Raw genomic sequence first — 251,344 nt, forward strand, 5'->3', positions numbered from 1 at the left:
AAGTATATCCAGAACTTGTTTTTGCTGTTCGTTTTCCTTCACTCTTTGTAAACTTGCAGTCTTTTGTGGGACTCAATCGTTTAATAAAGAACAATTATATTTAAATGGTAGAAGTCTTTAAAATAATTTGAAGGTTTAAGATGCAAATAATATTTCACAAGAAAAAATGCTAATTAAATTTGCTTTAAATATTTAAAGCCTCTGATTATTTTCTTAGTTGAAACGTGTTTACTCTCAAATGCTGTTTGGTAATTTTCAAAATGTGAACATAACTTGAGAAAATGTAATTTAAAATGAAATTACGTGCGATCATATTGTTTTAGTTAATTTATATTGCATATTGTGGATTCAAAATTATCTCGTTGAAAGAAAAAATTTAAAATAGTCAGGGGAACATCATTCTGGCCACTCTTCAATGTTCTTTATATTGTACTTGTCTTGTATGGAATATGTTGACGTATTTAATATAGCCCTCCTTTCACAAAGGACCATTGTTGTTGTTTTTAATTGGGGAAGTGCCATGATATAAAAATTACCCACATTCCGACTCTGAAGTACCATAGTAAGATTGACAAAAAGTGATCTGAGGCTTGCGCGCTTAATTCGCTAGGAATGTTAAGCTTCCCAAGATACACCCTATGTGGTCACGTTACACTTGTTATCAGAAAGTTTTTAATGATAAAATCCCATACATAGAAGAAATGTGTGTGCATCTACAAATTCAAAATCGAAATTACTTTTAGCAACTAGCAGTGGGAACTTAGCTCCTTGATCGATGGGCTTTTTTTTATTGCATTTGGCAACCTCTTTATTTCAGGGACACAATACAATTAATTAACATATTCTTGGGCGTGTTTTTGAGATTGGGAGGTGATGGCCCCTTATTGAGAAGAAAACACTTTAAATAAAAAAGTAACATTGTTTTGTCCAAATGGTACTTGGTAAACTAGGCTAATATCATTTATACAGCCCACAAATGTGGTTCATTTACTCGAAGTTGCTTTAGTATATAACAAAACTGATTTTTCTCTTTCCCACCCCATTATTTTGAAGCTGCATATATGGATTTAATTTATACACATCCATCTTAAAATAGCTTTATATCAGACACTTGATTAGAAACTCAGCATGTCATTTCTTGTATTAATTATAATATTAAATGTAACTCTTAAGTGGAAATAAAGGAAATGTGACCCTTGATATTAAAATTACACTACTAATCATAATACACAAAAAAATATAAGATATTGCTTTAGTAGAAAAATGCTAATTTAAGAAATTCTACACAGAGATATGCATGCATAAAGACAATGTAAGGTTTGGTTTTGGAATGACTATGTCAATGTACTTATTAAAAAATCCAATATGTTAATAAATACATCACAAAAAATCCCAAACTTTACAGTGGATATTAGTCTTATCTAAAGAAAAGCTGTGCATTGCATTTAAATCACATATCTAAATTCCAGAGTTTGCTAACCCAGCTTTTCAAGGATTAGCACAGCATTAATATTCAGTGTGGTTTGCTGGAAGTTTATTTCACATTCTTTTGTAATATACTGTAATTATTATTTTGACCTGACTCACATAACAATGTGGTTAACATTTAAATACAGTTTTAATGTAGAGAATTATAAATTCATTGCTAAATTAAAATCTTTAACCTATATCACTTAGGGAATGTTAAATCTTTTAGAAGGAACTAAGCACCATGATAAAAATATTCTGTGTTACAATTCCTTTACTTGGAATTTTGGTTTAAGATTGTTCATTCAAGGAAAAAACCTTGCTTCATGTTTACAGTAAACCTCAGACTAGAATTAACATTTAAATGTCAACATTAGTAACAGAAGCAGTACTTGAAAACCACCTATTTCATTCATTGCTGCTAGTTAAATAGAATTTGCCAGAAGTCTCCAAAGGTGATAGTGCAATTAAAAACAATAACATTAATGCTTTTAAACAATAGTTTTAAAGGAACAGTGAAATAATACTGCCATTCTAAAACATTAAAAAATATACTTATGTTCACACAAATGGCAATAGCACAATAAATGAGTAGGCATAATATTCAGAGCATACATCAGACACAGTCTTAGATATTATTACCTATACATGTATAATCTATAACGGTATAGGATACAAACCATTAGATAAGAGGTGAATTCATATTAAAACATTGTAATTATTAAAAAAATATGTACTGGTTGAATAACATGTACTGGTTTGATAATCGGTATTCATGTATTGAAGAAAATAGAAAACTATACTTTTTAGTGGTATAACTTATAAGCAAACATACAGCAAAGACTAGATACATATTTTTAATATGGATTTCATAGATATACTATGTCTCTCATAATTGAACATGGCAAAATTTGTTGGATCCAAGCCAATTTGCCATTTAAAACAACTATGTGCAAAGGTCAGAACTCAAGAGTCACATACTCTCTACAATTGTAGAGTGACCATTTTGCTGCTTCTTTCCTAGGAATAAGCAAATAGCCATGATTAACATTTATTTTGATTAAGGCTATTTGTGATGTTAACACATATAAACAGAAGGCAAACAAAACTCCTGATGTATTTTAAGTAGAAAAATATGAACAATAGTAACCTACCTATTGAATGTCAGGTTATTGTAATTATTCTTGTTTTGAATTACATGTGTTTTCTTGTACTCCACATCCCTTTGCACACAGGTAAAGATGAAAGCTCTTTGAATATAGTCTCAATTAAAAAATACAGTCTAAAATTTCTAGGAAAGACTTACTTTCTATAAAGAAGCCAATTCTCCTATCTAGAAGTCCAGAAACAGAACTCCTAAATTTATCTCTTGATTTTGAAAATAGCATATAGGATGGATGCATTTCTTTGCTTTGTGTGCTATTCCTCAAATTTTTATATCTCAGGAATTTTCAGAATATTGCACCTGTTTTAATTTTTAATATGCTGTATTTCTGTCAAATGATTAAACAACAAAGGGCCTTCTTTCACTGAGCAAGCACAGGATGTGTTTTTGTATGCCTTAAGAATGTTCAGCAAGATTTAAAGAAAATGTTCTAAAATATTTTAGAACTGTTACAGGAAATTGTTAATTGGTAATCAAAAAGATAAGTACTTTTCTTATTTTGTCAGTGAGTCTGGGGTGTTGCACAATAATACATTTAATCACTAAATAAGCTGTTTAACATTTTCTTGAATAATATCGTAAACCTTTTTTTTAAAGAATTGCCAGTTTGTAAGTACAATTTCCATTCACCTCTGGGGATAAAAATAAACAAATTATTTGAAAAATTTAAAATATAAAAATAATACAGAAAAATGTATAATCTTGTATTGTACCCTTTTCCTCATAATTTTACTATGTTACATTTCACGTTTTATAGACACGTCTTAGTAAAACAATTGTATCTACCCCTTGCACACAAGTTAAATTTTAAATGATTAATTCATATTCATTGAATTACTTTCCTTTTTAATTATTATAATCCCACATATATGTGTATAAATCATTTTAAGGACTGACTTATTTTTCCAAAAGAAAATCACCCCCCTGTATCATGTCAGGGCTTATTAATCACTAGACGCATAAAAATATATGCTACAAGATTTTACTTTCTGATCCCATAGCTAACTGTTACAGGCACACTACTTGCAGTACTTATTTTGTGGTAATGCATTTCTTCTTTTTTGCATTTCAAAGGTCTCCTCCAAATGATTGTTTTACAGAACTATCAAGAGGTTATCTAAATTTTGCCATCAAATATTACACACTGCCATAAGGTACTGATCATGGAGTCTCTTTCAGCCTATTTAATGTTCATTTCATCAAAGGAACTAAACTACAATCAATTAAAAATAAGCAATTTTTTATTAAATAATTTAGAGGATCAAAGTTTGACTGCATTTTTACAAAAAGAAAGTTTCAGATTGATCAGTTTTGAAGTGGCATTACATTGTGTTAACATACTGTATAGATAGATAACATTTCACACATTTCAAAGTATATTTACAAAATATATTCTTGGTGAAATCTTTGACAGTTGTTGCATTATGATTTTCTTTTGTGACAGCTTTCAGTTTTATGAAGGGCCAAATCTTAAGATAACTAATATTACATGGAGAAAGTTCTATGAATTGTAACACTTATTTTTAAAAGAAGAAATTACAAAATGAGTATCTTAAAATACAGTTACCTTGTTAGGAAAACTTTCCAAATTGCTAACAAACTAGGAGAAAACATTGTTTCTAATTTTTAGTTGGAATATAAGTTTTTCAAGCATGGATATGTTAATTCCCAAAACCATTGTATGTTTACTATATTATAATAAAAAGACAGAGATATTTATTTTCTAATATTACCAATCAGAGACATTAAGAAAAAATTTGCTTTTATACCATGATTTTATTCTTATCAGGTTTAACAAAATAATTGGGGATGCTGTTTAAATTAGATGTCATTGTCCTGACAGGAATGAAGCCTGGGACACTGTATCTCTCAGCTTCAAATAATTTGTGGGTTTTTAGAACTTCAGGATATTAATTCCTTTATTCTCAAACAAAGTAGTTGATGTGCACCTGCAATTTTCAGATTATTTTACAAGCCCAAAAAGCAATCAAAATTGTCTTGCCAATATGTCATGTAATCAGTTCTACATTCTAACTTTTATTCTAACTGTTTTTATAGTTCTTTTGTTTTGAGGGGAAGACACTGGGTGATTTTACACAAGCTGAACTATATTAAATTCCCAATCTTTTATGGCATCCTCTTTTTAAGAACAAAATTCTAATATCTATACATTACTATATATGCTTTTGAATGAATTTTCAGAAGATTACAGATTTAAATAGCCCTGTTATGTTAATCAAAATGTTTAGCTAGGGCCTATCTATGTAGGAAATGACCTTCACCACTCCTTTTCCCCTCCCCCAAGTTCTTCCTCCTCTATCTAAATAATTTCATTTAAAACTTTGTAGGAGAGAAAGAGCCTGACCTAAGATATCCTGCACACAAACTGCATTGCATACTCAGATATCCCAAGGGGCTAGAGAGTTGTGCACATCCCTCCTCCCCTTCCACACAGCAGCTCTTCACAAACCATGCATATGTGCAGAGGTTTTATTATTTATTTAGCAATTTATTAAACACATCCAACCCCACAATTTCTGGGTACTGGTAACAACACTTTGAACAATACATGTAATTTAATAATATTGATTTAAATAAACTCCAAAATGTTACTAAGGCAGCCTTACAAAATCATCATGAACATTTACCAGGCCAATGTACAAATTCTGCTTGCCTGCCCTTTAGCATGATAATGAAAATAAATCAGTGATATTTTACTGGGAAAAAAAGAAAGCAAATTATTACTCGCCCTAGGGCAAGTGAGGGAGCAGAATTTTGCAAGGCTGTGTTTAATCTCTCTACACTCCCAACCACCACAATTAGTTCCTTCTGCTACAGCCATACCTGCTTACAATGGAGAATTGAAAAGCCTGAGATTTTCCTCTCTGCTGACCACCTCAACCACCCCTCCCCCACAGTTTCTCTCCGCTTTTTGAGAGACAGCAAATGAACTGACATTAAAAACAAAACAAATCTGGCAAGGAATAAACTACCTTTAAGTAAATTTAGAGAACAGTTGTGCTCAAGAACTGTTTTCGTGTAGGGCTTGTAGTGTTTGGCGTCTGTCATATCTTCTATTCAACATCATTTTCACAATGATGGCACTAACTGCCAATCTGGGGTGCAGCCACATTACAGACATTTTTTTGGGGACGAACGATCAGAATTAATAACGATCATTTATTATTTGATCATGTATTAGTTCATTAGTCACACTGAGGGGGGAAGAAACAAGAGAGCACAGAGTGTGTGGATGGGGGTGGGACGGGTGGCAGCAGTCATACTGAGGACAGCAACAAGATAGTAACAAGATTATTTTTGGGGTGGAGCGGGAATGTATTAGTGCAGCAGTCACAGCGAGGGGGAGGTAAAACGGCTCCGGTGAGCCACAGCCCCACCAGTATGAGATTTTATAGGCAGATCTGAAAGGAGGCTGGCCTGCGGCTACACACAGGTCATTGCACAGATAAGATGGATAACACCCGACTCAGGCGTGCCAGGCGGTGGTGTGTAGGGCCCTTGCTCCAATGGTCAGGGGCTGGCTACCCGGGCGGGGGGAGGGTGTCCCTCAGGGGCCCAGGCAGGCTAGCAGGCCCGAGCTGCCGCTCTCTGTGTGCTGGAGCAGCGCCCCCACGCAGCCCATCCCGGGCAGTTCGCACATCAGGTGGCAGAGACACTAGAGTCTTCCGGCTCGCGCGCGCTCGCTCCCTCTCACACACGCGCAGGCGAGGGGGGCGGCCCTCCCTTCCCTGAGCCGGCCTCTGCCTCGCGCACGCTCTGTCTGGGTATTGGTTAGAACCGTTGGAGGGTCAGAACTCTGCCGTTGCTCACGTTCCACTGGTGGCCCATGAGGCACCGCGAGGTAGTCCGGACCCAGGCCTTCTCCACAGGGAGGTACAGCGCGCCTGCGCGCGGGCCTTGCTGGGTTGCCTGTCTGCCTGCAGACTGCTGTCCTCTGTGTGCTGCCTCTGTGTGCGTTCGTGACTGACTGACTGATACAGCCCGGGTGGGGGCGAGGAGAGACTCAGCCCGCGGACATGGGTCCTAAATCACTGCTGTGGCGGCGGCGGCGGTGGCGGCTGAGTGCCTGAGGGGGAGCCCCGGCCGGGGGAGGGAGAGAGGCAGGGGCGCTGCAGTGTGCGGTGTTGACGGTGTTTTTAACCCTTAGATGGTCTCCAGCGAGCCGCTGCCTGTGTCACTGGAGGGCGAGTTCTCCAATAGCATGAAGGAGATGATCGGCGGCTGCTGCGTGTGCTCCGACGAGAGGGGCTGGGCCGAGAACCCGCTGGTATACTGCGACGGGCACGGCTGCAGTGTCGCAGTGCATCAAGGTGAGTGAGTGCCCGCCCCCGGGCCCGGCCTGTAGCTAGTCTCCTACATCCGGCTACCTCTCTCCCACCTGAGACCCTCCCCTGCCGCACACCCTGTGCCCTGCACCCCTTCCTGACCTGCCCTCACGGCCTCCCAAACCTCCCTCCCTCTCAACCCCGGTTTCCCACAGCTCCTTTTACCATTTCTTCCTGAAACCAGCCACCCTCCCCCCGCTGCTCTCACGCCACATCCACTCCACACGTTCTCCATCCCCACCTAACACAACCTGCACCTCTTCCTTCCAAAACGGCTCCCTCCTGTTCCCCGAATACGTGCCCCTGCCACATCAGCTGCCCTGGCCCACCCCATAGACCATCCCCATTTCCTCTCCCCCAAATTAGACACCTGTCTGAGGGAAACCTGAACAGGAGCGGCTGGGAGGAGTCTGCAAAGGGAGACTCGGCTGTTACGATTGCCTCCTCTGCTTGCCTCTTCCCTTGAAAGTTTGCAGTGTTCTTGTAGCTCTATTGGTTCCGGGATATTAGAGAGAGAAAAGGGGTGAGGTAATATCTTTTAGTGGACCACCTTCTCTTGGAGAAAGAGACAAGCTCGCAAGTTTACACAGAGCTCCTTTCCTTGAAGAAGAGCTCTGTGTAAGCTCAGATGCTTGTCTCTCCACAACAGAAGTTGGTCCAATAAAATATATTGCCTCTCCCTCTTGTTGCTCCTTCCCTGAATGTCATTTGGCTGATATTATCTGGTAGATGTGGAGACTTCCTGTTGTGGTGGCTTTGATGGGGGAGGGACTGGTATTACTCACTGGAGTTGGATTTGCTTGGATTAGTGGAGAAAGAGATTGGTTGGTGTCCAGCTCAGAGGCCATAGTGCACAGTGTATATATGTGATAACTTTGCTGCTGTCATTGCATTGCCTTTTCTTTGTGAGGAGGGGGAGAGACTGGATTGTGGTATTCTCACCCGACTAGAAAAGGAACAAAATGATCATAATTTTTAAATGAAGAGCAGAAATACGGAACTAATGGCAGTTGTTAGTTTCTCTTTCCACCAACAGCAAACTGACTGCATCTAAAATAAACCCTGTGTCCTCTGATGTTTTTTTTAATATGTTGAACAAGTCAGAACAGTGGAAAAGCTGGAGTCTTATATCCAGATCATTAGTCTGAATATCTGAAATTGTTTGTTACATTGGGTTAGATATACCATGTATTTGTGAAACTTACTTCCCAGGTCATAAAATGAAAGCAGGGGCAAGCCAGATAGAACTGCAAAGGAATGAAATTGCACCTTGTAAAGAACTTGGTGTCATGAGGTGAGTGGAGGCTGAAGAGCAACTTGTGTAATGAGTCTGTTTTTGATTCAGGGTTGCCCTGTCTTCAGAGTGAAATTGATGTTGAAAGGTATTCTAGTTTGTCTATAGTCATGCTTGGGTTTTTGTTTTGATGTGGTTTAGAAATAAGAGAAGAATGACCAGAACATAAATAGTATTTGTTTTCAGAAGGAGAAGGCAGTCACTTATGCCAAACTGAATAAATTTAAAAAAATATACGTATTCTACCTTCGCTAACACCAGTTCAGCTTCATAAGTGTTCGTAACCTTGGGAGTCTTAGAGTCTTAAATATGGTGCTCTGAGTGGGATCATATGATAGTGTTTAAAAAGGTGGTAGCAGCCCTTCTGTGTTGATTCTCAACATCTCTATTGCCCGTGGAGCAAAACTAGTGTTAGCAATATGGGGAAAGTTTTGGAAAATGCCCCTAATGTAGACAGGGACTCTGAAGTTGGATATAACTGTATTGCAGCCATGGTTATTCAAATCCAAACATGGAAGGACGTTTTTGAGGTCAAACACTATTGTGGTGGTTGGAGAAAAGGAAGAATTACTGACTTAGATCTATTGTATTACAAGTGTAGTATATTTTGAGTGTATGTTAATAAAAATGGTGCACATCTTGACAGTTGACGTTGTGGAACTTGTAGAGGGGGCACTTCCATTATAACAGACTTTTCAAAGGTGCTTATAACTGTCCAAATACCCTTTGGGGCTGAATATTTTCATACTACTTATTAGTCTAAGAATTAAACATCTCCTTTTTTGGGAAGTTTGACTTAAAATTATTTGGCTATCTGTGAAATCCAAGCATAAGTTTTTCTTATCAGACTTCTCAGATACCCGTTTTTCACTCTTGTCTAGTTCAAAACAAGCTTTAAAACTTGCCAATGATTTAATCCTCTAAGAAGATAAGTGCTCCTAATAATCTTGAAGAAACTTTGTCTAGCAGTAACAAAGGTGTAAGCATAAGGAAGTCATGTATTGAACAATAAACAATCTTTTAATTTGTTAATGCACAGAAGTGATGTTCAAGATACAGGTGCAAATGTATCTGGAACTTTGCTAATTTGAAATGTAAGATCTGCCACTTTAGACTCTGCCTAACTGTGATGGATCTGGACCTGACTTGCCAAGCCCTCTCCCTGAATTGTCCCTATCATTCACTTCCTTATACCATATGCTATGTGCCTCTGCACTGTCTATTGCCAGTTTCCAATTGTACGTGCTGAGACAGGGCTTCAACAGGAAGGTTGTCAGATTTGCTGTACTGCTTCTGATGATATTTTGAAACTTTAAACATTGTACTGTATATGTGTTTGACTCTGCAAACAAGTCACAATGCTGAATTTCTTTATTTGGGGGAGTATCTCTCTGTGCTTGTCTTTGCCAATTTTAGTTTATGGTAGGACAGTAAAGCAAAATGTTTGCTCTTTATTACAGCTATATTACATAACTTTAGCATACACAAATCAAAAAAGGGATGACCAATATGTTTTAGTTTTTAATACTTGAATAGTGCAGGTGAAAATTTGATAACTGATTCATCATTACCTGAATATGGATAGACTTATGTAGTAGGGTGGTTGGATTTTTTTTTTTTTTGGAGGATTTTAACTTCATGTTTTATATATCAGAAGACAATGTTTGTTTTATATTGCATGTACTGTTTCCCCCCTCTAAGTTAAAATGTAATGCTCAAGGTGTTTAGAGTACTTTACTAGTTCGTAATTCACCCTCCACTTCTCCCCTTTGTTGTTTGCAGTTAACTTGTCAGGTGACTTTTTAATCACTACTGTTTACTTCACTGCATATTTAGAATTTGAAAAAATCTGGTACTTAAAGCAAAATGCAAAACCACTGGGTTCATACAGCCTTGGAGATCTTAAATGTAGAAAGTCAAATGCAAAATTATTGCTCCTGTGGAAAACAGAATACACACATCTGTACTTGAGGTTCCAAGAGGACACAATTATTGGTGCTATGAGAATCATTACTTTAAGTTTCCTGTTCTTCATATTTAAAATCTGAACTATAAACAGATCCTCTTATAGGACCCTCTTTTGTTATACACCATACAAACATAGACCCCAGTTCTGTAAGGTGATCTGGACAGGCAGACCTTTATACCTACATGGAGCCCCTCTGAACTCAGTAAACCCTGCATATGGGAATAGGGATCCACACATGCAGATCTGCTTTCAGAATCAGGACTATAATGGTCTTTCCCACAAGAGTTTACTCTGAACTTGGTTGGACTACTTATGTGTGCAAGTAATTTATAAGTATAATGTTTCAGGGATTGGGTCTTAGAATGTATTGTGGCTTTAAATCGAGTTTTGATATTCTTCAGTTCAGATTTGTCATATTTGTAGCTCCATTTGCCTCTTCAAACAAAATATTATTTCTGCATTTAGTCTTCAGAATACCTTATGCTTACTGCAATACTCAAGTGCAAGAAAAGTCATCTTATTGAAATTAAAACGTTGGGTTTTTGTGACAGTTTTTCCCCAACTATGTTCTGTTTTCAGCATGATTACCTTTTCTCTCAAAAAATATTATAACTTACTACAAATGACAGATGTTTGTTATTGTAAAGCTGTCTTTTTAGCAAAACATATTGCATGTAAAACATCTATTATATTTGAACAATTTTTGCTTTTTTCCACAATGTAAGTTATGCTGTAGTTTGTTTTACTTAATCAAAACAATTATTTTGCATAAACTTAAAGGTCAAGTAGCTTGTACTTGACCACTAGCTTGAGCGGTTGTTCTGACAGTGTGTCGGGCATAACATGTTTTACACATAGAAGTAGACTTACCCCTTCTGTAAAATGCTTCAAGCTCTGCTGATGAAAAGTTATAACGGACAAAGTATTATTGTATTGTACTGTATTATGATTGCTAAAATATTTTATCTTGTCTGAAACAGCTTGCTATGGAATTGTTCAAGTACCTACCGGACCTTGGTTTTGCAGGAAGTGTGAATCTCAGGAAAGAGCAGCCAGAGTGGTAGGTGTTTTGTTTATTAAATAATACTATAAAATCGCTTAGTAGCGATGTTATTGAGCATTATTTGTTGAACTTTCTATTATAATTCCATGTTAATTGGACACCATCAGTTTGAAATACAGTTTTTAAAAAAAAGTTAAACTAGCTTTAGGTATTACATCTGCACCTAAGTGTCTCTGGCCATTTTTGTGGTTTTATAACCACACTTTCCAAAGTTGTCACCTTGTCCCCGCTTGTATTGTGTAAAAGACCCACACAATTAGGGGAAACTGATTAACTGTATACTAAAAGTCTTGCAAAGTTCACAAAGTAAACAAAAAATATTTTTTTTCTCTAATATTTTACAGCAGTGTTGGGTGTTTGAAACAGGAATAGTTTTAAAAAGTATTGTCCATAAGAGTTAGTGTGTTTGTGAAAGTTGATAGTGTCCCTATAAGTCGGGGATTAAATTTTATACTACAGTTCTGTCCAAAAATGGTTTTTAATCAGAGAATTTTCCCTCCTTACGCTCCAAATTTTGCAAGATAAAATTGAAGGATTCAGATAATCCTTCTGTTACCAGAACAAAAGTGTGGGTTTTTTGTTTTATTTTTTAAGCACCGCAACTAAGTTATATGCAACTCTTTGGGAAAAAAAATTGTTTTGGAGGAAATTAGACAGTAATCAGATCAAATTGATGTACCTTTTTGGGTGCTTTTAAAATCAGAAGGATCATGTTTGGCTCTGATTGGCACCTTTATTGGTACCCTCAGCAGAGGCAAAGTATTGAATTGTCAGGGAGTGAACTACCATTTCAGCCACTAGAAGTGAGCCCTCCAGGGCAAGAGTAAAATATGTGTGCTAGGGCAGTTTTGGAAAGCTGGCACTGGTCTTGACCATTTTATATCTATTCTGTAGTTAAATTGACAACCTCTGAGACCAGACTCCTCAATCTGTCACCTCCCTAACCCCCGCCTCAGTTTTCAGCTAACAAAAGACCTGTTTATGCTACAATTCCAACACAGCTGATCTGTGACCTGGTTACAGTATTGTTCCAATTTGTAGTACTGTAGTGTAGACTAGACCTTAACACTGTTTCATAACTAGGCTAAAGCTCTGGCCATGTTATGAAACACATAAGTTAAGGTCCATTCTGTAAATGTAAATGGGAACTTTGTCTTAACCAGGTATTTGGACATAGTTGTAGTAAGAAGGTGCGTTAGGTAAGCAAACCCTTAAATTTGCAAGTGTGATGGTCAAATGTTGTTCCTCTGCTTGCATATCGATCTAGAATAAAACTGCCTGTATTGTATTGAACAGACCTCCGGTTATTTGTGTCCTGCTACCTCTTTACTTTAAAATAATAATTAGAGTTTAAGAGCATGAAAATCTAGGCATATGTTCTCCCACTGATGCACAGTTGTTTTACAAACATGGTTAATTGCCCTTAATGCTAATAAGGCAAGTAAATCTGATTTGGTGGGAGACTAGATTTCATTGTTTCTGTGCACTAAAGTTTTTCTTTCTGCCATGACACTTAAGAAATCAATTAATTGCTTAGTTGATGGGCAGATGGAGGTAACTGGCACTTATTTTGTCTATTAATAATTTTAAAATTGCACATTTTTATATTACAAGCAAATATCGTTTTTATTGCTTCCTCTCCTTGTCTGTCACTTAAAATATTAGATTGTAAGCTTTTTGAAGCAGGGGCCATGTCTTTGTGCTTTGTATGGTGCCCAGCAGAATGAGCCCCCAGTCCTGATTGGGGCATTTGAGCCCTGATGTGAAAAGTTCAAAAACATTGATCAATACAACGTTAAAAAGCATTCAGAGTCTTAACTAAGTTATCCATGTTTTATGTAATTCATTAAGACTTCTCAGATATCTGAAATAACAAAGTTAAACAAGAAAACAGGTGAAAATTGTCTTATCTGCCTTAGTGACTTAAGGATTTTAACTGTCTGTACTACTGTTTTGTTGGTTCTAAAAGGGTCTGTTCTCCCTCTCCCATTATTGTATTTAAAGCCAAATGTTTTATTGGATGGATCCAATTACCAGAATGATTATGCAGTCTTCATAATATTTAGTAATGATTAAAGGAATACCATGGTATTAGTTTCCTTATTTCAAATGCTTCCATTACACGGCCAGGGCTCTAGCCCTTATTCATAGTAAAACTTTGGAGGGAATAATTTCAGTAAGGAAAAACATGAGTGCCAAGCTCCCATTATATGTGCCTCAAATGTTTGTTGTAGAACTGCATATAAGCTAGATAGTGTGTATGTTTCCTTAGGTAGCAAAAGAAAAACTGCAACAAACAAACCCAAAAGAAAACACCTGCACAGTATTGTGGGTGTAATGGGAAATAATAATAAAGACTTTGCTGCAGATCTTGCAATTTACAACATTGAATGGCTGGCTGGAACCACACAGAGCCTTGTTGACTTCAGTGGGGCTCTATGGCATATGTCTACACTGCAGCTGGGAGTTAGTCTTCCAGCCTGGAAAGACAGACTTGCATTTGTGGGGCTCACACTAGCACTCTAAAATAGTTGCATGGATGTTGGGGCACTGGTGAAGGCTTGCACTAGCCACCTGAGCTTGGAGTTGGGGTAGGGAGGGCTGAAGCTTGGTTGGCTAGCCTGAGCCTTCATCCCTGCTGCAATGTCCACACAGCTGTGTTTTGCATGCTAACGCAAGTCTGTCTATCTGGGCTTGTAGATTTGCTTCCAGCTCCAATGTAGACATCCCTGTGCAGGCCCAGCAGTCTACCTGCATGTTTTAAATTGATGGAATGAGGCTTTTATGCCTATTGATCAGGATCAAGTTTTAGTGTTGTGATAAAAAAAGAGCTACTAATGCTTAAGCTACCTTTTGTGTACCTAGAGTTTTCCCATCTGTTCATTTCAGTGTAAATGTAAGTATTTATCTAGACTTCTAAGTAATGCATCTGTGCTGAAACCTGGGCACATGAACAGTTCAGTCTTTAAAATATGGAATAAAAAATTTAGATTGATCTAGTGTTGTCATTAATATTCTACCTAACAAACAAAAACTTAGACTTCTCCACTCAGCTCTCTCTTCTCAGAAAAACTGAGTAAATAGGTTGGCCTTACTTTGTGCTCCAACGGTCAGCAGGCTTTCTGACTGTTGGACCAAAACAGGGAATAAATTATATAGTGAATGGTTTTTCCACTATGAAAATTGCCCAGCCCTTGAACAAAAATGTCTAGGGATTGTTGACTTCAGTCTTCTAGGTAATAGCAAATGTTGAATGGCTACCACACAAGGAGAGAGAGGTAATCTATAAAATGCACAGGATTCAAATCACAAAGGGCTTTATAAATATAAACCAACATCTTGTGTGGCACCTGGAAACTATTTAGAAAATAGTTTAGCTCTGAAGCACAAGTGCAATATGTTGCCTGAGAGAAGTACCTTTAAGTAGACACACAGAATATGCTGTTTCAGATAGTGTTCAGTTAGGCTTGAAGTATAGTCCCAGATTGAAAGTAATCCATTCTGGAGATGGTAGAGGCTTGGATAACTGGTGAGAGATCTAGTGAAACTTGAAGGAAGATGCATCTTGGGGAAGAAGGGGCCTAGGGTAGGAGTGGCCAACCTGAACCTGAGAAGGAGCCAGAATTTACCAATGTACATTGCCAAAGAGCCACAGTAATATGTCAGCAGCCCCCCATCAGCTCTCCACCCCCACTCCCAGCGCCTCCCGCTCAATGGCAGTCCTGCTGATCAGGCCTCCGCCTCCCTTCCCGCACCTCCCAATCAGCTGTTTTGTGGCATGCAGGAGGCTCTGGGGTTGGGGTGGGGGAGGAGTGAGGGCTGTGCAGGCTCAGGGGAGGGGGTGGAAAGGGGTGGAGTGAGGGCAGGGCCTGTGGCCCTGGGTTTGAGCAGGGTTTGAGCAGTGAGCACCCCCTGGCACATTGGAAAGTTGATGCCTGTAACTCTAGCCCCAGAGTCAATGCCTGTACAAGGAGCTGAATGTTAACTTCTGAAGAGCCACATGTGGCTCCGCAGCCACAGGTTGGCCACCCCTGGCCTAGAGGATTAAGAGTGCTTTATCTGCTTGCTGTCTGAATATCTAGATGTAACTGAGGAATGCACCAGAACCTCCAAGCAGAGAAATTTTGTAACAAAAAGCTAAGAAGCTCTCTAAGTAGCTGATGAACTTCTGCAATCTTCTGTGGTTACTTCCCTTAGCCTTCTAACATTGATTATGGAAGGTAGGTCACATCCAACCTTTCACTCAAATTTAAATAAGGAGATATTTTTTGATCATAGAGATTCCTGCTACATCTAGCAGGACTTTCAAACTTCAGTCTTAACTAAATATTGTGAAATTGATAGTCTGGGTCTTGTGAACTTGCAACTGCACTGCCTGGAAAGAGATGCAGAACTGAATATCATCGGCATACTGTTGAACTGCATCCCAGAGTGTCTCTTCTCTAATGACCTTCTATCCACACACCAAATAAGAGAGCTGACGAAGTAGCAGCCTGTGTGAAGGAGCTGTTGGGATGATGACAAATTGTCAACACTGCCATTTGGACCTTCTTGGGGGGAAAAATATTAACTTCAGTGCAAATACAGTAAGTCTGTTCCTGCCAGAGTCTGCAGATATATCAATGATATCAAATGTATTTGATGGATTTAATAGAATCTGCATGTGTTTGATCTTTGGCCATTTCCAGGAGGACATCTTTGACAATGGAGACCAGGTGCAGTCTCCATAACATGTCAAGTTGTTTTATACATGAAGTATTGAGGTTTTTCTTTTACTCATGAGTTACTTGCTACAGACTTCTCAATTATCTTTCCCCAGTAGAGACTGTGTGGTGATTAGCAAGTTTGTTAGCATCAAAAGATGATTATTTGAGTACAGAGCTGACAATAGATTCTTTAAGTTTTAAATGCTTCTCTTTGGGGGATAAGGCACCAACAATCTTCTGCAGTAATTCACTTGACAACTGAGAGTCCCTTGTAGTAGTGGTGTGCCCCAGAAACAATTCCTGTGTGGCTGCTTCTTAGTGACAGAAGGTCTCTGTGGCCCTTGTTGTTTCCCCACAGTGGTTGTATGGTTCCTAGTACCTCCTAGGAGTCGTGAGTCAGGAGAATTGGACCATTGTGGCAGTTCTAGCTCAGACATCCTGGTTGGAGCATCATGTGGCTGCCTAGCCTTCCTTATTTCAAAAGTTTGTATGGACAAAAACAACTAGGGGCCATTTAGAGGCAAAAGTGGAAGATGGCTATCTTGAGGATTTTCAAAGGTGGTGGCTTTAAAGGCTTGAGTGCTTCAGAGGAAGGAAGAGTGTAGTCTGGGTGCTAGATTGTCAGGCTGCAACTCCAGAACTGTGCAGGTATAAACATTGTTCAGGTGTAGCTAAGCAAGAAAGTGCAGGTTAAGCTGGCTAGACAGCAACCTTCCATTGGCTGCTATGTGTATTCAGGAGGCAGGAGTAGGAATAGGGGCATAACCAAACCCCATTCACTTTCCTGATCAAGTGAAATACAGGATTTTCTGAGAGGCAGTGATTGTAATACATATTGAAATGGGTTCAGGAATAAGGTTGGACTAGGCCACAGTGGGAGGTCGAGGAAGAGAAATAGTGGTACCATCAAATCTTTTATGTTTGGAAGGAAGGTCAAAGGGAAGGGGAGTAAGTGCAGGATGGATTTGAGGGCACAGTCAGTTTGGATATTGGATGGGAAGGAGTTACAGGAATGGGAGTAGGACCTGGGAGTGGGAGCATACTGCCTCTTAGGTTTCCAGGAACTTTTGAATCTCCAAAGTGGGATGAGAGAGTGACCTCACCAGCGGGGCACTGTATGTTGAGACTATGTCTCTATCAGTCCTTGAGAAAGCAAAAGACAAGGTAAATAGAGTAATGGAAGTTTCACATTGGCTCTGTGAGTCTGAAGAGGAGTTATCACCAGCAGATGTAGACATTCTGGCCAGTCTGGCGCACACATTCTGTGACTGGCCCTGTCTGTTTTTATATTAATTGCCTCTGGAACTGCAGGTCCAATCTGCATCTAGAAATTGGATATTGGCAAATAAATTATTTATTGCTTAGTTCATCCCGCTCTGTAAGTTCATGGTTTCTGATTGGTCAGTTTCAAAAATCTGATCTCTCAGAAGTTGTCAGAGATGTGTGCAGTCCCTGGCTCTGTCTGGTTGTACAGACCAGATACTTTGTCTCTAGCAACAATCTCTTATAGAAGAGATCTAGTTATTAAAAGAATAACACTTATAAATACTATTTTCTCCCCTGAGAGTACTGTAGCTCAGGAGTTCCCAGACTTTTTTTCCTTGAGGCCCACCTGTGAAGCTGCAATAGGCACTGCAGCCCACTGTTAACACACGTCCATTAGGGATAGTGGTCCCTGGGAGTGTATGTGGCCCCTCGCCTCAGCAGGGACCAGGGCCAGCGAAAGGGAGAAGGGGCCAGGCAGGTGCCATAACCAGTCCCTGCTGATACCTTCCGCCTCAGCAGCCTGCTGAGTGCCCTGAGTTGGTCACCTAGAACCCCTGCCTCAGTCACCTACCCAGCACCCTGGTGTGCCTCACAGGCACCCCCTGCCCAGGAACAAGGAAAGGGCTCGGGGGCTGCCAGTGTCAGGCAGAGGCTCTGGATGGGCCTGGCCGTTACTTTAATGGTCCCAATCACCCACCACGAGTCCCGATCCCTGGGGGTTGCAGCGGGGCCAATACTGCAGGGGGCCCCGCAGCCGTGGATCATGGGGTGCGGTGGCTCGGAGTGGGAACAGCCGTAAACCCTCCAGCCTCCTCCAGCTGCCCTGGGAGTTGCTGCATCTTGGGGCCAGCCCCTCCTCCTTGCCCAATGCCCAATGGCTCTGCTTTGCTCTCTATTGCCCACTGGTCTGCCTATCATCTGCTTTTGTCTTTTTTCTGTAATCCAGTCATAGTGCTTTGAGAATATGTTGAGTTGGCATTCCAACACATCTGGAAATGCCCTTGAAATTCCATAGTGTGCATTAGAACAGAGATGTTTGGAAGCAAACTGAGAAGTAAAGCAATGAAGTAATTAACCCTGTTGGAGCATAATTTCTGCTATCTTTCCTGGTTTATGTTAAGTTTAAAAAAGTAGTGCCTTCTTATGTTTTTTAAAAAAAATTACTAAAACCAACATGAGTATTTATGCCTAAATATTAGGAATTACAGAAGAGTATGTTCTGTATATTATGTTGCAGTTCCTCTCCTGTGCACGGTGAGGAGAAGCTAGAATGATGTTGAATGTCTGTTTTTCAGAATCATAATGTTCTAACATAACATGTTTATCAAATACTTATTTGATAAGCAGCTTATTAAATACTTTACTAATTTTAACCTTAAGTATTGTGATTATTTTAAAAGCTTTTTTTAACTAAAAGCAAATGTCTTTTTAAATGTTCTTACTCTGTTCGCCACTGTTTGACAATATGAATCAGTTGTCCTACAGGAAAAAAGTGTATAAAATGTAGGAATGGTTTCTGGAACATATAAATGTGATTTGTTGGGCAAAATACAATTTGGGATGGAAAGTATACTGTAAGCTAAGCAATTTGCATATATGTCTACTAAAAAAGACTTTAAAGAGAGAAAAATGTCAATCTAAATTATACTTCCGATTTTTTGGGGTGTAGTAAAGGGAGGGAGATCACATCTTTAATCTCAGGGTATGTCTGCGCTGGCAGAGTTACAGCGCCGCTCAGAGAGTGCTGAAGGGAAACGGCTGTTGTGTGTTCACACTATCATCTGCCTGCGCAATAGTGTGTTCGCGCTTGCAGCGGTATTTGGAGCAGTGCACTCTGGGCAGCTATTCCACAGAGCATCTCTTCCTCTTCTGCCACTACGAGTTGTGGGAAGGTGGAGAGGGTCGCGGGGCATCCTGGGACCTGTCCCAATGCCCCGTGATGCATTGCTTTGGATCCCAGCAATCCCTGTGCTTCTGTCTGCATTTGTCGCCATCATTCAATCGTTTGTGTACTGTGCGCTCTGCTCTATCTCTTCAGTCTGCAGGAACGGCTCCTGCACTGTTGACCAATATGCTACTTGCTCTCACTAACGTGTCACAAGTGGCAGTGAAGTTATTCCTTCAACTACAAAGGCAAGAGCAGTTCGACATTGATCTCGCCACGCGTAGTAGCTACGAGATGAGATTGCTTGTGGCATTCACGGAGGTGCTGATTACAGTGGAATACTGCTTTTGGGCTCTGGAAACAAGCACTGTGTGGTGGGATCATATCGTCATGTACGTCTGGAATGACGAGCAGTGGCTGCAGAACTTTCGGATGAGGAAAGCCAAATTCATGGGACTGTGTGATGAGCTTGCCCCAGCCCTGTGGTGCAAGAACACGAGAATGAGAGCTTCCCTGCCATTGGAGGAGCGTGTGGCAATTGCACTGGGGAAGCTGGCTACTCCAGACTGCTACCACTCAGTCGCTAACCAGTTCGGAGTGGAAAAGTTGACTGTTGGACTCGTGTTGACAGAAGTGTGCAGGGCCATTAATCGCATCCTGCTCTGAAAGACCATGACTCTGGGCAACATCCGTGACATTATGGATGGCTTTGCACAAATGGTCTTCCCTAACTGCGGAGGGGCAATATATGGCACGCATATTCCAGTTCTGGCACCAAACCACCTATCACATTAATCAGAAGGGGTATTTCTCAATGGTTCTCCAGGCTTGCGGATTACCATGGGCGTTTCACAGACATTAACGCAGGCTGGTTTGGAAAGGTGCATGACGAACACATCTTTTTGAACATTGACCTGTTCAGGAAGCTGCAAGCAGGGACTTTCGTCCCGGACCAGAAGATTACCGTAGGGGAAGTCGAAATGCCCACTGAGATCCTCGGAGTCCCTGCCTACCCCTTAATGCCGTGGCTTATGAAGCCATACACGGGGCTCCTTGACAGCAGCAAGGAGCGGTTCAACAACTGGCTGAGCAAGTGCAGAATGACTGTTGAGTGTGCTTTTGGCAGTTTAAAAGCCTGCTGGCACTGTCTATATGGGAGGCTGGACCTGGCTGATTATAATATTCCTATGCTTATAGCTGCATGCTGTACTCTCCATAATATTTGCGAAGGGAAGGGTGAAAGCTTCATTCAGGGATGGACCACTGAGGCTCAGCACCTGGAGGCTGAATTTGAACAGCCAGAGACTAGGGCTATTAGAGGGGTGCTGTGTGGGGCCATAAGGATCCAGGGATGCCTTGAGGCAGCAATTTGAAGTTGAAAGCAACTAATATTTGTTGCTACGCTCGGGAGTGTGGTGATTGTGATTGGTGCAGACGATGCACTTTTAAGGTTTAAGAAAATAGCCTGTTGCTTTGCAGGGCTCTTTTTGCTTTCAATTAATGGAATAAAGATTGCTTTCAAACTAAAACAATTATTTTATTAAAAAACAACAACCGGAAGAGAGAGACAAACAAAAAAACACCTCAGCACTGTGGGATATGGGGCAAGGGGGAATGGAGGGTCCCAGGAGGAGGTGGGGTCCTGGGACGGTTAAAGATTCGTGTATCTCCAGGTATTATATCCAACCTTCTCCTTTGGAGTACAGTGCAGCAGGTACTGTACTTCAGCAGGGCTAAACTGCAGAGGGATGGGTGTTGAGTGTAGTACTGGGAGTCTGCAGTGCTGGACTGTGACGGGAGGAATGGAATGCAGCAGGTACAGACTGGAGCCAGGAGGTTGATAAGAGTGTTGGCGGTGTCTGGGGGGTGCATGGGAAAGAGTTTTGTAACAGCGGCTGCAGGGGAGGGTAGGCACGGAGCTGTTCGGTTTGCAGTGCTAGTAACGCCTACAGCGTGACCGCTTGGCGCTACATAACGTTTAAGAGCCGCTCCGTGGCTTCATTCTGGCACACCGTGTTCTCCTTTCGGTCCCTCTTCTTGCTGTCCCGCCACTCCTTCGGTTCTTGTTTTTTGTCTGTGGAGTGCGTCATGCAATCACGCAGAAAGTCCTCTTTAGTTCTTCGTGGTTGCTTTCTAATTCTGCTGAGCCATTCAGCTGGTGATAACAAAGAGGGAGGCTGGGCTCCCAAGGTTATAATCCGTGAAGCCAAAAAGCAACAATTTAAAGAAGCAGTATTGTTTGCAACACACAGACCACTGACGCAGTGATTTAAAACACAGCCACTATTCACATACCTATCACTAACTGGCTGACCCCAGGCAAGCACACATGAGTCCCAAGACCCTCAAAATGGCGAGTAACAGCAGGGAAAATTAGCGTTCCAGACCATACTGTACACTGGGCATGTGGCTCTTGGGGAGAGCCAGTACTGTAGGGGAGGCCTTATAATCATTACTGTCCCCACATTTTCCACAGGCTGTGTTCATTATGGAAGATATATTGCTGCTGAAGGTGAGCAGAAGGAGGATCTTCTCCAAGAATGCGGCTTCTGCCCTGGCCTTTATGTGGCTCGCCTGTGTGCAGCAATAGTCATCCCTTCCTGTCCAGCCCTCCGGTGATGGCAGAGTGGCATGGGAAAGTTACACTTAATCGCGCAAGAAACAAAGCAATGTTGCCAAAGAACCTGCAGCAGTGGTTGCCTAGTATATCCATGAGATTTTTCCTGGAGATCTGAGGCAGATTCCTGTGAAGTGAGGGAGTAAGTCAACACTCTGTTCTGCCGCTCAGACTTGGCATGTGGTGGTATGCGCATCATACAGACACAGGCCTGCTTTCTGCAACCCTCCTGCCTCCAACAATTCGCTTCAGCGATTCCCAAAATCAAAGCCACTGACCAGGGGCCTCCTCTCCTGTTTGCACTTTGCCAAGCTCCAGCAGCTGTGACTGGCTAGCCTCTAGGGTAGAGAACAGCTCCTGGCTGCATGCATCTCTGACCTCCGAGTTGTCCTCTGCCTCTGGGTCCTACTCCCCCTCCACATCCTTGTCCAAGATTTCCTCTTCCTGGCTTGGTCCATTCTCGACTGGCATGCAGGCCTCCGAAGTATCCACAGTGGCCTTTGCAGTGGGGGGGGGGGAAGGTCGCCACTGAGTATCGCATCCAGCTCTTTGTAGAACCAGCAGCTTGTGGGTGCAACACCAGAGTGGCAGTTTGCCTCCTGCACCTTGTGGTAGGTGTTCCACAGCTCCTTCACTTTGATCCTGCACTGCAGTGTGTCCCAGTCATGGCCCCTTTCTGTCATGCATCGTGAAATCTTTCATGGGTATCATAATTCCTACACCTGGAGCGCAGCTGGGACTGGACAGCCTCCTCTCCCCAAATGCTGATGAGATCCAGCAGCTTAGAATTGCTCCAAGCGGGGGATCACCTGGTGCGTGGGCATTGTCACCTGGAAAGATGCGTTGACACCACTGCATGCATCACCAAGAAAACAGGAAGGGGACTTTCAAAATTCCCAAGGAATTTAAAGGGAGGGGCTCACGGTTGGTCACCTGAAGGCAGGGCAGTAGAGTTCAAACTGCTGACCAGAGAAGCAAGAACAGACATTGTGGGACACCTCCCGGAGGCCAGTCGCAGCACTGTAACGGACCAGGGTGCTTACACTGGCACAGCGGTGCTGTAACCCCGTCGCAGAAAGTTTTATGCCTCTTATCGGGGTGTTTTTTTTTTTACAGCACTGCAACTGCGCAGTTTCTGCACACTAAATGGCTTGGCAGTGTGTACACCTCGGGAGTTAAAATGCAGAAAGCTGCATTACTGCGCAGAAACTTGCCAGTGTAGACAAGGCCTCAGTAAAGGTGTTGAGAGAGGATCTCCTCAGAAGTGCAGCATGTCATATGTCCCTTCTCCCCACCCATGCCCCCAACTCATGTTAATGGAATCTTTTGCAATGGTTTTTGGATTAGTGGCATTACCGACAAAAATCTATCTTCTATCATATTGTACCTATGTAACAAAATACTGCATTACAATATTTCCTTAATTACTTACCTTCCATAAAGCATCTACCATTTTCATTTACATAATCTTTTTGGTAAGAGTTGATAGCAATCATGTGAAACTAGTGGAGCTGGATAAAATGTTTTGAAGTTTTTCTTGGAAAAAGACTTTTCAAAAATAAAACTTTTAGCAAAAATGGACCTCAAAATTGCAGAATCTCCATGGAAGCTTCTTATTTGCTTAAAAACCTGGGTTTCAGTAAATGAGGAATTTCAATGATGATTTCACAAATAATTTAAATGATTTCACTAAAAGCAACAACAACAAAAATTTTGGGGGGGAAGGGCGGAACAACTTTAACATTTTTTGTGAAACTTTTTTTTCTTTATTTTAACCATCTCTCGAAATTAGTCCATTTCTACCAGGGAAACCAATTTAGGCATTTCCATTTAAAAAATAAATAAATAAAATGTTTCCTGTGGAAACCTTGCAAATTAATCCTTCACATGCAATCACATTGTTTACTGCTTCAAGGGAAATTTCAGTCTTAGTCCTGCAAACCCTTACTTTCATGCAAATCCTTAATTCAGGTGAGTAGTTCCATTGGCTTCCATAGGGCTGGTCATGTGATTGACTAGTTATACAAGTAAAGATTTGTAGATCTGTGCCTTTGATAGTATAGTGTGTAGTATATGCCGAGAGGGTCAGAACAAGTATAGCTTTATTAAATGCATTCTAAGTTCACAGGGCGCTGGAGGGTCAACATGCTGTTTGTTAATAAAGACTTGACCAATTTTGCTACTGTTTATATTTTCCCCTCCCCTCATGTTGTCTTGTTCTTTCATCTCTTTTACCACCCATCTTCACAAATCTCTCCCTTTGTACAGCATAGGCCTTTCCTCTTCATCTTGGTTCAGTGAGATCTTTCTAGGAGTGCTGTTCAGGTTTGACTTTGTTCCAGGTGCTAGTGGTGTATTTAATGAAACTTATTTAATATTTCTTTCTGGAAATCAGAGTAGCATTATAGTAAATTGTCCTTTCCTGGGTCTTGACCTCTGCCCTCACTTTGCCACTTCACAATGTGTAAATCACTCAGACAAGCTGAGAATTGGTAAACCTCTTAGAATGGTCACTAAGTAAGGAAGTCCTCTGGTGCATATATTTGCCCTCCATCACCATCATATTGATCTATTTGCATTCACCAGGAATGAGCCAATGACTCAACTTAAAGGGAAGTTGACCCAAAACACCTGTGAATGGATACCCCAGCTTATCTCTGACCAAATCTGTATGCTTTTTCTCCCTTTCTGCCGCTTGGAAGACTGACTAAGGTCAAAAAATCTAATAATCAGTTATGCTTCACTAACTCCAAGCTAACCAAAAACATTCTGGTAATCTGACCTGGTAGAAGCCTGAGTGCTCCACTAATTATCCCTAATAGACCTGACTATCTTCACCAGGGCCATATACTTCACGTAGCTCACCTGTGTTTAACAACATGGCTGTTGAATATGATCATCTAAGGCCTGGGCTACACTTAAAAATTAGATTGACTTAACTGTGTTGTTCAGAGCTTTACAACATTTCACACCCTGACAGCTGTAGCTAGGTTGACCTAACCACCAGTGTAGATGTGGCTAGGTCTTTGGAAGAATTCTCCCGTTATCATAGCTTCCGCCCCTCTGAGAGGTGGATTAACTCTATTGATGGGAAAAGCCATTTCCATCAATGAAGGAAGCATCGGCACTACAGTGGCACAGTTGCAGCACTGTAACTGTACCACTGTAGTGGCTGTAGTGTAGACATACCCTAAATTAAGATGAATGATCATCTTTGAGCGGTATGTTCATTATGTATAGGGCCTCATATATTATGTGGCACAATGGGGCCCTATTCCACAATGACACAATTTATTCTACCACTATGAAATACTTTTTATTTCCCAATTTGCTTACAGACATGCACAACTATGACTCATTGTTGAAAAATACTGACTCCTAATTCATCAATTTATTTCAGTAGATTATATCAGAGGATGGGTATGTTTAACATGTTTTCCAGGTTGCCTGGCTCAGAACTATATACAGTAGGAAACCCAGTGTTCTGAACACCTCGGGATTGGAGGCTGTTCGTAATTCTGAAATGTTTGTAACTCAACAAAAAGTTATGGTTGTTCTTTCAAAGGTTTACAACTGAACCTTGATGTAAAGCAGCTTTTAAACTTGACTATGCAGAAGAAAAATGCTGCTTTTAACCATCTTAATTTGAATGAAACAAGCACAGAAACAGCTTTCTTACTTGTCAGATCTTTTTTTAAACTTTATTTTTTTGGTAGTTTGTTTAACATACTACTGTACTGTATTTGCATATTTATTTATTTATTTTTGTCTCTGCTGCTGTTGCCTGATTGCATACTTCCGGTTCCAAATGAGTGTGGCTGACGAGTCAGTTTGTAAATCTGGTGTTCATAACTCTGAGGTTCTACTGCACACGAGCAAAAGGCACAGGGGAAACTTATATCTGGCTTCAGTAGACTATTTTCTAGGCCTCAGCTGATGTAGTGTTTTCCAGGCTGTTCAGCTCACAAGCCTATATTTCTGGTTCTCCAGCTTCCTGGCTGCAAGCTTGACTTCAGCTCTGGCTCTGCACACTAGAATCTAATTAACTCCTTCTTGTGAGGAAAGTTGGAGAGCAAGAGGCAGTTGGAGGCAGGTTTTGGTAGCCAAGGAGATGGAAAACAAAACGCTTGGCACCTGTCTGTACAAAATGACAAATTCTGCAGGTGAAAAAAACCCAAATTCAATTGGCATCTTGGGGGAGGGAAGGGATGCCAGATTCTCCAGCTGTGAAAATCCTGCGATCCTTATTGGGATGAATGGGATAGCTTCCGAGCTATCGTTTTAGGCTCTCTGCAGATTCAGTGAGGTGTCACTGCATCAGTTCAAATTTTAAAGATGTATTTTTGTAGCCATGCAGGCTAGCAAGCAACATTTAAACAAAACAAAAACAAATGCAAACAAATTCTGGAGCACAGTTGAGCAGCAAAAGGGTAAATTTCACTGCTTTGGAATTGTGGAATACATAGGGCACTGCTTATGGCCTCAGGCAGGCTTTCTATTATCTCATGTAAACTGAGATAGTGAAAAGGGGTCTCCTTCTCTATGAGGAACATAGTGATGTTTTGTGGTTGATGGGGTTGGGGATCTCTTCATCCCCAAACTATTGGACTCTCTTCAGGGTAGCATTGCACTGTCTCTCTGCACATCTTAGTCCTGAATAGTGTAATTAGTGCAGGTTTGTCTCAGTACTTAGTGAACCCTCTGCTTGTGTCCAGATTTTTTTAGAGCAGTTTATCATTGAAAACTGGTAATGGAACTGGTGTTGCTTTCATGACTGTTTCGGTTAATGGATCTACCCAAGATCCACAAACCTGGAAATCCTGGATGCCCCATCATCTCGGGCATTGGCACTCTCACTGAAGGACTGTATGGATATGTGGACTCCCTACTCAGACCCTACGCCACCAGCATTCCCAGCTATCTCCGTGACACCACTGATTTCCTGAGAAAACTACAATGCATTGGTGACCTCCCAGAAAACACCATCCTAGCCACCGTGGATATAGAGGCTCTCTACACAAACATCCCACACACAGATGGAATACAAGCTGTCAGGAACAGTATCCCTGATGATGACACAGCACAGCTTGTTGCTGAGCTCTGTGACTTTATCCTCGCGCACAATTATTTCAAATTTGGTGACAATATATACCTCCAGACCAGTGGCACCGCGATGGGCACCCGCATGGCCCCACAATATGCCAATATTTTTATGACTGACCTGGAACAACGCTTCCTCAGCTCTCGTCCGCTCACGCCCCTTCTCTACCTACGCTACATCATCTGGACCCATAGGAAGGAGACCCTGGAAGAATTCCACCATGATTTCAACAGCTTCCACCCCACCATCGACCTCAGCCTGGACCAATCTACATGGGAGGTCCACTTCCTAGACACCACAGTACAAATAAGCGATGGCCACGTTAACACCATCCTATACCGAAAACCCACCGACCGCTATGCCTACCTTCATGCCTCCAGCTTCCACCCCGGACACACCACATGATCCATCGTCTACAGCCAAGCGCTGAGGTACAACCGCATCTGCTCCAACCCCTCAGACAGAGACCAACACCTACAAGATCTTCACCAGGCATTCTCAAAACTACGATACCCACACAAGGAAATAAAGAAACAAATCAACAGAGCCAGACGTGTACCCAGAAGCCTCCTGCTACAAGACAGGCCCAAAAGAGAAACCAACAGAACTCCACTGGCCATCACCTACAGTCCTCCGCTTAAACCTCTCCAATGCATCATCAGTGATCTACAACCCATCCTGGACTATGATCCCTCACTTTCACAGACCTTGGGAGGCAGGCCAGTCCTCGCCCACAGACAACCCGCCAACCTTAAGCATATTCTCACCAGCAACCACGCACTGCACCATAACAACTCTAACTCAGGAACCAACCCATGCAACAAACCTCGATGCCAACTCTGCCCACCTATCTACACCAGCAACACCATCACAGGACCTAACCAGATCAGCTACAACATCACCGGCTCATTCACCTGCACGTCCACCAATGTTATATATGCCATCATGTGCCAGCAATGCCCCTCTGCTATGTACATTGGCCAAACTGGACAGCCACTACGCAAGAGGATAAATGGACACAAGTCAGATATCAGGAATGGCAATATACAAAAACCTGTAGGAGAACACTTCAACCTCCCTGGCTACACAATAGCAGATGTAAAGGTAGCCATCTTACAGCAAAAAAACTTCAGGACCAGACTCCAAAGAGAAACAACTGAGCTCCAGTTCATTTGCAAATTTGACACCATCAGATCAGGATTAAACAAAGACTGTGAATGGCTATCCAACTACAGAAGCAGTTTCTCCTCCTTGGTGTTCACACCTCAACTGCTAGCAGAGCACCTCACCCTCCCTGATTGAACTAACCTCGTTATCTCCATACTGATTTATACCTGCCTCTGGAAATTTCCATTACTTGCATCTGAAGAAGTGAGGTTCTTACCCACGAAAGCTTATGCTCCCAATACTTCTTTTAGTCTTAAAGGTGCCACAGGACCCTCTGTTGCTTTTTACAGATTCAGACTAACACGGCTACCCCTCTGATACTCGGTTAATGTTGCAAGCTCTAGCATCTCATCTGTTTACACTGATGAGTTCCATATCACTCTACCCATTATCTATCAAGGCATGTTTTTAGTAGCTGTCACATGGGTAAGAAGGGGCTCGAGAGTAGTCCTAAGCAGTTGTGAGCCATATTGTATTTTCCACAATTACATTATAGTACTTTGCACTAAAGAATCTTTGGCTAAAGTTGGTACTGTGTGGTTTTATTTAACATCTTCCAGAGATTCCTGTCCTCTGTGTTTGAACTCCTAGCACAAGTGGGAGAGGGCATGGCACAATCTGGATGTCTGAGTGGTGACAATATATGGCCATCTTCAGGAAATCAGCAGATATCTTCATTTCCTCTCACCCTAAAGGCTTAGTAAAAAGACCTTACTGCTAGATGCATGAAATAATGTCTAAGGGAAGCATATGTCATAATCAGAAATCCTGTGTCAGAAGTAATTCAGGCTCACTGAGACCATTTCATGGCAGCTTCCAGAGGCAGAAAGGTCATCTGTTACTACTAAGGAAATATGCAGGCTAAAACTCGCTTGCACCACAGAGTAAGGGAAAAATTTTAAAGGTAACTTAGGAGCCTAAAGTGACATTGAAAGTGAGTAATATTTTAGCAAAAATAATATTTACAAAACCTAAACTTAATTTCCCCAATACTAATTTCTCCCTACTGTTACTCAGACCTTCTGGTCAACTGTCTGTAAAGGGCCACTCTCTTACTGCTTCAAAAGTTATTTTTCCTCCCTTGGTATCCTGCTGTAAATTGATTTATCTAGTTTACACTTGGTAAAGCAACTCCCATCCTTTCATCTATTTATACCTACTCCTGTATTTTTCACTTCATGCATTTAATGAAGTGGGTTTTATCCCACGAAAGCTTATGCCCAAATAAATTTGTTAGTCTCTAAGGTGCTACAAGGACTCCTTGTTGTTTTTGCTGATACAGACTAACATGGCTAAACCTCTGAAACCAGTAATATTTTAATAAGGCTCCTAAATGCCTTAAGTCACTTTGCAGATTGATTCTTTGGAGAATTAATCTCTTAAGAGAGCACTATATATGCTTATCTAATTTCTATCCAGGTAAAATTCAAAGTGGCTGATAATTGCTGTTGGGAATTTTTAAGTATCTCTACATCTTAGGAAGCATTCAACTGGTGGGACACAGAAGCAGTGTGGCTAAGCCCCGGTGTTTGACTACTTAGTCTGGACTGTCCGAGTTCTGTGGTAGAAGAGAGGCACAGATCACTGGTGGTGGATTAAGGAGAGGTCAGGGTTTTTTGTTTTTAAACCTCCATAAGAGATTTTCCACTTTAAAGATATTGGGCCAGGTTCTTAGCTGTTCTAAACTGGAATAGCTTCATTAACTTCAATGGGGTTCTGCCAGTTTATACTAGCTGAGGATGTAGCCCCAATCTGTCGGATTCTGAACTCCTGGGATTCAGTTGCGTAGGGTCAGACAGGTACAATTCTTCAAACTTTAAAGCCTTTTTATTCCTAAAAGCAATCACAATAGGTAGGAGCATAAGGTTTCTCTTCACAAGGTTGGGGGAAAGCCAAAAGGTGTGGCGGAGCACGTGATTCGGACAGCAACATCCTTTGGGGAGGATCTGTTAATGGAGATTCTCTATGTCCTAGTAAGGAGGAGAGGATGGAAGATCATGGTATCCTAGAATATCCGGGTTGGAAGGGTCCTCAGGAGGTCATCTAGTCCAACCCCCTGCTCAAAGCAGGACCAATCCCCAATTAAATCATCCCAGCCAGGGCTTTGTCAAGCCTGACTGTAAAAACTCCTAAGGAAGGAGATTCCATGGCTTCCCTAGCTAACCCATTCCAGTGCTTCACCACCTTCCTAGTGAAAAAGTTTTTCTTAATATCCAACCTAAACCTCCCCCACTGTAACTTGAGACCATTAGTGCTTGTTCTGTCATCTGGTACCACTGAGAACAGTCTAGATCCATCCTCTTTGGAACCCCCTTTCAGGTAGTTGAAAGCAGCTATCAAATCCCCCCTCATTCTTCTCTTCTTCAGACTAAATAATCCCAGTTCCCTCAGCCTCTCCTCATAAATCATGTGCTCCAGCCCCCTAATCATTTTTGTTGCCCTCCGCTGGACTCTTTCCAATTTTTCCACACCCTTCTTGTAGTGTGGGGCCCAAAACTGGACATAGTACTCCAGATGAGTCCTCGCCAATGCTCAATAGAGGGGAATGATCACATCTCTCAATCTGCTGGCAATGCTCCTATTAGTATAGCCCAAAATGTCGTTAGCTTTCTTGTCAACAAGGGCACACTGTTGATTCATATCCAGCTTCTCTTCCACTGTAACCCCTAGGTCCTTTTCTGCAGAACTGCTGCCTAGCCACTCGGTCCCTAGTCTGTAGCAGTGCATGGGATTCTTCCGTTCTAAGTGCAGGACTCTTGATATATGATGATAAAATACAGGTAGGATCTGATGAGAAACAGTCAAATGAAAAAAAGTCCCATTCAATTACATCATGTAATGGCAGACAGCTAAAAAGTGAAAGTTTTTAAAGTGCTTATATACCAATGCTAGAAGTCAAAATAATAAGACAGGTGAACGAGTGTGCCTCGTTTTAAATGAGGATATTGATATAATAAACATCACAGAAACTTGGTGAAATGAGGATAATCACTGGGACACAGTAATACCAGGGTACAAAATATATCAGAAGGACAGAACAGATCATGCTGGTGGGGGAGTGGCACTATATGTGAAAGAAAGCGTAGAATCAGATGAATTAAAAATCTTAACTGAACCAAACTGTACCATAGAATCTCTACGGATAGTAATTCCGTGCTCTAATAATAAGAATATAGCAGTAGCAATATATTCCTGACTACCTGACCAGGATGGTGATAGTAACTGTGAAATGCTCAGGAGATTAGAGAGGCTATTAAAATAAAAAACTCAGTAATAATGGGGGATTTCAACTGTCTCCATATTGGTACATGTCATCTCAGGATGGGATGCAAAGATAAAGTTTACTGACACCTTAAATGACTGCTTCTTGGAGCAGCTAGTCCTGGAACCCACAAGAGGAGAGGCATTTCTTGATTTTGTCCTAAGTGGAGCAAAGGATCTGGTCCAAGACTTGAATATAGCTGGACCGCTTGGCAATAATGACCATAATATAATTAAATTTAACATCCCTGTGGTGGGGAAAACACAACAGCAGTCCAACACTGTAGTATTTAATTTCAGAAAGGGGATCTACACACAAATGAGGAGGTTAGTTAAACAGAAATTAAAAGGTACCGTGCCAAAAGTGAAATCTCTGCAAGCTGCATGGAAACTTTCTAAAGACACCATAATGTATACCCCAAATTAAAAAACATATTAAACGAACCAAAAACCTGCCACCGTGGCTAAACAACAAAGTAAAAGAAGCAGTGAGATGCAAAAAGGCATCCTTTAAAAAGTGGAAGTTAAATCCCAGTGAGGAAAATAGAAAGGAGCATAAACTCTGGTAAATGAAATGTAAAAATAAAATTAGAAAGGCCAAAAAAGAATTTAAAGAACAGTTAGCTAAAGACTCAAAAAGTAATAGCAAAACATTTTTAAAGTTCATCAGAAGCGGGAAGCCTGCTCAACAACAAATGGGACTACTAACCTGTCGAGATCGTAAAGGAGCACTCAAGGACGATAAGACCATTGCAGAGAAACTAAATTAAATTAATGCTTTGCATCAGTCTTCACGGTTGAGGATATGAGGGAGATTCCCAAACCTGAGCCATTCTTTTTAGGTGACAAATATGAGGAACTGTCCCAGATTGAGGTGTCATTAGAGGAGGTTTTAGAACAAATTGATAAACTAAACAGAAATAAATTACCAGGACCAGATGGTATTCTCTTAAGAGTTCTGAAGGAACTCCAATGTGAAACTGCAGAACTACTAACTCTAGTCTGTAACCTATTTTTTAAATCAACTTCTGTACCAAATGACTGGAGGATAGCTAATGTGACACCAGTTTTTAAAAAGGGCTCTAGTGGTGATCTTGACAATTATAAGATGGTAAGCCTGACTTCAGAACCGGGCAAACTGGTTGAAACTAAGAACAAAATTGTCAGACACACAGATCATGGATCAGTAACTGGTTCAAAGATAGGAAACAAAGGGTAGGAATAAATGGTCAGTTTTCAGGCTGGAGAGAGGTAAATAGTGGTGACCCCCAGAGGTCTGTACTGGACCCAGTCCTATTCTATATATTCATAAATCATCTGGAAAAAGGGGTAAATGGTGAAATGGCAAAATTTGTAAATGATACAAAATTGCTTGAGAGTTAAGTCCCAGGCAGACTGAAGAGCTACAAAAGGATCTCTCAAAACCGGGTGACGGGGCAGCAAAATGGCAGATGAAATTCAGTGTTGATAAATGCAAAGTAATGCACATTGAGAAACATAATCCCAACTATACATATAAAATGATGGGGTCTAAATTGGCTGTTACCACTCAAGAAAGAGATCTTGGAATAATTTGTGGATAGTTCTCTGAAAACATCCACTAATTGTGCCGTGGTAGTCAAAAAAGCAAACAGAATGTTGGGAATCATTAAGAAAGGGATAATAATAAGACAGAAAATATCATATTGCTTCTATATAAATCCATGGGACGCCCACATCTTGAATACTGCGTGCAGATGTGGTCGCCCCATGTCAAAAAAGATGTATTGGAATTGGAAAAGTTTCAGAAAAGGGCAACAAAAATTATTAGGGGTATGGAATGGCTGCCGTTATGATGAGAGATTAATAAGACTGGGACTTTTCAGCTTGGAAAAGAGACTACTAAGGGGGGATATGATAGAGGTCTATAAAATCATGACTAGTGTGAAGAAAGGAAATAAGAAAGTGTTATTTACTCCTCATAACACAAGAACTAGGGGTCACCTAATGAAATTGATAGGCAGCAGGTTTAAAACAAACAAAAGGAAGTATTTTCCTGCCAGAGGATGTTGTGAAGGCCAAGACTATAACAGTGTTCAAAAAAGAACTAGATAAATCAATGGCTATTAGCCAGGATGGACAGGGATGATGTCCCTAGTCTCTGTTTGCCAGAAGCTGGGAATGGGTGACGGGATGGATCACTTGATGATTACTTGTTCTGTTTATTCTCTCTTGGGTACCTGGCATTGGCCAATGTTGGAAGACAGGATACTGCGCTAGATGGACCTTTGATCTGACCCAGTATGGCTGTTCCTATGTTCTTATATTCATTCTCTGGTAGTCACACACCACCCCAGCTGCTGCATTGGGAAGCTTCCAGTCAATTATTTAGTGACTGCCATAGAGTTTAAGGCCAGAAAGGACCACCAGATTATCTAGTCTGACATCCTTTATATCACAGGCCACTAAAGCACCCAGTCACCTTTACACAAAGACCAACAACCAGAATTAAACTGAAGTGTTCTAGCCCTCAGGAGACTAAACCATTATGTGCTGTGGGCAGAAAACAGGAGGGGCGGAGGCACCAGTTCCCTGAATTGGCAGGGAATTAAGTAAAATATGCCCAGATCCCAGATGATCCTAGCAAGTGACCCACACCCCACGCTGCAGAGGTAGGCAAAAAGCTCTCAAGTTCCATGCAAGTCTGACCTGGGGAAAAATTCCTTCCAGACTCCATGTATAATGAACAGTTGGACCATGAGCATGTGAGCAAGAACTAAGCAGTAAGCTCCTGAAAGAATTCTCAGTACGATCTCAGAACATCAGCCTACCCCATCCAGTGTTCCATCTCCAGCTGTGGCCATCTCTGATGGTTCAGTGAAAGGAGACACCTGCCCCCTCCGCCCAAATACAATGTGTGTGCGGGAAATTCCCTTCCTGACCCTGCAGGTGAGCTGCTGACCTCTGAAGCATGAGAGTTTTAGGAACATAAAACATGAACTGAGGGGACCACCAGGGCTGCCTAGCCCTGCCCCCGCCATTGCAAGCCACTCCATCATATAGTCCCACTCATAAATTTATCAAGTGATATTTTAAAACTAAGTTTGCCCCCACAACTCCTTTTGGGAAGCTGTTCCAGAACTTCACTCCTCTGCTGGTTAAAAACCTTCTGATTTGCAGCTTGAAATTTGTTCATGGCCAGTTATATCCATTTGTTTTTGTGCTAACAATAGCTTTCATCTTAAATAACGTTTAGTCCTCCCTGCTGTTTACCCCCCTGACATATTTTATAGAAAGCAATCATATCCTCTCACAGCCTTCATTTTGCTAGGCAAAACAAGCCGAAGCTCTGCCACTGAAAGAGCATCCCTCAAGAGCCATCTCTTCTACCTGCTCTGTTTTGGGGACCCTTTTTTGATATTTCCCCCGTGTTCCTGTCAGTCTAGTCCTGTTTATTTTGATGTTCCTGTGGCCTTTTGGGCACCTCTGGCCCATCTCTGGTTTCCAGATTTCTCTGAGGAACATTAGTGGGTTTTCGAATCACGGCTGGCTCCAGGGTTTTGGCTGCCCCAAGCAGCCAAACAAACGAACAAAAAAAGCCGTGATCGCGATCTGCGGCGGCAATTCAGTGGAAGGTCCTTCGCTCCGAGCGGGAGAGAGGGACTGTCCGCCGAATTGCTGCCGAACAGCTGGACGTGCCGCCCCTCTCCGAAGTGGCCACCCCAAGCACCTGCTTGGTAAGCTGGTGCCTGGAGCCGGCCCTGTTTTGAATGCTTGTTCCTATCAGTATTCCACACGTGGATACTTATTCTCACTATGCACCTGATACTGGAAAATTTTGCCAGTAGTGTCCAGTGGTTTGCGCCTGCGCCCTGCATCTTCTTATGTTCAGCACCCAGGGTATAAGGGAAAGTGCACACTGACTGCCTCTCCAGTTCCTTGTTACCGCCACGTGGCCTGAGTTGGAATCTTTATTTCTGGAGCTATCCTCGCATCATCTTAATCTCAGTAAATATAATTGCATATAGTTTGTAACTGTTTTTATAGTATATTATGTAGTTAGTGTAGCATAATTTTCCCAACACTGGGAGAATCTCTTTGTCCTTCCTTTTGGGAGTAGGACTTTTGTCAGAATTCTGGGATTTAAAAAACAGTCTCCTGTCCTTGCTCCTCCGTGGTCAGCAATGACCACCATTGCTGCCCTTACTGCCTAAGAGAGGTGCATACGTCTGGCAAGTGCAGTGTCGGTTGTTTCTTTCCACCCTGGACCTGACAGGAATAAGAGCTCCACCTGAGGAAGCACCTCATGGAGAAAGCCATGAGACCCGAGTCACATGCAGGCCTGGGAGACTCCCCTGTACATTGGCCTTAGTCCTCAAGCAGAATGATTCTAAGCATGAGCTCAGAAGCAGAGGCCAGCTCAGATAAATCTAATGACCCGTTTTCTCAGGCTTCTTATGAGAGTCAGGTGCACTGTCACAGACATAAAAAACAGATCCACCTCTAAACCTGCTTCCAGGAGAAGGAATTCCTACCTGACTCCTTCCAAGTTGAGTGAGTACTGATGTGCAGGTCCCAAGGATTTAGGTCTGCCTAAGCCTCCCTGGTAGCAGCCAGATTCCTAAAGGGTCTGACTAGGGTCTTTCCACTACTAACGAAGCCAATGTACTTATACTGCAGCACTTACTGGGCCACCTTTCAGATTGATGGCCATGTGCTCAATGTTCCACCTCTCTATGAAGGTCTTCTTCCTAGTCACTATTATGTTGGCCAGAAGAGTAGGTGAGCCGGAGGGCCCACATGGTTGACTTGCTGCACGTTTTGTTTCAAAAGAGAAGGTATCCCTTCTCTTCCTTCCAAAATTCATCCCAAAGGTAGTTTCTGAGTTCCACATAAACCAATCGATTCACTTACTGGTATTCTTCCCAAAGCCTCATGCCTCTAGCAAGGAAAGGAGACTTCATCCTCTTGATTTCAGATGAGCATTGGCATTCTACCTACAAAGAATGAAACCATTTAGAAAATCACCTATTCTATTAGTTGCTATTGCAGAGTAAGCATGGAGATTAGCAGTATCTGCTCATATTCCCAAAGTGGATTTCTGCCTGTATTCTCCTTTGCTATCAATTGGCACTTTTCCCTCCCCCTGGTGGGGTGAGGGCCCATTTCACTAGGGCACACGGTAAACTCAGTAGCATCTCTTTGAGAAGTGCCTTATGCTGGCCATTTATAAGGCAGCAACCTAGAGTTCCCTCCACAAGTTCACAAAGCATTACGCTTTGGTCCAAGCCTCATGTGCTGATACAGCCTTTGGAATTGCAGTGTTAGACGTGTATGCTGACTGCATCCTCACTCTCCCCAATTTGAGTACTGCTTGCCAGTCACCAACATATGGAAAACACATAGGGACCAGCACTTGAAGAAGAAATGGAGGTTACTTACCTGTAACTGGGAGTTTTGAGATGTGTGGTCCCTATCTGTATTCTGCTTCCCATCTTCCTTCCCCTCTGCTTTGGATCATGACTGGATTTGTGGCAGGGAAGGAACTGGAGAGATGGTCAGACCGCAACTCCCTTTATACCCTCAGTGCTGCATGTGAGGAGAGCCAGGGTGCAGGCATGGACCAATGGACACTAGTTGCAAGATTTTCCAGTCTCAGGTGCATGGTGCATACCCACATGTGGAAAACAGTTATGGACTACACCTCCTGAAGAACCACAGTTACAAGTAAGTAACCTACGTTTTTGTGATTCAGGTCTGTTTCAGGCACTGAGGGTTTCAGCTCTTTTCATTGATACTTCAGATTCTGTGAATGTCATTTACTTGCTTTGTGTGTGTATTAGGGTTTTTTATGTCCTTTCAGGGTGACAAAATATGCATCCTTAACTCCAGAGGCGTGCCTATTATGAAAAGGCATGTGTTGCATTTTCTTCCATGTGTCCTGTGAAAGGAGTGTTTGGGGCAGATACTGTCTCAAATACACAGGTGTCCTAGGGAATGCTTTCAACTGTTCCTTGAGACAGCTTTACTCTAGAGATTCCATTGATCTCAGCTTCAGATCAGACCAGAGGGCTTTGAAAGAGGAAAGCCTGAGTTGGCCTCACCTCTGGAGAGATTTGGGTATGCACTGATGCAAGTAGTGCAGACATCAATTTTCTGCCCTATGTCCACTGATGTAGCTTCACCACCTCCACTGAAGCATCCTGTGTCATTCCTGCCAATGGTTTTGCCATGTACAGATACTGATGCTTGAAGTCAGTGCTAGTAGTGTTAGGCAATACCAGGGGGCACAGAGAGAAAGCAAACTGCTCTCTGACTTGCCAGTGCTGAAGCTTTTAATAACTTTATGCACATTAGCACTTGAAGCCTCTTGTATCCCTTCTCCATATGTATTTAGGATTGGGAAACTGTTCTGAGAGTCTTCAGTGGTAATGTACATTTGGGGATCTAGGCAGGCCAAGCCTGTTAATCTCTGAAGCTGTAGTAATTACTTTCAGTGCTAACTTGGGCTTGTGTCAAGATTTTTCAGAGCTGTTTGCACAGTCAGAGTGCTTATTGTGCCAAGATTGCCCACATGCTGTGGAATTAGCTCCTTTAGTGTGTTGAGGATTGGTTTTGACCCCAGTGTACTCCCACTTTGAGGGGCCTTAGTGCAGCTAGTGTTTGATGCCTGGAGGGCAGGTGTCTGTCAAACATACCACCCATAAGTGTATTTTTGTGGTTTACATGACCTATACAGATTCTGCAGAATTTGTTTTAATTAAAAAAAAAAAAATAGCACTTCCGATTGCAAATAAACCCTTCAAAAATGTGAACTGAGTGCAACTGATGTAGTGTTGTTTGCCTGAGTCTGCAGGCAGCCTTAAAAAATGACTGACAGGTGTTGAAACCATCTTTTTACTAACCAATTCTAAAGCCACATGATGACACCTTCATGTAAGCATTAATTATTTAACTGCTGATCATTTTAGCAGAAGCCATGAGGGAAGGGTGAGAGTGAAGCCTGTGGGATTTGCAAGGTGCTGTAGGGAAGGAAATGCTGAGAGAAGAAAGGAGAAGTTATGGACGGGAGAGGATGGGGATGGAGGAAAAACAAAGGGCAAAAATATCAGTGGCTCTAAAGGCGACCCCAACCCCTTGGCATGGTGCTGAATGACAACTGTGTACTGAACAAATAATAAGTAATGTAAAAGTTTTAGTTACTACCTAAAGCCAAATTCTGCCTTTGATATTTGTGCAAGCCTCCCATTGTTGCCAGTGGGAGTTTTGCTATAGAATGAAAAAAATTAATTAAGAATGGAATTTTTCACTCTTCATTAAATGAGTTTGACACCCTGCTCCAGAGGAACTGTCAGTGTTGTAGGCTCCTCCATCACCTCACTATGATTAGCCATCTGAATGAGAGCAAGCTGATGGTCAGGAAGAATATTGTTGTCTCTGGGACACAGGTGAATTGGCCCATTCTCTACTGATGTTGCCAAGTATATCTCCACTCAAAGTCTGCTGTCTTGGAACAGGATGCAAGTTGTATCAGGAGGGAGAAGCAAGAGGCAGCAGTGACTGCTAAGACCATGCTATGAATATTAAGTCTTATGTCTGCAGCTGTATTCATGACTTCAATGGACCCCGAGATTCTGATGGAAGCAAATATCTCTCTCACAATCTTGGGTTCCATCCTGGTTCCTTTGGGATTAGCCCCTCCCTCCCAAATCCTTGGAGGTCTCTTTCTAGGGAGTGAAGATCCAGAAATGAGAATTCTGAAAGCTATCTGGTGAGAAGTAGAATTACAAGTAACTTGTTTCCTATTTAAGTGAGGACAGTGCTGTGGTTTGAAACATATCAGAAATTAGCAACTTCATTCCCTAAGAGCTCTGTATTATGAATACTTCCTTAGCATTGTTTAGATTAATGGAAATGTGTATCCGCTTGCTTCTCAAACTCTAATCTGTCAATTATAGAAGACAATTACAATGATACTTTTGTATAATCTATATGGTTTCTCTTATAATGTTCTATGATCATTCCAATTCTTTGTTTTGTTTTTGCTTTTCCCTAGAGATGCGAATTATGCCCTCATAAGGATGGTGCTTTAAAGAGAACAGATAATGGGGGTAAGTTGCATTTTTATTTTTGTCTTTTAATTTTTTACTTAAAGGAAAACGGTACTGTAAACTGAAATAATATAAAGATCATATTACCTGCTAGCAAAAAGAGCAACTATTTTAACACAATTGCTGACTGAGACTGCATCAGAAGCTAATATTTATTTTACAGTAAAGTAAATATTGGGTTCCCAAATATTTGAGAATAGTTTTCATACCTATTTACAAATGTGTTCTGCAACACAGAAATTAGAGATCGAAAAGACGCGGTGGTGATTTACCACCTTCACATCTGCTTGTAATGTTGTTCAGTGCATTATCAATCCTGAGCTCTTACTGAGTAGTATCATTAAAGGAAATATGAAGTGAGTATTTGTCTTTATTAAATCTTTACTACTAAATGGGATATAAAAGAATGTTCCAGGCATTTCTAAAAATGCCTATCTTTTTTTCAGTATGTTAATCGAGGGCCAAATCCTGCCCCCACATCTGTGGCTGTAAGAGGTTCAGATTTAGTGTGACTGGTCAAATTCTGATGTCGAAAGGGGATGGATGAGCAAGATTTTGGGAATCCATTCAGAGGCTTTGCACCTGTTGTGTGCTAAGAATCTGTGTTCTGGGGTGGCTCCTGTATCCCAGTTTGTGTACCTATCTTGTTTTTAATAGGATTTACTGAGGCATTCATCACCGTAGTATATGAGCACTTCAGTTACACTAATGAATTCAGCCTTAAACAGCCCTCAGAGGTAGGGAAGTAGTAGTATCCTCATTTTAAAAGGGATGACCCCTTAGGGAACTATAGATCCCTGACAAAACAATGAAATAGTATCTACAAAGAATTATAGGCTAAAAATATGCCAGTCAACATGGTTTAATAAAAGGTAAGTCTTGACAAACAAACTTGTGGTCTTTTTTGACAAAATTATGGATCTGGTTGATAAACTATGTTGATATAGTTTATTTGGAAGTCCCCAAGGCATTTGACAAAGTACCAAATGACATTTTGACTAAAAAACTTGCATTATATAGAACTACAGGGTACACATTAGCTGGATCAAGAACTAGCTCACTTACAGAACTCAAAACATAGTTGCTCATAGTGAGACATCAGTTCATGGGGCTGTTTCTAGCAGGGTCCAGGGAGCAGTTTATGGCTCAACGCTATTCCATATTTTTATCAGAGCTAGACAATATAAAATCATTGCTGATAAAATTTGTAGATAAGGATTGGTGGGATAGTAAATAATGAGGACAGGTTACTGATAGTGATCTCAATCACTTGATTAAATGGTCAGAGTCTAACAAAATGCATTTTAATATAGTCAGATGCCAAGTACACACCTGGGAACAAAGAATGCGGGCTGTACCTACAAGAAGGGAGACTGTTTTGGCAAGCAGAGACTCAGGGAAGGACTTGCGTCTACATCAGCATGAGCTTTCAATGCAATGCTGTCAAAAAAATGGCTAATACAATCCTCAGATGTATAAAAAGGGGAATATTAAGTTGAGGTAGGGAAGTTACCTTGTCTCTGAACCCAGTATTGGGAAGATTACTGCTAGAATATGTCCAGTTCTGGTGTCCATGTTTCAAGAAGGATGTGGAAATAGTGGTGAGAGTTCAAAGGACGGCTGCAAAAGTGATCCAGAGTCTAGAAAACAAGCCTTTGAGAGTATTAGGAGCTAAACCTATTCTGTTTATGGCAGAGAAGGTTGAGGTGACTTGATTGCTGTGCATAGGTACTAACATATGGGAAAAAAATATCTGATAGTGGGAAGCTTTTCAACCTGGCTGACAGACATCATAAGATCCAGGGGCTGGAAGTTGAAGTCGGGCAAATTCAGCCTTGAAATAAGATGCAATTTCCTAGCAGTGAGTGTGATTTTAAAAATTGGAATAGCTTACATGGGAGGTTGTGGACTCACCATTGTTTGGAGTCTTTAAAGTGAGATTTGATATCTTTCTAATCCATGTGCTTTATTGTAGTTTCTGAGAGAAATTTTATGGCCTGTGTCTGTGGGAGGGTTGGGTTAGATGATTGTGGTGGTCCCTTCTGGACTTTGAATGTGAATCTATGAATCCCTTTGTTTATTAACTTCTTTCACGGGCCATAGGGAGAACATCAAGTTCTGCATTGCCCTCACTATGAAAACGTTAACCGCTCTGTGTTATGACAATGGCTATAATCAGGTCTCCAGCATCAATCAATTCATCACCAGGGGTCAGGAAGGAATTTTTTCCCAAATGCACAGTGGACTTGATGTATTCTGTTCCTTGTGTGTCTCTCTCTTCTCCCCCTCCCCCCCCAGCATCAGAACTTGGCCACAGCTGGTGACAGAACAAAGGACAGGGTAGACCAGTTGTACGAGGTGATACAGTGAATCCTCTTTCTCAGAAGCTTGGCTGGTGTGTCTTGCTCACATGCTCCGAGCCAAACTGATTGCTAGGTTTAGACTTGGGAAAGAATTTTCTCCCAGGTCAGATAGCCTGGGGCCTTGGGTTTTTTTGGCTCCTTTGTAGCATGGTATCTGGATTGCTTGCTAGGGTCATCTGGGCATATGTCACCTAATCAACTCCATGACATTGCAGGTTCTTCGGGCATTGGTGGCACCTAGTTTCTCCTGTTCGCTACTTGTGGCACACAATTTAGTCTTCTGAGGACTGAAATGCTTTAGTCTAACCCAAGTTATTTGGCTCAATGTAGGGGTAACTGGGTAAAATTTAGCAGTCTGTGTTATCCCCAAGGTCAGGCTAGATAATCTAATGGTCCCTTCTGGTTTTAAATTTTATTAAACTATTAAATTTTAAATAAGGGGAATCAAGGCAGAACTTCTGAGTCCTAGTTCAATGCTTGAATTACAGGATTATTTTTCTTTAGGATGTTGGGGGAATGGCAGTATTGGTGGATTTGTTATCCATTCTCTCTTTCTTTCAAGTTACACTGCTTATGGTAGTGAATGCCACTGCAGTGTTCTACACAATGCAGCCTTGCCAGTTGCTTCTCAGGAAAGCCCTTCTTATCAAGGAGAAAATAGCATTGAAAATATTCTTTCCCATTAGAAAGCATGGAAAATAAATATGTTTCAGAGCTCTTGTTAAGGTATGGTAAATGTCTGTTGTTGAATCAATAGTCAACAAAGTGTTAAGTAAATAAATAATAAAAAAAAAAAATACAGGACTCTACTGTCCCTTACGTGAACTTTGAAACTTGTTTTCCAATGAGTTTTTATGGGTAAAACCAATACTTTTAGATCTACTTTAATGCAAACTGTCAGTGTCCCTTTCCTATTAATGATACCTCTTGCTGTATTTAAGATGTTTATTTTTAGTGATTTACTTTGTAATTATATGTAGTGATTTGCATATATGAAACTAAAATAGTTAGATTGTAAATATGATTAAATACTTGAACATTTTAGGTTTTTTTTTTAAGGTTCCACAAATAATCTTTGATTGCGCTTTAATGATCAGCCCTCTACTTCTCCAGCAATCTCAACACGGACCACAAACCCTTTTAATCTACTGCAGATACACTAGATATACAAAGGGTCAGAGCTGTTAGAGTATCTGAATATTGAGTTACATGATTTTGGCTCTAGCTTATACTGGAAATACCATCAACTACCATAATGTGGTTGCACATCTGTAACCACTGCCCTCATCTCATAACGGTCAGTCCAAAATAAGACCTTTTCTTTCAGCAATTTGACAGTGTGGTATACCTTGTCTCACCTCTGATTTCTCTTCTAGACACTTCAGAAGCAATACTGTCTCATTATATTGGAATAGCTATGAATCAGAGTCCAGTCCTGTAACTCCTCACTTAACGTTGTTCCAGTTAACGTTGTTTCATGGTTACATTGCTGATCAGTTAGAGAACATGATCGTTTAAAGTTGCGCAATGCTTCTTTATAACATTGTTTGGCAACCCTCTGCTTTGTCCACTGATTACAGGAAGAGCAGCCCGTTGGAGTTAGCTGGTGGGGGCTTGGAACCAGGGTGGGTTGGCAGTTCCCCATCAGCTCCCCTAAGTTCTGTGTGTGGCAGCCGCCAGACAGGCTATCACTTACTGGGCAGTTCAGCTGTCCCTCCCTCCACTGCCGTGTGCTGCTCCTGCCCTCTGCCTTGGAGCTGCTCCGGGAGCCTTCTGCTTGGTTGGTGGGGGGTAGTGAAGAGGGGTGCTAATGTCAGGGTGTCCCCCTCCCCCGCTCCTGTCCCCCTGCTCCTGTACCCCATCTCCACAGAGCAGGGGGGGATGTGACAGGGCTCAGGATGGTGGAAGCTTGCTGGCAGCAGCTGCTGTCTCAACTTGCTGATCTCCTTAAAAAGGCAGTGTATTTAGAGTGGGGTCAGCGTACTTAAGGGTGCAATGCCTGTCTGTCTGTCTCTTTCTCACACACACGATCGGGGTCTCTCTCTCTCTCTGCCATGCTATGTCTACTCCCGCCATGCGTGCTGCCTTGCAGAGTATAAGGCTACATTTAACAATAATGTGTTAATCCTTGTGGGCTCAGCTGAGTGCTAATTCATCATTTAGCACTAAGGCATTCCCTGAGAAATATCCCACCTTCTGACTCCACCGCCTCAACCAAGCTTCACAATCATCATTGCTGTGTACAGTATTAAATTGTTTAAAGTTATATACACACAAAAATATACAAAAAAATTTCCCTAGAACCTAACCCTTCCTACTTACTTTCATTCTTATGGGGAAATAGATTCACTTAACATCGTTTCGCTAAAGTAGCATTTTTAAGGAACATAACTACAATGTTAAGCGAGGAGTTACTGTACATTATCTGTTTTCCAAAATCTATACTGATAGGAATATTCTGTGTTTGTGACCCTCTGATGTAACTGTACCAGAGGAAGAGACCTCAGGAAGTCATCTAGTCCAATCCCCTGCTCAAAGCAACTAAATCAGGGATCGGCAACCTTTGGCATGCAGCCCACCAGGGTAAGCACCCTGGCGGGCCGGGCCAGTTTGTTTACCTGCGGTGTCTGCATTAAAAAAAATGTTTAGATCAACTACTTGAAAAGGCCAATTCTTGAAATCTTGCCTCAAACAAACTATTGATTTTAGTAAGTTTTGTTTTATCCTTTTGTCTGAGTCAGGGCAGAGTAAAAACTACATAATTTGGCCCAACTTTATCCATATTGGCTCTTAAGAACAGCTAGGCAATTTCCATGTATAGTAGGGACCATAGTTAACCATCATTCACCCTGTTTCTGCAGCTAGTTGTATTAGAAACATGCAGGCAACCAGCTTGTGAAGAGTAGTTGGACATACCAGTCTTGACCACTTTCATGCATTCAGAAACCATAGGAACAAAGTATAAGGTGTTAAAGATACGAATATGCATAGAGTAGAACATTCTTTCAATTTATTTAACTACCTAATATGTTTGATACTGTCCTATAAATATTGGATTAAAATTGTTTATGGTCTTGTAAACAAAACGTAATTATTCCTATTGTGTGGTTTGCAGGACATTGCGAGTTAATACTGTTCTGCTATAAAACCTTTCCAAAATCCAAAAAAATGCAATTTAATAAACACTACTAAATGGCCTTTGATTTCTTAATGATATTTAATATTAAAAATAGAAAATTAGGCTTGAGTAGAAAATAAGACTCCATATATTGGATGGAATAATCACCGTGAATAGTGCCAGAATTCCTTGCTTTTCTTGTTCATCAAGGCGTATTCATGTGAAAAGTAAAATACGTAAGTGAGATTTAAATGGGTTATAAAATCATCAGAACCCCTGATTTGCTTTATTATTTTTTTGTTTCAAATATTTGAAGGCTATTACAAGACTTAATAAACTTTCTAGTAATATCTTTGTCTTCTTGTTGTTTGTGTAGTGTAAGCTTATATTTCTTAGAGAAACACATTGAAAACAAGTATCACAGGGGTAGTGTTAGTCTGTATCCACAAAAACAATGGGGAGTCCGGGGGCACCTTAAAGACTAATAGATTTATTTGGGCATAAGCTTTTGTTGGTAAAAAACCACTTATTCAGATGCATCTGAAAGTGCCCCTGGACTCATTGTTTTTTTACATTGAAAACAGGAGGCAAATACTCTCTTCAGGATAGCTATCATCAGTGAGCTGGGAGATGTAGTGTGGGGTTTTTGGCATTGGAGTTGGTCAGTTTGAATACAATGAAATTTTGTTAATTGGATTGACTGAAATGCTGTAATTTTTTTTAATCCATTCAAAGGGAAGGACCACACACGTATTAGAAGGAAAAAATGACTAAAGTTTAGGTCAACCTCTAACTTTCATATTTATATTTTCTCATGGTATCAGGTACTTATGCAAATCTCTCTCTTTTTTTTTTTTAAGAAAGTGTGTTATTTACTGCTTTAAAAAACTGTTTAGAAATGTTTTGATATGGTTGGAATGAGTGTTTTATAGTAATTTTCTGTATCACTATTTTTGTCTGTGAACTTAAAAGGTTGGTACTGAGGCTTATTGTTTCACTGAATTAAAGTAGAAGTTGTTTGAAATCTGATCCAGCTGGATGATGATGAGGAATGCTAACAGCATTCCTTATGTCAGCTTTTCACCAAGACATCTCACATGCAGCTGCTTGGTAGAAAGCCAGCTAATAATGCAATGTTTTTATGTCATCGTGTTTTCAAGGGTTAGAGCAGGGATCTCCTAAATCTGTAAGGAATGTCACATGCCAGCTCTTTTGAGTCAGCAGCTTTCCCTGTCTGAGTTTCCTTACTGCTATGTTGCATTTTCAGTAAGCATTAATATGTGAGAAGGCGGGAAGTAGAATGCAGTCTGTGCATGACTGCTGACATGTTGCGTAAGAAGTGCCTGCAACTCACTGTTACTGTATACTCAGGAATATGTTAATCCTCTTGTACAATAGATATAAAACTTTAACAGTTGGAAATTAAAAACAAACAAACCACCCACCATTCACTTAATTTAAGAAATCTTTCTTTTTATTGGAGAAAATAGCTTTGTGGGAAGTTTCAGATATAAATATATTTGAAATCTCTTCTTCCTGTTAATTGATTTAATAATTTTGATAAGTTTTAGGACCCTCCTCCCCCAACTGATAGCAGTGTCAGATAAAACTGTGTTTTACCTTTCTCCGTGGACAAACTACATTAAAACTAAAGCTGTTTTTACCATGGTTTAGCTACTTCAATCGAAACGGTGCAAATTCCCAACAGCAAATTGTTCAAAATTCCAACTGAAAGAGGGCTGGCTTATCTTTTCATCCTCAAGGAAGATAAATTGAATTTCATACAGTTTGCTTTGTGACCTCTTCAAAATTCTTTCACTGTAGCTCTGTGTGCATGCTTAGGATTCTGTGATGGATTTTGTAAGAGTGACATCGTGCATAATCCTAAACTACAAAATGTATATCCTTACCTCTGTCTGTTGTGCAGCATCCTGTTTGCTGTTTGTCTACTGTTTGCCATCTCTGAAGTATATGGGGCCTCATAAACATTGAATAGGATGGGTGACAATGGGAGTCTGAGAAACCCTGAATGAGAGAGTCATCTGGGCAGATGAGCTATTGTCCAATATTACATTCTGGCATCTTTTGGAAAGAAACTGAGCCACTTGAATTACTCTGTCTACTTCTGATAGGGTCTGCTGGCATGTCAACAACATCTTACTTTCAACAACACCGAAGATGGCAGAAAGATCTAAAAAATCATCATATGCCCGCTATCTTCATCCACCCCAGAAAGAGATCAACCGACACAATGGATGCAGTCTCCTTGTTATACCGAAGCTTAACATTACGCAAATTGACTGGGGTCAAGGAAAGCTGAATATTCCAGGAATTATCAAAATGTCATCTGTACAGCCTTAATTATTTTCCTTGGAAAGGAAAGGAGGGTTTGAGATGTTGACAGTAAATGAAGTGTCTGTCTGCATTATATAATGTTTCTTGACCAAAGATTTTTAAAAAATGGTTAAAAGAAGCGGGCAGACAATTACAATAATATGCCTCAGTACTTCCCTTTTGACCTTCACCATTCTAATTCATAGGTGACAGTTTGCAAATCTCTTAGTACTCCCAGAAGTTCAGTAAGCAACATTGACTAAAGCTCCAGCAGAGAAGACTCTTTTTCGACTTAACTTTATCATTGTGACATACAGCTCAATCCAAATTCCAAGTGAATTTATCCGCAAAATAATGCGAAAATTCCTTAATAAGAAATGCTAGACTTAGTTACTAGATGCAAACAACCCACGTTTAACAAGTTTCTGAGAACAGTTCTGTTCATTCGGATTTTGTGTTTCTTCGAGTGATGGTCCCTATATGGATTCCAAACATTGGTGCACATGCGCATCATGTGCTGGAGCCTGAATGATTTGTAGCAGTGTCAGTTGACCCACACATGCATCTTGCATCGCCCTTGTGTCTGCAGCCAAGGCTATAAGCTGCTGTGCGCACAGGCGCTGACTTTCTAATGTGCTGGGGGGGTGCTCGACCTCCGGCTGTGCCCCAGGCCCCACCCCCACTCTAACCCTTCCTCCAAGGCTCCACCTCACCTCTTCCCGCCCCTGGTCCGCCCCGCCTCTTCTGACCCTGTTCTGCCCCCTCCCCCTAGTGTGCTGCGCCTCACTCTTCGACGCCCTCTCAAAATCTCCTGCATGCCGCAAAACATCTGATCGTGGTGGGTGGGAGGCTCTGGGAGGGAGGGGGATGTGCTGATCAGCAGGTCGACTCGGGAAGAAAACTTTATTTGCCTCCTCCATCACAAGATTTCAGAAACCATTTGTTGCAATTTTTGGATTGAGACTTCTGCCGCTGCTCTCTTGTTGCTTTTCTTGCAAGTTATCTGGATTCGATGGTGTCATGTGAGGCTGAATCCAGCTGTGTTAGGAACTAAGTTCCCTCTAAGCTGTGCTGCCACGTGGCTGCGTAGCAAGCTATCCAGGGCTGTGCAGGCAGGGAGAGGCCCAGCCCCCGCCCCAGAGCTGCCGTGGCCAGGGAGAGGCACCTTTCCCCACTGCAGCCCCAGGCAGCCTGCACCTCAGAGCCCGCACCCTGAGTACCCTCCCACACTCCAAGCCTCACAGCCCCACCCCCGCCACGCATCACCTCCATATTGGTGACATTAACAAAATTAATTCCGCACATGGACATAAACAATTAGAGGGAACACTGGTTAGGAAGCACTTTGTCAATAGCTGTACACTACAGAATATTATGATGTTCTTGCCTAGTATTTTGATAGGTCACTATCTCCTATTCTTCCCAGAGCTCTCTGAAATTAAAATTCCAAGGATATACCATTAAAACAAATCCTTCCCTCTGATGTGAAAGGTGTGCCTCAACCTCAAAATATAGACTGTTTATGAGAAGAATACAACTTTTTCTTCTTTGCCCTTTCCCTGTCTCTAGTCTGAGCCCAAAGGTGAGATGCAGAGTGCTTTTAACTGATTTTCATTCTGGTTGCTAAGCTGATCTTTAAAAGTTTTGCTAGATAGTATAATACTTTACTTTCATTATAACTATTAATGACAGAAAGTATGTTGATTAAAAAAATCCAGTGCAAAAAATTCAGTTGTTACTGTTTAGGTTATTCTGTTATCTAATTTAAAAAAGTAAACAAGGAAAAAAAGAGTAATCAAGCAGGAAACTTCTGTCTTGACAACTTGATGCAAAGTAGGAATGCAAGAATATGTGTTAGCATTATTGTAGAAACACTCGAAATCAGTTTAAAAGTTTTTTATATATATTTAAACTAGGACTGTCAAGCGATTAATCGCACTGTCAAACAATAATAGAATATCATTTATTTAAATATTTTTGGATGTTGTCTACATTTTCAAATATATTGATTTTAATTACAACACAGAATACAAAGTGTATGTGCTCACTTTATATTTTTGATTACAAATATTTGGTATTTACAAAACAAAATAAATGATATTTTTCAATTCACCTAATACAAGTACTGTAGTGCAATCTCTTTATCATGAAAGTTGAACTTACAAATGTAGAATTATGTACAAAAAATAACTGCATTGAAAAATAAAACAATGTAAAACTTTAGAGTCTACAAGTCCACTCAGTCCTACTTCAGCCAATCACTCAGACAAACAAGTTTGTTTACTATTTGCAGGAGATAATGCTGCCCACTTCTTGTTTACAATGTCACCTGAAAGTGAGAACAGATGTTCGCATGGCCCTGTTGTAGCCGGCATCATAAGATATTTACGTGCCAGATGCGCTAAAGATTCATATGTCCCTTCATGCTTAAACCAGCATTCCAGAGGACATGTGTCCATGCTGATGATGGGTTCTGCTCAATGACAATCCAAAGCAGAGCGGACCGACGGATGTTCATTTTCATCATCCGAGTCAGATGCCACCAGCAGAAGGTTGATTTTTCTTTTTTGGTGGTTCGGGTTCTGTAGTTTCCGCATCAGAGTGTTGCGTTTTTAAGATTTCTGAAAGCCTGCTCCACACCTCGTCCCTCTCAGATTTTGGAAGGCACTTCAGATTCTTAAACCTTGGGTTGAATGCTGTATCTATCCTTAGAAATCTCACACTGGTACCTTCTTTGCGTTTTGTCAAATCTGCTGTGAAAGTGTTCTTAGAATGAACATGTGCTGGGTCATCATCTGAGACTGCTATAACATAAAAATATATGGCAGAACGTGGGTAAAACAGAACAGGAGACATACAAAGAGTTCAGTCACAAATTTAATTAATGCATTATTTTTTTAATGAGCATTATCAGCATGGAAGCATGTCCTCTGGAATGGTGGCTGAAGCATGACGGGGCATATCTGGCACATAAATACCTTGCAACGCCAGCTTCAAAAGAATGCCTGTTCTCACTTTCAGGTGACATTATAAATAAGAAGCAGGCAGCAGTATCTCCCGTAAATGTAAACAAACTTGTTTGTCTTAGCGATTGGCTGAACAAGAAGTAGGACTGAGTGGACTTGTAGGCTCTAAAAGTTTTACATAGGTTTGTTTTTGAGTGCAGTTATGTAACAAACAAAAAAATCTACATTTGTAAGTTACACTTCCACAGTAAAGAGATTGCACTACAGTACTAGTGTGAGGTGAACTGAAAAATATTTTTTATCATTTTTACAGTGCAAATATTTGTAATAATAATAAGGTAAAGTGAGCACAGTACACTTTGTATTCTGTGTTGTAATAGAAATTAATATATTTGAAAATGTAGAAAAAAAATTCAGAAATATTTAATACATTTCGGTTGGTATTCTATTTTTTAACAGTGCGATTAATCGCGATTAATTTTTTTAATCGCAGTTAATTATTTTGAGTTAATCGCATGAGTTAACTGCAATTAATCGACAGCCCTAATTTAAACACATTTGATTTAGCAATTGTTAAACCCTAATGTTTATCATGTACATATCACTGCATTTTTAGAGGACTGAGCAAATATTAACTTTTAAAATCAGCTACTAAAATAACCAATTAGTTTCAAAAGTTTTATCTCATTTTCAGTGCTTTGGAACAAAAACAGTGTTTTTAGCCCTGCTTAAGATCATCCTGCTGGGAAATATGAAGATGTCTACCTCCATTTAGAGAGCCAACAGCTCGTTTAACTGATTGTAGATACTGAAGCATGTATTTCTAAAAAGTATTTAGAAAAACAATGTCACAATATAGTTTTCTGTAGTAAATACTTAAAGTACTTTAAGTACTACTATAACTAATCACTGGAAGGTTCTCTTTTGTGTGGTGTTTGAAGACCCAGCAAAATCCATAAGATTGTGTAAAAAGTAGAGTTTCCTGTATTACTTGTGCTTATCTTTGATTAAATTAGCCTATCCAGTAAATTGCAAAGAATATTAATATTGAATTTTAGGATTTGACAATAACGGTCAATAACGCTATCTTTGTGATTTCCCACTGCATGTTGGTTTTGAATGGATTTTGTGTCTCACCATTTTGTTTGGTGTTACTGTGTGGTGTTAAATAGCTGTCATATTGTGCCCAAGTGATAAGTATTTCAGTGATAGAGTTTGTTTGCATGTTCCTATATGTGACCTGCTCTGTGATTATTGTAGATGAAGTATAATTATATGGCTCTTTCCATATAAATCCTGAGACTGCTGCTATTTCAGTGGTTCTCAAAGTTTTGTACTGGTGACCCTTTTCAGAGCACGCCTCTGAGTGCGGACCCCCCCCATATAAATTAAAACCACTTTTTTTTAATATATTTAACACCATTCTAAATGCTGTAGGCAAGGCGGGGGTTGGGGTGGAGGCTGACAGCTCATGACCCCCCATGTAATAACCTCGGTACCCTCTGAGCGGTCCTGATCTCCAGTTTGAGATCCCCTGTGCTATTGTATTATGAAGTAAAAGTTAGAAATGTTTAGGTTTTTGAAATGTAGATTGTTGTAAGAAGAAATTGTATTAGAAATTCCTGGATTAAGTCTGTAATACTTGAAATGCTTGTGGTTGAAGAATTTAAAACAAAGCTTTAATTGAATAATTTTGTTTTTAAATATGTATTGTGTACTGAATTCTTATAATATTGCAAGGAAAATATGTTTGCTTAACTTTGAGCTATGAATTGGTTTTAACATTGACTTGAAAAACAATTTGGTTGTACGTTTAAAACACTTCATACTATTAGTAATAATGCCATGTAAGCAGGTAGTGTTTCTCTCCTGTTCCTAAGACAGTACATACACTGGATAAGGTGCAAGTTCACCTTTTGGGGTTTTCATTATTTTTAACTTAAATTATAAACTTTTTGCCAGGGGCCTCATTTCAGAAAACTTTTTTTGTGGGGGAGAGGAAAGTTGTGAGCATACAGAACGTTATATGTAATTATATCCTTCAAAGCTGGTGTGGGGTGGGGAGTAGAAAACATAATGGAGCATTTAGATCTATACAGACATTGGGGGAGGGAAGAGCAACGGCAAATGATGCCCCTGTATCTTGTTAGAGTTTGCTTCTGGTTCCCTGAAAGGATCCCTCTGCTTTTCACCTTTAGTTCCCTGTGGGTCCACAAACTTTTTGTTATAACCTGAATTGGAACTAATAGGACCCACCAGATCTCTGCCGGTTCAAATCAGCAGACCAGCGATGAATTTCTATTCAGGATTCTAGACTCTGACACCTATTACATCATTGCTGAATATTAATTATGTGCAAAACTTTAGACTGATTAAACTTGCAAACGACAATACCACATCGCAGTTACTGCTTTTCAGTGAATTAACATTTCCTTTGGATAGCTAAACTAGTAAAATTTAAGAGATCATATTCTGATACATGTATTTACAAAGATTAAAGGCCAAACAAAATTAATAAAAAAACCCCACAACAGAATAATAGTGCATATTTATTTTCTCACCTGTATGTGTCTAAATCCAAATAAAAATCTCCACATTCTTATGTAAACAGAGAACTGAAAGTTACAAAGGGTGTACTGTCTTTTTTTTCCAGACTCTTTAGGGAATGAAACCTTATTAAAAGTCCAAACTTTCAAAGCTAATAGCAACAAATAAACCAGTAAACAGTAATATCATTACTATGAAACACAATAACATAATTTAATTTTGGATGAAGTTTTCTGATAGGAGCTATTGTAAGAGAAAGGAAACATTAACTAGCTGCATTAGTAATTTTTTTCACCTCAGCCCAGAAAGCTGCATGTTTTGAAAGGGTAAGAAACATTCCCTGCTGTGAATCAACTAGAAAGTGAATCTGAAAATAAAATTTTAATTACAGGTAGTATTTCTGAGTATCTTGTGGTGTGACCAGAACTGAAAAACTTTGACATTATATAATCTTTTAGACTGGAAGCTTGACTCTTACCCAAGACTCTTGGGTATATTGACCCTTTTAAGACCAATGAGAGAAGTCTATTTAATAAGGGAAATTAAAGCAGCAATAAATTTATTTATTTATTTATTTATATATATAAAAAAATGAAATGTAATGGAAAAAGGGGAAAGTTGGTAGCTGTAAATTAGTAGTTATTAAATTAGTAGTTATTAAAAGCAGGCAATTCATAAAGGAAGCTAAAAGGTATCAATGAAAATCTGTGGCCAGTGGTGCAGGATTTGCCCCATTGTCCTACACTTTGCTGAAGTTTATGGGAATTTTCCATGAGTTCAATGGGAACAGGATCGGGCCTAAAAAGAGGTTTTAAAAATCTATCTGAAACAAAAGAAATTCTAACCGTGACGTAGGACCATAACTATATAAGGGTGGTAAGATTGTCAATAATAGTGCAGAAAAAGGCAGAAGTGTTCAAAAATACAGTAAAAGCTGTGTTATCTGGCACTTTACCAAATGGAAAGATCTATAAATCAGCATTTCTGATCTTCGTTCAAAGTGTGGTTTATAGTCCGGTTGGCGTGAGGCCAGCAGGCTCCCTACTTGGCTCTGCATGGCTCCTTGGAAGCAGTGACATGTCCCTGCTGCTCCTAGGCAAAGGAACGGCCACGAGGGGTTTGGAGTGCAGGAGGGTGTGCGGGGCTGGGTTTTGGGGTACAAGCTCTGGGAGGGAGTTTGGATGCGGGAGGGGGCTTGGGGCAGGGGGTTGGTGCGTGGGAGGGGGTGTGGGGTGCCGGATCTGGATGGCGCTCACCTGGGGCAGCTCCCCGCGAACTGTGATCTGTCCCTGCAGCTCCTAGGAGGAGGCATGGCTAGGTGGCTCTGTGCACTGGCCCTGCCCCACTGGTCCCCTCTGTGCACTGGCTCCATAGCTCCCATTGGTCGGGAACTGCGGCCCATGGGAGCTGTGGGGTCAGCGCCTGCGGGCGGAGGCAGCTGCCTAGCCACCCCTCTGCCTAGGAGCAGCAGGAACAGGTCACTGCTTGCGGGGAGCCACCCAAGGTGAGGGCCGCCTGGATGCAGCACCCCGCCCCTGCACCCCCTCTCGCACCCAAACTCTCTCCCTCGTAGTTATTTGGAATTTTTCGGCACCCCTCATTTCCCCCAAAATGCTGGATAAAAAAGCTTTTACTGTATTTCTATTCTGTATTTAGAAAAGCTTGATCACGTAGGCCTATCTGACAGTGATAATGAAATTTCTAATCCCACAGTAAGTAGGCATGATTTTAAACAGGTTCTAAGAAAGTTAAATGTGTGTGGTCCTACAGGACCAAATAACTTGCACCCAAGAATTTTATATGAATTAGCCAAGGAGCTCTGAGTTATTGATATTGTTTAACCAATCTTGGAACAGTAAGGAAGTTAAGGAGGACTGGAAAAAACCCTAATGTGTCAATATTTAAAAACGATAAATAGGATGACCTGAGTAAATATAGGCTGGTTAGCTTGTTGCTGAATCCAGGCAAAATCATGGCAAGTCTGATGCGGAATGCACTCACATAAATAATCAAAGGATGGCAGTTTTAAAATTAATACCAGTCAACATGGTTTTATGGAAAATAGGTCTTTTCAAACACATTTGATATTGTTTTTGATGAGATTACAAGCTTGTTTGATTAAAAAAATAACTTTTTTCACATAGTAGACCTCTGTAAGGCATTTGATTTATTACCACATAACATTGTGAATAAAAAATTAGCACAAAATTAGTGTAGCACATATTAAATGAATTTAAACTAGCTAACAGGGAGCTCTCAAAGCAGCTGTATGGAGAATCATTATTCAGAGAGGGTGTTTTTAACAGGGTCCTGAAATGATCTGTGTTTGGCCTAATGCAATTTGATGTCTCTATCGAGGACCTGGAGAAAGTATAGAATCATTGGTGGTAAAGTTTGAAGATGATACCAAAAATTGGTGAATGGTAAATGATTGAAACAGGTCAATTCTACAAAATATGCTGGATCTCTTGTTAAGATGGGCTCATTTGGAATACCTGTTTTTCAGTACCCCCAAATGCAATATCCTGCATCTCTGAATTGAGAGTGTAGGTCACACTTGTAGTCTCTCATATTATATGTTGGAAAGTAGTGACTGAAAAGGACTTGAAAAATATGGTAGATAGCCAACAGAGTAAGAGCTAGTATGTGGGGGATGAGAGATCTAACATGATCTTTGGATGTATATGATTGGAAAGTAGAAGTAGTGAGGTGGTATTGCCTCTGCATACAGCACTGGTGAGACCATTATTGAACTATTCAGTCCAGTTCTGATGTCCATACTTAAAAGAATGTTGGCAAATTGGAAAGGCTTCAGAAAAGAGCTAAAAGAATTTGCTGTCTGGAAAATCTGCAATGAGGGACTAATGTTCAACCTTCTTAATTTGTTCAAGAGAAGGTTAAAAGGTGACTTAATAACGGTACATAAGTATCTACGTGCAGAGATGATGTCTGGTACTAGAAGACTCTTTAATCAAGCCGACAAAACCATAGCCAAGTCCAATGGCAGGAAGTTGAATCTAGACAAAGCTAGACTAGAAATTAAGCACTTTTTTTTAATAGTGAGGGAATCATTGGAACAGCTTTTACAGAGAATCCACCCCATCACTGTCTCTTGATGCATTTAAATCAAGATTGAATATGTTTCTAAAATATGTGCGCTAGCTCAGACAGAAGATATGGGCTTCATGCATGAATTGCTGGGCAAAATTCTATGGCCTGTGTTATGCTGGATTAGACTAGATGTTCCTAATGATCATTCTGGCCTTAAAATCTATTAGAATTTTGACTGCAAGACCTCAAGGAAGATTTGGTATCCCAGTAGAGATGCCTGCAAGAAGGAAACTGTGGGTAAGGGGCTGTTTGCTTTATTTGAACTTTGCTCAAAGACTTTTTAACTTGCCACTTGATCTCTGGGGAGAAAGGCACGTCATACCCCCATGACTTATCATATTATTTGTTTTGAAGAGCTCCATGTGACCTGCTACACTCCCTTCTGAAAATATCACAATCTGTCAATTGTTAATAAGACAGAAGGTACCAACTGGAAGCTCAGAAATGCCTATTTTTAAAAAGTGAAGTACACTTGAAAATATAGTTTATTCATAGTGAGAAACTTTTTACCTTTCAAATTCCTGGTCTGAGGAAAAATAGATGGATTTTTTCTTTTATGTCCCATTAGTCTTGCCAACTCATGAGACTCTCAAAAAATTCTGGTATTTGGTGGTTTTTTTTTCTCTTAAATTCCTGCTCCTGGAGTTGGATGATTGTGAGAATCTTGCCTTTAGTTTAATAAAAAATAAGTTTCTAGCCCTCATGGTTGTGAAGAAAAGATTGGAAAATATTGAACTCTAGACATTGAAAATCATAAGGCAAATAAAAAGAACCCATCTTTTTTTAAATGTCATTATTTTTAAACTAATATAATGATTTTTTGTGCCTGACTTATGCTTTCTGAAATGCTTGGGGTTAGCAATACTGGGCCTTTTGTCAGAGAAGGAAAACTTCTTTTAAAGCAACCTAAAAATAACATTTTGTTTTAAAGCCTTTGAGACTTTTCTTTGGAAATAAGAGTAGAAATCTGAGGGGGTTTTTTCAATTAAAAAAAAAATACAGATACCAATACAAGCAGGGGAAAAGTAAGAGAACATGAAAATGTGACTGGATATTTACCCCTGTAGCTTAGAAAAATCTGAAAAGTCTACTGTGGTTCTACCTGGCTTCGGTAGTGATTGACAAACTGGTAGCTGTGATGATGGTGGTTGATAGTGTTTCTTAAAAGGCTGTCACTGAAGACAAAGGGCAGCTATATTCGGTTCTGACCAGAAAGTATATAATAGTGAAAGTATGGGCTAGTAATTGCCAAAGGTAAGTATTGTTTTAGAAACAAATTAAAAGTATATTTATTTTGGGGGGGTTGTCTGTTAGGAGCTCCCAGGGGCTGCTGTTCCAAAGCAAGAATAAACCTCGCCTCATGTTATGTCAACTGTCAAAGATCCCTCTAGGGTGGGCTCACAGCCACAAATGTATATGGCATGGGAAGCCTTTCTGGGGCTCTCTGCAGCTGGAAGCAGTTTAAGGCTTCCACCTCCCTTAATCCTATATTTATATATGGGACAGGCATGACAGGAGCCAATGACTCCCTTCCCGCCCCCACTACTAAGATACTAGCAGAGAAGATGGCAACATAGCAGTGTTCACAGGGGGAGATGTAGACAGGAACCCTTTCACCCCCATCTACCTATTTGGGAGGCACTGAACATTAAGAACCTCCATTCTCCATAATATTTCGTGAGGAAGCCTTAGATGCTCCATCTTGAGTGTCTCAGAAGATGTCTTATTCCTGCTTTGGGGAATGGGTCTCCTAGAGGTCTCTATAGTGCTAATTTAAAAAAAAAATCATTATTATTTATATGTTAATATTGTATATTGATATTGTATAAACCAGAATAAATAGACTTTAACTGTAGGCAACTATTAGTCCTGGGCCTCACTGTTTGTTCTTTGTAGTGAAGGTCCAGTATAGAGCAGCCTTCAGTGAAAAACTCAGCTTGGCTGTAATTAGAAGACCTTGAAACTGAGACACTGGATTTGCAGTGGAAATTCCTCACTCAAAGAGTTAAGATACTTCATTTTAGTCAGACTTTTTATAAAAAGAGAGGATATCTTTTCAGTGTCTTGGATATTTTGTAGATTAGTTACTGTAAATAGGAATTGGATAATTCCACAGTCTGTAGCCAATAACAAGATGTATCTTGCCTGCTAATAACTGATGTAAGAAATTAGGAAGAAAGTGCTGAGCGGCTCTCTGTTGCCCTTCTACAATGTTAGTGGATTTTTCAGATTAGTGACATTTTTACTGTATTGAACACTTTTCCAGATAGGAAAATCATTAGTATGATACTTCATGTGGAACACACTCACTTTTAATACTGTTGCTGTAAGTGTGTTTTTAATAGTGTAGTGGCAGGAAGCCTAAAGCCTTAGCAAAGCCCTTGTATACTTTTATTTCCTGGAGTCACATTCCCATTAGCTGCTATGTTTTCAGCCAGAAGGATGGGTCAGGAAGGAAAGGGGCAGGCCTATGTGGGTCCTCCAAAGTTGTTGTTTACAATGCTTTATGAATTAGTCTTCAGGGTTTGTTTTTAAAAGAAATCAAGTTAGCAATTTACAAAATGACTATCTGTAAGAAAGGAGGGTAGTGTATGTGAAGAGTTCTACAAAAAGCCATGTGGAGAAAACAGTAAAATAGAACAAGTAATTGAAGAATAAAATACTAATATGGTATGCCAAAGCTTGCCAGTCAATGAATGTTGCTAACTATAACCATTACCTGATTTAGTTTTGAATTTTCTAGACAGATTAAAGTATTATGCCAGCATTTACTGAGAAAAACATCAGTTTCGTTTAAAAAAAAGTTAAGAATCATCATCAGTCTGAGACCATTAGAGAACCAAGAACCAGCCTTGTGCAGTTTGTTTTTCTAACCATGAAGAGAACTGATTGGAAAGCAAAACCTGCATTCTGTGATATGTTCCACTCATATTAATACCAGTCTAGAGAGTTAATAATACTGACTATTATAAGTTGATGCTAACTTGTTAGAACAAGTATGTTTGGGAGTCAAGATGCTTCAGTTTTGATATTATGAAGTTGGGAAACTTAAGACTGAATATTGTAGTTTTAAAAACATTTTGGAAGACTCTCGTAATTGTGTTGGAGCTGTAGGGTATTTTTCTATTATTGCATGCATCAATACAGAGGGAGTTTTTTGATAACCGGGGAAAAAATCAACAGCTCATTCTACTCAAAATATCTAATTTTCCATTATTTGAAATGAATGTGAATATTTAGGGCACATAGTGAGCAGTTTGAATATAGGGATCATGCAGTTTATTTTTAAGGAGAATCCCACATATATTGCTAGTCTTGTGACAAAATACTGCACTGTGCACCATCCAGATAATTTCTGTTCTGGGGGAGTATAAGATACTGCCTAAATGATTTAGGCACACCAAATTTCTTTTGAGTTGCAGCACCTCTGCACTGAATATTTTTACTGTTATAATGCATGGAACTCTTTATATTAATAAGTGGCTCATTCATATTAACTGCCTAGTAGTTTGTGTGTAAAACAGTTCAAGGTAGAATATGGTGTATTCTTGAATAGCAAAGTAACTTTCAAGTTGAGCTGTCTGTGATGAAACAGTAGCAAATACGATAAACTGTGTTCTTCAGCTGGCACAAATTGTTGACTCCCTTGGGAACAAAAGAAAACCTAGAATTAGGTAGGCTCCTTTCTAGGTCAGGAATCTGTGCAAACTGCTAGGAAAGTGAGACAAACAGGTTTTTATTCCCCTTGAAATATTAATCAAGATCTACCAAAAGGTGGTAAGTGACAAAATATTTATTAATGAGCCCATGCTGATGTTTTGTAGTGAGACTATCAATATGAAGATGAAAAGCAAATATGGGGTTTACATATTGGAGTTAACAAGAGAGGAGACTGATCAAATAGTATTTTGTTCTTACTGTGGTGAAAGGTTATGGGAAAAGAACCCTTTGGGGTAGAATGGTTATTAACTGAACCCATGAATCTAGTAGTCAAAATAAAATTCATCTAATGAGCTTAAGAGAAAATAACCCAATATGCAAAAGAAAGATTACATGGATGACAAAACTCACATAAATACTAGATATTCATAAAATATTTCTCTGCACAAATTGTTTCAAAATTTAAGGAATGAGTGCAATTTATTTTAAATGTTGAGCTTGTTGGTTCAAAGAATCCTAAGGAATCATCTCTTCTTCCATCAGTGTATTAGGATTTGTTTGGATAAATCATTACCTTTACCATTCCATCAGTATTATGTCTAAATTCTCTACACTTTGAGACAGTAGACTCTTGAAAATGTATTGCAGCCAATCCTACCTTTGCATGCTATGATATGGTAAAGAATCTTTTTTTTAAAGTAACTTAAATCTGCAATGTTCTAAATAATTAAAACAGTACATGGCAAAACATGCTGTGAAAGGTTCTCTTTGCTGTAATTGAAATATCCTTTGAGTTTTTAAAAGGCCTTAAAAATAAAATGCAATTATAACTTTTTGTAGGTTGGGCTCATGTGGTTTGTGCCCTGTACATTCCCGAGGTGCAGTTTGCAAATGTTTCTACAATGGAACCTATCGTGTTGCAGTCTGTTCCTCATGATCGTTATAATAAGGTATAATTATGTGTGTGTTTATGGCTTATGTCTCTGTATGTGACTTCATTATTTAAAAAAAAACTGTGATCTTTAGTTTTAAGCTTGTTAAAATACAATTTTAAAGTCAAGCATATAACTGGTACTTTGCATTTTTTTTAAAGTATAATTTAACTTGAATGTATTGCATTAAACTTTTTACAATATGCTTATTTTTCATACATAAAACAAAGCATTAGAGCATAAAAATTTTCTGCTATGTAATTTTTATACAAAATTCCAAGATTTAATAAAGCATGATTAATACAATGTTCTTCATTGCAGTATACCACAATGTCTTATTGAAATACTTATAACTTACATGGTGTAAATTATCTGCTTAGCTATCTCCTTTATTCCAAAATATTCTATTGGTTTAAAAATATTGTAATTTTTTTATTAATGTTTTCAAAATAGATCCCTGGGGTAATAAATACTTCGTTAAATTCTAGCTTCAATCTTTTTAGTAACTGTTTCTATTAACACTTCTTTAGATGTTGATATGACTATTCATAAACAAGAGTATTTTTTTTGTATGTTAAGAACATAAAGGTTATATTAATCTATTACTGCTAGATCCAGCAAACCATTATTGACCTAAGTAATACCATTAATTTCAGTGGAATCATTTGTATGTATAAGGACTACTCATGTAAGTAAGGGTTTATAGGATTGAGCTGTTTTTCTTTTCTAGTCTCACAACACTTAATTTTTTACTCAGTGTGTTCATTTGTGCATTTCTCTCATTTTCTACATATATCTGTCTATTAAGTTCCTACCTCTTTGTAGTTCTTATAGTTTTTCTTTATGTGCAACTGATGAGCCTTTTTTATTATCCATATATTTGCAAGCATCCCTTTTCTATTTTTAAAGAGCTGTCAAATGATTCAAAAATTAATTGCAAAATTAAAAAAAATTGTGATTAATTACAGTTTTAATCTCACTATTAAACAATAATAAAATGGAAGCATGTCCTCTGGAATGGTGCATGAAGGGGCACACGAATGTTTAACGTATCTGGCACATAAATACCTTGCAACACCAGCTACAACAGTGCCATGTAAATGTCTGTTCTCAATTTCAGCTGGCGTAAATAAAAAGCAGGCAGCAGTAACTCCCCTAAATGCAAACAAACTTGTTTGTCTTAACAATTGGCTGAAAAAGAAGGACTGAGTGGACTAGTAGGCTCTAAAGTTTTACATTGTTTTGTTTTTGAGTGCAATTATGTAACAAAACATCTACATTTGTAAGTTGTACTTTCATGATAAAGATTGCACTACAGCAGTGGTTCTCAAACTTTCTAGACTACTGTGCCCCTTTCAGGAGTCTATTTGTCTTGCGTACCCTAAGTTTCACCTCACTTAAAAACTACTTGCTTACAAAATCAGACCTAAAAATATAAAATTGTTACAGCAAACGATTAGTGAAATATTGCTTATGTTCTCATTTTGTCTGTGTGAAATTGTAGTTTGTACTGACTTTGCTAGTAGTTTTTATGTAGCCTGTTGTAAAACTAGGCAAATATCTAGATGAGTTGATGTACCTCCTGGAAGACCTCTGCTTACCCCGGGGTACACGTCCTGCTGGTTGAGAACCACTACGCTACAGTACATGTACGAAGTGAATTGAAAAATACTATTTCTTTTGTTTATCTTGATTACAGCACAAATATTTGTAATACAAATAATAATATAAAGTGAGCACTGTACATTTCGTATTCTGTGTTGCAGTTGAAATCACTATATTTGAAAATGTAGAAAACATCCAAAATATTTAAAGAAATGGTTTTCTATTAACGGTGCGATTAAAACTGCGATGAATCACGGTTAATTTTTTTAATCGAGTTAATTTGTTTTGAATTAATCGCTTGAGTTTACTGCAATTAATTGACAGTCTTAATTTTTTATCTTCATTTTTGTTTTTTACTTTCTATTATGGCTGTAGTAAGGGTCACAGCAGAATTTTCAGGGCCTGGAACAAGAAGAATAGGATTCCCTAGTAATGAAAATCTTGCACCATTTCTGGTGGTCTTCCTTTAGAGAATTTGTGGCACCTTAGAGACTAACAAATTTATTAGAGCATAAGCTTTCGTGGACTACAGCCCACTTCTTCGGATGCATATAGAATGGAACATATAATGAGGAGATATATATACACACATACAGAGAGCATAAACAGGTGGGAGTTGTCTTACCAACTCTGAGAGGCCAATTAATTAAGAGAAAAAAAACTTTTGAAGTGATAATCAAGCTAGCCGAGTACAGACAGTGTGATAAGAAGTGTGAGAGTACTTACAAGGGGAGATAGTCAACGTTTGTAATGGCTCAGCCATTCCCAGTCCTTATTCAAACCGGAGTTGATTGTGTCTAGTTTGCATATCAATTCTAGCTCTGCAGTCTCTCTTTGGAGTCTGTTTTTGAAGTTTTTCTGTTGTAATATAGCCACCCGCAGGTCTGTCACTGAATGACCAGACAGGTTAAAGTGTTCTCCCACTGGTTTTTGAGTGTTTTGATTCCTGATGTCAGATTTGTGTCCATTAATTCTTTTGCGTAGAGATTGTCCGGTTTGGCCAATGTACATGGCAGAGGGGCATTGCTGGCACATGATGGCATATATCACATTGGTAGATGTGCAGGTGAACGAGCCCCTGATGGTATGGCTGATGTGATTAGGTCCTATGATGATGTCACTTGAATAGATATGTGGACAGAGTTGGCATCGGGGTTTGTTACAAGGATAGGTTCCTGGGTTAGTGGTTTTGTTCAGTGATGTGTGGTTGCATCCGAAGAAGTGGGCTGTAGTCCACGAAAGCTTATGCTCTAATAAATTTGTTAGTCTCTAAGGTGCCACAAGTACTCCTGTTCTTCTTTTTGCGGATACAGACTAACACGGCTGTTACTCTGAAACTTTAGAGAATTGACTCACTTACTTTGTCTTTCCCCACCTCCACATTGTATTTCCCTTTTTGTGTTTCATATCTTTGCCGTTATTTTTTCTTTCACTCCTTCATATTTTCTGATCACACTCCTTTGGCTTTTCCCTGCTTTTTTCACATTCCCCTAATATCTACTACCTGATATTTTTGCTGCTTTCACTTACCAGGGTTTCAGAATGGCCCAGGCACACTTAGGGCTTGTCTACACTTAAAACAGTACAGCTGTAGTGCTTCAGTATAAACATTTCCTACGCTGATGGGAGGGATTCTCCCATTGGTGTAGATAGTCCACCTTTCTGAGAGGTGGTAGCTAGGTTGTCAGAAGAATTCTTCCATCGACACAAGGATTTAGGTCGGCTTAACTATGTTGCTCGGGGGCGGAGGGTTTTTTTTTTTTTTTTTTCTTCTTCCTGCTGGTCTCTTTGTTTGTGAAAGGTTTTTTCTTCTTTGGGTTTGTTTCAAAGTCGTGTGTGTGTGTGTGTGTGTGTGTGTGTGTGTCTGGCACCATTTCCATTTCCATTGATAGAAATTGTGTGGATAAATCTCTTTGCGCTACTTTGAAAATTTACCCTTTAATCTCTCTCATTAATTTTCTCTGCCATTCTCTATCAGTTTTTGTTTATCATCTCCTTGCTGCTAGCAGTAAAATCTTTGCAAACTGCTTGCTCAAATCATTGTTCTTACAATCAATTGATACTATTCCTACACACTAATACCCCAGTTTACATTTGGTTGGTCTGTAGCTAACTGAAAGTCCTTCACCCACTTGTCAGGCATGAATGACATGGAAATCCCAGACAAAATACTCTCTCTCTTCTAGTTTTTTAGTTTGGTGCTTTTGAGGGTGAGGTTCAAACACAGGCCTATTTTCATGTTTAGGAACCTATCTAAGGCTAGTCTGCTTGTTCTATAATGTTTAAGATATGATGGAACTTGTTTAATTGGAAATTTGGTTTGGACTTAATTTGCAGGTGCTCTCTCTCCCCCCTCCCCCCAAATCAATCATTTTGAGAACATGTGACCTAACCTTTCTTGGTCTCTCAAATTATTCTCTCTTACTAGTTTGCAGTGTTGAATCTGTGCTGGTCCCAGGATATTAGAGAGACAAAGTGGGTGAAGTAATGTATTTTATTGGACCAACTTCGGTTGATGAAAGAGACAAGTTTTCAAGCTTACACAGTGCTCTTCTTCAGGTCTGAGAAAGATACTCAGTGTCACAGCTAAATAAATACTTGGTGGAACAGATTGTTTAGCATAAGTATTTAACATATATTGTAAGAGACCATTCAAGGTGAAATGGCCAGTTAATATCTCTGGAGTCATAGGACAAAAAAATGGGGATTAGTGGGTTACAGATTGTTGTAAAAAGCCATAAATTCAATGTCTTTATTAAGGCTGTCTACACTAGCACTTTTGTTGGTCAGGGTATGAAAAAAACACCCCTCTGACTGACATAAGTTTCACCAACAAAAGTGCAGGTGCGGACAGCGCTATGTCGTCGGGAGACGCTCTCCTGCCTACATAGCTGCCTACCGCCGCGCGTTGGGTGCTCTCGCCAGCATAGAGTGGCCACACGGGAGACCTTTCAGTGGCGCAGCTGCAATGGTACAGCTGTGCAGCTGTAAGGTCTCTAGTGTAGATATAGTCAAAGTCGGTGATTTTTAGTGTCTAGCAAAGTTATGAATTTCAGCTCCTAAAATTGTCTTTTGAAGGTGCTGTGTAGGGTTCCTTTGAGGATGAGGATTGAGAGATAAGATATGGAGTGATTGCTTTATTATTTGCAGGGTCTGGTGCTGCTTTGGGTTGGTGTGTCCTAGGCCTGGTCCACATTAACCCCCCACTTCGAACTAAGATACACAACTTCAGCTACGTGAATAATGTAGCTGAAGTCGAAGTACCTTAGTTCGAACTTACCGCGGGTCCAGATGTGGCAGGCAGGCTCCCCTGTCGACTCCGTGTACTCCTCTCGCTGAGCAGGAGTACCGGCGTGGACAGCGAGCACTTCCGGGATCGATCCCAGAAGATCGATTGCTTACCGCCGGACCCAGAGGTAAGTATAGACCTACCCCTAGTCTGTGCAAGCTCCCCAGAGAGCAGGGCACACCAACTCAAAGCGGCACCAGGCCCTGCCATAACAGATGCAAAACCTGCAGACATCTCTCCATTGCTAAGATAATAAATACTTCTTACTTGCTTTTCGAGATCTGTGAGTACTGTGCATGCCTATCACAACATGTGTACTTAGATGTCCCATAACAACTATGTGAGTGAAATGAGATAGTCACTCTGCCCTTAAATTAACTTGCACAGAAAAGTGATAAGACAAAAACACCACATCATGTGTGGGTAAATATTTTTCACAAAGTGATCACTGTACATCTGACCTCTGTCCTCATCCTCAAAGGAAACCTGCACAATATCTTCAGAAGACAAACTAGGGAGCTTAAATTCATATCTTTGCTAGACACAAAAAATTATGAATTTAATGAAGACACTGGGTTTATGTTTAATACAACAATCTGTAACCCACTAAGGCCTTGGCTGCACTTGCAGATGTACAGCGCTGTGAGTTAAACCTGACTTCGTGCAGCTGAGTAGGGAAAGCGCTGCAGTCTGTCCACACTGACAGCTGCCCAGCGCACTGTCGTGGCCACATTTGCGGCAATTGCAGTGCTATTGGGAGCGGTGCATTATGGGCAGCTATCCCACAGAGCACCTTTTCCCATTCTGGCACCGTGGGAAGGGAGCGTGGTTGCGGGGGATTCTGGGTCCTGTCCCAATTCCCCGTGATGCATCGCTTCGCATCCCAGAAATCCCTTTGTTTCCGTCCACCTTTGGCGCCATCTTTCAACGGTTTCTGTGCAGCGCGATCTGTCTGCGGGAAATGGAGTCCGAACTGCTGAGGTGTATGCTGACGAGACTTGTCAGCATGTCACATTTGGCTGTCGAACTATTCCTTAAGATCCAAAGTGACAGTGAGGGTGAGGAGTCCGACGAGGCTATCGAGCCAATAACGCATACGACGCGAAATTGCTTGTGGCATTCACGGACATGCTCAGCACCGTGGAACGCTGCTTTTGGACTTGGGAAACAAGCACCGAGTGGTGGGATCACATCGTCATGGAAGTCTGGGATGACGAGCAGTAGCTGCAGAACTTTCGGATGAGAAAAGCCACTTTCATGGGACTGTGTGAGGAGCTTGCCCCCACCCTGTGGCGCAAGGACATGAGATTGAGAGCTGCCCTGCCAGTGGAGAAGCGGGTGGCTATTGCAATCTGGAAGCTGGCAACTCCAGACAGCTACTGGTTGGTCGCAAACCAGTTTGGAGTGGGAAAGTCAACGGTTGGAATCGTGTTGATGCAAGTTTGCAAGGCCATTAATTGCATCCTACTCAGAAGAACCGTGACTCTGGGTAACGTGCAGGAAATAGTGGATGGCTTTGCACAAATGGGGTTCCCTAACTGTGGAGGGGCGATAGATGGGATGCACATTCCTATTCTGGCACCACCCCACCTAGGATCCGAGTACGTTAATCGGAAGGGGTATTTCTCTATGGTTCTCCAGGCGCTTGTGGATCACCGTGGGCATTTCATTGACATTAACACAGGCTGGCCCGGAAAGGTGCATGACGCACGCATCTTTCGGAACACTTCGCTGTTCAGGAAGATGCAGGCCGGGACTTTTTTCCCAGAGCGGAAGATCATGGTAGGGGAAGTTGAAATGCCCATTGTGATCCTTGGAGATCCCGCTTACCCGTTAATGCTGTGCTCATGAAACCCTACACAGGGAGCCTTGACAGCAGCAAGGAACCGTTCAACTACAGGCTGAGCCGGTGCCGAATGACTGTGGAGTGTGCCTTTGGCCGTTTAAAGGGCCGCTGGCGATCTCTGTATGGGAAGCTGGACTTGGCCGAAAACAGCATCCCCGCGGTTATATCCGCGTGCTGTGCCCTCCATAATATTTGTGAAGGGAAGGGTGAAAGCTTCACTCAGGTATGGACCTCCGAGGTTCAACACCTGGAGGCTGAATTTGCACAGCCAGAGAGCAGGGCTATTACAGGGGCCCAGCGTGGGGCTGCAAGGATTAGGGATGCCTGGAGGGAGCAATTTGAGGCTGAAAACCAGCAGTGATATCTGGTGCCTTGCACGGGAGTGAAGTGCAGTAGTTCCAATCTTTAGGAATCAGTGTCTGCTTAGCAGACAAGCAGACTTGCAGTGCCTGTTTATTTCCTGGGCTAAGGAGTCTTTACTTTATGCAATAATAAAGAATGTTTTCAAAGCCAAAGAATCCATTTATTGAAAAGAAACAAGGGGGTGGAGTGGGGAACAGTACAATCACAGATTCGTGTATGTCCTGTCTGGTGTGCTGTGCAGTGAGTGCTGCACTTCAGGACAGCTATACTGCATGGTGATGGGGGTTGAGTGCAGAGGGTAAGGGTCATGGGTTTCAGGGCTGGGTGGTGAAGATTCTGGTGTTGGAGGCAGCGGGTTGCGTGAAGAACATGGAACTTGGGGAAAGTGGGTTGGAGGTGACAGTGGGGCACAACGGAAAGAGTTTTGGGACAAGGGCTGTGGGGGGGGTGGCGTTTGCGTTTGCAGTACTGCTCCTCTTTCTGCATGGCTACCAGCTCCTGGATAGCGTCTGCTTGGCGCTCCAGGATGCTTATGAGCCTATCAGTGCTTTGCTGCCGGTGCGCGGTGCTTTGCCGCAGGTGCGCTGCGTTTTCCTGGCGGATCCTGCTTTCTCTCTCCCTCCAGTCCTGTGCTTTCTCATTCTCTTTAATAGATTGCTGCATCACTTCTTGCAGCATGTCTTCTTTGCTTTTTCGCGGTCTCTTCCTGAGCCTTTGCAGCCTCTGAGCACGTGATTAGAGGGACGGCTGAGGTCTCAAGGTCGATGCAGCTGAATAGGCAAAATGCAACATTTAACAGAGGCAGCATTGTTTATACAAGACAGAGTAATGATTCCCCCCACACTTAAGGAGTAGAAAACACACAGGGTCTACACAATAGCATAATTTTCCCGTCCGAAACAGAGCACACATCCCACGGGAGCCTCAAAATGGTGAGTAAGGGGGACTGATTGTTTCAGGGCTGTACTGTCCTCTGGGTTTCTGTGCCTTGGGGAGAGCCAACAGCGTCAGGGGGCACCTACACTGAACACTGTCCCAACATTTTCCACAGGAGTTCGTCCTGGATGATATCTCGCTGCTGAGGGTGACCTGGGAAGCAAGGGAGGGTCTTCTACTGCAATGCGGTTTCCGCCCTGGCCCATATGCAGCTTGCCTGTGTGCAGCAATGGTCCCCCCGCCCCTTGCGGCACAGTGGTGCAGACACGTTAGCCTGGCTGGGACAAGGACCACAGTGGCTCTCCCGATAAACCTGCGCAAGCTCATTGCACACATTCTGGATGAGACATTCGAGGAGATTACTGAGGCCGATTACCACGATGTGATAAACCACATCAATGCACTATTCCGCATCTAAGCATGCATGCCTAACCCTCCTCTCCCAAAGAGCCTGCATGGAAAAAATTTCTTCCTGGAAAAAAAAAAAAAACCTGCTAACCGGGAACCTGCTGTTCTGTTTGTCTTCCACCAAGTACCGGCCGCTGCGACTGGCTACCTTCCTCCTGGCTTGAGACGATCTCCTGGCTGCATGGCTCCAGGGATTCCGGGGTGTCTCCATCCAGCCCACCACCATCACTCCCATTTTCCTCCTCCTCCTCCCCCCCCCCCCCACCAGCTCTGAAGTGTCCATGGTGATGCTCGGAGTGGAGGTGGGGTTAACCCCAAGTATCGCATCCAGCTCTTTGTAGAATTGGCAGGTCACAGGGGGAGCACCCGAGCGGCTGTTTGCATCGCGGGCTTTGCGGTAGGCACTCCGCTGCTCCTTCACTTTAATCCTGCACTGCAGGGCGTCACAGTCATGGCCCGTTTCCATCATGTCCTTTGATACCTTCCTGAAGGTATCGTAATTCCTACGGCTGGAACGCAGCTGGGACTGTACAGCTTCCTCCCCACAAATACTGATGAGGTCCAGCAACTCGCCATTGCTCCATGCTGGGGCTCGCTTGGCACGTGGAGGCATGGTCACCTGGAAAGATTTGCTGATAGCACTCCACACTACGCCGGGCTGAGCAAACAGGAAGGGGATTTTTAAAATTCCCGGGGAACGTAAAGGGTCGGTCACATGGTTGGTTACCTGAGGCCAAGGCAGTAGAGTTTGAACTAATGACCAGAGTGGCTAGAACAGGCATTGTGGGATACTGCCGAATAATTCTGGAGGCCATTCACAGCGCATTGGGTGGCCACAGCGCTGCAGCGGCAGCGCAATACTTGCTATTCCTCTCGGAGAGGTGGAGTACATGCAGCGCTGCAACTGCCTTGCCAGTGTGGAGGGAGAGTGTTTTACAGCGCTGTAACTCGCAAGTGTAGCCAAGGCCTAAATCCCCTTTTTTGTCTGACAAATACAGAGGTGTTAACTGGCCACTTCACCTTGAATGGTCTCTTACAATGTGTTAACTACTTATGCTAAACAATCTGTTCCACTTTATATTTAGCTATGACACTGTAATTACCTTTCCCAGACCTGAAGAAGAAGCTCTGTGTAAGCTGGAAAGCTTCTGGCCTTGGCTACACTCAGGATTTCTCAGTGCTGCCACGGCAGCGCTGTGAAGCGCAAGTGTAGTTGCTCCGCCAGCGCTGCGAGAGCTCTCTCACAGCGCTGTAAGTACTCCACCTCTCCGAGGGGAATAGCTTGCAGCGCTGCGAGCGAGCGTGCAGCACTGCAGGCTCTGATTACATTTGTGCTTTACAGCGCTGTACTTGCTGCGCTGGGGGGGGGGGGGGGGGTTCACACCCCTGAGTGCAGCAAGTTGCAGCGCTGTACAGCGCCAGTGTAGCAAAGGCCTTTGTCTTTCACTAACAGGAGTTAGTCCAATAGAAGATATTTCCTCACCCATCTTGTTTCTCATCCTTGTCAGGGTAGATTTCAGCTATGGTCTTTGGGAATTTTATGTTAATTTTCTTTTATTAGGGCTGAGACTTCTTACTTTAACCAATCCTCAGCCTATGAAATCCACTTGTCTACTCTGTTTAGTAATGCATTATTTGAGTCAGGTTATTACTCTTAAATACTGCAAAATTTTGTGAGCGTATAGCTGAGAATAGTGGACTCGTCAGTGGCAGAAGCAGTACCATAGTGAAATGCCTGCCAGTATCCTTGCTTTTAAGCTGAATCTTTCAGTAGTTTTTATAAACTGGCTGCTCTAAATTACTTAGACTGAACTATGATATACAAGCTCCACTAGATGAATATTGCTGTAATAGTACCTTTCTTTGTGATGTGTCCTTTGCAGAAAATATGCTTCTTTCATAAATATAATTTATAACTTTTGTGAAAGACTTCTGTTGTAAGTGAATAAACACAATGCAAAGCTGTTTGATTTTAAAGGAAAGTTGTCAAAGCAAAAAACTTATTTCCATCTGAAAATTGTATTTACTCTCATTCTGAGTAGCCCGTAAGGTTACTATAAGTGAGAGATTAAAAATATTTTAATGTATTTTTTTAGTCTTTGTTCATTTGACAGTAACTTTTGCAGTTTGTTAATGGTGTACATCTTTTCCAGGCTCTGTAAGAAGGTTTTTAACAGCTATATCAAAACTAATACTGAAGAGGCAGTAGACAGGAGTGTGCCCAGAGAAAGTGGGTGGAGGAGGAATATGCCCTGAGTATGTTTGGTGTCTTTCTGCTTGCCCAAAAAGAGTCTTTGAAATATCAACAGGGGAGCAGAAACAAAATGTATGTCAACTTATTTTTTAAAGTAGTTAAAACAATTCAGGATGGATTATTTAAAGGGTGCTTGATCAATTTAACAAAATCAGGTTGAGTGACCCTTTCATTTAAAATCTATTTTTATCACACATGACAGTATATCAGTTAAATCTTACTTGTAAGTAATCTCTAAAAATTTCCTTCATTTATTTTTCTATTTAAAATTTAAAACATTTTAACTTCACACAAATGTACTCATTTGGTTTTTATACTGAACTATGTAGAAGCTTTTAATCCAGACTCTGCCAGTTTGAAGTGCATGCTCTTTGGGGAATGGGAAAAGGCTGCTTTTTCTGAAATGTAGGTATTGCGGAAAGCCCTTAAAAATAACTGTAGCAATGTTTTGAAAAAATGTAAATTTATAACCAAGGAAAAATGTTCTGGATTGCCTTTTTAAAAGGCTGCCAACTTCAGACTGTGTGTTTGCCAAATTGGCACAATTCAAACTGAAGTAGGTAATTTAGGAAGATCCTCTAGAGATTTTTACTTTCCTACAGAGTTCTAAGTAGGTTGTGTATATTCAATTAAGTCTAAATAGAAAAATAATAGGAATTGTACAGATTTATAGTTGTCATGGTATGTTGATACATAGAAGGATGCATGTCATGCAACCTTTACAGCAATGAGGGTTGCATTGGCAATTTGACAGAAGTCTGAGGATGGTACCTAATTTACATATACATTTACATTGGATTTTTGTTAAAGATAAATGCATGCTATTATTTATTTATAGAACAGTGCTTTACATAATACAATAATCTTGAACAGAAGACAAAATATATTTGTTGCTAAAGGGGAAGATGATGATAATAATTATAGGAAAAGTCTGGCCACGTAAGTACTTCCAACAAGGTCTGCACAGCTAGTAGCCCTCTCATGTAAGTGGATATTTGTTACTCTTTGGACACTTTACAGACTGGATCATTTCAAATCAGTTCATTTTACCTGAACTTTGATAATCTCATTCCTCAGATTCAGCTGAAAATGTGAAAAACTTTTTTTTTTTTATCCCTTTTGGAAACTTCTGCTGTGTTGATCAGATAAATCTGGAGCTTCTTGATCTTCTCCACGGGTAGGCAACCTATAGCATGCATGCCAAAGGTGGCACGCAAGCTGATTTTCAGTGGCACGCTCACTACCCGGGACCTGGCTACTGGTCCGGGGGGGCTCTGCATTTTAATTTAATTTTAAATGAAGCTTCTTAAACATTTTAAAAACCTTATTTACTTTACATACAACAATAGTTTAGTTTTATATATTATAGACTTACAGAAAGAAACCTTCTAAAAACGTTAAAATGTATTACTGGCACGCGAAACCTTAAATTAGAGTGAATTAATGAAGACTCGGCACACCACTTCTGAAAGGTTGCCGACCCCTGATCTACTCAGTAGTAGGGGCAGCTGTCATACTTATATTTATTTGAGTGTTTTCTGGGAAATTGGAAAGTTTGAGCTTCTGCTGAAGCTTGGAGATCTGTAAGCAAAGAACTCTTACTCCCTTGATAGTTGTGTGCAGTTAGATGCAAAATGGTCCTTTCTCCAGTTTGGTGCCAAAAGCTTTGGATTTGTTCTGATTATCTAGCTCAATAGGCAGGATCTACTATCACAGTTTAGGGTTAGCTGCACCTTTGACCCCTCTAAATCTGAGTGCAACTCCCTCAGTTGTTAGGCCTGTTGCCATCACCTGTCTTGGGGTGGACTCTTGTGATTCTCCTACTCTGTGGACTAGTTCCTGAGATACTGTAGTAGCCTGTGTACCGACCATGATTCCGCAGCAGTTTAAACTGGATTTGAATGCTTCAAGTCTTCCCTTGAGGAGTTGTGACGTGTGTGTGTATACACAGTCACCAAAATGGTATTTTCAAAATAAATTTTTGTTTAATCTCAACAGTAGGAACAAAACATAACAGAAGCTAAAGGGGTTTTATCATAACAAATAGTCTATAGGCATATCTGTTTTATGTAAAGTAGGTAGGCCTAATATATCCAGCTAATCCTTATTCTGGGAACTAGGGTTCAATCTGCTTGCCCACAGTCCCTCTCTCTCTCCCCCTGTACTTCAGAGGTAAACCTTTTATCAGTCCATAAATTCTTTGTCTCACTGTATGTCTTGAGCTGGTCAAACCAGTTTACGTAGCCCACCAGAGGGGTTGGGGGTTGTCTCCAATTAGTTGGTTCTTGGCATTGTTCTTTAAGTGTCAGTAAATGGTGATCACAGAAGAGTTTGTCTGCTTTCCTGCTTATGTGCTGGAGCTAATCCCTGGTAATCATATAGTCTCAACACAATAATAGGCAGATGAAACATCTAACATTAATAAAATATTACCGGTGTCTCTGACATCCTTCGCATCTACTTTCTTTTTCAAGAGCAATATTAAGGGAGCACAGAATGAGGACCATGATTTGAATAGCTCAGAGATGGAAAACTTTCTCAAACATTTCGCTATCATGACCCCATTTAATTCATTATTTCCTCCAAGAACCCCAGACAGCATAGAGGATGTCACTTTGAAGAGCAAAATGGCATCCTCTGTACAACGTGACCTCACCCACACTATTCCAGTGAGATCACGCTCCATGGAGGACAGCATTTTGTAGAGTAAAATGGCATCCTCTGCCTTTCATGACCTCATACGCACCGTATGTGTAAGGCCACATAGAGGATACTGTTTTGCTCTACAAAATGGCATCCTCTGCACTACATGACTACTACTACTATGTATTTTGCATGCAAGTTCATGCTGTGTGGAGGATGCTATTTTGTAGAGCAAAATGGCGTCCTCCATGCATCGTGATCTCGTACGTACAAGGTCACGCTGTCCAGAGCAAAATGGCATCCTCTGCACACTAGGGATTACCACAACCCCATCTGCTGATATTGTGACTCTATTTGGGATCGTGACCCACAGTTTGGGAACCCCTGCTCTAAACTGTGTGTTGTTAAGTCATAATGGATAAGTCTATTGGCTGAATATTTCTCCTAAACTGGTCAGTGTTAAGGTAGTTAAGAGTGTTGAAATTTCAAATTGTCCTTATTACACCTCAGAGTTAAGACCTATTGGTTAATAGTGGTAGGTCATAGTTTTGAGCTGTTGTTTCATGCTAACAGTCTAGTTTTAAAAGGCTTCACAACTGTAAGGGTTAGAAAGTTTATTTAAAATGAATGATTACATTCTGCAAAAACTGAGAAATGATCAGCGCTCACAAGGAATAACTTTCTTGGATGCATGGGTGCTGTGTGTAGCACATCATAACTACGACCTGTGCAGTCCTCAGAAGAAAATGTTTTTAAGTTAATTTTTGTTAACAGGTTTTATTTCTCCCCCCAAATTTGGAAACTTTTCCAAAGAGATATTAAAAATCTCTTCCAGCGGATAAGCAAACACAGTAATGCAAAGTGTTTAATTGGGGGAAAAAAAAGGCCTCTGATATTTCTGTTTTGCTCCAAGCATAGCATCCTTGTTTAACTGGGAGCTTTGTCCCACTTGATCAGTTAGTTTATTGCCATTTGCTATCTCACTGGAGGTCCAGGGATGGAGGAGAGTTTAAGAGCTCTTCTCCTCCATCAGTACTAAGGAATGACTGATGCTTTTCTGGGTATTGGTGAAGGAGTACATAGGTTGCTACAGTTCAGGCATCTAAAATCTTAATTGGGGTCAGGGAGAGGTCGAACTAATATATGGACAGTTGAATTGACTTTGCAAAGTCCTGGGCTACTACCACATGAAGGGAACTTGTATCTTTTGTGTCCTGTCTCTTGGTGCTATAGACTGAACAGAGTACTGTAGAAGTTCGGCTTGAGATTTGACTTTTAGCCCTTGAAGCAAAGGGAAAGTGTGGTGTGTTTGGTTGCTTTACGCCAAACTCAGAGTACTCAGAGTTTTTACGGCTAGTGTGTAGGAAGAGTTGAATTATGCTGAACTTGTTATAAATTGTAGCTAATCTATGGCATTGTTTTGTAAACCTGTTTATAATGCAGTTCTTCAGTCATTTATCATGTTGTAATGCAGTTCTTCAGTCATTATCATAGTTTGGCCATTTAGTTTGGTCATTAGTTTAAATGGTGCTTAGGCACAATTTTTAAATGTAGTTCAAAATCCTAAATAGACAGGACCTATATCCATACTGAATAGATGTTTGTATAATTTCTTTTACTGGGATTTATTTAAGGAAAAACAACTAGAATAATGCTTAGAAAATTTCTGGGCAGTAAAGTAATACATTAGTAGCTGGATCTTGTGTCTTACGGATTTTGCTAGAACTTAAGTTTTCTGTTAATGGAAATGTTCAAACAAAACAAAGGATTTACTATCGAAGTACATTTCAAAAGCAAGAAAACTTGTTAGATGGTGACCTTGCTTTTTCTTAATACATAAGTATTGAAGGTCATGTGATACTCATTCGGCGTTGGAACAGCAAGTGATCTCAGGTACTATGTGAACTGTAATCTTGATGTACTTGGTGAGTGAGATAAGGAATTGGTAAAATCATTTCCAGATCAGAGGCCCCTCAACTAGTTCTTGTCTAGACTAGGATTTAAGGTGTGATGTTAGCTAATTATGCTTTTTAAAAGTCTAGTGGAGACCAAACACATGGCCTTGTCTACACTTGATTCTGTAAAACATTTTAATTTGAATGCTACCTAATATATGCTAATAGCACACCTTAAATTCTAGTCCAGACAAGACCATAAAAAGCCGTTCTATCCTTAACTCAGAATTTCATTGATTTATTAGTCTTTATCTACTGTATTTTGTTTTAGTTTGTATATTTTTCTGGGTATTTTTTTTTTGTTCACCTCTTTTTATACACTTTTTTCTTAAATTGTACCTCCATTATATTTGCCCCCATATTTCTCATTTATTCCCTTTTGCTCCACTCAAGTGTAGTCATACGTAAGCATTAGTGTGATTTCCTTTTCTTCAATGTAAATATATGATATAGTTTAAACAAAGGAGATATTGAAAAACAGAAGCAAACAAAAGTTGCTTCCCATCCTTTTTCTGCTGGGGGAAGAGGGAGTGCAAAAGGGACAGTTTGTGTGGACCCACATTTGAGAGTCCCCCAAAACCAAGTGATGATAGGATCCAGCATGCAGGGTCATAGTGCCACTTGGGTTTGGCCTGACCTGGCCTTCCCTGTATCACAGAGGAGGGGCAAGCGAAACCTGAGTGGTGCTGCAGCCTATGCACCAGGACGCAATGCCACTCACTGAAATTTGGCTTGGCAGTGCCTCTGTCAAAATGGCCTTGTACTGCCCCGTGTGCATGTGAGAATTTTGTTTTTATGGCCATCTTTTATTTTTGGTGTGTCCAAATCAGAGGATGCTTCCATGAAGGATTTCTAGTTGAAATTGTTTTCATTTTGTTTATGCAACAGATTGGGTCCTACCAAATTCACAGTCCATTTTGGTCAATTTCACAGTCGTAGGATTTTAAAAATCGTAAATTTCATGATTTCAGCTATTTTAATCTGAAATTCCATGGTGGTGTAATTGTAGGGGTACTGACCCAAAAAGGAGTTGTGGGGCAGGTCACAAGGTTATTGTAGGGGGTGTTGCAGTACTGCTACCCTTACTTCTGCGCTGCTGGTGGTGGTGGTGCTGCCCTTAGAGCTGGGCAGCTAGAGAGTTGCAGTTGCTGGCCAGGAGCCCAGCTCTGAAGGCAGAGCCGCCATCAGCAGTAGCGCAGAAGTAAAGCTGGCATGGTATGGTATTGCCAACCTTATTTCTGTGCTGCTGTCTGAAGAGCTGGGCCCTCAGTCAGCAGCTGCTGCTCTCTGGCCACCCAGCTCTGAAGGCAGTGCAGAATTAAGGTGGCAATATCGCAACCCCCCTAAAATAACCTTGCGACCGCCCTGCAACTCCCTTTTGGTTCAGGACTCCCAATTTGAGAAACGCTGGTCTCCTCTGTGAAATCTGTATAGTATAGGCTATAGACCGGATTTCACGGGGAGACCAGATTTCACAGTCGGTCACCCAGTTTTCATGGCTGTGAATTTGGTAGTGCCCTAGCAATAGGCTGCAACTATACTATAAACATAGAACAGCAGAATCTCTTAATTTACACTTCATTAATCAGCACACCCCAATATTTATATGATAAAAAAACAGTTGTTTCACACACTTCTCACCAAAGCTTTAATTAGGAGAAGCTATAGTGAAGTCCACTATAATTAAGCCTTCATTATTTTAGAAAATACATTGTAGCATGTGTACTAATATATTAAGTATTTATAATTACAATTACAAACACACCTGTCAAATAATGAAATATATTTTGATGGATTATTTTTGTTCTTTTTGATTATTCACTTAATTGATAATTTGCAAAATTAAATAAATTGCTATAGGTCTCTCTAATTACTGTGCATTCGGTGAGATTCTGTAATGACATTTTTAGAAATCTGAAAATCTGCTTTAAATCTAACTTGTTCTTTGGCCTTTCAAATGAGTTTAGGATCCTGAATTAAACTCAATTTAAACAAGGTTCCAGCTAGACTAGTTTCTAACCAGGTGGTTATAAGGCTGTGCTGTTTTAGACTCATATTTAAATAAAAACTGTGTTGAATAGCATTATTAAACTTGGTTAAAGGCCTTTGAACCTCATGTAGGCTTGGAGACATATTGTGAGACTTCTGAAAATCTATTTCCACTTATTTGTATGTAAATATGCATTGCATAAAATTATTAAGCTTAACTTTAAATAGGAAGCTTCTCTGGACATACACTAGGGTGTCCTACTTGTTTATACGGTATCTAGCATAATTAGACATTGATCCTGACTGGAATTTCTAAGTGCTACTACGATACTGCTACTAATAACTATATTTATAAGCAAACATATGAGAGTAATTCAGTGATTTGAAGGAATGAACACAGGGTTGGGGAGTTCGGAAAATCTTGATTTCTAATCACGTGTTAGCCATTGGCTGTTTGGCCATTAGACAAGTTAAGTTCTCTGCATCAGTATTCCCCATCTTTAAAATTAGAATAATAGTGAATTAGGATAATACAGAGGTGGTGTGTAGATTTAGTTAATTTAATGTTTATACAGCACTTAGAAAAGGTAAAGTGCTATGCAAATCCTAAACAGTGTATATAACAATCTGCTTTAAAAAATTGTGATTAGGCTGTGTAAAGGAGTCCTCAAGTAAGCTTGACTACAAGATTGAGAAAATCAATTTGTCCTTGTAGCACATCAAATAAAATACCTCCTGTGAGTAACACAAAAATAATTTGGGTACTTTGTATGATATGTTAATACTTTTTTTTTCTTTAATAGACGTGCTATATTTGTGATGAACAAGGCAGAGAAAGCAAAGCAGCAACTGGTGCTTGCATGACATGTAACAAACATGGATGTCGACAAGCTTTCCATGTAACATGGTAAGTATATATTATTATGTAATGTGCCAGAAATCCTTAAAAAAAAAAACAAAACAAAACAAAAAAAACCCTGGAGAACACAGTGCCAAAATGAACAAACAGTTTATTCCTGGTATTTCTGAGGCTAGGTCTACACTTGAGGGAGGCGGGGGGGCGGGGTCGATCCTATTCGACTTACCCCGCTGTGAGGATGGCAGCAAATCGACCGCCGCGGCTCCCCCGTCGACAGCGCTTACTCCTCCTGACGAGGTGGGAGTACGAGCGTCGATTCGGGGATCGATTTATCCGTCTAGATGAGACCCGATAAATCGATCCCCGAGAGATGGATTTCTACCCGCCGATCCAGGTGAGTAATGTAGACTAATACTGTGGCACCTTAGTGAGAGACCAGGCTTAATGCTGGATTTTTTTCTCATTGACATGAGTGCCGTTTTTTCTGGCTAAATATGGCAAATTTTATAGGGCAACATTACATGCCATAAACACATTTTAGAGGCCAGAGTCAACCAGTGTTTTATAAGATGCTAGAAATAATGCAGAGAATCGTTCTTTTTCAAACGATGATCCTTATGTGTATTCCACTGTGGATGTGCACATGTGCTCGACGAAAAGATCCTTGTTAGCAGTGTCCATTAGTCTGTACCTGTATCCCTCTCTGCTTCTCATTATCTGAACTGAGGGCATAAGGGGTGGTGTAGACTGACCACCTCTTCAATTCCTTTCTGCTGCTTGGGGTGTGAGATGGAACCTCTTCAGTGTCCGCAGAAGTTGCTAGTTGCTTGTGCGTTGAACTGTAAATATTTGTAAATACATTTTAGATAATTTTTGTAGTTAATTAGTGTAATTATTAATAGGGCTTAGGTCTCTCCCTCCTCCTGCCTCTCCACCAGGGTGACTAGGCCCAAGATCCTGGAATTCAAGACCTATGTTTCCTGCCTCCTGGGCCTTCCTTGTCAGTAACGACCACCTCAGATGCCTCTGCTGCCTTGGGGAAGCTCACATCCCATTCAAAGGCGCTATTAACTGATCCTTTCCAAGCTGAACCCGTCAAGCCTCTTAGTGCAGGCTTCAGAGATTCCTGATGGATTGTGCTATGAGGCCCCAGTCCAACCCTGGTTTGTCAGACTCCCCTGTATATTGGTTGGAGTCACCAAGGAGCGCCCTTCCAAAAACTGAGATCTCTGGCTCTGGGGCTAATAAGAGTAGAGCTAAAGACTCCTCCAAACAGGCATGAGGAGGATAGAAAACACTCTTGCAAGAAGCTAGAGAAATCTTCCTCAGTTTCTCATCCAAGAAGAGGACCTCTTCTCCAACACCTTCCAAGTTGGGTGAGACTCTGCACCCAGGATACGAGAGCGTCAGGAGCTCACAGGGAGCATGGTACTGGTCTCCTAGCTCCAGAGAGCAGGAATGCCCTGAAACCAGCATTAACAACAGAAACAGGACTGTCCCCAGCATCAGCAAGAGAGAAACGGTATGGATGTTGCCCACATTGATAGTACTGTTGCACCATGTTAAGGAGTTGTCAGTACCAAAGACCACAATGAGACCAACACCGCCAGTGCAGTATACTCCATCCCCTTTCTTCTGAGAAGGATGCTCTGCCCCTGAGGACATTGCTCTCCAGGAGAGCTTCATGGAGATGTTCCTGTAGGATTTCTGCTCCATCCCCGGACACGTTAACAGACTTTTCCAGTAGCTATACTGGCCGCGAATGCATCCCAAATCTTTAGGGCAAATTAATCATTGAACACTCTTGCTTTTAAACCCTGTATTATATTTACAAAGGTACACTCACCGGAAGTGCCTTCTCTGGCTTCGTGGTCCGGGAGCCCGAGGGTTCAGATGGTATTGGCTCCAGGGTGATGAACAGTTCCTGGCTGTTGGGGAGAAGGGATTCTCTGCTTGCCTGCTGTGTGCGATCCTCAACCACTTCCTCCTCCTCCTCCTCCTCATCTTCATCCACAAAATCCTCCTCCCTGTTGTATGAGACTCCCCCTTTGCAGGTGTCCACGGACAGTAGTGGGGGTAGTGGTAGGGGCTCCCTCTAGAATTGCATGCAGCTCATCATAGAAGCAGCATGTATGGGGCTCTGACCCGGAGCGACTGTTTGCCTCCTTTGTTTTTTGATAGGTTTGCCTGAGCTCCTTAATTTTCACGCGGCACTGCTGTGTCCCTGTTGTAGGCTCTGCCCATCATGCCCTTGGAGATTTTGGCATATATATTGGCATTTCGTCTTTTGGAACGGAGTTCTGCCTGCACAAATTCTTCTCCCCATACAGCGATCAGATCCAGTACCTCCCATTAGCTCCATGCTGGAGCTCTTTTGTGATTCTGGGACTGCATGGTCACCTGTGCTGATCAGCTCGCCACGCTGGCCAAACAGGAAATGAAATTCAAAAGTTCCCAGGGCTTTTCCTGTCTACCTGGCCAGTGCATCTGAGTTGAGAGTGCTGTCCAGAGCGGTCACAATGGAGCACTCTGGGATAGCTCTCAGATCCCAATACCGTCGAATTGCGTCCCCACTACCCCAAATTCGACCCAGTGAGGTCAATTTTAGCGCTAAATCCCTCGTCGGGGAGGAGTACAGAAATCGATTTGAAGAGCCCTTTAAGTCGACAAAACAGGCTTGGTCGTGTGGATGGGTGCGGGGTTAAATCGATGTAACGCTGCTAAATTTGACCTAAACTCATAGTGTAGGCCAGGGCTAAGTGACAACACTCCATTCGCTGGGCATCTACACTCCAGCACTATGGAGGAAATGGCACAGATCTCATTCATACAAGCAGTGATCGGTACCAGCTACATCACAGAATTTCTCTCTTTTCCCCCTCCAGAATCCAGAATTTCTCTCTTTTCCCTGTCCCTCTTCAGGGACCCTTCTCATGAGAGGATGAGAGTCAAGAAGTAGACTCCCCATTCCATCTTGGAGTGACAGAACTAGTACGATTTCAACACAGGGAAAAGGGATTTTACTTGAAATAATTCTCATCTCCCCCATGAAAGCAGAATGGTTTTCAGATGGTTGAATGTTTTCATCCGATGATTAATGTTCAGGATGGTCATCCTGACCGTAACAATTCCCTCACTGAACAAGGGTTCACATCTTTCAATTTGGAGGATGTCTACCTTGACATAGACATCCATCTGTTACACAAAATATTCCTGAGAGTCACTGTAGGGCAATACAGAATGTTCCCCTTCGGCCTTGCACTAAGGGTATTCACAAAGGGAATATTGGCAGCGACAGCCTGCTTTTGCTGCTAAGGCTCATTGGTTTTTCCCTACCTCAGCAACTGGTTACTGGTGGGAAATCTTGTGAGGAGGTACAGATAGCAACTTTCTGCATTCATTGGGACTTCAGCTAAACGCAGAAAAGTCCATTTTAGTTCCCACACAAACTGTACATTTTATTTAGGCAACCCTGGATTCTGTCAGTGTCAAAGCTTACCTGCCTCAGCATAGCTTCCAATCTGTAAATTACCTTGTCTACTAGCTTTAACTGAGTCCATACATGTCAGTTCACACTTGTTTCATCCTTCTAGGTCACATGGCTTTGTGTACTTACGTGATACCCTTCATAAGACTTTGCCTTCTGTGTCTGCAGGCTTGGTTATGGCTAGGCTATGTGCTGAGCGAGCAAACAGTCTGAACAAATTAGTTTTGATTCCCTCTCCCCCTTCTGAGTACCAGCTTCTTCTCAGGATGCTTTTCATCCTCCTCCACTTACTAAGAGACTGATCACAGATGATTCCTTGATAGGGTGGCAAGGCCATCTGGATGAACATGTAATACAAAGTACATGGACTCCCCAAGAATCCCAATTGCACATAAATCTTCTGGAGTTACTATTCATTTAAACTCCGCAGGTCCGAATCATGCCTTACAACCTCGTAACAGTGTTCTACTTCAACAAACAAGGGGGAACAAGGTCTTCCCCTCTTTGTATAGAAGTGGTCAATCTTTGGAACTGGTATATTCATCACCAGATCACCCTCTTGGCAGTGCATCTTCCAGAATACACAAGAAGTTAGCAGACCGCCTCAGTAGGCACTTCTCCAGGGACCACGAATGGGAACTACAAGATTCGGTGGTTCAGAACATTTTGACAATGGGGATCCCCCTCTTATAATCTCTTTTCATCTCAGGAGAACAGACAGTGCCCAATCTACTGTTCTGGGTGGCTCAAGGTCAGGGCTCCAAAGGAGACGAGTTTCTAGTTCTATGCTTAAGACAAATAACGTGCCTTCCCACCCATTCCATTCTGACCTTGGGTCCTGAGAAAGATCAAGCAAGAAGGAGTGTTGATGATCCTGATTGCTTTCAGGTGGCCCAGACATTTTGTTTCCCAATATTCCCCAGGTGTCAGCATGTCCATGCATCTGTATCCGACTGTTCCTGGCTCTATTAACCTAGGACAAAGGCAAGATCAAGCATCCCAATCCGGCATCCCTCCACCTAACAGCATGTCATTTGAATGAGCGAGTAACCTAGAAAGACATGCTTAGAAGTGGTTCAATCCATCCTTTACAACAGTAGGAAGGAGTCCACAAGAAAGTACAACATGGCAAAATGGAAAACGTTTTCAATCTGTGTCACCATTATTGGATAACACCAGTGGATTCCCACATCCCTGTCATCTTGGAATCGCTCCTATCCTTAAAAACTTCAGGTCTGTGGGTGCACTTAGGAGCTATCAGCACTTGTCACCCTCTGGTTGACAACCACTCTATCTTCACCCATCCTCTGACCGTATGTTTTCTAATGGACATTGTTAGACGTTTTCCCTGATGCTGAACTCTACCTGGACTTGGGATTTCAGTCTAGTCCTGTCAGCATGAAGGAAGACTCTGTTTGAATCCATAGCACACCTGTTGATGAAGGTTGCTTTTCTGTTGGCCATCATGTCAGCCAAAAGAGTAGGTGAGCTGGGGGCCCTTATGGCTGATCTACCTTACATGGTCTTCCATAGGGATAAAGTCTTCCTGATATTACACTCAAAATACACCCCGAGGTGATCTTAGAATTCCATCTAAATCACACTATTCACTTATTTGTCTTCTTCCCAAGGTCGTATGCCACCAGTGAGAATAGAAACCTTCACTCTGTATGTGTCTGTTGAGGCATGGCATTCTACCTGCAGAGGACTAAATCCTTTAGGAAATCACCTATTTGTTGTTTGTGTTCTTTGCACAATATATAAGAGAAGAAGCAATCTTGTCCCAAAGACTATTCAGATGGATTTCAGGTTGCATCCTGCTCTGTTACAAGCAGATAGGGACCTCTCCTCCGCAAGGGATCAGAGCCCACTTGACTAGAGCACAGGCTGCATCACTAGCCTCACTCCAAGAGGTTGTTCTGGAAATCTGTAAAGCGGCACAATGTGTGATTCTGTTCAGGCTTTCATGAGACATTATGCCCTAAGCATTATGCAGGTATCTACTGCTGACTCATCCTTCGGCAGAGGTGGTACAGCAGGGGTCCTTGCACCCTCCTTCTCAATGAATATGGCTTGTGAATCACTCCCAGTGGAGTACACATAAGGAACAACACTTGAAGAAGAAAGGTAAGTTATTTACCTTCCAGTAACTGGGATTCTTCAAGATGTGTGGTCCTTATCTGTATTCCATTACTTGCCCTCTTTCCCCTCTGCAGCAGAGCCTTATACTAGGTTATTCATAGTAGAAAGGTACCGGAGAAAGAGTTTGTACACACCACACCTTATGCCGTTGGTTTGGAATGTGAGGAGAGATGAAGGGGCACAGGCATGAACCAACAGTCAGGGCTAGCAAATTTCTTCTAGTCTCAAGTGCATGGAGAACGTGTGCACCCCCACTGGAATAAAGATAGGGACCATACATCTTGAAGAGCCAGTTACTGGAATGTAAAGAGCCAGTTACTGGAATGTAAATAATCTTTCTTTTCCACTTCCAGTTTAGCTTATTAAAGCTTTACTTTGAGCAGTCTCAACTATCAAAGGATAACTTGTATATACAGTTTATTCAAAACCGCAACAAATTATGAAAAATTTTCTCGAGTTTATATATTGTGTATATAAATTCTTGCTGCATCTATTCTGCTGTAGCATATTGTCTAGATGCAAATTCTCTGGTTTTATCCTCTTTCTTTAAGCAGTGCAGCATTATGTTTCAGCATTCATCATTTGTTTGTGTGTGCTAGTCCACAGTGCAATTGCAATATTTTGCCAAATCAGTGAAATGTTATTTAACTAGCCTAAGATGAATTACACTTTTTTCTCAGTCCAGTCAAGCTCATTTTTCATATGTATCTTATTTTTCATGGTGAACAGTCAATTTCAAGTTTTCTTTGAGCATGAAAATAATCCTTAAGGCTTGCTCCTGAAAACATTTATACATGAGTAACTTCAACCATGCACATAGTCCCATTAACTCAATGGGATTACTGGCATGCCTTCAGTTTCCTTCAGTTTCTCATGTGGATAAGTGTTTGCAGGACAAGAACCTTAGTTATATTTTGTACTTCCAGTTCCTTTATCATTCATTGTTCCTCTTCTTCCCTCCTCCTCCCCCCCTTCGCCCGCCAAAGCCCAATTTATAAAATGAATGCCAGGAAACAACATATTTCTATGTAAAAAATGTGTTCATGCCTTTCCTAATCCTGGTGCTTTTTGGTATTCCGTGATTAGATATGTAAACAGATATGTGAAGTAGCATGATACTTAATCAAAGGGGCTGGAATTATGTTCTTGGTCAACTCCAGGTTCTACTGGTGTTGCGGGGGACACATAACTTTTGTAAAATGGAGGGAATATGAAATAATACAGGGTAAATAAAGAGAGATAAAGCTAGTTTTGTGATTTCTGGGCTAATAAAAAGGAGGGTTGAAAAGAAAAATTGGGGTTTGTATAGCTTTGTTCCTTGAGTGTTTGCACATGTCCATTCCACTTCAGGTGTTTGCGCACTAGTGCACTGGAGCCAGAGAACTTCTTCCGATAGTTGTACCCACTGGGGCAGCGCATCTACCCTCTATGCTCTGGTGCTGCTAGCTGAGAGTCTAAAGGGCATAGTTGCTCCAACTCTCCTCAGTTCCTTCTCACCGCCTAGGGTTGGTAGTTGGAGCGTGAGTGAGTGCTTCTCTGTCCTTACCTTTCTCCTGTAGATCTTGTCTAAAGATATATTTTCCTGTATATAGTTCTTTAGCTTAGTTAAATTAGTTAGGTTGTAGTAGTACCCTATAAAAAGTTTCCTTTATACTCATTTTTTGTTCGTTTTTGTTTTTTTCTCAAGCTTTGGCTTGGTACGGGGGCATGCTGAAATGCCTGGCTTTCAAATGCTTTTCTGGTTGTAAGTCCATGCCAGTCAGCAGGCTGCACTCCAGCTGTTCAAAGTGCACAGGGGAGTGTCAAATTATGCATAAGTGCCCTATTTGCAGAGTGTTTAAGACCCAAATGAAGAAGCTGAGGGAGGTCCAACTTCAACACATCTTAATGGAGCATTGTGTCCTCACTTGGTGCATACCCATTCAGTACATGGGGTTTTGGACTTGACTCCTTTCCAGAGTGTGCTGCTTGACTCAGCGGCTTCCCTGTATTGAAGGGAGCAAGAGAGAAGACACCACTCTGTCCCTGGTACCATGTAAGCACCAGGAGAATTCTAGCACCTGTATTTCCTTGGCCAGAAGAAGTCTTCTTCTTTGTGGGCTAAGTCTCCTTGGAACTCTCACAGAAGGAAGTTGGGTTCTGATGGTAGAGCAGTCATAGTGCGGTGGTACCATTGAAACTGATTCCATTGCCTAGACCTTCAACAGCATTGACTTCCTCCTTGGTGTGTGGCAGAGATGTTTGTGACCATCAGAGACCTTCTTTGTCTGTCAATACGGGACTTACCGCTGATGCAGGATGAGACTGCAGGCTGATGCAGGATGAGACTGCAGACTATTCCAGGCATGCAGACGCCAACTCCAGGATCTACCTTGATACCTATATATAAGCACTGTCGATATCGAATCTGGCATCAGCACTGTCTGGTTTTGGTGCATTGGAATTTTGGACCAAAGACATGGCCATAGGAAAGCCCTGTATGCTACAACTGATACTGTCCATGTCTCCTCAGTCTCGTAACTGGCTTCTCTACCTGGTACTGCACCTCTTTGGCATTCTGATGCCAATTCATTGTCTGACTTTGAAGTGGTTTCTACAGGTTGAATTTCTATTTCAGAACGTCACGAGGTTCACCCTTTTCTTCATTGCATAGATCAAGATCTGAATACCATGATCATTACAGTAGCTGGTCAAGAGACAGATTGCCATGGGGCTAGGCTCCAGTACCTTATCAAATGCAGCAGTGGCTCTTTTGAAATCTCTGAGGACTTCCTTCTGATTCCAGGGCTTCTTTTCCATGTTACCATGCTGCGAGATCCCCACAGAGATACAATTCCCAGTACTGATATCGGTACCCAGCAATCTGTGGAAGTTATTCAACTTGCTTCACATCCTCTGATGGAGGAGGTCTCATTACCACCAGAGCAGATACACACTGGTTCCTCTGCTCAATACTTCCTCCTGTTCTCTGGATGAGGCTATTGTGCCAGAGTTGTATCTCCAGTTGCAGATGACTACAAAACCTATCAGGGTCTATTGAAGATGGTGGCCACTGCCCTGTGAATGCAGGTTGAACTAGTCCAGGATTACCCTGACAAGCTAGAGGGCATTTTGTATTTCACAAGTCCTTCGAGAGCAGCTTTGCCTATTGATATGTCTATATTAGAGCCCTGGAAAATCCTTTGGCAGAGTCCTGCTTTTCTGACTCTTACGATTAAAGGAATTGAGAAAAACTACATCATGTGGTGGCAGTGATTGAAAAGGCCAGAAAAGGGCATTTTCAATCAACTCCCAAAGTTAAGGATGCAAAGAAATTAGATTTATTTAGGGGATAGGTTTATTCATACTCAGGTTTACAGTTCAGGATTGTGACCCATTAGACTTTGTTGCCCTATTATGATTATTCAGTATGGGACTCAATGTACAAATGTACTGACTAGCTGCCAGATATGATGAATGAGTTCAAGGCTCTTTGAAATGAATCTGGTTGCTTGTACATCTTTGCAGGCTGCACTGGATGAGGCCGATTGGGATGCTTGTGTCATGGCAACAATGGTGATCATGTGTCATGCTTCCTGGCTTCAGTCATCAGGTTTACCTTCTGAAGTTTGGCAGACGATTGAGGGCTTGTCCGTCAAGGGCTCCAACTTTTTCTCTGAGAAAGACAGATGAAGCCCTGCATTCTCTTAAGGATTCAAGGGTGACCTTGAAATCCTTTAGCATTTACACTCCAGCCCCAAGAAGAAAGCATTTCTATCCTCAGACCCAACAGAGGTACTCTTTCTACCCGACTAAGCAGTCAGATCAATCCAGGAGTTGACAAAGGTCTCAGAAAAAGAGATTATTTCCTTCACCTCCATCTTCTGCTACCTCCAACCATCAGACTTCTTCCAACCTGTCTACTTGATTCCTTGACCGCAAATCACTCTATTTGATCTCCCCTCCCTTTGGCAGCCACTTGTCCCACTTCCTAAGGTCTTGGTCCCACATTAGAACCCACTTGTCTGTTGTAAGCACGATGGAACTGAGATAAACCCTGCAATTCACTTCTGTTCCCCCATCACTTTTCAGGGTCCACTCTCACAAAACTGTAACTAGTCCAAGAGGTGCAGTCTTTATTGCAGTTGGGCCCATAGAATAAGTGCCTCTTCAGCATCAGGGAAACGGATTCTCTTCTGGCTATTTTCTCATTCAAAAATCCAAGGAAAGCTTAAGACCTATTTTAAACCGGCAAAATCTTAACAATTACATAAAGAAGATAAAATTTTGTAATCCTAGCTTCTATTATCCCTTTCCTACCTCGCAACAACTTGTTTGCTGCCCTCGACGTAAAGGATGCATGTTTCCATATGACGTTACACCAGAGTCAGGAAGTTTCTAAGATTTGTTTTAGTAGCTGTTCATTATCAGTTCACGGTCTCCCTCTTTAGGCTGTCCTCAGGACCCTGAGTATTCACAACATGTGTGGCGGTGGTGGCAGCACACGTCAAAAAGGCAGGATTTCACGTGTACCGGTATCTGGATGATTGGTTAGGCCAGGGTCAGTCCAGACAGCAAGTGAAGGGCAGTATTGAGAAGATGCCTTCCCTCTTAAATGTGTTGGGCCTGATAATCAACGATGAAAAGTCAGTTTTCCTCCCTGTAGAAAGAATTGAATATATAGGGGTGGCTCTCAATTTGACATCATCAAAGGCATACTTATCTCAGGCCGGATTTCAAGCAATTTTTGACCTGTGCTCACAGTTCAAGGTGTATTTCAGTATAACTGTAAGGAATTGCCTGAAACTTTTGTGCCACATAGTAGCTTGCACATACATGACTCAGTATGCCTGACTTGACTTCTGGGTCATGCAAAGGTGGTTGAAATCTGTCTACCATCCCTCTTGCAATCCACTGGATATGCTGACACATATCTGCAGCTATCTTGTCTTCCTGACACTGGTGGATGGTCTTTGACAATGTATGCACTGGAGTTCCCTTTGTTCTAACATTTTCCTCCATGACCTTAGTCACAGATGTGTCAGGTACCTGTTTGCCAAGAAACATTCTGGTCGTCCTGCATCCAGAATGGCATTTATCTGAAGGCTTTTCACTTCCCCAGATCTGAGAACTGTTTAGCTGACAATTTCATCAGATCATTCAGCAGAGATCATGAATGGTTTCTCAGGCCTGATTCACAAAGTGAATCAAAATTTTTGATTTACAAAAATTCACAAATTTTTCAGGTTTGGGGAATGCCAGAAGTGAGCCTGTTTACCACACAACAGAACAGGAAGTGTCACCAGTTTTGTTCAAGAGGAGGTCTTAGTCCATGGTCCATGATGGATGCTTTTCTATTATCATGGCAGGGGAAGTTTCTCTATGCTTTTCCTCCCATACCTTTGGTGCCCAGGGTACTGGGCAAACTCAGACAAGTTCATGCTGTTTTGATTTTTGATAGTGACAGCCTGGCCTCATCAGCACTGGTTCTCTGACCTTTTGAACCTCTCTACTTGAGGTGCCATAACTCTTCCATAAGTCCCATAACTCTTCCACTTAATTTTGCAGGACAGCGATCATGCTTTGCATCCCAGCCCTCTCAGCCTACACCTGACGGCTTGGATTCTCAGTAGGTAGCTGCTTGAGAAGCAGACTGTTTTGCTGTGTTACAGAATGTTCTTTTAAATAGCAGAAAGTTCTGCACCAGATTCACTTACTTCCTGGAATGGAGTAGGTTTTCATTGTTACCCCAGCAGAAGGGTGTAAGCCATTATTTTCAGTTTATTTTGGATTGGGTACTCCACCTGAAAGGAACAGGTCTTTCGGTCAGTTCCATGAGAGTGCATTTAGCTGCCATCTCTGCATTCCAGCCTCACGTAGATAGGTGGAAAAAAATCAACCTCCCATTTGACTATTTGGTGCTGAAAAGGTTTGGATAGACTTCCCTCCTCTTAGAGATCCAATACCATCCTAGGATTTAAATTTGATTCTTTCGTTGTTAATATGGGGTCCCTTTGAAACTATAACTACATATGCCATCTTTGCTCTCTTGATGAAGATGGCATTCTTAGTAGCTATTGCTTCGGCCAGGAGAGCTGTGAAGCTTCAGGTTTTTATGGATGACCCTCCTTATGCTGTCTTTGACAGAGACAAAGTGGGTTTACATCCATACTCCAAATTTCTTACCAACGTGGCTTCCAATTTTCACATAAATAAGACTATATTCTTGCCAACCTTCTTTCTGAAACCCCACCCTCACAAAGATGCAGATAATGTTCATTCTTTGGCTGTCCTCAGAATGTTGGCATTTTATCTAGACAGGACTAACGAGTTGCGATCATGCCTGTAACTATTTGTCTCTGCTGCCGATAGAATGAAGAAACCTGTTATCTCTAAGGATATTTTATTGAATTTCCTCCTACATTCAGTTATGCTATGCTATGATATTGCTCAAGTTCTACTACCCCAAAGAGTTTTAGCAGACTCTACAAGGGCTAAAGCTGCTTTAGCATTTTTCCTGAGTCATGTTCCCACTACCGACATTTTTAGGGATGCCATCAGGTCTTCTTTTCATATGTTCATTGCCCTTTATGCCATCTTCCATGCCTCTGGAGACTATGCTAAATTTGGGAGAATAGTGCTATAGTCTTTTGTTTCGATAGACTGATACTTGTACCCATTTGGGACTTTTGTGAGTAATGTGAAGTGGAATGGACATGCAGTCACTTGAAGAAGAAAAAAGAGTTACATACCTGCTTACTATTGTTCTTCAAGATGTGCTGCACATGTCTGTTGCATGCTCAACCATCTCCTCTCTACATCGAAGTTTCTTCAAATATTGGCTTTCGGTGTGAAGGAACTGAAGGGGATGAGGATGGCTCTGCTCCTTTTACACTCTTGACTGGCAGCATGAGAGTGCAAAAGGCGCATGCGCCTCCCTGTGGTACTATTATGGGGAAAAAAAATTCTCCTGGCACTGGTGCACAGGTGCTTGAAGTGGAATGGACACATGCAACACATCTCAAACAACAGTTCCAGTACAGATATGTAACTGTTTTTTATCAAAAACTTGAACCAACCTGGAAGTATATTTGTTTCAAACTTAAATTAGTCAAACCTGACTAAAAGACATACTGTCTTGAGTACTTTGGCGTGCACATTTGAGTATGTTTAAAAAAAAAAAAAAAAAAAAATCAAGCTAGACTATGTCCCTAATATTAATAGAAAAGCTTTTGATTTTTTTTAATGTGATGAAATGTGTGAAGTATTTGTTTAAATCCAAACATTTCCTTGCAGCATTTGTAACCAAAACATTGCATTATTGTGCTAATGAGAAAGAAACTGAAAATGAAACTAAATCTATTTTCAGTGTCCAAATTGATTGCTGTACAGAAAATAACTCAACAATGCAAATGGTGAAAAGCAAATTTGTTTTTTATAACTTTGAGTAGTGTCCCTGTGGGTGCGCCACTATAGGGGTGCTTGCGTTCCTGCACTGATGATCAGAGGACTTCAGTAGCAGTGTCTGTTAGGCCCACATATGTCCTCTCTCTCTTCGTGCTCCGCCATGAGGCTAGCCAGCACGCGTGGGCTAACCCCCCTCAGTTCCTTCTCAACTGCCCCTGGCTAGACAGAGCTCTTTGCAGTCCCTTAAAATCATTACTTTTGCTTTACTTTTCTATAACTAAGTTAGTGTCCTAGTACTTACTTGTAAGTTTTAGTTTCCCCCTTCATTTTTTTCAGTGAAAATAAGACTTTGTTTCCTGCTTTTTCTCACTGGGGACCCTTCCCCCCCCCCCCCCCAACCAAGTATGCCCAGTTCACCGGGCTTCAAGAAGTGCCTCTCCTGCAAAGAGACTATCCCAGTTGCAGACAAGCAGTTCCAGTGCATACACTGCCTCCGGGAAGGCCACATTCCACAAAAATGTGGTCTCTGCCAGAAACTCAAGCCCAGGTCTCTTAAGGAAAATGAGCTGAGGCACAAGATTAACTTCATGGAGACGGATCTCTGGACCCATGCCAAGAGTCACCTGGCAGACCTGAGTCTTTCCCACAGCCCATAACATCCAAAGGCTGTGGGTTGAAGAAACCAGCTGATGACCCCTCTCATAAGTCATCGAAAAGAGAGTGGGAAGTCCCCACAGTGAGCTGCAAGCTGGCTGTAAACTATCTCCGGTGCGCTTGGTACCATCAGCACTGAGTCAATCCCAGCCTGGTATGCAAAGTTCATGAAGATCTATAGCAGCAAGTGCTGTTGATATGAGCCTACAGACCCGATGGACATAGGCACTGAGTCAACGGCACCAAGGGACAAGTATAGGAGTAAGCACTCCTCTAAGAAGATATTGCCAATATTTGATACTCCATTGGCACTGTCATGGATGCCCCATCAGCATCAGAGCAGTTGGTGTGGGCAATATCTCCATCCTCCCTGGTATTGCCAGTGACATCAAGTTGATTGGTACCGCCGGAATTCTGTCACTCAAGATACCTCTACATATCTGATGTACCAGAGTCTCCTCGGTACAGGGATCTCTGCCCCGAGTATCTGTATGGCACAGGAGTCTTCCCTGCTGCCCTGCCACGTTCCCCCACTCTCAAGTGTGTACTTGGACAGCAAAGTAGAGGAGGCAATATTGCAATACTTCTCCCAGGCTCCCTATGGTGCCCAATACCAACAAGGCTCTTGAGCATAGCCTCAGATGGCCCCACCACCATCACCTTGGTATGGTCAACCATGGGCACCACTACCGCCTCAGTGGCCATACTGGGACTCTTGGTCTCCATATTGCTCTCATGCCTCTCGGGTTTCTAGCCCTACCAGAGAACCGTTGAGATGCACCCCTTTGGCCGCTGCATCCAGAACTTTGGAACCTCCAAAAGAAATTGTGGCGGAATGGGAGGATGACATTGCGGAAGAGGTGACCCCAGGGACCATATCCTTCTCTTCCTGCCCAGATGAGGCTGTTATACCTCCCCCACCATCTCTGGCTGATGACTTTTGCCTTTTCCAGGACCTAGCGAAGAGAGTGGCAGACATTCTTAAGATATTGTTAGAAGTAGTCAAGGACACCCACCACAAACTCCTTGACATACTCCATTCATCCTTGTCCTCAAAAATTGTCCTCCCTATTAATGATCTCTCCTGGACCCTGCAAACCAAATGACAGACCCCAGCATCGGTAGCACCTACCTGCAAGCCGGCGGATAAAAAAATGTTATGTCCCAGCAAGGGAGACAGAATTCCTCTTCTTCCACCTTCCTCTTGTGGTGGATTCTGTTAATTCCCGTGGCCATCAACACCAGATGAGGTCCATTCCCTACGATGGAGACTAGAAGCATTTGGATCTTTTTGGGAGGAAAGAGTACTCCTTGGCCATGCTACAGTTTCGAATAGCCAATTACCAAGCCCTAATGGTGAAATACAACTATGTAAACTGTAGGAAACTGAACTATTTTATTGAACAGCTGCCTGAGTCATACCGCAACCAATTTAAATTATTCAAGAGGGACAGTTAGTGGCCAAGATAGCACTATAATCTGCCTTCGATGCAGCTGACAGAATGGGCAGTCCATCTCCACTGCAGTGATTATGAAACGTACATTTTGGCTACCTCTGTCAAACTTCCCAAAAGAAGTTCAGTCAACAATTGAAGACCTTCCCTTTGAAGGCATTAAGCTCTTCGTGGAGAAGATGGACACCTTTCTGCACACACTAAAGGATTCTAGGACCATCCTCTGCTCAGTGGGTATCTACACACCAGGACAAAAGAGGAAATTTAGTCCGCAGCCACATCATAAGCCATTCGCCTCCCAATACCTGACCCAGCGTTACTACAAGCCACAGAGAGAAAACTATGTTCCTGAGGTGTAAACCATCTGGCCCACAATTTTCCATGTCCCAGCCATACACTTTTAAGCACCAGTTTTGATGTGTTGATTGAGGCGTTTATAGACTACTCCTCCCAACTACTACAGCTGACCGCCACTATCTACCAATTTGGCTTCTGTCTGGCGACGTTCCGCAGCACCTGGGAATGCATATCCAACCGATGGGTCTTGGAGATTGTTTGCAATGGGTACTCCTTACCTCCTTACCCTCTCCACAACACCCTTCCCCGTCCCTCTTCAGGGACCCTTCTCAATGAACATAAGATCATATGAATGGCCATACTGGGTCAGACCAAAGGTCCATCTTAGCCCAGTATCCTGTCTTCTGACAGTGGCCAATGCCAGGTCTTTAGAAGGAATGAACAGAACAGGTAATCAGCAAGTGATCCATCCCCTGTTGCCCATTCCCAGCTTCCGGCAACAGAGAGAGAGAGACCATCCCTGCCCCTCCTGGCTAATAGCCATTGATGGACCTATACTTTATGAACCTATCTAGTTCTTTTTTGAACTGTTAGTATCTTGGCCTTCACAACATTCTCTGACAAAGAGTTCTACAGGTTGACTGTGCATTATGTAAAGAAATACTTACTTTCCTCAGTCACCCAGTTTTGTGAGATCCCTTTGTAACTCTTCGCAGTCTGTTTTGGACTTAACTATCTTGAGTAGTTTTATATCATCTGCAAATTTTGCCACCTCACTGTTTACTCCTTTTTCCAGATCATTTATGAGTATGTTGAACAGCACTGGTCCCAGTACAGATCCCAGGAGGACATCACTATTTACTTCTCTCCATTCTGAATATTAATAATTTATTCCTACTCTTTTTTTCCTATCTTTTAATCAGTTACTGATCCAGGAGAGGACCTTCCATCTTATCCCATGACAATTTACTTTGCTTAAGAGCCTTTGGTGAGGGATCTTGTTAAAGGCTTTCTGAAAATCTGAGTATAGCTATTGTATCACCCTTGACTACATGCTTCTTGACCCCCTCAAAGAATTCTAGTGAATTGGTGAGGCACAATTTCCCTTTTCAAAAACCATGTTGACTCTTCCCGAACACATTATGTTCATATATGTGTCTGATAATTCTGTTCTTTACTATAGTTTCAACCAATTTGCCTGGTGCTGAAGTTAGGCTTACTAGCCTGTGATTGCCAGGATTACCTCTTGAGCCTTTTAAAAAAAAATTGGCATCACATTAGCTAACTTCCAGTTATCTGGTACAGAAGCTGCTTTAAATGATTTACATACCACAGGTTTCAGAGTAGCAGCCGTGTTAGTCTGTATCCACAAAAAGAACAGGAGTACTTGTGGCACCTTAGAGACTAACAAATTTATTAGAGCATAAGCTTTCGTGGACTACAGCCCACTTCTTTGGATGCATACAGAGTGGAATTACATACCACAGTTCTGCAGTTTTACATTTGAGTTCCTTCAGAACTCATGGGTGAATACCATCTGGTCCTGGTGACTTATTACTGTTTAGTTTATCAATTTGTTCCAAAACCTCCTTTAATGACACTTCAATCTGGGACAGTTCCTCAGATTTGTCACCTAACTAGAATGGCTCAAGTTGGGGAATATCCCTCACATCCTCAGCTGTGAAGACCGATACAAAGAATTCATGTAGTTTCTCCGTAATGGCCTTATCCCCCTTGAGTGCTCCTTTAACATTTTGATTATCCAGTGACCCACTGGTTGTTTAGCAGTGTTCCTGCTTCTGATGTACTTAAAAAAATTTAGCCGTTACTTTTTGAGCCTTTGGCTAGCCGTTTTTCAAGTTATTTTTGGCCTTCCTAATGACTATGTGGTAGAGAAGGAACTGAGCGGGGGTTAGCCCACGTGCACTGGCTGGCCTCATGGCTGGGCATGAGGAGATACAGCAGATGTGCGGGCCTAATGGACACTGTTGCTGAAGTTCTCCGATCTGCAGCATAGGGACACAAGCACACCTACAGTGGAGCACCCATAGGGGGACACATCTTGAAGAACCATCATTACTGAAAAAGTGAGTAACTTCTTATTCTACTGAATTATTGCTTTTGAAAATTCAATAGAACGAACTATTAATGCAGGCAAGGAAACTTTTGAGGGTTTTTAAAAAACATTCATCTGATACTGACCATTTTAAACCAATAAAATATGGCTTCATTTGTTATGGTACTTTCAGTTTTATTTAAAAATTCTTTAATCTTTATATTTTCTATTAATGCATTTCCACTGGTAGGTTAGAAGAGTAGCTTTTTGACATGTTCAGGACTTGAACAATTTCTACTGTTCTCTAAAGCATCGGTCTGTTGAAAACTATTTTTTGCTTAGATAAATGAATTTTTTTGGGCCAAGAGTTTGAAGGTAGATCTACACTTATGGCAGTGTGTAAAGTACAGACACTACTTGCCCAGCTAGCATGGGTATAAATGGCAGTATAGATGGGAAGGCACTGCTTAGGCAAGTAGAATGCCCTGTATGCCTGAACCTTAGGGCATATGTCTTACATGGCTCTCTACATACCCAAACAGTGCCTCTCATATCTATACGGCTATATTTAGCAATGTTGTGTCCCTCTGTCTCCCCACTGCTAGTCTTTCCTTGCTGCAGTGAAAGACTGGTAGCGCAGAAAGGCTCTGGTAGCTCCCCCATATTGAAGCTTTTCACTGTGGTGGGGAAAGCAGTGGAGAAAAGCTCTGGTAGCTGCTGCTGGAGCCTTTCCCTGCTGTTTTCCCCCTCTGGATCCTTTCAGTGCCTTCTGTAACTACACACAGCAGTGAGTGTGGATGCAGGCTGCCTTTCACTACCCCGTGTAGCTACGCGTACCCTACACACTGCCACAAGTGTAGACAAATGTGGACAAGTTCATAGTTAGGAACCTTAGTAAGTGGTCTCATTTTTTTAAACGTGTTCTGCAGCTAAGCGGATGCATTGTTGGACTGGTGCCTTATTTAGATGTCTAAATATGGATTTAGTAGTGTAGGGGAAGACTTAACAAAGGTAAGTTTGGTACCACATCGCATTGAGTCAGTGATAGTTGCATGTCCTACTCCTGTTTGTGTCTTTTGGCAATCTCCCCACTAACTTTAGGCATCCATATATGAAAGTCTCTTCTAGAGATTTTGAGGTGATTTGGTATAAAATTACTTTTGATCTTGAATGTTATTTTTTTCCCCCCCCAGTGCACAGTTTGCAGGACTTCTTTGTGAAGAAGAGGGTAATGGTGCAGATAATGTCCAATACTGTGGCTACTGTAAATACCATTTTAGTAAGCTGGTAAGAATTTATTGAATTCAGTATATAAAATATGACACTAACTTGAATTTTTACTTAATGACTTCTGTTACTAATAGCAATTAAAATAGTATTGTATGTGGGTTAGCGTGTTGCTTATACAAGAAACTGAATAAAATTATACAAAATTATGTGGAAAATATTCTTGTTTTTTTCTTATGGTAATGATTTAATTTTGAGGGCAGAAATACTTCCTGAAAATGTATTATAGTGTTATGAACAAACGTTTGCTTTGGAATGTATTATCTCTGTCAGAGAAAAATAGGGAGCATGTTTAGACAATGACTTAAAAAAAAGACATGTAATAGACTTGTATTGTTCGAAATGAGCTTCTGATTTCAGAGGCGCCGACTTTCCACTTCCCTGGGGGTGTTTGACTTCTGCTCCGTCCCAGTCTGTGCCCCTGCTCTGCCCTGCCCCACCTCTTCTTGCCCCGGTTCCACCCCCAAGCGCGCCCCCTCCCCATGCCTTCTCCTCTCTCCCAGTGCCACCTGCATGCTGCTGAACAGCTGATCGTGGCGGGCAGGAGGCAGTGGGAGGAAGGGGGCAGGGCGGATTGGCGGGACCTGCCAGTGGACGGGAGGCGCTGGGGGGAGGGAGAGGAGCTGATTGGTGGGGCTGCCATGGAGTTGGCACCTATGTCTGTTTGCATTAAGGTCCTGTAATGTTTCCTTTTCCTATTTGATTAGTTTGGCCACACTTACATATTCTTCTGGAAGCATCTTAACAAATTTTTTCCTCTTGGCAAGCCATGTATTGGAGGATTTATCAGCCCACAAATTCTTCTTTCCTTCTTTTGTTATCCTTCTCCTAGCATTCTGCGTGTTGATCTATTACTCTACATTCAGCTGAGATCCTTGGCTAACTGTCTTTTTCTGAAGCACACCAGAAAGGGGATGCTTTAGGGCTTGATCCAGTGCTCTTTGAAGTCAGTGGAAAGACTCCCATTGACTTCAGTGGGCTTTGGATCAGACCCTGTGAGTTGAGTGGCTTGTACCTCTTCTGATGATCATCAGTTTGATAACCTGAATATCTCTTCATATTAATGTATGTGTTCAGACTTGGAGGATTACAGCTTTTATTTATTAAAATAGTATTAAAATCCTAAAGTGAAATTATGCCTTCTTACACCAGTGGCTGAATTTAAATGACTCAACTGATGTTTACACTAACACTGAACTTGTCTTCAGTGCTTCAGTGCAGACATGATTTAAGGATACTTACACTGTTATCAAATTAGTATTTCTTTTATATAAAAAAATCCCCATATATTAAATATTATGTGATGTGTGGCTTTCCACCAGAAGACTGAAATATAAACAGCAACTATAATAAATTGGCTAGAGAATCAGAGGGGTAGCCGTGTTAGTCTGAATTTGTAAAAAGCAACAGAGGGTCCTGTGGCACCTTTAAGACTAACAGAAGTATTGGGAGCATAAGCTTTCGTGGGTAAGAACCTCACTTCTTCAGATACTTCTGTTAGTCTTAAAGGTGCCACAGGGCCCTCTGTTGCTTGGCTAGAGAATGTTGGTCATATGAAGCTTTCTGATGGACTGTTAGTGAGGTCCTGTCAATAATGGCTAGTAAATGCACAGTTTTTTCCCTTTATAGTAGTTGTAAGACACCTAGGTAGTGAATTTCTGTTGTAACCTTGAGAACCTAGGATGGTTAGATAAGCAGCATTGGGCGTAGTGTCTTTAAAATCCCTTAATTGTGGTGCAATCACTGAGAAATGCTTTGCCTGTTTTGTTGTGGAATTATGAAGTGACTTCAGAATTTTGGACACTCGCCTGGCGCAAAGAAGTCCTGGTCCTTAACAAGGGCTCCTGGGTATTATTATAATACAAAAAAAAAAATCATTATCTGTCACCAGTAAATTAATGTATTAACTTGACATTCTTGTATCTTTTTTTAAAAAATAGTTTTTCAACTTCTGTTTCATAACTGATAAGATACTCCAGATTGGTATTTATTTGAATAATAAATCATGAAGCCAGAACCCCTCCTCCTCACAGTGCACTTGAGACGTGCCTCAAGTATGCATTTTCCCCTGTGTCTTGTTTAAGTTAATGGCAGTGTCAGCACCAGGACTTACCATATTCTCACTTGAGCAAAATCTTTTTTGTTTTAAGTTACCAGAAGGTGAAAATATATCTGAGGGCTGGTCTACACTTAGTCCGGACTTCGGACTAAGGTACGCAAATTCAGCTACGTTAATAACGTAGCTGAATTCGAAGTACCTTACTCCGGACTTACCGCGGTCCAGACGCGGCCGGAAGTCTCCCCCCGTCGACGCCGCGTACTCCTCTCGGCGAGCTGGAGTACCGGCGTCGATTGTGAGCACTTCCGGGATCGATCCGGGATCGATTTATCGCGTCTTAACCAGACGCGATAAATCGATCCCAGAACATCGATGGCGTGCCTCCGGACCAGCCGGTAAGTGAAGACTAGGCCTGAGTGTAATTTAACATTGTTAAAAGGTGGTTATTGGCTCTTTTGTGGAAAGCATATTTGCAAATTGATAGGCTGCAAATGGCAATCTGAGGGTAGTTGACTTCTGGTATGTTTGGGATAGTTAACATTAACACTTCAAACAGCAGTGTCAGTTTTTGTCAGGCTCTGTTAAAAGCTTTTTTTTTTTTTTTTTTTTTGGTGTGGAGCAGTAAGGCATTTTTATCAAACTCAGTTGAAATGGATTGTTCCGTAATTTATTTAAATGGTTCCTTTTTTACATACATAAATATATCTTCTCTTTTTAGAAAAAGAGCAAACGGGGATCTAATAGGTCATATGATCAAAGTTTAAGTGATTCTTCCTCTCACTCTCAGGATAAACATCATGAGAAGGAGAAAAAAGTAAGTGGATTTGTTGTTGCTAATTATGTGGCACATCTGCTTAATAGTAGCACCTTGTAAATATTTCATTTAGTTATGGCTAAAATATATGGAGAAGGTTTGCTTCTGAATGTAGAACATTGAGAGTAAATAATAAAGATGGTAAATTAGAGGTGATAGAACTTAAAGGGAAGCCTTCTATTTTGGTACATTTGTGTACCTAAAGGGAAGCCTTTCCCCCTTCTCTAAGGTTGGTATCTGGGATGTGAGAATAGACAAACTGTTGGGGAAGAGTTGCTTGTATGCAGTTGCCTTAATCTTTAATGAAAACAAAGAGGATTTTTTGTGAAATCTTTGTGGGGTTTTTTTTTTGACTAAAAAAAAGGATAACCTATCGGTAACCAATCACATCTAGTGCGGTAATTAAATCTCTTATTTTCTGTTTTTTCCCTTCATCATTGGAGAAACTGAGATTGAGGTTAGCGAGATTGCTTGCTTGTTGGCAGATTATTTTCAGAAGTACTGTAAAGCCCACTGTGATGGCAGAATGATATGTCACGTGGGAATTTTAATCTTTAAAAAAAAAATATAAAGAGCATGACTAACCTCTAATTTGTATCCTTGTTGACTTACTCTTCTTATACTTTGATTTTAGATAGTTTAGGGAAGAAGGTTGATTCTATATTGGTAAGTGAATGCTTGCAAATTTTTGGCTCACACTACCAAATTTACAATTGTGTAAGGTCATTTTGCTGTCTGAATGCTGTAGAACAAAATAGCAGATAATTGCATAATAATACTTGCATCCCTAGGGAGCAAAAAAGTGACAATTTACAGGTGCAAACCCTGTATTCCTAACTTTTTATTTTTTTAAAAATGAAATATTTAAAATTATTTTGTATGGGCATACTTGGTATTTCATATTTATTCAAAGGAGTGAAATAAGAATAAAACTGAGATATAATAAACAAACATGTTTATGTACATGTTTATGGTATTTAGAAACAACAGTTTTAATAGCAGAGAGAAGAAATTTGAATGAATAGTGTATAGGTCTTCCTTCAAAGAGTCAAATTTTGTAAATTTTTGTTTTGCAAGCACATATTCACCGTGGATGAATGTTGTACCCCAGCATTTAATCTTTGGCTGTGCTTTGGGTGAATAGTTCCATAAACTATTTACCCTTTTACCTCACCTGGTAACTCTGCAGTGGCTTTGTTCAGATGTATTTGTCTCTCTAAATTAACTTTAAAGATTAAAAAATATATTATGCCAGAAAAGGATTTGATTGTGGCAAATTAGTCAGAAATCCTGTTAGAAAACAGCTTTGATGTCTACTGGCAACAATCGCTTTTGTAGGCTTTTGCAGTGGAGCTGTTATGGATAGCATAACATTCGGACAGGAGGTATTAGCACATCTTAATTATTTATTGGATGGAAACTCAAAAACAAAGTCTTAGAATAAATATAGACTACAAAATTATTTGTAAGTTGAAAGTTAATATTTGTCTTGCTATTAGCTGAAGTCAATAGTAATTTAATTGCTTTATTTTCTTGATTATTATATTGCAGTTTACAATTTCCCAGAATAGGTGCTGGTCAGTTTAGTCCAGTTGGAACGTCACAAAGATAGTTGACAACTGAAAAGTGCTACTTAATTTTTAAAATGTAAATCAAACTCTCCTGTAATTGTTAGGTGTGAACATGGGGCTGAGTTATGGCTTGAGCAGCATTGAAGAGTCTTGGGGGGAGTACTGGGAGGGGTATCTCTTACTACACCTGTTCAACAAGTATAGCCAGCACTTTCCCAGCACAGCTGCTCAACCGTTGCCATACCTCCCCCCTCTGCAGCTGCTAAGTCTACCAGTACCAATAAGTTCCTCTTTGTACTGTACTTCCCAGCTCTGAGAACTGAATTATGTTTGCCCCCTTTCTAGGTGCACTGGGAACAGGAGACAAGGGTTCCGTGAACCTGTTTGCCTTCAGCACACCCCAGAGGCAGAATTAAACCCACAATGTCTGTAAAACTAAACCAAGCAGTACTATTAATTTGATGAAGATATCTACTTTTTTAGTATTTAAAAGGTTTCATATAGTATTGTGACGTTACAGTCTATATGGTTTTATAAAAATATGCTAACGAGTAAATATAATGTCACTGGAACATGCTTCATGCAAAAGGTCTCTTGTAAGGTATCATTACGAAGCTTATAATCTACTGAGTGTGATCATCCTATTTATATAAATATACCATTCTTGTATCTGAAACTAGAAATATGAAATATAACTTTGAGGGCCTATTGTAATTATGTAAAGTGTGGGCCATTAATGGTGGTTTGGAATCTTGATGACTCCCATCAGCCAGGACAATTGTCTGCAGATGGGTGTGTTTTACCTGTAAGTCTTCCTGTGTATGTGTGTGCTGACAAGTGGGCAATGAAGTCTTGCAGTGACATGTGATCATGTCACCTGAACTGGAATCCATCTTTAACCTGGTGTCTTTCCATTGAGAAGGGGTGAGGACGGGGACCCAGAGAGGGACAAAGGATTCCCACCTTATGCAAAAGCTATATAAAGGGGTGGAACAGAACAAAGGTGGAGCCATCATGAAGAATCCCCTACCTACCACCTCAGCTGGAACAAGAGCTGTTCCAGGGGGAAGAATTGTGCCCAGGCCTGAAAGGTGTCCAGTCTGAGGAAAAAAACTTACTGAAGCATCTCTGAGGGTGAGATTATGGCTGTGGCTACACTCGAAACTGCGACTGTGGTCGCGTGCCAGGACTGGGAGCAGGGCCGGCTCCAGGCACCACCTTGTCAAGCAGGTGCTTGGGGCGGCCACTCCGGAGGGGGGCGGCACGTCCAGGTATTCGGCGGCAATTCGGCGGACGGTCCCTCACTTCGCCTCAGAGTGAAGGACCTCCCACCGAATTGCTGCCGCAGATCACGATCACGGCTTTTTTTTTGGCTGCTTGGGGCGGCCAAAACCCTGGAGCCGGCCCTGACTGGGAGAAAGCTCTCCCAGCACTGCAGGTACTCCACCTCCATGAGGGGATTAGCTTACAGTGATGGGAGCGCGGCTCCTGGTGCTGGGTCACTGTTTACCATGTCATTTTACAGCACTGTAACTTGCTGCGCTCAGGGGTGTGTTTTTTCACACCCCTGAGCGAGAAAGTTGCAGCGCTGTAAAGTGCCAGTGTAGCCATAGCCTATTTATAGTCCGTTTGATTAGACGTAGATTTGCGCATTTTATTTTATTTTGCTTGGTGACTTACTTTGTTCTGTCTGTTACTACTTGGAACCACTTAAATCCTACTTTCTGTATTTAATAAAATCACTTTTTACTTATTAATTAACTCAGAGTATGTATTAATACCTGGAGGAGCAAACAACTGTGCATATCTCTTTATCAGTGTTATAGAGGGCGAACAGTTTATGAGTTTACCCTGTATAAGCTTTATGCAGGGTAAAACGGATTTATTTGGGTTTAGACCCCATTGGGAGTTGGGCATCTGAGTGCTAAAGACAGGAACACTTCTGTTAGCTGCTTTCAGGTAAACCTGCAGCTTTGGGGCAAGTGATTCAGACCCTGGGTCTTTGTTGGAGCAGATGGGAATGTCTGGCTCAGCAAGACAGGGTGCTGGAGTCCTGAGATGGCAGGGAAGGCAGGGGTAGAAGTAGTCTACCACATCGGGTGGCAGCTCTCAAGAGGGGTTCTGTGATCTAACCCGTCACAAGTATATTATAGTTATTTCATACAGCAATCTTGATTTGTTTTACATATCACATATTCGCAAAGCACTCTTACAGTTAAGACCACAGATCAGAATAAAAAAGTTAGTTTACTACAGTTAATAACTTTTTCTCAGTTGTATTTTTTTTTAACCTTTTAATAATTTGTATTATCAGAGGACAATCCTCTTAAAATTGTATCCCTACTTACATATAATGCAAATTCTTATCTTTACTGGGGATAATGTTACCGACCTCCTTTGTAAAGTGCTTTGAGACCAACTGATAAAAATTGCTATAATGAGAGCTAGGTATTATTATTTTATTATAATTACAGATCATTACTTACTTACAGATCAGTAAGCCAAGCATAGTATGAAGGTTAGTTATTTTGTTCAAGTTGATTACCTTTTTCATGCGACACTCATCTGATATATTATGCAGATGTCAATCCATTGCTGCTTGTCTTGTCTTTATTTGACTTAGTTCTTATGGAGACTTGGGAAAATACAAATTAGTGCTATTTATGGGACGTGGTTCTAAAAGAAAAATGAATGGTCATGTAGCTTTGGATAGTTGAAAAGTGTTGAAATTGTAAGAAAAAGTCCTCTGGCTCTTTTTTTGTGGTGGAGAGGGGGAGGAAGGTAGGGGAAGAGAAGGGAGAATCTTAGCACTTAGGAAGAAAGGTCTGTGTTGAAAATCTGCCCAACTGGATTGTAAAATGTACCACTGAGAGGCTAATGGCAGTAATGCTTCAAGAGGCCTATTTGATTGTAATGTTCTGGATCTAGGAGTGTGGTCTTGTTTATCCTGTATGCACTGTAGGTAGAAAACATTTCTAATATTAGTTGTGCACAATGTGTAAGTGATTGGTTAACTAATTGAATGCTAATGGCCTTGAAGTGTGTGCTTATACTCTGAAAACTGACTCTTTAAAAATAGCATAGTGGTTTTCCATGTTTCTTTTTTACAGGCTTCCATTGTGAACCCGCTTGGTTTTCAAGTAAAAAGATGTTATGTTTATATTTATTTTACCCCTGACTGTCAGACTAGACTGAGTTTTCATTGGTGACTCTCTAGCATTGCCAATAAGTAAAGATTCTTCCACTGTAAATTAATTATTCTGCTGATATGTAAACCAACATATAATTCAGTATTATTTTTGTAATGGTAATAGGGCTAAAAAATAGTTTTAACATGCAGAAAAAGCAAGGCCCAGATTCTATCTTCAGGTAAGCACATGCAACTCTTGCTGAAGCCTGAGAAAGATGGTCTCATTTTCACATAATCCTCTTTTTTTATTTACCCTCATGGCAGTTTGAATGTCAAACGGAGATTCAAACAAACTTGATTTTCTACATGCTGTTTTCTCAGGTTTCTTTTATTTTCACGTGTCGTCATATTTACTGAAGCTACCTGTGATATTGAGCCTTATTTGCTAGTTGCTTACAATGAGTGTTTATTTTTTGATGACATCAGAAAATAACTTTGGGACAGTAATATTTTCCCTAAAGACTTTTCTAATCCATCATTACACCTAAAATGTTGATAGAAAATATTACATTGCTTGCATTTCTCAGAACAATAATTGTCAAGGAACTATAGCTTCAAGAAATAAGATTAAAAATGGCCTAAAACCACAATTCATATAATATTCTGGCTGTCTGAGTAACAAGCCCAGACCAATTAGAAAAAAAATTCGTATAAAACTGTAAATTAAACTGAAGCTTTAAACGTTGTAGATGTAAGACTTCTTAATTTAAAAGATGTCAACTATTTGTATCCTCCAAAGCGTAGTGTTTCTCAGCGCATTTGCTGCCTTTTTTATTAAAAAATAAGTAAAGGGTAGCTGAAAGCCACCTTTTGTGCTTCCCCTGATCCTGGCTCAGCTAGGGGTTTCTGTAACTTTGCCCTGGCTAGAATTGTTCGTATGGTGTGTGTTTCATGCTGTGTCTTCTATGAGTGCCCTTATTACTTGATGTGTTTTGGGGAGGGCCATTCCCTGATTGTTGTGCTCATTGTCTTGACCCCGAAAGGCAAGGCACACTCAACTCCAGACTTTCCATTATTAATAAGGTTCAATGAACCATATATTCAGCAGAAGACGATTGAGCCAGGGCAGTCAAATATATCCACAGTTGCTTGCAATTCCCGAGTTCAGTTGTTTGCCTGAAAACTAGCCTGTGAACAGAATAGGATTTTATGACCTCTGGCTTTACATATTTTTGTGTAAAATTTATCACATTTCTTATTTGAGGGCTTGTCTACACTTACAGTGCTGCAATGATGCAGCTGCGCCTCTGTAGCAATGAGGCCTTGTCTACACTACAGTTTTCTTGACAAAAGGCAGCTTTTGTTGACAAAAAGTGGAGGTGTACACACTGCAAGGCTCCTCCTGCCGAAAAAGTCATTTGCTACGCTGACAAAATAAAACCACCTCAGTGAGAGGAATAGAGCTTTTTGCAACATAGAGCAATGCAGCATCAGTGTTGACAATGTGTTCCTTACATCGTTTATCTGGCCTCCAAGTGGTATCCCACAATGCCCCTGGGACCACTCTTCTCATTCTTTTGAGCTCCACTGCCCTGCATCCAGCTACACAGGCATGTGCCCCTGCACTTTCAAAGCCCCAGGAAGTTTTGAAATTGCTAAGCATGGAGAGCTCACATAGCTACTACCTAGCTGAGCATGTGGGCTCCCAGCAGCCAACACACTCCTGCATGGAGTACAGGGGTGGGGGTGGATCTCCTTGGTCTGTGGGGAGAGGAGGCTATGGGAGAACTCAGAGGGAATCATGTAATCAGAACATTAATGCGGAATCCTGCTCTCCCAGGCACTAGGACTGCAGCGTCAGGCAGGGTGGGATGGGAGGAAGAGACTGATGTGCTGTGCAGAGCCAGGGAAAGAGGTTGGGTCCACTCTGGGTCCACTCTAGGTCCACTCTAATCCTGTTCCAGCAAATGGTCTTCATAGAAGCACAGCTTGATGCCATAGAAGCCAAAGCATCCCTGCCCCTAGCCAGATTCACAACTATCACAAACCTTATCTCAGAGGTATGAGCCTGCCTCCAAATACAGGCTCATACTGTCTTGCAGCTACTGGGACACATGGTAGCCACAATATTTGTGTTCCGACATGCAAGACTAGGGTCTGTCACACTCACTATGCACTGAAGCCATGAAACTATAAAACTGGTGCATACAATACAACATAAACATCTCAGCATGCTACCTACTCGATTGCCAGAATGCGACGGCGGACACACTCAGCAGGTACTTCTCCCAAGACCACTAATGGGAGATGAATGGCGAGATTCTGAGATCAATCTTTAGCCGGTGGGGTATTCCCATCATCGACTCGTTCGCCTCCCCAACGAACTGCAAATGCTCAAGGTTCTGTTTGTGAGCAGGATTGGGACCACAATTACTGGAGGATGCCATTCTCATCAAATGGGAGGCACAACTCATATGCTTTTCCACCAATTCCACTGATATCATGCGTGATACATAAGATACTAACAGACAGGCCAAGGTTATCCTCATAGTCCCGACATGGCCCAGACAAGCATGGTACCCTTACCTGTTATGCATGGTGATATGCACTCCACGAGCTCTCCCTCATCGTCCAGATCTGCTGTCTCAGCACAACAGTGGCATTCTTCATCTGAACCCGGAGATATTCCACTTACAAGCATGGCTCCTGCATGGTTCCATCATGACGAACTAACCTGTTTGGAAAAAGTTAAACGTGTTGTTAAACAGCAGGAAGTTAACCACTCATAATACTTTCAAAAATGGAAGAGGTTCTCTGCCTGGTGTCAAGAAAGATATTCGACGGGTGCTGCAGTACCACTACCATTAATGCTGGAATACCTACTGGAGCTGAAGAGTTCAGGGTTTGCTATGAGCTCGATCAAAGTCCATGTTGCAGCCGTTTTCGCATTCCATCAAGAGATCGATGGAACCTCAACTTTTGCACACCCTACCACTAAGCGCTTCCTCAAGGGTCTCCTAAAAGTTTGCCCAGAAGTTCGGCGACCTATGCTGGCATGGGATCTCAACCTGGTGCTGAAATGCCTCACCATTCCACCATTTGAACCATTAGACACCAGCTCCTACCTATATTTATCTATGAAAGTGGCCTTTCTGGTCACTATTACGTCCGCCAGAAGGGTGAGCAAAATAGGGGGTGCTCATAGCTGATCCTCCATATACACCATTCTTAATATATGGAGATATACCTATCTCAGAGAGCTGGAAAGGACCCCAAAAGGTCATTGAGTCCAGCTCCCTGCCTTCACTAGGAGGACCAAGAACTGATTTTGCCTCAGATCCCTAAGTGGTCCCCTCAAGGATTGAACTCTCAACCCTGGGTTTAGCAGGCCAGTGCTTAAACCACTGACCTATCTCTCCCCCCGTCTTTCTTCAAAGACAAGGTCATGCTATGCCCGCACCCTAAATTCCTACCGAAAGTAACTTCAGCATTTCATATGAACCTACCAATCCATCTCCCTGCGTTCTACCTTAAGCCTCATGGCACTCCAACAGAGGCTGCTCTGCACACATTAGACTTTAGGCGTGCACTAGCGTTTTACCTTGAAAGGACCAAACCATTCTGGAAATCCCCATGACTTTTCATCTCTACTACTGAGCACTCGAAAGTAGACGCTATATCCACTCAGATTGTCTAAATGGATCTCCACCTGCATTCAAATGTGCTATCGTATCTGGAATACAGAACCAACCGAACATATTAGAGCATGTTCTACCAGATCTGTTTCAACCTCCATAGCGTTCCTAAATAATGTTCCAATATTGGAGATCTTTAAGGCAGCCATTTTGGGCCTCTGTCAGCACGTTTGCTGAGCAGTATGCAATCACTCATGACTCCAGGGCTGACACCATAGTGGGCCTCACAGTACTTGCCTCAGTGACTCAAACAAACCCGAAGTCCCCCCAGCCCTCTGAGAGGCACTACTCTATAGTCACCTGAAGTGGAGCACCCACAGGGACAGCACTCAAAGAAGAAGGGAAGGTTACTATCTTGTGCATTAACTGAGGTTCTTTGAGATGTGTCTCCCTGTGGGTGCTACATTACCCACTCTCCTCCCCCTACTTTGGAGTTTGCAGTAGGGACACTGCGGTAGAAAAGGAACTGGAGGGCTTGGGTCGTGCGCACGCTACATGTGACACTAACAGCACCATGAGACGCCTACTGTGCACACATGATCCGCACCGACGCTGCTACTGTAAATCTCCGATCAGTGGCGCCAGGACACACTGACACCTGAAGTGGAGCATCCACAGGGGAACGCATCTCGAAGAAGGGAGTAACCTTCCCTTGTGTGGTGTGGTGGCTAGGAACAGGAATGGCTGTGAACCACCCAGCCTCCTCCAGCTGCCCTAGGAGCTGCTGCCTCTCAGGACTTGCCTTTTCTCCTTGCCCACCACACAGCGGCTCTGCTTTCCGCTCTGCCGCCTGCTGGGGGCGCTGGTCTCCTCTGGCTCTGGGAGGGGGCCATCACTGGTTGCACTCCGCCATTGTATACAGTTTGGGGGGCCAACGCCCCCCCATACCTTCAACTCTGCCCATGACGGAGCACCGGGACTATGTTGTGGCCCACTGTTTGGGAACTTCTGTGTTAACCCATTAGCTTGTGTGTCTGGAGGGGACGTTTTAGGTGGTATTCTATTGTCAGGGTTTTTTTTTTTCTTTTTTTTTCAAATCCTTGCTACAGTTGAAAAATGGAAAATTTGACCATAATTATAGAAGCTAAAGTTTTGGAAGTCTGTTAAGTAAGACAATATCACAAAGTGTTGCTTAGGAACAGATTTCATTTCTACAAATGAATATGTATGTATTTAAATAGTGTCAAGATTCAGACCATCACCAGATGTTTTATTTTTAAATGTGAAGTAGCAGCAACTACTGAGGCACAAGATGATACTTCAGCAAAGACTCTCCCAGCAAAGACTGAATGCTGTTGCATGTCACTATCCTCAAAGTAGATACTCTTGCTTACTTTGGTAAGTCAGTCATACGGCAGTTTAAGTTGGCCACAAAATAATACTGTAGCCATTAACCAGGTTAAAACCAGCATTTTATTTTTGATTAATATTTACATAACACCTTGAATATGTGCATACTTAAACAACAGAGACAAGCAAAAACAATGAGTGGGGAGGTAGCATGCTGAGATGTTCGTTGTGTTGTATGCACCAGTTTTATAGTTTCATGGCTTCAGTGCATAGCGAGTGTGACTGAGAGCCTTGTTGGCCGTTGATGTAAAACATGCATGCAATGTTGTCGGTTATAATGCAGATAAATTCATTCTTTACATTGTGGACTGCACATAGCTCTAGTAGATTGATGTGTAAGTGAGTCTCCCCAGGAGACCATTTGCCTTGAATCATGTGTTGATTCATATGTGCGCCCCAACCAATCAGGCGTCTGTGGTGATCACAATCGATGGGGGTTCCTGTTGGAATGGGATGCCATTTTGTGGTCTCATCTACCATTGTAAAGAGTCTAGGACACTGGTTGGCACTGGGAGCTGTTTGCGTAGGCTGTGTTTGCTGGGTATGTATACCGTGCTTAACCAGCTCTGTAGGCACCACATATGTAGTCTTGCGTGTCGTACCACAAATGTTGTGGCTACCATGTGTCTCAATGGTTGCAAGACAGTATGAACCTGTATTTGGAGGCAGGCTTGTACCTCTGAGATAAGGTTTGTGATAGTTGTGAATCTGGCTAGGGGCAGGGATGCTTTGGCTTCTATGCCATCAAGGTGTGCCCCAATGAAGACCAGTTGCTGGAACAGAATTTTCGTTCATTTATCTGTAGCCCTAGATCCCTGAATAGTGTGATAATGGTTTGGACTGTGTCCATTGTTTCTTCTTGAGTTGATCCTTTGAGAAGGCAATTGTCCAGGTAAGGGAAGATCATTATTCCCCCTGTTTGCAAAAATGTGCTGCAGCTACCACTAGGGTTTTGGAGAAAACTCTTGGAATAGTAGATAGGCTGAATGATCTTGGAGGTCAAGGGCTAAAAACCAGTCCCCCTGTTGCAGTGCTGGCAGTATCTTGCTTGCTAAGAGAACTTTAATTTTGCTGTAAATAATTTTAATTCTTAGTTGTATATAGTTGTCCGTTCGTGTAGTTAGGTCTCTCCTTGGACTTTCCCCTCTGTGGGGAATTTCCCCAGCCTGTGGACTATGACGGTTTTAAAGACGGTTTTAAAAACTGTGCTTCATGTCCGTGCTCCTTCTCTGTGAGTGACAAACACCAGCACTGTCTTTACTGTCATGGTGAAGCCTGCATCATCGCATGTTGCTCCATCTGCTGTCTGTTCCCATCCAGAACTCGAGTGGCCCGAGGACTTTGCCTCCACAAGTACCGCATGGAGGAAGGTATGCTCCCATGTGTGCAGCCAGATCCAGCACCAGTGGATCTGCCGGAGCAGCGCCTGTCACTGGCGGTGAGCGCCTTCCAGTGCAGCACCCACAGTACTGATGCACACATTGAAGCCCCATCGTGCACGCAAGAAGCTCAACAGCTTTTGGGGACCGCCGCCTAGTGCAGCATTGCCTCCCTCAGCCATGCCAGGTCGGATGTGAAGTCACGCATCAACGTGGATGCACCTGCTCCAAAGAAGTCTTGTATGGAGCATAAGTCTAAGCATCCTCAGGCTCTGCCAGTGCTTCCCTCAGCTCAGGTGCTTGGGCCACCGTCAACACCGCTGGACCATCCGGACTTTCACACTTGGTCCCACGCATACCGGGGCGCATGTCTCCCCGTACGCCGATGGCTGAGCTCCTCCTGTCATATGCTGTCTCTCCTCGGCGCTCCGGTCCTCCGCCTACTTTGAGACTTGGGCATATGAGCTCCTCCTGCTCCGCCAGCATCCTGCTCTGCTCCGACCTTCTCCACGGGTACCCCCGATGGATGAACCTCTTCTCCTCATGGACCATCCTGCTCTACCGATGGCACGGATGGTCCCACTCCTGCCAGACCCATCTTCTGACTCGGAGTGCTCCTCCAAGCCAGACCCAACCTTCTCGCCTGCTCGGTCCTACAGCCCAGACACTTGGCACTGACCTTATCCATCGGCATATGGTCCATTGGCCGACCTGTGGTTCTGCTACCCATGGTTGCTGCCGATGCCCAGTGATCCCTATGCCTGGCCCTGCTGGCCTACCACCTGACTGTGGAGTACAACCACACCCTCATCACTGGCCATCTCTGACCCACACCGCTCTTCCTTTATGAAGAGCCTCAGAATGCCCCTGCTCTATTGGCATCATCGGCACTGATGGCACCCCCAGACCCCACTGGCGCCTCTTCGTCGCTGGATAATGCGCTTATTCCCCCTCCTCTTTCCCCTCCCAATGACCATGTCCAGTACCAGGGATTACTTCGCCACATGGCTGCGGCTCTCAATCTTCCCATGGACTCCCAGAATCAATTCCTGGGCATTATACAACCCCCGGGACCCTCCCATACTGCCCTGCTGAGCCATGAAGGCATCTTAAAGCTGACTCATGCTATCTGGCACTGGCACACCCTGGCCTCCTGTGCCCCTACCCAGCAGAATGCTGCTACTTCGTAAATAAAAAGTATGGACTTTTTATTTACCCACCCACTGCCTAACGCTCTTGTACATGTGGACACTGAGTCCGTCAACAACATTTCAAGTCCATACCACCTGATTGGGCTGCGAAGAAGCTGGATCTTCTAGGATGCACGGTCTATTCATCTGTGGGCCTGCAGTTCCTCATTGCTAGCTACCAGGGCATCTTGGCAAAGTACGACTTCCTTTCCTACTCTAAGTAGTGGACTTCCAAGCCTTTCTTCCTCCAGAGAAGCAACAGGACTTTCAAGACCTTCTGTACCAGGCAAGTTGGTTGCCAAGGTCGCTTTTCAGACTTCAGTTCATGCTGCTGACACTGCATCCTGCTATGTAGCATCCAGGGTAGTGCTCCGCCATGACTCTGGGCTGTAGTCTAGCAGGTTTCCAAAGGAGGTCCAGACTATCCTCAAGGACCTCCCTTTTGACAGCCGTAAGTTGTTAAGCGACAAGATGGATGAGTCCCTTCACTTCGTCAAGGCCTCCCGTGTCACCCTCTGGTCGCTGGGCATCTATACCCCAGCTCCTCTTGGGACCTGAATCTCGTCCTCTCCAAGCCGCCCTTTGAGCCCTTCGTGGCCTGCTCCCGTGGCCATCTTTCCATGAAGGTGATCCTCCTGTTAGCTATCACCTCCTCACGGCGCGTTAGCAAACTGGCAGCTATGATCACAGACCTGCCTTTTACTGTCTTCCAGAAGAATAAGGTCTCTTTGTGTCTTCGTCCAAAGTTCCTCCCCAAGGTGGCCTCTTCCTTTCACCTCAACCAGTGCATACATCTCCTAATCTTCTACCCTAAACCATATACCTCCTCCAGGGAGCCAAACACTCCACTCCTTTGATGTTCTCCAGGCGCTGGTCTTTTATCTCCAATGTACTCATGCCTTCCGGGTGTACCCTGGCTCTTCGTCGCCATTGCCGAGCACTGCTGGGGTTGTTCCTTCTCCTCACAACGCCTCTCCAACTGGATCTACCGTTGTATCACAGACTGCTATGCACTGTCTCATGTGTCCCCCTCCCCCCCCCCCCGGGTGTCACAGCCCACTCCATGCATGCATATGCAGCCACGTCCGCTTTCCTTGCAGACGTTCCGTGGCAGGATATTTGTTGGACAGCCACTTTGTCCTCTGTCCACACCATTGCCCTTGCATTAGTGACTGATGCAGCAGTCAGTCGAGCTGTCCTGCAAACTGTGTCCTCTCACAATCCCTTGCACCCGGTGCCACACTGAGCACTGCTTGCTACTCTCCCGGTGTTTGGAATCCACATAGGAATCATCACTTGAAGAAGAAGAGAAGGTTACTTACTGTAACTGGAGTTTTTCGAGGTGTGTGGTCCCTATCTGCATTCCAGTCCCGCCCTCCATCCCCTCTGCTCTGGGCTACTTTGATTCTTGGTATGAGGGAACTGGAGTGGTGTGACCCGCACAGCCTCTTAAAGCATCGGATGCACCAGTGTGGTCGACGCATGATGCACATGTGTGTCAATGGACACTACTATGAATATTTCTGGCTCTGGTGCATGGTGCGCATGCACACATGCATTTGGAATCCAGATAGGGATCACACATCTCGAAGAACCTCCAGTTACAGTAAGTAATCTCCACTTATTCTTTTATGTTTTAGAACTTCATTTAATTGTTTTGCATTTTTTGAGTTAAAATAACTCATTTAAGTAATGTGTGTTTTGTAATTAGGCATAAGTATCTATCCAAGGCTAAGCCTACTGGAGAACACAAAGTCTTACTCTGTTGTTCTAATAAATTAGTGCTTTAAAATATTGACTATTTTGGGTATTATTTGACAGGTCAGTTGACCAATTATTTTTTGACGGGACAAATGCCCAACCCTACACACTCCAGATATGAGTTCCCAGTTGGACAATCCTACAAAACTCTCCCATATGTGTTAGGTCAATCCCCCCCTTTCCTTACCAGTTGCCACTTCATCCTGGAACTCCGGAATACCTTTTGGCCCCAGGATTTCTGTGACCAGAAGAAAGATGTCCCATATTTAGGCCTTTTAAAATTTGGTTGACCGTCCTGTAAGCATTTTCCTAGACATAAAGTTGCAGCTATGAAATAGACTTCTGGACTTATTTTAAATAGGAGGTGACATTTTCCTCCTGGTAGCTAATAATAGAAGTTTTGCTACATCTGTAAGTGTATAAAAGAAAACAAGTGAACACTTTTAATCCCCTGAAATAATCTAGATCGCACAGCATGCAGTTCAGTCAAAGCAACTGAAGAAATTTTACTAATCAATAACTTATAAAAGTTTTTCATTTAATTACATAAAATCTTTGGCCTTTGTGAAGTAATAGAAGGTATGCCTTGTCTTCTCATTTTTTTCTTCATAGAGAACAGTGTCTGGAATAGTAGTTGCTACTGTATTCCAAAATGATATACCGCTGTCTGTTTTCTTATCCTGCAGCCTGCAATTATTGTAATTAAAGTAGGTGTTATATAACTTAAGAGAGAGTTGTTCTTGAGCTCCCAAATGTGAAATAAAGCTTTCTGATTAATCATAGCTATGAAATATGAATCTCTGGTTACGCTAGTTGTAGTTTAGCTATATCCTAGATTAAGGTTTGCTTGTTCTTGGGTGTCTATGTATATGTATGCAAAATATATTTAATATCAGTATCATAAATGTTTTCCTACCATATGGTCTTCCCACTATAAATGTTTTCTCATTATCACAAGCTTCGTTGCATGTCTATTTAAATACAATTATCAATGTATTCTCCATTTATGGGATATATAGTTGCCTGTGCCAAGTCCACAGCTATCTAAAATGTCAGTGCTGGTTAGGAGCAGTTGAGGTTAGGGTTGCCAACTTGCTAATCGTACAAAACCGAACACCCTTGCCCTGATGCCTGCCCTGCCCGGCCCCACTCCTTCTCTGAGGTCCTGCCCCCCGCTCATTCCATCCCTCTCCCTCCGTTGCTCGCTCTCCCCACGCTCACTCATTTTCACCCTGCTGGCTGAGAGGGTTGAGGTGCGGGAGGGGGTGAAGGCTCTTGCTGGACGTGCGGGCTCTGGGGTGGGGCTGGGGATGAGGGGCTTGGTGTGCTGGAGGGGGCTCCAGTCTGGGGAGTGGAGCAGAGGGGTTCGGAGTATGGGAGGGGGCTCTGGGCTGAGGCAGAGGGTTGGGGTGCAGGAGGGAGTACGGGCTCTAGGCTGGCTGTGTGGGTTCTGGCCAAAAATGGAAAGGGGGGGGAGTTCTGGGCTGGGGCAGAAATTTGGGGTGGGGAGGGCTCCAGCTGGGGGTGTGAGCGCTCGTGTGGGGCTGGGAATGAGGGATTGGGGTGCAGGAGGGTGCGCCGTGCTGGGACCGAGGGGTTCAGAGGGTGGGAGGGGGATCAGGATTGGAGCAGGGGGTTGGGGGGTGGGAGGGGGTCAGGGTTGCAGGCTTCCAGCGGCGCTTACCTAAGGTGGCTCCCGGAAGCAGCTGCATGTCCCCTCTCTGGCTCCTCCACGGAGGCACGTCCAGGCAGCTCTGCGCGCTGTCCCGTCCACAGGCGCCACCCCTACAGCTCCCATTGGCCACAGTTCCTAGTGGGAGATGCACAGTTGGTGTTTGGCGCAGGGGCTGCTTGCAGAACCCCCAGGCTGCCCCTGCTGCGCCGCCGACCAGACTTTTAATGGCCCGGTCGGCAGTGCCGACCAAGCCGCACGGGTCCCTTTTCGACCAGGCATTCCGGTCGAAAACCGGACGCCTGGCAACCCTAGTTGAGGTCCACCTCATTAATCTTAAATGTTCAGACCTGAGGCTGTAAAGGGGATGCATATCATCTTTGGTCCAGCTGGGATCAGTTTATATATAGGCATCCAAGCCCTGCCAGCCACTTTGAAAAGGGGGAAGAAATATGGCTCTCTGCAGAGGAGGTATCATCCACGTTAGAAGAAGGAAGATGGATCCAAGGACAGGTCTCTAGGGATGAGATCTTCAGATCTGAAGGGTCTTTGGAGAGTGTGTAACCCAGGGCCATCTTCTGTGGCGTGCCCTGAGGAACCTATGTTAGTGAATCTAAGTGGTAGTCTTTTGATCTGGAGGGAATGCCAGACCAACGTGATTGCCAGATCTTCACTTTTTAGCACTTTGTGCTAGATCCTCTTTAGATCCTGATAGACTGGTTTCCCCTCTGTCGTCTCTTCTTTTTTTCTTCCCAGAAGAAGTGGGTGTGTTTTTTGGTACCAAGACTAGTGTCTAGCCTTAGCACCCAGTGGGATAGACCTTGAGATTAATCTGGCTAACTCTTGGATCAGACTTAACCCTTTATCTCAAACAATAACTTGCCCCCTTCTTTGTCTCCTGTAAGGCCAAAGCAACATTGGGCCAGCTAAGGAGATTGTTTGAGGGGTAAGTTGTCTTAGAAGAACCTCATTTAGATGTCTGCCTGTGTCCTTGATACTGCTGTGTAATTTGATCTTCAGTCATGCTGAAGTGATTGGATCTCAGTCCAAAGCCCCAGTCACACATTGAATATCTTCTTTTTGGGTGGTCCAAATTTATTTAGTGGATACTTTTGGAAGTCTTAGATACTAGACTTCAAGTTTCAAAGACACTGCTTTGGGTCTGCTTTGGTCTTAATTGTCAGCTTATCAAAGATCTTTACCCCAACAGTGTAGGAAACTGAGGAGTAAGTACTGGTAAAAGGCTTCTGCATGAACTCCTGTTCTGGTTTCGTGCAACACAAGAGTCTTGGTCCAGACATTTGTATCGAACCCTTATATTTCCCTTTTCAGCACTGGTATATTCATTTCCTGGCAGCCTCGGATGGCATTGTTATGGACTGTTGGGTCCTAAAAGTCATCCCGAAGGGCTATGCAATGCAATTCTGCTAGATGCTGCCTCCTAACCCATCTTCCCTATATTTTTTTTTCAGGGATCTATTTTCATGGTCTTAGAAGATCTATATCACTTTATTACAGGGTGAATTTGATTTAAATCAAATTGATTTAAATCATTAGTCAGGAAGACTCGATTTAATCATGGATTTCTACATAAAAGTGCATTCTGGTTGCTTGTTATAACCTTAATACATATTTTTCACCACTCAGAGATAGAGGTAGGTTTCATTTTTAGAAGGTACACACTATACATTTTTAAAGTGATTTATTTTAGTTTTACAGCTATGTCAGAAAATGAATGATTGTTTGATTATTTCATTTACCAAAGGTAATTGAAGCAGATATTTATGAAGTCATTGGGAGGTGAACTATCTCCAATTCAACAGTTAATCATTAATATTGGGAGGATTTTCTTGCCATGCTATATTAGGAGGACAACATCACCAGGAAGACATTTAAATTGTTTTATTTAACTAAAACAACATTATGTATAGTGGATTTTTTTCTTCAACAGCAAACATAATATTTTAGCAAAACAAACATATGAATTTTTGAATTTAGTTTAAACATTCAAGTTTTTTTAAAATCAGGTTTGTTTTTGTTAAAATTGTTTAACTAAAATAGTTAAATGAAATATTTAAAACAAAACAAACAAAAATTAAATCGACTATGTCAGCCAGGTCAACATGAGAAACTTAAAATATTGGCTTCTGCAGCTAACTCAGTCATCTTCACCTTCCTTTTCCTGTTTGTTCATAATCTGGAAAAGAAAAACCAGCTTTCCTGCTTTTTCAGCAGGAAACGATCACTCAATTTGGAATGAATTAGTCCAAAGGAAGAAAATATTCTTTCTACACCAGCAGAAGAAGCTACTGCTGTTAAAAGTGAGATTATCACTTCAACAGTCTCTGAATCCAAGTGCTTAAGTGACTTCCACCAGTTCACTAGTGTGACTTTCTTTAAAACATCAGCAAACGTATATTTCTTGAATGGTTCACCCTTAGTGCTGAAGTTTATTATAGTTGGCATTATGGACGGATGGTTGCTGGATGTCCATGTCATAGCCAACTCCTATTCTTCAGCAGTTAAGGTTTGACCCTGGTACTGAGTATTGAGCCTAGTTGCAAGAAGATGAACTGGAGATAGTGCTTGTCCCATTCATTTTTTTAATGCTTGTAATTTAACTCTGTCATTGCTTATTTCTCTTTTTAAGATCTCACTCAGTTCCTTCCAAATTTCAACAGTCAGCAATAAAACAGCTATTTCCCTGCATTTTGTTCAAGGCTACAGAAATAAGCTTCAGGGTACTCAGCATGTGTTCCACATTTCTCTTAAGCCCAATGTTGAGAACGTTGGCTGTGACAGTTTTTCAGTTTTGTTCACAAACTGTCATCAGATTAGTCCAGTTCTTGATATAGTGCTCAAAACTGTCCACTACTGAGTTCCATCAGACTTCTTGTGGGAGAGTTAGCTTGGTTCCTCCCACTTTTTTCAGAGCAGCTGCTGCAAAGTTGTTGTTAAGGAAGTATTTTGCAATTTCAACAACATTAGCCTTTATTTCTGGAACACTGAAGTCTTTGGCTAGGAGGTGCATCAAATGAGCACTGCAACTGTATTTTACTAGCTTGGGACTCTCTTCTAAATAATTTCTTCTCGTCTTGAATACATTTGCAGCATTGTCTGTGACCAAGCTGCATACTAGACATTTGAATTTATTTTCACAGTTTAATAGCTTTTACTGCTACTTCTTGTAAGTATTCTGCTGTGTGTGCATTTCCTGATGTATCAATTGTTTCTGTAAGAAAGACATTCCCTTCTTCTGTTGTCACACAAGCACATACAACAGGATAATTGTGGACATTGCTCCACTCATCAAGACTCAGGTTAACTGAGGGTTAATTTTACCCTCTAGACCTTTTGCAAACTGCTCAATTTCTCTTTCATACACTTTATCCAGGAATTTGCCTGCAACATCTGCTCTGTTGGGTGGACTGTATCCTGGTCTTAATGACTGAACCATGTTAATGAAGCGTGGGTTCTCAAAGGAGAGTTTGTTGCATAAACAAACTGGGCAGTTTTTTAATCAATTACCTCTTTTTCTAATCTGCTGGTTCTTATCACAAACTTATCTATGGCTGTTTCTGGATGATGGAGATTTTTTTTTTTCTTTTTGCTACAGGTGATATACTGTGACTATGTGACATACATGATGTGACTGAAACACTATAATTGGCAAATAACTCTGAAACTATAGAAAATGATGATGATCTTGAAGATGGATAGTCTTCAGAATCCTAAATGTTGAGGATGGATTCTCCTAAACAAAAGTCAATGCAGTTATTTAATTATTATTCCCATACTGCTCATTTATTATTTACTCATTGCATTCACTGACACTGAGTACTACTTTAAAGGTGAAATTGTAAAAGGAAGATCTGCCTATTTCAGCTACTTATTTTTTATCACAGCTGCATCTAAAATGATAGTACCATAGAGTAACAACTATATTTTTTTGCTCAAACATGAGAATTCAAGAATAGTCCAGAAGGAAGACAGGCAGTCCTTAAGAAAGAAGTATGAAATAAAAAAGTTTACCAGCCTGAAGATCCTGCATGTTCAAACATGTTCCTTTCATCTTCTTCAACTCAGCTTCCTCCTGAGAAGGAACACTTCTCATGATGTTGTTTCATTCGGGCAACCAGGCCTTGCATTTCTTTGTTGCACTGTTCGCATTTTGCACACATGTCTGCCTGTCTTACCCACAAGTAGAGGAACTTCATTAATATATTCCCAAACTGGGTCTCTCTTATGACCTGCTGCCATTATAGGTTTTCCCTTCTAGTGAGAGAATGATATGGTAGATCTCAAATCAGTGAAGGCTACACTCAGAAAGACCTCAAGACTTCTGGAGTATGCTGCTTAAACGGTTTCACTTTTGTTTCTACTGCCTGTCCCTCCCTTCTCACATTTATCTCCAGACTTCTTCTCCTTGTCCAGATCTATTCCGCCCCCAACAATCTTCTATTCATTGAACTTTTTGAAGCTTTGCACTTTAGGGCTAGCCTACACTGGCAATGCTAGAGCGCTGCTTTGGCAGTGCTTTAACTTGGCTTGTGTAATCACGGCATAGCGCTGGGAGAGAGCCACCTCCACGAGAGGTATAGCTACCAGTGCTGGGAGCGTGGCTCCCAGTGCTGATGCACCGTTTACACTAACGCTTTACAGCGCTGAAACTTGCTGCGCTCATGGGGGTGTCTTTTCACACCCCTGAGCGAGAAAGTTGCAGCGCTGTGAATTGCTAGCGTAGACAAGCCCTTAGAGAGAGGTAAGGGATTGACTCTGTGTACACAAATTTGCAGAAGGACAATAGGATTGAGGTCTGTTATTTCTCACCTCTATATATTTATTTATTTATTTAAATACATTTTTTGCTGTTAACAAGCATGTTATCTCTGGAGACACAAATCCACAGTTTGAGAATTGGAAAACTAAGCATCTCTGATGGTATCTTCTAGACTGAGCACTGAGTCCCATTGGGTAGATAGAAAGATTAGCCTAAATAATCTATACAGAAGCCCCTGGGACCTCCTAAGATTGGGTCCCTAATGCATGAACTATTGGAACTCATTTATAAAACTTTCCTTAAACATTATGAATATATTGTCTCATACTATAGAATTAGAATTTTTAATCCCTATTCCATGGTGAGAGATCTTTGAGCTATAATGTGTCTTAATTAAAACTATTTTTACATTCGTTTTTTTTTTTGATAAAATGCTTTTTGAGGAAAAAACCTATTTAAATAAAAAAAATCTGATTTTTGTCCACCCTGCATTATTAGATTGGAGACAGTTGAACGAGTACATCTGGAGATTCAAGTATTATGTTGTGATGGTGGTATCCATTATCCTTTCCTTATCTGTTAGGACTGGCTTAGGCCTTTAAGTGTTCAAGCTGAAATTGCCATCATTCTGTCAGAGTTGTAAGTGGACAGTATCTTTAGTTCTGTGTAAGAAACATTCATAGTTATAAAGTGCTGTCTTTTGGACAGCTCCCTGGGTTTTTACAAAATGTGGGGAGTCAAGGCAGTTCATTTCAGAAATTAGATACCTGAAGTTGGATGATTGGTCAGTTCAAACCCACTCCTTTCAAGAAGTTTGTCAGTCTCTGAAAGTAATCCTCTTTCAAGCCCTGGGTCTAAAGATAAACTTGAGGACTTTTGGGGAAATGATGCTTCAAATAAATATAATTACAAGCAATACTTTGGGTTCTGAAGTGTTTCCTTACACAAAATCAAGAGTTTTGTAGCTAGATGTTAATTGACAGTACCACACCCATGTGCTACAGAAATAAGTGCTCATTCTCAGCCTTTGTATCCGAAGGTGTTGGGTCTTTGGAACTGCTGTGCATATTATCAAATCTACAAGGCTGATTTTCGTCTGTTAGGGAAAAGGAATTTGCTTGCAGACTCTTGATACTCCAGCATGGGAAGAGGAACAACAAAAATGGTCCTTGAAGACAGCAGTGGCACAGACTCTGTGCTGGAGAAGAGAATCATCTGTCCATAGATTTTTTTGCTACAAAAAACTCTGTGTGTAAATGTTCACTTTTTGTTAAAGGACAGGAAAGGATACTGGCATGTTGACAGATGGCTTTTTTAGGACTGGAGTAATCATTTCCTGTTTTCATTCCGTGGTTCATTTTCTGTATGTTATGAGGAAGATAAGAGGAGACAAAGCTCACTTGCTTCTCATAACTCCAGCCTGGGCTTGTCACTTCTGGTGTTTTGATCTCATGCAACCTTTTTTGGAATTTCCAGTACTTCATCCTGAGCTTCCAGATCTTCTGCCTAGAAAGGAGGTCAGATTTGACAGTCAGGCCCAGAATCCTTTTATCTAAAGGATTAAATCATGCTCCAAAGAGATGCAGGACATAATTTTAGAATCCAGGAAGGCGCCTACAAGGAAGCCAAGGTTCCTTGAAATGGAAAAGATTTGTGTGAACTATGGCCAATGGATTGTGTACTTTACGAACACTGATTTCTGATATTTTTGAATGTTTGTTTTAGTTAAATATATCAAAATTTTATTTCTTAGAATACACAGAGTAGTTTCTAGATCTGGGAGAATAAATGGTTTTTTCAGTTTACTTGCAGTTCAGAAAAAAATTAGATTGATTTGAATCCAAAAATTTCAAAAAATGTGTCAAATAAAAAAAAATCTGTTTTTAAGTTAAATTAAATGTTTTGTTTGACTTGAAATACATTTTTTTGCATTGTGGTTGTGGTGGTGACCTCCTTTATAGCCTTAGCTTACTGATGTAAAACAGTCATCTGGGATGTGGGAGACTTGAAAACAGTTTCCTCTTCTGCCTAGTGTGGAGAAGGAATTTGAATGTGGGTCTTAACTGCATTGCACTTGTGTGCCCTAGCTACTTGGCCATGGGTTATTCTGTGGAAGCTTTTGCACTTTTTATATATAATTAAATAGTCATTGGAGCAGGGACTTAAACTTGAGTCTCCCAAATCCTAGGTGACTGAATTGTTACAGTGCTATGAATAACAATAAATAATCATTGGGCCAGAGAGAGAGAGAGAGAGAGCGAACATGTGTGAGTGACTCCATAGCCTGGTGGTTAGGGCACTCACTTAGGGCATGGGATTCCCAAATTCAAATCTCTATGCCACAACAAGTACAGAGGGGAATGGAACCCTGGTTTCCAACATCCCATGTGAGTGCTTTAACCACTGGGCTAATGATTATGAGGGAGGCCACCGCCGCTGCTAATCCCCAAAAATATTTTTTTCAGGCCAAAACTATTGAGTGAATTTGTCTCAAATTCACAAATAGATTTGGATCCACCAATAAACTATTAAACATATTGTCCAGCTCTACTTATTTATGCTTTCCACTGCGAGGTTCCAGATTCCCCTGTCCTTAGACATTGTACAGAAGTTCTGAATAGAACATATCAAGCAGACAGAAGATTTTTTCCATTCCAGTGGCTTGAAATTAAAATTTAAGACAGATGGAAACAACCTTTTAACTGTTTGGGAGAGCAGTCTGTACTACCCCCTTCTAAATGTTATCTTTTATTGCTACACTAGCTTCATGGGGGGGCAGAACAAACTACAGGGTTTTGTGGTTGTGGGGCTGTTTATACTGTGTTCCACAAGGACAAAATGGCTTTATGTTCTTGCTGTATATTTATGCTGAAGATGTTTTGAAATTCTGTTTTTCTTAAACCATATTCATTTCCTGGTGAGGCTAGGTAATATAAACATGATTTTAAGAGGGTGCTGAGTTATTTAGAGAAGATAAAACTTTTTAGAAAATCAGCCAAGTTATTTATAGTTTATGGTTGTAGAGTGTGGAGTTTGCTTTACTCATATTTTCAAAATGAATTAGACTTTGCATGTAGACTTTTTCAGTTAGTTGGTGACCCATTACTAAGGAAGTTTAAAAGCCCATTCAGCTAGTTCTAAAGCAGCTTTTATGGCATGCTTATCTGATGGCTCTTCCCTTGCAAATATGTGGAAAACTGACTTTTGGAGTTATATTTATATGTATTTACATGCATTTCTCCCTTGATATGACATCTGATTCTGACAGTGTTGCCATAAGAGCAGTTTTGCAGCCATTATCAAATAAGTATTTTGCTCTCCTGCTGGGGATTGTATAGCCACTTAATCTTCATGTCGATCTATATTGACAATTCTCAAAAGAGGAAGAAAGGTTACTTACCAGCAATGGCTTGAGTATAATGCCTTTGCAGATCCACAGTGCCCAGCTTCCTTCTCCACCTTTTGGAGTACTTCTTCTGAGTCTTTCAGTTAGCCAAAGGAGTTGGGACCATGCAGACTTTTTGTAGCTTTGTGTCCAAACATTTGCTTCTGTGAAGGAGTGGTCATATATATGGTACTGCTCTACTGGGTATGGTGCAGGTGCACAAAAATCCTGGAAATGTGAATCTGCAGAAGTAAAATATTCAAGGAACAGTTGCTGGTAAGTAATCTTTTTTCCCCCTAGTGACTTCAGGCAGCATCATCTTCCCAAACAAAAGTTCAGTAATGTTTATAGGGAGAAATTAAAACCCTAAAACTTTTCAGTCACAGGAAAAATGTAGAACTTCTACAGCAGGTTGATGCTATAAAAATCACAATTTTCATGTTAATACCCTTCTATTGAACACAAAATATAGGTCCTGGTTCTGCAAACATGCGGAGGGCTTGTAGGCAGGATCATGGCCCTAGATTGGAAACAGTTAAGGAAAGAGACCATTTTCTTTGATATTTGCACAGTATTAGCTAGCTATACTTGTTGTGGTCAGTAAATAAAGGAAAACAGAAATACTTTCTAATTTTTCAGCGTATTTTAAAAGGGAAATATTCTGTTTGCTCAGTTAAACATACTGAAAGTTCAGAATGATTTTCTCTCAGCATATGAACTAATAACTTTGAGACTGAAGTTTGTAATAAATAACATTAGTGTAGTTTTCTGGAGGGTGGCCATCTTGGTAAAAGTGTCATTTGTGATACCCGTAGTAGAGCAAGACTGAGATTTGTAAATTAGTTAATGTTCTGACTTACTGTTGATTTATAGTAATAACCCAATGAAAAATAAAATTTTCACTATTAATACAATAATTCTGGTGGAAATACAAGAACTTTAAAACAGAATGGATATCAATATAGCTTTTTAATTCAATTTTTCTGTAATGTTATGGTACCAAGATCTTGATTTTTGGCAAGACGGTTTTATTTTAGTAACACTAATAGATTCAGTAATGCTAATTGTAACTAATAAAGAATTTCAGTGTATGCTGCTTCTCAATGCAAACATTCTGATGGTTCTGCTGAACAAAATGTGCGTAGTTTAATATTTGAAATATTAGTCATTTGACTTTCACAAGAATGTAACTTTTATAGTCAAATTTGTTTTTTGTGTTTAAATAATAGAAAATTGTATTATGTATGTCATACATGGATTATGTTGAAGATGAACCTGAACTTGGGTTATATTTTACTTTCATATTTTGTAGAAATATAAAGAAAAAGACAAACACAAACAAAAATACAAGAAGCAGTCTGAGTCTTCACCATCTTTGGTTCCGTCTCTTACTGTAACTACAGAGAAAGTAAGTTTTCTTTTTCCCCCCTCCTAAGGCTTAAGTTCAAATGAATTATTAAATTTGCATTTTGACACGTTTTTAGTAATGTAGAGTTGTAAACTGTTTGTGTCTGTGCTATGAAGAATGTCTGAGAATTTTATAATTGCAGAATAGTTACTAGATAGTGGATATAGAGACTGTAAGAAGTTGTACTTGTCTGTGATAATATTTGGTGAATTGAGAAATATGAAAAATTAAGTTATTCATACTCCATTGTAATAGGACTCTTTATACATTCCATGGGTGGCGTACCTGAGCCCACTTATCCACTGACGCTTTAAAAAACACCGTACCCCAATCTGGGTCTATTCTGGTTATGTGATATGTATGTATCTCGTGATCCTTGTAACTGATACCTGTAATCCCTCATAACTCAAGCCGGACCCCAGATGTACAGTACCTTCCCTCTTAACTTGTGTATATTTAATTTTAAACATTAACTTTAATAAAAATTTTGAATCTGCTCTTGGAGCATTTGCCAGACTATCACTGACACAAGAAGTATTCAAGTCAATAATTGCAAACTCATGAGCACGGTACACATCCACAACACATCACATTTCTTGAGTGTTAGCAATTTTTGCCTCTTATCTGCCTGCTGCATTGAGTCTTCCTTCTTGTTGTGGCAATGACTTGACTCTAACTCAAGGGACCCATGTGAAATGCCAAGTTGTAAAGAATATTTTTAAGAGGGACTACAACACATGACACACATAATGGTGCTGTTACAGGAACACAGTAGCTTATAAATGTTTTTCTTCCGCAGAGTATGAATTCATTTTCTCCCATTTTTTGGGATCTCAGGTTCTCAATACTGTTTGACACATGATTCTGAAAAGTGGTGGTTTGAGTTCATTAGTTCTTGGTACTCACCAGTATAATTGTTTTATCTTTCTATGGAAAGATGGCAAAACCCTGCACCCAGACCCTACCATGTGGCAATCTGATTGCTGGATCTTTACTCATTGCTCAACAAAATATAACCTTTGTGTTTCCAAAACACCATGACTCTTGTCAGAGCATGTAAAAACCTGAAACTTCTGCTTTTCACTGTCTGAGGTTTCCAGAGGAAAGGTGTAATCACCTTTTCAAGTAACTGTATAAGTTTTGGAGATCCATCACTAACAGAGCAGATGTTCTCAGTATGCTTGGACACTTTCATTTCTTCTCATCAAGATTAGGAACATTCATTTGAAGTGTGCACACTTTTATAGTTTCATAATTAATACAGTAAGCCTGCCTTTTGTCTGTTCCTCAAATGTCTTGTGAAGGGAAATGTTCCAAAGAAGCTAATTTGTGGTCTTGGAATGTATGGTCTTTTTTGGTCTTGGAGTCATCCTTTTTTCAGCCATTGACTTCTGTTTTGGCCTGGCCTGGCCTGGCCCTGCATAGTGTACTTGTACTTGCTAAACATAACAGACGATATTTGGCGATGGGCGATATTTGGATTGTGTTGCAGCTCAGCTGGCTGGAAATGGAAGGAGTAGTAGCAGAAGAAACTGCCTGTGACACTATTGTGATTTGATGTAGGACACAGAATTAGTTTACAATATATTAAAACTAAAATATTGAGAGCTCTGAACAAGTTTTGGTGTATTGGTCTGAGTACAGGATTGGTATTCAATAACTTCTGAGTTCTGACCTGCCTCATTTTTTTTCTAAGTCAAGAGGGGGAAAGCATTTACCTACTTCACAAGGATGTTGTGGTGACACCTAATGTTCTAAGGTTCTTTTGAACATGAAAACATGAACATTTGTAAATGGTGGATATTCTTCTTACACTGAGATCCCCCTGTGACGTTGTGCAATCTGTATGGTTTTATAAAAACATGATAAGTGAATATAATGTAACTGGGATATGCTTCATGCAAAAGGTCTCTTGTAAGGTATCATTACAAAGCTTATAATCTACTGAGTGTGATCATTCGATTTGTATAAATGTACCACTCTTATATCTAAAACTAGAAATATAAAATATAACTCTCAGGGCCTATTGTAATTCTGTAAAGCGTGGGCCATTAATGATGGTTTGGAATCTTGATGACTCCCATTGTCTGCAGATGGCTGTGTTTACCTGTGAGTCTTCCTGTATATGTGTGTGCTGGCAAGTAAGTAATGAAGTCTTGCAGTGACATGTGATCATGTCACCTGAACTGGAATCCATCTTTAACCTGGTGCTTTTCCAGTGGGGGGGGGGGGGGGTGGAAACCCAGAGGGACAAAGGGTTCCCGCCTTATGCAAAAGATATATAAAGGGGTGGAAGAGAACAAAGGAGAGAGAGGAGCCATCATGAAGAATCCCCTAGCTATCACCTGAGCTGCAACAAGAGCTGTACCAGGGGAAAGAATTGTGCCCAGGCCTGGAAGGTGTTCAGTCTGAGAAAAAACTTACTAAAGCATCTCTGAGGGTGAGATTATCTGTATTCAGTTTGATTAGGCATAGATTTGTGCATTTTATTTTATTTTGCTTGGTGACTTATTTTGTTCTGTCTGTTACTACTTGGAACCACTTAAATCCTACTATCTGTATTTAATAAAATCACTTTTTATTTAGTAATTTACTCAGAGTATGTATTAATACCTGGAGGAGCAAACAACTGTGCATATCTCTCTATCAGTGTTATAGAGGGTGAACAATTTATGAGTTTACCCTGCATAAGCTTTATGCAGGGTAAAACGGATTTGTTTGGGTTTAGACCCCATTGGGAGTTGAGCATCTGAGTGCTAAAGACAAGCACACTACTGTGAGCTGTTTTCAGGTAAACTTGCAGCTTTGGGGCAAGTGATTCAGACCCTGGGTCTGTCTGGTTGGAGCAGATGGGAGAGTCTGACTCAGCAAAACAGGGTGCTGGAGTCCTGAGCTGGCAGGAAAAACAGGAGCAGAGGTAGTCTTGGCACATCAGGTGGCAGCTCCCAAGGGGGTTTCTGTGATCCAACCCATCACACCCCCTGAGCAAGCTCTCCCTGACCAAGACAAAGCAGAGGCACTAGGGACCCCCTTGACTATCCCACTGTTATGTGAGGTGGCTGCATCCATCTTCCAGAGTAAGGTTACAGCCCTCAGAGGTGCCAAGACTTCCAGTTGAGACAGTAGCAGTATGTGTGGAATAGGGCCTAAGCCAGGGCTCCCCAGTATACCTGTTTTCCCTCCTAAAACCCGGAGTTTACATTTGCAACATATAATTTTCCCTTACTCTTTAGGCTTTTGTCATAATCTTTGTTAACAGGGTTTGACTGAAGGGGAAGGATTGGAGGTAATTGGGTGAAATCAGGACAGGGAGGAAGCCGAAGTAAAACATAATTTCACTGCTCAAAATCTTCATTAATCCAGACATAAGGTTGACCGGCAGTGCCTCATACCCTTCCAGAATGTCAAATGCACTTATACCTAAGCTCTAAACACAGATAATATAAAGTGAAGCTGGAAAATAAAGTTAAAGTAATAGTGTCCACAGTCCTTCCCTCCACAGAACCTTAACTCTGTCCCCCTTTGCAGCTGGCAATTGGTAGTGGAAGAAAACTAAACCTGACCAGTCCCTTTAAAAAAAAAAAAAAAAACTTGCCATTTTCTGTGTTGTATCCAGTATAATGGTATTCCATTGTTCTTCTTCAAACACTCCTGCTAACTCTCACAGTGCTAGATGTTTCCCATAGCACTTTATTTCCTGGTTTTAGTGGTTTATGCACATTCAGTGTTCTGGAAAAGTGTGAGGCGCATTGCTAGTCAAGTGTAACAAAGTTTTTGGTAGTCAGTTTCCCTTGTATTTTGAGGAAGTGATAATAGTGAGAGGGCATGGTTGAGGGAAACCTGTAGGGATGGGAAGGATTGATGGGTCTTCCTCACCACCACTCAGCTACCAGGTCTCTTCTCCCCCTGTTCCCTCCATGGCCCAAGTATGGTTGGAGGGGTTATAGGAAGGAAAGAAAGAGGCAACTGGGCTGTGAGGGTATAGCTACCAAGTAGAGGCAGAGGTGAATGCCAAGCTCCTTAGTCTACTTTGGGGGCTAGTGTAAGGTGAAGGGCTCCTGTATCATAGGAGGATTGCAGAGATATGAAGTGGTCCATTCATCCCAAAGTCTGTGCTCTTCCCCATTTTCCAAAGTCTGTATGAACCTCTGCTGTGGCACACCAGTTTTCAAGACAATTTCCCTGTACGTGTGGGATTTAGAGTACTTTGATTGTAATGAATAGCTTTGTATTGGAGGAGCTGTATCTGAGGAACTCCTTGACCAATGACCCCAAATGCACACTACTTGCTCTGTGCCATGGCATAGCACTTTTCAAGACAATCCGAGTATCTGTGTGGATTTTCAAGCACTTTGAAATATCCACTCTTAAACAAAAGGCTCTTCTCTCAGGGCAAAACTTCCAAAAGTGGAGCCCCTGTGCACCCCCTCATCCAAAGCTGATTGTGGGCAGAGAATGGTAGAGCGCACAGCAGACATTCTGAGAAATCTGTTGAGGGCAGGACTCAAAATCACAGTTTCTGGGAGTTGCTCATGAGCTACCTAGTGACAGACAGCAGGTGTGCCTATAAACACACTTTCTCACTTCAGAGCAGCAGTCTTGCACTACATGTACAAATTGATGTCTCTAGCACCCAGGCTCAAGCCAATTTGTAGAGCTAAATTAAACACTTAACTTGTTAAAAATTACTTAAAAGTGCTAGTATAGGTGCTGGACACTAGCTGAATACAGACCTAATCAGGTGATACCAGTTTTTGGGGTAGATCAGTGAAATATTTTGAGCCTCCGGTATGTGCAAAAAATTATACGAACCCCAGAAAATGTTATTGTCAGGTTCTTTATTTCAGGATGCTGAATCTTGGGAGCCCCTGGGTTAAATGGCCCCAAATTTGGCCCAGTAATCCTACTCTCAGACCCCTATTAAGCTCAGCAGTTTTCAAAACAATTTGAGTGTGCTTGTGAATTTTTAGAGCACTTAGAAAAATCAACTGTTAAACAGTAAGCTTATCTCATCCTTAGGCAAGGTCAACACTAGAAACTCCTGCCAGTATAACAGTGTTGGTTATGGGGGGGGGGGGGGGGGGGGCAAAATTTTTATACCAGCAAAAGCCTGAGTGTGGACACAGTTATACTGGGGAAAATGCAACAGAGAGTCATGTGACACCTTTAAGACTAACAGATGTATTCAGAGCATAAGCTTTCGTGGGTGAATACCCACTTCGTCAGACACATGTAATGGAAATTTCCAGAGGCAGGTATAAATATGCAGGCAAGAATCAGTCTGGAGATAACGAGGTTAGTTCAATCAGGGAGGGTGAAGTCCTCTGCTAGCAGTTGAGGTGTGAATACCAAGGGAGGAGAAACTGCTTTTGTAGTTGGCTAGCCATTCACAGTCTTTGTTTAATCCTGATCTGATGGTGTCAAATTTGCAAATGAACTGAAGCTCAGCAGTTTCTCTTTGGAGTCTGGTCCTGAAGTTTTTTTGCTGTAAGATGGCTACCTTTACATCCGCTGTTGTGTGGCCAGGGAGGTTGAAGTGTTCTCCTACAGGTTTTTGTATATTGCCATTCCTGATATCTGACTTGTGTCCATTGATCCTTATACGCAGTGACTGTCCAGTTTGGCGAATGTACATAGCAGAGGGGCATTGCTGGCACATGATGGCATATATAACATGTGTGGACATGCAGGTGAATGAACCGGTGATGATGTAGCTGATCTGGTTAGGTCTTGTGATGGTGTTGCTGGTGTAGATATGTGGGCAGAGTTGGCATCGAGGTTTGTTGGATGGATTGGTTCCTGAGTTAGAGTTGTTATGGTGCTGTGTGTGGTTGCTGGTGAGAATATGCTTAAGGTTGGCGGGTTGTCTGTGGGCGAGGACTGGCCTGCCTCCCAAGGTCTGTGAAAGTGAGGGATCATTATCCAGGATGGGTTGTAGATCACTGATGATGAGTTGGAGAGGTTGAAGCTGAGGACTGTAGGTGATGGCCTGTGGAGTTCTGTTGGTTTCTTTCTTGGGCCTGTCTTGTAGCAGGAGGCTTCTGGGTATACATCTGGCTCTGTTGATTTGTTTCCTTATTTCCTTGTGCGGATATTGTAGTTTTGAGAATGTTTGGTGAAGAACTTGTAGGTGTTGGTCTCTGTCTGAGGGGTTGGGGCAGATGCGGTTGTACCTCAGTGCTTGACTGTAGATAATGGATTGTGTGGTGTGTCCGGGGTGGCAGTTCTGTCTTGCAGGATTTCCCACTATTTTACAGCTCCGCAGCCTGGGCCCTGTGAGCTCAACTCAGCTGACACTGGCCGGCTGTGGATGTTTAATTGATGTATAGACGTACCATTAAGGCTTGTTACTCCTGGGGGAGTGCACAATATTTTAAAATTCTGCAAATTGTATTTGTCAATAAATAAATGTGGCTCCAGCATGGCAGTGGGGAGCACACGCCACTGGCTGCATTGAGGTGGGAGATCACCCTGAAGACCCTACCTCCCTTGGTACAGGGACTCAGCAGTGAGGTTGGCCCTGACCCTGACACAATGCAAGGGGTGGGCCTGCCCCAGAAACACCCCGGGGTCCTGCCCCTCTGCGCCAGGTGCACCAGGTATGGTGGGCAGGCTCAGCCCAGCAGGATCCAAGTGTGGAGGGGTTTAGTGTGGGAGGATCCAGGTGGGGGGTGAGAGGTTTCTGTGTGGGGCAAGCTGGGTGCAGGTGGCTCAGTGGGAGATGTGGATGCACAGAGGGTATGGGGAGATGGGGCTCGGCAGGGGAAGGGCCTGGGGGGCACAGTGGAGGGGTCCAGGTACTGGGAGAGTGGGGCTTGATGGGTTGGGGGTCCAGGTGCAGCTGGTTGGGGATCAGTGGGGTGGGGGTCTGGGTGTGGGGGGCTTGTTGGAGGGGTCCAGGTGTAGAGGGGTAGGGCTTGTCAGGATGAGGGTTCGATGGGCCTGCTTAACGGGGGAGCCCCAGCTTCTGCCAAGGGGATACTGCCTGCTGGGCTCCCGCGATTCCCCTATCCCCTTTTCTTCTCCATTCCCTTCCCACATTCCCCTCCCCCTGCCCTATTCCACCCCCCTTTCCTTCCCCACTGCCTCTTCTCCCCACCCCCTTACTTCCTCCTTCCTTCATTTCCTTCACTCCTCCTTACCTAGCCCCACTGCAGGCACTCACTGTTGCACAGAATGGAAAACAGGAAGGCTCCCAGCACACAAAAGGAGAGCACGACTGGCACGAGGACCCAGGAGGCATTCCGCTGCAGAGTCAGCAGATCCGAAACACAGCTTCCTTCAGCTGGGCAGCTCTGCGCTTGCAGAACGAGGGGGGCAGTGTCATGTAACCTCATGTACCATCCCATGCCTCGCCTCTGTTTGGAGGGGGCAATCCCTGTCCCCAAAACTGCACTCATGGTCCGCCACCCCTCCCCCCCGCACAGCTTCCCTTTCCTTCCCTGCTGTTTTCTGCAGGGAAACGCAGGAAATCTGCAGGAGGGCCATTTTCTGCGGGCACGCAGTCATGCAGAATCCCCCCAGGAGTAACTTGTCAATGCTTAAAATGCTATAGAGGCACAGCTGCATTGCTGTAGCGCTTCAGTGTATATACTGCCTATGCTGCTGGGAAGGATTCTCCCGTCAGACACAGGTAATCCATCTCCCATTGACCTAACGCCGTCTACACTGGGACTTAGTTTGGCTTAACTATGCTGCTCAGGGATGTGGATTTTTCATACCCCTGAGTGACGTAGGCCTTGGCTACACTTGGGACTTCGCGGCAGCGCTGTGAAGCGCGAGTGTAGTCGCGCTGCCAGCGCTGTGAGAGCTGTCGCTGTATGTACTCCACCTCTCTGAGGGGAGTAGCTGGTAGTGCTGCGAACAAGCGTGCAGCGCTGCAGGCTCTGATTACACTGGCACTTTACAGCGCTGCACTCGCTGCGCTCGGGGGTGTTTTTTCACACCCCTGAGTGCAGCAAGTTGCAGCGCTGTACACCGCCAGTGTAGCCAAGGCCGAAGTTATGCTGACCTAATTTTTAATGTTGAGTGGGCCTTAGTCTAGATAAGGCCTTAACTATTGTGGTGTTGCCACCACACTGTAATAATCAATATCAGATTGTAATGAGTGTAAATCAAGAGGTGAATTTGTAATGGCCAAGAAATAGATTTTCAAAAAAGTTAAGAATAAAACTGGAAATTAAAAAGTATAAAAGCAAAGATAAAAGATAAGCAAGGTTTAAAACTAAATAAATCTAGAAATAGGCAGAGTGAAAAATAAATAGGCAAGAATTAAAACAAAAATTAGAAAATAGGCATGTAGGAAATAAAAGTAAGTAAAATAAATGAAGGGTTAAAACAATTATAAAAGTGAAGAGGCAGTGGCTGAAAACTTTTAAATACAGATGCTTTTTTAAAAAAAGAAATTGTATTGGCAAGAGTTATTAATAAATCTTATTAAAATAGGCAAGTTATTGTTGTGCTGTACCAAGCATGTATGAACACATGGACTTTGACCTAAGGAGTTAAATATCTTTAAAAAAAAAAAAAAAAAAAAAAAAAGATGAACCTACTGCCTTTCATCCCAACATCTGTTGTCCCCCCCCTCCTCCCCCCCAAACAAACAAAACAAAACAAAATAAAAACCCATCAAACATGTATGGAAAATTATTGGAATAAAAATTTGTGCCTGCCATTACCCTGATCGCTTTGCCTGTTTCATTGGATCTCTTTCTCACACTCTTTGTCTATTTTTCGTCGTTTTTAGTTTGCAGTAAGCATGTTGGGCCTGGGTCTATGTCTTTGGGTATCTCTTCACAGCATAGTTAGGTCTAGTTATAACTTAAATGTTACCCATAACTCGATTCCCATCCACCCACAAAATTCTCTAGTGGTGCTTTAGCTGGCCTGTTGGGGTGGGGTGGATGGAGGCTCCAGTGATGCAGGTGCTTGAGATTGTAATGCAGTGGGGATGCAGTATCTCAAGTTACAACAGCTCATCAGTAGCTAATCAAATCACTCTGTAGCTGGAATGTTGTTTTGAAATTTGGTTTGGCCTCTCACTCATGCTAGGTTAACTCGAGGTGCAGTAACTCGAGTGCACTATTTCAAGCTAACTGTGACAGTGAAGACAAGACTCGTGTTTGTCCAGCACAATGGGAATCCCATTCTCTTCGTGGCATTTAGGTGCTGCCTAATAGAAATAATAAGTATAACAGTTTGGAGCAGCTGTGGCTAAACAAGTATTTGTCAAGTGGGGTAGAGTCGTAACAGATGAATGCTGTCTGTCGTATATATATATGCTACCTTCTTTTGCTAGCATTGTGCTAGTCCTGTGCTGCCATCCATTGTAGTTCTGACATTCCTTATGGTGACTTATTAATTTGTTAGTTATGCATATTTCCTTTTCTCACTACTAGATGACCTCCTGAGATCTCTTCCAACCCTAATTTTCTATGATTCTATACTATTCAGAAAATCCTAAGTGAAATTTCCCTGCAGCTCTGAAGTGAGCCACGTTGGCAGTTTTGGAGAGTCCCACTTTGCCTACCTTTATTTAAAGTAATTAACCTCACTGGCATAAATTTAACTCCCATTCTTCTCTCTCAGATTCAATAACATCAGTTAAAACTTGTTGGATCTTTTGATTGAAGAATATGCATGGTTTTTAATACAATTGGTTGCTTTGCAGATCTATTCCTATGACTTTCTGCAATTTGCATGTTAGCATTGCGTTTCACTTAATAGTGTTGCATGGTGGGTTTTTTTAGTTCATTGTACTACATATTATGGCTTTGCTTATATGCTACAGTGACAAAAGAACAGCAGCAAGCATTGGAGTGCATAGCTTTTTTCATATTTTTCAGCTTTTTCTGAGTCTAGCTAGCTAATATGAAGACAATATGATTTCTAGAATTTCAGACTTTGGGGGGATCAGAATATTGCATAATATGTATGCTTAGAGTTTGAGTGGTGCAAAGTAACAGCTTTAAACTTCCAGGTGACTCTAGTATCTTTTCCATTAATGGCATTGGGGAACTGACCAAACCTAATTTGAGACTCTGAGTGGGAGTTCATATTATGTTTCCATGTACAGTACCCTTGCTCGGTTTCCTCTCCCTCCCCCACTTGACACATGAGTGAAGAGTACCAATGTGTTTTCTTTACATGGCTTTTGACCTGTACTAGGTCATATAGGTCACATGTGAGTGGGATGGAGAGCTTCAGGACCAGCCCAAGCTAATGGAAAAATGATTGAAAAATGAGCTGGGGTGGTTTCCCAATTGACCTGCCCAGCATGCAAAAGGTTCATGTTTCCAAAGTAAGCCATGGAATTTAATCAGCTTGAATCCTATTGGTCTATGCAAATAGGATTTCATTTCTTACTAAAATGACTTTGAGAGTAGTTGGTAAACTTGTAGGTAATAATTTTAAAAAGTAGTGCCCTGCTCTGTGCCATGGTTTACATTGTTTGCCCTGAACTGTGAAAACTTGAAAAAAATACAGTTAAAATGAAACAAATTTACATGGGAATATATTGCTTCTAAAGAGGCTATTGAGCAAACGGGGAGTTTTCTAAAATAAAAAAGTAGTATTTCTGAACACTGATAAACTACTGATTGAAAGGTACATTTTTCTCAGTACAGCTTCCTGAGATCTCACATATTGAGTAACATACCCCAGCATGTAAAATCTGAATTGCAGATAATTTTATTATAATTAACTTTTTTTGAGTTTCTGTCTGGTGGTGGTTGTATTAGTGAAAAGTGAGTTCATTTTTTCATGCCAGTTATATCAAAGTACAATGTGAAAGATAATAAATTGTTTTTTATAGTGCTATAGACCCAATTCAGGAAAGCATCTTTTTAGAGAATAGTTTTAATGGGATTTAAGCAGTACATGTGTAAATGTTTTTTTTAGTAGGGATGGATTTAAAGACATTTTAGTGCTGTCCTGAATCTCAGAGCCTTAATAATGATTAAAGAATCAGAAAGAAAAATGTACTGTTCAATATTGATATAAAATATTTAAACAAAGATCTGGTTGTTTAACATTTAGGAGGTTTTCTACCAATCAGAATGCAAATTAGTGTTTTGTTTAATTATACGTCTGCTCAGTTTAGTAAAATACAACTTCTGAATAATGTCACTCCTTTTCCTCATATTTTTTTCATCCAACATATAAAATCCTTCATCTTTATTAAAGACTTTATGGAGTTATTTAATATCATTATATTTGTATTTTTTTCATTTTAGCATACATAAATTATATCATCACAAAAAAGCTTTTTGAAAAATATCACTACTAGCAAAAGGCCTCACAATACCTTAATAAAATAATCTTTACAATATTAACTCATTCATAGAAATACCAGATAAACTCAAAATAAATATAGATATTGAATGGGAGTTTTGCCATTGATTTCAATGGAGTCAGAATTTCACTCAGTTATCAAAATAGTTATAAATGACTACTATTCTAACATTTTTGCCAAAAATCGCACAGCCAAGCGTATAGAGTTTAATCATGATATATTAACAATCCAACAATTTCTTCAAAGTAACTTCTACATCTGAATAATCATTACTTAAACACTCCTAATTTTGCTTAATAAGTAAGATTTTGTCATAATCGCACATTTTCTGGTCTAGTCTTAGTTTGGGAAAAACGCTTATTTCTTATAAATCAGTTTAAATTCATATCTTAAAGTTACCAAAAAATTGACATCTTCTGTTAACTTGTATGGAAAGACTGTGTGCATGTGTGTGTAATGTAATATTATTATAGTATGTGTATATATTAATATAAAACTATAAAATATAAATAACTTTTTTCAAAGTATTTCAAATCTCCCTTTTAATGTGATAGAATTCTCGTTACACATTTGCAGCTGAAAATAGTCTTGGCAGTCTGTAAAGTAATCCAGAGACTCCCATCCAACCCCAAAATATAAACATTTTCTGTATCATGAAACTGTTTTTTAGACCCAGTCTTTCAAAGACTTACTTATGTTTAATTTCATACACTTTGAGCAATCCTGCTGAGTACAGTGCGACTACTAACTGTATGAAATTAAGTACGTATGCAGTCTGCAGGATTGGTGCCATAATCATAAAACTGTAGGTTTTCTGATTATACAGCATGCTTCACAAGCTTGCTAAAGTTTCAGGAATAATTGCCATTATTTTGATCAGTAGAGCTAGTAGTGTTACTATTTGCCTTTTGATAAATATAGTGGATATGTCAGCACGTACATTTCTATTAATTGCTGCAATCTGATGCTTGCTAACTGAACTGACAGCTGGCACTATATCTGATCAAAAAAATTACATATTAGTAACTGACTTTCTGTTCTTTGTTTTTATGGTGCTGTCATAACATAAGATTAAAAGTTTCAAAAAATATTTTAAAAAGTATACTGCTAACTTGTGAAACTAAAAAGAAAGACTGTTAATGTTTTCTTTATTGTTAGGATACTTGAATGTTCCTCTCCCTTCCACTAATTTTTTTTATTGGTTGATGTACAGTTTTTTTGTGGTCTAACTGTCTCTTTTTTAACTTCTTTTCTCTTAATCAAAATGTTAGACTTACACAAGCACTAGCAACAATTCTATGCCAGGCTCCTTGAAGCGGTTGGAAGATACCACAGCTCGATTTACAAATGCAAATTTCCAGGAAGTCTCTGCACATACTTCAAGTGGAAAAGATGCTTCAGAGGCTAGAGGGTCAGAGAGCAAAGGGAAGAAATCTGCAGGTCACAGCTCAGGTCAGAGGGGAAGAAAGCCTGGTAGTGGAAGGAATCCAGGAACAACCGTGTCAGCTGCTAGTCCTTTTCAGCCAGGTATTTAAAATAGCAATAATACTGTTTCCCTGATGACCTCTGAGTAAACAGATAGAAATCTTTCATGCTTAAATTTAAAAAATCGTTTACCCATCATCCAGAATAATGATAGGAAAGTTTGGTTATTTTAAATCAATAAATGCTTGTTGCATCTTTTGCTGGTTACTTTGTTTTCAGAAAAAGAGATACCGGTCTCTTTTTTGTATGCTATGTGTATGTTCTGTTTTTACAGGAAAAGACAGTTTATGCCCATTTAGGTTTAGTTTTCACTTTACATTTCTGGTTTTGGCAATTTGTAAATCTGCTGGCAGATTTGCTCACTGCTGAAATTTGGCATGCAAGGTCTGAGTATAGGAGACATTTAAAAAAAACCCCACAAATCTTTAATAATACTGAGTTTAAATTGCTGAGTGTAAAAATGAAACAGAACAAACTTCTGTTTGTATTTTATGTGCCTTAAAATCATGTATAATGTGTCCTAAATGATAATTTTCAAGATAGACTGAAGCTTGTCTTAGGAGCTTTTTCTGAATCCACAAAGTGCCTTCAAAATATAAATACACATTTTAATTTTTACATCATTCCAGTCTACTGGGTATATAATGTTTTTGGGGATGTATGTATGTTACCCATATTTTGGTGATTTTTATATATTGCATAGGTCTTTCTGACATTCTAAAATAACTTTCTAGAGCCATTACTGGCATCTTTAAAACAACAGCAACAAAAACCACCCTTTTCCCACCACCCCCAAAAAAACCCCAACCGAAAATGCACACACTATTTCTGGTCTGTCTGGAGGATAGTTTGTGGTGGTCAGGGAGAGTAGTAAGAATCCATAATAATTTTTACATTGTTAATAAAAATTCATTATACAAATCTGTTAATCTGTGGGGTATAAACCCACAAGTCATGCAGTTTAAAGAGGAATTATGTTCATTCTTCTTCGAGTGCTTGTTCACGTCCATTCCACATTAGGTATGTGCGCGCCGCGTGCACGAGCGCTGGAAACTTTTCCCCTTAGCGGCTCCCAGCGGGTCAGCAGGGCCCCCGCCAGAGTGGCGCCACTGCGCCGTGCATATATACCCCCGCCTGACCCCCTCCAGTTCCTTCTTATCGTCCGTGGCGGCATTGGAACAATCTCTTACTCTCGTAAGAGAAGCAATCCCTTAGCCTTAGAGTTGTATAGCTGTTATCAGTTAGTTATCAATTGTTTCATGACTCCTACCCTCCTCCAAAGGTAAGCTTGTGATTTACCTAATGTGGAATGGATGTGAACAAGCACTTGAAGAAGAAAAAACGGTTACTTACCTTTTCGTAACTGTTGTTCTTCGAGATGTGTTGTTCACGTCCATTCCACCACCCACCCTCCTACCCCTCTGTGGGAATCGCCGGCAAGAAGGAACTGGACGGGGTCGGGCCAGCGGGGGTATATATGCACGGTGCAGTGGCGCCACTCTGGCGGGGGCCCTGCCGGGAGCTGCTAAAGGAAAAAGTTTCCGATGCTCGTGCATATGGCGCGCACACACCTAATGTGGAATGGACGTGAACAACACATCTCGAAGAACAACAGTTACGAAAAGGTAAGTAACTGTTTTTTTCTGAAACTTCCAGTGTGGTGAATATCAGAATGATGACAAAGGAATATGGATTTTACATCTTCTTTCATGGTTGTTTTTTTTAAAGGTTGTTATTGTGTGTGCGCGTGTGTAGTGTTACCATTTTCAAATTTCTTTGAGGGTCTGTTTTATTTACATTCTTGAATAAGACTTCAAAAATTGATTATTGGAATCTTATATTGAAAGAGATCATTTCTTACTTAAAGAAGATGATAGTTGAGAACTTTATTATGCACATGAAGATTATTATTTTTTAAATTGGCTTATTTTGTGCAAGTTATTTAAAAACAGCATACAAGTTGAATCCATAAGATCATAGCTTTTGAAGGAGTAATTTTGGATTTAAATGACCTCCCCTGCTTTTCAAGTCGAAACTGGGCCCAACAAATTTTGTCTCGAGAGCAAATAGTAAAGGTGCATCAAATGACTGTTTTGACTGAGACATTTTTAAGATGTTGGGAGCCTGTTCTGCCATGAGATGCCCTTGTGTCTCACTAATGTTAATGAGAGTTCTTTCTGTTTGTTCCCAATATGTGGTAATTTTTACATGTACATAACTCTACTACTAAACAAATTAAAAAAGGGAAAGCTTTTTTTCAAACAAAAGTGCTGTAAAAGTATGTATTAAAGTGCAGCCTTTGTTTTGAAAAAATATGTTGGGAAATCATTGAAACTTTTACTACCTCTTTGAAACCTATGACTTCCCTTTACATTCTTTTGGAAATGTATACTAAGTGTTTCTAAACAGGCTAATGCAAATGTTCTTTTGTAACTAAGACTCTTTTTTCCTAATGGCAAAATTAGGGATGGATTTGTGCAACCCTTTTGAGACTTGTCCTTGATGCCTGTGGGTAGTCTTATTGGAGCCAATAGGGCTGCTTGCATGAGTACCATTTGCAGGATTGAACTCTTAATTGCAAATCTTCTGGGTAGTCATTCCTCCCATATGCTTATACTTGTTTAAACAATGTCCTCAGTTTGCATTCTGCATGCTAAAATAATCCAAACACTATCAATTTGTTGTATTGAAGTATCAGAAAGTATAAGTAATGTTTTGTTTAGATTTTCATTGTATTATGTCTTAAAAAATCACAGAGCCCAAGACAGTGAAAGAAAAATAGATGCCAAGAATAGCAATAGAGTGCTGTTAAACGGAGAGAGTTTAAAGCATTATTTTCCACTAGTCAAGCTAGTAGATGTTTAGTGTTTTAAGGTACCTTATTGGTTAGGAATACTAGTTGTTCCTAAAGTGCTCTGTAGTTTAAAAGTATTTAATGCATCAGTGTGCTCTTTATACCAGCTGTAAAAACAAAAGTATAGAAGAAAGACAGATGGTGACAGGTCAGGATTGATGATGGAAAACCTCTTTTATATAGATGCTAATTGAGTAGCAAAATTGCAGTTGTCTTAAAATCACTGATGTAATGTAAATTATATATTTTAAACAGATTAATAATCTGTGTTTACTATAATGGAGTACTAACATTAAAATATGACTTTGGTTGATAAGGAGCTTTTACCAGTTTTCCAAAATGTAATTTGTGACTTTCTCTATACATACGTTGTGTAGAGTCAAAGGAATTTGAAACGTATTCTTAAAAGAACACTGACATGCAGATAATTATGCCCCATAGTCAGTTTTTTTCAAAACCTAACTTTAAAAAAATCTATAGAAATACTTACTGAATTTCAGTGAAAACACATTTGTATTTGGACTACTTAAGCATTCCTCTGACTATTTGCAACCCAGTCATTTCAGTATTGTGCTACAGCATGAGAAGTAGAAAGTGAGGGGGCATGATTCACAGTTGTATAAAGGCCTTTTTATGCTGTTCCTACAGTATGAAGGGGCTTAAAGTGCCCTTTATACATCTGCCTGAAAAATACCCCTTGTGAAGAGGACCTCCATAGCCAGTGTAGAACTGGGTGCAAGTCCTCCACACATAGCCCTACTTCAGAACCCTGGCATAGGGGGCATGTCATGCGCAGAGTGTAGGCTTGTTGGATATGTGGCTGGTGTACACTGTGCCATAGTTATTCTTTATAGCTTGGGGGACATATAAAGCAGAGTGTAAGTTAGAGCAATGTGCTTTAACTTACACCAGAGCCCAGCATGATCCCAGAATATAGGGGCCATTAGAGAGGGCTTATAAACCACTTTTGTCCATCTTTTCCACTCACTTTCTCCTTCCCTTTCTATCCCTGTTCCCAAGTGCAGGAATGAGGTGGCTGAGAATCAGACACAACTGAGTGAAAAACTAAGAAGCAAACACAGTAGAAATAATAAAACCAAATTAAATGTTTTAAAAATTACATTACAAATTTAGGGCTTGTCTATACAGATTGTAGCAAGCTAGGGTATAAATCTATCATGCACTAGACTGCCATGCAATCATTACCTGTGTGGACTCTGCTTCTGCACAATAGGAATTTTGTAGCGCACTCCAGTCTACTCCTGTTTGAAAGTGGAGTAGATTAAAGTGCACCAGGGAACTCTTAAGGCTTGTCCCATTGTCTAGGGGTTGATTTATCACATCTAGTGCAAGGTAGAGATATACCCTCTCTTGCCACATACCAACTGTTCACATAGACAAGCCCTAAAGTGGTAAAGCTGTGTTTCAAAAGACATCTCCAAGTTTTATTTTCTAGAATATCCAGCTTCTTGAGCAATTTTAATAGTGATAGAAGCGTTTTATTTTTAAAATCATAAAAATAATCATAATAAAAAAATTAAATCCTTGTCTTTCTTTCTTTCTACAGGCAATTTTTTGGGGACTCCTGGCAGTGTAAAATCATCTTCTGGAAGTTCAGTTCAATCTCCCCAGGATTTTTTGAGTTTTACAGAATCAGATCTGCGTAATGACAGTTACACTCATTCCCAACAGACTTTGTCAACCAAAGATGTACATAAAGGAGAGATGGGAAACCAGGAAGGGAGTGTGAATTGTTTTAGTTCCTTAATTGTTCTCCCTTCAACCTCAGCCGTTGTTTCCCAGTCTAAAAACTTTGACAGCTCACCTGGAGACTTAGGTAATACAAGCCTTACTTCAGCGGGATACAAGCGAGTCCAAACTTCTGGGATAGAAGAAGAGACTGTAACAGAAAAGAAACGGAAAGGAAATAAACAAAATAAACATGGGCCTGGTAGGCCCAAAGGAAATAAAAGTCAGGAGAGTATTTCCCACCTATCAGTTTCTTCTGCTTCTCCAACGTCATCTGTGGCATCTGCTGCAGGAAGTGCAACAAGCTCTAGTCTTCAAAAGTCCCCAACGTTGCTCAGGAATGGAAGTTTACAAAGTCTTAGTGTTGGATCATCTCCAGTTGGTTCAGGTAGGCGTTTCAGATTTGTTGTTTCATATCTTAAAAAATGCGTGGCTTCATTTTAGAAAGTCACAATTCTGAGTATACTTTCAGAAACATAAAGTAGCATTTTACTTTAAGTATCTTTAATGTTTCTTTTAAAAAAAGAATTGATAAGCAGATAATGACCTTGGTAAGACTAACTTTTTGCCATATGTTTCGATACATATAATCCTTAGACAGCTACAATAGATTGATCTGACTGTATCTGGTATTGGCCTAACTGCCGAAGCTGCGGAAACAATGAAATGTATAAATGTGTTATTTTGAAATGACGTAGTATAAGATTTAACTATAGCAAATTATATTTTGTGCAGGTTACAGAGTTTTATGTTCTATTACACATACAAAACAAAATCAGTATTAAAATATATTCAGCATTCTCTGCAGCTGACAGACCGCACTCAATTTCAGTCCACCTGCACAAAAGTTTTGAAATTCGTTTATGGAAAAAGTACTAGTTTAAAAAAACATTTAACAAGTCCTTGGTTATAACCTGGGCCCAATGTGCCTGAGTGACAATCTCTTTCTCCAGTATCCCTCTGAGGCAGTTGAGTTTGACGGGTTGTCCTTCCTCTGTGTTCTAAGGCTACATGTGAATTGGGCCAGGATAAGGCTTTTCTTGTCCAATCTATGGAGCAACTTCACAAACCATTATGCTTACCAGGCCTTTTTGTTTGGATCACTAAATTTAATCACTTGACATCTCTTTTGCACCAACTATTAGTCTCTCCCCTCCCCCCCCGCTTTTTTGGGGGGGGGGAACTATTTTCTTTTGGTTTCATTTTTGTGGCTTGGTGTCTGTGTTGTTGGATACAGTTTCACATATTTTTAATTATAACTTTGGATGGACTTCAGATGCCTAGCAATAGATACTTCAGAAAATAGCTAAAGGAAAATTCCACCTTTTTTTTTTTTCAAAATGAGACACATACCCCAAAAGTATAATTTGTCTTTAAAAAACAAATTGTAATTCACAAAAAAGTCAAAATGTACTTTATGTAGGGTGCTGTTTTCCTTCTAACAAGTTGGAAGTCATAGAAATTAGGATCAGAACACCTACTTTTGCATTGAAATTAATGGAAAAAACTAAGACTCTGAAGATAAATATTTAACTAGTGTTTTGTTTTCCAGCTAAATACTGCTTTTAAAAAATTGACTGTGTATTACTTTATTTTATTGCTTGATGATGTCCAAGAACTTCAGAATTATGTCCCAGTCCTGCATCAAGTTCTGCTAGTGCTGACTTCTGCATCTGTGTGACATCCCATGGAAGTCAATCAGATTTTGCAATGGCATGGTACAGTAGTTCAGGTAGCAGATCCAGATGCGAGATCCTGGTTTTGGATAATCTTCATTCCCACATCTTATCTTTGTCCCTATTCTCTTCTTTTTCAGTATAGTACTCTTAGGGTAAATCTATACTGCAGCCTTGGATGTAATTTTTGCCTCAGGTAGACATGTGTGTGCTAACTTTGATCGAGGTACACACCCAAACACTCCTTTTCCTGGGACTGCCAGCTCAGTGCTCAAAGGCCCTGCAGATAATCTCACCCCATGTGTCCAACCATATAGGAACTGTAAAGTATCTACCAAATAACTGTACGTACCTAAACATGTCAATGTTTGATAGTCCATTATGTTAGGCCTCCTAAGTTTATCAGTTGAAAAGCTGAGGAGCTTTCCTTTGCAGGATGCTCCTGTTCATAATTCCACAAAGTTTCAGGTAGCTGATTCAATGAGCAAAGGGCAGATAAGGTAGTCAAAAGATGTGTGATGCCCTGTTTCATCATATGGCAGTCACCATCACATACACGATGTGGATATATGTAAATTATATCTCTTGCCCAAAATTTACATTCAGAGTTTGTTATTGCTTCAGTTGATTTCTGTGAAAAAAATAAGTTCTTCAAGTGGTTGCACATGTCCATTCCACTGTGGGTGTGAGTGCACCTCATGCACAGTTGTTGGGAGATTTTTCTCAAAGTGGTACCCGTCTGGGCAGTGTGAGTGCTCCGTGATGCCTCACAACGCTGCATGCAGGCATAAAGGGCCACACTGCCTTCAACCCCCCTTAGTTTCTTCCTATCACCAGTGACAGTTGTTGTTAGAGATGTGATCTTTGTTTCTTCATATCGTCCTCCCTTACTGTAAATAATACCAGTTGCATTAGTTTTTAGTCTTGTATAGTAATCTGTAAATAATTAGTTATAGGATTAAGTTTAGAATACTATCTTTTTAGAGTAGGGTCACTGGTGCCTGGTTGGGTACCAGAATGATGTCCCATTTTCCGGGCTTCAAAGCCTGTCGTTTATGTAACAGATCTATGCCAGTGAGTGACCCAGACCCCAGCTGCCTTAAGTGTCAGGGAGAGGTGTATGGAAGTGACAAATGTCACATTTGTAGAGGGTTCAAACCCCATTGGAAAAGGACAGGACTGCCACACTCAAGTACCTGCTCATGGAGTCTGTACTTCGCCCGCTGTTGGAACCCTCCTACTCAGAATGGGTACTGAGCACATCTAAGTCTGTTAGAAGTGCTTCTCCTGTTCAGACCGAGTCTTCAGGCAGCTCTGCATCACTGGTGCCTAAGAGAAGACTGGTTAAATCTCCTAAGGACTCTGTACTGAGACCCTTGGAGAGGAAGGCATTGAGTGTTTACAAGGACTCCAGTATCAGAGGGGTAGCCGTGTTAGTCTGTAGCCATAAAAACAACAAGGATTCCGGTGGCACTTAAAGACAAACAGATTTATTTGGGCATAAGCTTTCGTGGGTAAAAAAACCACTTCTTCAGATGCATGGAGTGGAAATTACAAATATAGGCATAGATATACTGGCAAATGAAGTGGAGGGAGTTACCTTACAAGTGGAAAACTAGTGATAACAAGGCCAATTCAGTCAGGGTGGATGTGGTGCACTCCCAATAATTGAGGAGGAGGTGTCAATGCCAAGAGAGGGAAGATTGCTTTTGTAGTGAGCCAGCCACTCCAGTCCCTATTCAGGCCCAAATTAATGGTCTTAAGTTTGCAAATAAATTGTAGCTCTGCAGTTTCTTTTTGAAGTCTGTTTTTGAAGTTTTTTTGTTGAAGGATGGCTACTTTTAAATCTGTTATTGAAAGTCCAGGGAGATTGAAGTGTTCTCCTACTGGCTTTTGTATGTTACCATTCCCAATGTCTGATTTGTGTCCATTTATTCTTTTACGTAGAGATGTCCGGTTTGGCCACTGTACATGGCAGAGGGTCTTTGCTGGCAGATGAAAGCATATATCACATTAGTATATGTGCAGGTGAATGAGCCCTTGATGGTGTGGCTGATGTGGTTGGGTCCTCAGATGGTGTCGCCTGCCTCAGACCCTGAGTCCCCCGTTCTAGGCCCATGGGTTCTTACAAGATGTTTGTGGATTGTTCACATGAGAATCTGTAATTGTGTTAACACAACTAAAAAATCAAGTGTAGACACAGCTTGTTAAAAAGAACATTGACAATTAAATGACTCTGGATTTAGGATTGAATACTAGCATTGGGTGAGTGAGCATAGAGGAGAATTGGAAGAAGTAAAATGTTTATTTGACAAGACATGAAATTTGGGGTGGTTAGTAGCTGTGCTGGAAGATGGCAGAAGGGTGTGGTAGATTGTGGTATAAGCGATAAACAACTAAAATATTTTCTAGGAAGTTTTGTCCTCATGAAGAAGGAATGCTATAATGGAACAGCAATTAACACTATAATGGAAGGCTAAATTGGTCCACACCATATTAATCCCCCAAAGTGCTCCGAGAACTAAATTTGATCTTTACTTCGATTCTGTGTTTTCTCTAATTTCTCCATCCCAGGGGTCGGCAATCTTTCAGAAGTGGTGTGCCGAGTCTTCATTTATTCACTCTAATTTAAGGTTTCGCATGCCAGTAATACATTTTAACGTTTTTAGAAGGTCTCTTTCTATAAGTCTATATTATATAACTAAACTATTGTATGTAAAGTAAACAAGGTTTTCAAAATGTTTAAGAAGCATCATTTAAAATTAAATTAAAATGCTGATCTTACGCCACCAGCCTGCTCAGCTTGCTGCCAGCCTGGGGTTCTGTTCACCTAGGCCAGCAGAGGGCTGATCAGGGCCTGCGGCCGGGACCCTAGACCTGCGGGGGGGTGTTTCAGGGGTCAGGGCAGAGGGCTGGGAGGGATATGCCCTGTTCCACCCCCTTTCCCCCCAGGCTCCATCCCTACCTCTCTCTGCGTCCTCTACGGAGCAGGGAACACGCTGCCGCTCTTCCCCCTCCCCCTTGCTAGGCCCATCAGCTGATTGGCCAGGGACGGAGAGGAGGAGGGGCAAGAAAGCACCACTGGGGTAAGAAGTGGGGGAGGGGGGAGGCTTGGCTGCCGCAGAACCAAGCTTCTGCCTCCTGCCCCCGCAGGGGAGAGCGATGGGCGTGGGGGCTGAGTGGGGCTGGGGGCCGGGACAGCGGCAGGGAGCTGCGTGCCACTCAGAATCGGCTCGTGTGCGGTGTTTGGCACGCGTGCCGTAGGTTGCCAACCCCTGCTCCATCCAATGTACTGCCCTCCCTCTGAAGATCGTAATAATTTGGGGGGGGCGGGTTGCACCTTTCTCAGACTTTTCTGAGGATCCATACTGCAGTATACCCTGTTACCGTCTGCCGCTTCATATATAGCGAACTTTGGTTTGTACTAACATAAACTTTAAATTCTGATTTGGGTCAGAAATCATCAGGGGTTTGAGGTATCCCTTTCTCTCTCTCTTTAGGAGCATGGATATTGAATACCAAGTCTATTTTTCATTCTAATGACAAAGTTCATACTACTGTCAGCACTTCTCAAGAGCAAGCAAACTTACCTTCTGTTTTGTTTAATGAAAGAACAGTAAAATGGCCAAGTAAAGTCTGTTCTTGTACTTCATAGTTGATGCTGTGCAATAACAGAAACTCTCCGATAAGGGCAACGTTCAATAGGCTAGGCCTGCTGGTGAATGCACAAAAGTCAACCCTCTCTCCCACTCAGAGAATAGAGTTTTTAGGGGCAATACTAGATTCGTGACAGGCCAGAACATTCCTCCCGGAATCTTGTTTCCAGGCCATTTGCTCCATCGTAGAGGGCCTTGGGTGCTACCCTGCCTCCATGGCACGGAACTGTTTGCTACTTCTGGGGCATATGACTGCCTGTATGTATGTAGTACAGCATGCGAGGCTTCAGCTCAGGCCTCTCAAGTCTTGGCTTGCCTAAGTATTTCGCCCAAGCCGAGACCACTTAGACAAAGTTGCCACTTTGTTCCCCCTCTGTTATCAAGGCTCTCTGCTGATGGCTCAATCCTCAAATGGCATGCACGGGAGTGCCCTTCCTCAGACCCCAGTCCTCACGATCTCTGGTTACAGATGCGTCAGCAATGGGATGGGGAGTGCATCTAGGGGGGTTCAAGACTGAAGGTCTCTGGTCTCTAGCAGAGCTTTCATTTTACATCAGTGTCAGAGAGCTAAAAGCAGTTGGTTGGCCTGCCCGACCTTCCAGGACCATCTGCAGGGGAGATGTGTATCGGTCATGGCAGACAATACGACAGCGATGTTTTATATAAAACAGAGAGGGTGGAGCACGCTCCTCTCCCTTGTGCCAGGAAACCCTCAAGCTATGGGACTTCTGCATAGCCCACTCAATATACCTAGAAGCATCTTACCTTCCAGGATCTCAGAACGAGTTGACGGACCACCTCAGCAGGTCTTCCACATGAGTGGTCCATTCACCCGGACAACATCTTTCAATGGTGGGGAATTCCCCATATAGACTTGTTCATGACTAGACACAACAGGAAGTGTCTGCAGTTCTGCTCCTTCCTGTATCACAGCTCGGGCTTAATCGTGGACCATTCCTCCTTCCCTGGAAGGAGGAATGTTTTATGTATTTCCACCCTTCCCACTTGTTCACAAAGTCCTACTGAAGGTCAGAAGAGAAGGAGCTTCTTTGATATTGATAGGACCAGCCTGTCCTCGTCAGCACTGGTACACCATTCTCCTAGACCTGTCAGCGGAGACCCCAAGCACCCTGACCCTGGTTCCGGACTTGATCATTCAAGACCATGGTCACCTTCAGCATTCCAACCTCGAGTCTCAACTTCACGGTATGGAACCTCCATGGCTAAACTCTCGGAGCTAACATGCTCAGATCCTGTTAGAGACGTCCTCCTGGGCAGCCGGAAGCCATCCACTAGGACCATGTATGTGGCTATGTGGAAGAGATTCTCGATTTGGTTGGTGCAGAAGGGCACTCCACCTACTCATTCATCAGTACCCCTTATCTTGGACTATCTGTTACACCTGAAGCAGCAAGGTCTTTCGATGTCATCAATAAAGGTTCACCTGGCTGTGATTTCAGCATTCCACCCAGAGGTCACTGGCCGATCTGTTTTTACTAACCTGATGGTCGGCCATTTCCTTAAAGGGCTTCACAGGTTACACCTTCAAGTGTGACAATCGATCCCCACATGCGATCTCAACTTAGTGCTGTCGAAACTAATGGGCCCCTAGCAACATGTTCACTGCTCTACCGTTCCTGAAAGGTAGCATTCCTGGTGGCTATAACTTCAGCCAGGAGGGTGTCTGAGCTTAAGACCCTGACATCTGAGCCTCCATACGCTTCTATAAGTACAAGGTCCAGCTTCGGCCTCACCCAGCCTTTCTTCCAAAGTTAGTCTCACAGTTTCATGTCAACCAGGACATTTTCTCCCGGTTTTCTACCCTAAGCCACTCGCCAAGTGCTGGGAACAAAAGCTCCATTCCCTGGATGTTAGGCGGGCATTGGCTTTTTATATCAAAAAGACAAAACCATTTCGGAAATCAAACATCTTTTTGTCACAATATCAGCCAGGATAAAGGGCCTCCTAGTGTCTTCCCAAAGAATTTCATCATGGATCATGTCCTGTATCTGAGCGTGCTATGACTTGGCAAAGATACTTGCCCCCCCACTGACAGCACACTCCAGAAGGATGTAGGCCTTCTCGGTGGCATTCCTGGCACAAGTCCCAATCCAGGAGATCTGCAAGGCTGCAACATGGTCATCGAGCCACACCTTCACCTCACACTATGCTATTACTCAGCAGGCCAGGGATGATACCGCATTAGGCAGAGCGGTACAACAAGCAGAAAATCCTTGAACTCCGATCCCTCCTCCTGGGGACTGCTTGGGAGTCACCTCCTTGGAATCAACATGAGCAAGCACTCAAAGAAGAAAAAATGGTTACCGATCTTTTCATAACTCTTGTTCTTCGAGATGTGTCGCTCATGTCCATTCCAAGACCCACCCGTCTACCTCTCTGTCAGAGCCAGCTGGGAAGAAGGAACTGAAGAGGCGGGGGGTCGGCAGCGCCATATATGTGGCGCCATGAAGGCGCTACTCCTGGGGGTGCCTGAAACCTACCTGACAGATACTGCTAGGGGAAAAACCTTCCAGTTACTATGCATGCTGCATGCACACAGCTACTTGGAATGGACATGAGCAACACATCTTGAAGAACAATAGTTAAAAAAGGTAGGTAACTTTTTTTATTTTCTGAAAGAGAAAGAAAGAAAGAAAGATGTTCTGGTATGATCTGCCTTTTGTAAAAACCATATTGTGTTTTTTTCCAGTTATTGTTTACCTCTTTCTTTCAGAATTTGTTCTAAGGTCTTGCATACAATTGAGATCAAACTAATGGACCTGTATTTTCCTGGATCATCTTTTTCCTTTCTTTAAGTATAGTTATTGTATTTGCAATTCTCCAATCATAGAGTATGACAGGTTAGTTTACAGATTTATTAAAAACCCTTGCTATTGGGCTTGCAATTGCATATGCCAATTCCTTTAATGTTCTTTGATGGAGATTATCTGATTTGATCCCATTAAGCTTTTGAGTTTATCTTCCTCCTTGGATGTGGTAATTTCTACTTCCATATCCTCATTCACATTAGCCACCCTGTCACTGTGCCCCAGCTCCTCATTACCCTTATTAAAAACTGAGGCAAAATATTTGTTTAGGTCTTGGGTCATATCTAGATTATATTTAATCTCCACCCCATCTTCAGTGTTTAGCAGTCCCACTTTGTTTTTCCTTATTTTCTTTTTATTTATTATTGTTAAAGAACTTTTTACTATTGGTTTTAATTTCCTTTGCTAGGTCCAGCTCTGCTCATCTTTTAGCAGTTCTCATTTTTTCCCTACACTTTCTAACCTCCAAGAGGTAGTTTTCCTTGTTGATCTATCCCTTCTTCCATTTCTTGTAGACTTTCTGCTTTCTCCTAATAACCTGTTTGAGATGCTTGTTCATCCAGTTTGGGCTGCAGCCCTGCCCTATGAATTTTTTACCCTTATTTGGGTTGCATGCTTCAGATAGCTTCTGCAGGTTTGACTTAAAGTAATTCTAAGCCTCCCCCACATTCAGGTCCTTGAGTTTTTCAGTAAGTCTGCTTCCCTAACTAATCCCTTTAATTTTTTTAGGTGTGCCCTTTTGAAATCAAGGAGACCCTAGTTACAGACCTTTTTTTGTTTATCCTTACATTTAGTTTAAACTGAACTAACTCACAATCACTTGAACCAAAGTTGTCCTCTACAACCAGCTCTTCTTTGAGGTCCTCACTACTTAGCAATACTAAATCTAAAATGGCATCACCTCTTGTGGGTTCAGTGACTGTTTGGTGAAGAAATCTGTCAGCTATCACATCCAGGAATATATGGGGCGCTATCGTGATTAGTAGCATTCGTCTTCCAATGAATATCTGGGAAATTAGTCTCCCATAATCACATAATTCCCAGTACTAGTTATTTCATTTAAAATATTAGAGGTTTCTATACGTATCCAAATCTGATCCTGGGATTCTACTGCAGACCCCTAACACTATCCCAGTGGAGCCTCTGTTACCATTCTTTCTCAAAGTGATTTTGACCCAAACAGATAATGTTTTATCCTTTCCATCATTTCTGATTTCTAATTACAATGCTACTCCATCACCTTTACCTTTATTTCTGTCTTTCTTGAACCGTACATCCCCTTCAATACCTATACTCCAGTCATAACTACTATTCCACCATGCTTCCGTTATCCCAGTAATATCTGGTTTCGCTTCCTTCACCCTTAGTTCTAGTTGCTCCATTTTGTTACTCAGGCTCCTTGCATTGGTGTACAGACATCTTAGTTGTTTCTGCTTGTCTGTACCTAGATTCCTTGTCAGATTAGGTACAGTCATTCTACTACTGGTATCACCTACCTGACTATTACAATCTTTCCTTTTGTTGTCTATTCTCCTACCCTCTGTTGTTCTTTTCTCCATTACCGTGTCCTCGTTTACTTGATTTTCTTCCCGCTCAATGTTAGAATCAGGCGTGCAGATTACATGAGCATGTCCCAGCCATCTTCTCTGAATTAATACTGGCAACATTTTTACACAGCCTGAGGCCCTGGTCCTGCCAACTCGTGTGTAGTTACTCAGATTTGTGTTGGCAGGATTGGAGGCAATAAAACTACAATCCCCCACTCTTCCCCCCCCCCCCCAAAAACAAGTCTAGTGAATGGTTGAAATTCATTTGTTATAAACAACAAACGTTCTGCAAGAGTTCCATAAACAAGAAACTGAAAGTTCTCACATGGTTAAGCTTAGGAAAACCAAATGATAGATACCTAAAACTATTCATGACAACTATTTTTTTTTAGAGGTCTCCTGGAAAGGTTTTAAAAGGAACACATTAATAAATAGGTTCCCCTCTCTCAGCTTTCTAGTAAAACAAAATTATCTTGATGATGCAAGGAATGGCGGCTAGACCAAGCAATAGGGGTTTAAACTGGAAAATGTTTATCCAGGGCCGGCACATTCAAATTTCTACCCAAATACATTGTGCTACATGCTATATAAAAACATAACCATAGTCCCTGTTTACCTTCCTTCATTTCTCTGCACAAGTAATTTTTCAACATCACAAAACAGCTTGCACTTTTGGTAGAAGTGGGGCTAGTGGGCCTCTGGATAGTGGCCCTCAGATGCCCCAGTCAGGATAGAGCTGCTGACACCAGAATGCCTGTAAAGGGATTGTCTTATGCTGCTGGAAGTGTGGCTGGGTACTGTAGTGGGGTCCATATGCTACTAAAGACCTGGCTCTGCAGTGGAAAGATTGAGGTTGGCGTGATTAGTTCCTTACTCCTGGTCCTGCTGGCTGTGATAACCCCTTTTTATATTTAAAATGGTGGAATTCACAACATTTTTGGACGCTTGTAATTTTACAGATATTTCCAAAGAATTCAACAACTTTTTGTTCCCTAACAACCTTTAAAGAAAGCTGAACAAAATTTTAGAATCCCAAATCTCTGCACACATGCCCTTTGGCTCTGTTTCCAATAACAGAGTAACTCCTCGCTTAACGAAGTTATATTCCTGAAAAATGCAACTTTAAGCGAAACAATGTTAAGCAAATCCAATTTCCCCATAAGAATTAATGTAAATGGGGGGAGGGTTAGGTTTCAAGGAAATTTTTTTCACCAGACAAAGACTATATATATATATATATATATATATCACACACAGACACACACAGAGTATAAGTTTTAAACAAACAATTTAATACTGTTACACAGCGATGATGATTGTGAAGCTTGTTGAGGTGGTGAAGTCAGAGGGTGGGATATTTCCCAGGGAATGCTAAATGATGAATTAGCACTCAGTTGAGCCCTCAAGGGTTAACACATTGTTGTTAATGTAGCCTCACTCTACAAGGCAGCAGGAATGGAGGGAGGGGAGACATCATGGCAGGGAGAGATAGACACGCACCGTGTATGAGAGAAAGAGATGTGCATTGCCCCTTTAAGTACGCTGACATCACTCTAAGTACATTGCCTTTTTAAGTAGATCAGAAAATTGAGACAGCATCTGCTGCCGGCCTGAGCCCTGTCGTGTCCTGCCCCTGCTCTGTTGAGATGGGGTAAGTGGGATGCAGGAGCAGGGCGGAGGTGGACAACCTGACATTACCCCCCCACACACTCACACAGCAAGGAGGAGGCTCATGGGAGCAGCTCCAAGGCAGAGGGGAGGGACAGCTGAACTGCCGGGCAATTGATAGCCTGCTGGCGGCTGCCGCACAGGGAACTTAGGGGAGCAGGGAGCTGATAGGGGGGCTGCCGGTCCACCCTGGTTCCAAGCCCCCACCAGCTAGCTCCAACGGGCTGCTCTTCCTGCAAGCAGTGGACAAAGCAGGTGGCTGCCAAACGAGATTATAAGGGAGCATTGCGCAACTTTAAACTAGCATGTTCTCTAATTGATCAGCAATGTAAAAACGAAACAACGTTAACCGGGATGACTTTAAGTGAGGAGTTACTGTAGGTGAAAAAATATTCCAACAAAACCATTAGTTGGAGAGCATTGACTTTTCAGTACCTTCTACCCACAAATAACTGTTCCAGGTATTTTACAAGCATTACCCGTACCTGTTGTTTGAAGCATTGGTGCAGTTGGACCTGAGTTAATCTTCAGTAGTTTCTCCCAAGCATAGACAAAAAGCAAGAGAGGCTGCTGCTGCATCACTTTAGCATGTCCTCCTGCCTAACTGTCCATAAGCCAGCATTTTGTGCATTATTGGAAAAGTGCTTCAGGAGCCTCAATGTTCATTGTACAGCCACAGGTGGAAGGTGTGCTATGTGGGGACATCTCAAAACAGTTATTGCAAAAACTTGTGCTATGGGCAAGGTAAATCAATGCAAGAACAAGCAACTAACCAGACTGCATTATGCAGCCTATATCACTGGTTTAATAGTTTCTTCATTAGTTTCAAATCCTGCTCCAATTGAGGTTAAAATCAGAACTTTAGTCAACTTAAATTGGACCAGAATTTGACCCTTAGTTTAGACACAGCCTTTGATCTATCATTTAAAGTGTTCTTCTTGCCACATCTTTAATTTTATCATTAGTTTAATTTTTAGATTGACAGCAATAAGTGAATAAATCAAACCTGGTGGAGGCAGTAACGTGTGGGAAGGACATAATGATAACCTAGAGAAAATTATTAGACACTCAAAACATGACAGCTTGTTATATATATTTTTGAGGAGAATGAGGTAGAGAAATGTGAAAGTACAAGAATTCTGAGAGAATTCCTAATGAAATAGAAGTAATTTGGAGAAAATCTAAGGCCCCTTTGTCCAAAATGATGAGGATGCTCTGGTGTTGAAGTAGGACAGCTCCAGAAACTTTTAGGCTTAGAAGAGGGTTCCCTGGATTCTAGTGTTAGACTAGTTACAAAAGAAACATAAGTGAATAAGTGGAAAATGTTAGTTTAGCAATAGGCTTTCCTGCATGGTAGCTCCTCCTGATAAAAAATGAATAGCAGTTCCAAATAAAACTTTTGCTACCCTTTGTCAATAAAAAATAAAATAATCTTAAATCCTTACATTTACATAATTTGTTCTCAGGTAAGAATGTCAAAAAGAAAGATCAGTAAAGTGGCTGTTATCTGTAAACCACCACCTGACCTAAAGTAGCCTTTGGATGATGACCACAAAAGTCATACACTAGTATGGACCAAATAACACCGTAGGTGGTTCTGCTGTGGGAGAAGTAGTAAGTTTAGGGCTTGGCTTGTTTTGTGTATAGGTAATTCCCACAGCAACAGAGAAGATAAAAAAAAAAAAAGGGGGGGGTACTCAGAGGGAGGCATTAGTACATAGCTTCAGTTTTTGAAACTTACTGGATTTTCACATTGACTGGTGTTACTCTAAAATAAGTAGTTGAAGTCAACAGGAGAGGTGATGTCCCCTGACTAAACCTAATGTCAAGAAAAGGAGTGAAGAGGTTCCAAAAAGATCCATGGCAGATACAGTGAGGGTTGGACTGAGGAAAGGAAGGATTCAGCAGGGAGTGAAAGTAAAGTAAATGAGGCTTCAAAGGTAGGAGAGGATAGACAATGTAATGAGGGTGAGGGGTTATTTTTTCACGTACAGCTTACGTAACACACCTGCCACTGCACCATTTCACTACCCTTTCATGACTGTAGTAAGTATCAATGTGCTGCAGCTTGCTTGCTCGCTGCAGGAGGACACTAGATGTCTGGGAAAGGTACTTCTTTGCCTCCCAGAGCTAGGAAGAGGCTAGCGGCCAGCTGATGCAGTGACACTGGGAACCTAGATACAGTCCTTTCTCTCTGCAGGACTCCAGAAAAAAGGCTGATCCTCTCTTCTTTAACTCAGTACCCTCTTGGGTGGGTGGAAGTCAGTTCTTTCTCTCCCCTGTGAAGTGAGGAGGAGGTCTGGGGACAGCTCTTCCTGGTGCCCTGAAATGGGAGGGGCTGTGGGGAATGCTATAGGGTTAAACATGACTGCCTGGGCACTTGTACTGGGACTATGCTAGGGCTTCTTGTCTTTATGGGGGTGGGAATGGGAGGACATTCATTTCATTGCCTCCACCACCCCTTTCACTAGCCTTCGATCTCTTGTGTTTAGGACGAATTGTGTGTTTGGTGGTGGTCTTTTGTTTTGCATAAGTAGGCTTGGCAGAATTTTATTTTTATGTTTTATATAATTTTGACTAGATAGCTTTTCGTAAGCATTTTTTCTATTTTTATCTATTTAAATTTTCATAGTTGTGAAAAATCATGTGAAGGCCATAATTATTTAATGAATTTGAGATTCAGAAAGTTAAAGCTTTATAACCATTAAAACACAAATTGTCAGCATCGCATTTCAAAGTATACTAAGAAAATAGCTGTAAATCAAACTCTTAAGTTCTCAAGAAGCACTTTTCTTTCTTTCCCTATCTGTAAAATTTGATTATTGGAAGTGGAAATATATTTTTTTTTATTTGTGTGCGTAGTGTGAAATTGACATTTACCAATATTTACTGAAATTTTTTTTAATTCTTCCAAATCTATGCATAAACAAGAAGAAACTGAATCCGCCATTTCTGCTGATCCAGCAGGGGGGTCTCCTATCTCAGTGGGTGGAGCTGACTTCTTGTAATCAGGAAAGAAAAGGGCAGTTAATGAAATACCCAGAATGGAGATGACTTTAAAAACCCACCAAATTTGTTTTGGCAGAATTGAGGTAATTATATAAACAACACTTTAAAATATGTTGTAAAAATATTTATTAACATAAATATTGAAGACTTTTTTTGGTGTAGATAGATTACTTCAAAAGTAAACTACTTCTCTCTCACTTGCTCTCGCCACTCCTCCCTCCCCTTACCCATTTCTTCCAGTTAACAAAATAAGTGAAAATTATTAAGAATTATTTTAGTATTATGTGAACGATAAAATAAGAAAGTTAACACAGCTTTGTAGATGGAAGAAGGATCTCAGAGCAGAAAGATATTTGGAAGTCTGATCACTGTAAGATTAGGAGCAAGTTTGTCATAAGGAACCATCTAAGGTAGTGACAAGGAAGATGATGGAGAAGAGTCACTTTAGCAAAAGCCTCATGAATTTCTGGAAGAGATCGGGCAATCAATGCTTTAGGAGGGTTGATGTGAGATTTAGGGTATCTCTGAACGAGGACTACATTAACATGTACTAGTTACCTTTTAGTTTGTGCTGGCAGCCTCCACACCAGACAGATTGCACCACTTCATTGTGCACTGCAATTCACATCCATGTAATCCACACTGTGGCACAGTGTAGACCAGCCCATTATTTGGAAATGAGTAGCAGAGTTGGTGCCATGATCCACCTTTGTGTAGCTTGTTTCCTTTTAAAATGTTATTAAAAACTTGTAGCTGAAAGCCCATGCTGTCGCACAGATGTAATTTAAGTCATCTGTAAAAAAGCCAGAAATATGAGCTCTTGTTTCCATGCACTGTGTTGTACAGCAGTTCCCCAAAGTTTATGCTCAGAGCTGCCCCCTGGATGGAGGCACAGCCACCTCTTCGTACCATCCTGTCACCATTAATTATGTTTTATCTACATGAATTTTAGTCACCATTGCTTTGTAAGATAATTACAAGGTGACTTATGGAAATATACTTGTGTACACTGTTATAAGATCTCTGAAGTCTAATGAAGAAAAGGTTATTTAAAGTTCTCCATTTCATTGTCCATAATCCTGGTATATCTCAAGCTTCATTTATTTTCTGTGTCATGCAACATTTTGATGTGTTGGATTTTTTGTATGACTTCACCAGTGATAATTTCATGAACATCTTTGTTGGTTCATTGTTCACTACCTTCTTCTGCAAGTTCGACATTTACTGTAGGTTCAGTCAGTTTTACATATGGATATAATTTTGTTCAGATATCCAAACTTTGGTAATGCGCAAAATGCGTCAATTTTTTTCATGTTTTTCTACAATACTTTGATGATCTTGTTATTGGTAATGCCAGTTACGAGAGTTTTGTATCTTGTCTTGTAAATGGGCTTTCATGCCATCAATAGCTTAAAAATATCTAATTCAGAAGTAGTGTAAGTCTGATTTTTTTTCCCAATAATTCAGCATCCCAACAGCACCCATTTAGAAAAATGAACTGTGGCAGCCATCTTTGGCAGTTGTATATTATGGAGTGAACCCAGGAAGGATAAAGCAACATAAAACAGCCACATTTATAACATATGTACAGAAAAACATCAGATGGAGACTAAGACAGCTAGGGAATTTACCTCCAGAAGTAGTGCAGAGATCTTTACCAAATCCTGAGCCTCCAAGATCACTCAGTCCATGATCTAGCCAAAACAGAAATCTAAGCTGAGGGGATGAGGCATTATAGTCTAAGACAGAGGACATGATGCCCTGAAAAAAATGTTTTTTGTAGCAGCCAGATCATTATGCTGAGTATTACAGGTAGTGGCCTATGTGAAAATGGTCTCCTGTCTCTCAATGACTACTATCACTCCGCATGACTCCGCTTTGAAATACTGTTAGCATATTCTGGATTATTAGGATCTCTAGCTGATCAGCAGAAGAAACAGGTACATTCTGCCAAAGTGTAGCCAGAGATCAGTATTCTTCAGGTGGCCACCCTGTCTCTGGTGACAGAAAATTAATGTAAGTACCTCCTTTGCTGCATTACCAGTAATTGGCTTTTCCTTTCACCCTACCATCACAAATTCCTCCTTACTTCATCTCTATGTAGTTGATAAAGATGCAACAAGCTTCTCTTAACTCTCTTGATTACGTGAGTTAGTAGTCTCAGCCAATCAGGGAACCAGAACTGATGTCATGGTACAGATTTGACGATGTTAGTCAAGCTAATCCCAGTTGAAGTTTTGAATTAACTTTTATCAAAGGAACAACTTTAATAACATTTGCTACAGGTTTGTGAAATCACAATCAGGTATATTTTGATGGAAAAACAAACTATCATTAAAAAATATTTCACCCAATTGTATTTTAAACCCAGTCTTACAAATAAAAAGTAATTGGCATTCTGGTAGAAGATATTTGCTATGCTAGAACATTTAGCGGTTAGCAAAGGCTGTCAAAAGAAACGTAAAAAAACCCCTGTTTTACAATTTAGGCTACTGTAAGTGATCAGAGCAGCAGCACAAGGTAGATGTATTCAAATATATTCTTATTGTTCAGTGAAACTCCGGTCTCTAGATGTATTCTTTTGTGTGTCTGTTAAACATGATCTTAACATGAAGACCTTTTTGTCCTAACTCAAAAGCCTTCTCATAGCTGATGAATACATACATGATGGTAAATTATAGTAGAATCTTTTCCAGAGGTTCATTTATCACAAAAGGTAGTCTTTTGTGGAAAATCCTGATTGAAGTTCTGCATATTCTATTGATCGAATGAAATGCAGGGCTGCAGTGAGTCAATTGTTCAGTGTCTTAGTGAAAACTTTGTAGATTGCCTACAGGAGGCTGATAGGTCAATAGTTCCTCAGGTTTTGTGTGTGTGTGTAAGTAAATGATAATAGCCTTATTCCAGTTCTGAGACTTTTTTCTTTTATATTATTTCTGTGAATCATGTTTCTAGTTCTTCTACGCTCCATTCATAGTGATGTAATGGTGATGGCCACTTACATTCCCGACTATTTGTACTACTATTCCAATGTGGAGATATCCCCTTTGCTGTATCCATTATTGGTTATTCCTTATTAGGGTCCAGTGCTTGCACCTGTTGCATTCATTTGTAACAGTCCTATCTACTTGCCTTTCATATATTAAGGTACTAATTGCTGTCTCCCTGCAGTGTTCATTATGTTCGTCCTCTACTTCTAGGTCTACCATTCATTCATAGTGGAAAATTGACTATCTTATGCAATACCTTTTATTGAATGAGTTGGTTTCTCATATTTTTTGTGAGTTTATTTCAATCTCCAGCAGGACAAAGCTGCTCTGTTTGTTTGTAGGATATAGACTGTCTTTACAAGTTACTAGAAAGACTTAGGAGTGTTTATTTATTGATTTTAAGACCAGCCTCCCTGGGAGATTAATTTTGAAGGTGATCAGGTTTGTCAGCCAGCTTCTTGGCTCATTAAGTAGTTTCAGGTGACCATCTTGCAACTATAAGTCTCTGTTAATAAAATTTGGAAAGGCTTCTCCAGTGGTGTCAGCCAAATAGAATAAATTTTCTTATCATATGCATTTATACAAGAAGAGCTGAAACTGCAGCTGCAGGTGTAGCAAACTGTGTCATCCTGAAGATCAATAAATAGGAAGGACTTAAATGTTTGTTTACACATAGTTTTTCAGATTTTAAATCAATACTAAAGCAGGATATATACTGGTTTCACAGTGTCTTTGTATTCCCACAAATGACAATTTTTAGGATAGCCATCTCCAGTAATGAGCTTTAAAATGTCAATTTCAGTATAACATTTAAGAATATATTTCATAGTCTCGACACCAGTGGTCTCCAAACTTTTTTGATCACGCACCCCTATCGGTAAAAAATTTTTGAGCACGCACCCCCTGCCGCGCTGGCTCTACCATTTTTGCCAAAGCAAAAAAAAAAAAAAAAAAGCACTCCTCCTGCTGTGCACCCCCATCCTTTCGCACACCCCACTTTGGAGACCACTGCTCTACAGAGTGCGAAGTGTTTATGAATTTTCAGGTTGTGTTGCTTAGTAAAATAGGTGTAGCTTTTTTCCTTTTGATATAGGGTTTCCCTATCACTCTCCCAGGTATAGAATACTTAACCCTAATCCAGGTTTGAGATGAAGGAAAGAAAGTTTTAACATTTTTCTGAACAAAAATAAAACCCAAAGTGTAGCTGACAAAGTATGCTGAATTTTTGGAGTTGGTGAGTTTCTGCAATTTATAAGCAGAGCCTTTTCAGTCATACATTGAAGGGATAGAGCATCATAGCATGGAATGCAGAGTGTAAGCTGATGAACACCATTTGTTATTATTTGATTCCATTTTGCACTCTTGATTGTAGATCTGACTACATATTCCTAACTTTAGAACAGATACGGAAAGGGCACGGAAGACAATGATTGCTTATATTGTTAAGCAAGCAGTCATGACACTTTGACAATGTTAATACATTTGAAACTTATTGTGGGGCAGCTTAATGTTACTTAAATATTAATGCTTTAGTTTCAGACAGCCTGTGGATTGCTATGTTCCTTCAAATCTTAACCTGATTCGGTGTCATTCCCTTTTAGGATCTTGCTAAGATTTTCCAATTGTGAGTTATCTCACAGATCCTCACTACCGAGGGTTTATGCATGTGCATTATGCATCCAGAGCTGGAGCTTTTTCAAGTAACAGTGTCCGTCAGTCCGCCCATGCGCACCCTTGGCTTACCGTCTGGTTTCGTCCAAGGTGATAAAGGATGGGATGGACTGATTGGGTCTCCGGTTCCTTCTCACCGTCATATGGTCTGGGTCGGAACTATTAGTGTCCTCTTGTGTTTGAGCACTTAAAAAATATACAATTGTACATAAATCATTGTTGTGTTTTTACAGTAGTTTTTAGTTGTTTGATAGTTTAGGAGTAGGATTAGGGTTCCTTTTTAGGGAGTTTTTGTTCCCCATGAACGCCCCTGCCCTCTGTACTGACATAAGGGTACTGGACTATGCCAAAAACCCCAGGCTTTAAAATCTGCACCTCCTGCCTGCATTCCTTCAGTCAGCGATGCACATCAACACTGCCTCTACTGCTTGGGAGAAGCCCACAATGCATTCAGGTATAGTATCTGCCAGTCCTTCCCAAGCCATACGTGAGAAGGCCAGGCTCTCTGCCTCTGGAAACACCTCATAGAAGTTGCCATGAGACCTCATTCAGACCCTGTACATTGGCTTGAGGCTGCCAGGAGTGCGCCTCCAACTATGAATCCCAGGCCTGAACCAGTGGATCACCACTATGGACCCCATGTCGGGGCATAGTCGGGAGGTAAGAAAGCATGCACATAAGCATGACAGTAAGTCTTCCTCTAAGCCTAAGAATGGAGAGATTCCTTCCAGTCACAGGGACAGAGTGTGCCCTAACACCCACAGACATGAAAAAAAGCCACATAAATCAGCGGCTCCACCGGTACCGAGTGTGGACCTGCACGCACAATCAGCATCAGCATCCCTCAGAGCTAGAGTGCCATCCACTCCAGGGAAGATCATTGTTCCGGTTCTGGAGAATGTGAAAGTGCCCTTGACTTTGTGCAGATCAGGAAAAGTGCTAGAACCCCAGGAAGTGTTTGCACTGGGGCTCTGTACTTCCAGGGAGACATCTCAGGCACCAGACATACCACATCTGTGGCACTCTTCATCCCACCCCATGCCCGCAATGGTCATCCTTATCACCCCACTATAGTCCAGACAGTTTGGGTTTCCCAACCTTCTCCACATGTCAGGTCACCTCCATTTCCCATCCTTGCTTTCCCCAAGCTGCTACTGCAGTACAGTAATTCCTCACTTAAAGTCGTCCCGATTAACATTGTTTTGTTATTAACTTGTTGATTTATTAGAGAACATATTCATTTAAAATCGCGCAATGTTCTGTTCTAAAGTTGTTTGGCTCGCCCTGCTCTGCCTGCCTGGCATTCCAGGGAAGCGGGCAAGCCCCCGACCCTGCTCCCTGGCAGGAGCGCCGAGCGGGCAGAAGCGGGCAAGCCCCTGCGCCCCAACCCCGCTACGCTCCTGCCTCAACCAGGCTTCACAATCATCATTGATGAGTACAGTATTACATTGTTTAAAGTTATTGAAAACTTATACTGTATATGTTTATAATGTCTTTTGTCTGGTGAAAAAAAAGTCCCTGGAACCTAACCCCCCCATTTACAATAATTCTTATGGAGAAATTCGATTCGCTTAACATCGTTTCGCTTAAAGTAGCATTTTTCAGGAACATAATTACAAGGTTAAGCAAGGAGTTACTGTACAGCGGCAAGACCAGACATCCCAATCCACAGATGCTTCGCCTCAGAGCATGGTATTTGGATGGGGATCTTCTCTAGAACGGGCATGTTTATCAGAAGTGCAAGACCTCCTCTCAAGCAGCAGGAAGGAGCTGGCTTTCCTACTGAGCCAAGTGGAACTGCTTCGTCTTCTGGGCCCAACAGAAAGGGCTCTCCCCAGAAGAAGTGGAGATTCCCCTTCTTTTGGACTACCTCCTGTCATTGAAGGCATTGGGTCTCGCCCTCAACTCTCTCAAGGTCCATGTAGTGGCCATTAGCACCTTCTACCCCCCTATGGAAGGACACTCCATATTTACAAACCTGTTGAGTGCTAGGTTTTGGAAGGTTCTCACCCGTACAACCTGTCACCCACCAGTGGGATCTTAACCTAGTTCTATCAGCACTAATGAAACAGCCACTTGAGCCACTAGCTTCCTGTTGTATATCCCTCCTTTCCATGAAAGTTGCCTTCCTTGTCACTACCACTTCGGCAACAAGGGTAGGTGAACTTGGGGCCATGATGGCAGACCATCCTTTTATCACTTTCCATAAGAATAAAATCTCCCTGTGCCTACATCCCAAGTTTCTGCCAAAGGCCATATCCCAGTTTCATCTCAACCAACCCGTCCATTTACCTCCTTTCTTTCCAAAGCTGCAGAAGAGGAATGACAATTTCACTTCTTTGACATCCAACGGGCCTTGGCCTTCTACCTGCAGAGGACAAGACCAATCAGGAAATCTCCTAGATCATTTATCGCAGTAGCCAAGGGAGTTAAGGGGTAGGCAGTCTCCACACAGAGGATCTTCAAGTGGATTTTGGGTTGCATTACACTATGTTGTCAGTTTCGGGACTGCCTCCACCCGCTGGGGTGAGGACCCATTCCACGAGAGCCCAAGATTCAACCAGGGCCACCCTCCATGATGCGCTGTTTTGGGACATATGTAGAGTGGCCATGTGGAGTTTGGTACATATCTTTGCCATGCATTACGCCTTGGTGCAGGACTCTGCGATGGATGCCTCATTCGGTGCAGCTGTCCTCCGCTCAACTGTTCCATCCTCACACCCTCCTTCGACTTAGGTACTACTTGTTAATCACCCTCAGTGGAATACACTTGGGGACCATCACTTGAAGAAGAGGAGGAGGAGGATACTTACTTGTCAGTGGAGGTTCTTCAAGATGTGTGGTCCCTATCTGTATTCCATTTCCTGCCCTTCTTTCCCTCTATTATGGATCTTTTGGATTTGCGGTGGAGAAGAAATTGGAGACGCAGTTGGTCCACCCCACCCTTTATCACCTCAGACAAAACCACGAGGCGAGCTAAGGACGCATGCGTGGACCAGTGGACGCTACTCCTTGAAAACTCTCCAGCTCAGACGCATGGTGTGCATGTGTAAACCCTCAGTGGAATACAGTAGGGACCATATATCTCAAAGAGCCTCCATTTACAGGTAAATGATGTCATCTTTTAGCCTGGACATAGGAAGACCAATTTGGAGGTAGATTTGAGAGTCACAAGTTGAAGCCATGCAAGTGGGTATGGTCACCAAAGATAAGATATGGAGCAAGAAAAGAAGGGAGCCAAAACAGAACCTTGTGGAAAGGAAAATTTAAAGGAGGAGGAAAAACTAGGAGAAGATTAAGTCAAGAAAGCTGAGGGAGGGAGGACAAGATTTTAAGAACATTGCAAAGGCAGCCAAGAGGGTTGAGGAGGGTGAAAATGGGAGCACTGATGCCAGGATTTAGCTAGGATGAGGTTACAGACCCATATTTGTGAGTTATTGTCTCCTGCCTGTTTCTAGATTTAATTCTTTGGTTTGTGTTATATTGGGACCCATTTGTTTACATAGACTTCATTAGTTTCTCTCTCTCTTTTTACTTTTACTTGGTCTTAAAAGTAATTTAAAAAAAAAGAGAGAAAAAACCACTAAAACCAAGGAGGAAACACCTCCTCCCCAGAACAGGTGAGTACTTTTGCTGGCAACATAGTAATTAAGTAGCGTAGTCTAAATTCAAAGAGACATTGAGATTAGTGTATGAATTTCCTGAGATGCACACTTTGACAGGTCTGTATTTTACCTTACCTACCTTGGACTTGACTTTGAAGGCTAACTTTTATGTGGACCTGCCACTAGAGGGGGGATGGAGAGAGACACTTTGCCAGTGTGTTTTACAGCTGTTTGCTAGACAGCAAAGGAATGTTGAGACTCAAGACTCCTAGGTTTGTTTCCATGTTCTGTAGGGGAGTATGCTACAGTGGTTACAGCCTTTCCCTGCCCAATTCTGTTCCGGTCACCCACAGTCTAGCTCCTGTCCACCCTCTCCCCCAACTCTTTCTTCCTCAGTTTCTGTTCATCCCCTACTTTCCACTACTCTGTGACTACTGTCAGTCCTGTCCCACTTGTATCCTCTCCCATCCCAGCTCATATTCCTGTCTGGCCTCCCCACTGCAAGGGTCTTATCTCTCGCCTGCCCTTCATCTCTTCCTCTCTTCTGCACCCCAACCCCAGTTCCTCACCCCTCTGCATTGAAGTAAAGCTTGTTCCTCCACCTCCTAACCTGTCTGGGTACCAGCAGGGGGAGTATTGAGAGCACAGAATAGTTTCCTTGTTCTCAGTTCTGGCACCACAGTGTCCCCGGGTGGCTGGGAGGAGCAATTACAGAGGAAAGTCATCAGCTCCTGCTGCCCTGCCCTGACAGGAGTCCACACTGAATCATCACTACTGAACAAGTGTGAACTGAGATTCTTCAGAGGCTTATAACTTTGCCAAATTTGGGTGGGATTTCACCAGGAGGGTAAAAGGTACATCCCTGACACCAGCGTGTGTCCCCCCGACCAAATTTCAAATCACTGCTCCAAAGTATGAAGGTGCTAGAACATCTCAACAAAATGATTGTAAGAATTTTTTTTAACACAGGCAAAACATATTTTCCCCTAATCTCATTCTCAGAAATGGCTGAACTGTTTTAGTTGAATATTAAATAAATAAATATAAATCAGTCAGAGGCAGACATCAGCATCAGAAATGTCCACCTGAATGGTGTAAGTTTGGCAAAATTATAAGCAAGTAAAAATAGGGTCTTAAAGTAGAAAGGGTCAGGCAACCTGAACTATAGGGGTTGCAAACTGCACTGCCTGTCATTTAAAAGCACCTGTCTTAGGCTCTAGCCACTCATCTCAAAATTTAGATATACAGTCAGTAAACAGTAAGGACAACAGTTACTCCCTATCCCAAACCAAAAATAACCAGCTACAGTAAAATTCCCAACAATGCTCTTCTACATGTCACCCCTGTCATTTTCCTTCTTCTCCCAAATCCTGGCTATACAGCTGGGCCTTGCAACATGCCCTGAAAATCACCAAGTTCAGATCATTTGGCACCAAGACAAAAGGGAAAAATAGCTTCCAAAGTTAAGGGCCCCTTAGGGCCTGTAGGGTTCATCCTGCCAATGACTCCCTCTCTTATCCTAAGGGGGATCCAGTGCTTCCATTGATCACCACTGTGGCAGTATGGTACTGAAGTAGACGGGGTGTCAGTTTGATAGGTCTGAAGCCATTTAAGAATTTATAGGTCAAAAGCAACACCTTAAATTCTGCCTGGAATATAAGCATCATGCTCCCACTGAAGTATGTTTCTTTAATGAGGGAGGTGCTACATTCTGTACCAACTTTATATATCAGGTTGTCTTAAGGTTTAGACCAGTGTAGAGCATGTTGCATTAACCTAATCGCAAAGGATCAGACTATCCTTCATCTAAAAGAAAGTCACAATCTCCTTGCTAGGCCAAGATAGAAAAATCAAAAATTTCTTAACTGATGATGTACTTTCTAGAAGTGGTTTCAGAGTAGCAGCCGTGTTAGTCTGTATCCGCAAAAAGAACAGGAGTACTTGTGGCACCTTATGCTCAAATAAATTTGTTAGTCTCTAAGGTGCCACAAGTACTCCTGTTCTTTTTTTCTAGGCGTGATCACTTCTTAACAGATACACCTTATTTCACAAAACTATTGTAACTACGTGTATGGACCTTGGTCATCACAGAAATACCTGAGAGATTTATTTTGGGTGAGTGAGGCAATCTGGGGCAGGGTCATTCTTGGAAAGAAGATCAACAGGTAGTGCACATTTCATTCAGGATTATGCAGGCTGTTCCAGTAAGAGACATTTTTGACACAGCAAGCAGTACACAAAAATGAGTAGGGAGCAGTCTTCCCTCTAATTTTTTTCATACATGTGCAGAATGAATTTTGTTATGTGCACCATATCGAGGTAATGTGTGGATATGCACCACCAATGGAAACCAGAAACCTAGATATGATAGATATATTTTTAAAAAGTTGCCATAGGGATAATTACTCCAGCCAGGACAGGTTAGGCATTTTAGAACTCACTTCTCAAATAATTAAATTTTAGCATAAGAGAAATAAAAATTATGAAATGCATAGGCCAGTCAAAAAACTAAAATAACACACTTTTGAAAGAAGTATCAAGAAGTAACAATACAAGTATATGTTGGGAGGTCAGTGTGACAGAGACGCACCCCATGTATGGGGTGTGTGTGTGTGACAGAGATGTGTGTTGCCTCTTTAAGTATGCTGCCCTTTTAAGTAGATCAGCACATTCAGACACAGCAGCAGCTGCCAGCAAGCTCCCTCCCTCCTGAGCCCTGTCGTGTCCCCTGCCCCCCGCTCTGTGGAGATGGGGTACAGGGGTGGGGGGAGGGAGACACCGAGACACCAGCACCTCTGGGTCCCTCCCCCCCACTCTGCACAGCAAGCAAGAGGCTCCTGGGAACAGCTCTAAGGCAGAGGGCAGGAGCAGCAAGGCAGTGTGGGGGAGGGACACCTGAAGTGCACATGGCACTTGATAGACTGCTGGGCAGCTGCCCAGTTGCGCAGCTAGGAGGGAACTTAGGTAGGGAGGGAGAGTTAAGAAAGACAGAAGTTCTCTCCTCCTTAAATAGTATATTTATGATATTTTTAGGGATCTCTGCTTTGTACAATTTCTTGGTTGAATACACTGTAACAGATCCTCTCTCTAACACCGTAGGTCAGTTCTAGTTTTCTCACTTCATGGGCAATATGTCCATCCTGAACAACTCCTTGGGACCGTCTGGCCAATCAGGATCAACAAAGACTTGAGATATTAATTCTGCAGTTCTTATACAATGGGCCTTATAGAAAAGCAAAAACCGCAAGTAGTACCAGGAGAAAGACTAGTTGTACTTACTAGTCACTGTATGTATACACTGACAGCCATTTGTTTAAGAATCATTATGAATAGAATCAAATTCTGTTGATGCTCACCTACCAAAGGGTTTTTCTGGATAATTGGGAGAAAGTATAGGTCTTCCCATCTTAACCCAGTTCCCTCAAGATAAGTGAGAATTGTTGTAATGTCTTAAATTAATGGAGATATCCTATCTCCTAGAACTGGAAGGGACCTTGAAAGGTCATTGAGTCCAGCCCCCTGCCTTCACTAGCAGGACCAAGTACTGATTTTTGCCCCAGATCCCTAAGTGGCCCCCTCAAGGATTTAACTCACAACCCTGGGTTTAGCAGGCCAATGCTCAAACCACTGAGCTATCCCTCCCCCCAAATGTTATTTTTATTTGTCAAATTGTGTGGCGTTTGATCTATAATTTTATGGAGATTATCATCCAACTGGAGTATCTTCCCCTCTCATACCAGTTTTTCTTGTGGAAGATATTCTTGTAGATTGTTTATTAAGCTGACCCTTTTCCATGGGCTGTCAATAATGTTGGGTATACTCATGTTCTCTGGACAGCTTAGCAAACATCTGGTACAGTATTTGAATTTATGTTAATATATTAAGGAATGTCCAGCTATACATCTGTCTTGAAGAAAATAAGGTTTTTGCACATCTTGAGATCATATGGACCTGCCTTTATCTATTGACACCTCTTCAATGTTCTCCCAACTCTCGTATCTCCTGTTGTGGATGGAGATTTGTGAGTCTCCATGGTCTCTTTTTGGCTTATATGAAACTGTCTTGTACAATTTTTGTTGCTATACGATTGGAGAATCTTGGTTTTGTGGAAACTCATTTCAAGTTTTTTAGTATGAATCTAACAAACATAGTCTTTTTAGAGAAGAGATAGCTAATTACTTATCTATAATTCTAATTTTCTGAAGATATTTGATTAGATTTCTAATTTCTAACCCACCTCCCCTCAGGCTTATGGAGAGAGGACATTTTCTGTGTCTAAATTTTTCTTGTTTTTTATCATATGCATATTCTTTGGGCATATCTGTTACGTTTAAAATGCGGAGAGCTCTTTGCTTCCAGCTCATCAAGGAACTGAAGGAGAATGTTGTTGTTAGTTGGTCTCAGATGGAGAATGAGGGTGGTTTGCCTGTGAAAAGGGCCCCAAACTGTTGAAAACAAGAGTAGTTATGGCTTGTTATAAGGTCATAGGTTAAGTAATCTATTTCTTGCTCATCTTGCAGTATTACTAGTGTTAGTGTTTTAATTAAATGCATATATTTTTGAATATATTATAATTTGGTTATATATCACATCTAGATAGGCAAAATTCAGATAATACAGAAATAGGTTAAATGAAAAACTATAACTTTTCCCAAAAATGCATCTGGAATTGAAATTCTGACTCTTGCTCACAGGCTGAGGCAAAAAAAAATTGATTACTTGTTCATAGATAGCTAAACTAAAACTTCAAATTGGTTTTCAGACAAGAAAATAAGGTGGTCCCAATTTTCAGGTTGTAGTCTTATTTTCTCGAGTAAATTTAAAACGAAATACTGTTGCTGGTGTCACTGTCTTATAGGCAAATTTCTGCATTCTGTCTCATGCTTCAACTGTTGTTACCAGGGTTTCATTTTGATTCTCTTGACTCCATGATCATACACCTTTTGTCCATGCTGCAATAGAAAATAAATGTCACTGCCACCACCTATCTGCGACTGAGTCAGAACTGAGCCTATAATACTTTGAAGTCAGTTAAAATTCTCATATTTAAATATCATATGTAGTATTCCTCTAGTTTGAAATCAAAATAACACAAGTACAATCTTCCACTAGAGTTGCATACTGTTGCTGTTGGGTGCCTACTCTGACTGTCCACAAATAGCTTCTGTTCTTTAAGTTCATTATAGGAAAACCCATCTTCTGTTCCTGTAGTGCTAAAGGACAAAAGAACATATCCTGACAGGCTTGTGGTGGCCTGTGGTGAAAAGTTTTGTTAATCATATATGAAACCGATCACTTTTTGTGTATTTTATGGTCCTTAATTGTAATTTTAGAGGAAACCATTGTTAAAAGGCACACTCATTTTCCTCTTCACTCCATGTACATTGTAGTAGATCACATGTTTTTTTAAACAATAGGTCTCTGTGAAATCAAAGCATTGAAACCATGTATGTGGTAGTTGCTGTTTGTTCTCAGAAAACCAAAATTATTTCCCCCATTCAAATTTGCCATCCTTAAGAGGCAGGGTTGTCTTTCATTGCTGTGAGTTCCACCAGAGACCTCTTGCATAACCTCAAATGAGATATTTCTCAAGATAGAAAGAGAGACATCAGGTATAATATTACATCCATCCGTCTACGATTTCTGTCCACAGACTTGCCTGTCTTGATCTCCTCAAGAATATTCCCAGCTTGGACTACCTGAAAATGTTTCTTCAAAGTGTTCATACCGACTAGCAATCCAGCATATACACCTCTACTCCGATATAATGCTGTCCTCGGGAGCCAAAAAATCTTACCGCGTTATAGGTGAAACCGCGTTATATCGAACTTGCTTTGATCCGCCAGAGCGCACAGCCCTGCCCCCCCAGAGCACTGCTTTACCATGTTATATCCGAATTTGTGTTATATCGGGTCGCATTTATTGGGGTAGAGGTGTATTGTAGATACCTCCCAAATAGCAAGAGTTTGATGTTTTTCCTCTTTTGGGACTGAAATGGAAAACATTAAAATGTCTTTCAAAATACATTCACGCTTCTAAAGATAGGATTAATTTTTTTTTGAGATCCTGAATTGCAAGCTCAAGTTTGCTGTAGTGCACAACAGCAACATAAAAAGGGTGTATGTTGTCTAAATTTGGCCTATACACCACTTGAACAGCCTTTATTCACTGCTGCACTTTCTAAATTTAGGCTAGTCAGTTCTAATTTGAACTCAACCACTTTTAAAGCTCTTTTTACTTTGTGTATGTTACCATTAGCTGTCCCAGATTCGAAGTCTACTTCTGTATGTCAGCAAAGGGAGTACAAAATTTGTCATGCACAAATCTGCTGTATACCTTACTCTTGCTCTGCTACAGACTTGTCAGTAGATCCATGCAATGTGCACAGCAATAAATCTTGCATTCTGTATGCATTCCTGAGAAGTTTTTTACAGTTGTCTCTATTAAGATATGTACTCCAATGATATAGATGATCCATGAATAAGATCATTTTTAGTCTTGTTCTAAATTTTGAACATTATTTTTGGACTTATTTCAAATCTGAAACCATGTTTAGTGACTGTGTAAGTGATGTTAAACAAAGTGTCAAACCATTTGTCTCCTCATGTTCTGTTTTAAAGAGTAAGAAGTATTAACTTCTTGTGGGCAAATTTTCACATCTTCTGCTTCCATGCATTTTATGTTAGTATAGAGAAGTGATGTACATGTGAGAATCAACATAAAAGCTCTTATAACCCACTTACACGAGAACTGCCTTTATCAGAAAGCTACTCATGTTTTCTAGAAATTATACAGAACATTTAATATTTCTGTCACATAATCCATGGATGCTTAGCTATCCATGAATTCTGGAAAATGTGTCTTTTACGTCTGTTTTTTATATACCTTAGCATACTCTTCTAAGCCACATGTTTTATGCTGACTTTGCCCAGAGCCTCAAGTATTACTCTCTGCAGAGTCACCCCTAAAAAACAATAGGGTGGTTTAATGTGTTAGACATTTTTCAAACTAGTCCCAGTGAAGTCAGTGGGACTACTCCTGGAGTAAAGTGCTACTGAATGTGACTAACGGTATTAGAATCTGGTTCTTTTACGGGTGTAGCAAAGTACTGAGAGAAGCCATCTCCCTCCTAAAACCAAATGGATTTTGCAGAAACAGCAAATAGTCAAACTGTAGTATATTTTATTACAAAGCCTATATTGGATGAATTGGCAAATTAAACTATTGCTGGTCTTTCTGAAAAAATAACTATGAAGTTTTTCACTCCATGATCATTAAACTATTTGATAGTACATTTTATCTTGCAAAATTTATTCTCCATCTTAAAATCAAACTAAACTAGGAGTTTCAGCAACCTACTGCTAATTTTGCAAGGTTCTTAACAGTTCTAAAAAGCCTACTGTTGAATGGCTGAAAAATTTAAGCTGTTTCTTGTCTTTCTGGCAATGGTAGGAATGTTTTTGAACTACCTGGCTGTAGCAGAAAATTCCAGACCCAATCTCTTTCCTCCCAATTGCCAAAGACTTCTTATGGGAAAATTAACATTCACAGAGATGCCAATTCTCATGATTTAATCGCGAGTCTTGCAGCATTTGGTGTTTTTTCTTGAAGTCTCTGTGGCGTTTGGGTTTTTGAGTATATGGAATAGCACCACTTCTCCCATCAAATCTGACTACTCTGTGCTCAGACTTGTCTGTCAGTTTTATTTTAAAAATACACAAGAACCCTTCTTAAACTTCAAGAATGCTCTTACAACATTTGAGTTTTTTAAACTGATATATGTAGTACAATAATGGTTATCTTTTTATTTTCAGAAAAGCATTTTTCATTTAAATTATTTATTTTCAGTTGCACAATACAATACGCAATTCTTTATCCATTTCAACTTGGACTATAGCTCATTGGAGAAGTAAACTGATTATAGGCTCACTTGAAAGCAAGCATTTTAGCAGAAAATTGTGGTAGTGCTAATATTTAGATGTATTCTATATGGTGTACAAAAGCTATATTGATCTGTCACACATATTTTAGAAAAAAATATTATTAAATCAGAACAAGTGTTTCTTAGACATTTGAAATATTCTGGAGTTTAGAATATTTCTATCACTGTGTTTGAAATCCTAATACATTAATTTTCTGTAATGTGCATTAAATAATCTTGACTTCAGCTTTTTTTAGTTAACTTGCTAGATTAATTTTCTGTAGTAAATATACGCCTTCTAATGAATACAAGAGAGAAATTTTATATAAAACTTTTTGTTTGTTTGTTTGTTTTCAGGTATTTATAGCAGCAATGATGTAGCAGTATCATTTCCTAATGCAGTATCTGGCTCAGGATCTAGCACTCCCGTTTCCAGTTCTCATTTACCTCAGCAGGCTTCTGGTCACTTGCAGCAAGTGGGGGCTTTGTCACCTTCAGCTACACCTTCTGTAACTACTATTGTTGCTACAACTCAGGTAAATCATCACAGGCATTTGGATGGGTAAAAATATTATTACAAATTGTTTTTCAGTTTATAAGAATTAAAGATTTCCCAGCTTGGAAAATTTCAGTCCAAATTGTTCTAGTTGGAGAATTTAAAAGCAACTGGAAACAGGGTCGTACAATGGGAAGCATCTGACAACCTTAATAACAGGCATTGCCATCAGCCCCGCGTATAACATTTGGCCCTCTAAGAGGTCAATTTCCCAGAGCTGAAAACTATTATGAGCAAAAGTGATTGGGAGGAAATACTTAATCTGAATGATGAGTAGGAGTTGTTTAAAAATATTTTACTAGCTGCCCAAAATGCCATAATTCTGCAATCCGAAAAGAAGGCTATGCCTGGTTGAGAAGGGAAGGGAGTGAAAGCAGCAATAATAAAATAAAATAACCCAATATATTTTACAAATGGGGAAAAGGAGGGTAGTTCATAGCAATGACTATAAATCAGAAATTACACAATGCAGACAATTGATAAGATAAACATATTAATGAAAAGTATTATGGCCATTAGTGTTAGACAATAAACAATTTTATTTTTGCATACCCGTCTTCATGCAGTGCTTTGAGACCTACTAGTGAATAACCACTGTGTAAATACAGAGCACTGCTGCTGTTGTTTTTAAATGGAATCCAAGGGTGATCGCTTTTGGTTCCTTGTTTAAGCTCTAACCTACACTCCCCTTGAAAGCCAAACACAGAATCTCAAAATTCCTTCATTCAGCATTGTCAGGCAGATAAACTGATGCACGTGCTTGAATGTCTTGTTTTTCAGTTTCCTTAAAAAAAACAAAACAACAACAAACAAAACAAAACAAAACAAAAACCCTACAACACCACACGCACAACGTGGAAATTCAATACAAAAAGTTGAATTAGAACAACATAAAGTTTGCAAAAAGTGAAATGTTAACAAGTTAGGAAGTTCCAAAATTAATTATTTTTACTCCTTAGTAGTATTTAATTACATTATCTTACTACCTTTCCCCCCTCTCCCCCCCACAAACCCATGCTTTATTCAGTACACAGCTTGGATAATGAATCAGGCAGTGTTAGGTAGTAAATAAGGCTGTTTATCTGTAGCATCCTTGACTCAGACACTGGGGATGTTGGAAAATGTGTAGTGAATGAACTAGGAGGCTGCAGAAAGAAAGAGCGGTCTTGTAAATTTGCTAAACCACTCAGAACTTGAAGAACTAGGTTCTGTGTCTGGTTTTGCCACAGAGTTCTTATGTGATATTGGGTAAGTCATTTAGATCAAAATTTTCAGAAGTAGCCAGTAATTGTATGCTTCTCAGTGTTTGTGTTTCTAACTCCAGATGTCCAGGACTTTTTGGCAGTACTGAGCACTCTCCATTCTAGTTGAAATCTGTTGGAGCGGTGGGACCATACCACCTTTGCGAAAAAAAGCAGACTTAGTTGGGTACCCAGAAATTAAGATGCCCAAAGGGGACATTTTGCCCTTAACCATTGCACCTCAGTTCCCAATCTGTAAAACAAGGATAATACCACCCTACTCCACAAAAGTGTTGTGAAGGTAGGTTGATTAATGCTTGTGAGGAACTCAGATACTATGGCAATGACTGCCTTATGAAAAACCAGGAAGTAGTAAAAGCTAGAACTGGTAGGAAAAAGGAAATCCCTTCTCCCCCAGCCCCCCCAAAAAATCCTCCCAAACCAGGACAAAACATCAAAGATGGAAATGTTTAGCTTCCTAGTTGTCTGTCTAGAAGGCTCTTGTCAGTTTTATTTTCTGCCAAATTGATAAGAGCCTTCCAGCCCAGCTACCAAAGAGTTAGAAAGCCCAGTCACTCAGCCTTCCCCCAGCCTTGGGGCTAAAGATTCAGAGAGCCTGAGCACTCAGACTCTGGCCCTAGAGCTGGGATGGAGGCTGAAAGGTTTCTGCTTTTCCAACCCTGGAGCTGGGGCGGAGGCTGAGAGCCAGGACACTCAGCCTCAGCAGCCCTCCTGGAAAACTTGTGTCAATTTCACTTTTAGCAGAAGAGTGGGAAATTTCCTGCGGAAAATTTAAGTTTTGCAAAAAGGGAAATTTTTGTCGGAAAAATCAGTCAGATGAAAAATTTCCAACCAGCTCTAACAAAAATTGTTTAATCAGTGCAGGGTTCAGAGGTTGTGCAGAAAATAAGGCATGGGACAACACAATGAATATTAATAAGGCCCTACCAAATTCACAGTCCATTCTGGTCAATTTCATGGCCAGAGGATTTTAAAATTGGTCAATTACATGATTTCAGATGTTTAAATCTGATATTTCACAGTTCTGTAACCATGGGGGGGCCTGACCCAAAATGGGATCAGGTTGCAAAGTTGTTGTAGGAGGGTTCCCAAGATTGCCACTCTCACTTCTATGCTGTCTTCAGAGCTGGGCTCTGAAGGCAGTACCCTCCCAGCAGTTAGAGGAGGTTCCCGGAGGTGGAGGTGTGAGTAGGATCTGCCCCATGTTGCTGGGAGCACCCCAGCCAAGGGTTCCTAGCTTGTAGTCCATGCCAGAGACAGATTAAGGTAGGTGCCCCCAGGCAGTTTGCTAGCCCCTAGGAAAAATGAATGCGCCAGCCCTGGAAAAAGCCCCAGGGTAGAAGCCCCTATCGGGTCACTCCCCTGCAGGAGCCACAGGGAAAGAAGCCCCGAGCCCCGGCTGAAGTGGCAGGGGGGAGAAGTCGCGAGCCCGGGCTGCCCCAAACCCTGGCTGGAGCGGCAGTGGGGAGACGCCCCGAGCCCGGGCTGCCCCAGCTGGAGCGGCAGGGGGCCAAAAGCCCCGAGCCCCGGCTGGAATGTTTGGGGGCTCAACCCCCAAATCTGGGCTGCCCTGAGCCCCGGCTGAAGTGGCTTGGAGGTGGATGCCCCGAGCCCGGGCTGCCCCGGCTGAAGTGGCTTGGGGGTGGATGACGTCCTGAGCCCCAGCTGCCCAGAGCCCTGGCTGGAGCAGCTCATGAGTGGACACCCCAAGCCCGGGCTGCCCTGGCCGAGGTTGGAAGGAGCGCAAGCCCACAGCCCCTGGAGGAGCTGCCGGGGAAGGAAGCCAAGAGCTCAGCGCCTGGAGCTACGGCAGAAGCCGAGGTGGGAGGGGAGGGGAGAAGCCCAGAGCCCAGGCTGCCCCGGTTGTGAGGGGGTGGAGGGGAAGAGGAGTTCTGAGCTGCCCTGGCTGGAGTAGCAGGGGGCAGAAACCCCGAGCCCAGGCTGCCCCAGCTGCAGCCACCAGGAGCGGAAGCCCCCAATGGAGGAAGCCCTGGGCACGGCACCTGCAGCAGAACGGGGGGGGGGAGAGGAGGGAAAGAGCCCAGGCTGCTGTTGCCAGGAGCAAAAGCCCCCTGCCTATCAGAAGCCGCTGTGGGAGGAAGCCCCGAAAGCCCCGAGCTCAGTACCTGGAACTGCAGCGGAAGTGGGAGGGGGAAAAAAGCCCAGAGCCCAGCTCCTGGGCTGCTGCAGTGCACAAGTGAGAGTCTATCAGTCTCATTTCTGCGCTGCCTCTGGATGTGGGTCTGATCTCCCCACCAAGAGCGGCTGTGCAGGGGAAGGACAACTCCTGTCCCTCCCCAGCATGGCTAGATTAGCAGCTAGGAGCCCCAGGCTCCCAGCAGCAGGGGAGATCAGATTTCATGGGAGAGGGCTGATTTCACACTCCATGACATGTTTTTCACAGCCATGAAATTGGTAGGGCCCTAAATATTAAAGATAAAAATTATTGATCAGCTGCTTCACCATTCATTCACCTGTCAGTAGTTGTGCATGCATTCTGGTGAATGTTTTAGTTATTTTTTTAAGAGTGAGAGAAAAAGATTGAGAAAATAACTTAAAATTCACCAGAACATGTCTAAAACTTTCCAGACTCATTGTTTATTTGAAAATTTATCACTTGGAACAACTCTTGCACCCTCCTCCCCCACCTCTTTTCCGTTTCTGCTGCCATTTGTAGACAATATGACTCACTGGCCACCATGCCTCCAGTGGCTGTGCATGGTGTAGCAGGCTCTCCTTTGTATCTCGTTCTGACTGTCCTTCCAGCCCTGCAGTGGTCTGCTGCTTCTTGTAACTCAGCCCTCTGGCCGGGTCACTTTTAGTCCTGCCCCTTCCGGGACAACCCAAGTACAATGTGCCACTGGTCTGGAGGCCTCACACCAGAGGTTTGGACCAACTTCAGGCGATTAGGACTGCCAGCCCTTGGCTCTGTGGTCTTCATGCTCCCATCCTACACAAACTTGTAGGGGAACCAGGCCTGCTCTCTACTCTGGGTTCCAGCCCAGAGACCTTGAATGAAGCAGAGTTCGTTCAGACTCTCTGCTGTTTCCCTGGGCTGCTTCCTACAGTGGCCTTTAGGTAGGCATTTCTCATATCTCTTCCCAAGCTGACTCTTGCAGGATCCAAAACAAAGGGGATCCAATCTAGTTGAGAAACAAAAAGGTTCTGCACCAGGCCTACCTGCCCCAAGGGTTTTAGCTCCAGCTGATCATCCTTCACTCTCCCAGCTAACCCCCATTAAGCTTGGCTTTTCCTCTTACCTCCTCTCTCCAGGATTGACAATTACTGCAGGTGTTGGAAGGCAAAGCTGATTACACGCACAGGCCTCATTAACCCTTCCTGGTCTAGTGTGGGGTTGGTATACCATCTCACACCTCCCCATTGCTTTCCTTAGCTGGGCCTCTGCTCCTTGTACTATACATTTACATTCAATGAGACTTTATTGGCATGACAAGCAATTCAACTGTTACCAAAATATAAGAAAAAGACAGACCCCGCAGGTATCTGTCAGAGATGCATACGACCACTTAAGATAGGTATACACAGTGTGTTTTGAGGGTTCATCTGCTGTGTGTCTGTTTGTCATTGCTGTCCATTCTTCATCCAGTGGCAAGTTACTATGTAGGATGTACCATGCTGCTGTCTTTCCTTTATCCCAAAGTCAGGCACAATTTTTCCTTCTCACTTTCTGATGAGAAGTTTTTTGATTCCTGTTAATGTGAGGAAATAAGCTTTCTTGCATTTCTTTGCATTTGGACAGTGAAGTACAAATAGTCTCTGTCACCATCTCTTCTTTGTCATACTGGCTACACAGTTGCTCCTCTGAGTTTAAACTGTGCTTTATATCTGTTGGTTTGCACCTAGTTTGTGATAATTGATTCTGTATTTGCAGAGTCTGCCTTAGTTTTTCACATTTTACTATGATGAGGTTGTTTGATAGTTTTGTACGGGGATCTGTAGAAGTCTAGCATGTTGCTTTTTTTATTTGTTCTTATATTCTCAGTGATTAGTATACTGATGCTCTGGCATCTTAAGTATTTTTTGGTATTGAGCAGGATTGTTTGTGCTCCATTGGGCAGGAAGTTATAATTGTTAGACCCAGGGAGCAGATATATAAGTAGATCATAATTTCATTATAATGGCACAAGATTGCCACTAATGTTAGGTTGTGTCATGACTAAGGGTAATATTTTGTTGCAGATATTTTTTAGTAAAAGTCATGGACAGGTCACGGGCAATAACCAGAAATTCACAGAAGCCTGTGACTTGTCCCTGACTTATGCTAAAAATATCCCTGACAAAATGGGAATGAAGGAGCATTCAGCATCTGCAGCGGCTGGAAGCTCTGGGGTCCCCCGCTGCCTGCTGGGGTCCTCCCCCTCCCACCATGGCTGAGAGGTTGGGGGTCACCTCATCACCTGCAGAGGCCAACAGCTCTGGAGACCCCGGACCCGGGCAGCTGCAGGGGACAACCTTAACTCTGCACTTCCTGGTTTTCAGAAGTTTGAGTTTTACTCAACTCAGCAATCTGCAAGGGGATGACATAACCCCAGCAAAACTAAACTCTGCATTAATGAGTTTTTTGCCATTGAATTTAGATGTACTTTTTGATCCTCTAGTTTAGTGGTTCTCAACCTATTTTCCATTGTGGGGCACATATGTAGCTCAGTCTGTATGTGTTATGCAGGGCCACATCCACACAATATATATACTACTTGTATGGCCCTGAGGATGTCACATGGGCCACAGCTGTGTGCTGATTGGACTGTAAGTTGCCTATGGGCCACGGGGTTGAGAACCATTGCTCTAGTTCTTCGTTGTGAAAGGGAGTGTTTGCTGTTTTGGCTGAGATGGAATCAAAAGTTAACTATTCTTTTCTGTATGTTGATTAAATGGGGGAAATCAGCCCAGTTCTGGTCTGTAGTCATTGTTGCTGGAGTTCCTGTGCATATGGGTGGATTTGTAGAACTGCACTTGTAGATTTTCTGTTGGAGTGTTATCCCAGTCAGCGTATGATTGTACTGTCAAATAATTTTAGCAGTAGTTTTACTAGGGAGATTGTATGTATCTAGTGGTTTCTTTATAACATAGAAGATCCGTTGACTTTTTTCTTTAATGCTTTTGTAACCAGTCTGAAGTTCCTTGATGCATTTATTATGAGATATAGGAATGTGTAATTTTAGTATGTTCAAGCTCCATGTCTCTGTAATAAAATTTGATTCTATTTTGGTAGTTCAGGGACTATTTTCCAAATTAACCTGTAGGGTCCATTTATTGCAGTAGGTTTCTAGAAGTAAATTTCTCTGTGAGGCCATTTTTTGTAGGTGATAGCATGACCAGGTCTTCAGCATACAGCAGACATTTTATTGCACCTACAGTTTCATCGTCAGCAGGCATCTCCCAGTTAGCAAAGCTGTAAGGCAGCTACAGGAGATGTGTAGAGAGCGGGGCCTGGGTAGTCAGGTCTAATGTTTAGAGTCAGGAGCCTGGAGCTGGGATCAGAGTTAAGTGCCAAGCCAATGGTTAGAGCTGGAGACAAAGTCAGGTGCCAAGTCACAGGTCAGAACCAGAGACAAAATTAGGAATCAAGCCAGGATTTGAAGCCAGAGTTAGCATCAGGTATAGGGTATAGGAACAGGTACCTGAAGCGATGCATGAAAGCGGGAAGCGGAAACAGACTAGGGTCTGGGATAAGAAGGACAGGAACCAGGAACAGGCTGGGAGGCAGGAACCAGGAACAGGTGGGAAGGCAGGGCTCAGGAGTCAAGAAAGTAGGCAGGGTCTGGAGTAGAGCCAGCCAAGGATTTCTCTGGTCACTAGGATGACTTCCTGTACCTTTTTCTGGTTTAAGTAGAACTTCCCAGAAAATTGGTGGGGCTGGATGTCTTCCCCCAGTCAGGAGCTTTGTAGTGGGGCCCTTTGCAAGCTAGAGCTTCACTGGCCCCTTTCTCCAGTCAGTCAGGTGAGCTGCAGGTCTGAGCGCTACCTGAGGACCTGCAGGCCCAGGTTCAAGGCCCATGATTAAGGCTACATTTTAGTCATGGGTATTTTTTCTAGAAGCCATGGACAGGTCACGGGCAGTAAACAAAAATTCATGGCCCGTGACCTGTCCATGACTTGTACTACGTACCCCTAACTAAACCTTGGGCCAGGGGACTGAAACCCCTGCTGGTGCTGTGGGATCCTGCTGGTGCTGCCGGGGAGGGTTGACAGGGCTGGCAGGCTCCCTACCTGGCTCTGCGCAGCTCCCAGCAGCCAGCATGTCCCTGCAGCTCCTAGGGGAGGGAAGGCCAGGGGGGCTCCATGCACTGCCCCCACTATGAGTGCCAACTCCGCAGTGCCCATTGGCCGCGCTGGGGGGGAGTGTGTGCCAGTGTGTGTCCCGAGACTGTGCCATCAGCAGCCAGTGCATCTGGCCCAGAGGCTGCTTGGGCAGCCCCAGAGCCAGCTGCGGTGGTCGCTGTAGAAGTCACGGAAAGTCACAGAATCCATGACTTCCGCGACCTCCGTGATAGACACACAGCCTTACCCATGATCCCTCACAAAATGTGGCTTGCAACTGAAAGTAATCTTCAAGAATATTACGCAGCAGACTATCTTCACTCCTCCGGTCAGTCAGGATGGTTGCAGCAGTGAATCTTCTTCCTTCCCCTAAAGCTTTTGCATGAGCCCTGCTCCTTCCTTCCAAGCTGCTCTGTTTACTTTTTTCCTAGTTCCCTTTTCTTCTCCCACTTCCCTACTGTGCTGCCCTGAACTGAGCAACTGGTAGAAGGAAAGAAGTGGAAGAGAGACAGCTACTAGCTGCAACTCCAGCCCCTTTAGGGAAGATCCTCCTTCCCCATTTCCCCTCCTTGCACCTTGTCCACAGCCTCTCATGCATATAGAAAGGGACGGTCATAGGGTTTCACTTCCCCCTCTCTCTCATTCCCAGGCACAGGCTTAGTGAGAGGGCACAGAGAGCTGGAAAGAGAGAGGATGGCTCCATCTCTCCCAACAGTTCATTTAAAAAAAAATTGTTGGGGAAGAGAGGCTGCCCCCACTTTCCTGTATCTAGCTTTGCATCTAGCAACAATGGATGAACATATTAGCTGGGGTTTTCATCACTGAGCTTCAGAGATAACAACCTAGTAAGGGGGACTAACCTCTCCTGTAAGGTTTGTCTTGACTGGGATCACAGGTGCTTTTAACACTTTTACTGTCAAGGGCCACCATCTTCCCTGAGGGCAGTTTGACCTGCATTGGGAATAATGGAAGGACATCAACATTTTGAAAGTGTGTCTTTGATTAAGAGAAACTGACGGCTTCACTCCAATTGAGAACAGTAGGAGATGTCAGCCATTTTGAACGAGGGCAGTTCTTCATAGATTTGTCTGTAGCAGAACATTATTCATCAATCCTGCTGAAGAAGAATATTTCAGTTATGAAAAATAATGGTAAAAATGATTAAAGGGAAAAAACCTATTAATCCTAAAATAAAAAAAAATATTTAGAGTGTAGCCATGCATCAGATTTCAGTGAGTGTTAACTCTACGGGAAGTTTGAGGAGTCTATCCTATTTCTTTAGCAAGGTGACTTGGGACAAAAAAAGTCTGACACAGGATGCTAAATTTCTTAAGTCAACCATTTTCAAATTAATTTTAACTCCTAAACTATCAGAAAATTAATTCTTTTCTGTAATTTCTGTAATTAAGTACTGTAAGTATTGTAATTTTGAGGAGCTATGCTGTATTGTATAACAAAATGGTTGAATCCTTGTTTTAAATGCAAAACTGAATTCAACCTTAACTATGGAAAACAAAAGCCATGATTCAATAATGTATAGAATGCCTTTCATCCTTAAAAAATAATAGAATTCTATATAGGCTTAATCAGTCAGCTGAAATGTAGCCAACTCTTAGGAGGAAATAGTAGCCGTTCTGTACCTGCAACACTACTCTGTAATTTTTTAGTAGAGGGAAGTGTACAAACATAATTACTACGAGTTGTTGTATATTTTTATTTGAGTAACCTTTCTTTGAGTATTTGGCAGTATTAGGAGATTAACTGGCAGATACAGTCCTCAAAGAAGGTGGGTCTGAGGAGATCTAGTTAAATAAGAGTGCCGGATTGCTCTTTCAAAATGGACCTCCACTTTAAATATCTGAACTCTAAGTAGCAGCTTTACATCTCTTTTTAATACAAACATTTGTAAGACATATCATATAGGCTTCTTTGTATAAAAATATTCTAAGACCTTCAGAATCAAAACTGTCAAGTCCAAGTTGAAACTATTAGTATCACAGGCTTGGTCCTATTTGATTTTCCTGAAAAACCTTGGTAATAAAGCAATTAGAGTCGAAGACATACAGGGAGTATTTGTGTCCATCCAGAAGTACAGCAGTAGAACCTCAGAGTTATGAAGACCTCAGGAATATTCGTAACTCTGAACAAAACATTATGGTGGTTCATCCAAAAGTTTACAGCTGAACATTTTCTTAATACATCTTTGAAATGTTATTATGCAGAAGAAAAATGCTGCTTTCCCTTTATTTGTTTAGTAGTTTATATTTAACACAGTACTGTACTGTATTTGTTTTTTGTTTTGTTTGGTCTCTGCTGCTGTCTGATTGCGTACTTCCAGTTCCAGTTCGTAACTCTGGTGTTCGTAATTCTGAGGTTGTATTGTAAGGTATCTGTGAAAGTGCCAGCATGTCTGCCTTCTCCGGAACAGTACTAAAGGCATTGTGTGTTCTCTCATTTGGGAAAGAGGTCTATGTTTGAGATCCCCCTTCCATCCCAAATCTGGAAGTAATCACAAAATGCTTGAGACACCTCTTATGATGAGTGTTGTGATGAGGAGAGGCTGAGGGAACTGGGATTGTTTAGTCTGCAGAAGAGAAGAATGAGGGGGGAATTTGGTAGCTGCTTTCAACTACCTGAAAGGGGGTTCCAAAGAGATCTAGACTGTTCTCGGTGGTACCAGATGACAGAACAAGGAGTAATGGTCTCAAGTTGCAGTGTGGGAGATTTAGGTTGGATATTAGGAAAAACTTTTTCACTAGGAGGGTGGTAAAGCACTGGAATGGGTTACCTAGGGAAGTGGTGGAATCTCCTTCCTTAGAGGTTTTTAAGGTCAGGCTTGACAAAGCCCTGGCTGGGATGATTTAGTTGGGGATTGATCCTGCTTTAAGCAGGGGGTTGGACTAGATGACTTCCTGAGGTCCCTTCCAACCCTGATATTCTATGATTCAGCTCAGAGTTCCCATTAATATATTGCCCTTGCCAGGCAGATGAAGGGGTGAAGGAGTGATTGAATGCATGATACTCCATGACCAAAGCTGTGCACAGATTTTTGACACAGTGAAGAGTGAGTTCTTCGTTGTCATTTTGTGTAATATTACAGAGGGGAAAATGCACTGAAGGAGCATTAAGGTTGCAAAGCCAAGCACTCAGAAGTTAGAAAATGCCAAAATTAAGGTTGCCCAGGCAACCTTAATTTGGCCCCTTTCTGCATATGCATATGCATATCTTTAATTACATAATCTCAGACTATTTTTTCCACAGGGCCCTTGTCTCATTTAATGTACAGGATGGACAGTGCTTACTGAATGAGCAGCTATACAATATTTCATTTTATTCTCATCATTCAGTGTCTGGCCCCATGCATTATTTATTGCATCATTTATTTCCTGCTCTGAGTACAAAATTAATTTCCTTGGGGGGGTTTCTGTGGTGTTTATCTGAACATCTGAGTTCTTCACATAAATTAATGACAAGTTTCAGAGTAATAGCCGTGTTAGTCTGTATCCGCAAAAAGAAGAACAGGAGTACTTGTGGCACCTTAGAGACTAACAAATTTATTAGAGCATAAGCTTTCGTGGACTACAGCCCACTTCTTCGGATGCATATAGAATGGAACATATAATGAGGAGATATATATACACACATATATATACACATATGTGTGTATATATATCTCCTCATTATATGTTCCATTCTATATGCATCCGAAGAAGTGGGCTGTAGTCCACGAAAGCTTATGCTCTAATAAATTTGTTAGTCTCTAAGGTGCCACAAGTACTCCTGTTCTTCTTTTTACATAAATTAATGAATTTATCGTCACAGCACCTATGAGAGGAATGATGGCATTATTCCCATTTTACAGATGGGGAAATAAGGCACAGAGACGCTAATGTCAAAAGTATCCACTAATTTTGGGTGTCCGGTTTGAAATCCCATGGCCTGATTTTTCAGAGACCATAGCATTTTATAGAACTTTATTTGTTCAGACCACTGGTCTCATTGACTTCATTTAGAATTCTAGGTACCTCAAGTTCGGCACCCAGAAAATGAGGAACATGCACTTAGCGGTCACCTGTGAAAAGCTTGGTTTAAATGATTTGCCTGGCATTACATAGGATCTATTGCAGAGGCAGGATTGAAATGAGATGACAGTCTCATTCATACCACAACTCTGAATAATCCCCACAGCAGGTCCATTCTGTGCATTGAGTGAGGTGGGGGTTTGGTGGATAAGTAAGGTCTTAGGAGGTTTCCAGAAACCTTGTATTATAATTATATGTTAATTTAAATAGGTACCCCATTTTGAACCCAAGCCATCATTCACAACCACAAATGATGGCTGAAGATGAGGATTAGACACTCTTTGGATTATCCACTATAATAAAGAACGTCTGTGGCACAGTAACCATGGTCTAAAATAGCATCCTAATGATTCATCTCCAAATCCAGAGTCTGAAATAGGCACATACTACACGAATGATTAGTCTCATTTTTCATACACGGAAACTGTGCCTTTGGAAGCCACGATTCTCTTGGACCTTTTTTCTTCCGTTGGGAGAAGCTAGTCAGACAAATAGGAATCTTATCTTCCCAACCCTTTGTAATTTGCTATTCTCAAATGAACTGTAGCTCTCATTTAGACTTCAAGTAAGTCTGTCCTCTTAGCATCCTACTCCTGCAGAACAAATGTGGAAACCCTTCCTTGGTCATTTCCATGGTTACAAACCTGTTTGTTTGATATTTTAGAGCTACAGCATAAAGATAGTGGCCATCTCAATCAATTAAGACCTCCCTGAATGAGCTTGAAAACTGGCTCATTTCTACATCTGTAAATGCCCAAAAGCACAGGTGAAATGCCCCTCAACCTGAATTTGATCATTTTTACTAACATCCTGATGTGTCCTTATTTGATCCAAAGCCCTGGAAACCAGGGACCAGGGAGAGTTTCTATATCCACTCTGCAACCTGCACTCATAGCTCCCGTGTTTTGGATCAATTTAGTAGTTTTCTTTTTGAAAATTATTAGAGTTAATAAATTCTAGATTTAAACTACAGAGAAATGGGGGGTGTACTCCAGGTGAGGAACATCATGACCTCAAGCCATATCAAATTTTTCTTTTTGTTTAGAGCATGATCCTTTCATTCTCAATACATTTTATGGGTTTTTTACTTAAATTATAGTGTATGTTGCCTTATAACTTTTAGATCCAAAATAAAACATTAATATTTGCTAATGTTAAAACTAAAACTGACTACTTCCTTCATCTGTGTAGGTCTTTCTCAGGATGATTTATATTACTTTCAGTATGAAGAATAATTAAAAATAGAGTAATAATACATCTGGAAATTGTGATATGATAGGGTCTAACCAGCACAATTCCTGCAAAGGGAAATCATGTTTCACTAATCTATTAGAATGCTTTGAATGTGTCAAAGTAGTGGATAAAGGAAAACCAGTGAACATAATTTATGTAGACTTTCAAAATAGCTTTGATGAGGTACCTCATAAGAGGCTCCTAGTCATGGGGTGAGAAGCAAAGTATTGACATTGATCAAAAACTAGCTAAGATCCAGAAAACCCTCTGTTCTTCCTGTTTCATAACACAAGAATAAAGGAAATTCAATTCAATTAAAAGATAACAAACCCAAAACTTTAAAAAATACTTTTTTACACAATATATAATTAGACTTTGGAACTCATTTCCAGAGGAAATTGTTGACATCAGGAATTTAGCAAGATTCAGAAATGGGTATGGATAATAAGAATATCCAATGTTGTAATAATTAATGCTAACAAAGTTTAGAGGCTAGATTACACATTATAGTTCAGGGTTGAAGCCAAACTCTATTAGAAATTAGGAGGGTTCTTGGACCTTCCTCTAGAACATATGGTGCTGACCATTGTCAAAAACAGGATACTGGACTAGACTGATAGATCCAGTATGGCAATTCTCACGTTTCTATTTTCCTAACAATATTTCCAGATATGGTGGTGTCAGCAAATGCTATTACTCTACAGGAAGAGCCAGAATTTAGGTCAACATGTAGAAATACAGAGCACAGTTAAAGCACCCAAACCTTAACTTGACCCTGCAGAAATATCACGAGCAAAAGATTTTTTTTTTTAAATCCTTTTAATCCTATCTGGGCTTATGACACTATTATGTTGTAATGTAATCATAATTGTATGGTTCTTGTATAGCGTTGCAGCAGGGCAGAGTTAAGGTTTGGGTGCCTTAACTGTGCATTTCCATGTCTAAACTTGTTTGGATTTCTTCTAAATTTAACCTTTCCTCTTTATTTTCTGTGTTTGTAGTGTTTGTTTCTGTCATGTTTTACCCGTAAATTACTGCTTTGTACTCAACCTTAACTCCAGTTTGACATAGTCTTTATCTGGGAAATTAAATTGTTAATATTCAGGCTGATCTGAATGTCTAGTGGCAGCCCAAAACACTGCCATATGGGGGAATCAGATGTCAGGTCCTGAACTCTGTCCTCAGTTCCTAGGCCTTCAGGGGATGAGAGTGTTTATGGTAAAGGGGGAATGCCTTGTATCATTCTATAGTGGAGGTAATGTTGACTGATTTAGAAGGTATTTCTCATCATCCCTCTACAATGAGAGAGGAGGGATTTCTGCATTATGAGGAAATGAAAGTGCAAGATAGTAACTTCCCTCCCAAACACAACAAAACACATTTTTATCTGATCGAATTATATTTAAACTTCAGGAGATTTTACATGAGTCAGTGATGTTAAGAAACTGTCATGTTAATAAGATTTTGAATATGAATTTATTTGTTCATTATTTCAAACCTGTTTTGATTAATTGTTGATTACTTCCAGGCAAAATTAGGTAAGACTTTTTCTTCTCGTTCATTATGACTGAGGATTTTGGGTGTGTGTGTGTGGGGAAGAGTAGTGTGGAAGAGGAATTTACAGCCAGAGGGAAAATTCCTTGTAACATGTGATTCAACTAGAAGAACAAAGGAATCATAGTTGCAAGTAATCCAGTATTTGGTCCAATTAAAATCTTTACCGTTTATATTTTCTTCTTGTTTCAATAAGATGGACTTCACATATTTATATGAACATGCAACTAGACTGATAGGCACTTGCATGATTTTGCACACTGCTGCATGCTGAGACAACTGCATCTGTGTTTCAGTCTAGCAGTAAATGCTTTCTGCCTTCAAGCTGAAGCTTATTTAGCTTGGCTTATCTGGTGCTGCTGTAGCAACCATCAGTCTCCAGGCAACTGAGGCACATTGACCTCTTGGTTGAACTGAATGTAGCACTACTTCAATTTAGCTGCCTGAGACAATAGTGATGGTGTTGAATGTGAAAAATGTGAAATTTTCTAGTCTATATGCAGTGAAAGAAAACAAAAATATTTAGGTGAAATTGAATATTTAGGTGTGACTTTCAAAATATTGTACATCACTTTGTATAGTGAATCCTTTGTATCAAGCTTCAAAGTTCATTTCTGATGCAAAGTGCTTACAGGCCACACATAAAATGTAGTGTATTTTGAAAGCAGCCTTCAGAGAGCAGTTATTCCTTGGACTTGGTTATTGTGGATGTTTGTTTCATCATTTGAATAACAACAAAGAGTACTGGGCTTTATTTAGGAATTTAAAATACCAATGTTTATTGAAAAACCAACTCACTCATTACTACTAATATTTTGATATTATGGAATAATTATGAATAAGGTTTTTTTTTAAATTACATTGTAGCATTAGTAGTTACCTTGGATCAAGTTGGTTGATTTTGGAATACCCACATTAAGAAAATAAGACTACTGCAAAATATAATTTTGATAATGATTTTATTGCTAAATCAAATCCTGCTGTCTGGTGCCAGCCAGGATAAAGAATTAATTTGGGATTTCCAATATATAGGTTCTTGGTTTTAAGGAAGACTAATTTTCTTTTAAGTTTGATATTACCACAATCAAATTGGTTAACTGCCATGAGGTAGTGAAGTGGAAGGAATAGCAAACAAATTGACGTAAAAGGGAATCCAGAATCTTACTCTGAATGAAAGCTCAACATTATTTAGGTTGTGAAGGAGATGGTAAATCCCCAGAATCTTATACCTGTAGGCCCTCATTTTGAAAAATTGTGTAAGTTCTACTCTAAAAGAGTTTGTACCCTTATGTGATATTTCAACATTAAATATTGTTATAGTTAATTTGTCCATTTGTTAAACAATTAGAGTTGAATTAATGAATAATTTACAGAATATCCAGTTTAGTTAACATAGAAGGGATCAGTAAACCAGTAATACTATTGAGATTATAGATGTTTCAAATTACTGGAAGATAGAAGAACTTCTACCCTTGTGGTTTTTAATGATTTGATGTGCCCTTGTTGTACAGTGGGCAGAGGTATAAATTAGTTTCTGTAGGTGTGCCATTAATTTTTCATTTTGCCTTTCAAATCCCACTGTGTTTCCCAGTTGTATTCATTCTTGCCTCTCAGAGAGAGTATTTGAGTGCTTTTGTTTGAAGGGTAGGGTTTTTTTTTTCATTTAATTGAAAGATTTATGCCTAAATTTAATCAAAACAATTGATTTCTCTTAAAACCAGCATTTGGTTATCTGTTTTTATAGCTAGAATCTTCATCATGGTTACAGTTACTTAAATTACTTGCCTTCTCTGTGTTGATCTAAAAATCAATATAGTAGTTTAATTATTTAAAATCATAATACTGAAGGAATATTTATGGTTTGCATATACTTAAAACCTGATCTATATTTCAATTTACACACCAATGGAATTGTCCTTCTTGGTTGAGAAGTTGTCTTTTTCACTTCTAAATTAGTATGAGACTTCTTCTGTGATTCTTCTATTTTCATTTGTCTAGCATGTTCTAATAGAATTCTCTAGTCAAATTGTTTTATTTCAAATAATTAAATAGTGAAAAATCTTGCTTGTTGAAATTTTCCTATGGATAGGTCAGCCCAGTTAATAAAATGGTAGTTTTGCCATTGATGAAAAAGTTGACGGGTTTTGAAGCACTTGAGTAAGGGCCAGGATATTTCTTTCAGAGCGGGAATAACTAAAGGCTACAGTAGGTGTTTGGTTTGTTTCCTTCTGCAGACATAGAAGTGATTGGATAAAGTGGGATTTGCTATAGGAAGTTCATGCTGTTCCCACTTCAGTCACCAGTAGTGTTGTAGGCTCTTGCACTGAAGAAGCAATAAGATGCATTGTTTTAATGTTTGTTGTGAAAACTGAATGAAAATTGAAAGAGGACAAATAAAAGTGTTGGCCTTGGGTTTTCAGCGGAATCACAAGTTTCAGTCCAAAAGCAGTTCAGTAGACACTTTCTATTATATGTCCTACATTACTTCATGCATTTGGAATGTTGATATGGTGACTCTAGGAAATAAATGTTGAAGCATTTAACTGCATTGAACCTTTTTTTTAATTTTGGTTTTCAAATACCAGCTGTGTTTCTGGCTATCAGAAAAACACTAGAAAGTTTGACTGAGCATTTTTTCCACAGAAAGTTTAGCTCTAGATTGTGCCTTTAAAACATATCCCTCACTTGTGGTGAGGAGTTCCAGAAGTGATATATTGCAGCAAGTACCTCATAAGTAATTCTGTCTGACTCAGCCAAAATTTGTTCTGGGTTTCCCTGGGAGTGTATGCTGCTACAGCAGCAATTTAACCACCCTTTAAATGGTATGGTGTGGAGCTAGCAGAACTGGAAGGGGTAGGGCCACTAATAACACGGAACAGAGGGTTCATTGCCTAGTGAAATTATAGCTGGTCCCCGTACACTGTCAGAGAGCCAATCATAATCTGGTGCCAAATTTATTGTTGAAATTTGTAAAACAAGAGGGATAACAGTCACATACATTGTTTTATCATACCTTTTAAAAAAGGGAAAAGAGCAGGTAGCCCCAAAAGCAAATTTCAACTGGTATCAGTCTACATCTACACATTTCAAGATACCAGTTTTGCGTGAAACTTGATAAATTGCTGCCTCTATTATTCCTTTCTTTTCCACTGTTAAATCTAGATTACAGTACTTGAAATGGAAATATTATTTTTGTACCAGAAATTTTGCAATGTCTTCCAAATCAAAGACAAAACTAATATGCACTTTATTTTTAATTACTGTGTATTTTGAAAATCCTACAACATAGTTTTGTATAGTGTTTTTTCCTTTAGAAAGTTTGCTGAAACATGATTAGTATTGACTGGTCAGCATGGTTGCTATAATTCATATAAAACAGGACATCATGACATGGTTATGAGTATTTTCTGTCACAAGACTTGCATTAAAAATGTGAAAAAATAACAGAATTAGACCATACTATTATGGCCTAATATACTATTTTGCTGTTCATATTTGAGGCACACGGGCAACTTAAGTAAGAAATAAGAATAAATAATTTTTATTTTAAAGAAAAATTCCATCCCTCATTTAATGACAAATATCTCTGGGCTAAAATAGGCAATGAAATTATCTTCCATTTACTTTAAAGAATCACCAAAATATTGTGGTACGAAACTATTAGCAATGATTATATTTTTAATCAAAACGGAAGAAGTGTATTGATTAGATATAAAGCGATTAAGAAGCAGTCTTGGAATTGGTTGTTCAGCCCATTCTTGTTGTCCTATCATGAATGAAGGAGAGTTCAGTAATGGTTTAACTACAATTAAATCCCTCCCCCTTCTTTATGGAAACTCAACTGTAGGCATTTCAGCATTAGCCTAAACAATGGTTTTGAATATGTTAAGCCCCTAACAATTAGGGAGCAGTTTGGGGCATTGAATAATGTCGAATGATGCAATTGAACCTGACAGCTTCAATAGTCAGCCTACTCATGGGACCTGAAAGTTGTTCACACTTGGTTTCATCTCTCATCACACGCTGAGTATTAAAACCTTACTGGTGTGGAGCTCAGACAGAAATGGGGCCTGTTATCAGAAAATATTTCATGGCATAAAACTTGAAAGAAACAGGGGAATGTGCACACTCATGGGTTCTCAGATTATCAAGACCTTTCTGATAAAAATTTTATATAGCTAACTATTGGGTTCCTTGTATTCCCTTTGATTTTCTTTCATTGGCTCCATGTAACTTTTTTTAGGCAAGAAACTGTTTTTTCCTGGAAAATTAAATTAATTTCCAGTCCTACAATCTAATACTTTTTGCTAATTTTAGAAACTTTATTGTTCATAAATTCTGTTCATTTTTATGTAAAGTAATACTTTTGTACTTTACTCCAAAGAAACATCAGTGTTGCTGATATCTTAAAAATATTTCACAGGGTATTTGTGTAACTTATTCAATTTAGTTGATTTGTACAAATAATTTTCAAACTTAATTAAAAATATATACGACTTTCCTTTTTACTATAGGAGAAATACATCAGAGGCCAATTAGAATTGTCATTTTTTCTTATTATAATCAATCATTCCTTGAATTATAGTGTATTAACTATCTTCATCTTGTGTTGCTTTGCTCCTTTATTGAATTTTCCATAAATAAAATCAAAATACAATATATCTCTAATTTAGGCTTAGATCTATCTGTTGAAATCATTTTGAGTAAGATTTGTTTTCTGGGCATTAAAAATAAATATTTAGTTAAATATAAATAGTTACTATTTAAATTTTGTAAAAGTACATTTCAGCCATGTTTTGCAAGTTGGCTGTTAAAGAGAATCAGCTGAAGTAAAGAATGCTACAGCTTTAAAAGTGATGCATTTTAGAGCTTGTTTCAATCCTGTGACCTTAATGTGTATTGACAGGATGATTGCGCATTTTTAATAAATGCTTGCTACAGCCTGTTTCAACTGAGTGAAATGTGAAGCTCCTATTTCACCTTTAAATAATGCAGTATTCTAATACCTTCCTTACTTTCCTGTCAGATGAAGTAATCACGTACATAGTAATACTTTTCAGATCCATATTCCTGACGTTTTCCTTCCTCATAAAAAAACTTAGTTCTAAGTTTTACCGCCAGCTATTTGAGCAGTTCTATTAAAGTGAGCTTTTTCTAGAGGAGTTGCATAAGATGTGTGATGTTACTAGGAATTCTGTAGTTCTAGCTTACGTCACAGGAAGTCTTAAAATATTCTTTTAGTTAAAGTGTAAGCAACGATTTATATGTAGGTAGTGAAGCACCACTTGTGAAAAACCTCAGACTCTTAAATATTGTTCAAATCATGCCAACCCTTTTGATCTGGTATGTCAACCCACATAGCAAACATTTAATTTCTTTGATGTGTGTTGTTTTGCGCTTTAATAGCTTCTCAGCAGAGACTTGCTGTTCCTTTCAAGATCTGTAGATCATTCTAACTAATTTCATCTAGCTCTGCTTATGAATTTTTTTGTTAATTTCAGTCTACTAAACATGTTTTGTTTTTGCCGATTATGGCAGTTCTGCCACTATTATACATTTATTTGTAATCTTATACATACTACTTTATTTTAGTTTTATTAACCTTGCTGTGAATTAAATAGAATGAGAATAATGGGGGCGGAAATCCAATCTCTGCAGCAGAAGTCAAAAAGGTACACTACTCGCTTGATTTTTTTAAAAATCTCACTCTCCTGAAATGCTAGCACTTTGAACTTTCAAAAATTAAAAACTAATAAAACATAATTCACATTGATTAAAGGATAGAAATACACTAATATAATTTATAACTGCCTCAATTAAACTTAAATTTGGAATATACAGCGTTTTACCTTGTTGGTCTTGTCTTTTTTAAGTATAGGTGCAGAGAATACCTTTGGTTAACTTTCTGTTTATTACCGTTTTCTTCAGAGAAAGTGTTTACCAGAAATTTGTAATTCCTATTATTTGCATGAGAGGAAAAATGAAAGGTTACTAACAAATAATGCTAGTCGATTTGGAGTCATGCTATAGGTGTTTATTGAGGAAAACAGCTGGAATGGTTCAGTGTTGCCTGCCTCCATCAGTAAGTGTCTCTGAACTTAGTGGAAATTAATGTACTACATTTCAGGGACATATTCACATAAACAGGTAAGTGAAAAGACTTGCAGTATTTTAAACGGCTTATAACTTTTTCAGATTTAATCTAATGGAGATGTTCTACAAACCTTGAAATAAGGGCCAGATTCTCCATACTTGGTGAACCTGTGAGAGTTTGTGATTTATGTTCTTATAAAAAGAAATCTATTAAAATGACAATTGTCTTACAGAATTTCTTGTTCCTACATTTTATGTTTGTTTATTCTAACAATATACTCAACAACAGAAAAACTTGAATACAAGTACTGGTCATGATTTCTCACCAGTATATAGTAAATACAGCATCATTGGAAACAGTTGTGTGAATTTGTAAAAGTCCATTCATCAAGTTTAATACGTTGGCTAAAAGCCAAACCTTAATGGCAGTGTATGATTCTTTCCAGAGACATAGTTTACACTGTGTAATATTTTTCTTGTAATAACCAGTATGTGTCTCTTGTCTCTTGTGTGCAGTTATATATGTCAAAATGTCCTGCAACTTGACTTCCCTGCTGTTCACCTTCTTTTTTACATCTCAAAAAAATAAGCATTTCATTTCTTCTGAAAAGCTTATTTGTGTATTCAGGTTCATGCTAAGATTATTGTTAATGTAATCTCACAGGTTGTGCATCTGTTTTTCTGTAAACACCAGAGCGTAGACTTAAAATCTATTTTTTATTCTGAAAAAAGTGTGTTCTTTCAGGCTAATGTAAGTATCTTCTATTAGCACCGGCAGTATTATTTTTGTTTGTGATCGTATGCTTCCAAAACTCAGTTTTAAGGCAGATCTGTTCTTCGAAAGGGAGAAAGTATAAACAGCCAAGGGAGGAAGGTATTTTTATTGCATTGGATTATGCAAGTTTTTGGCCAGCCTCCTTAGCTTCATCTGTGTAAGGGTTCATTTTCGCTTGTTTGGCACAAGTCCCAGCAAAGACCTTCAGAATTGTGGTTAGCAACATGAATGAATACAAACTTTTGACGAGCTCTTCAGTAAGTAGAGCTGGCCAGCTGCCAAAAATACAGTTCCTTATATGGGGTCAGGGCAAAACTGTGATTCGTTGAGCCCCGTATTGTATAGAAAACATACTTGTAATGGCTGTTTGCTTTCTTTAAAATAAAAACAAAACAAAACAAAAAAACACCAGGCTTCCAAGCCTATCAAAATAGGAAGTAACAAAATAGTGTGCAGGTTTTACTAATGACAGAGTAAAGCAAAGGAAATATGGCTCTGTGTAGTTAAACTATAGAGCTGGAAGGTGAACCTTTTGACCTCCACAGCCGTCTTGTGATGTAAGGAACCCAAGCATTTGTGAGACATCTGTTGTCTACCTGCCCTTATTTTGTAAATGGTTTAATAAGATTAAATAATTAGTAGGATAACTGCATGGTCACCATGCCACTAAGTCCTGGCATTGGCTGCATACTTAGGAATTGTAAGCAAGTCTACACATCCTACTTGTTGTACGCCAATCATTTAAAAGTTACAATTCAATGATTTCTAACAATTCATACGCTAACATTTTTAAATTTTTATAGAAGCTTTTTGTTTAATGTATGTACCAGAGAAAATAGCAATTTACGCTTTAATACATGCAGAAATTACTGCAATTATATTTCCCTATTCCCAAAACTTGATTGAAAATCATTAATTACTTTTTAAATATTAATTGACTTTTAAGTATTTTACATACTAGTGATTAATTTTAATTCACAAGGAAGTGTCCTTAAAATAAATTAAGAATTTTTCTCCCAGACTTTTTAAAGATTGTAGTTTTAATTGTTGTCTTACAGGCAAACACCCTACCTGGATCTTCCCTCAGTTTGCCTCCATCCCACATGTATGGCAATAGGCTGAATCCTAATTCAGCAATGGCAGCACTTATAGCTCAGTCTGAAAACAGTCAAGCAGGTAAGCTTGCGAGAACTGTTCAAAGCATCTGCTTTCCTGATTTTAGCTATTTAAAATGACCACTAATTTTATTTGTGAACTCTTGGTTGGGGATTTGGTTCCTAAATGACTGTATATGGTTCTTTCATGTTGGAAGTAAATTCTTTGTTGTACTGCAAAATAGCTATGCATTTTTTACTGTCTGAAATGTAAATGTTTAAGCAGAGCCATCAGCAGGCAGGAATGCAACAATGTCTCCTGTGACTTTTGTGATTGATGTGTTCAGTTCTCTTAGTTCTTTGCAAAGAAAGTAACAGCACTGGGTTTTGTCTTGAATAGTTTAAACCTTTATTTGCATAATTCATGAAATTGCATTGCGCACAACTTTGTGTGGCAGAAAGATCCTGTTAGAGAACTTCTACACTGTTTAATAATCCTGTGAATATTTACCAATTGACATTTTGTAACATCGCAGAAGAGACCAGTTTTAATGAGCTACTGGATTTGCTTTGTTTCATTCCATCCTTAAGGATTTGTTGACATGTCATAGTAGTCATGCCTGTTTGGGGGAAGGGAATGAGTTTAGCAGTTTACCAAGAATGGATCAGTCATGTCTTTGCCCTCTAAGAGGTCAGAGGTCATTTGACTCAGAAAAGGGGGAGGGAAGCCTTGAAGGGGGCAGATAGGGTTATTTTACTGAGAGGCCATAGGGAAAATAACCTTTTTGAGTCCTTCCAAGCAAAACATTTCTTTATATTTATTTAATGAGGGTTTTTGTTTGTTTGTTTTAATACATTGTAGCAAAAGTCTTTCCTATGTTCTTGCTTATAAATAGTAGCAATTTTATAAAATAAGGACTTCAATAAAATGTTCAGTAAATCTTTAAACCAATATATAATTGTTAGACGGTGGTAGGTTTTGTGCATTTTCTATTTTATGAGTTGTCTTGGGATGAAAAGTGTTAAAAAAAGAAAGCATCAGGATTTGCTGTGATAAGCATACAGATTAGCTGTCCACAGCTGTGATTCATTACTTTCACCGTAGAAATTAAAAGTGGCTGAGGGGAGGGTACTGCAAATGCAAACCACGCTTCTGTGCTGTAAAACAGAAAGGAATGAAAGAACTGAACATAATCCATGGCCTGGTACATCCACAGAAATGTGTAAGGACAACGCCTTACATGCTACAGTTCAGCAGTCTTCAACTATCTACACATTAGTAGTAACTGCAGGTAGTAGTTAAGGTTTAATATATTTTAAAATACAGCAGCTTTAAAACTCTTATCTAATAAGAGTAACTTTATCAGCTGTGAAATATTTACATTACAGGTCAAGATCTTGGAGATAATACTCGCAGCCTTGTTGGCAGGGGAGGTTCACCCAGAGGAAGTCTCTCACCACGGTAAGCATTATTTACATTGGAGAGTACAGGCAAAGGAAACACTTTAAGATTTGGAAACTTATTTATCTTCTCGATAGTGCATATATTTGCTAAGATTCTAAAGAATTATGCAGACAATGTACATGTCCAGGAAGTTAGGGAAATGGTGCCAAATTTACTCTGATATTAACTAAAACTCACATGATTAGATTTGCAAGATAAATGATCTCTTTACCTAGGGTTACTGAGATAATGGAGATCTCCTTAAAGGGACCTGCTTATAATTTTCTATCTACATGTAGTATTAGCTCCACTCTATACCTATTTTTGTCACTATAATTCTTTTTTTAAAATGTCCAAAAATTCCCATATATCATCAGATTACGATACTGGAGGTAAAACATAGAGAACATTACTATATCCAGATATTGTGTTTTCTTGCTCTAGAGACAGTGCACTTGATCTCCACTATTGAAATTTGACAATAGAATCTTCTTTATAGAATTCTTTCACTCTAACATACTTATAATTGTTGCCATTGATTTTTAAATTATAATTTTAAGGAAAAACATTCAAATAGTCTGGGGGTTTTTAAGTGCTTTGAGTGAAATAAGAGTGCTATTTGGTGATAATGGTTATTTTTTAAGAGTGATTATTTTGCATATGTGGCCTATTTGAAGTAGGGTATTTTAAGGATGCTCTTGTATGCCTTGCTTGGGCATTAGCATCAGGATTGCTCAATAGGTGTGATACCTCTGGGCCTGCCTGAGCCTCAGATACCTCTGAGCCCAAGTCTACTTAAGCCTGATGTATCATTGCCGAGTCCAGAGTGTGTGATAAGTCATGTGATAAATCACCTGCAGGTCTTGTGATAGTCGTCATAGGTTCAGCCTATCCACAGGCGAGGACCCAAGAGGTGATCCCTAGGCACATACATAAGCTCCTAAGGAAAGCAATCTTTCCAGTCTGCTCAACAACACTACTCTGGCCAGGAACACTCCAATTGCCAGTAATTTCAACAGACTGCCTTTGCTCTTGGTCCTGCTTAGCCTTACCTGTTTCCACGCTAGCCTGCCTTTTCTCCAGCCTGCCTTTGCTCCTGCCTCAGCTGGCCATCTGGTAACTCTGACAATAGACCTCCAAAGAATTTCATTTACTATATTATAGTATTGTAACACTGTATTTTATTATTACAGTCTGAAATCGTTGTAGAAGTCTGTAATTAACAAAGCTTTATTAGGTTATAATTTAATGTATATGTTATATACTGGGGGGTCCAAACCATGGGGACACTAGAGCTGTTAAAGGAATAGATGACTAGAATTCTTTAACATGGGCAAAACCATGTATTTTTCTCTAGCCTCATTCTTGTAAACGGCTGAATCATTTTGACTGAAATTTTATTAAAAAAAAAATTAGCCTGAGGCAGACACCCTGAAATCAAAGTTTGGCAACTTTATAAGCACTTGAAAACTGGGTCTTATAAAAGGAAGTGTCAGGCAGCATTAATGATAGGCAGTGCCACCAGCCCTATGTACAATATAAAAAAAGACATACTGTGACCTGTGGTGCCGAGGGTAGCCCAGACTGAAAATGCCAAGGTCAGGGCAGGCTGCAAAAAGGAGAGCATATTCTCCCCAAACTGGAGGTTAACGCTGAACTTAGATTCACCAACCAGTCACAAACTGTGCTCCTGATCCCCCACACTGGTTATCAAGAAGCTGAAAAAAGAAATCTCTCAGCCCCCTCTATTTCATTCCAGTTCTCTGGTTCCCAGTTAGCACATAGGTCCAGTAAAATGAGAAGTTATTTAAAAACTCTGCTCACTATACAAAATGTTCTTCTAATCCCGAAAGGGCCAGCCACATTACCAGATCAATGCTAGTTTGGGTCTTACCTAAAATACCATGCTGCCAGCCAATCGTTTAGTATCTAAAACCAAAGGTTTATTAAAAAAGAAAAGAACAAGAAGTGAGTTGTTAAATGGTCAGAACAATGAGTTACTATATAAGACTTCAGAGTCCATACATCAGGTTCTTAGCAGCATTGGTGAGTTTGCTGGTTTGTAGAGTCCCTCTGGAACATGCCCAAAGCATGGATGGGGTCTGTCAGTCCTTTGTTCAATGCTTCAGTTTGTAGAGAAGTTGCTCCAGAGGTAAGAAGCAGGTTTGAAGACAAAGTGCAGCTGGCTTTTTATATCCATTGCCATGTGACTTGTACTTCCTTTGTCCCAAACACAAACTTACAGCACATGGGAGTCCCCTGTCCACCAGCATGTCCCTACATGTCCTGCTGACTCATAGGTGAAGTCCCTGGCTTCTCTCAATGGATTCATTGTATAGCTGATTGGCTTTGATAAGCCATCAAGCAGGCTGGATAGTGCTGATGCCAATCTGTCTGGGGGAATTACCCAGACACACAACACAAGTTTGAAATACAAACATACCACACACATTTATAACTCTCAATACAAAGATACATATAAACATGATTATCATATTTAGCCAATCATAATTTTTCCACTGATACCTTACATGGCATATCTTGTAAGATTCTTTGTAATACTGGTATCAATATTATAAATGGTCACCATATTCCAGACAGCGTCACACGTACCTTGCACCTTTGACTGCCTAATATAACCTCTGCCCACTAATCCATCTCTGTATCTCTCTTGTAATGTTCAAATCTGAGTAACTTCATACATTTGACATTAAAAAATGAGACAGAAATGTTTGCTTCATTCTTTAAAATATGGACATTCCCACTGACCCCCCACCCTCCCAAATTGCACTTGTCTTATATGTAGGACAGACAATAATTAGGCCTGAAAGTCTTGGAACATCAGAAGTTAAAGTTGTGGGACTTCTATGTATTAGACAAGCTATTTTAAGACTCATTTACAGGGTTGTTTTGGGGTGGGTTTTTTTTTTACATTTATTAGTTTTATTTTTTTTCTTTCTGAACCCTGTACAGTTGGGCTTATTGTAACTATACCACCTACTTACAGGTAGTAGGGTACAAAAAATAGACCTAACACTCAGAAATATTCTTTATTTCACATATAGTATACTAAAGTGGAGTGGTTTGAAGATCTTATTGGCAATCATTTGATATGACCTACATAACTCACTTGTGAATTGTGCAGCCATTCCAGCTCATGCTAATAATACCTCTATACCACTCTACAACAATTGTATTAGATATCTAATCTCACACACATATATACACCCATACTTACAGTATAATATAACTGTTGGTGTGTGTAGTGTGTATATAAATGATTTCCGTTTCGAATGGGAAGCGCTACTTTTTCCAAGCATGCCTCAAATATTATTTAACTAATATACCAACAAACATTCAAAATAACATACAGTGTATAATACCTGTTTTTAAATATGTATGTACATCCCTATATAAATGCAAATCAATATTTTAATATAATAGTGAGGCTGAGAATTTACACAGTTACATGCTGACTCTGCAATAAGTAGGAGGTAAATATTGAAGGCCACATGGTACAAAAATGTATGCCTGAAATGAAGCAAGGGCTTCTGTTTCATTGCATATATAACACACCATACAGAGCGTTCTAATTCTGTCTAGCAAATAGTTGAACATGGTGGAATTTCTTGTTTTTTTTTTTTATTTTAATTAGGAAATTTTATACAAAAAGTCACTTCACAATATGCATTACAATATAATCCTTTATTATAGCATCAAATACTATTTTTTAATCAGGACCCGTGACTTGTTCTCTTGTAGTGAATAAAACAAGGGGGCACTGGAAGAGATCGCTTCATAGCTAAGGCAGTGGACTGTAGTACAGACTATTTAGATTCTGTTCTTGACTTTGCTACAGACTTCCTGTGTGACCTTGGGCAAGTTGTTTAATCTCTTTGCTTTAGTTCTACAACTGCAAAATACAGAGAATATACTGAGCGCCTGATCCAGAGCCCATTGGAGGCAGTGGAAAGATGCTTGTTAACTTCAGTTGGCTTTGGATCTGGCTCTGAATGAGGCACGGGGCCAGATAGGGAAAAATTAAGATAAGAAGAAATATTGAGCAGCTGTTCTGTTCACTGAATACAGTCCACCTTGTAGACTGCGGGTGAAGCCACAAAAAGGGATTAAGGGCACATAGACCTTGTACTGGCTTTCTTCAGAGCGGTGAAATTCATTCTGAATGAGATGGGTCCAGTAGAAAGACTAGGGTATGATTATGTATTAAGATAGTATATGAATGAATATGCGGCAGAGTTAAGGTTGTATAGGCAACTTTAACTTGGCACCTTCAAGACTCCGAGGAGTCCGGTGGCACCTTTTTGTGGATACAGACTAAAAGGGCTACCCCTCTGAAATTTTAACTTTATTTTTTGATTTTTGAATGCAACTCTAATGTTTTTAAGGTTTTTTTTATGAAATAATATTACTACTTCAAGTGCTTGCACATGTCCATTCCAGTGTAGGGGTGTGCACACCCTGAGCAGTTGCCAGAATTTTTTCCTATCAGTGGTATCCGTCGGGACCACTTTGCTCAGGCAATCCTTCTCCTAGTGATTTTTCTGCAGTTGTTAGTGTAAATAGTTATTACAGCGTGATAGGAATTTAGTCATTTTAGTAGGTTTTAGTACTTAGTTCCGGATGCCTCCATGCTTAGCTAATGGGGTCATCTGCTTCCCTGGTGCCGGGGCATGCCTCAGTGGCTGGGTTTCAAGCCCTGGGCCTCTGGTGGTAAGTCTGTGCCTTTGAGTGACCTGCACTCAAGCTGTCTTAAGTGCCTTGGGGAATCTCATAAGAAATACTGCTGCCAAATTTGCAGGGACCTCAGATCCTGAAACAAAAAGGACTGAGTGGCAAGACTAAAGGTGATCCTCATGGAGGCAACCTTAAGACCTGCCTTGGTGCAAGCACCCGAAGAGGAAAAAATGGTTACTAATTTTTCCGTAACTGTTGTACTTCGAGATATGTTGCACATGTCCATTCCAAAACCCACTTATCAGAGACAGTTGGTAAGAAGAAACTGAAGGGGGAGCGGGGTCGATGGGGCCATTTATACTGGCACTATGAGCATGTGGCACCAGGGGACTCTGGAGCTGACCTGACGGATACCACTAGGGAGAAAAAATTCTGGCATCTGTGCTTAGGGCACGCACACACCTACATTGGAATGGACATGTGCAACATTTCTTGAAGAACAACAATTATGGAAATGTTAGTAACTGTGTTTTCCACTCAATCACTCTCTATTCAAAAATTTCTCTTTACATGGGTTTTTGGCACAAATCGCACATCAAAATTACATATGACCTATGTACTATGGGAGAATGTCATAATTGTAATGATTTTAATTAGGCTTCATATTTTGTATTTCACCATTGTTTAGATGTTTTTAGATATTTGATTTATATATAATTTATTACTGTACTGAGCACCTATTTCCTGCTCCAGCAATATGTGCTCTTTGAGTTCAATAATATCTGTTAGACATAAACTTCTAGTGCAGCTAAACTAATGCATCTGTTTTCTGTACACAAATTCCCAAACTGCTGTTTTCTGTTAAAACCTGGGTGATGAGAGCTCAGAGTTCCTAGTGGCTTTGAGAAGCTTAATGTTGGAAGCTCTGGATTATGTAGGTGCTATGGGCTAGCACAAGGTAAGAAACTTTATGGGCCCTTTGCTAAATACATTTCCCTCCTTCCTTTAAATGTGTAAATTACAATGTTTTCAACAGATCTCCTGTAAGCAGCTTACAGATTCGCTATGATCAGTCAGTGAACAGCAGTGTGGAAAATTTGCCCCCGGTAGCTGCCAGCATTGAACAGCTTTTGGAGAGGCAGTGGAGTGAAGGACAGCAATTTTTGCTAGAACAGGGCACCCCTAGTGACAGTAAGTATTCATGTTTTCTGTTATTACTGGGCTTTTTTGTTTGTTGGGCAGTGTTATAAATAATTATCACCCAGTGAATGCCTAAGTCTTTTTAAACAACCTGTTCACCATTTTATGCTGCATAGTTTATAACTTCTGTTTTATACTGATTATCATTAAGGTTTGGTTCCTCAATTGTGCTTTATTTTATGTGATGCTGATATTTTGAAATGTTTCTTTAGAGCTTTATTTTTGGTATTTTTAGTATAAACTACCGTCTTCAGTTGTGAGAAACTCCATTGTTTTTCACAAGTGTTATGCAGGTGTCCTACAGTGCTTTTGTATTTTGTTTGTTCTCCATTTTTCATGCCATTCTTGTACTGAGTTATTTATTTTTATTATTAAGAGTTGTGTTTACCAAAATGAAATAACTGAAAAGTGAATACAGATAAAGCTTAACTGAGGAAATAACATTGCTTTGGATTTATTCATAATCAATGAGAAATCAGAATAAATAAAAATTGATTGACTAGTTTTAGACAAGATATAAAATCATTATTTTGTCACTTTTTGTGTGTATATGTTATTGAACATGCTATTCTGGTTGTTGGTAGTGAGTAAAGTGCCATCTAGTTGGTACTTTTATGAATGGTACCCTGACAAAAATGCTAATTGTGAGGAAATTCATGCGGGGATAATCCTTTAAACATGATAGCTGGAGGACAGGTTTAGCTAAGTCTTATTGCATCTCATTTGGGCGCTCTGAGGGTTCCTTTGTATATTCTTGAAGAGGAGGGATAAAAAGCTAAATCCTTGGGAAATGACCAGATGTGCCCATACCAGTAGACTTGTGTCTGTCGTAGGCCCAGAGGTCATGTTAAACAAATACAATTTGGTATTTAAAAAGTGACTGGCTATCCCTGTGGCATGACAGCTACTCTGTAGCCCTAGTTGGGTCATCCATGTTCTGGAACAAAATCAGAATTTGAGGAAATGGTAGAAGCTGTGCCTGTTCAGATGATGATGCGCTTTATCTGCAAAGAAAGGGTGGTAACTGCAATGCTCATGTAGTGCTCCCTGCTGGGTGATCTGTAGATCGACACTGAAAGCAGCTGGAAGGTTTGGCATCCAGCAAGGTTTATGGTGATTCAAAAGCATAATGAAAACAAAAAAACAAAAAAAAAACCAAAACCCCATAAACCCGAATAAAGGGTTTTCATTGATCACATAAATTTGCAATTTATTTGACAAAGAATTCAACAGTTCCTTTTGCACATACTTTTCCTTTGGGTTTTTTAAAAAACAATAATAGTTGACTACATAAATATTATGCATATATTTCAGATCTTTGATCTGCTCTTAGAGTTGTTAGTTGTATTTTAAACTTCATAAGCCAAATAGAATAGGCATTCCACAACTGCTCTGTTACCTGCATGTCATTAAAGGAATCTTGTTTTTATTTCTTTAATTTTTTGTTATGGCTACGTTTACAGAAAAAGCACATTGTACTGAAACTTGCTCAAAATCAACAAAGACTCAGATGGTGCAACTGTCTCTGCATGGAAGTAAGGGTTCATCCACATGGATCCACAATTGCATACATCTGACTTCAAAGGAGAAATTTTAGCATTTTTTTTTTAAATTTTAATACATTATTCATTAATTATTTGGGGTGGATTTTCACTTTAAGTGCTATCTTAATTGGGAATATTAATCCGCAGTATGTAACTAGGGATGCTAAGGATTTATACAGTATTTAAAATTCTAGCACATGACATTGTGCAATCCTGAGATATTCTTCATAAAGAAAAAACTTGGAATGTGACTTTAAAAGAGATCAGATTGATTAGTCAATTGTTTTCTAGTTCTGGGAATGCTGAAGTCATTACACCAACTTCAAGTTGAAAATCGACGGTTAGAGGAACAGATTAAGAACCTGACTGCTAAAAAGGAGCGCCTCCAGCTATTAAATGCACAGCTTTCAGTTCCCTTTCCAACAATAACTTCAAACCCTAGCCCATCTCATCAAGTACATGCATTTCCAGCACAAGCTGGTAAGTAGAGAAAAATGTTTCCCACATTTTGCATAGTACTCTTATCAAAGTAACCTGAAGACTCTTTATGTAAAAGGCCTATTTTACACCTATTTGCCATGAATGGGAGATATGTGTGTGTACAAAGAGAACAGATCCAGTATAATTAGTGGGGGGGGGGGTTTAAAAATGATCTGTCTGGTGCTTATAATTAATCACTGACAATATTTTTGTTAGAGAAAAGAATGGCAAGTTTATAGTGGATTTGGGAATATTTTAGATATAAGCTTTCCCTGAACGAGCTACTTCGTGCATACTTGTCTTTTACCAAAAAAAAAAAAAAAAAACCACAACAATAACAAGTAAAAGATTTGAAAAACTTTCACAAGAGAAAAATTTCCCCTTGTTTTAATGTGTTTAAAGAAGCATGAGACTTATACAAATCATTGCTGCTTATGTCCAGGCATTTTCTTTTTTACTATTAAGTCTTGAACCCATCCATCACCTTTCAATAGTCAGTTAAGCTAATATTTTACCTTGGGATTGTGATTATAAGAAATGAAGTTTATGTTCAAGTTTTGTGTATTCTGCGTTTAACATCAACATTCTGCTGAAATAAATTATTCTGAATATTTTAATATTTTAAACGTTAAATGCAAAAATTAAACTTCACTTTATTTTTTAAATCATCACTTTAGCACATAGCACTGATTCCTTGAACAGCAGTAAAAGCCCTCATCTGGGAAACAGTTTTTTACCTGACAATTCTCTCCCTGTATTAAACCAGGTAATTTTGTTTTGTTTTTTATTTTTGTTTTTCTAACCTTGTTATAAATTAACTTCATCTCAAAATCCTTATGCTGTTCTGTTCTGTTTGAAATTCTATACAGCTGAGGGTTTTTGTTGGTTTGTTTTTTACATTAGGAGATAACCTCCAGTGGACAAAGTACCAGCAGTTCATCAGTTCTTTCCACTCCACCACCTGCTGGGCAGAGTCCCGCTCAGCCAGGCTCAGGAGTTCAACAGGTCAATGGTGTGACAGTGGGGGCACTAGCTAGTGGTATGCAGACTGTAACATCCACCATTCCTGCAGTGCCTGGTGTGGGTGGAATAATTGGAGCATTGCCAGGTAACCAGCTGGCAATCAATGGAATTGTAGGGGCTTTAAATGGGGTGATTCAGACCCCTGCCACAATATCCCAGAATCCTTCTCTCACTCATGCAGCTGTGCCACCTAATGTAACACATCCTCTGCCAACAACACTAAATAACAGGTAAGAATCTTACCAAAATGTATTTGCTTCTTCTTACTGTCGCCATATACTATGTGCAATACTAGCTTAATTTGGTTAAACAGTTTTAAGCATAGAATTTAATTGATTTAGCATTTTTTTCTAGCTTATGAATGCCTGACTAGATTCTTGTGTTCTGTGTAAGACCAATGTTAAGAGGACAGGAATTTAATTGCAATATGGATAATGAAGTTTAAAAATCAGCAATATTCTGTTTAAAAGAAACAATGCCTGCCATACAATTTTTGGGCCTTCACTGACCATGTTAGTTAGGGTTCATTTATTTCTGCCTTTTCCACTTGCTTCTAAATATGCGTTGATTGATCCCATTAATGTGCCACAATGAGCCCAAATAGGTTCACTCAAAAGAAAAGTAGTCTTAGCTAGAGTAAACTGTTTTTCTAGTGGCAATGAAGTAGCATTGAAAATTACTTTAAGTTATGGTATTGCATTTATCCCACATGTAATATGCTAGCATACATACAAAAAACTACATAAAAAGAGCATTTATGTTGAAAAGTCCAGCACTCCAAAGTTAGAAGATAGTAGATTTAAAAAGTTCCAGTCCTACCTTAATTCTTCCCTCTTGCACAAGTTGGGCAGCGTTATGGTTACACAGGCAATCGTAAATCTGGCATTTCCTAACTTTTGAGTGTTTGACTTTGCAACCTAAATAATGTTCTTTTAATGTACTCTTTTTGTATGTCATTTCCTATGTTTTTTTAAAAAGAAAAAAGAAGATTCAGTTATGAGCATCTGTACCAACCCCTCTTTCCCATCAAAATGCATCATAAGCAGGTTTTGAATCCAGGATTGCAGCACAGACTGCTATCACTGGAGCTATGGGGCTCACTATGTTAGTTGGCAACAGGAGATGGCTGTTATCCCAGAGGGAGGATAGACTGTTTGGATTGGGAGGTAGTTGAGGGGAGAGGCCAGCCTGGTCCTGTTCTCTTTCTTCCTGCCCATCCACCCCACTTGGGAGTCGGGAAAGCTTCATCCTCATGTGGGCTTCCCCCAAAGAGTGGGCACAGAGGGAATGGGCTTTAGAGTCTTGACTGGGGCTGTTTCCAGGGGTAGGGAAGCATCCCAGCTTCATGTGGTTGTCCCAGAAGGGAGCATTGGCCACTGGGGCCATTTCAGGGGAGGGGAGACCAACTCCAGATCTCTTCGTCTCCCCCATCTCCGATGCCTCCTTGTTGTTGATTATCAAAGCTCTCAATTTATAATGGAAAGTGTTAAACAACCTAAATTTAGGGATTTTTACCATACCATAATTTTCCTTCTCCCATGTATAAAAGTGGAGTCCAGATACTGCCATCTTTTCCTCCGTTGCCAAAATCTGACCATTTATTCTGTCTGTCCAGATCCTGCAAAAACTCTTGTGCATGCCTTCCTCATATCATACTTTAATTATGGTAGCCTGCTCCTCTACAGCCTCTTCGATACACACATCACCCACTTCAGTCCATTCAAATGATGCTGTCAAAATTCTATATCTTGCCTGTCAATCTAACTACATACCCTTCCTCTTTTGGGGAACATCTGTAATGTTCCCCTCCTTCTCTTTCAAGTTCCTCCCTAGGATCCACTTCTGCCATGTAACTAACCAGCTAGGACATCCATGTAGTCATACATTACAAAAAAACACATCCACCCTCCTTATTACATCAGAGCAAGCACTAATCCTCAGTGATTAACCATATAATCTTATTAATGACAACGGTGTATTCCCACCCTATTCCTGCTGTCTTGTTTCTCCCATGTTTTCTTGCCTAACTTAGTTTGTAAGGGATGGTATTGTCTTTTAAAGTTTTCAAAGGATTCTGACACACCTTTGGGGGCAGATAGAAAGACAGATTATTTCACATATGTGAAAGTACTTTCCACGTGGTTGAGCCTTCAGAACTACTGACTCTGAAAATATGCTGAGCACTGTTTGCTCCTGTCCACTCTTGCAGTTAAACCATGTTCAACACTGGTTCAGCTACACCTACACTCGTTGCCCTGTGTCTTTTCTATACTAAACACCTTTGGAAAAGTCTCTCGCTTTTGTACTACCACTGATACAGCTGACCCAGTGGGAGTGCTTATTTAGGGCTTGTCTTCACTACTGGGGAGACTGACGCTGCTGCAATCAATGCACCGGGTGTTGATTTAGCGGGTCTAGTGAAGACCCGCTAAATCGATGTCAGAACACTCTCCGGTTGACTCCAGTACTCCAGCTTCCTGAAAAGATTAAGGTAGTCGATCAGAGAGCATCTCCTGATATTTAGGGTGAATTGCTACTGCTGGTTAATTACGAACGTCATGGATCTGAGAAGACAACTTCATGTGGGAGATAGGTAGTATAACTGAAGACCTCTGCATGCATGTTGCTTCCACAAATCCATACACTTTTCTCATTACTGTGCTGCTTGGGAAAGCTATAAGCTGCAGCAGAAGTATATGTTGAAGTATTTCACTGGGGGAAAAGCATTCAAAATCGGAGGCTGGGGGAGAAATAGATTAATAGAAGGAGCCCCACCCATACAACAAACAGGAGGGTTAAATGATTGTTGGAATGAAAAGGAACAATCATCTTTTTCTCCAGGCAGAGAAGATTGTGCCACGGGGAGTTTCAAACTAATCAGGCATGTTAGTCAGAGGCCTACAAAAAAGTAAATCCCCATTCCAACCAGGGAAAGCACACCCTGTTAGGAATCCCAGGAAACTTCCCTTTCCTGGCAGCTTTGGGAGGCAAGCTTGTCTTCTTCACTTGGGTGTTTCTCTGGACATTTAATTCTCCAGCTATTGGGGTGTGTGCGTTTGTTTGATTTCTCCCAACCCTTACGTATCAGCAAGTGACTAGATCAGGGTGGGGTAGGTAGGACAAGGGGATGGAGAGACAGAAAATCTTTTTAGGGAGAAGTGAGACCCTAAATATGTGGGAAGAGGTAGAGCACATGATATATGGGGAAAAGGAAAAGAGCAACAGGCAATAAAAACAATACAGAAAAGGATACATTGTAATTATAGGAAAATATGTAAAAAGTGGAGTGAAACCAGGAAAAGAATACTAATACTAAAAGCTAAATACAAATATGGTAAGTTACGTTTAAAATCATTTATTAAATAGTTGATTAACATGAAATACAATACAGAATAAAAAGTACACAAAGAGTTTTGTTCCTTTAAATTCTAAGAGAGTTGGTTTGGGAGGAGTGGTGATAGCACAGGTATTTTTCAACCCAGGCTAGTTGGTGTCAGGCAAAGTTTTCAGGCCCTGATAATTCATCATTGTCTATTTGTATTACCATAGCACCTAGGAGCCCTAGTTATGGTGTCCTGTTGTGCTAGGCATTGTACAGACACAGAACAAAAAAGACTGTCCCTGCCCCAAAGAGCTTACAATCTTAAGTGTAAAACAAGAGATATCCGATGGATATAGACAGATTCATAGGAGAGCACAATGAGACGGTATTGGTCAGCTTTTTAGGCAATGCTCACAGCACCCTAGCCATCATGAAGTTTTTTGTAAGCAGCAAACGACTTTTAAGCAAGGATTTGAGAGACGATAATGAGGTAGTTTTGCAGATGTTGATGGGTCCTGCTCCCTCATGAGGGACAGCATGGGAGAAAACACAGAGGTTCTTGTTTGAAAATTTAGCAAGTGGGCAATGGAGGCTGACATCATGGGCTATTTGGAGGTAGGAGTCAACATGTCAATAGCAAATGAAAGATGATAGGTAGCATGGGGATAGGTCTGTGAAAATGGCCTTCAGAGTGAAGACTAGCAGCTTACATTTGATGTGATGGAAAAAGAGAAGCCAGTGGCAGATTTAAAGAGGGTGTAACAAAAGGTCAAAATGAGAGGCGAAGAAAATAAAGTTTGTAGCACAGTTCTGAATGGATATGTGGCCAAGATTGCATTTGTCAAAGCCACAGAAAAATACGTTGTAGTAATTGAGATGTGAGATCATGAGAGCCTGGACAAGAGTTTTAGCTGGGTGGATGGATAGGAAAGGCCAAGTCTTAGAAACATGATATAGAAAGAATCTGCAATATTTAGACATACTCTGGATGAGAGATGTCCAAGCTAAAGATAAAACCCAGGTTATCGGCCTAGTGACAGGTATGATGGTGGTGGTGTCCATAATGCTTGGAAAGAAGGTATTGGGGGAAATTAAGAGGAAAGGATTGAGAGTTCTGTTTTAGCCATGTTGAGCTTGAGCTGATGGCTAGACATTCACAAGGAGATGTTAGAGAGACAGGTTGAGATTTCAGTTTGGACAGGTCTGTAGACAGACAGATCTGTAAGTCATCAGCATAAAAGTGATAGTTAAATTTGTATTTGTGGGTGAGATTGGCGTATCCAGGCATATGTTAGCAAAATGTAGGTGAGCTGTGTGCATATTATAACTGTGTGTATGTTGTTTACTTTGCTGTCCAACTTATGCAAGAAATAACTACTCATTTGCTATTGGTATTCAGTGGGATATCTAGCAATATTTAATCAAATGCTATCTAGCAAGTGAGTGTTACTTATCAAAAAGTCTGTACATGGTTTGGGTTTGTAATTTTGCTGAAAGGCTGAAGTAAAAATGATGACCCAGACCTCCATTAGTCAAATAAGCTGCAGTGTTACATTGCAGAAACTAAGAGCTTGGTCATTGCTTTGCAGTGCCTCGGGACTAGGATTACTTCCTGACCAACAGAGACAACTTCTGCTCCATCAACAGCACCAGCAATTTCAGCAATTACTGAGTACTCAACAACTCACATCAGTATGTCCTATGTTTATAATAGAACTAGCTATGTTCTCTGTAAACCTGAGCCAGGACCACTGTTTTCTGAAGTATAGACAAACTCCTCAGGTTAATACAAATATTAGACCTGTGCGGATTAACTCCTTGATCATATGTCGGTTTAAAAATTTTAATTTTCAAAAATAGTTTATTGTTCAATTGTCTGCACCTTTTTATAGCATGGAGAATATGTTCATTGTAAATAATGGTTTGTGCTGCTTGGAAATATTTTAGTTTGTATTGGAAACAGCATGAGTTTAATACTGTGCCAAACATATTTGAGACCCTTTTTTGTAAGAAAAGGATATCCAATCTAGGGTCCTGTGATAGAGGCTTGCCCAAGCCAGCGCTCAGCTGAATGTCTGTTTTGCTGCTGACGTTAAGAAAGCTTTAAGAGGCTCTCTTCCATCCTCCACGTTCCTGTGGAGCTTCATCATTGCAACCCAGGTTATCTGGAGTGTGGTAAATTGTGGTTACATTGCAAAAAAACACTAGGGTAAGAAAGGACTTAGAAAGGAGTGACCATTTGTTGAATGATTGTTGATTAGAATGTTCTTTCCTTATATTAACTAAGGAACAACATCAGGCCCTTCTGTATCAGCTAGTACAGCAACAGCACCATCAACACCAGCACCACCAGCCTGAAGTGCAGCAATTGCAGATCGCAGGAGCAGCACAGATACCCATAAATAACCTGCTTTCAGGCACTCAAGCATCACCCCTTCATACAACTACTACCAACCCATTTCTTACAATTCATGGGGATAATGCAAGTCAAAAAGTGACAGTAAGTGTATTTTCACCTATAATGGCATTTTCAGTGATATAATTAAAGGAATATTGTGCCAAATTCAGAGGCAAGTCTTAAGGGAAACCAGATATTTAAGTTGGTGTAACCTATATCTTCTGTCCATACAAGGACTTGCATGCATTTAGGCTTCCTTAGACTCTAAGCCACTTACTATAGTAATTGCTATACTGGATCAGACCAATGGTCCACCTAGCCCAGTATCCTCTCTCTAAGAGTGGTCAGTACTAGATGCTTATGGGATACATGCAAGAAACTCTCTAGTGAACTTCTTTCATCTGTCTTTGTTTAATTGACATATTCAGAGCTTTATTGTCTTACTTTTTTCATTATGAAACCGACACAGTCAAATCACCAATCACAGTTGTCAGTTGGTATTTTCCAGGTAATGCCTTAAATGAGTAAAAAGTAAGTACTTAAGTCAGTTGACATTTTGCCTTGCCAGAGCTTTATCTCTAGCCACTGTCACTTTCTTATCTCCTGCATTAGCATGATGATATGAGCCTCCTTATGTGCTGCTCTGGGAGCTCCCATGCATGTGCGCTCCTAGTCACTGAGTGGAACAAGTATACCTGCTGCCATTTTATAGATTTTGTTTGCTGTTCTGGAACTTTCATTTAGGAAATTAAATAATTTTATTTATTTTAATATACTTAAGATCTATTCATTTCCCCATAGCCTTTTAAAGAATTGTTTTAATTGAGGCCTTACTTACCTTTTAGATTAATTTACTTGTCCTGGTCACAAATAAATACAGTGTGGATGCGACACATCCAGAAATCTGGGATTTTCCCAGATATATAATAGCGGTTGTCAGTACCTGCAGATACAATATAAATCCTGATGTTCACTATGAAAGAGGGGACAGAAGACCTGAAAAGAATGGGCAGAGAGAGAGTGTGTATGCATGCGCGCGTATTGGAGAACTTCTGGCACCAGGGAAAGGTTGGCAGGGGGTAGAAAGTGTATGTTGTGTGGCTTCAGGAACAGTGACTGGGAACGGGTATTTCCGTGGTGAGAGTTTTTTGGGTCCTTAGATGGAATTGTTTTGAGATCGTGAAAATCCCCTTCCCCCTCTCTCCATGAAGCCTGGCAGATGAAAAGCAGTAGGAAATACAAAGCAGGGTTAGATGGCCCCAAGGAGAGATCAGTAGTTTGGATCTGTTTCCTGGTGGTAATTTTGGAGGTCTAAAATACCTTTGCTATAATTACTTTCTTCTTTCCAAAGGTTTGTTTCCATGGCGTATGAATATTTTTATTTAAAATCCAAACATTTTGCTAAAATCATGACAAAACTTCTACATTTGATTCTTTAGCATAACTATCTAATCTTATCTACTTTTGTGTCCAGACTGTATTCCAGCCATGCCTTTTCATTTATATGTAGAAGTTGTAGAATTTAGCAAATCTAAAATGCTGTCTGATTGTACAAGTGTTTTGTTTTGTTTTTTTACCACAGAGGCTTAATGATAAAACTGGATCAGTTGCACCTGAAAAAAGTTGACATTTGAATAATATTTGAGAACTGCATATCTGCTGTTATAGCACTTCATCTAGCTGCGAACTGTGGATCTTCATTTCTGCAGATATGAAGAAATGCAACAAGGACCTAACTGCACAGCAAAGAATTAATCTTCATAAGGACAGTCTTCTAAGGCTTTGATCTATTTTCTTGTTGCACTGAAATGGAACTACTTTTTCAGATTTAACAGACACTGCAAGAAATTAAATTCTGCAAACCATAATTATTTTGTCAGTATGACAATACTAAGTACAACTACACATTCAACCCTGGAAAATACTCTACTTGCTGCTCAAGTAGTAGTTCTTATTATAAAGCTGGAGGGCTAGTAAATTGAAAATACTTATTCCAGTCACACATTACTTGATTTCAGAACAGGAGTCTTAGCAAACAAACCAACCTTATCTCTGCTGCAATTGCAAATGCTTTCAGACCCAGGTTGTAATTGGCAATGTGTATTTCCTGTTAGGTGTGTGTGTGGCTTTTTAAAACATTTTGGAATCTGACTCATGATATAAAGAATCCAATTCTGAACTTGTCACTCCATCAAATTTCTACTGACTCTAGAGTGAATTTTGCCAGAATAAGATTTTCAGGGTAGAGTCCAAAGGTTATTAACATTCATTTGGGTTTTGGGAGTTCTAAGGTTGCTGGACAAACCAGATCAGTTTAAATAGATTTTTTTTAGGCCATTTTGGAAAGTACTGGTAGTGTTTGGCCTAAACTAAGTGCCTGTTGCTACCTCCATTGTGTTGAAATGGCTGCAGACAGCTGAGCATGCACTAGACAAGTCCTTGTAAGCAGCAGAAATATTCAACATTGCACCAGCAGCCTTCCCCATTGTTCTGCCTTTATTGGAAGTGTTTATGCCACTGTAGATAGCTCAGGCAAATTGTTACCTGGGTCACTTTTCACTAATAAATTATAAAAAATAGTGAGTAGATATTTAAACATTTCCCAATGAAATATACCAGTGGTTGAAACGGGTGAACTTATTGTTAGAACATTTTCACTTAGGATAGATGATTTTATGGCAGTGTGGTAGAGTGTAGATAAAAATTGGGGTAATGACCACTAATCTGTATTTAGAAGTGTAAATTATTAGTGGAAAATGACCCAGCTGTAATTAGACCTCCACTGTGTACTTAATTGGAAGAACATGTTAATTCTGCAATATGTCTCTTGGTTAAACATTGCACAGTTCTTACCTCATTTCTGTAAATAAGGTTTTTGTGAATCTGTTTTGTATTGTGAGGAATTCATAAGAAAACATTGATATTTTGATTTGTAATATTTCTAATTAGTAGATTTAATCAAATAATTTATTTTTATATGTTCAGGGGGATTTTAAAAATTTGTCACAAATCACTTTTGTGGATACTTTACAAAAGTAAATCAGTGTGGTTTATTTTACTTATTTAACCCACTGGTTAATATTCTGTAACAATTTGTACAAATGATAAAATTTAAATGGGCTGTTATTTTGCTTAGATGTAAAATTCCAAGAGTATGAAAAGATATGTACAGAGCTTTTGTTAATAAATTTTAATAATGTTCATAGTGGTACACTTCACAGATGTGTGAGAGAGATTCTTATAGAAATTGGAGGATATTCTGTCCCTCTGGTTCTATTAATATTCCATGACTGGCTGGATTTTAGTACTTGTTGCTACTGTAATAATCAGATATCAAATTATACTAAAGTTTTTATTTACAACAACCAGTTTCTTAATGTTTCCTTTCCTCTCTTTAATTTTGCTTGCAAAATACACTTTGACACTAATATACAATCTTTTTACTGTAAAAAAAGGAAATGCATTTTTGCTTATGCGATCCATTGTAGCAGGTCAGCAGGCTGGTGTCTGTGCCATAATCACAGTATTAATTACCTATGGTCAAATTTTAAAGGCATTGGTCTCAGCAGAGACACTCCAACTGACCATAACTCCTAGTGAGATCTGTACAGTAAATGGAGTACAGAGACATTTTGTTTTGCCATTGACTTCACCAGTGCCAGGATTTCATCCTCTATACATTCTGTAACTTATCATATGTCAGGCTACAAGAAAAGCATTTCATATTTGGTCACTATTAAATTTATATTTTAAGGCATAAGTAGAAAGGGCAAGCTTTCAACTTTACATTTGTGAATTTCTTATTTAAAGTTTCTTTGATGCTAGGCTTTTGCATGGAATTTCTTTATTTTATGTTTGTTAAAGAAAACAAACCAAACCTGCCTCATTTAAGATCTGATTTGCCAATCTTCTCTGGAGCTATTTGTAAATGGACCCATTCTTAGAAGAGTTGCATCCTAATTTATCCTCAGTTATCTCAAATTTTGGGCCATGTCACAGTTGACACTTTATGTACGTTACTTGTCTAGAAAACATCTTGTGGTTGGTAGTGTTAACTAAACACATGGAAAGATCCTTTGCTCCACCTGCCACCTCTCATGGAGGGCCTCATTCTTGAGGGTCTTACCTGAGTCTGCAACTTCCTGGATATGATGACTACCTACATTATACTGTCTTCCACAAAGATAAAAGTGGTACTTAAACTTCACCTCCAAATTCAGATTAAAATTTGGTACTTTCACTCTACCATGGCCGGTGTTTCCTCCAAAGTCCTATCCTCATCCTTGGGTAGTGAGGTTATATGTCTTGACTGTTGAAAGCTTATTAGCTGCTACATGTAGATTGCCTACACATGGAGTTATCCAGGAATAGTGATTGCACTTTAAATTCACACCCAAGCTTAATCCAAAACAACTTTCACATATAGACAAGCCCATAGATTCATGCTATTTAAAAAGCTAAACAAACTATTTGTGACCTTTGGAGAAAAATTTAGGGATCAGGTCATCTCATCTCAAAGAAACAGACTGTGCAGCCAGTAATGTAATAAACCAGTTCACATTCCTATATGTGAATTTTTAGAGTTCATTTAACTAGGTGGGTAGTTTCAATAGATTTTATCTCAAATATGAAATCTGACTGTTATACAGAGTTGCTTAAACCTTTACAAATGACTATTTTCTCAACACTTCATAGAGATGTTGGATTGGCAGAGCAGGGCTCCTTAGTCTACATTCTTATGGAATTTATTGCTAGTCAGTCTCCTATAGTGGGGTCATCCTCATATTTTATTTGAAAAGCAACATTAAACGTTGACATCCAGGTTTGCCATCCACTCTGTGGCTTCCCATGCCATGGAATGAATCAAGGTTGTCCCATTGGAGAGGATCTTAGAAGGCAGCAATTCACTAGATATGCCAGGGTTCTGATGTATTCTCCACATTCACATAGCAGGCTGTCCATTTGGGTAGTAAGTAACTGCAAATCCTACAATGGGATGCTGTGAAGGCAATGTGATAGAGAAAAAGTAGTTCTTAACTAGCAGTAACTCTTGTACTCCAAATATATTGCCTCCAAAGAGTCAACACTGTTGTCTGTGTGGTGGACCTCTGCTACAAAAAGGGCTTCTAGAGAGTTGAACGCAGGGACCAGCTTCAGTCGTACAAAGTAGAGTTTGAGCAAAGCTCACATGCGCCCCTTGCTGCCACATACTTGGAACATTGCACATGACCATACAATGGGGTTCTTGGGAGGCAATACTAACCGGAGAACAAATTGTTGTTAACCTTGGTCAACATGCTGCATCAAAGCTGAAAGCACATTTTGTACTATTGCTGCGTTAATCATGGATAGATAGGCTCACTTTCATAAAGTGTCAAAGAGGAAGCTGGGTAAAAGTGTATAAAGGCACACTGTCGTAGAAGATAATATATTATTGATAATAGTTGATGTGCTTTACAGCTGGAAGAGCAAGACTTTTTTTAAAAGAAGACAACATAGATTCTGATAATTAAGCACAGCGGATAGAGCAATCCCACACCGATCTGTAAATTTGCTATATAGCTGTACATTTGGGGGTGAGGGGGACCTTTTAAAGCCCTAAATTCTCAAAATGGAATTCTTGCAAAATAGTGTTGTGTTGATACTTTTTTATAGAGAGTATTATGTAGTTCAACTTCATCCTTCTTGATATTATGCATCACTTTAGACCTTTGGAACAGTGTTCCACTCACAGGCCTGCCAATTTCATGGGAACACAATAGAAATTAAATACTCTCAATTAATTGTGTGTCAAGAACGCTTACGAGTGAGCTTGTAGGATGGTTTGCAGTGGTTTAATCCAGGTCACCTGTGATGAGAAAAGACTCACCCAAATGTCAATCCCATTTTGAATCCTGAGGTTGAAGGCTGTTGTTCTAGCGGGCCAGAAGTATGGAAGCTCAAATATAGGAATGAAAGCGAGTAAAGAGGTGGTACCTCCCTAACCAGCCCTTTTCCCCACTTGTATAAAATGGCATGTGTGGCACATACCCTGTAGCTCCCAGCCCCTCCCCCCCCCCCCACACACACACAACCCAGTGTCATCAAATCAGTACTTATAGTTTGTTCGTAAGAATCAGTTGTTGTTGCACTTTTCATTGAGCAAATTCGTCCTAGGTATTTTCATATACAGAGGGGCTGGATGGCAAGGATCTGACTAGAGGGGAGCAAGAAACAGGCTGGGGCCACAAAACCCGAAGGGTCTATAAACACTGCCTACAGACTCTGGAATTACATCCAGGAGGCCTGAGTCTACATTCATCTACTGTCAGCAAATATCTATGAAACCCATTGCCAAACAGGATGCCACTTTCTGCTCTAGTGACTAGTCTACATAGTGGATAACAACCTACTATTGCTAATTGGTTAGGTCAGTGGTGCTTAAAATTATTTGATTGGGTTCCCCCTTCTTTGTGTCTGTAAGTTGTTTATGCCCCCCGCCCCCAAACAAGTACATATACCACTACCCAGCTCTGAAGGCAGAGCATAGAGCAGTGGCTGCTGGCTGGGTGCTCTGTTCTGAAGGCAACATCCAGGTGAAGGATGGGAAGGAAGGTCTGAGCCCAGGCCTCCCATTGAGGAGAGGACAGAGGAGGGGAAGGGGAACCCAAACCTGGGTGGCGTGTTTCCAACTGTCCCTTTTATCCTCACCACCTGGGTGTGCATAGCTCTTCTGCATGAGCCCCAGCCACCCAAGACTGACAGCTCACACCTCCCGTGACACATTCCCATGCCTCTCTTGGGAGGCCTGCCCCATAGTTTGAGAACCACTGGATTAGGTTAAATGATAGAATTCTGCTGTGGGTCTACAGGGCTGAACCCTGTTGATGACCTAGGTTGGCAGGACAGGTGGTTCTTTGAGTGGCTCCCCCATTACCTTAGGCACCGCACAGTAGCATAACTGTAGAATCTTCACCGGGCAGTGTCCATTAGACCATTTGTGCATACCCTCCTACCCTTTTTCTCAGCATCTCTAAATGTTCTGAGGGTGAGGCTACATAAGGGGACACACTTCCCTCTACCACCTCAGTTCCATCCCCCACTGTGCCAGACACCTGGGAACCGCTCCGGTCCATTCAGAACTGGGGTTGTCTTCATTCTAGTTACTGTTAGGATAGGGTAGTTCCAGGTTATCGTGGAAATGAAGAAGAAACGGGGATTCAAGAGATGTGCTTTGTGCGTGGCTGCCTTCCTGGAGTCAGACAACCATGTTAGATGCCTCCAGCTTGGGAGAGGGCCATTCTCCTTATGAGTGTTCTATCTGCTGGAACATCATGCCCAGAGCTTGCAAGGAGAGGCCAAACAGATTGCAGGCATTTCTCTTTAAGGAGGCCGTTGAGTCTAAACCCATCGGTTCTGGGTGCTCATTGGATCCAAGGTCTAAGAGGCCAATCTCTGCTCCTGTGACTTGCAGCAGCAGCTTAAAGGTTCCAGGAAATTAGAACCTTCATCAGACTCCAGAGTCTGCTGCTGAGGTAGTTAGGGCTTTAAATAAGTGCAGGGGTTGATAAATGCAGACCAACTGCTATGGAACTGAGAGCCACATTGTCAGTTCCGAAGAAGACTGCCAGTTAGCAAGCCCAGATCCTTCAGGTAATATTTGTTGTATCCATCCAATTTTGATAGGTCTTCTACATCTCTGTCTCTGAAACCAGGCCAGTTCCAGTTTCCACTTAAAGACCAGGAGGGTAGATCTAAATGTTCACGGATCCTGTGCTGTGCAGGTCATTGGCTCTGACTTCGACCTCTGCTTTAGTTTCGGGTCCATCTTTGGATCTGAAGAGGACTTTTACTTTGGTAACTGATATACACTGTTTGCTTCCTGAGCATTCCTCTGATCCAAATGAGAAACAGAGGGTCTTGGAGAAGAGACAGGTTTTGCTGGTTCTGAGGTATGTGTCATCTTCCCCTAAAAAAATAAGAGCAGAGAAGATTATTAGCCTCTTTCCTGATCCATTTATACTGCCCTCCAAAGACTCCTACAGAGTCTCCAAGAAGAACTTTCCCTATATTTATGTCTCTCCACCCTCCAGGTCCATTGCTTTCTTTGGTGTGTTCCATCGTGAATGCGAGGCTAGATTCATATTTAGAGGAGGATAGAGGAAAAATAATGAGACCTATTTATTCTTGTTTGTGCCTCCTTTTGCTCTGCCTCCTGCGGGTATGTTCCTGGATCCCAGTTGCTGGCAGTCCTGAGCTCCATGGCCTTAGTGGGTGCCACTGCAGGAATTTTTCAATTGTCCTCTTTATGGATGGAGAGGTGATGTTTCATTTGTAAAGGATTCAGTGGCTGAAAAATCCTCAGACCCAGTTCCACAAGATCTGGCTGCATCTCAGACAGTGGTGCCTGTTACTCTGTCTGAAGATGAGGAGATAACGCCTCTTTTTGAACAAAAACATGTTCACACAGACTACGAACCTGATGTCACCAGATGAGCATGTGGGAGTGGCTTCTGCCCCTTCCCCTTCTGGGGATGCTCTGAAGTTCCACAGCCTGGTGGATCCCATGGCCTCCACATTGAATGTGCCTTAGTAACTGTGGAAGAAACCTCCCATCCAGTGTTTAACATTCTTGGGGCTACCTCCAAGAGTAGGATGTTGTTACCAATTCTTGATGGTCTGCTGCAGCCTACTAAGGCTGTTTGGTCAACTCTTGCCAGCCTATTTCCAAGATGGGAAAAGATAACATTGTTTGTGCAGGATTTGACAAATGATAAAGAAGAGATTGGCGAACGCGATCCTAAAGAAGGGTCAAACTGTGGCAAAGCACTCTCTCAGGACTTCATCTGATGCCTCAGACTCTTCTGCCAGAGCACTGGCTTCAACCATAAGAACATAAGAAAGTCCGTACCGGGTCAGACCAAAGGTCCATCTAGCCCAGTATCCTGTCTACCGACAGTGGCCAATGCCAGGTGCCCCAGAGGGAGTGAACCTAACAGGCAATGATCAAGTGATCTCTCTCCTGCCATCCATCTCTATCCTCTGACAGAGGCTATTTCTTACCCGTCCTGGCTACTAGCCATTAATGGACTTAACCACCATGAATTTATCCAGTTCTCTTTTAAACTCTGTTATAGTTCTAGCCTTCACAACCTCCTCAGGTAAGGAGTTCCACAAGTTGACTGTGCGCTGCGTGAAGAAGAACTTCCTTTTATTTGTTTTAAACCTGCTGCCTATTAATTTCATTTGATGACCCCAAGTTCTTGTATTATGGGAATAAGTAAATAACTTTTCCTTATCCACTTTCTCCACATTACTCATGATTTTATATACCTCTATCATATCCCCCCTTGGTCTCCTCTTTTCCAAGCCGAAGAGTCTTTAATCATTCCTCATATGGGACCCGTTCCAAACCCTTAATCATTTTAGTTGCCCTTTTCTGAACCTTTTCTAGTGCCAGTATACTTTGAGAAGCTGTGTTTGGCTTTGCTCCTCTTCTCTGGCTCTGGATATTAGAATTCAGGTGGAAGATCTCCCCTTCAAAGGGGATGGTCTTGTGAGTGAAAGGATTGCTGGAACAGCTGAAGAAGACAAGATCAATGACCTGCTTTTGGGGCTTGATTTCTTCTACGAGGAGGAGACCTTCTATGCTTCTTTCCATTATCTTCTTTGAGTGCTTGTTCACATCCATTCCACATTAGGTGTGTGCGCGCCGCATGCACGAGCGTCGGAAATTTTTCCCTTAGCGATACCAATTGGGCCATCGGGGCCCCCGCCTGAGTGGTGCAACTGCACCGTACATATATATCCCCGCTGACCTGACCCCCTCCAGTTCCTTCTTACCGTCTGTGGCAGCGTTGGAACAACCTCTTGCTCTCGTATGAGAAGCAATCCCTTAGCTTTAGAGTACTTAGCTGCTATCAGTTCGTTAGCATTCTATTGTTGTGGACACTTGATGGATTAGGTGCTTGGAGGCTTCCAGCACCCGCCCTGGGCTGCGGGGCATGCCGCAGGCCCATGGGTTTAAGGCTTGCACCACGTGCCGCAAGCCTATGCTGGTTAGTGACCCCCACGACTCCTGTCTACGTTGCCTGGGGGAAGCACACCAAACAGAAAGGTGTAAAATTTGCAAGGCGTTTAAGCCTAGAACAAAGAGATACTTTCCCTTGAAGCAGTTGTTGATGGAGGCAGTGCTGCAGCCATCGGGCCCAGAGCACCCGACGCTGGCTCCAGCCTCCTCGGTGCGGATTGCCCCGGAGTCGTCAAGAGACCCGGTGCCGGACAAGCACTGCAAACCGTCGGCCCCGGAGAAAAGTAGGCCCCGGCATCGCTCATTCTCCCTGGTGCGGCCCAAGGCCAAACCAAAAGATGGGCGCGGACGTTCCCCGCAAAGGAGACTGGCGCCATCTAAAGCCCCAGGCACCGGAAAGAGTGGATGGACATTGTACCGGCGCCAGCACCAGTGGTACCGGCGCCACAAGTCCCTCTGAGTCCAGTCATAAGTGCGCTGTTGCCGAGCGAGAGACCAGAGAAACCGGCACCAAGTCTGGTGCCGCCCCAGGGTCAGCTGTCCGGGCCCAAGCTGGAAGCCCCTCCTTTGGGGGAGGGAGGACCAAGGGGACCAGCAGGAGGAAGCGGAGCAGCTGCTGACCTCCTCGTGATCCCCGGATGAAGCGGTGGCAGGCACAGCGGTATCAAGACCTCCGCCAATAAACCACAGAGCCCACTAAGAGCTACTGCGTAAGATTGCTCATAATTTGTGGTTACAGGCCGAGGAGATGGTGGAGCGGGAGGACCCCATGGTGGACATCCTGAGCCCAAAGGGGACATCCAGAATAGCACTTCCACTTTTTAAGACCATACGGCAGACCCCAGCCTCCCGCGCCCCAACAGCCAAAGGTGTGGAACGCAAGTACTTTGCCCCGTCAAAGGGGTACGACTTCTTATTTTGCCACCCAAGCCCATGTTCCCTGGTAGTCTCGGCGGTAAACAAGAAAGAGTGCCATGGGCAGCGGGCAGCAGGCCCCGGCCCCTAAGGCCAAGGAAGCAAAGCGCCTGGACCTGTTTGGCAGGAAGGTGTACTCCTCAGGGGGCCTCCAGTTGAGGATTGCTAGCCAACAGGCCATCCTCAACAGGCATAACTTCAACTCCTGGGCGGCAGTGGGGAAGTTTAAGGACAGCCTCCCGCAGGGTTCCCAACAGGAGTTTACAGTGCTGGTGGACGAAGGCAAGGCCGTAGCGAAGACCTCTCTCTAGGCGTCCTTGGATTCGGCGGAGGCGGCGGCCAGGACAATCATGTCTGGCATGGTCATGTGAAGCTTGGCGTGGCTGCAGGAGTCAGGTCTGCCGCCTGAGGTCCAGAACTCTCTCCAGGACCTCCCCTTCGAGGAGTCCAGGCTCTTTTCGGACCAGGCGGACGCAAAGCTGCATAGCCTCAAGGACTCGAGGGCCACACTCAAGTCGCTGGGTATGCACACCCCGGCGACCCAAAGAAAGCCCTTCAAGCCGCAACCGCCTCCTCAGCGTCACTACCAACCTTGTCCTAGGCAGGAGCCCTACCGCAGGTGAAATGGGGATAACAGGAGGCGGCGCAATAATAACAATAGCTCCAATAGGCCAGGCTGGAGCCAAGGCCAACATAAATCTCAGCCCGACCCTAAACCAGGCTTTTGAAGGTGTGCTCGAGGACAGCACACCAGACCAATCCATCCCCTTGTTTCCTGGACCGCCTGTCCCGCTTCTCCCGTGCGTGGTCCAGTATTACGTTGGACCGCTGGGTGTTATGCACGGGGCAAAGCGGTTACAGGCTGCAGTTCCTCTGGACTCGATAGTGACAGCCCCGAGGGAAGTGTTGGACTCCCTACAGTGGTGGCTGTCCCAGACCGTGGTTTGCGAAGGAATCCCCTTTGCTGCACAACAGCCAGACCGGACGCTTGTGACGGACGCATCAGACCTCGGATGGGGTACTCACCTAGGAGACCTCAGGACTCAGGGCTTGTGGTCGGGAGCAGAGCGGTCGCTCCATATCAATGTGAAGGAGCTCAGGGCGGTTCGTTTAACCCGCCAGACCTTTCATGCCACTTTGAGTGGTCACAGCGTGACAGTTCTGACGGACAACACGACCGCCATGTTTTACATAAACAAGCAGGGCGGAGCCCACTCCTCGCTGCTCTGCCACGAGGCTCTCCTCCTCTGGAACTTCTGCATATCCCACACCATTCACCTCGAGGCGTCACATCTCCCAGGGGTGCGGAACAAACTGGCGGACCACCTCAGCAGGTCGTAGTGCATGCACAAGTGGATGCTCAGAGCGGACGTCGTGTATTCACTCTTCCGCAAGTGGGGGTTTCCCCAGGTAGACCTGTTTGCCGCCAGGGGCAACGCCCAGTGCCCGCAGTTCTGCTCGTTCTAGAGCCCGGGCTCAATAGCAGACGCGTTCGCGATTCCGTGGGGAGGGGCATTAAAATATGCCTTCCCCCCCCGCTTCCTCTGGTACACAAGGTCCTGCTCAAGGTGCGCAGGGATGGGGCAGCGGTCATCCTCATTGCCCTGGCCTGGCCCCGCCAGCACTGGTTCACCACGCTCCTGGAGTTATTGGTGGAAGCCCCGGTAACCCTGCCCCTACACCGGGACCTCATCACACAGGACGGAGGGCGGCTCCTCCACCCCAACCTGCATCTGACGGCATGGAAGCTCTGTGGCTGAATGGTTTGGATAGCCAATGCTCCCTCCCTGTGCAGCAGGTTCTACTTGGTAGTAGGAAGCCCTCTACCAGGGTGACTTACCTGACCAAGTGGAAAAGGTTCTCATGCTGGTGTGGGCCCCAACAGGTCCAGCCACACCAGGCCCCGGTGCCCACCATTCTATAGTACCTACTGCACCTCAAGCTGCAGAGCAGCCACCTGGTCGTTGGTGTATACCTTTACGACCCACTACGCAGTCAACCAGCAGGCCCGAGAGGACGCAGCGGTTGGCGGGGAGGTCCTCCGATCAATTGTTCCGTGACTCCGACCCTCCTCCGAAGGTAAGCTTGTGGAATGGACGCGAACAAGCACTCAAAGAAGAAAAAATGGTTACCTACCTTTTCGTAACTGTTGTTCTTCAAGATGTGTTGTTCACGTCCATTCCACCATCGCCCTCCTACCCCTCTGTCAGAGTTGCCGGCAAGAAGGAACTGGAGGGGGTCGGGCCAGCGGGGATATATATGTATGGCACAGTGGCGCCACTCAGGCGGGGGCCCCAACAGCCCGATGGGTACCGCTAAGGGAAAAATTTCCGACGCTCGTGCATGCAGCGCGCGCACACCTAATGTAGAATGGACGTGAACAACAGTTATGAAAAGGTAGCTAACCTAAGCTATCTTCAGTCTACCTTGGTTTATTTCTTGTCAAATCAAAGATGTCAGCAACACCACCAGCAGGCTACATCTTTCCAGACAACCCTAAGTTTTAGTCAGTAGGAAGCGTGTTCTGTTTTGTTCATAACTATGCCAGTCTTTTTTCCTCTTGCTCAGTATCACTTAAATCAGGGGGCTGATATACAGTTTAGCAGGAGCAAAGCTCTTACTTTTGCTAAGGCAAAGGGGTAACAGAATGGCTCACAGTTCTGGGGATCCAGAGCAGGACGTCACAGTGGCATAATCTAGTGCAGGATTTACACACAGCTTGCTGGTGAGTGAGAAGACTGGAAACAGTCAAAAAAGGTCACACTGTTGTTTTTTGTTTATTCTGGGTAAAGGAAATAGAACATAAGATGCACAGAACAACAGCAAGGGCAGGGTGAACAAAGAAGCAGATACTGAGCTTACCAAGAAGCAGTTAAGAGCTTTGGGTACTGTGAGGTCTGTCAGCAGCAGCTGATCAGAAGGAATTGGTGCTAATGGCCATGCTCTACTCATATGCCAGGAGGCAGGATGGGGCACCTGCTCCAAACCAGGAGGCACTAGGGATCTCTCTTTCTCCTACAGGGCATGCAGGACATCCCCAGATGATCCAGCAGAGACAGTGGCGATGGCAAGAGGACCAGAGCTTTGAAGGCTGGACTGGAAAAGACTGCTAGGGAAAGTGAGACGATGGAGCTAGAGGCCAGGTGTCAAGGGTGTGGAGGCAGAGCTGGAGCAACAGAAGCTTCCTGACCAGGGCAAACACAGGCAGCTAAAATAGAAGCAGGTCAATCACATCCATGGGACCCAGCAGGAAGCACATAATGGTGTGCCTGATCAGGGGTGATCAGACAAACAGCGAGGGGTATGATGGCCTCATCACTGTCTGTATCCTAACTTGTTATGGACACTGAAGATTATTCTGGGATTCTGAGTGGAGGTCAGGGGGAAGTATTTTTTCTTGACATGTTATTTTGTGTAATAATATAACAGGGTTGAGCCCAGGGGCTCAGGTACAAGCACACCATGGGCCAGACTCATCGGAGTAGGAGGGGGCCATAACTTGTCAGTACTTGAGTATGTCTATGCACACTGAGAGGTGCTGTGACCCAAAATCTGCTGGGAGCAGTAGGACCTATCTCATAGAACTGGAAGGGAGCCTGAAAGGTCATCGAGTCCATCCCCCTGCCTTCACTAGCAGGACCAAGTAATGTTTTTGCCCCAGATCCCTAAGTGGCCCCCTCAAGGATTGAACTCACAACCCTAGGATTAGTAGGCCAATGCTTAAAGCACGAGCTATCCCTCCCCCCTGTGGGCTATTACTCTGCTGAAAGCAGGGGAAACTGCCCAGAGTGGTGAGATTCCCTCTGGGAAAGCGATGGGCCAGAACGCCACTGAGCACAGGAAACTGAGGTACAGCTAGTAGGTGCTGCGGCCCACCATCTACTGGGTGCGATGAGTCACTGGTACAGCTAGGTAAATAGGTGTGGCGGTTACTTTGCTGAGAAAAGGGAAAAACTGCTAGGTGCACTGAGACACTGGCACAGCTGAGGGTAGCTGTATTCCCTGTAAGCCGCGTGCTTGGGTGGCCCAGCTGATAGCAGAGCGCGCACAGCGGGCACCGTGTGCCCCTCCCTGTACGTTGCTCCGTCCTGAAGCTGCGCCCGGGACCCTCCTGCTGGCTGTTCAGAGTGGGGGTGGGGAAGAGCAGGGTACTGCTGTCAGGGTGTCCCCTGCCCCTGTACCCCCATCTCCGCAGGGCAGGGCAGAGGGGACAGCCTGGCTCAGGAGAACTCCGAGCTGCTGCCATCTGAATAGTGAGTGGCCGAGTGCCTTTCTTAAAGAGACAGTGCACTGTTTCTGAGATTTCCCCAGCAGCCAGTTCACACAGTCTCTGTCGCGCTCTCCCCCTGCCCATGTACCCCATCCCCGCAGAGCAGGGCAGGGAAGACAACAGGGCTCAGGACAGAGCAGGAGCGCTTTTAGTGAGTCTTAAAGAGACAGCGCACGGCTTTCCCCAGCAGCCAGCACACACACACACAGAGTCTGTCTCTTGCACACCCAGAGTCGCTGTGTGTGTCTGTCATACACACACACACAGTCTCTTTCACACTCACCTCCCAACACATATTTGTATTATTGTTGTTGTTACTTCTTGGTACTTCCTGCAATGCACATATATTCTCTGTAATTTTATTCTTTCCAAATGTGTTATGTTAATGTTTTAACTGGTCTATGCATTTCATAATTTTTATTTCTCTTAATTAAATTTAAGTGTCTTTGAGTAGTGAGTTCTAAAATGCCTAACCTGTCCTGGCTGGAGTAATTATCCCTCTGGTAACTTTTTAAAAATATATATTATATATAGGTGTTTTGTTTCTACTGGTGGCACACATACCTCAGTGCAGATAAAATTTGTTCCACACATGGATGGAAAAAATTAGAGGGAACATTGGCTGGTAGCCAGGAAGACTCAGGATGGTAAGAGATCTGGTTTCACACCTTAGGAGGTGACAGAACCCTTTACTGCCCTGGTTGAACTAATCACTGGGGGAAGGTAAAAAGGGGGAGAGGGGCCCCTTAATCTATGGGTTTAGGATGGTAATTTCAAAAGTAATTAAACATATTGAGGGATTGGAGAACAAGGTAGATAATGCCCTATTCAGCAAAAAGGGGGCAGAGCTGAAGCTTATATCATGGCCTATGGCCAAAACTCCAGCATCAAACTCACAAGGGGTGTGTGACAATCAGGGTCCAGAAACCCCAGGGGGCAAACAGGGGGGTCTGAACCCCAAAGAATAAGCAATGGACTCAACTGATCATATACAATATTAGTGTACTATAACAGTGTATTGAGTAAAGTAGCTCATAAAAACTGGTGACACGCTGGTAATAAACATCATTGTGTGATATATGCACAGATAGTGTGTAAAGAGTTATGACTGTGTGCCAGAAATATGTTCCTAAAATATATTTGGGGGAGTAGACTTGATAAAGAAGTTTGGCTTAGACAAAGAAATATAGAGGCACTTGTCTGGGTCAAGCTTTGTAAGCCAGAGGACATTGGAAGTACTTTTACATAGAAGGCAAACAAAGCAACCAAATTAACAGGAAACACCTTAGTAAGCACACCAGGGGACAGTCTCAGCACCCTCAGGAAGTCTTACTGGCTCTGGAAGCAAAGACAAAGGATTTTGAGTGAGATAAGGGAAGCAAAAGGACATTTTAGTTATCCATCCCTCAAGGAACAGCAGCCTTTGGTTCTGTGAAGGTTGGTTTCCCTAGGCTGGAGATGCTGACAACTTGATGCGAATAAAAAACTGCTTAGGCAAAGATTGTAATTTGCTATGATTAAGATTTAGTCACTAGAAAATGGTTGTTTTGGGTGGTTTTGTTTATAACCATCCCTGTCTCTTTTTCTCTTGCTTCGTATCTCTTAAATCTCAAGGTCAAAAGCAAGAGCAGCAATTTTGCTCCTAGCCATTTTTCCTGCAGTCGTGTTTCCCTGCTAGGGAGCAGGGCTTCTCCAGGAAGGGACATAGGTCACAGAGAAGGAAGCCTTCTGGATCCAATTTTAACCAGCCAGACTGTTCTCCACCAGCATTGAGCAAGCAGCCATTTTGACATACAAGTCTAGGCATTCCAGTTGTGACCTTCCTGCCCCCATTTCTATAGTTCAGGGACAGGCTGTTTCACTTTTATGGGCTTAGGATACAGTAAACATGGACAAATGGGTCCTAAGCACCATGAGAGAGGGTTTATGCCATCCCTCCTCCCACCCCACTACATCATCCCTTTCCAGGGACCCTTCTCATGAGCCACTTCTCCTTCAGCAGGTCCAGATTCTGCATACTGCAGGAGCTATAGAGATGGTCCCCCTGCAGAATTAGGGAAAGGGATTCTATTCCTGTTATTTCCTGGTCCCCAAATTCAAGGGATGGATGAGACCTATTCTTGATCTCCACAGTCTCAATAAGTACATGAGGTTACATATCATCACTCTAGCAACTATCCTTCTCGTGTTAAATCACAACGGATTGGCTGCCCTGCTTACTTCCATGTGGCAAGCCACCGCAGGTTTCTCAAATTTTTGTCATAGCAGGTCAACACTAGCAATCAGTACATGGTGCTTCCTTTTGGCTTTGGTTACACGCATTTTTACCAAATGCATGGCTGTAGTGACAGCATATCTCGGAAAAAGAGGAATTCATGTCTTTCCCTATCTGGACAATTGGTTAGTGAGGGGCAAGTCAAGAGAAGAAATCCCCTCTCATGTCCAATTCACACTATGTCTTTTCAATTGTATGGGTCTGATTCTGAACAAGGCAATCAACATTAATACCAACTAAAAAAATCAAGTTCTTTGAGGCCCTACAAGATTCTACAATCTTGATTTCAGGCAATTTGTTACCTGTGTCTGTCTCTTCGCTCTCACCATTCAGCTGTAATCCAGGTGTGTCTGAAGCTGTTAGGTCATATGGCCACATGCACTTAAGGGGTCCAGCACACAAGATTGTGTCTTTGTCCTATTTAAACATGGCTGAAGTTTGTCTATTGTCTGAGTTGTCAGTCATTGCACAGGCTTGTCTTGTACTTCCAGTAATTCTGGACTCCTTATAGTGGTGGACTGTTCAGAGCAACGTATGCCAGGATGTTCCCTTTGCTCATCCTCCTCCTGCCAGGCCAATAGTTACTGATGCTTTCACAGTAGGCAGGTGAGCGCATATGGGGGAATTAAGAGTCCAAGGTTTGTGGACAGAGCAGGAAGCATCTCTTCATATCAATGTCCTGGAGCTTCAAGCCATTTACAATTTGTGCAGGGTATGTCAAGTACAGATCCAGGGCACAGTTGTTCATATACTCACCAACACCACCACTGCAACATATTATGTGAAAAAGTAGGGAAGAGCCTGCTCCAGCCAACTTTGTGAGGATGTGATACCATTCTGGTAGTTCTGCACTGAAGAGAACATCATTCCCATAGCTGCTCATTTACCAGGGAAAGCTGCTCATTTACCAGGGAACCAGAATTACTTGGCCAATCATCTCAGCCGGAATTTCTCCCAGAATCACAAGTGGTCTCTGAAGAACAGTGTACTGAAGTCCACCTTTGGACATTGGGGCATTTCTGCTTGCAACGAAGGACAACAAGAAGTGCCATCAATTTTGTTCTCAAGCAGGTCTCAATCCAGGTTCTTTAACCAATGCATTTTATCTGAATTGGGGATTGGCCCTGATGTATGCTTTCCCTCTAATCCCAGTCACTTCTAAAGTCATCCTCAAGCTGAAGATGGACTGTGCCAGGTTGATTCTCATTGCACTATTGGCTGAGACAATGTTGTTTTTCTGACCTCTTCAATCTTTCTGTTTGTCCGCCCATTCCTCTTCCTTGTTGGCTCAATCTACTGACAGTCCCATGGTCAGATTTTGCATCCAGTGCTAAGCAGTCTGCACTTCATGGCATGGATTCTGTGTGGTTAGATCAGAAAGAGGAGTGCTGTTCCAAAACTGTTTGATAGGTTCTATGCAGTGTTGTTGTAGCCATGGTGGCCCCAGGATGTTAGAGAGATAAGGGGGTGAGGTAGTATTTTTTATTAGACCTAATTCTGTTGGTCCAATAAAATATATCACCTCACCTCCCATGTCTCTCTGACAGGTTCTACTTAATAGTAGAATGCCTCTACTAGGGCTATGTATTTGGCTAAGTGGAAATGTTTTTTGATTTGGTCCCTGGCCTGCGGAATTCAACCAATGCAGGTCTGTGTTCAAGTCATTTTGCAGTACCTGTTATACCTTAATTCCTCTGGTCTATCAGTTCATTGAGGGACCACTTAGTAGCAATTTTGGCATTTCACCTTCCAGTCCAAAGGAAATCAGTTTTCTTGAACTCCATAGTAGTCAGGTTTCTGAGAGGGGTCACTTGTCTCTTTCCACAGGTGAAGGAAGTGATTCACTAGTGAGATCTTAACACTGTGTTGGCTGACCTCATCGGTCCTCTGTTTGAGCTTTTGGCAACCTGTTTTCTGTCTCTCCTATGCCAAAAGACAATGTTTCTTGAGGCCATAAGTTCCACAAAGAGAGTTAGTAAGCTGCAGGCCATAATGGCAGACCCTCTGTATACCCAGGTTTTCAAGGATAAGGTGGTCTTGAGGCCTTATCCTAAATTCTGTGGTGTCACAATTTCATCTTAACCAATTTACTTACCTGTATTTTTTCCAAACCTTATTCAAATGCAGATGAACAGTGTCTTCATTCCTTGGGTTTGAGACAATGCTCGGTGTTTTCCTTGGAAAGAACTAAGCCCTTTTGGTCATCACTCATTTTTTTGGTTCCTAGGTGGATTGGATAAAGGGTCAAGAGGTCTCTGTGCAAATAATTTCCAGGTGGATAATATTCTCTATTACAACGGCTTATGGGGTAGCTTGGACTTTGCCACCACAGCGGTTAAGAGCTCATTTGAGAAGGGCCCACACAACATCAAACACATTTCTCAGTGAAGTTTCTATATTGGATAATTTCAGGGCTGCTGCTTGCTCTTCTGTACATGCTTTTAGCAAGCATTATGCTATTGCATTTGAGTCTAGATAAGATGCAAATTTTGGGAAGGCAATGCTGTAGTTGTTCTTTAAGTAGACTCTTAGCCCCACCTTCTTCTGATACTGCTTGTGAGTCGCCTGAGTGGAATACACATCTGCAACCATTTAAGAAGAAAAAATGGTTACCTACCTATATGGTAACTGTTGTTTTACAAGAGGTGGGTGCACATGTGTATTACACAACCCAGCCTCCATCCCTTCTGCATCGGAATCTCAACTTTTGATGTTTGGTGAGAAGGAACTGAAAAGGGGTCAGGACACCACCACTGTTAAATAGCCAAAGGAGGGGCTAAGCGGCCAGATGGCATGAATACTGCCCATACAGATAATGCTAGGCAAAGTTCTTGAGCTATGGTGCACTGGGCACGCACATATCTGAGTCAAATACCCACCTCTTGAAGGACAGCTACCATACAGTAGGTAACCATCTTTTGACTGAGGACCTTCAATTCAGCCTCCTTGTATGTTTGATTAGGCTTGGCAGGATTAGATTTTTATCAGTAAATGTTCATGCATGTTGATTTCACCCTACACACCACAAACTGATGATAACTGACATTTACAGATAGGCAGAGTAAGAAAAATGCTACTTGAGAACTTATTTGAGTTTGATTTAGGAATATTTACTTTGAATATTTTCACATATGATGTTGACAATTTGTTTTAATGGTTATAAAGCTAACTTTTTGAAACTCAACGTCTGCTGTCACTAAATAATTGTCTGACCTCACCCATAATTTCCTGCAACTGAAAATTTAAAAACTTTTTTAAAAAAATGCTTAAAAATAAACATCAATATCATTTGTTGAAATTATTTAAAAAAATAAAAATAAAATTCTGACAAGCCTAATTGTGATAGGGTCTTTATTTACATGACCACCCGGTATTTTTTCCACAAGATCCCTGCCTCATTCAGTGCACAGGATGAACCTGTTCTAGGGATGAATCGGGGCTGTGTAAGAAGGAAGCTATTATGTCTGTAGGTCCCCTGCTTCATTTGTTGCAGAATTTGGAAAGTATGCAGTGAATGAGGCAGGGGATTGCAGGATAAAATGGCCAGTTTCTCAAAGCTGAAAATAATAACATGCCATTTAGTTGGGTGAAAGAATTTGAATAGAAAAATGTGAATGATAATTGGGAATTACTTAAGAATGTTTTCCTAGATGCCCAAAAAGCCAAAATCCCACAATTGAGAAAGAAGGGCCTGCTGGTTAAAAAACAACCTGGCTTAAAGGGGAAGTGAAGGGTGTGTGTGTGTGTGCGTGTGTGTGTGTGTGTGTGTGAAAAACGAATGGAAGAAAGGAGAAGCTGACAATAAGGAATATAAATCAGAAGCTAGGAAATTGATAAGAAAATGAAAAGGACACAAGGAGAAATCTACAGCCATCAAAATTGAGGACAATAAGGAGGAGATTTTTAAGTGAACTAGGAACAAAAAGAATCCTAACAATGGTACTGGTTTATTACCAGATATAGTGATGGTAGAATTATCAATAATAATACAGAAAATATTCACTAAATATTTCTGTTCTGTATTTGGAAAAAAGACAAAACATCATATGATGTAGCTTCTCCATCCCCCCGGAATTAACTAACTTTGTGCCCCAGGCTATAGGGGTACTGCCATCTCTTCCACTCTCTGCTCCACTAACACCGCAAGCAGGAGTCCAAGCAGCCGCAGGAGGCAGACACACAGTGTGCTTGCTATTAGTGACACGCTGTTCCCGTTGGGTCCTTTGCACTTCAGTGCCAGATAGAACAATGTACTGCTGTTGGTCTGAAGGTGGATTTGGGCCTGCTACTGGCGGGGGGGGGGGGGGGTGGGGGGGGGGGGGGGAAGAGAACTTTGTCCTCATAATGAGAAGGCACTCTCCAAGCACTACTCTTACAAGCCAGCTGCAGGTCATCAGCAGCTCTGACTGCTACTCCTTGTCTCCATGTCTCCGCCTCGGCGTGCAGTTACGCCCAGCAATCAGCAGAATGGTGGAACTACCAGCCTCATACTCTAGTCTGTTTCCTCCTCCTCCACTCAAGCATCTCCCTCAGAAGTGGAGGGAGGCGGGGAAGTATTTCCTGGTAATGGGGGAAAATATCTTCCCAGCAGGGCCGGCTCCAGGCACCAGCCGACCTAGCACGTGCTTGGGGCAGCACCTTAGAAGGGGCGACCAAAGTTGGAGTGTCAGGGGGGCCGCTCGCGGTGTTTTTTTGTTTGTTTTGTTCAGCGGGGCGGCGCTCGAGGGTCTTTTTTTTGTTTGTTTTGGCCGGGCAGCGGTGGGGTGTTTCGGCAACGCGGCGCTCTAGGGGTTTGGCCGGCGAGGCGCTTGGGAGGGGAGGCGCGGTGCTTGGCCGGTCTGGTGAGCCGAGGTGCTCGGGGGAGGGGGTTTGGCCGGTGCTGCGCTCCAGGGGTTTGGGTGGCCTGGTGCTCGGGGGGGAGGACTGGGGTTTGGGCGGCGCTGGAGGGGGCGTGGGTTTGGGCAGCGTGGCATTCGGGGGGTGGGGGTTTCAGCAGCCCGGCGCTCTGGGGGTTTTGGCGGCCCAGCGCTGGGGGGGGGGGTGTGTGTGTTACGGCGGTGCGGCGCTCTTCTTTTTTACCTGGGGCGGCAAAAAAGTTAGAGCCGGCCCTGCCTCCCCGAGGAAGAATTTCAACCTAGCAGCTGGGATGAAGCACTGCCTCTTCTGCCTGCTGCGAATGGTAGCAGCAGCCTACTCAAACCACGGACTGCAGAAGGGGCTTGGGGGGATTTATCTGAACTGTTCAATTAGATATTGTAAGTTTAAAAAAAGCAAAACAAAATAGGAATTAGGGATGTACGATTGATACACTTCATTCCCAAATACAAGGATTTAAGAAAAGGCATCTGCTGCGTGCTTTTATTTCATGTGTTTGGATTACCTTACTACTTGCATGGTAGGTTAAGAAAAATAAGCATCATTCTGTTATTTCAAAGGGTTTTTTTCCCCAAATTGAGCCATTTGAAATTAGGATAGTTCGTTGTTCACTAATATTTGTGTAGTGAGTTCATAGTTATTTTTCCTCTTTGGACTTTGATCATTGGATTCCCCTGCCATGGTACCTAGGGGAAGAAATCCTGAACCCCCAACTTCTTTCCCTGATTAAAAATATATGTGTGGCAAATTGTGCAGTTAGTGCAAGGAACTCATGGCCCTCAGAGAGCAAACACGGGCTTTTGAGATCACAGTGGCAGAACTGGAGGAACTAAGGGAGATAGAGGTACATAGAGAAGACTTTCAAGGACATAGTAAAGCAGTCCCACGTCCACTCTCACAGTGTCTGTGCTGTTGAAGAGGATGAAGTTCTCCTTTCCTGAGACTATCAGGCTGGAGTGTAGGGAAATGGTCTTCAAGTGCTAGTCCCTATATGTATTCCACATGTGGGATACATATGCACACCATATGCACACCATGTGCCCAAGCCTGGAGATTTTAACAAGCAGCATCCATTGGCCCACATATGTGCATGCGGTAGATCTCCTCATGTTCGTGAAAGAGGATATTAGAGGCAGTGCGGGTCAATGGCCCCGCAGTTCCTTCTTACTGCTGCATGGCCTCAGTCAGAACCCAGTGTCCTTTCCTGCTTCAGCCTTTCAAAAACCTGTAAATAGTTATTTTTAGCATAGTTCATGTAGTTTAGTTCCCTGGACTGGGAACTCCCTCTCCACAGTAGGGGACTATGCCCAGAGTCCGGGGCTTCAATAACTACATCTCCTGCCCTAGATCCTTCTCAGTCAGTGACAAACATCAATGCTGCCTCTACTGAGACATATTTAGATGAAGTGCAGCATTTGTTGCTTGATTCCACCAAGAACTAGCGAAGCCTGTGAGCTTCACCTTAGAAAACATTTAATGGAGAGGATCATGAGGCCCCTCTCTGATCCGGGCCAGGAACACCCCCTGTACATCTGCCTCACCAAATGAGCAGCATCTCTCCAAGCACATGCCTAGGAGTGGATCCCTCAGTTTTTAAGCCCCAAAACTCTTCTTGCAGGGCTTCCCATGAGAGCAAGGGACATTCTCATGGGCATATGAGCAGATCCCCATCGAGGACTGTCCAGTAGGGATGTGCTCCTTCCTCGAGACAATCGAGGTTGGGCGAGCCCTTACAAGCAGACCCTAAGGAACCGGTTCTGCAAAATATGCGCAGGCTGGCGGGTAAAGCACGTAGGAAGAAGGATCCATTGGCTCTCTTGATGACTCCGGCACCAAAGCATAAGGACTATCATTCGCTGGTTCCATCCACGAGTGTGGTTCTGGACTCTGTGGTACCAATGTATCTGCCCAAAGAACACACCATGACCAGGGATGTGCCAGTACCATCAGTGCCGACCACCAGAACTCCACACACACTGGGGCATATAGAGACCTGCATGGCACCAGAGGATATTCCTTAGCTGCAATCTTCCCTGTTCTCTGCCCCAGCCCTCCTGAGGGACATTACTACACTGGAAAAAATGGTTACCTACCTTTTGTTCTTCGAGATGTGTTGCTCATGTCCATTCCAATTAGGTGTGCGCACGCCACACACACAGTAGCCGGAAGGTTTTCCCCCTAGCAGCGCCCGTCAAGTTGTCTTACGTGCCTCCTGGAGTGGCACCATATATAGAGCCCTGCCGACCCGCTCCCACTTCAGTTCCTTCTTGCCAGCCATGCTCTTCATCCCCATGGAGAGAGCCAAGCCCACCAGGTGATCCAGGACTTACAGTCGCTACCCTTAGGGACACAACCTAACTAGGGACCCATGGTTTCCCATGCCATGGGGTCTCCCCCAAATGGTTGACCCCTCTTTATGGCCCTATTGGGGACCGTGGGATTCCTATACTAGATTTCTGGGACCCACCCAGTAGTTTTTCCACTCTTCTCCCTTGCATCAACAACTGCTTCCATTGGTGTAAGAGGAAGAGGAGGATGTTGAACCAGAACTGCAGGTACCAATAATTCTGACAGGAATCTCCTTCTCTTCCCTGGATGAGACGGTCTCTACTTCTTCCCCATCCCCACCAGGCAATACCAGGACTTACTATGAAGAGTAGCTAGTGATCTCCAGGTCCCTCTGGAGGAAGTCCAAGACACACACCACCTGCTGTTGGACATTCTGCAGTCTCCGGGCCCATTTAGGGTAGCCCTCCCAGTTAATGTGGCCATAGTGGAACCAGTGAGATTGATCTGGCGTACCCCAGCATCCTGTGCCCCCACACCTAAGAGAGCTCAAAGGCACTATTTAATCCTGGCAAATGGAGCTGTATTTTTATTCTTCCACCCTGCTCCCAACTCCGTGGGACCACCCCGTCAGACAAGGGCTTCAAGAGACTGGACCCTCCTGGGGAGATAGGTCTTCTCCTCTGCATGCTTGCAATTCTGCATTGCCAGTTACCAGGGCCCTGCTAGCCAACTATGACTTTGATAACTACTCTAGGCTGGTGGCCTTTCAGGACAAACTTTCCTCTGAGGACAGACCCCATTTCCTCTCCCTTCTAGAGGAAGGCATGTTGATGGCAAAAATGGCTCTTCAGGCTACAGTTGATCCAGCAGATACAGCATCGAGAAGCTTGGCCACTGGTATTGCTATTAGGAGGCATTCATGGTTACAATCCTCATGTTTCCTAGGGAGGTGCAGAATACTATCCAAGACCTTCCCTTTGACAAATTGAACATCTTTAACAAGAAGACTGATGATTCTCTTCATTCGTTAAAGGGCTCAAGGTCTACCCTCTACTCCCTAGGGATCTACACGTCAGCACCAAGGAGGAAGCACTAAAGGCAAACCTATAAACCAACACTGCCGCCAACTCCTTTTTCTCCTCATGTGTTCTACCACCAGAGTCCTGCCAAGCCCCCCCCCCCCCCCCCGCAAGTGACAGAAAACTCAGAGGCCTCGCTTTTTGGTCTCTTCTCGCACCATGACTGCAACCCATTCCCAGCCCACTGCTAGAAGCCACTTTTGACATTTTAGTTGAGACCCTCTCACCACCCACCTCTTCTTGTGTCACCTTTGGGGGGCCGTCTCACACTATTCACCTGCAAATGGGAGCTAGGCATGATGGACAGTTGAGTCTTGGAGATTATCCATCAGGGATACTCCGTAAAGATCCTCTTCTTCCCTCCTCACAAATCCTCTTCATGGTTCCCTTTTGGAGACCATTCTCACAAAGCCATTTTTCCACAGGAAGCGGGACCCCATTGCAATAGAGCACATCTCATCTCAGTATCATGGACGAGGTCCTATTTTCTGTATTTCATAGTCACCAAAAAGATGGAGGGTGAAGACCTATTCTGGATCTTCAGCAGCTCAACATTTTCAATCGGAAGTTGAAATTCAGGATGGTTACATTGACATCAATAATCCTCCTCCTTCAGGACGGGATGTAGTTCATGGCTTTCTACACAAAGGATGCATATTTTCATATAGATGTTCACTCCTCCTACAGGAGGTTCCTATGGGTAACAGTGGACCAGGAACACTTCCAATTTTGAGTCCTCCCCTTCAGATTCACAACAGCACCCAGAGTGTTTATGAAAGTTTTCTCCATGGTAGTGGCCCGGATGAGATGTCAGGACCGAACAATCTCGATGCCTGGCTTCTGGTAGGTCATTCTCGATGGAAAGTCAGGTTGGCTATTCAATTCCTCATGCAAAGCCTGAAGGTTTGTGTGAACAGAGAAAAGTCCATTTTACCCCCCACAAAGACAAACTTTATCGGGCAATGTTGGATTCCAAACAATGTGCAATTTAATTTCTTTGGATTTCCCACAGACTGAAGCCTACAGTGCAAATGTGTCTACTGCTGCTAGGTCATAGGCCAGTGTGTACTTATGTGACACACTTTGCCAGCCTTCATCTATGTTACTTACAGGCCTGGCTCAATTTGGTCTACTCACCTAACAACGACTACATCAACTCCAAGGTGACTGTTCTCACCAGGCTCATCACATCCTTCTCTTGGTGGTCAAACTCAGACAAGGTACGAGTGGGAATTCCCTTCTCCACACCCAGTGCCACCACTGTAACAGATACATTCTTTCTGGGATCAGACACCCACCTGAACAGTCACACTGTCAGGACACATGGACCCCACGGGAGACCAAACTACAAATCAACATCCTGGAGCTGCGAGCAGTCTGCCTTGCATGCAAGACCTTCCTCCCACTCACTTGCTCCATCTGCATCCAAGTGATGTTGGACAATATCACCCACCGTGGTCTACATAAACAGAGAGGAGTGAAATCTCTCTCGCTCTGTCTGGAGGCAGTCAGTCTGGTGCATCACCATCATCCAGATGGCATAACTCCTTAGTAGAAAACCTCAGTAGGCACTTTGTGGTGGTCCATGATGGGAAATCCATGATTCTGTTCTCACAGATATTTTCATGTGGTGGGGCACACCTCTATGGGACCTCTTTGCACCACAAATGAACAAAAACTCACCCCCTCCCCCATTATTGTTCCAAAGGAGCCATAGGCCACAACTCCCAGGCCGACACTCTCCTATAATGGTGGATGAACAGTTTCAGATATGCCTTTCTTCCCCTCCCCCTGCTTCCACAGGTGCTGAGAAAAATATGTCATGACAAAGCCAGTGTCATTCTCCGAGCCTCCTACTGGCCAGGCAGTTTTGGTTCCCAGAACATCTGTCAATGTCAGTTCACTCTCCAATCAAAATCCACCCCTTCGTGGAACTCCTGACACAGGATAGGGGCAGGGTCAAACACCCCAACCTAGGCTATCTCCATCTCCTGGCCTGGTGTTTGGATGGGTGTTGGAAGCAGAGCGCTCTTGTTCGTCCCCTGTGCAGGCTATACTTACCCAGGGTAGAAGAGTATTGACCAGAACCTGTTATTTGGCGAAATGGAAATGCTTCTCCACCTGGTTGCAGCACAATCAGTCTCACCCAGTGTCTTTAAGCATCCTTATAATTTTAGATTAACTCTTGTTTCTAAATAAGTCTGGTCTCTTAATAGCTTGTTATGCATCTACCTAGCAGCCATTAGTGCCTTCCTTCTTCCAGTATACAGACACTATGTTTTTACCCACCCAACTACGACACAGTTCATGAAGGGTCTTGTCAAGGCCTTTCTACCAGTCATTAAACCAACACCACTATGGGATCTTAACCTCTCGCTGTCAAAACTTACTACACCTCCATTTGAACCGTCAGCAATGTGTTCCATGTCCTATTTATCCATGAAGGTGACATTTCTAGTGCCCATCACTTTGACCAGGGTGGTCAGCGCACTGGAAGCCTTCATGGCAGACCCTTCCTTTACAGTATTTCAGAAGGACAAAGTATCCCTTCACCTTCATCCTAAATTTCTACCCAGGGTTGTCTCCAAAGTCCATCTTAACCAGTGTATTCACCTACCTGTTCTTTTTCCAAAACCCCATGCGTCTCCTGAAGAGAAGAGACATCATTCTCTCAATGTCAGGCATGCACTGGCTTTTTACCTGCAAAGAACCAAGCCCATGAGAAAGTCTCTGAGACCTTTCGTCATGATAGCAGAGAGATCTTGTGGTGAAGCTCTATCCTCTCAGAGGATTTCTAAGTGGGTTTCTGTCTGCATTATTGAAGGCTCCAGACTAGCTTGCATCTTGCCTCTCAGCGGTATAATGGCCCACTCTACGAGAGCACAGGATGCCACGGTAGCATCACTGCAGAAAGTCCTGATGCAGGACATATGCAGAGCAGCCACCTGAAGCTGCATAGACACATTTGCTAGGCCTCGGGCGCTAGTCCAGGCCACTGCTGAGGATGCAGCAGTGGGATCTGCAGTACTGCATGAATCTTTGTGGCCGGCTTCCTTGCACCCAATCTGAGTACTGCTTGTCAATCATCCACATGTGGAATATACATAGGGACTAGCACTTGAAGAAAAAATGGAGATTACTTCCTGTAACTGCAAGTTCTTCCAGATGTGTGGTCCCTATCTGCGTTCCACTACCTGCCATCCAACCCCTCTGCTTCGGATCTAATTGGATTTGCAGTAAGAAGAGGAACTGAGGGATGTCAACCCGCACTGCCTCTTATAATGACTGCTTCTTGGAGCAGCTACTCATAGAACCCACAAGGATAGAGGCAATTCTTGATTTAAGTGATGCACAGGATCTAGTCCAAGAGGTAAATATAGCTGAACTACTTGGTAATAGCAACAATAATGTAATTAAATTTAACATCCTTGTAGTGAGAAAATACCAAAGAAACAAACCACAGTAGCATTTAACTTCTAAAAGGGGAACTACACAAAAAAATGAGGACGTTAGTTAAATGGAAATTAAGAGGAACAGTCAGAGGGGGAAATGCCTGCAAGCTGCATGGAAACTATTGAAAACACCATCATAGAGGCTCAAACTAAATGTATGTCCCCAAATTAAAAAACAAACAATAAGACGATCAAAAATGCTACTATGGCTAAACAGCAGAATAAGGGAGGTGGCAAAATGGCATCCTTTAAAAACTGGGAGTCAAACCCTAATGAGGAAAATAGAAAGGAGCACAAACTCTGGCAAAGTCAAGACAAAAGAGACAAAAACTAACAGCAAAATTCTTTTAAGTACATCAGAAGTAAGAAGCTCACCAAAAAATCAGTAGAGCCACTGGATGATCAAGGTGTTAAAGGAGCACTCATGGAAAACAAGGCCATTGCAGAAAAGTTAAATGAATTCTGTGCATCAGTCTTCACTGCAGATGATGTGAGGGGGATTCCCACACCTCAGCCATTCTTTTTAGGTGACAAATCTGAGGAACTGTGCCAGATTGAAGTGTCAATAAAGGAAGTTTTGGAACAAACTGATATATTTAACAGTAGTGAGTCACTGGGAAATTTTCACCCAAGAGTTCTGAAGGAACTTAAGTATGTAACTGCAGAACTACAAACTCTGACATGGAACCTGTCACTTAAATCAGCCTCTGTATCAGATGACTTAAAAATAATTAATACAACATAGCTATTTTCCAAACGCTTCAGAGGCAACCCTGGCAATTACAGGCCAGAAAGCCTAACTTCAATACCAGGAAAACTGGTTGAAAATTATAGTAAAGAACAGAATTATCAGACACACAGATGCACACAATACATTGGGGAACAGCATGGCTTTTGTAATAGGAAATCATGCCCCACCAATCCATTAGAATTCTTTAAGAACTAAATAAGAATGTGGACAAGTATGATCCAGTGGATATAGTGCACCTGGAGTTTCAGAAAGTCATTGAGGAGGTCCCACACCAAAGGCTCTCAAGCAAAGTAAGCAGTCATGGGATAAGAGGGAAGGTTCTCTCCTGGATCAGTAACTGATTAAAAGACAAGAAACAAAGGGTACGAATAAATGGTGAGTTTTCACAATGGAAAGTGGTAAATAGCAGGGTTCCCTAAACATCTGTACTGGGATCAGTGCTGTTCAACATATTCATAAATGATCTGGAAAAAGGGGATAAACAGTAAGGTGGCAAAGTTTGCAGATTATACAAAATTTCTCAAGATCGTTAAATTCAAAGCTGCGGGTGAAGAATGACAAAGGGATCTCATAAAATTGGGTGCCTGGTCAACAAAATGGTAGATGAAATTAAGTGTTGATAAGTACAAAGTAATACACGGTAGAAAACATAATCCCTACTATACATACAAAATGATGGGCTCTAAATTAGCTGTTACCACTCAAGAAAGATCTTGGGAGCCAGCATGGATAGTTCGCTGAAAACACCTGTTCAGTGTGCAGCAGCAGTCAAAAAAGCCAATGGAATGTTAGGAATAATTAAGAAAAGGGATAGATAATAAGACAGAAAATATTAAGACACTATATAAATCCATGGTATGCCCACTTCTTGAATACAGTGTGCAGTTCTGGTTGCCCCATCTCAAAAAAGATATATTAGAATTGGAAAAGATACGAACAAAGGCAACAAAAATAATTAGGGGCATGAAACAGCTTCCGTACAAGGATAGATTAAAAAGAACAGAACTATTCATCTTAGAAAAAAGATGACTAAGGGGGAGATATGATAAAGGCCTACAAAATCATGAAGAGCGTGGAGAAATTGAACAAGGGTTATTTATTTACCCCTTCACATAAACATAAGAACCAGGGTCACCCAATGAAATTAATAGGCAGCATGTTTAAACCAAACATAAGGGAATACTTCTTCACACAGTCAACCTGTGGAACTCATTGCCAGAGAATGTTGTGAAGGGCAAAATTATAACTGGATTAAAAAAAGAATTAGATAAATTCATGGAAGATAGGTCCATGAATGGCTATTAACCAAGATTGTCAAGGATGCAACCCCATGTTCTGGGCATCCCTAAACCTCTGACTGCCAGAAGCTGGACTCAACAACAGGGGAAAGATCACTTGAAAATTGCCATGTTCTGTTAATTCCCTTTGAAGCATCTGGCACTGGCCACTATCAGAAGACAGAACACTTAACTAGATGGACTATTGTTCTTATCATAGAATATCAGGGTTGGAAGGGATCTCAGGAGGTCATCTAGTCCAACCCCCTGCTCAAAGCAGGACCAATTCCCAACTAAATCATCCCAGCCTGGGCTTTGTCAAGCCTGACCTTAAGAACCTCTAAGGAAGGAGATTCCACCACCTCTCTAGGTAACCCATTCCAGTGCTTCACCACCCTCCTAGTGAAAAAGTTTTTCCTAATTTACAACCGAAACCTCCCCCACTGCAACTTGAGACCATTACTCCTTGTTCTGTCATCTGGTACCACTGAGAACAGTCTAGATCCATCCTCTTTGGAACTCCCTTTCAGGTAGTTGAAAGCAGCTATCAAATCCCCCCTCATTCTTCTCTTCTGCAGACTAAACAATCCTAGTTCCCTCAGCCTCTCCTCATAAGTTCTGACCCAATGTGGCCATTCTTATGTTCTTACAGAACAGTCCTCATGGAAGAAAAGATCTCAGTCACATGGTTCCAGAAGTCTGTTTTGGATCTTTGCCTAAGATAGAGATTTCTAATCAAGGAGTGCAGGATCCTGTTTATATTGTGCCCAAGTAGTGATTTTGGGTCTATGCCAAAGTTATCCTTGAATTCATCAGAGAATTAGCCAGTCATGTAACACCGGGAGGCTCTTCTGCATCTGAGCTTACCTGCAGAAGTTCTTGGACCAATTAGGACAGGAAATCTTTAAGACATTCACCAGTAAGAAAAGCAGCCAATTCCACCAGTGTTTTGGGTGCTCCAAGAAGAGAAGGAAGAGTAGGGACACAAAAAGACACCCAAAAACATGCACCAGTCTTCTTGATTAAGTAAGGACCCATAAGCTGGTTTTAACAATTTCTTGGAGGTAAATGACTATTGTATAGCTTGTGGATCCAAGGTGTTTGGATTAGTGTTGGTTGGGAATTTTCTAGCAAAAAAAATCTGATGGAAAATGCCCTTTTTGCAAAATCAAATTTTTCTGTTAGGAAAATCAAAATGATGGTGCTCTGCCTGGAAGCTTCTTGTCAATCTCACTTTTTGCCTGCAGGGTTAATGTGAAATTTACAAGAAACTTACAAGTGGTCAGCCAGCAAACCAAAAATATTCTGTTTCAGTGCTTCCAAAATGATTTTTTGCTGAAAATTCCCTCCCATGAAAAATTTCACATTTTTGACTTTTTGTCCTGATTTGGAATAGAATTTTTTTAAAATGAAATGCAACTTATAGAGGACAGTCACTGGAGGTCTTCTAGGGGTGTTGTCCATATGCACATTTTATGACTGGTGCACACACACCACATGTTCAAGTTTGGAGTCTTTTAGCCAGCAGTATCCAGATAGCACATGTCCTGAAGATCAGAGAACCATAGAAATTTAATGTTGAAAGGGACCTTTCCAGCCTCCTGCAGTGAGGGAGTACCAAATAAACCTAGACCATCCCCAACAGGTGTTTAAAAACTGCCAATGATGAGGATTCTACAACCTCCCTTGGAAGCCTATTCCAGAATTTAACTACCATTATTATTAGAAAGTTTTCCTTGCATCTAACCTAAATCGTCTTTGCTGCAGATTAATACCATTACTTCTCATCCTATCAGGACAAGGAGAACATTGCTCACCATCCTCTTTATAACAGCTCTTAACATATTTAAACATGTTATCAGGTTCCCCCTGTTCACTCTTTTTTTCTTAAGACTAAATATACCCAGTTGTTTTAACCTTTCCTTATAGGTCAGGTTTTCTATTCTTCTTTTTGTTGCTCTAGTCTGGACTCTCTAAACTTTCCACTACTTCAGCTGAGGCTCCACCAGTGCTGAATCTAGTGGGACAATTACCTCCCATGTCTGACATATGACATTCCTGGTAATGTATAGCAGAATGATGTTCGCTTTTTTCTCAGTTGCACTACATTATTGACTCGTATTCAATTTGTGATCCACTAAAACTCCTAACTCTTTTTCAGCATGCTACCATCTCGCATGTTATTCCCCATTGTGTAATTCATTTTTCCTTCTTAAGTGAAGTACTTTGCACTTGTCTTTTATTGAATTTCATCTTGTTGATTTCTGACCAATTCTCCAAGATTCATTTTGAATTTGAATCCTGTCCTCTAAAGTGCTTGCCACCCCACCCAGCGTGGTGTCAGCTGCAAATTTTATAAGCAAACTCTTCAAGCCATTAATGAAAACACTGAATAAAATCAGACCCAGGACATACTCCTGTGCAATATCATTAGATACAGCCTCCCAGCTTGACAGCAAACCATTGATAACTACTGTTTGAGTACAGTTTTTCAACCTGTTGTACACCCGCTTTATAGTAATTTCATCTAGAACCCATTCCTTAGTTTATAAAAATGTCATGTGGGACCATGTCAAAAACTAAACCAAGATAAATTGTATCTTCTGCTTCCCCCATCCACTACGCCAGTGACTCAGTCGAAGAAGGAAATTAGGTTACTGTGTCATGATTTATTCCTCGCAAATCCATGGTGGCTATTCCTTTATTATCCTCTAGGTACTTACAAACTGATTGTTCATTAATTCGTTCAAGTATCTTTCAAGGTATCAAAGTTAGGCTAACTGGTCTATAATTCCCCAGATCCTGTTTGTTCCCTTTTTAAATATAGGTATTATGTTTGACTTTCTCCACTCCTCTGGGACATTATCCATCTTCCCTGAGTTCTCAAAGATAATTGCTAACAGTTCTCAGATTGCTTCAGCTAGTTCCTTTAGTGCCCTAGAATAAATTCCATCAGGCCCTACTGACTTGAACGCATCTAAGTTACCTAAATAGTCTTTAATCTGTTCTTTCCCTATTTTGGCTTCCACTCCTTCTCCCTTGTTGTTAATATTAATTGTGACACAATTAACCTTTTTAGTGAGGACTGAAGCAAAATAAGATCCTCATGCTCCTCATCAAGGGCATAAAAGGGTTGATACTAACCGGCATTAGAGTCCCCTCAACCCAGATGAAGGATTCCAACATAGAGGGGATGGTAGGCAGGTCATGGAAAATATGTGACACACACACACACACACACACACACACCACATCTCAAAGAACTCCAATTACAGTACAGCTGAGTAACTTCTCAGTCTTCTCTGAGTGACTGTCCATATGGATATTTCATTATTGGTGACTCCCAAACAGTGGACCACTGCATTGGAGGGGATAGGTCAGAGTCTAGAAGAATGAAGATTGGAATACTGCCTTGCCAAATGTAGAGTCTGACCTGGAGGCTTTTGTAAATCTATAGAGCTGAGTGAATATGTGAACACAGCCCCAGGTAGCTGGCTTGCTGATTCTGCTTGCGCTCTTGTAGAGGAAGCTTTAAGAGGCAATAGGCAGGCCCTACTTCACTATGCCAGAAAAAACTTTCACACAGCCAGATCTCCATTTAGGAAATGTTGGGGAGATATAACTTTGCCTGTCGTCCTTTCCACAATTGCTATAAAGTGTCTTGGTGAAGATCTGAATTGCTTCATCCTTTGCGGATAGACCAGCCCTGGCATTCTAACATCCAATGTGTGGAGAGCAGCCTCCACCTTGCAAGCATGAGGATTAGGAAAAATACAGGTAAGTGAATTTGCTGGGTTAGATAGATCTTCATAATGCTGTTCTTTGATAAATACTTCAGGGGTGTTCTTCAAGGATACACTATCAGGATGGAAGGCTGCATAAGAAGGGTCAGCTATCAAGACTTTGATCTCTTCCAACCTTCTCGTTGAGATAATGGCCTGTGACTACCTACCCATGATTTGGTGAGCAATGTCTGTGGTTGTGCAGCAGTTCCAGAGTTTATATACCAGGAGTAGTTTGGATGCCAAAATAGCAAGAATTTCTTACCTTTGAGGGCATTGTTAACCCATTCATTAGTTCCCAGGCCAGAGTATTTCTTTGTGTGAGAAAACATGCTCACAAGATCCCAAAACAGAGAGAGCGAGAGAGAGAGAGAGAGAGAGAGAGAGAGAATATGTATTAGGGCTGTCAAACTATAAAAAAGATTAATTGCACTGTTAAACAATAGAATACCATTTATTTAAACAGTTTTGGATGTTTTTCTAAATTTTCAAATATATTGATTTCAATTACAACACAGAATACAAGATGTACAGTGCTCACTTTTTATTTTGTATGGTAAGTGTTTGCACTGTAAAAAACAAAAGTAATAGTATTTTTCACCTCATACAAGTACTGTAGTGCAATCTCCATCATGAAAGTTGAACTTACAAAATGTAGAATTATGTACAAAAAAACTGCATTCAAAAATTAAACAATATAAAACTTTAGAGTCTACAAGTCCACTCAGTCCTACTTTTTGTTCAGCTAATCACCCAAACAAGTTTGCAGGAGATAAGGATGCAGGGTTCTTGTTTACAGTATCACCTGAAAGAGAGAACAGGTGTTCACATGGCACTGTTGTAGATGGCATCCGCAAGGTATTTATGTGCCAGATGCATTAAAGATTCATATGTCCCTTCCTGCTTCTTCAACCATTCCAGAGGATGTACATCCATGCTGATAGCGGATTCTGCTTGATATACATCCAAACAGTGCGGACCAATGCATGTTCATTTTCGTCCTCTGAGTCAGATGCCATCAGCAGAAGATAGATTTTTTTTTTTGGTGGTTCGGGTTCTGTAGTTTCTGCATCTGCGTGTTGCTCTTTTGAGACTTCTGAAAGCCTGCTCCACACCTCGTTCCTCTCTGATTTTGGAAGGCACTTCAGATTCTTAAACCGTGGGTTGAGTGATGTAGCAATCTTTAGAAATCTCACATTGGTACCTTCTTTGCATTTTGTCAGATCTGCAGTGAAAGTATTCTTAAAAGGAACAACATGTCCTGGGTCACCATCCAAGACAGCTATAACATGAAATATATGGCAGAATGCTGGTAAAACATACAATTCTCCCCCAAGGAGTTCAGCCACAAATTTAATTCATGCATTTTTTTTTTTTTTTTTTTTAAACAAGCATCATCAGCATGGAAGCATGTCCTCTGGAATGGTGGCCGAAGCATGAAGGGGCATACAAATGTTTAGCATATCTGGCATGTAAATACCTTGCAACGCCAGTTAAAGTGCCATGTGAATGCCTGTTCTCACTTTCAGGTGACATTGTAAATAAGAAGCAGGCAGCATTATCTCCCATAAATGTAAACAAACTTGTTTGTCTTAGCGATTAGCTGAACAAGAGGTAGGACTGGGTGGACTTGTAGGCTCTAAAGTTTTACATTGTTTTGTTTTTGAGTGAAGTTATGTAACAAAAAAAAAAATCTACATTTGTAAGTTGCACTTTTACCATAAAGAGATTGCACTACAGTACTTGTATGAGATGAATTGAAAAATACTATTTCTTTTGTTTGCCATTTTTATAGTGCAAATATTTTTAATAAAATATAAAGTATGCACTGTCTACTTTGTATACTGTGTTCTAATTGAAATCAATATTTGAAAACGTAGAAAAACATCCACAAATATTTTTAAAATTTCAATTGATATTCTATTGTTTAGCAGTGATTAAAACTGCGATTAATTTTTTAAGTTAATTGCATGAGTAAACTGCAATTAATTGACAGCCCATGTATGTGTGTGTGTGTATATACATATATATATATATAAAAGAGAGAGAGAGCGTGCGAGCGCTAACAGGATGTGGCAGTTAAAATTGTATTTAAACAAAATTTGAGACACTCCTGAGGAACCAGAGCTGTAGACTTCCTGTTTTCCCTGCTAGACAGACAGATGATAAAACAAAGTTGAAAGACAGTCCATTGTTTTAAATCCCTATTTTTACTCAATTGCTGCAAATTCCGACCCTTCCCCCGTGGTCTGTAAATACAATAGTTAGATTCAGCAAGGTGGTTTTTGTGTATGGAAAGCATCAGGGAAATCAGTGAAGTTTTTCAGACACAGGGGTATGATAAACTGCCTCCCAGGCCCTTTAAATATATTAATATTAAATACTGTGGTCAGTAACTAAAAAAAATGGTTCATGCTTAAACTTTACATTTGCTGGAACTTAAATTCTGATTCTCAAAGGTATTTAGGTGCCTAATTTCTATTGAAATCATGAGATAAGCACCTCTAAGAATCTGGGCCTTAGTCCTTGCTGAAATGAAGAAAGTTGGCCCACAAATGAAGTTCTAAGTGACTGAAAAGGACATACTGGATATGTAGTACTATTCTGGCTCTGAAAGTATCCTGAATAATTGAACAGTTGATATGATGCATGCCAATTGCTAAGTTAACTTTTTGGGTTATGAAGGTAAGATTTGCAGCTTAGAATTTTTATTTGGAAAATAACTGTGTAAAAAGTAACTCAATTTTATCATATAAATATAGACGATACAATTTTCAGAGTTGGGCAGGAACCAGATTTTCCATTTCATGGAAGTTTCCACAATTTCAAAACTTTTTCTGAAATCGGACAAAAACGATTTCAAAATTTCCCATGCTACAACCCTGTTGTGGATCAACTGAAACATTTTGTTTCAATTTTGATATTTTTATTAAAAAAATATAGAATATGTAAAGAAAGAAATTTTGAAACAAAAAACTGAAATGTTTTGTTCCGAAAATGTCAAAACAGAGCATGTTGACCCTACTGAAATGCTTTTTTCTCCTTTAGTCTCCCCCCAAATGAAAATTTGTCAATATTGACACATTTCTGCAATATGTTTCTCTTTCAGTGAATCAGCACTTTCTGATGAAAAAGTGTTCCACTGGAAAATTTCTGATCAGCTCTAGTTCTGAGCACCAACTTCCATTGATTTCAGCTTTGAATTGTAGGTGCCTAGCAGCCCCGTAGGAAAAAAAAAAAAAAAAAAGGCCTGTAAACCATATCAGAGTTTATTATTTATATTAAATTTGAGTGAGAGTAATTCTGAAAGATGCTGTAGTCCTCTGTGTTCTTGCAAAAGAGTACAGTATATTTCACCTCTCCAATTTATTGGTGTCATTTTTAATGACCTTCAGACACTTATCGCTCTGTTTAAATCTTCTTGTAGCTTTTCCAAAGTTCTGAAAAACACTGGAGGAGCAAGTGATGAACGGTAACTAAATACAGTTGTTCAGCTGTAAAAACAAAGCAGCAAAAATAAAAAAAATGTAGGAGCACAACTCTGAATTATTAAAATAATGGTGGGGATATGCATGTTATATTTAAATCAAATTCTGTAATTGAAAATCTGAATAGGTTAGCATTCTTTCTCAATTAAAAAAATCCTCTTAAAACCCTTAATTAAAATATAGCTAAATAATAGCACTACTTAATATTACTGTCTATTATCATGTAAGATATTTGAAAGAGCAATTATATAGCAGACATAATAGACATGAATATGTGTGAAGTTCATAGCTCAAATATATAACAAATGTACACATTTTTAAATAGTATGTGTACATTCATATAAATGTACACACATTGTAT

At 41.4% G+C, this 251,344-nt stretch overlaps 1 protein-coding gene across 5 annotated transcripts; it reads left to right on the forward strand.

Moving 5' to 3' along the window:
* The first annotated feature begins 6,453 nt into the window (after positions 1–6,453).
* MLLT10 (MLLT10 histone lysine methyltransferase DOT1L cofactor) lies at positions 6,454–215,889 on the forward strand. Of its 5 annotated transcripts, none has more exons than XM_054020656.1 (21): positions 6,454–6,526; positions 6,801–6,963; positions 11,222–11,301; positions 39,343–39,397; positions 60,337–60,446; positions 78,520–78,623; positions 97,245–97,338; positions 100,116–100,211; positions 125,437–125,532; positions 138,097–138,352; positions 142,732–143,301; positions 173,842–174,020; positions 196,380–196,497; positions 197,805–197,877; positions 203,591–203,745; positions 205,590–205,778; positions 206,456–206,544; positions 206,682–207,031; positions 211,713–211,815; positions 212,411–212,623; positions 214,104–215,889. In XM_054020656.1, the coding sequence occupies exons 2-21, from the start codon at positions 6,801–6,803 to the stop codon at positions 214,146–214,148; spliced, it is 3,138 nt and encodes a 1,045-aa protein (XP_053876631.1). In that variant the 5' UTR covers positions 6,454–6,526; the 3' UTR covers positions 214,149–215,889. The 5 variants fall into 5 exon arrangements, with proteins under 5 accessions (XP_053876631.1, XP_053876634.1, XP_053876632.1 ...); XM_054020657.1 differs by lacking the exon at positions 6,454–6,526 and adding an exon at positions 6,564–6,602; XM_054020659.1 differs by lacking the exons at positions 6,454–6,526; positions 100,116–100,211 and adding an exon at positions 6,539–6,604.
* Positions 215,890–251,344: the final 35,455 nt, after the last annotated feature.

The sequence above is a fragment of the Malaclemys terrapin genome, chromosome 2, assembly GCF_027887155.1.
Source record: "Malaclemys terrapin pileata isolate rMalTer1 chromosome 2, rMalTer1.hap1, whole genome shotgun sequence".
Lineage (NCBI taxonomy): Eukaryota > Metazoa > Chordata > Testudines > Emydidae > Malaclemys > Malaclemys terrapin.

What these genes read in the sequence shown, in the direction of transcription:
- MLLT10 (XM_054020656.1), top strand. Translation starts at nt 6,801, where the DNA reads ATGGTCTCCAGCGAGCCGCTGCCTGTGTCACTGGAGGGCGAGTTCTCC. An exon ending in AGAGGAAGTCTCTCACCACG is followed by an intron (nt 197,878 to 203,590) that starts GTAAGCATTATT and finishes TGTTTTCAACAG; the next exon opens with ATCTCCTGTAAGCAGCTTAC. An exon ending in ACAGGGCACCCCTAGTGACA is followed by an intron (nt 203,746 to 205,589) that starts GTAAGTATTCAT and finishes ATTGTTTTCTAG; the next exon opens with TTCTGGGAATGCTGAAGTCA.